This window comes from Nelusetta ayraudi, unplaced genomic scaffold (genome assembly GCF_046127955.1).
Source record: "Nelusetta ayraudi isolate G7.1 ecotype Tasmania unplaced genomic scaffold, CSIRO-AGI_Nayr_v1 ptg000026l, whole genome shotgun sequence".
In the NCBI taxonomy this organism is placed as follows: Eukaryota; Metazoa; Chordata; class Actinopteri; order Tetraodontiformes; family Monacanthidae; genus Nelusetta; species Nelusetta ayraudi.
Window position 1 is genome coordinate 8,209,534 of NW_027466076.1, and position 275,467 is coordinate 8,485,000.

Here is a 275,467-nt window from a genome sequence, read left to right on the forward strand (position 1 = left end):
CAACTTTAAACTTTAAACTAATCACGTCGTTCCGTGAGAAATTAGCGACGCGCCGGTGCGGGAGGTGGGGAAAGACGCGACCGTTTGCTGGTCCTCGGGTCAAAGTTTTGTCTGGTGTCTTTTGGAATAACAGGAGGGACGTGCTGAGGCGCCTTCCTTTACCACGGCAACCTTGAATCTTGAAATCACGAAAACACAGAAGCAAGGTTTAAAAAGGTGTAAAAGCAAATTTTGAAGAAAATGATGGGAAAATAATTGGAAAACATTTTAAGTTCATGTGTTTGTCATCTGCCCTGCATACTGTATTTACCACAGCATTTCACTGGACTGAAAATACTCAACTGTACGCGCAATCTGGTTGATTTTTTTTTTTTTAGAGATTTGCGTTTTTTCCACGCTAGCTTGGACTGTTTTTTTTTTTGGCAAATCGTAGCGGGGTAATAGCTGTCAGTGCACTGTTATTTGGCCTTGGTGAAATATAGATTTCCCCTTATTTTCCTGCATAGTATATTGTCACAGGCGCACATACGTATATCTGTGCTCAAACGGTTCTATGCGGAGTGATTTCAACAGTCTTGTGTTCACTGAGCGTCTCTGCAGCAGCTCTGAGACCCTTTGGCCTGACTTGAAAAATACTTTTGAAACATTCTTCGCCCCTTGAGGCTCCTTTACTTTGAGGAGCCTACTTTCTATAAGCACCAATGGCGTCTGTTCAATTATTGAAGGCTTTCTGTGGAAAAGAGAGCAGAGATTTGAGAGAATACGTGGTCAACGATTTAGAAGATGCCAAAAAAGCGCAGCGCTCGGAATCTGTGGAGTCTCCGCTTCCTTGAAATCTTCGGTCCGCCACGTTCTAGTAAAACACAGCTAGTGGAGTACGGGTGATGTTTGCCGTGCAGGTCTGCCGCCGTGACGAGCCGTGAGGTGCTGCAGCGGGTGACTTTGTCTGGGACATTTTTTTTTTTTTTTTTTAGGGAAGCGTCTTCAGTGTTGCTCGATGTGTTTTAAATTTGAAAAAAAAAAAAAAAGAGAGACACTTCTGACAGAACCTGTCTGTCTGGCATCAGTCTTGCATTCATTTTCCCCCCTTTTTTTTTCCACTCTGTGAGGCCAGCTCACAGCAGTCACCTGCTGCTTTCATCACCACTGAAAGAAAACCGGCTGCCTGCGGAACACAAAGAGGGAGCGAAAACGCTTCCGACCGGAGCTCGGCTGGATGGATGTGCGAGACCTCGGAAGCCATCCACGGGTGCCATTGTTGAGTTTAGAGGCCGGTTTTCTTTAACTCTAAAATTTTGAGGCACAAAAAGAAATAAAGAAAGGGGAAAAAAAAAAGTTTTTAGACGAGGACGGCCATGTAAACAAATTCCTACGGAAGAAAGAACTAAAACCTGAAAGGGCTGTTAATTCCACATCTCACCTATTTCAGCCATATCAGTCCAGGCAAATCCATGTCCTGAGCTACCGTAGATGTATATATGGATGGTAGGACAATACTGACTGCCTCCTTACAAGTCAACCTGACCTTTATGGAAATACTGTTTCAATTGTCAACGTTATTCAGACTTTTATTTTTAGTGTTTGTAGTATTTTTAGAGAAAAAAACAAACAAAAAAACAGCCAAACATCCACCAGGATTCTTATCATTTTTTGTTGGGCCTAACACAGCACTCCTCTCAGGCGGTTGCGAATGCAATGGACAACACCTTCAAGTGGGTTCGATATGCGCGCGTACCGGCTCTACCACTAAAGCAAGTGCGCCCTCACGCATTCGCAGCGGCAACGGACGCGTCTTCTGGCGCGGCCGCCCATTATTTCCCTCGCCGCCGACAAAAGGGCGCCATCGACTCAGCCCTCGTGACCTGGAGCCGAGGCTCCGAGTGCCTCAGCTCAAGGTAAACATCTCCAGCCGGGGGAGGAAAAAAAAAAAAAACCCTTCAGAGGTCCATCCGCCCGACTCATCGAACATCCCTCGTCCACCGTCCTAGCACCCTCGCCCATCCTCACCCCTTCCCTGCATCCCCCCCGACCCCCCACGCACCCCCGACCACCACCACCACCTCCAACCAGCCGAGGGCCTGTTGCCACGGCAACCGGCATCTCATTTCTAAAGTGTCAGTTTGCATTATTGTCTTCACGCTTTCCAGCGACAACCTCTCCCTCTCTCCTCTCGCTCTCTCCATCCGTCTCGTATTGTGCGCGCCGCGCCGCGCAGCCCGCTCGCCCCCCGCTCGCCCCCCGCTTCCTCTCACCACCACCTCTCTGCACTTTATCCTTTTTTTTTTTTTTCCCGCAGCGCCATCCACTTGAATTATTTTATTTTTTTCCTTTTACCCCTCTCGCGCAAACGCACAAACACAAACAATATTATGCATAGAGGACGGGAGTGTGTCCGCCGCCAGAGACGGAAAAAAGCGCAGAGCGCTCGGATGTTTTCTTTTTTTTTTGATTTTCCCAAAGAAGCGCCTTCCGTGCGCCATAATTCATACCTGACAACCAGACCCCCGCGACAACACGGCTAGCTGGCTGAAGTAGTTTGTTAGCTTTGCGTTGCGGTTGTCCGGTAAAATATGGGACGTACATTTTTGGAATTGTGTCGTTGTTGTTGTTGTTGTTGTTGTTGTTGTGAAGGTCCGAGAGGAGAAATAAAGAAAAAGAAAGTCAGACAAGAATCCAAGTCTTTTTTTCCCCCCCTGCATTAACTCAGTCATTGTATGTGTGTGTGTTAAAAAACTAAACAGAAACAATGAGGACTTGAATTAAAAATAATAAATTTAACAAATACAATAGCGACAATATGTTGACAATGACTGTCACCTTGAAATACAATGGGCTTTTTTTTTTCTTTTTTTTTTTTAAATCCGGCTCCCCGAGTTCACCTACATTTTTAATTTAAACCAACACACAAATGTGAAAGTTTTGTCACCATTAAGTGTGTGTTTTTTTTTTTTTTACCTTGGCGAGTTCCACATTAAAGTGGCTCGCTCGCCGGCAGGGTACAGTGAATTCTGGCTGTTCACTTTCATGCTGTTTTTGACTTCAGACTCTTGCATGACAGGCTGAAGAATTTCAGTATTTCTGATTCTGCTTTCTATCAGGCTTCACCTCTGCGAAACCAATGGATGGTTACGCGGATAAGGAAACATCACCAGAGACAGTGGGGGGGGGGGGGCTGGTAAACGGGGTGAAGTTTTGACTGAACTAGCCCTTTCACAATAAAACATTTATTGCTCGGGGGGGAAATTTCTCATCGCCTCCAGGTCAGCGTGCGTGTGTTGCTGCTGATTTCCCGCCGCCTTCATTAGCGCCGGCCCGGCGTCCAGCCGACTCCGGGGCCTCAGACGGGTGACGCGCACGGAAGCAACGTGGGTGAGCCAAAGTGCTCGGAATTACAAACGCCGAGCGCCCGTCGGAACGGGAATCGCTACAGTCAATTTGTTCAAGCAATAGGAAAATGTGAGTGAAGCAAGGCAAGCAAAGACAGTGGATCATGGGGAGAACAAAAAAAAAAAAAAAACGCCATGATGATTTTTCAGGAGGCCGAGCGACTGCGGGTTTGACTCCGAGAGCCCAAAAAAAACCAAATTGAGTTGAGTTGAGAATTCAGAATTCATACAACATTGAGAATCTCTCTCTCTCCACGTGCAATTTCTTTCGACACACATGGGCATTAGACAAACAAACTCGTGAGCACCTGTAACCATGTTCAGTCTGGGTCAGTCTTGTGTGCACAGTTGTATGTCCGTGGCTGGTGCGTGTGCGATATGGTAGCTATGTAATTATTATGTGCGAACGTTTACGGCCGGCGCGTGTGCAAGAATGTAGGTACAGCTATTATGTGTGAATGTTTATGGACTTGTGGATGTTTATGGACTTTTTATGTCAACTGTTTTATGTCAGTTGTTGTATTATACTGTTGTACTTTTATGTTAATTGTACTTTTTATGTCAGTTGTTGTATTGCTGGGGACTACGGATGAAATTTAGCAGCGGTGCTGAGTCCGGCGTGTTTACAGTGAGTACTCATGTACTCAGTGTTCATCAATATGCACTGTCCTGTCTAAATAAACTTATAAATATATAAAATAAATTAACCCACATTGTGCCTTCTACACAACCAGGTCAACAGCGGATGTTTCAGCAAAATGCCAAACATCCAGGGGAAGAACCAGAAGTGTTTGGTTTATTGTTTGTTTATTTTATTGTCTGCCTTGCTCTTATTGCCACTGTGCACTTTGAGATTTGACCACAAATGTAAAGTGTGTTACAAATAAGATCTATTATTATTATTATCATTTAGTTACTCATTGGTTATCATTTTCTCATTAAAGGTCCAGTGTGTAAAATTTGGCTTGATTTATGATTTTTATATTGGTAGACGCCTAACATATTGCTCATAAACACGTTACACGTCCCATAGAACGGTTCTCATATAAATTTGAATATACATGCAGCAATAAGGGTCTTGCTCCTAGTTAGCTGCCATCTTGCACCACCATTTTTGTTTGAGGAAACCCGCCTGACAACATGCTTCCTTAAATACACAGCTTCCTTAAAAAAAGTTGGTGTTCATTTTTTTTTTTTTTTTTTTTTTGTAATGGTGCCTGAAAATTGTCTTTCCACTGCTAAATTTGAAATTCCTCTATCTGACTAATTGGTGGAAAGACAGAGAGCACGCTATCGCGCTACGCTAACGTGTCGTCGAAGTTATGTGCCGGCAAAGTATTGTTGATTTTTTTTTTGTTGTTGTTGTTGTTTTGTTGATTTACAACACGCGGGCCGGACTGAGACACGCAGCGGGCCGGATGTGGATGTGGCCCACGGGCCGTGCTTTGCCCACGTCTGTTAAAGAGGTTCCACATAAGAAACGGCCAAAGTAAGCCCTACCTGGTGCTCCGATTCACGAGACAGTGGGGCAAAGTCAAGTGAACAATACTACGCGCCATTTCGTTCTCATTAGAAAAGCGCGAAGGCTGTGAAGTGTTGATAGTCCCCGCCGTCTGGAAGACGTGAGAAGCCGCCGCGAGACGACGCGGGCGTTCCGCCGCCGCCGCATGATGTCGCCTCAAACCGCCGGTGATTTTCCCGCGACGTGTGCGTAGCCACAACACTCCGACAATTACCCTGTTTATAGGAGCTTGGGGAAATTATTTTTACACCTTGGTGTCTGCCTGAGACGTGTTTATTTTGTTTGAGTGGTTATTGGATTTAACGCTTGAGTGGCACCAAAGTATATATCATTAAAGGACATTAGCTATTATAGGCTGCGCTGCTTTTGCACTGGTCTGCGTTTTATCTGCTTTTTTTTTTTGTTTTTTGTTTTTTTTCAAGGTGTAGTGACACAACCTTGCGGCTTAAGATTTTGAACAGCTCATCCAATGGCAATGTTCATCATCGGCTTGTGCAGACTTTTAATGTTTATCCAAACTTCATTAAATACACAGTGGTGGAATTTTTTTTTTTTTTTTGGACACCCTGAACATTATTACCATTAAATATTTGCCAGAGATTGTTTTTATTGCGTTTCAAAAGGTTTGGCCGCACCAGAAGCATCCAAACAAACGGAGACCGTACCGTTGTTTATTGTTAATATGACAAAATAAAATTCTTCAAATTCTTGTAGTTCTCGTACTCGCACACTCTGGGTGTGCTGCTGAAACATCCACTAGGACGGAACAGTGCGCGTACGGCATATGGTTAAACGTTGGTGACTGCACTAACATACACTGCACTTGGAGACTTCAGACTGATTCTTCGCTGCGATACAGTACATCACAAATGCATGAGGTGCGCAAAAAAACGTTTTCCACCACTGTACAATTTATTAGCTTGTTAAGGTAAGTGGATAGTTTTGTTTTGTTTGTTTTTTTTTAACACTGCTTGTTGCGACTTATCAAACGTGCAGTGAAGTGATTATGAAAAACACAGAAACGTTAAATGCTAACGATTAGCCGCTAACCACACTGGGCTCTCAGCCCCGTTGTCAACGAAATCCTAACATATCAAATCCACCAACATCCGACTGCCAATTCAAATTAAACTCCAATCTTGGGTACGGACCAAAAGATTTTGACTGTGTAATAACTGTGTAATAACCCAGTATTGATTAACCCCTTGGAAAGGCAGCCTGTGTGTTTGCTCCGGGTCCAGGCCCGTGTGCCCTCGGTGCGGGGCTGAGCCGTCTGAGGCCTCGCAGGACCGCCAAAGGTTAATATTTGAAGGGGGGATGGCCCATAAATATGAGCAAAGGGACTTTTAATTAAATAAGCACTTCTTAAATATTCTCCTGGGCCCGCTGCTTTTGTTTAAAGATGATTGATTGACTACTATCTCTCCAGGCAGGACCATTAGTTTCGCCACTCCCCACCATACTCCATCCTTTGCCGCCTCTCTCCTCCCCTTCTCTCTCAATTACCCTCCCTCTCCCTCCCTCCCTCCCTCCCTCGCATTTTGTGTTCTCTCCATGCGTCCGCCGTCAGCCCTCCTTCCATCAGTCGCCGTCCCTGAGCCTCTCTCTCAGGAGGCCCATATTTCTCCCAACTCATGACAAGGTAATGAGGCCATGCTAAATCCTAACACACCCCGGAGCAACATCAGAAGGTGGAGGGGGCCATTTTTTCGGCCCTTGCCCGGCCCACGGGTGCCTCGGCATCTGCCTCGGCGCACACGCACACACACACACACTCAGGCACGTGCACGCACACACACACTGCAAGGCATCTGTCAAGGCCGTGCGCTTTAACTAAAACTTTCCCATCTCGACCCCAACTTATGCGACGAAAAAAAAAAAAAAAGACAAAACACTTTCGACCTCTCCAACCGCCTCGGCTCCTGACTCCTTCCCTCAGCCCTTTCCTTCTCTCTCTCTCTCTCTCCTCTCATTCACTCTTACCCCCCCCCCCCCCTCTTCCGCCTGCAGAGCCGCGCTCCAGCGGCAGCCTGCCACGCTCGGCTGATTTCTAGCTGGAAGATGGGGATCAGCGGGAGAGCTCGGTCTTGCTGTGGGCAGCCGAGCCTGGGACGAGACACACGCACACGCGCACTCATGTACACGCACACGCACACACACACACACACACAGAGGCAGGGACAGGCAGAAAACTCCCGAGCGATGCCCAGTTTTTTGAGAGCGCAAGTCGGCACAGGCCCTTCATTCTTCTGTTTGTTGTGTGTGTGCGCACACACACACACACACACACACACACACACACACACACACACACACACACACACACACACACACACACACACACACACACACGTACTTCCAATCTACAGCTGCAAGCAACACATAGTGCGCCGGCTGTAATTATTTTCCAGCAATTATCTGTTTTGAACAATTTAATACGTTTTCCTTCCCACAATGAAGAGCCGACGCTGGGTCCGTACATTCATCACCTCAAGGCGAAAGAACAGCGCGCTTTGATTACCTTTGCATTATGTTATTTTTTTTGTTGTCGTTGCCGCCGTCGATGTTTGTTGTCGTCGTTGTACGGATTCCCGTTTATCGTTTATTTGCGTTCAGAGGGAGTGAGAGAGAGAATCAAAAGCTCGGCGTGCGAAGCGGCGATGTCGCACCGGGGTCGACTGGCACGGGAAAAGTTTACTTAATTTCCTCCTGGTTGCGCTCAGGAGGCGGGGAGAACATCGAAAAAAAGCTCCCTCCCTCCAAACAGGATGAACTTGGAAAAAAAAAAAAAACATGAAAAAAATAAATCATAATGATGATTGCAAAGGCAGAAATCGTCAACGTCTCTCTCCAAGAGCGCCTATCGATCGCGCCGCACCGACACCATGTTTACCAAACACTTTGATGACAACGGGGGGGGGGGGGGGTCCACATGTGGGATGGAGTGACACGACACGGAGAAGAGGAGGAAAAGAAGGAGGAGGAGGAGGAGAGGTGATGGGGCGATAATAGAGGCGGAGGAGAGAAAGCGCAGAGGGGGATGCGGGGGGAGGAGGGGGGGGGGGGAATAGAGACGGCCGTTTTGTTTCTCTCTTTTTTTTTCTCCGACGCTCCAAGTATCAGGCAAGCAGGTAAAGTGGGCTGCAGGTGAATGGGAGTGTGTGCGTGTGTGTCTGTGTGAGGGAGAGAGAGAGAGAGGGAGAGAGAGAGAGAGAGAGAGAGAGAGAGAGAGAGAGAGAGAGAGAGGAGGGGGAGGCGGGCAGCCATATTAAAAATGCAGCAGCGGGGAGCAGGCCGGGGATTCACAGTAATTAGATGACAAAACGGCAGCGGGCTGGAGATGAGAGAGAGGGGTCACACACAATGCCACCGCCGCCGGGTAATTTGTAAGTGTCAATCACCGGCCTGCCAGGGGAAAACGCCAGAGGCTGGGAGTGAGGGGGGGGTAGGGGGAGGACAAGAGGAGGAGGAGGAGGAGGAGGAGGAGGATGTGAGTGTTGGCGAGATGTAAGAGACAGGAGGGGAAGTGATGGAGGGCCGCGTGTGTGTGCGTGTGTGTGTGTGTGTGTGGGGGGGGGGGGACTGGAAGACGGACGGAAACACGAGACGTGACATTTTGCCTTTAAACGCGCCAGCCGGAAAGAATGGGAGCGCGCGCTTGGTTTTAATGCCGGCGCCGAGTTTTCCCGGCGCCTCGCGTTCGGTTCAAGACTTGTCCGAAAAAACGACGCCAGAAAAAGGTCCCAACGTCCCGTATTTTCACAAGCCGGCACGAATAAGAAGAAGAAGAAAAATGGAGGAAAGAAAAAGTCCCGGCAACAGGACATTTAGCCCTCTGTTTACAGCCTCCTGGGGAAATTCTTTGAACCGTCCACATGACAGAAAGGGGATCGAGAAGGAGGCGGCCTCAGAGGGAGGAACACACACCTGGCTGGGTGCCATATATATATATATTTTTTTTTACTAATTTGGAACAATCCCCCGTGACATCACAAAGGGCGGATTTTCGCAAAAACTGCGGTGAGAAGCGGAGGAAGCAAAGGAAGTAAAAGATGGATTTTTGCTCATTTCTCAGGTGAGGTCACTGACAGGATAGAGACACAATCGCTTCACTGTGGGCGAACATCAGTTAAAACAACCTTTGCACAAGACGGGGCCTTCACATGGGGAAAAAGAAATCGCCGTTTTTTTCCCCCCCCAGTTGCTTCATTACCATTGACATTTCTTTTATCCTCCCGTTCATCCAAAACTCTAAAGAAAACAGGGGGACAAAGAGAAACACGTTTTGTTTGCGCTACCGACATCAGGAAATGTTCAGCATAACTTTATTCTTATGGCCTTTGTCTTCCTCCCTTCAATTGTTTCGTGGATCTCGTTACCTTCATTTCACCAGTAAAAAAAAAAAAATCAAAAAAAAAATCATCCTTTTCACCTCTTTTGTGCTGCGCTGAAATGCACAAAAAAAACCAATAGGAACCTGATCTGACAGGTTCCTATTGTTCTGGAGGAGTTACGCAAACACGGCTGGAAACGTTTTTTCAATTCATTTTGGACGGATTCTGAATTAGGAGCCCGAAGTCACCTGCCGGTCGTTCTATATTACAAATGACAGAGGAGCAGCAACTTTGAAGACGTTAAAACCTTAAAAGAATTACATTAAAGAAAAATTAAAAAAAATAAATAAAAAAAAAGCTAAATTTCCTGTTTCTAAACACAGGAAATCCCGAAGGTTTGGATCGGACGAAGAGCGAAAAACACATTCTGATGGCTAAAACACAGGCGGATTCATTTCGTCCTCGATGGACTGATGATGACGAGGTGACGCGCTGGGGGACCGGCGGCGCGAGGGAAGGCGGGAGGCCGGCCGAGCGGCGTTCGGCCTTAAGCGGATCAGCCGCGTGTGTAAATATTGGTACGTTTTGTGAGTTAATTGTGCGGTGTTTGCCGCGCGGGCGTTGACAGGCGGGCGGGCCGCGCGGCCGAGGGCTAGCGCCTTTCGCCGCCCGCACAATTGTTCCAGCCTGGAGCGCCGTGTGAGGAGGGAAAACACAATGGGCCAGCAGCTCAGCGTGCGCGCACGTGAGATACCACATTGCCTTCCCCCTGCACAGCAAAGTGAGTGGCAAAAAGCACATTACACATGCAAAACTTGTTTTTCTGCAAGCGTGTCAGTGACATAACACGACACAACAAGGCTGACATATAGGCGGGTCCCTTGGGGACAGGAAGTCCCCCCCCCACCACCTCCCCAAACCCGCAGCATAAAGGTTGAACATGGCACACAACATGCACACACAAAAAAAAAAGGATGGGTGAATAAAGGCGCGAAAAGGCCGATCTGCGATTTTTTTAAGACAATAGCTGCGTTACAATTACCCCCAGAATTTCGCAATACCAAAATATCGCAATAAAAAACTGTTAATGGGAACACGTAAACTTCAGAAAACCTCTCAAATGTGGCTAAAAGGTTTTGACGCTCTCATGAGGTGGTTTTTCGATATAGAGGTGTATCGCAAAAGTGTCATGGAAACACAGCGGACGAATTCACGTAAAATCTCTCGGGACGTAATTTTACGAGAATTACGGCTTATGCGCTCCACACCATTCAATGGAAACGCTTGCAAATCGCAGTTGTGCTACGTCGAAATTTTAGAAATGTCGCTTTTATTTTGCGAAAAGCTGTAATGGAAACGCAGCTAACGAGATGAGAAGTGAAGCAAAACATCGACGCAAAAAACACACAAATCGAGATTTACGTAATTCTCGTAAATCTCGATTTGAAGGCCCTTTAATTGGTGTTTTGAACTTTTGGGGATATTTCCGAGGAACTCCTTGGAAAAAGGTGAAGCAAAAACGGGACAATCTTAACAGATTTAAAAAGTTGATGAAGCGTAAACCGAAGGTGTAGCAATTAAATAGGCATAATTAAAGACAATTAAAATGCTCGCGGGCGAAACGCGGCAAACTGGGAGACTCGGCGAGCACAAGCCGAGACAAAGACAGACAGCCACCTCTTGTTTTCCCCTTAATGAGAAAGAATTTGCGGTGCCGTTGACGCGTCGCGCACAAAACGCTTTCGGAGGCGCCTTAATTGTGGGAATGATTAAAGTCGCTCTTTCTCCTCCCCGGTTTGAGTTCATAGTCAACAATTAGCAGCGCGCGTTCGCAAGCGAGGAGACCGTTTGCCTCTTTCAACCACGGCGGCAGGATATTGTAAAGCGAAACTTCTGGGGATCGTGTCAGGGTGGCAGACAATATTGACACTGTGCTAAAAAAAAAAACGTGTAGAGGAGAAAAAAATAAAACTGATGTGAGAGAAAAAAAAAGAGTGGCGCGAGTTTGAAGAGCAGCAGCCAGCTTATTTCTCCACGGGCAACGGAAACTGTTTCAGAGAATTGAGCCAAATTAAAAACACATAAGTTCATAACGTAATCATAACGTTATGCTATTAGATTAGAAGCAGTAATTAAAGCGTAATTCACTGTCTGAGGAAGAGCTGATAGATGACGTGATGTGGAAAATCGTTGAGATGTTCCTGGTTAATTGGATTTAAAGAGACAAATCTTTTATTTCGGCGATCATTTTCAATTGCACTGTTTACGATTCCATGACTTCTTGTACTAGCGTTCACAATTATATTTGCTATTTATCTATGGCTGCACGCTTTCCGTTTAACTTACTTGTGTTTTAACATGCATTTCATGAGTATGAGCTAGTTGGTTTCAGTTTTTTGTGGTTATTTTGTGGTTATTTTTCCTATTTTTCCAGAATAGTTCCTGCACTGACTGACTTGAGGGTTTTGCGCATGTGCTCGTGCTGTTTTGTGTGCCCTATGGCAAAAAAGCTTATTGATTGAAAACATAAACAGTGTAAAATAATATTTTTGCATGTAGGAAAAAAAAAAAAAAAGGACAAAAAGAAATTATGGAGAAAATAATCTGTGTGCATCACACTGGGAGTGTTTCTACCTGGACGATTGTTGTAAAACAAGTTGCTAATAAATGGCAGGTGTTTTTTTTTTTTTTATTTGTGTGTAAACCTTAAGCGTCACAGTGCACAGCTCAGCTCCCCATAACTTATGCGACTACTACTATCAGACTTTCAACTTTCAAGACTTTCAAGCAGCAGTCACTGCGTTTCCATTTCCCCAAGAATTGCACAAAACCTAAATATCGCAATAAAAAACTAGTAACTTTTGTCGCGTTTACGCGTGACTGGACATGATGTACGGGGTCATGTGACCAGTTCCCTTTAAGAAAAAATGGTGCGTTATGTTTGGATGGAGGAAGAGACAGATTTTTTTTAATTTTTTTTTTTTTTTTTACAGGTAATCAAAGCATTCTTGACAGCAAACAAACGCAAAGAAACAAACGCAAACCTAATTCTCGTAAATCTCTCGGGACGAGATTTTCCGAGAATTACGGCTTATGCACACCGTTCAATTGAAACACCTGCCAACGTGAAATTTTCTTCGTCGAAATTTTAGGAATATCGCTTTCATTTTGCGAAAAATCTGCAATGGAAATGCAGCTGACTGATTACGTGGATTTTATTTCGGAGCACTGAGACCAAAACAGTTTGTAACTTGTTACGATGAAAGTAGAAGAGAAGAAGGAGGCCTGGAGACAGAATCACCCATTTTGCAGGGTGTCACAACAACAACAGCAACAACAACAACAAAGTGTCTGCAGATCAGCCAATCAGGGAAAGGGACGCTGCACCTCCATGACATCACAGGCACCACCTTCCCTCCTCTTGCCCCCCCCCACTCCCCCCCCCACTCCCCCGGCCACCAGCAGATATAAGCTGTGAGCTAACAGGAGCTCAGCGGCGCCTCCTCGCAACACAACCAGCTCCCGCAAAAAAAACAATTAATACGAGACGCGACTCACCTTCAGCTGCGCCGCTGTTTATACGCGTGTGTTTAACCTGCTGGGCTGGCACACAATAGGGGTCCAGCCGAGTGTGAACTCCGTTCGCTCCCGCAGCTGCTATTAACAGACGGAGCCGACAGCGCCGCGCTAATAAAGCCAGTAAATAAATAACGCTGAGGAGGCCGTGTTTACTCTGCCAGCCTCCGTCGATACGCACTGAAAGGGCTGCGGGCTGCACACGCACGCACACACGCAGATCTGCCTCCACAGCTCACGACGCATTAGCGATTACACACCAGCTCGTATTAATGACTTCATGCACTAGTCGCATGAAATAGGGGTGAATTCAATAATTAATAATTAAACCGGAATTTACACGTTTCTTTATAGAAGCGAAATCAAGATTTCAGATTTTCATATTAGTTTGAAAGTGCGCCCTGGTTGGGGAAAAAAAAAATTTTTTTAAAAGTTGGTCGACATTCGCACGAGTTCAGCGTTTGTTTCGTAACTCGCTTCAGCAGGTTGAAAGACGGAGGCTGTTTCTTGGCGCATGTAGCGTTTTCCATCTGACGGAAAAGAAAGGAGGAACACAGCTGCTCAGCTTTAGCGAACGCTTACGAAACAGCCGGAGACTCAGAAATATCTTCGACTTCAACAACAACAACAAAAAAAGCAGTGCATTGCATGAGCATTGCACGGTCTCCTGAAGTGAAATACAATCTGCACTCTTCTGGAGAGTGCATGAATAAAGGGTGTCTGAAAGAAATCAGCACATAAATAAATAAGTGGAGTGAGGCAGCAGTGCACTTAACAGCAGCGTTTAGCTTCCACCTTGAAAGAGACATGTTTGTCTGCCCATCCAGCACATTTTCACTCATTACACCTTCAGAATCTCATACATTGATACGCGGCTGATACGGCTGAGTCGGTAAATCAATGATATTGTTTGTACTACGGAGTGCACTTTGGTGAAAAGGTCTTGAGAATCATATTATTATTTTGAATTCCAGGTCATGTCTCAATTATGACACTAACTGTGTTTCCATTACAGTTTTTTTTTCGCAAAATAAAAGCGATATTTCTAAAATTTCGACAAAGTACATTTGCGATTTAACAGGTGTTCTCACCATTGAATGGTGTCAAGCGCATAAGTCGTAATTCTCGTAAAATCGCATCCCGCGAGATTAAACGAGAATTGCGTTTGCAATCGTTAGCTTATGTTTGTTTGCTGTCAAGAATAGTTGTTATTTTTCTCGAGATGTAAGCGTTTCCATTACGTTTTTTACTGCGATATTCAGGTTTTGCGCAATTCTAGGGCTAATGGAAACGCAGCTACTGTCATCCTCCATAAGGATTGACTTCACTTCTTTACGGTGCGACTAACATCACACCTTGATGTTGTTCGCCGCAGTATTTTCGGGGGGAGAACGTTGCAAAACGAAACTCCTTCTCATTTCAGTTCGTCATGAATTATTTCCTTAACCAGAAGGAAGCCGGCTAACTGAGCCGAGAGAGTGAAAAGGAGCCTCTGATTCTTCGGGGGGGTGGGGGGGGTGCCTTCAGAGGGACCTCAAGGACCAAAAACTGCCAGAAGTGATCACCTTGGGAGAGAGAGAGAGTTTAGCTCTGTTTTAAAAGACTGCCGGCGGAACACGTACGCCACCCAAGGCCTGTCACATTCTGAAGACTGGAGCCGCTTTTTAACGCTGCAACATGTTTTCATTCTCTCATTCTTCCCTCATTTAGTCCCTCGTTCGCAAGGCAGGTTCATGGTGTGCGCATTGTGAATGTCACCCGCCGTTGTGACAAATGTCGCCGTCTTGTTCAGGTCACTCTTTCACAGAAAGAGACTTCGGATTCCCGATGTTCTCACACGGCCCAATAACGGGATCAAGCTGCGCTAACGCGCCGCTTTATTTACGCTTGCATTGAGCTCACATGAATGAAGTGATTTCTAGAGGGATTTACCTTGAAGGCTTTAAGTCGTCGCCGCAGATTATTTCAAATTTAGTTTTTTTTTGTTTCTCACGCCGTTCCAGCGGCGGCGGCGTGAATTCTTGTACGAAAAGGCGCTTTCGATTAAAGGCGCGCCAATTTTGTTTCCCTCTTTTCTTGTCAAGTCAATTAATTAACTGGGCGACTAAGATTGGGGTTCTCTCGAACCCGCGACGAGCGTTTCACGACGCCGCTCCGGGGGGATGAGAAATGATGGAAGAGGAGCGTCGCCGCGAGAGCCTCGAGCGAGCGAGCGACTGTGGCACAAAAGCGAGAAAGAGAATATAGAGCGCGGGCAGAGATAGAGAGACAGAGGGGCGGGCGGTGGGAGAGCAAGATGGAGAGAGACTGCCTGCACGTACTGTCAAGGCAGTTAATATAAGGTGTGGAGATAAGGCCCCACAGACAAACATTGACCAAATCAGGCGTTTCAGCGGCGCAGGGGCCCCGACTGTCAGTCAGCCTGAGAGACAGACCAACAATCAGCACTCCACCCCTGATAAGGGCTTCTACTGGGCGCGTGCAGGAAATAGCCAATCTGCAGCCCCGGCCCGGCAAGGAGGGTGACGGCAGGGGTGGGGGAGAGCTGGGGGGCGGGGAAGAGAGTCGGCGGGGGTGTGATGATGGAAAGCCGAGGGGTTTTGAGGTGGGAGAGGGAAAGAGAAAGAGGGAGAGAGGGAGCAGAAGCGGAGGGACAACAAGTGAGGGGTGGAGAGGAGAGAGTGGCGTGCGAATTCAAAAAAAAAAAAAAAAAAAAAAGGAAGGGGGGGGGGAGAGAAACGAATGCGGCGCAAGAGTTCACAAAAGAGAGAGGGAGGAGAAAAGCCGGTTGGCGTTTTTTTTTTCCTCCTCCTCCTTCCTCCTTCCACACCTCAGCCCAGAGCCCTCGCAGATTGAGAGGAGCGGCGACGGGAAGCACAGGGAAGCACAGGGAAGCACAGGGAGGGTGGAAAATAAAAATAACGAGGAGGAAAGGTGTGAGATCGGCTCCTAAAATAGTGTCTCTTCCCGGTTTTTTTGTCACCTGGGAGCAGCTTGCCAGGAGGGAGTGTGAGAACCTTCTTTTTTTTTTTTTTTTTTTTACCCCGACCCGCACCTCACATTAATGATTTGCCAACAGCTCTGACTGGCTCATTATTCAACACGCCGCTCGCCCTGCCTCGCGCACAATAGCATCATTTTATCGTCTCTATTGATTAATGGCGCATGCGGTGCGTGCGTGCGTGCGCATGTGTGTGTGTGTGTGTGTGTGCACACCAGGCCTCTCCGAGCCGAAGAGCGTGCGTGTGTTTGTATGTTTGTTTGTTTGTGAGCATGTGGGTGTGTGTGTGAGAGAGAGAGAGTGAGAGAGGGAGAGTGAGGGATCACACTTTCCACCTAATGGAGGGGACTGCACTGCCTATGAAATTCCCTCATGACAAAATAAACACATCCCGGGTTAGCAAAAAAATAAAAAAAATAAAAAAAATAAAAATAAAAAAATAAGAAATGCTAAGAGTGGGTGTCGATGGAAATCCGAGGTCACGCCGGCCAGCTCGGCTACACACTGACCCCTGCGGGCGGCGGCGGGAAGTGCAACCCGGGCTCGGGAGCAAATAAATTCCCAGCCGTTTACCTTTGTCAAACACATTTAGGTTCCTCCAAGCGAAAGCGGCGGCGGGTGAGAGAGAGAGAGAGAGAGAGAGAGAGAGAGAGAGAGAGAGAGAGAGAGAGAGAGAGGCAGCGCCAACAGCTGGCGAGTGTTTATTTTTGGAAGTGGCAGTCAGAGGGGTGTCTGAGCTTCCTTGATCATGAACCAAAATGCCATTACCATGACCGCGGATAACAGTAGGAACCGTAAACAAGCTAATCACCCAGGGCCTGTTTGTATTCTCATTTGTATTTGCGTGCGGCCTCCGACGAGGAAGGGCAGATGGACTGGGGGGAAACAGGGGGAGGAGGAGGAGGAGGAGAAAGAGGAGGCTCCGACGGAGCGCTGGGAGGGGACGCGGCAGGAGGGAGGGTGGGGCCGGCTGGCCCCCCTCGAAAGGGTTAAGTTCCCTCCCCCTGGTTGCACGCTGCTTTCCCTTGCTCTGTCAAGGCCCATTAAACCTGCTACACCACAGCAATAAGGCGCCATCAATTACAGGCGCGCCGCCATCAATGCGGAGCACAGAGGAGAGGAGAGGAGAGGAGAGGAGAGGCAGGAGCACATAAACAGGACAAACGGCCACATAAAAGAGCCCGCGGCTACATAAAAGCCCCGCAGACTGCCTCGCAGAGTCGCACGCGCGCACACGCGCGCGTAAAGCACAGCACGCCTCGCCTCGCCTCGCCCCACTCTGGCGGGCAGTCTTTCCATCTCTCTGGCGCGCGCTGTCACCGCGTTGTTGTGAATCGCGAAGGGACGCTTTTGTTTCGTACGCAAACCCCACAAAAAAAAATAAAAATGCATTATTCTCGAGTCACTCTCATTCATGAAGGCGCTGCTGGGGGGAAAAAAAAGGAAAAAAAAAAATCTCCCGGGCCAACCGAGCGCACTCTGGTTGGGTGACGCCGCGTGCTTTTACTGCCCCCATGTGACAACAGCGAGACAGTTTCAGGCATGGGTGTCAAACTCTGGCCCGTGGGCCAAAGTGTCATTATATTTGGCCCGCGAGGCAATACAAAATCACTACTAGAGCTGGAGCATTGATATTTCAATAAATATGTTCAATTCAACGTTGGCCTGCGACTTTGTCCAAGTTTTACATTTTGGCCGACTGTGTATTTGAGTTTGACACCTTTGGTTTAAAGCAGCTCGAGGTAACTTTCGGTGCAAATGGCGAAGTGACGAAGTCAACACGCTGCAGCGCTAGTTTATTCATGTGGGAAAATACAAATAGTCGCCTAGCTGGAGCGCTCGTATGTGTTCAGGAAAAACACCAATATGAAATGCAAAACAGACATTGACAATAACGTGGTAGCAAACGTTCAAAACACTTTTATGACTTTGTCTGTCATCGAGGTTAATTATTGGGTTCCATTCCGTCATTTTATAATCTTGTAATGTAATAGTGGTATGTAAAACCGCCTCTAAATAAACGTGTGTGACGTTGCCGTAAATTGCTTCGTCCGGCGTGTCGGGTCGCGCTTGAAAGTTCCGCAGTGCAGTTACAGCTGGCACAACCCCCCCTCCCTCTCACTGCCGAGGCGGCACCATTGACCCTATTAATCGGTTATGTACCGCTTTACTGAGTTTGGAATCATCATTTTATGGTCGAAAGGTTACCTAGAGCTGCTTTAAGGTCTCATCCTGTGCAAAAAAATAAAATAAAAATCATTCTACCTACATTTGGTTTGTCACCAAACTCCCCAGAAAACGGAGAAGTCGACCCTTTACTTGTTTGGCCTGCTCCACTTTGCAAAAAGTGCATTTGTGGAAAGCAGCACTTTGTGATGTCACGAAGGGCACCACTCCCTCCTTCTGGTTTGTGACAACACCTGTAGCCACATGCTCCTTCATCGCCAAAATTCCTCATTTGTGTTCTCTTCCAGACAGGTGGACTGTCCAGTAAGACATAAGCCTGAGCAGGAAGCTAAATTTGAAGCAGGAGGCTGCAAACATAGGGCTAAATGTAAACGTCTCCTTAGATCTAACCGGTTAATTCAGGCAAAGCCGCCCTGTTGGGAGTGCAGGAGGAAAATAAAGATATTAACAGGCGACCTTTTAACTTCTTCACCTTTCAAGACAAAGATCAACCCTTCAAAAATTCATCCAGTGGGTGAGTGGAAACGGAAGAAGAGCGAGAGGAAGAAGAAGAAGAAGAAAAAAAAAGCCCCGGCAATTAGACCATTGCAGCGACACTCCCATCAAGTGAGCATTCTTGAAAGGGATGCCGGCTGCTATCGCCATCACAGAGTGGCCGACGTTCCTCAAGGTTCTGACAGTATTATCAGCCGTTCAGTGAGAGAAAAGGCGGGACAGCTGTTCTCCTTCAGCGTCAGACAAAGGGAAGACGGAGCAGAACGCCGCTGTACTTTTGATGAGCTAAAATAGAAAAGGAGCCGGCGTGTCCTTTTTTTCCCCCCTTCTGTTTGTCGCCTCTGTAGCCTCTCGCAACGATTACTGCGAGCCAAGCCGAGCGTCGCGGCTCGAGGTCCTCCTTTCAAGCCGCCACGCGCGCGCGCCGATCCAGCGAACGACTCCGCGCATTGTGCGACGAGATTCACTTCCGCCTCGCTCGGCCTCGAAACCTCATATTAGTTTAGTTTATCGTTTATTTCATAGACATGTTCCCGATACCGAGTGCTCGCAACATGTTAATGTACCGGAGTTAGTTTGACGCTAAATTCCATCCGCAGTCCCGTAATCTGGATTTATTTCACCTTTTCCAACGACGGAGACTTTTGTAGGTTTGGGGGTTATTTTACGAGACAAATTTGTGACAAAAGTATTTGGTTTATTGTTTTAATTTATTGAAGACTGTTTTTGTTATAAAAAAAAAGAAAAGAAAAGAAACAGACATTAAAACACACATGTTCACGATTTCTTTTTTGGCGGTGGTGGTGGTGGTGGGAGGGGGGGGGGGGGTGTATATTAAATATTTGTTGTTTCACTCACTCAGGCCATCATTTGCGGAATATAATTTTTGGTGAACTATCACGTCCAAAAATATTTATCTTCATACTTTACCTATGTGTTTGTGTTTGATGACTTGCTATTGATTCTGCTCATTAAGGCAACTTTTTTACCCCCAAATCTCAGTTTGGTTGCTTTTATCACCTGCCTCAAAAAAGCTTTGCAATGTGACGGCAGGTTTCGTAGCAGCGGAAGGCTGAGACAGACATCATGGGATGCAAAGGTACACACATTTAAAGAACATTATGAATGATCTTGTCTTACTCTTTTTTTTAAACCTAATTAGTTTCATATTTGAAAACATAAAAAAAATATTTTAGACTGCGTTGTTTCTATTGTGAAACGTTGCTGTATTTAACTAACGGCAACTGTCTTCTCAAACCTAAAATTTGAATTCTGATAAAAAAAACAAAAACAAAAATGTTTTTCGAACGACGCCGTTTATGTGAGCGAACGCAAAGATAAGTTAGCGACAAAGAAAAGAGTAATAAAATATTTACAAAGTGTCCAAGTGACCTGTGACCTTTTGTTTTAGGTGGAGTTGATCTGTGAGGATGAACTACTGCTGCCGGAACTCTTAGTCTTCTGCCCTCTGGTGGCGCTGGGCTGCCGCTGCACCCGATGGCCGGAGGCTTCTCTGCTCTTCTCGGGGTGGCCAGCAGCAGCTTTACTGCGCACTGCTGGAAAGGCGGCGAGCAGAGGAAACACGGCATTAATGAACACACACACAAAAAAAAGTTATTAATGTTGTTTTGTTTTTGTTAAAAAAAAATAAATAAATAAAAAAGATTACATGGGGTCAATGCAGAGGTAAAGATGCAGATGAAGGGTTTTATGTATCGAATGACGCATGGTATATTATCTTAAGAAAGAGCGGCATGCTAGCACTGTGCACTGCAATAATGCAAAAGTCTTACAGTGGTGAGGTTGTGGTGAAATCTGAACACCTGAATGTTCCATTTTCTGTTTGGGATTGTATTCAATGTTGAAGAACAGCGATGAGGTGTGACTTAAAGAGCGAGAACCAGTTCATGACGGAGCAGGAGGCAGACACAGGACCAAAAGTAGCATCCTGATGACTGCAGCAGGCCTATACAGATACTTTTCCTCTATAAGTATATATAAGTATAATATAAGTCCTAATTATCCATTTTATATCTGAAGACAACAGACTCCTGGAGGAGCCTTAAAAATGACAATATCAGCTGTACTGGCAACTCACGAAGCTGACATGCACAATTTTCTGAATTTACACACACATGCAAAAACACACACCATTACATTTTATGTGGATTTTGGAAGCATGCTGTTCTTCCTAAACAGGCTCAAACATTTCAACTATGAAGCCCTCAGTGCTTGGGTAGCTCCTCAATCCAGTCCCTTGCCGACACACACACACACACACACACACACACACACACACACACACACACACACACACACACACACACACACACACACACACACACACACACACACACACGCCATTTATTACAATAATGAAAGGGGAGCACGGTGTGAAGTGGCAGGCTGACAGATGGAGGTGTGGGACAAAGTGCACCAAAGGGAACCTTGAGAGTGAGGCGAGCTAGAGTCTTGGGGGCCGTAGACCACAATCTTAGTGTTGACCCTTGTGGCTCTGGGCCCAGATGCTGCGGGGGGAGTTGCGGGAAGCTTAGGGCTCTTTCCAGAGACCAAAGTGTCCTCTTCTTTGCCGAAAGACAGTGGAATTCAAGGGGGACAGAAAAGAAATTAGAGAGGGCAAGATCACAAGTGCCGCATGCAAAGAGCCAGCATCGTCTGTTCTACTGTGGATTCCCGACCGCCTCGGCAGTGTGAGCAGTGCAGGGAGTTCAGTTTGTTAGTGCGCACTGACATGCAAGGAAAAGTGAAAACTGTGAGAAAACTGTGTTAAAAAAGTTAAAACAATTAGTTAAAATAAGATTGGAGACTGTGACGGTTTGATTTTTGAACACATGCACACACGCACATAACAGACGTCCAATTACGCCTCGGCTCCGTTTCGTCTCACCCCTGTCTTCTGCATTCACACCAAGTATAGCAGGAAGCTTACAGTACTGCGTTTAGCAGCCGTGTGACTACGTGTCGACGGCGCAGGCACTCACCTCGGGGCTCGGCAGGCGCCGCGGGGATGTTGGTCGTCTGCGATGCGGTCGAGGCATCCCCGCCGCCGCCGTTCTCCGCGACCCTCTGACCTGCGCACATGGCCTTCAGTGTCTGGAAGACGGCTTGAGGGGCCACGTTCATCTTCAACAGATCCACGATGATTCTAGGGAGAAAGAAAAGGAGGGAAACGTAAAATTGTATCTGCAGCGTCCCATTGCTCCAATAGACAGTACAAAGTGTTCCTATGTAGTTGGATAATTAAGTCGTCACATGATAATTTCCTCATTGAAAAATTTGTATTATCACTTAAAGATTGTCTATTTTGGGGGCACTGGTAATTATTATTATTTTCCTTCAACATGAACATTAGTTTTTTCTTTTTGACAAATTAGTATTACAAAAGCAAGATAGCGTTTTGCTTCTGGTTAATGCAAATGACTCGTGTGGACACCACCAAATTTACTTTTAACATTAATCTAGTGTCAGTACTACAGAGCACTGGCGGCTGGGTTCCACTTACTTGAAGACCTCCTGGTCTACAGTGATGCCAGCGGCCTGCGTTAGTTCAAACAGCTCGGCGTCTTCAGCACTGAGGACTTTCTTCTTCTTTATGGCATATTTCTGCACGTTACTGGTGACCACCAGTGCGGGGGAATCCGGGGCGGAAGGAGCCGCTTGTTGGGGTGCTTGGGACATGGTGGGAGGCCTGAGAAGACGTACATACATCAGAATTAATGGGAACCTTTCCCCTGCGCCAGCTAGCTAGCGTTACCCGCCAAATGCCAAGTGACAAATTCTATTTTTCTATTATTCATTAACACGTCACAGATGTGGCTTTGACCGCTTGATATGTCTAACCATTGACAATAATGGGACAAAATCAGGTACATACCGTTAAGTAGCCTGCAATGACGGTTTTGCTTGTTTGCGCCAGATGAGTCGCATTTAGATTACGTCATAGTTACCGGACATTGTTGTCATTTTGAGGGACTTTTGGTTCGCGCTTACGCATTAAAATGTAAATTGTTTTTCGTTAACCCCCTTTTTGCAAAGGTTTTATTCACAATAAAAAATCACTATCTAGTTTTCACGTTTAAGATTGGCTTTATGTACAAACTGTAATTTTTTTTTTTTTAATGCAATTTTCTTGTGGCGTCTGAGGTACTGCTATCGTCACCAAAATAAAAGTATCACTTGAAGTCATTCTGCCAGAAACACTACATTAAAAACTAATATTATATGTTCTAAGTACATAAAATGAAAACGTCTTCGTTACAAATATTAAAAGAGCGAAACCGGAAATGCATGTGGGATTCGCCTCTCGGCTGCTGCTCAGCCCTGCGCTGCGCTGTCGTCCAAGAATGGCCGCTGCTGCTGCCGCAGGAATAAACAAGCAGGGCGCCGCAGTGACGATGGAGCCCTGTATCCGACACGGCAGAGGAGCTCATGGACACGCCGTTAAGGTTGACACATTGTCACTAACATCACACTTAATTTGTATTGCATTCATCGCGCGGTCGGGCTGTGCTCATCAAGTGCCGACAGCAGGCTAGCTTTCATATGGCTTCGTATTTTTGGGTGAATGCTGCTGCTGCTGCTGCGTTGGCGGAGGTGGCACGGGATGTCTGACTATCATCTAGATTTAGCATGAGCGGCTGTTATAAATTGCATTAGTGTAATAGTATGTCGCACTCCCTTCGTGATCTCTCTAGATAGAATCGAGTTTTAGTCGTGCCATTTGCGCCTTTGACGTGCTAACTGCAATGGATGTGTGTGTGTGTGTGTGTGTGTGTGTGTGTGTGTGTGTGTGTGTGTGTGTGTGTGTGTGTGTGTGTGTGTGTGTGTGTGTGTGCCATCGCTAGTTGGCGTCGGCGCAGGCTTTGGCTGCGTTTGGTCACTGCGGCTACCGTGCCTCCTTGCACACATCAGTGACAGTAGATTCTAAAGTGGCTGCCGAGATTCTTACGTTGAAAGTCTCCTGTCTCGAGATCCGACTTAGCAAATGTCAGCGCAGCTTTTGGATGAAGCTTCAGGAGGGACTGTTCCAAAGACTGCACCGTTCCAAGAGAGTCACTGACACTTGATCCCACTGCATTCTTTGTTTTTGTCCCCCCCCCCCCCCAGTTTCCTTAAATTGCTCACATCAGCATTAATTCATCTAGTTGTTAATCGATCTTTATTGTTGTCCATCTGATTTTTCACAAAGTCACCCATGTTGTATTTTTCCTTCGTAGGTGCTGGAGTGTGGTGTGTGTGAGGACGTGTTCTCGCTGCAAGGCGACAAGGTCCCCCGTCTCCTGCTATGTGGCCACACGGTGTGCCACGACTGTCTGACCCGGCTGCCCCTCCACGGGCGAGCGGTCCGCTGCCCCTTCGACAGGCAGGTCACAGAGCTGGGTGAGTAAGAGGATTAGCATTATTCAGCATGCGGCTGCTCTGCGTGCATCGTTTTATTTTCAGAATCGTGTTTTTCCCCTGCCAGATGTTCCGATGCCGAGGTTAATAGGGGCCGAGGGTATTTTATCCAGCAGGCCGCAGGAGGAAAAAAATAGTGCAGATGCATGCTAACGTTAACGTGAGACATAAGGGGGAGGGATGATGCTAGCCGGTTGGCTTTGCCCTTATTTGACATTCATGCTTTTGTTTTGTTTTGTTGTTTTTTTTGATGGCGTAAACCTGCCAAAGCTCTGCATAAAAATTATCATTCATTAATTTGTTTGAAGTTGATGTTCTTGTGACAAGGCATCAGTGCAAACGCAAACTCGTTTTAACAGTTGGTCTGTTTAACAAGCAGCACTTTACCTTATTAATTACTGAGTTGCTGATTTTGAATGTGTGACTTTTACGATGTCTGTTTATCGCACATCTGCTATAGACAGAAAAAAGATCATCCGAGGGTTTAGGTGTAAAGCAAAGAGTGTAATTTACCTCAGAATGCATTTTGCTTCAATTACAAGTTTGAATCAAAACAATTTTCTTCAAGAAAAAATACAGTCAGCCAAAGATTTTGCAACTAGATTGTAAGAAAACCATTTATTTGCTCTGCATCTTAGACTGTTACTTTTTGACTGATCTCATGTTAATATTTGACTTCTTTCTTTTTCTTTCAGGGGATTCTGGAGTTTGGGGTCTGAAGAAGAACTTTGCTCTGCTCGAGCTTCTGGAGCGCCTCCAGAACGGCGCCACCAACCAGTCAGGGGTAGCGGAGGAAGCCCTGAAAGGCATGGGAGAAGTAAGAACCCGCCCCCTTTGGAGGTATCACCCTCTTCTTAACCAATCCAGCCCGAGTTCTACAACCTCCTCCTTTGTTCTTTCCCTTTCCCGCCAGTGCATCATCCGCTGTGACGAGGACGAGAGCCACACGGCCTCCATGTACTGCACCGTGTGCGCCACCCACTTGTGCGGCGAGTGCTCGCAGCTCACGCACTCCACGCGCACGCTGGCCAAACACCGGCGGGTGCCGCTGGCGGACAAGCCCCACGAGAAGACCCTGTGCCCTCAGCACCAGGTCCACGCCATCGAGTTTGTCTGCCTGGAGGAGGCGTGTCAGCCGGGGCCCCTCATGTGCTGCGTGTGCAAGGAGTACGGCAAGCACCAGGGACACAAGGTACTCCAGGACAATGGTCGCAATACCCTCATCATGAAACAAAACTTATGCTAACGTGCTCTCGATCTCCTAGCACGCCGTCCTGGAGACGGAAGCCAATCAGATCCGTGCGTCCATCCTGGACATGGCCCACTGCATCCGCACCTTCACGGACGAAGTGTCCGAGTACTCCAGGAAGCTGGTGGGAATCGTGCAGCAGATAGAAGGCGGGGAGCAGATCGTGGAGGACGGAGTGGGCATGGCGCACACTGAACATGTGAGTCAGTCCCGGGGCCCGAACAACAACAACAACAACAACAGTAAAAGTTGCCTGGTTTCTGTTTTAAATGTCGAGGCGAATGTTTCATGAAAGTCTGAAAAAAAAAAAAAAGCATGAAGAGAAAGGAGTGCGTTTCCATCCTGGAATTTTATTGGATCGTTTCTTTGCATTAGCTTGTGTCGTTGTAGGTGGTGGGCAAACTTTTTGACTGGTGGGGCCACAAAGGGTTCTAAAATGTGACAGAGGGGGTCGGAGCAGCAGCAGATGGATGGAGTGTTTTGGTGACCCACCTCAAAGGAGGAAAAAATATATCATGAGTCATCATCATGTGTTACGACAAAATCAGTGTTTAGCTCTTTATTGAAATGACCCTTGAAACACTAAAAAATTGGATGAAATACAGCTATTTTATTACTTACTTACTATTAATACAAGTTCTTTAAGTTCAGCGGGCCTGATCACAAAGCCTAACGGGCCGCATATGGCCCCCGGGCCGTAGTTTGCCAACGTCTGTTGTAGGCAGGTAGTGAAATTAAAAGTTTTATGGATGATACCAAGCAATGACTGTAAATGAGTGTAAACCGTCACCTTTTTTTGCAACGTGAACGCACATGAACATGTGATCTTCTGTCACCAGTGCGCTGGCACGGCGGAGAGCGCGCGGTCCTGCGTGCGGGCCTACTTCGCCGACCTCCACGAGACCCTGTGTCGGCAGGAGGAGATGGCGCTGAGCGTGGTCGACGCCCACGTGCGCGAGCGGCTCATCTGGCTGCGGCAGCAGCAGGAGGACATGACCATCCTGCTGTCTCAGGTCTCCACGGCCTGCCTGCACTGCGAGAAGACGCTCCAGCAGGTAGGCAGGCAGCCGAGCTCGAAGAGAGAAGAAGGTTTAAAAAAAAAAAGCAGACTTAACGCGACCGGCTTGCGTGGTTTTCAGGACGACTGCAGAGTGGTGCTGGCCAAGCAGGAGATCAACTGCTTGCTGGAGACGCTCCAGAAGCAGCAGCACCAGTTCACAGAGCTGGCCGACCACATTCAGCTGGACGCCGGCATCCCCGTCACCTTCACCAAGGTACACGCGCGCACGCACGCCCGGATCCTGGGTGTATTGCTGCCGCCAGGTCAAGCTTTCTTATTTCATCAATGTTATTGTGGTTCAGGACAACCGGGTCCACATCGGTCCAAAGATGGAGATCCGGGTGGTAACACTGGGGCTGGACAGCGCAGGGAAGACCACCATCCTCTTCAAGCTCAAGCAGGACGAGTTCATGCAGCCCATCCCAACCATTGGTAAAAGAAAACGGGGGGGGGGGACAAAAAGAGCATTCCCGAAGTCGTCCTCTCTCTGATGTGTCCTCCTCTGTCTGTTCAGGCTTCAACGTGGAGACGGTGGAGTACAAGAACTTGAAGTTCACCATCTGGGATGTCGGAGGCAAACACAAGCTGCGACCTCTGTGGAAACACTATTACCTGAACACTCAAGGTAGCGCCGTCTCTGCACGATGTACACTGACTGCATCATGACGGGTGCTATTATTATGCTATAAACCATGGGTGGGCAAACTACGGCCCGAGGGCCATATGTGGCCCGTTTAGCTTTTTAATCCGGCCCGCCAACATTGAAGAAACGATATTAATAGTACGCAATTCATAAAAATGCTGCGTTTCAGTGAATTTTTTTTCAGTGTTTTCAGTCATTTTAGATCCCATTGTGGCCCCACCAGTCAAAACCCATGCCTGCTATAAACCATTTGCAAATGTGCTCTTTTCATTACTTTTTTGCCCAATATTTGGGCCACTCCCATAGAATACAGGATGTAGCCTCCCAGAGTAAATATCTGACTGTTGGCTGGTGAGCAACATGATGGCAAAATCAGAGTGCGGGCGATTAATATTACTTTTAAATTGGAAGATCGTCACTTTTTCAGATCCAAAGCAACTCTCTTCTTCTCTTGTTGCGTCTGCAAATGATGGACATTTCATTTTCAATTTACTATTCATTTTTTATCATACATTTTTGTTTTTTATCTGTAATTTCTGCTGCTGCAATGTGCAATCTCCCCTACTAAAACTAATAAATGTTCTTCTTCTTCTTCTGCCTCTGGTGCAGCGGTGGTGTTTGTGGTGGACAGCTGCCACAGGGACCGTCTGATGGAGGCTCACAGCGAACTGGCCAAACTACTGACGGAGAAGGAGCTGCGGGACGCCCTGCTGCTCATCTTCGCCAACAAACAGGTGGGGGAATGAGAGTCAAAGAGAGACTTTAAAAATAAAAAAACATAAAAAAAAAAAAGCCACGCACATCTTGCTCAGACAAGATTTTTGTTTTGTGTTGTTTTTTTTTTTTGCAGGACGTCCCTGGCGCCGTGTCCGTGGAAGAGATGACGGAGCTTCTGAGCCTGCACAAGCTGTGCTGCGGGAGGAGCTGGCACATACAGGGCTGCGACGCCCGCAGCGGCATGGGGCTGCACGAGGGCCTCGACTGGCTCTCCAGACAACTGGTGGCCGCCGGCGTCCTGGACGTGGCGTAAACTCGTCGCCGCCCACCTGAGGCCGCTTCTCCCTGAAAACCTGCTCACCGGCTCTCCAGACACTAAAGAAGCAATGCACTCTGCTCCTCCTCCTCCTCTTCCTCCTCATCATCATCACGTTGACTTCTTTTGCACATTTTCATCATCGTCGAGATGTAAATACTTTTCAGTCCAGCGGCCCACAACCAGGAAACCTAAAGTCAACCCAGTCCCCCCCCCTGCTAGATTTCTAAAAGGCAGCTTTCACACTTGGCTTTTTGTTTTTTGTTTTTTGTTTTTTTTGTTCAAGCCCGTCCGATCCCATCGCAGGAAGCTCCACACCTCCAGACGGTGTTCCAAGTTCTCACATCATCTATAATCAACCAAACCCCGCCGCCTTGTGACAGTGACCTTAACCCACCTTCGTAAAGCTCCTAGAATTCACGTGTGGATACACCCCCCCCCTCCCGATCACGCCGGGAAACTGCAACCTCATCAATAACCAAACACGCAACAGTTTGCGCTTCGCGTCTTCGCAGGTGAGCGAGACTGAAGAGACACGCAGGTCCTGGGTGACTCCCGCTGGCTTTGAATTGATGGTCAATTAACACATTTTGGCTGTTTTTTTTTTTTTATCTTTTGGCCTTGTACAGAAGAGGATTAGGGCCACTAGAAGAGAAAAAAATTTATGATTTTTCCAAGTTTCCAAAATGAGAATAAAGTTGAAATTTCGAGATTAAAGTTGAAATTTCGAGAATAACGTTGACATAAAAAAGACAACATTTTGTGGATAAAATCTAAATTTTGCAATTAATGTCAAAGTGAAGTAAGTCAAAATGTTGGGAATAAGGTGAAAAGGCTCTGCGGAAGTACTTTAGTTTTTGCCAGTTTCCTGGTTACTGTGGGTTTAAACTTTGTGGGATACACCTGTTAGTTGTTAGCAGTTGACTGTGGGTAACTGTGGGTAACGACCTTATTCATGAAATTTTGACTTTATTCACAAAATTTCATCTTTTTTTAACTTCAACTTTATTCGTGAAATTTTGACTTTAATCACGAAAATTCAACTTTATTTACAAAATTTCGTGTTTTTTGACATCAACTTTTTTTAACGAAATTTTGACTTTATTCACGAAATTTCAACTTAAAAACTCAAAACGAAAACTTAAATAAAAGTCTCCTTCCTGTGATATTTTTTTTTCTTCTTGTGGCTCTAATCCTCTTTCGTAGCCTTGACAAAGAATGCAAAAGGAAAAAAAAAAGCAGACATTTTGCGTGGTTTAAATTATGTGTGTTTTTTTTTTTGTATTTTAAGTGTACTGTATGAACCCGTTTACTGCACATGTCAGTAGTTCTGGTTTGAAAAATGTAAAAAGAAAAGAAAAAAAAGTGTTTTCCGTTACAGAACAAGCCGTTTACTGAAGTTATTTAAAGGCAGGAGCACAGGCATTACGCGTCGAGGTGTGACCTTGAGTGATGAATTAGGCGCCTGCAGTAGCGAAGAGCCTCGCACGCACGCACGCACAGACACACACACACACATAATCTGTGAAACGCAACTGGTTTGCTGCCTCGCTGTCAGTCGAATGAACCGTCTGCTGTTTCCATGTCAACTCTGAATATTAGTCTCACTGCAAAGCGAAAACGTCTTGTGAAGATACTCCTATTTAAAAAGCGTCGCTCGAGCTCGGAGCGACGGCGTGCATTTAACGCGACGGCCTTTTCGGCTGCAATGTGAAACGTTGTGAAGCATCAAACCCGACACCGACACTCGTCTTGTTATTGTCGTTTGATTTAATCTTCATTCATTGCTATGTAATGTTTATGTTTAATGACTTGTATTTAAAAAAGAAAAAGAAAAAAAAAGTGTGTGTGTGAAAAGCCTTTTCCACGGCAGTCATGAAAAAAAAAAAAAAAAAGAAAATTGCCAATTGTTTCTGGATTGTAGAAGCACAATGCGAGTCAGCATTTGTTACCGGTGGACTTCCGTACGGCTTTTTGTAAATGATCCATTTTGTGAGGCTGGAAAATAAACTAACTGACCCAATTCTTCTGACTTGCTGGTTCATTCAAACGGCTCCCAATTCTGTCGCCGTTGTCAGCAAACAGCTCTTACAACAGCCTTCCCCAAAGAGTTTTTTTTTAATAAGTCATTCCACGAGTACATATATGTAAAAAAAAAAAAAAAAACCTGACATGGCTGTACAGGACATGATGAACCTGTGACATCACTTGACAGTTATGTTGATGATGTTAATGTCTTCGTAAGGTTTCTCGGTCTTGGGGCTGACTTTGGCGTTGGAGATCCTCTGGACCACCTCCATGCCTTTGGTGCACCTTCCGAACACCGTGTGCTTGTTGTCGAGCCAGGGCTGCAGGACAAAGAGAGAGCAGAGAGGAGGACGTGTGTGAATCTTCTACTGGCTGCAATCCAAAGAAATCACGTCTCTGACTGAACGAGAAGCAGACTGCTGTATAGGATGACGACGATGATGAGGGACATAAAAAGATCAAACATTAATTTCACCGCTCACAAATAAGTTGGAGCTTCTGCAACGTCGAATTGTGAATATGAAACATTAGAGATTTACGACTCCAAGACAAGATTCTTCCAACAGCCGATGTGGACGAGCAAACCAGGAATCGTCAGCGACAGGATGCAACTTACTTAGTTACTAAGTAAATTGTAACTAAGTGACCAATATGCCAGCATAAACAGTTAACAATAAATAGTCAGAGCAGCTGTGGTTACACATGTAGCTTAGCACCACCAGTGCAAAGCGCTTTGGGTGCCTTGAAAAGCGATATATTAATCTAATCCATTATTATCATCATTATTATTATTATTCAATAATCCCTTGCTACCAAGGGTTCTTAGCCACAGTCATCTGAGCCAAGATCTTAACCACAATCCTTTGCTACTCCTTTGTTTTCGGTACAAATCCCAACATAGACCAGTAAAACCAAAGCCGATCGTCATACATACTTGGGATTTTTACCAATGAAAACCATTAGGATCAAACATCTTTTCTTTTTTTTTTTTCTTTTCTTGCAGTTTCACGTTCAAAGCAATTGCACGTGAATGAAGGGCATCTACGATAAGACCTCCATCAGAGTTTTCAAAGAGATGGATGACTCACAGTGGGCACGACGGTGATGAAGAACTGCGAGCCGTTGGTGCCGGGGCCCGCGTTGGCCATGCTGAGGGTGTACGGCCGGTCGTGTCTCAGCGTGGCCTGGAATTCGTCCTCGAACTCCCCTCCCCAGATGCTCTCGCCTCCCATGCCAGTGCCGGTTGGGTCTCCGGTCTGGATCATGAAGCCCTGCACCGCAGCATGGAGAAGGTGTTGGTGGCCACAATAACAGAGCTGAGAAATCTTGACTTCGGACGGGAGAGTTTACCTTGATGACTCTGTGGAATATGTGGCCGTTGTAGTAGCTGTTCCTGCTGTGGACGCAGAAGTTTTCCACGGTTTTGGGGCACCTGTGAAGCAGACGACGACATGAATTGGTCTTATTTGGTGAGCTTGAAGGCAGACGCTTGTGCCAACGCATTTCTTTGGACTTACTCGACAGGGAAAAGCTTGATGTGGATGTCTCCCATGGAGGTGTGGATGATGGCGCTGTCAGACACTCTCTTGGGCCCCTCGGCCTGCGTGGCTGCCATCACTTCCTCCTTTGAGGGCTTCTCGTTAAAGATGTCTCTGTCCGAGTCGGCACTCTTTGTGTCCTCCGATTCCCGCTTTGAAAACTTAAAGATAAGTCAAGGGTCATGATGTGACTTATCGGGTAAGAAGCAGCAGAATTTAAAAAAAAAAAAAAAAAAAAAAAAGGTCTTAAAGAGCGTCACATCATCTCACCAAATAGAAGCGGTTCTTTTTAAAAGCCGTGCAGAATAATGTCGGGTCGGGCTCCACGTTCTCCAGGGCGGGGTTGTCGGAGGCTTTCATCTCGACGGTGGGCGCCACCTTCATGGCCGTGGCGATGCCTTGGAAGAGGCTCAGCTGGACCACACGGATGTTCTCCAGCTTCCCCAGGATCCGGACGCATCTGGAAAACAGGAACACTTGGTAAATTGCGACCTCACACTGAGGTTCTCACTTCAGATAGAAGCAAGACGTTAGAATCACTTTATTAGCAATCTGGCAATATGGACATGTGTAACAATAAAATCAATTGACCCTTCAAGCACCTGGATGATGCTTCCAGTCTTGTGAAGAGGGTCAAGAACAACAGACAATGACCCTCATTAGATTTGGCAGGTGAAATTGGCTAAAATAAAAATTGCAATCAATACATAGCAAGACTTGCAATGATACAGTACATGCCACCAGAGCCCCCCCATCAAGTGAGTGGAAACTACCTGTTGGTTTCAACGTTGATGACCTTGATGCCCAGCATGGTGCCGTAAAGCACAAAGTGGCCCGTCTCGTCAAAGATGACGTTCGTCAGCCGGACTCCGTCGACCTTCTCCAGCTCTCTCTCCACAGCCATCCGCCTCCCGAACTCCATGTCGGGCAGCTGCTGCCTCATCTGTTGCAATTCTGTGTACATCTGATGCAGAAACAAACAAAGAAAAAACAAACGGGTGTGATGAGCACATGGGCTCGCCTCATCAGCGAACGAGCGAACTGCAGGACCAGTGGAGGGCTTACCGGTAGCGACTCATCGAACACTCTCATAAGTTTTCCCGTAAGGAAGCGGAAGATTCGCACTTTCCTGTCGGAGGCAATCGTGGCCATTTTCTTCCCATCAGGGGAAAATGCGAGGCAGGTGGGATAGGCTTTGTGTTTTGCAAATTCATACAAGTCTGTGTCCGTTTTATACTCCCAGTGCACGTTCTTGGGGAACTTGAATTCGGTTGGGAGGCTGGTCCAGTATTCCAACATTCCCGCTCTGTCGGCAGAGACAATGACTCTAAATTTGGGATTCAGGCGGATCTGGGTCAGAGGCGAGGAGTGCAGCTTGTCGAAGATGTGGAGGGGCTTGTTGTTTCCCCTTCCATCATAAACAAAGATCTTTCCCGTGGACTTTTCAGAGCAGGCAACGATGGAAATGGAATCTCTGGGATTGTAGATCCACTCGCACTGACCTGGATGGTAACTTCAGACGACAATAAGAGCGATCGTGAGTGTCACGTCACGGCAACGCAAAGTGAAGCAAGACGCGGAACTTTCACTGACCCCAGTCTCAACATGTTGATCATGTCAAAGTTGACAACGTCAAATACTTTCATGGCCTGATCGTCTCCAACAGAACAGAAAAGGGCCCCGTCAGCACTAACTGAAACACCTTCGATCACACCTGCAGCAAAAGTGACAAGAATGTCAGCGATCAATGCATCACTTAGTACAGCACATGGTAAATTCTGGTACAATCACTCTCTAATCACAGTTAATAGAATACAGGACATAACGCTACTTCACATAATAGACTCAGTAAATACCCAGATGACTCCGAAAGTGTTTGACAAATTCTATTCCCTCGTCTTCCCTCTTCTTCCAGAACTTCACATGTCCATCCTGGCTGGCTGTGACAACAAAGTCGGTCCTGCAAAAGTGAATTGCCTTTCAGTAAAACCAAAAACTTGTGAGATCGAACGGTATGACATCAATTTGGAGCTTGCAGTGTAAAATTACACTCGGTACTGTTGTCACTTTAGGCAGAAAAATGCTGTGTAATAGTGTTTATAACAGAGTCGTGAAACAGTATACCTCTGAAAACAAAACACAATGTGGGCAACTAAGACAACAACATGTTTGTAAGACAGATCAGCACAAAAGTTACTGCTTTAGTTGCTGCAACACGCCTGATTTTTTTAAAACACTTACTTTGTGCACACAATGTGGGTGATAACGTCTCTGTGCATGTAGCTCCGTTCATACATTGCAGCCGAAGGGAGGTTGTCCAGATACACACGCTCGAATTCGAGCACTAGTGAAAAACAAAACACACCGGAGTTAGCGGGAACTGTTAGCATAGCTAGCAAGAGATAGCAAGAGTCGCACATGAATGCGGAAAAAATAATCCGACTGCCAGATACATACCTTTTCTTTTCTTGGTCTGAACAGCTTCACTTGGCATGGGTCCGACCCATTCATCATCTTCTCCATCTCCATCTCCACCTCCATCCTCATTATCCTCCGCTTTTCGCTTAAGTTCCACATTGTTTTCAGCGTCCGCCATCGTTTCCAATCTTCCGTATTGTCCGTCGAGAAATTGCGGTACTTCCGTTCGGGCCAACGACTGACGAGACTTTTAAGCAATCTTGCCAACGTTTAAGTGTTGAAAAATTCACTTATTTCGTCAATATTGCGTGGTGTCATAAACTATATCCGCTAACCACTGATTAAGTTGTACAGCGAGGAGTTTCTCTGTGGAACAAGATCCCTGTGATGTTTGTGGGGTGCACATTATTGTGAAACACTTGGGACCGACCAAATTTCAAAATTAGGGGCGTTATGACCATTGTTTCGAAATGTATTTCACACGCACAACCGTTTTCGTGCTGAGGCATAGTGGTATTTTTTTTTTCCAGAATACGCATAATTAACATAAATACAAGAATCCCACTCAATCTTGCATGAAGAAATCAAAACATAGGAACGTTTCTGTCGCGACACCCCTGCGCACGAGGAAGTAAACATACATGGCCAAGATGGCTGTGGAATGAAAAGTATAGTATTTTCCTTGTAAAATTCAAGCTAATCAAACGGAAATAAATATACTGCTTCACATTTTTTTCACAATCGGTTAGCGGAAAAGAACACCAGCATAATTATCTTTGCTACCCAAACAAAATCCCAACGGCAGGATGAGCAATATTTACATTCAGGAGCCGCCAACTAATGGAAAGGTGAGCACGACTTTCCCCCAGCAATCACAGTTCCCACGTTTATCTTGAAAACAGGGTTTACGATATGTACTGCAATTTTGTAAAAACTCTGTATCTACACCGACGGCGTTTTCAATATTGCACAAACCATGCATTGCACTATCCGACATGCCGCGAACCAAATAGAGCAACACTTTCAACTTATCTTAAGTATTCATTTAAATGGTGGTGCATTTTGAACGCGAGATAGCGCAGATTGAATATCACAATATGCCGACACATAATAATAATAAAAAACAACTTTAACGTCAAACCAAAAACGACCAGCAGGTGGCGATACTAGAGAGCCGAATATCCCCTTAACCCCTGACTTAACCAAAACTGCTTGTAATGGACATACCTGTATGGATCAATCTAACTGTAACTGTGAGAAACTCTGGGCAAGCTCGTGTTAATAATATTGAGTAGCACGTAATTAGTTACGACGCTTTTCACGCAATTAAAAACAAACTAAAAAAAAACTGTTTCGACTGTGTTTTTAATGCACAAACATGACGCAACTTCAAACTAGACGCAAACATTTTTCATATAAAAATACATGATATTTCAAAATGACTGGATTTTTTTTTTTCTCGTTCTCACATTTCCATCCCGCCCTTTTTTCAGGTTCTGCTCAAGACCTCAGCAGGGGAGATTGACATCGAGCTGTGGTCTAAAGAGGCTCCTAAGGCATGCAGGAACTTTGTGCAACTCTGCATGGAAGGTAAGAACTCGCATGTCGTCGATAAAAGTACCGCAACATAGTTTTGGTAGCCATCAAACAGGTCCAAATGGCTTATGGGTTAACATAGACGTGCTTGTAATGTTGATTTGATGCAAGGGAAGCAAAAAGGACACATTTTCATTCAAAAATGGTCACTCTGGAAGTTTCACACTGATGCAAAAAGTAATTTCTGCCCACTGTTCTCAACTCCAGGTTACTACAATGGCACAATATTTCACAGAGTGGTGCCCGAATTCATCATTCAGGGTGGCGATCCCACGGGTACAGGAACAGGGGGAGAGTCCATCTATGGGAAGCCGTTCAAGGTCCAGCTTCTTTTAAATGAATTCAATAATGACATTTGTACGCTTGAAAAGAACTTTCTTGACTGATGTTTGCTCTCCCTGTGTCTGTGTTGACACTCGCAGGATGAGTTTCACTCCAGGTTGCGCTTCAACCGTAGAGGTTTGGTTGCCATGGCAAACGCCGGACCTCATGATAATGGCAGCCAGTTTTTCTTCAGCCTGGGACGCGCCGACGAGCTCAACAACAAACACACCATATTTGCAAAGGTCAAGATCACTTTTGTGCTACACACTTATGTTATACATAATACAAGGCCTTTCTTTCTCATTCAAATGCTCCCTGAATGAACTGACTTGTTCCACGTAGATGACTATTGAGGTGTGTGTTTTTGTGTGTCGTAATCCACAACGCAGGTGACAGGTGACACAGTTTACAACATGCTCAGGCTAGCAGAGGTTGAGTGCAACAGCGAGGAAAGACCCCTGAATCCCCACAAGATAAGAACTACTGAGGTATTTTCTATCCCTTCCTCCCTCAAAACAATTGGACCTCTACTTCCAGGGATCTAACAATCCCTTCCGCTCTCTCGCTCCCTCCCAGGTGCTCCATTCCCCCTTTGATGACATTATACCTCGTGAATCAAAGAAATCCAAAAAGGATAAAGACAAAGAGGAGACCAAGAAAGCGCAGTCGAAGGCAACAAAGTGAGTGATCAGACGGCTGTTAAAAAAAATAAATAAATAAAAATAAACAGTTTTTTTTTTAAATTTAAAATGATGCCTGGACTTGTGTAGGAATTTCAGCCTGTTGTCGTTCGGTGAGGAAGCCGAGGAGGATGAGGAGATGGTGAATCAAGTCAGCCAGGTACAGGAGTAGAAATGTTCTATTCTCATCATTTGCTCATTGCCACTGTACCTTCTGGGTTAAAATTACAACTGGCTTAAAGTTCTTTTTGAAATGCTATTTGAATATCATCCGGTTAGCGTGATATAATGCTTCTTCGATAACTTGTTCTATAATAATAATAATAATAATAATGCATGATAATGACGCCGTGATGAGAATGTTATGTTTTTCTCTGTTGCGCTTCTCCAGACTTTGAAGGGAAAAAGCAAAAGCAGCCATGACCTTCTAAAAGATGACCCCAGACTGAGCGCTGTCCCAGCTGTCAATAAGTATGTGATTGATGCCTCCACCTGCTGCAGTCCTCCCTTGTCACTGCAATCCTGTCTTATCCTGCATTCCTCTTTATTAAAAAAAGGAAAAAGAAGAAAAAGACAGCTGCTGGTGCCGACGAGGTACGTCAAAATCTTTGTTGGGGTGTTTAATTCCCGCCTTCTTTTCTCTGGCTCTGATTGCCTGTCTGGTCCTTCAGTCAGGCGAGGAGGTCGACGGCGACGTTGATGGGGACGACGACGACGACATGGAGTACGACTCTGACGAGAGAGAGAGGATGAGGGAGCTCATCAGCAAAAAACTGCAAAGGGAAAAAGGCGCAGAGAAGGCGGCGGAGCTGGGCGAGGACGAGCGAGGGAAGAAGCCCAGCCGCAGGTACGATGCCGCCGCTCTCGACTCTTGCTCTTCAGTTTTTCTTCTTTCATTTCTCAAACACTCCGAGCTTGACATTTTTCTCAGTTTGTAATGTGTCATAATGACCTGCTGGGGGAGCTGTTAACCCTTGTAATGCAGCGATAACGTCAGTCTCTGAGTGCGGCAGACCACCCAAACTTTAAGTTTTTCCAACATGCAGAGAGGATTTGCAAAATCCCAAGAGGAAAAGCTGTTGGGTTCGCTGATCTGAAGGTTGGAGAGTCGCATCTTATTTGCTTTGATGTTTAATCCAACCAAACAGCCAGCGGGGGGTTTCTCGGGGTCCACAGAAAACAGGATGGGAGAGTTTCAGGGCAATTCTGAGACTGCGTCAAAACCATCATTAACGAGGATTTTCAGTCGCAGTTTGTCAGCAGCTGCAAATCCCAGACGCTCCTTTCCTTCCGTCCTCTTTTGTCTCGGCCGCTTATGTTGTTCATGTTGCTGTTTGCCGACAAATTGATGCTCACCGCTGTTTTCACGTGACACATCATATTGGTTTATCATACACGATGAGCTCCAAAAGAAGGCCGGGGAGGTCCATTCTTAACTCCACTGCTCCAAAAACTGTGTTCCAGTGGGTGCGGCAGCCCTTTGTGACGTCACAAAGAAATACTCGGTGCTCCACCCTCCGAAGCTAAGACTAAGCATTTTTTGCTGGACGCTCTAAACAGAGAGATAAATGTGCTGCCGTCCGTAGCTCTGAAGAGATCTTTGGATTAGATCATCACGCCAGGTGGCTGCAGAAGATCTGTAGACGATATGGGGCAATGTTGGGACTTCTGATATGGGTTTTCAAAGAAGTCCTGAGGGGAGTTTAAAATAAGTCCCCGTATCCAAAACCCACAAATGAACTCTTTAGTAGCACCACTTGGGAAATCTTGACAGCACGATATCTCGAATGTGGCACTCTTGAACGCAGCTCACGGGTTCCCTCGTCACCCCCCGCATATCTTCCTGCTCTGTTTCTGTGCACGCACGCACACACACACACACACACACACACACACACACACACACACACACACACACACCTCAAAAACACACATATCTCCGTCATAACTCACTGGACCAACATCAGTGGACCTGCTTTTCCCGAAGCAGGAATGTTGGCACCCGCACCACGCAACTCGCGGCGCTGTTGTGGAAGCAAGCGGCCTATTTGTGTGTGTGTGTGCGCGTGTGCACGCGAATGCACGTTTGTGTGTGTGTGTGTGTGTGTGTCAGCGGAACAGAGGTGAGAGTGGAAGGTGAGACGGTGGCGGCGGTCTGAAAATGAGCTGAAGAAAAAAAAACGAGAAAAAAAAAACGGGGGCAGCTATTTCTCTCCCGGCCGCCTTTTGATGCCGGTCAGCAGTCGCTCCTCCATATCCTCAGGTAGCCTTCAGCACACATCATCAGCATACCCTTCTCTTATTAGCGCTAATGGGATAAGGAGCGGAGGCCCCCAGACAGTTGTGTGTGTGTGTGTGTGTGTGTGTGTGTGTGTGTGTGTGTGTGTGTGTGTGTGTGTGTGTGTGTGTGTGTGTGTGTGTGTGTGAGGGAGAGAGAGCGCGAGGGAGGAGAAGGAGCCCTGACTGACAGAAAGCCCAATTCAGGCAGACTCTACTATATTAAACACAAGCGCAGATTGTTTTGCTACAAGAACTGTAACCCAACACAGTGGTTTGTCTTGGCAGCCAATCAAAGAGCAGGCCCTGTAGGTACAGTGGTACAGTGCCCCTGGACAAAGGGAGCCATTGTTGCCGGATCAGCGCAACTCTCCCACCATGCTCTGCTTCCACTGCTCAGCTACGAGCACTATCCAGTGGGACAGCGAGAGGAGGGAATTTGCGGTGGGAGCCCCCCCCCCACTGTATGTGTGTATCGCAATACGTTGAAGTATAGCGATACTTAAGCGTATCGCGATATATATCAACACAAAAAAAGTTAGGTATTTGCCGGGCCTCGCTTGTAAATGAGATCAGGTCAAGAAGGTTGTTTGGGAAATGTTTTGACATCTCAAAGTGCTTTACTTAAAATAAATAAATCTGCAAAATCAAGACGTCAAAGACGACCTTGAATTAAAAAAAAAAAAAAAAAAAGCAGCCCTGAGGCCAAAATAGTTTTTGCATCAGGTCAAGACAATCTCGCACTGACGCTCCAGCAGAAGGATGATGTTCCACTGCAAACTGCTCGGACTCACGCGTCAACGAGCAAATTTCCCCGTGTTGGTAAACCTTCCCTGAACCGGGAGTCCCGATCGATAACCAAAGTAACCAGTGCAGGACCACTTTGTCTCATCCTGTTGTGATGCTTCGGTGCTGAAACTGCAAAGATCTGCTCTTGTCTTTCATCTCGTTCTTTCTGACGCACAGCGGTTGGGCTGAGAGCAGGAGGAATAGTAGGAGGAGGCGGCTTTCGTAAAAGACACCGAAATAAGTCCTAGAATGCGGCGCGTGCGGTTGTCGCCACTTTTGTCAAAGCCAATACAGGAGGCAAAACGCTTCCATATGGCCGCTGGACCCAGTGTGAGATGTGGCTGTCAGCGAGGTGGGGCTTCCCCTGGCTGCCTCTGCCAATCGCTGAAGATAATGATGCCACTTTTAAAACACTTGCACTTACCCAAACACTGAGTTTAAGGGGAGACTGTTGCAACAGAGGTGGAGTCTGACGTTAGCAAACCTCCTCAACCAGCCTTGAACGAATCAATAAAATTCAAACATGGTTTCTAATAAATAGGATAAAACCTCAAAAGAAGAAGAAATGATGAGATCAAAATGGAAGTAAATGCACTAGATTGGCCACAGACCTCTAACCTTTGCACAGGAACGGGTTAAAACCGAGCTTCCCGAGCCGAGGAACTCCAACTCCGCCGTTTCTGGATTTGGTCTTTGTCACACCGCTTCTTTTTAAGCAAAGCATTCCTCCGGCCTTGTGTCGAGTGTGACTAAACTGGGACATCGCACTCCAATTATCCCGGCCTAGTGGCCATTCCCGCGGACGCTGCGTCACCCTCTATTAATTGGCTGCACCTGTCTCTTGTCATCGGTCATAACCCAACGCGTTCGCGGGAAAAGGTTGCCGAGATCAAGGAAGTGTGCCGGCGCTGCCTTTGTGCAGAAAACTCCCTGAGATAATCCAGTTCTTGGCAGCGGGCTTGTGTATGTTTTGGAGCTGCCAGGTTTACACATCGCTGGCCCACTGTATGGGGCACTGGCTGACTGGAAACAGTTCCAGACGGCGATGCGTGTCTGGGGAGGAAAGGGGGTCGAGGCTTTTCAGAGATGATTTCTATTTTTTCTTTTTTTTTTCTCTCTGGAAAGCAGCAGAACAGAACACCAGCTGGACTGCGGTCAAGGTCCGCATCAGTGAAAATAACCTGTTTACTGAAAGAAACACCAAAGAAACAAAGATCTCGGCGGCCGCGAGGCAGATGAGCCGCTCCTCCAGGAGACGGAACTCACCTCGGTCCGCGTTCGCTCCGGGAATCGCTTTGCAAAGTCATGCAAATTCCTGCGTTAAGGACGGATTCCTCCACTCACACGGCTCGCAAGTTCTCCTTGGCTCCCGACCAAACCACGGAGCGCCCCCCGAGGGCAGTTCACCCAGACGTTTTGTTATTCTTGCACATTCATCCACATCACTTGCTCAGTCAATAGACTGGTAGCGGAGGGAAGCTGCCTCTGCCGTCCCTGAGGGACACTTAATAGTCCAAAAAAAGGGGAGGGGGGCGGGGGGGGGACTGCTGAATTTCAATTGAAATTTTATGCAAATTTATTGTAGTCGCGCCGTATATTTAAACTTGCTTGAAATAGTTTGACTGTCAGTCATGGGGTTTTTTTCTTGGAAGGTTAATGCGAATTGGTATAAAAAGGAAATTGATCTCCACCAGGCAAGTATATGTACATTTTGAAAAGTAATTAAATATCTGATGAACCATACAGTCGCCACTGGACTATTTTTAAGGTTGTCAAATTCCTGCGTGGCCTCAGACTCCGGCCAGACGCTGGGGTATTAAATGCAGGGCTCTGAATCATGAGCGAGTTCTTGGTGTCCTGCCAATCACTTCATATGCTTTCTTTATGAAAAGTTAATCATCCACAGCTCCCTGGGTTTCACTTTTTTTTTTTCTAATTTTTCTGACAGAGTGACAGTAGCTGGCGGCGGGCCCCCATCCCACCCAAAATAGACCCAGGCCATTTGGACTGGAAGGGATTCGCCAAAAAAAAAACCCCAAAAAAACCACTTCATGCGCAGAGTTTAGGGCGACTGAGCTGCGTTTCGGCCTTTTTGCCTCAGTAGACATCGCCGCTTTTTCATTTTCTTTGAGAAATGACAAAAAAAATATACACCAAAAGAACCACGCTGGTGTCCAGTTGTGCTCCCCAGCAGCTGTTAGCGCAGTTAGCGGAGATAATCCTCGCGCAGCAGCTGGTTCGCTTGGGTTCCAACAGCTCATCCTTCTCGCCAACCTCGGACAGGAAGCGCCTCAGCCGTTTCCCCGGATGGCACCGCATTCTATAAACAGTCGGCGCGGACCAAAATGAGCAACAGCCGAGCTGCCGTTGATGAGATTAGCATAAGTGCTGCATTTCATTTAGAAAGCACCGAAGGCTTTTTCTCGCTGGAAAACGTGTTCCTGCTTCGCCGTCCACCGTCTTTGGTGGGACTTCAGCTTCAGCCATATTTGGACTTGCGTGAAATACATCAGAATAATTTAGGGAGCAATTTAATTTAGGCAGCAGGGATGAGCTCAGCCGGAGCCTCCACGTTTAGGGCTGGACGCGCAACTGATGTCTAGTGTTTGTGTTACAGTGTCCACAACAAATGGCATATTAACGCAATGGATGAACATGGCAACTGAGCATGTTTGAGTTCCTCCAAAAGCATGACTGCATTCTGTTTTTGGTTCCTTGTGTTTCAAGAAACGTCTAAGTAACTTTTTACACTATTCAACGGCAAAAATAGTGACATTTCTAGTTGTAGAAGGAGTGAGGGGTAATTTGGAAGCGTCATAAAGGCTCTAATAAAGAGGCCAACAGCTAAAGGATGACTTTATTTTTACTCTTTTTGAATACAATACACCAATAATAATCAAATAAACCAATACCTAAACTTTCATTTTAAAATTAAAACCCGACCTGAGCACTCGACTTCAGAAAATGTGATGTTTTTTTTCCAAGCCCCTTCAAATCCTCTTCCCGCGCTCCTGTGAAGAAACACAATAATTTGTAGTGCCGCAATGTCTTGGGTCTTGGGAGGAATTTCTGAAAGCCCCAAGGTGTGTCTTAACAGGTGTTGTTGGGGCTTTTCCCCGTCGTCCCCGGGCCCCTTTTTTCTTTATTGGCATCAGCGCCGCGGAACCAATTGTTTGGCTGTTGCTCGGATACGGCTCCTTGTTTGCCAAATGGCGGCAAGTCAAGGCAGGCACCCAACGATCGCCCAGTGCAAAAAGCGCTCCTCGCTGGAGAATATATGCATAAACTCCCTGTGAGGTGTACGCGCTGGGTTGACAGCTGCTTTAACTCAAATGAAAGTTATTACACAAAGGGCACAGGAGGATCTGACCAAAAAAAAAAAAAATTCAAATAGTTTCATATTTTGAAGACGTGGAGGTACTGATTTATGCTATATTGACAGTACAGTCCAAAAATCCAAGTCTGCAACCACTTTTGACTTAAGACAGATACAGCATGTAAAATGTCCCTTTAGGACCTGATAAAAACCTTGCAAGTCAAACCTCTGCAGTGATGATGATATATATTTATCATAAATTATTTCGCAATAAAAGTCACCTTGTTTGTGGGCGACCAAAGAACAGGAGGGAAAGGAAGAGGAAATAACTTAATAGTTGGAATAAATAACTTAATGGCCTGGAATAAGCGGTGGTTTGGCCCCCCCAAAAAAAAATATCAGTGCCAAAATGACCACATTTTAAATAAAATCAGAAATATGATTGCACAGCTGTGCCTACTTTTGCTTTGAAACATCAGTAATGTCAGTCTGCACATGATAATAAATGAAGTGTTTTAAAGGAGACTTCCTCGCCCTGGCCAAGCATGACCCAGCCAACCAGTTTTGGTCATGGCAGCTTATTTTTGAATCACAAGCTGCGTACACACACACACATAGTTTTTTTTTTCCTCCTCTCCAAGAAAGAAAAGTCGACAAACAACTGTGTGTCTGACTGATTCCTCGTGTGTCCTCGGGAGCAGCGGGGAAATAATGAGGAAAGAGACATTACATCAGGACAGCCACGGCCGTTTTAGGGGAACCTATCATGTTTTTCCTCATTTTCCCTCTCACCCCCTCACCTCCCGCCCCGACACCACCATCATATTGGGTTTCGGCGCTGAATGCTTACGCTAAACGCGGCCAAGCTTTCGAATAATGAGGTTTGGGTAGGAAAAGTAATCCCTCTTAGCAGAAAGCTAAGCTAACTTTCCGACGCCGGTTGCCAGATGACAAAGATTGTGGTGGTTCTCTTTGTTGCCCGTGCGCAGTTTTTTGCCCCGAGGCTGCGTAGCTGCTTAACTGCTGTATGCAGCTGTGGCTGCAGTTCACCAGTCGTGAAGGTGATGACACTCTCAGCTCAGTTCCTGGCATGGAAACCTCACACAAGTTTGTTTGAGTCTTTGACTTTTGGTGTCTTCACACCAAATCATCCGCCTTTCTTACAAAGCAATCAGGGTGACGTATTTCAAACCCCAAATATTCAACAGTGCTGTGCTACACGCCAGATACAGGTCCCTCCGTTGGTTACTCATGCTGCGCTCACACCAAATGCGGTACTGCGGCCAAAACCAACAGGGTTGCCATGTTGTGTAGCGTGTGACGTGTAAAGATATCCGAAAGATGCGATTGGCAGCCGCGGTGGCCAAGAAGAGGTCGAGTGGAGCTAAATTTGGATGACGTCTTCAGCATTTTAGGACCGAAGCTTAAAAGTGGATGGAACACGGTGCGGTTGCTGCAATGCCAGATTTGGTATGAACCCCACGGTTTGAAGGGATGAGTGCTAAAAAAAAATCTTTGTCAGATGGTACAACCACAGTTGGACTTAACCATTATTTAGAATCCCAAGATCCAGGAATAGCAGCATAGACTTGCAATCCTGCAGATGAACGCAGGTGAAATGAATGAAGAAGTAACTGCGAAAGTGAAGAAAACTGGTTCAACTGAAATGGTTTTGAGGTTCTCTTTGGCTTTGGTCGCATTAAAACTCAGAAAAAGACGAATGTAAGGGGAGGAAAGGAAGTAATTCAAGTGTTTGGTCTGGAGATTCTTCTCATGGCTTCAGGTCAGAGATTGTGCAACCTACCTGAGCCTGTGGACAAAAGCAGAAAAAAAATAAATATTTGTGTTTTCACCACGACCATGAAAGAAGTGGACTTTTTTTTTTTTTTTCCTCCAGGAATTTGCTCCAGGTTGCTGCTCCAGGAGGAGCAGATTCTAGGAAGCTAAAAAATCTCAAACCATCCGAATTGTTGTTGACTTTTCATTTTGAAACGGTGTAATATCCTCGAGAGGTAATCAGTGGCAGAAGGATTTATCTCACCAACATCAGTGTTTACACTAGTCTGGAGATGTTGCCTGAAGATCCACGCAATAAAGTGTTTGTTTGTTTTTTTCGTGACTCGCTCTGCGTTTAGATCCGTTGCCGTGTTTTTTTGATCCTCCGTAACTCACGTACACATGTCGAATCCCACCCTGTCTCTCCCCCTCGCAGCGAGGAGCTTCGGAAGGAGGCGCGGCAGCTGAAGAAGGAGCTGCAGGCCATAAAGCAGAGGAAGGAGGAAGGTTCCAAGCCCGCCGTGGAAAACGACCAGGAAGGTAAACGGAAGCAGCTTTTATTCCGCCGCGTCGCCTGACGGCATCCATGACACTGCCGTCCTACGAGGTGCATTTTAAGTAAAGCTGCAGAACAGCTCTGGCACGATGCGGCTCTTCATAGACACCCGGGCGAGCAAACCCTCTGATTTCACCAATTAGTCCCAGACCCCTTTTTATTTATTTCCCCCCCGAGGGTCCGGGTTGTCACAGAAAATGTGATTGCGGGGCCACCGTCGCTGCTCGCAGTGTGTGAGTCAGACCCCCGGCAGCCTTCCCTCCCTCGCCGTGTCGTAACACCGTCAATCTCGTCGCGCCGATGGTGAAACACAGTTTTTCTGAATCAATCCCAAAACCGCTCAGGACCCCCCCGGCGCGGTCGTAGCTCCAGACTTGCGTGAATGTTGTTGTTGTGCAACAAAACAAAACAATTTGTGCGTATGTCTGTGTGTGTGTGTATGTGTGTGTGTGTGTGTGCGTGCGTGTGCGTGTGCGTGTGCGTGCGTGTCTGTGTGGGTGGGGGGTTCAGCGAGAGGCGGCTTAACCACAACAGTTTTCCTGGAACTTATTGAAACACGCGTCTCCCAACCAACACTCCCCGGGTTGTACCCCCCGCAAAGACTCTGCTCTACTGGTTCCCAATTTAAAGGTCCAGTGTGTAAAATGGTAACTGTGGTATTTGGTATATTGGTAAATATACTGTCCATAAATACATTAATAAAAGTGTATACACATAGTTCAATAAAAGTAACACACACACACAAACACATATAAATATATCTATCTATACATATATATATATATATATATATATATAAATATATACACATACATTTATATACATGCATATATACATAGATATTCATATATGAGAATAAACGTGGAGCAAGGCTCTTGCTCCCAGTTAGTTGCCATCTTGCACGCCCATATTTCTAAGGAAGCCTGGTGTGGACAATCCAGCCCGCCCGGGTGAACACTCGCATCCTCAAATAAACCAACAAGGTATCCAAGTTTGTGTGCGTAGGCCACCGTAGTTCACCGGCAAATTCAGGAGAGGGAGGATGAGCAGGTGAGAGCTTGATTAGGCAACTGGTTCCCCTCCGGTTGCCTTGAAAACACCCAAACATATTTATCAATGTCTCTTGTTCTTTTCTTTTTTTTTTCCCCCTCGAGGCTACAAAAATATTCAGCGGCACATTGCGTTCCGCACAGTGCAGCACGTCCAGTGCTGCTGTCCAGTAAGGAAAGCAGTTAATCTGGAAACTCGTAGAGGCGTAACACCGGCCGACTGGTTTTCCGAGACTCGAGTCGTTAACGGCGCGGAACTCAATCACCGCGCTGTGCCCTGGAGTTCCGATTAGCTCGGATTCCGTCGGTGGGTCGGTGATTTGAGTGGTTATTTTGCTCCTCCAGGTGTTATCTGCCAGTTGCACACACACAAGGCTTCTAAAACAGATCCCGTTATGAACTGGAGGTTGGGAACAGCCGCACATTGTTCCAGCGAGTGGCATCCAGCCGGAGCTCCTCCATTATCTCTCAAGGTATTTAAACGGTGCCAGGGACTTTTTTTTTTGTTTTTGTACCTCTTTGGCAGCTCCGCCACCGGCTGAAGTTTCTTTTCTTTTCTTTTCTTTTTTTTCTAAACGGTTCCTCATTACATTACCACGCTGGAAGCGAAAGCTAATTCCATTAGATGGAATTTTGTGGATGCGACGGTGGCCAGTGGCCGCTGCAGAGGAGACGGATGTCTGCTCGCAGCGCCGTAAATCTGGCGGCGGGGGGTGGGGGGGGAGAGGGGAGACTTGTCGAGGGCAGAGGAGGAGTAGGAGGAAGAGGAGGAAGAGGCAGCGCGGCGGTCAACCCCGCTACCGTCGGAACCGCACGGGCGGACGCGGCCTGGCGAGGCACCGCCGCCTCCGACGGCTAAGCGACACCGGCTGAAGTCGTTGGTCGGGATGCCGCGCTGACCTCACGCTGGCACCGAACCGCCGCCACCAGTTCACAGTCAGTTCAAGCCCGCCTGAGGCCGCTGGTTTGTCATCGTCGCGGCCATGCGCACGTGCGCACAGGCCCTCGACTTCCCACATTTTTGAATAACAGCAGCGCCATCTATCCAGAGTGGACGGCATGGCGGCCCTTCCTCTTTTGCCAGCCCTTAATTCCAAGCGTGATTGGTCCATCGCTTTAGTTGAGCTGCTAGTTGAGATTTATACGGATGGGGGTTTTCTATTGAAGTCCATCCATCCATCCATTTTCAACACCCGCTTCTTCACCTACAAACAATTCCAATTCACTTCACGTGCATGTTTATGGACGCCGGAAGGAAGGAGGAAGGAAGGAGGGAGCCGGAGAACTCAGGGAGAACATGCACACTCCACAAAGCAAGGTCCCACGATTCGAACCCATGACCTTCTTGCTGTGGGGCGGCAGCGCTTACTAACACTGCGACCTCTGTGGAAGTCATGCAGGTCATATATTATTTTTAGTAGTCTATCGAACAAACTACAGGTTTTTCTTGTACTTATTTTGGCTGGATCTTGTAGTTTTTGCGATGACTTGCTGCAGGGTTTCAGTTTAATTAGTTTAAACGCTCATTATTCTCCCATCAGAAGGGGCTTATAGCACTAGAGTAACTTTTTGCCGTCTGTAACAAGAAAGTTCAACTCCGTCCACCGGGGTCACCATTCTGTGAGGAGTTTGCACGTTTTCCCTGCGTCTGCGTGGACTCACCCGAGGTCCTCTGGCTCACCTCACGCGGTCCACCGAAACGTGCACCGCAGACAACCTGGCAATTCTGAATCACCTGCAGGCGTGGACGGTTGTTTGTCTCCCGGTGGCCCTGCCATGAACCCACGAATCATCCCAGGGCGTGACCCCACCTTGGCTCCAAGACTGCTGGGATAGGCTCCTGGCATGTCATTTTCACCTGGGCAGCATCGGTTCAAACGAGTTTATGGCTTTGCGAGAAGAGCCCGAGATGCAGATTCGATTGGTCGGCTCAACGGCGAACAGATCAGGCACAGTAGACTGTCAAAATCATCTCTCGTATCAGGACGACCTCTTGGTGGAGGTCTGGATGAATGGAAGACGCATGAATGCATCAATGTCTGACTTTCTCGCTTGGGATAAACCCACACGCTCAAGGCAGTGAAATGTCCAACTTCACATCCTCCTCGGCCTTTCGGGTGGCCGTTTAAAAAAAAAAAAAAATAGTCGATTGTTTTATGAACGAGAGGAACCTTTGGAAGAGCCACAACAGTTTGCGGCCGCTGCAGCATCGGCAGCCTGATTTGTAACTGGGCGAAGCCCCCCGGTTGACAGGGGAGGGGAGGAATGTAGTTAGAAAGGCCATCAAACTCAAAGATAGTAGTTAGTGACAACAGCTGGAGAAGGTGATGTGTGGTTCCTCGTGCGGCACCCGGGGGCGTCATCAGTCAGCATCCAGCGTGTCACAGGCTGCCGCGGGGAGGCCGAGCGGCAGAGGTGACCGGCAGGCTGGAGGGCGATCACTTGTTGGCGCCATAAATCACCAACAACAAGGTTTGGCCCAGGGCTGCAGCGTTGACCTCCATGTTAACACAGCAGGAAGTGGGGAGAAGGGGGGTGCTGGGATCTCCAATGGAGTTATTGTTGGGTTTTTTTTCTCAAACCGTCCAACTATGTCGTCGTAACAATCTCCAAATTTGACCACTTTATTATTGATACATGTTCATTCACGTCAGAGTTTACCGCAAGGCCACTTCTTTTTCCAAATTCTGCTTGAAAATCACCTGCCGCATAGAACTGCTTGGCAGTTTGTTTTGGGATCCATGATTGCGTGAATCCACGATGGGGCATGTTAAAAAGTTTGACACAGCCTGTGTTCACAATCGAGCCAGATTTTGGAATTGGAATCAATTTTGAACGTGAGACAGTTGGCACTTCTCTCCATTTTAACCGAGAAGAATTTTTTTTTAACACCAAGGTCACTATATTGTGACCCCAGACTCCAGTGGAGGAGCTTCACAGGATACATGATCCTTATAAAAACAAGTCTTCTCAAGAAGGAAAAAAAAGCACACTTAGCCTACTGTTTACAGCCTCCTGCTAAAACAGTTTTAACCTCCTGCTCATAAATGATTCTTTGTCAGGCCTTCAAACAAGACATCCACGACACATGTTTAACACCTGCCGGGGAGTGATGTCACTAACCTGGCTGGGTCTCTATCAGTAGCTGGGTTTGCATTGGAGTTTTTCGCAAAATAAAAGCGATATTTCTCAAATTTTGACAAAGTACAATAGCGATTTGCAGATGTTTCCATTGAATGGTGTGAAGCACATGAGCCATAAATTCTCATAAAATCTCTTCATGTGAGAATTACGAGAGTTCTCGCGGGACGTAATTCTCATAAAATCTCATCCCGCGAGGTTTACGAGAATTACGTTTTTGTTTGTTTATATTTGTTTGCGGTCAAGAGTAGTTGTATTTTTTTCTCTTTGATTACTCGTAAAAAATATTCCATCTCATCCTCTCCAAATGTTACGTGCCATTTTCACTTGACGTGAACTGGTCGTGTGACCACGTACGTCACGTCCGGTGACACGTAAATGCGAAAAAAGTGTTTCCAAGACACTTTTGCGCTATACTTCTATATCGATACATCCGAAAAACCACCTCATGAGAGCGTCAAAATCTTTTAGCCATATTTGAGAGGTTTTTCAAAATTTAGGTGATTCCATTACCAGTTTTCTATTGCGATATTTTGGTTTTGCGCAATTCTAGGGGTAATGGCAGCGCAGCTTGACAGGTATTGGTGCCCTTTGTGATGTCACAGGTAAGCTAGCTACACACGTCGTCGGTAAAGTAAACTTTGCACAATGTCGAAACCCCAACTGCCATTTAAATACAGGTATTGATGTAAAAGGAATAACTTAATCAACCCCTTTAGGCATTGTGGGGCATATCGTTGTGTACTCATGAAACATTTACAACGAGACATCCCAAAAGTGCTGGAACAGCATCTTGGTTTTTCAGTAATAACCTGCACGATGAATGCATTCTGCGCCTATGAAACATCAAGACACTTGAGTTCACTTGGTCTCCCAGAAGGCGCTGGCAAGCACAACCGACTTGTTCCCGCGCTGACTGTCGCCCGCCGCCGCACTGGACGCGAGTGAACGCCAAGTGACTGACACGCCGTCGGTGTCACGGTGCGTCTGCCTGGGCTGCTAATGGCTCGCCTGTAACGTAAACTGAAGCCTTCTCTCCTCTAAACACGCAACACGCAACTTCTTTTTTCCGCTGTCGCATGAATCACAAGAACACAGCCTGCACTTATTAACAATGACACTCTATTATAAATAAACATGAAGGCTGTCGGCTAAAGGGGAAAAAAAAGAAAAGAAAAAAAGCAGTTTGAAGCCGTTCCACCTGTTGCGGCTCTGAAAAAAAAAACAAAAAAAAAAACGAGTGCAATTTAATGGGAAGTCAAAACAGCGCAGCCCCGACTGACTGGCCTGCACTGTTTGATTTGTGACATCATGTGTTTGGCGCAGGTGAGCGCGCGACACAGCGTCCATTCAGAGGCAGCCGGGCCCGGCCGGCGTGACATCACACTTTGTTGTGGAAAATTGCAAAAAAAAGAAGGTGAGAGAGAGTGAGAGAGAGACGGAGGGCAAGTCGGGCCGGCTGGCCGGCAGACTGTACTCACTGTCTGAGCCGGGAGCTCGGAGAAGAAAAAAAAAAAAAAATCAAACCACCCGTCGGGGACGTCGCACTCACCGCAGTGGTGGAAAGTTCTTCTTCCAGGCGCCGGCGTCACTCGCTGCGACCCTTGCACAGTCCAGACCTTCAACAGCTCTGGCCGTCTAGTTTCTACATTCGGTCTCCCGCAAATGAATGAATCGAAAGTGTCCCGCTAAACCTCCCTGAAGATTTTATGGACGGTGCTAACTTTTATGAACTTCTCCTCCACCCCAACCCCCAAGATATTTGCCTTTATTTTGACGGGAAGCAGCTGGAGGAACTGGAAAAAAAAAAAAAAACGAGTTCCATCAGAAGTTGTTTGATAGGTGTAAAACTGATGATTTGATGCGGCTGAATGATGCAGACAGACTAAAAAATTATTTTTGAATACAAGGTACTGGCCATTGACGAATATTTAGAGAAAGACTGGGCCAAGAGAACAAAAAGTACATTTAGGTGAAACGTTAAGTCTGTTGTTATTTTATTCTATTTATGTGTTAGCCTGAGGTGAATGGTGGCGCCATCCACAGGAAGGGAATGTTATAATTTAAGATGTTTTTTGTCGTGTCTTATAATCCCGAAAGGGATGGGTCCAATTTGGACATGACACAATAATACATTTGATTGATTCATTCATCGACAACACCTGCCCTGATGTGTTGTGTCGTATTGGCCCCAGTGACATCACAAGCGGCTGGATCTCAGAACGGTGTGTTTTAGCCAACCGTGTCCCGATACCAGTGGGCCAAGCCAAGGATGTAACAACCCCACCCCCGCTTCTGCTGAGTTCACCGGCAGGACAGAGACTTAGCCGGCCATTATCGCTACAAAACATTGGTAAAAAAAAAATAATGAATTTTTGCACTACGTGGTGCCTCGAAAACATCCTTTGTACTCGACCAGCTGTCCATAAATCACGAGAATGACGAGAGAAAAGCCATCAGGTTGTTGACCGCGGCTGAAAAACAAAAAAAACCCTCATCTGGCTCCATTTTCTCACCGATGACGACTTTCTGAAAAGTCATTAAAGCTGCCAAATAGCCGTCCCCCCCCCAAACGACCCTCCCCCCAATAGCCTGCCATAATTTGACGGGACAGTTTAAAGGCATTTGCCGCTGCTTTTTTACCAAGCGGGTCCACTTTTAAGCCCTTTCACCTCTTCCCCCCGCGAGGGATTAAAGTAGGCCTCTTCCTCCCCGGGAGTCAGTTACATAAGGTTCGGGTGTAAGGTAGCGCTCCGAATGTAGGTCATCTCTGAAGAAGATTAAGCGAGGGGTGACTAGGTTGGGGCCGGGGTTCACTTTGTCTCCCTGAAGGTTGGCAGCAGCGCCGAGTCCCGCCGGGTTACGTCGCCTGGAGACCAGACCAGACGGCCTCCCCTGTCGCCGCCTCGGCCCTCACCCCTCGCTCTGATTATCTCGTCGTCGGATCGTGATCGACAGCGACTGTCACTTGTCTGACAAGCCTTTTATCTCCGCTCTCTGATCATGTTCGGCCCGCTTTTGGCTGCTCATCAGTCAGGCGCTCAGGCCGCGGGGTGTTTCTCCTCACCAGCACTTGTCAATTTGGATCATTAGCGCCTCAGTTTTTGTCATCTTTTTATTATTTTTTAATAGCGGTTGACCATGTGGGTTTTCCCGACGTCCAATTCCGCCCACCCACACTTTGTTGTTATTAATAATAGTGAGAACGATAATAAGTTGTACTTCTGAAGTAGTGTGGAAGGGCGGAGACTGCGTGCAGAAGATGTTTTCTTAACGCGACGCCGTGAAAATAAAGCGAGAAGACGAGCGTGGGAGGCGTTGTACTTAAACAATGACAAGAAAAACATGTCTTGAAAATATTGATTGCATGTCAAGTCTCACATTGTGTCAATTATTATTCCCTGGAAATAAGATTTTTTTTTTTTTCCACTGCTGCTGATGAGTAACAGATGAGGCATCCCAGACTCAGTTAGCAGCTGACTAAAAAGCTGCATACTGGAAAGAAAAATAAATATATATATTTATATATATATATATACATATACACACACACACACACACACACAGATATATATATATATCTTGCAAGCAGCGTAGCTTTGGATGAGAGATGGCTGAGATTGAAATGGCGGAATGCAAAATGGAGCAAACCGAGTATTTTGTGTCTCTGTGGTCTCCAGGGGAGAAGAAGCCGTCGAGCGAGGCCGTGGCCGAGTACCTGGAGGGGCGGAAGAAGTATGAAGATCTGCGCAAGCAGAAGCGCAAGAAGGCCTCCGGCAGGGAGGAACAGGTGACCAGCGCTTGATTTTTTTTATTTTTCCCAGGGGGGGGGGAATCAGATGCGGGAAACGTTTGCGCTTTATTGTTGTTCTCGTCGTCTCGGCAGACGCTGGCCCTCCTCAACCAGTTCAAGACCAAGCTGACCTCGGCCATCAGCGAAGCTCCGGAGCAGGAGCCGGAGAACCAGGAGGAGGAAGAGGAGGAGGACAACGACAGAGGATGGTGAGTGTCACCCTGGACGGAAGCACGTCGAAGCAGGGCTGTGCGATTAATCGATTTTAAAATCGAAATCAGATTTTTTTTTTTTTTTCGTCAAGACAAAGAAAATTCGGAAAATCGATTTTCCTCTCACATGCTTCGGAGCTGTGCGCCGCTATGCTACCGTAGTCCTCCCCCAACCCTTTGAGAAGTTGCTACACCACACCTCTATGTTAGCATGTCAGCATTGGCTAAATCAAGTGAGAAATTTGTTGCTAAAAAGGGCCCAAAAAAAGCAGGTGAGTCGTGTGGGAGCGAACCACTGCCCGCTGCAAAGTGGGCCTGAAGGCGACATCCACTAAAAGACTGCGACACGACTCACTTATTCCAACACCTCGCAAAAAAAAACAAACAGTGGGAGCCGCGTGTTGCGTTGCGGGCTGCTGTGCACGAGGAAGAAAGGCTGAAGGCTAAAACACCAGCAGCGGCTCTGAAGAACGTTAGCGGCTTCGTTTTCTCGTGGTGTCCCGTATAGCAAGACAGACGCCAAGTGGAAAAGGATTACGGATGCAGTGGCAATTTCACATTGCAAAAGACACAATCTCAAATGGTAGTTTTACCAACAAAAAAAAAATCTAAATCAAGATTTCAGAGGAAAAAAATCAGGCTTTTATTTTTTGTCCAAAATCGCCCAGCGCTACGTCAAAAGTGTTCTTCACGCTTCCACCAGGGAAAAGGAAGGGCTCCGCGAGGTGGAATGAATTAGCTGCTGGCGGCGAGACTCTAAATCACCGTCGCTATTCGGCGTAGTAAATATTTTCAGCAGCCCGGAGCAGCGTGCGGGCACAGCAGAGTCCCGGAGAGGCTCACAAATATGTTGGCCATCGCTCCGCTCTGTGGCCGGTGGTGTTCAGGCATGATATCCTGGCGCGAGAGGCCCCCCCCTTTTTTTTCACCCTCCCTCTTCTTCTTCTTCAGCCTCTGCCGGCTTCTCTCATTCGCACTGATACCCTCGGTATTGAACGCTGGGCTCGCGCTCCATTTATTGTGGAACGAGGGAGCCAAATGGAGGCTTTTAAAAATGCAAAACGGCCCCCCCAAAAAAAAGAAAGAAAAGAAAAGAAAAGAAATCCCTCAGTGCAGCCGCGAGTGATGAATCCGACCTCTGGTCAGATTGCAAAAGTTCTGATAGATGTGGGCCAAAGTTCAAGTCGTGTGCGTCGTCCGTCCGCCAGTGCGTGTGTGTGTGCGCGGCGATTTTCAAACCCGCAGCCACCAGACTGGCCACCAGGAAATGGGGCCTGACGCTGTGTTTTCCTCTCATATTCTGTTTTTTTCGCTCAGAAGAAAAGAAAAGAAAAGATCTCCCCGGCCTAACGACGCGGAGCGCGGCCCTGAAATGAATACCATGTGTTTGATTTTTCTTTTTTCTTTTTTTTTTTTTGTTGAAGCAAAGTGTCCGTGCGCGAGAGGAGATTTTTTAGAATAACAAAATCTGTAGTTGCTATTAGTCCAGAGGAGCCCTCTTGGTGCGGAGCCCGTCTGCGTCACTGCGCGCGCCTGTGTGAAGCCTTGGCCAGGCCTTTGGAGTCTCTCCCGGCTGTAAACACCTCGCCGTCCTCCGGCCTGCACCAGGTAGGGTGAGAGGAGCGGCGGCGGCGGTGGCGGGGGCGGCGGCGGTAGAAAGCGGCGGTGGGAAGCCGCCGGTGCCACTCTGGGAGCTCTGCTGAAACGCGGCGAGGGTTACAACAGGTCAGACGTTGGAAGTCAAGTCTGGGCCAGAGGAAAACTATTCCATCTGTGTCTGCGTCTGCAAACTCCAGCTCCCCCCTCCTCCTCCTCCTCCTCCTCCTCAGCTTCCTCGCACTTAATGCAAAGAGCCTGCCACCCGCTCTCGCACTTGACCGGTGCGGAGGAGTCGCCAACTAAACAAACAAGCGGAGGAGGGGAAAAGCGTTTTTTTTTTTTTTTTCTCCTTTCCGCGAGCCGCCCGTCATGCCACCAAGAAAAGGCGGGTTTTGATCGCCCACCGCCGCCGCCGCCGCCGCAAAGTCTCTTGAAATATGCGTTTCCACATCCCGGGGGGGCCGGGGGGTCGGCGCGCTCGGCGGGCTGTCATCGCCGAGGCTGCTAGACAAATTATCAGAGGAGGCCCAGCTCGCGCTGCAGGAGTCCCTCAGAGTCTGACCGTGACATTCTAGATGAGCTGTCATAACTCCTGCCGATTTCCAATGAACTCCAGAGAGAGGCGGCGTGCACGCACGCACGCACACGCGCACGCACACGCGCACGTACACGCAAAGAGCCAGGAGCGATACAGTAACACAGCCAAAGCCGGGCCAGGGGCGCATACCTCACGCTTTACACAGCAGACGAGGCATCGAGCGCGAAATATCTTTTTTGGAAGTACGCAGACGGGAGACGGCGAGGTTTATCTAGCGTTGCTGCCGCTGCTGCTGCTGCTGCTGCTGCCGCTACCGCCGCCGCACGGGAGCGGCAGCCGCGGCAAACCCAGACACGCACGGCGGCCCAGACTGTAGTAAATGTTTATTGCCGGCGCAGATAAGGAAAAGACCTGCTGACCGTCAACTTCAGAGGCGAAACGTTCAAGAGGTGAGCGGCTGAAGGATGCTAGGAGGTTCCGTGGCGGAGCAGACTCGGTCGGAGTGACTCGTAGCCCCAAACCCTCCGCTGAAGAGAAGATTTAGCCCTCTGTTTGCAGCCTCCTTCAAAAAAAAAAATACTCAGCCAATATTTTGTAAAGTTTGTAAAGTTAAAGTGATTTTTGCATAACGAAGATCTCTTAATTAATCACCAAATATACAAATCCACCCACCTCTCTCAACTCAATTGTTCCCATTCAATTTATCATATCTGTATTTTGAGGAGTCCAAAAAGCAAGACTACCCCTGGAATCATTTTTCTTTTATTTTCTGTTTTCTTTTTTTTTTTTTTTTCAAGATTATTGCCAGCGGCAGATGTTTTATTTTGAAAACCACACAGCAGATTCCACGGCAGCTACTGGCCAGATTCTTTTGTCCTCAATAATAGCAGATAATCTCTCTCTTTCAACAGTGTTAAGCTTTTTTACGTGACGTCAGAGGTCAAACAGTTGCAGGCCTTTTCTTTGGGAAAGGCGTTCGCCGGCGTCAGTGTTGATACTGCGATGAGGCTCTTTTGACGATATGTTGAAATAGGATATTCGTGGAATATTTGGACGCGGGCTGCCGGCGAACAAAGCCAGGTCAGGGGTAGAACAATAAAAATGTCTAGTGCTGCTACGCTAAGAGCAAAGTCTTTGACGTCACGTCATAAATCCGGTTTTCAAACTAATCAAATTGTTAAAATGTCGAACTTTCATGACATCCAAGTAGTTGTTGAGATTTTTTTATTTATTTATTTTTTGATTATTTTTCATTTTTTTCATCCATCCGGGCCAAAGCCGCGGACCGACAGGCCGCGGCCATGACTAAAAGGTTTCCCCTGCCTGAAGCAGAATCCAACAATTTTCCAGGTTATTTCTGGCAGCGGAGTCTCCGCTCAGACATCAAAATTGGATGATGCTGACGGTCGACAACACGGTAGACGGTTCTATCCTCCAGCGTCCCTTTTAAGGAGGAGATGAAGAGCAAGAAGAAGAAGAAGAAGGAGAAGAAGAAGAGTTCTTGCAACTGATTAGACCCTCCAGCTTTGTTGTTCAAGATTTACTGCCAGCCTTTGCACAGCAGCTTTCGAGATCCCGTCAGTTGGAGAAAATGTGTTTTATCTGTGACGTGCCTGACACTGATATCTCCTGTGAGGAATGTCCCGATTCTTTAATCTGTCTTTGGGGAGTCGGGGAGGGATCGAGAGAAACTGACTGGGGAAATGAAAGACACGTGAGTATCTGCTCTCCAGGGACCAACCAGCCGCCCTTCAGAGTTGCCGGGCGGCCGAGACGTCTTTAAAAAAAAAACAAACAGCAAAGTCGTCGCTCACTTTCGTTTTCTTTTTTTCTTTTCTTTTTTGCCCAAACCACTAAATATCTGCTGAATGATCCACTGGCAGACGAGAGGTTTTTTTCGCTAAATATTAAATGCCGCCGTTATTATGGTCGCGCGTTTACCGACCAAACTCGAAATGCTGTTTTTACAATCGAGTCAACTGCTGGAAGCCGGCGGCACGTGTCAGACTCCTGGGACGGCAAGGAGTGAAAGTCGGAGGGGGTTTGAGAAGCAGGAGCGCTCCAAAACACCTGACTAAAGGCTTCCACATGTGGAGTAAAGTGCTAACAGGTGATCGTCCGTCGGGCATCTTCAGAGGGTTCGGTTGGGCGCGAGGAGAACCTGGAGCAGGTTTGACATCTTGTTCCCCAAAGTGTTATCCCACAGCCTCGGGAGCGCTTGTTTTAATCTGCGCTCGGCAAAGTGCTTCTGAGTTTAACTCAAACCTTTTTTTTTTTCTTCTTTTTTTTTTTTATTGCTCTAATGGGTTTTATTTCGAGTCAACGAAATGACCGGTTCAATCATCATCCGTCCACGTCCACCATTCCAGGGTAGCCTGGAGTAAGCGCTGAGCGTTTTTTCAACTTTTTTTTCTTGAGATTTTGAAATTATACTCAACAATGTTGTGTCTGTTACCTCCCCAGAAATGAGAAGCGTCCATCACTGACGCCTTTCGGCTGCTGCATTTGGCACCAAGTCTGCCTTAAAATTGGGCAGGTTTGGAAATCATCCCTTAGTGATGTCAAATAGGGAACAAATACATGACGCCCACTTTGGTGGGGATCATGTATTGATCAGGTTGTCGCTCTTCCCACCCGGAGCACCTGGCAGTCGCCTCACTTCAAGGGCTGCGTTCAGACTGCAGGCGAATCTGATTCAAATCAGATTCCTTCTTAAGGCCGACTGTCCACACTAGCAAATATCCAAAACCAGGAATGGCACCCTCTGGTCTGCCACATTGGGTCTTGCGTCGCGCAGAGTGATGTCACGGACAGTCAAAACCGATCAGTGTGTTTGGAGCCGTTCACACTGAGACGCATCTGTCCAAATGCCATCTGAAACGACCTCCCGAAGGCGGTTTCAATCCGTTTTGCAGAGTTCGGCTTTCATGTGATTTGTGACTGGAGAGCCATCCAGTTTCAATCTGGATGGGCTAAGAATTGGATTTTGGCTGGCAGTCTGAACGTGGCCACGGAGTTGTCAGTTTTAACACTGGGCATTTTGGGAGGAGGTTCTAAACAGAGGGCTAAATATACTGTTTCCTGGAATCCAAGCGATTGTTATCTTATTTCTAATTAATTTCGAGAGGCGACTACACTGACGACCGCAAAGAAAAATCTCTTATCGTGGATCTCTTGTGGATTCCGTTGCCAGCGCTGGATTGTTATTTCGGGGAAGTTTTGCGTTTGTTTTGGCCGCGTTGCCGAAAAAAGTTTTTTCAGCAAAGTATGAAAGTCATTTTCTAAATGCTTGGAGTTGGACAGACGTCCATTAGATTAGTAACCGATCCAGATGACAAGCCATAAGAAAACTGTTTTTACAGAAATAGCTCCGAAATGAAAACATCGGCCTAAGTTGTAGCGGCACCCCCTCCGCTATCGTGAAGTTTATTACCGCTGTCGCGGGCACAACGCTAAAATTATTATTTTTTTCCCCTGAAGAAAAACTGAGTTTTTGAGAGATCTCTGGCGGGAGGGCAAGATTCTTGCAACGTTTTTCAAAAGTTCAAAAAAATACCAGCGATTATGTATTTGAAGTGTCAGGATTTATTGTTTTTAATTCATAATTTTACATCCTGTCACTACTGTTAAAAGTGAAAAGAGACAAACCCCCACCCGCCGTGCTTGAAAGCGGCCGTGGCGGGCGGTGATTTAGTGGACGCTCCGCCGCCTTTCTTTGATCTCTCCCTCCTGCATCTCCCGCCCCGTCTGATTTAGGATGGCTCACGTTCTGCAGTTTGACGAGCAAAGCAGAAAAGTCAAGGATGCCAACGTGCACGACGAGGACACCTTCGAGATCTACGACCCGCGCAACCCCGTCAACAAGCGCCGCAGAGAGGAGAGCAAGAAGATCATGAAGGAGAAGAAGGCCAAGAGGTGAGGTCGCGGGGGTCGAAGGTCGGCTCCCTGCCCCTGCGCTCCGATGCGTGTTGCGCCACTTCAAAAACCAACTTTGAAACCGTCTCCCGGCCCTGGCAACATCTGGACGGAGGACGCTGACCTTCGCTCGGTCCGTCCCTGTAATCTTGTGATGGGATGACCTCAGAGCACCACCCCACCCGCAACCCACCCCCGCCTGAGCTCAGTCCCTCCTCCCACACTCTGACTGTGGTTGTAGGAAGAGTTAACACCATGATTTCATTTAGTCCATCAGTTTGTTTGTTTTTTTTAAACTACTGTGTCCAGAGTTTAAGTGTTTGACAGGAAAATAAAGTGCATTCCTAAAAAAAGTGCATCGTGACTGTGATGATTTTTGTGACGCACAGCAGTCAGGAGTCGCCTCATAAAGAGAAGCGGGTTCGCCCAACGACGGCATTTGCACTGGTTTGGTGAAAATTAGAAAATGATTGTGTTGCTGAAGGGGACAGAGTCAGTTTGGCTGCTGAATCCATCTTGCCAAGCTCTCCTCTAAAGAGTTTCTCAGTGACAAAACCAGGCAATAAACTTCTGCAAGCTGTATGTGACCGCCTCACTGTTGCTAAAGAGATTAGCATGGACACTGAAGCAGCGGCTGTTTTGCTAGAAGAATGCACAACATTTCACTCTCGGCTAGCTTTGGCAAGATTTTAGTTGAATGCTTCTCGGGTTAGAGGTCACGGCAGCTTGTGTATCGTGTCTCCTTTTTGTTGCTCAAGCCAATACGAAGCCACATGCTGCGAGCTGGCCTAGCAAGCAGTCGAAACATCATGACTGGTCTGCTTTGCATGAGAGCAACATTGGGTTAATCAAATCCCCTTCCGAGTTGATGGTTTTTTTTTTGTTTGTTTGGTCGGGTTCTTTCTTTTTTAATGCCAGTGTTGCGTACATAAGTTGTCAAGGGGTTGAGCAGACATTAAATATCGTCCAATAAACTCAAAAGAACAGCTCAATCAAAGTCAATCCTCGCAGAACTGAGGATGGTTTTAAATCTAAAGAGAGAGAAAAAAAAAAAACGACGGCTAGCAAAAGTGTCCAACTTGGATTAAAACACTTTGCAACCGCAGTTTTTCCAGGGTTTTCCAAGCACGCAGTTCCCGCTCTGGCCAGCAGCAGAGTGCCGGGTGCCACCCCCTTATATGCTCTTCTGATGACAGAGTGGCTTCAGCTGTGGCAGGACAGCTTGGAGAACGATGCACACCGGGAGGGAATCCAAGTAAACAACGCAGAGCCCATATACACACACATACACAGAGAGACTCTGACATTAAAAAGAAATGTAAATGGTCTCCAGAAACTTGTAATTCCATGCATGCATGGAGGCGGAAGAGTTTCTCGTCCATGCTGAAATGTGCTCAGCAGACCTCTTGCCTTCGGTTCGGCGTTTAGTCATAATGGAAAACCAAGGCTGCCGTCTTCTTGGCCGGGGCTTCGTAATGGCTACAGAGGCATAAATAGATTTAAATCTACTTCCTGGCAAAGGGAGTGAATGGCTGTATTACCCAAAGTGATGAAGTCTTCAGAAATGAGACGTGGCTTATCCAGCCCGCACTTGATATCTGACACTGTGTCCCACTCAGGCCAGTCAGACCTTGTAAAAAGGAACCGTTTTAACCAAAGACTTTACCTCTCTTTGGTTGAGGTTCTTTTTTTTTTCAGAGGGGGTAAATGATCTGTGCTGCCGTGCGTGCGTGCGTGCGTGCGTGTGTGTGTGTGTGTGTGTGTGTGTGTGTGTGTGTGTGTGTGTGTGTGTGTGTGTGTGTGACCAGGAGCTCTTTTTGGCCCGAGCGCAGCTTTTACTGCACTTCTGGGATTTTGCTTAAATTTTCATATGGGAGAGGAAAAAGGAGTTAATGTTACACTATGAGGCCGGCTGGGTCTGAGCCGCCGCAAATGCAAAACAGGTGAAACTGTCATCTGTGTGCATGCGTGTGTGTGCGTGCATGTGTGCGTGCGCGTGCACGCGCACCTCTGGGTCAACTAGAAATGTGCCACTGATGCATTACTAAGGTAACGACTTTTGTACGAAAAAAGAAAGAAACTCCATATTTCTTTTGGAAATTGCTGAGCTGCTCAGGTTAAATTGTGGGCAGGGTCGACCATTGGGTGAAGTTTTCAAATGCAGCTAAATGCTCAATAGCAGGGTTTTCAAACTCAACCACACGGTGGGGCCAAAATTGAAAACTTGGGCAAAGTTGCGGACCAACATTGATATTTATTGAAAAAGAATCTTCGTCCAGATCCACCAGTGAACCTTTTTATATGGACACCTAACAAATTCTGCTTCAACCTAAGTATGAAACAAGCAAAGTATAATACTATGCAATAAATAACTTCCTATTTCACAACATGCAAAATTCAAATTCAAATTATAAAACTTGATAAGCTCTCTTATTAACCTTTTCCCACAGGCTAATAATAGATTTAAAAATTAAATAAGAAACCAAGTCATAAAAAATACCCTTCAATGAACATCCTGTCCTGACTGACGTGCCAAAATACCAGCAGAGCATTCTTTGTAGTATTAGCGGTACATGTACTGTATAATACCAGCAGGCCAGCTCTAGTGGTGATTTTGTATTGCAGCACGGGCCTAATATAATTACACTGTGGACTAAACGTGGCCCGCGGGCCAGAGTTTGACACCTAGGCTCTATGGCATTCACAGGTCAATTCAATATGACCATCTTTTCGAAAAACAGCGTCTCCACACTTGTCACTGTTCTCTAATGAACGTCAAAAAATCGCACACAACAACACAAATGTCTCACCCATGAATAATTAATCAGTCAGTGACAATTTGTCTTTAAGTGGTCGTCATCATCCACATTTCGACATTGTGAGACCACGTTGATGGCAAACTAAAGGGTCTCGTGACCGCTTCTTGAGTTGTCGCCACCGTGCTTTACCCTCCACTGTTGCTACATTGTATTTCAAAGGCCAACCAACTCGCTCAGAAGAGGCAAGGGGTCCATCCCAATAATGTGTGAAATGATGAGGCATTTCACCTCCCCACTGCTAAATGCTAACCCACGATTCATTTTGTCTGATGACAAATATCGGCCGGTGACTTCAACGGCCCAATGAAGGTAAATATTGAAAAAAACGATTCGGACTGACTCATCCGTTCCGTAACAGAGCAGATGTTACGAAAGAACACCCTTCACGTCAAAGGAAAACAGTTCCAGTTCCACGATCTTCTATCTGTTGAAAATTTTCAACGAAATAGCCGTGATATGACCTCAGAGGACCTTTACTGGAAGGATTCTTGGTGTGTTCTCTGAAGAGCAGCAGGGGGCCTGGTGTAATTTCTGGAATTCTCCGCTTCGACTTTGAGAAATGCACGTCGTCTTTGCAGTTGGCCAATCCTTCTTTTGTTTTGACGGACGCTCGCCGGGGGCCTCCCCTGACTCACTGGACACGCACCACCTGTGTGTTTGCAGTCTGTGTGAAATGGATGATCTCCAAGATGCCTTGATCTCTCCCTTACTCTCTCTCTCTCTCTCTCCTCTGCATGTTTTCTTTATGTCTGGCTCAAACTAAAAAAAGCTCCCGAACGTGCCGGCAGCATCACATCACCGCGACCTCGGCCGACTGTCCGGCCCAGAGCAGGAAATAGCACGCTTTGATGGTGATCACGTGACTGCCAAGGGTGAGGCGCGCTACAAAGAGCATTACCATCTGAGCAACCACTATCGCTCTCTCTCTCTCTCTCTCTCAGTTTGTGGCGAGGCGCTAAATATAACAGGGCTGCTTCCTTTTTTTTCTGTTTTTCTTTCCCATTTTATCTGAATTCTGGATCCTCGAAAATCATCTCACGTGCTGTTACTGCTGTGTTTGGTGAGTCTGCAGGGAACAACTAATGTGCCTGACCTCAGACCTGTGGCCTCAGTTCCTCCCTCTGCTCCGATGGTGGACATGTGCAAGAAGAAGCGGGGCGAGCCGGTGAAGCTAGCATGCCTCTGGCGGAAGGGATATTGATGAATCGGAGCGATCAAAGAGAAGATGGTTTGCACAGGCACGGCCCGTTTTTTCACGCTAGGTGCTTTTTCACTCGCAGACATCCAAGGACGGCGAAGCGGGGGTCATTTGTCTCGGTTGCGGGTGTCCTCAGATGCTACCAGGTCTTAGCCAATGCTCACATGCACATGTTGCGCACACAGACCTGTGATGTAATAACAAAGGAGACACAAATGGAAAAAAAAAAAAACTTCTGGGAAGAAAAAAAATCTTCTTATTCTTCTTATTCTTCTGTCTAATAACACACTGTGTTGGTGATGCACTGTGCAGTGTAAGATTTATGTGCTCTATAGGTCGTTATTTTGAATTTGCACCTGCTTCTGGAAACCTTAAGGATTATGAATGCATGCATTTGTTTTACAGTGTTTTGATTTTGATAGTGTGAGTTAGCAGTATGCTTGCTGTCTGTATTAGGAATCTTCAAATCGAAACAAATCAAATCAAACTTTATTTATGTAGCACTTTTCCTGCATGAAAAGAATGCAACCCAAAGTGCTTCGCCGATCAAAACAAACGTAAAATGTCAAAACATGCAGCAAAATGAACAAATAAAAGCTCATCCCTCCCACCCCCTCAAATGGACCCGCCCCTCCACACAAACACATACGTCCACACTCATACACACACGGATAAAATAGCATGGCACTAAGGATACGGGTGAAAAAGTTTCTCTCTCTGGCCTTCATGACCATAATCCTAGCTTAGCTGTAGGAAATTTTCCGCCATCCATGACTTTATATCTAAAATACAGTTAAAAAGGGCATCAATTGGCTCTGTGTCATCAGGAGACACAGCGATGTGCAGCTGAAGAAGAATCATGAAAAAGGCCTTTTCTTCTTCTAAACTGTTTTTTTTTTTTTTTTTAATTGCATGAGATGAATTTGGACTTGGACAAGTTATTCATCGCTATGGATGAGCGGTAACGAGTGAAATGATGTTCCCTCCAGTCTCTAACACAAGCCCTCAAGAAGCCCCTTCCCGTTTGCTGTGGATTTTAAAATAGAATTCTACAGCAAAACGTTTGTAACATCTAAAGCCTCTGGTAGTAATTCGTCATTCTTTTTTTGGGTTGTTTCCGTGCACAAGCACAAATAGATGACAACATCCCTGAAAGTCCTTGAACAGGTCCCGAAATAACATAAATGGGTAAATAAAGTGTCACATTTGGAGGTGTTGTAGGCATGTTTGTCCAGAAGACGTTGCCTTTGCAGCCAAGGAGTTGCTGCTTATTTGGAGATGGAAGATCGGATCGTAAATATATATATGACACATGTTTTATTTTTACGATCAATTCTTGTCACTCTCTGTCTCCGATGGATCACAGCCAAAGAGAACGGACTGGCTGGGAAGTGAGCGGAAACCACATCTTGCTCGACAAAAAAACACACAAATAAGTTCACTACATTTTTGAAAATGGGTTAAGATTTGAAAAATCCCCCAGTGTGTCCCCAGCTTTCCTTGCCCCATAGAAGGGGGGAAGAAAAAAAGAGAAGAAAAAAAAAACGTGGCAGTGATGCAAGATGCAGAGAATCGATTTGGAGACGGGCCGCTAACAAAAACATTTTGTTCTTCCACATCTTACCACACGTGAGGTCCAAGCGAGGCATGCCCTGTGACATGTCCAATACCGCAGCAATTGGGCAGGACTAATCGGGCATGGATTCTGGAGTAACGGAAACTCGTGTAAACAACGCGTTCCGCCAAGGACTACAGGGAAGACCAAGGTTAAACTCAGAGAAGAAACCTCAGCAATGCTTCACCTCAAACTAAACGAATATTTAGGATTGAGTTACGCAAAGGCAGTCGTTATCTAACCCCCGGGTTAAAAATATGTCCGTGCGAGATGTCTGAGTGAATTTATTCCATGTTGCCGAGATTATTGGGGGAAAAGTATTGAATTTTGGTGTGGGGATCGTCCGGGGCCATCGTGTGGCTTGGCTGGAGGGAGGCACAACGGGTGCCAACGAGGTTTAATATATGAGCAGCGACCAACAAAGTCGTATCTTAAATATTATTTCGATCAACCTTGTGGATACAATGTGGGGGCTGGAGAGGTGGCGAAATCGTTCCCTCGATATAAAGCTGTCTTGTATTTTGGTTGCCTTTTGTGTGTGTTTAAGAGGGATCATGTTCCGATGTCAATCTCAATGAGGTTTTTCCAGAGATACAGTACGTCTTGGTAACTTATGCATGACCCCCATAAATAAGAGTCCCCAAAGTTTCTATACGCTCTCCATTTAGCAAGACTCTCCCCCCCCCGCCTACAACAGACTGATTAACGAGGCTCGTGTCTCTGAACCAAACCAGCCAAAAAGACATTTATCTTTGGGAGGGCTGCAAGAAAGTCCCCCGTTTTAGTCGATTGCTGGGTCACCTTTGCAGGATGGTCCCCCGTTCCCGTTCGCCGCCCGCCCCCTCCGCGGGAAAAAACCAGCCGGTAAATGGATTAAGTGTATATAAAAAATCAATAGCCAATCACTTAGGCCAATGGAGTAAAGCCAAGGGGCTTCAGCTTAGCTGTGGATGAGCCTGAATAAGACAGTGGGTATTCCAGTGTCACCAGCTGCAGCTCCGGACCGGGCCCACCCTTTCGTCCGGCACGCTTAAAGACGTTCATTACGGGAAACCATCAGCGATGAATCACGTTGAAGTTCGGCCCTTCGCTGCTCCACCTGCCCACAACTAATAAATGACAGCCGGCTAATGAGGACAAATGATAATGGGCACGGCGGTCAGGGCGGAGAGCAGGGATGAGCCTCGCGGTAATTGCTCCGCCGCCGCGACATTGTCATGCCGCTTCCGTCGGCGCGCTTTCATGGCCCACATGTCCTTCACTCTTGCAGACGAAGGGGTGAGTTTTTGCATAATACGCAGACTTCACAGGGGACGTTCGGATGCGTTCTGACTGTAATTAGAACGGTCCGGTTGCTTTGGAGACTGCTGTGGTTCAACCCTCTCCTACGATTACCCTAAAATCGACACACAAGAAATCACGTTGCACTGTCCAGGTGTCATTTTACAGAATCATTAAGGCCTCATTAATTTGTCAGTAACTATTTTAGTGCAGACGCTGCAAGTCCAAGTGAGCAGAAACGTCACACAAACCTCCCACGTTGTCATTTTGTCGTGCACCTGGTGGCAAAACCACACGATGCACTAGGTTACTAAGCTACTTTGGTAAGCAAGGTAAACAAAAAAGAGTATTGTGGTCTTGTTTCGAGGAGATCAGTGAACTTTGGTTAGGGTTTAAGCGCACAACTGATTGTTAAGTTTAGGAAAAACGCTGGCCATGTTTGGTTTTCCCCTGGTTTGCGGACTCTGGTCTTCCTGGGTAATCAGCATGTGCATGTTCTGCACAGTCACTAAAACACCGGGTGGCTTAAACAAGTCCCAGTTGTAAAAGCCAAATGTCATAACACTACTTTAGGACAGCTGCAAGAAGGCATAATCTCTAAACAACAAAAGCCTGAGAAGAGGAAACAAATCAGTGCGGCCCGAGTTTGTTGTTTCCTGGCTATAAATTCCTTCACTTCGCCACCTGAGGCTTCAAGGCGACATACTTCAAACACTGTAGAAAAAATGGACAGCAGCAGAAATAGTGACTCCAGATATTTGACCTTTGCACTCCCCGAGGTCCAGAGTTCACTGAAAAATGAAACTGATTTGCATTTTTGGAGAACCTGCGTCGGGGTCAAAGGGTATTTATTATGCAACGCACGTGGCAAGCACGTGCTTTAGTGGGGGGAAATAATGTCTCCCAGTGTGTAAACGCATCATCCCGGGATGAAAAACGGGGAATGTGCACTTTTAAGGAACAGCTAATTAATTTTCACATCTGCAGACGGAATTAAAGGGTCAAAAACCTGCAGCAGGATCTTGTGCTTGTCGTTGTGGTGGGGTTTGCTTTCAAGAGCAAATCTCACATACACCGTGTTGGGGACTAACGAGTCACATGTGATATCGTTATGTGATGCAATTACAAAATAATGACAATTGTTATAGTTGCTGTTGGCTTTAAGTTAAATACTTTGCGCTGGTGTGGCACGAGCACCGTCCTTTTCCGTTTCCCCCCACAGATGAACGTTTGATGCTTCTGTGATTCTTCTGATTGGTTCTCCTGACAAGTTCGGAGTTGCCGCACCCAAATTTAGGTTGGGGTGAGACCTCCTGACCAAGACGTGGAGCGTCCTTCGTTTCAAGAACACAGCCTCTGCAACGCTCTTCAGTAGTTTGTCGGCAGTCGCGTTGCACCTTTTTATTGCACGGGAACACAAACTTCTCTTTTGAAGAGCGTGATATTTTGGTCGCGGGAGGGAGGCACCCAGCTGAAACATTTCTCCCTGCATCTTTTTGAAGGTGTGAAGGAAGAAACACATCCTCCGCGCTCTCTCTCCCAGGCCGCGGGGGGCTTTGATCCCTTGTCCAGCAGTTCAATCTGGAACCCAGTTGTGGGAAAAGAGCGGCGGGGCTTAACAGCACAGAGCCCACTAGATAGCAGGTGCCGGAGCCGTGACCCTCTCTATCCCGGGCCGGCATTCCTGCCTGTCAGACCCTCTCTGCCCAGGCCCATGCATGCACTGTCTCCAGCCACACCATCTGGAGCTGTTTGTCCCGCCGCGTTCAAACGGCCGAAAGCACCCGTTGACAACGCGGCAGCGCAGTGGCAAACTTTTGATTAAGAGGGATGGACCCTCAGAGAGCGCTAATCCTCAACACCTCCCAGATGGAGAATGAGAAAACCGCTCCGCGTGTGGCCACCGCTTTCTCAGAAGTCCGAGGCTGTGGTACGCCCCTCCGAGCCCACCCTCCAACCACCAAGGAAACCCGGCCAAGAATAACGCAACTCGTCTGCTCGGAACTCCGGGTTCAGCTTTGCGTTCGGTGTCTTGTCCAACGTGGGTTGCCCGAGCAGAAACGCTACGTCGGTCGAACACTTTTATTTATTCCAGATTTTGTTGTTTCTTTTGCGCATCGTGCTGCTCGCTTGGGGCGGATGAAGCCAAAATACAGATGGGGAACAATGACGGCATCCACTTAAAGTGCGGAATCCATCATCGGTTGTCTTCGCAATTTATGTCGATGTCTTCATCTTCTGCATTTTGACCAGTTTGGATGCTTTTAAAGTGTTAGTTTGGGGATTTATGGGGCTGAGTTGCACAATTCACTCGAGCCAATCCTCCACTGTCAAAGTCAAGCCCGCTCAAGGGTCAGTTCTTGCTGACAGCAAAGGCAAGAATGGCCGAAGCGCATATTTTATCATCTCCTTGCACATCTAAGGTTCTGTTGTGCGACAAACCAGAGGGTATGCTGCCAATCGGATGGCAGATATCAGCCGTAAACAACGTGTAGTTTATGCCGTCTGATTCTTTGCACCAGAAAAACTTCCACAGCTAATATTTTGCACGTGCAACTGTCGTTTAACTGTCACAGCAACATTCAAACGTTGAGTTAAATCCCAGTGGTATCACAAGGGGGATAAAACACGCTGGGTACCACTGTTCGTGTGCACGCCAACTGACACCAGCTGACGAACAACAGAGACAGAGGACAGCATAAGGAACGTAAAAATGAGCTTTAGTGTCCCCCGCTTGAAATATTTCCCGAACCCAAAATACAACTGACTCAATCCGGTACGAGACAGTCACGAATCCAAGAATTCCAAAGTTTCCGCAAGAAAAGAACAACCAGGTCAGTGTCATTTAGCCGATCAGCCTTTTTAAAGCCATATCTACGGTGGCCGACAAGGGCCAAACACCACACAACTGCCGAATGTGTGTCAGTTGGCGAAAACAGCGGCAGGTATGGAAAAGATGCAAATTCACAAACACCAACACAAGTCTAAACAAAGTACAAAAAGGGGATCGTGGTGCAAATGAAAAAAAAACTCGCTGCAAGACATAAAAGCATGTACTTAGTCATCAAATGCACTGCAAACAGAGAAGCGATGCGAAACACAACAGATTCAAACCAAGAGAACACGTGCAAAGGAAGAAAAGTGCTGCATAAACCAGCCACGTGTTTTTATGTCTTGCAGCGTTTTTTTTGTTTTTTTTCCATTTGCACCACGATCCTCTGTTTGTACCTGGTTTAGACTTGTGTTTGTGTCTGTGAATTTGCAACATTTCCATACGTACTTGGACCAACTATGGCGCATTAGGCAGTTGTGTTGTGTTTGGCCCTTGTCGGCCACCGTACATATCTGATAATCAAAAAAAAAAAAAAACACAATTCCAGTTTGGCTTTTTTTTAAAAGCAGGCGTTGACTTCATGACTAAAGTATTTTTTTACAGTCGGCTGAAAAATAATTACTAATGCGGCGGCTTGTTTGCTGAGATCTCAGGCCTGAATCTGACGTGATCCTTCATTGATAACCATCACGCCAGACCAATCAGCACCAGAGGCTGCAGTGTTTTTCTGCTTTAATTAATTGGCAACAACTTTATTTGCACTTGTAAACCCCGATTGGAATCTTATCTTCAAAAACGCCCACTTAACGGCGACGCGTGCCTCCGGCCTCACTCAGCCGCTGTTTCTCAGCAGCCCTGAAGTGACTGCGCAGCAAAAACAACCGCAGTCCTCCGAGCGATGAAATGAGTCCGAAATCAGCGTGCGTCTGCGCTAGCCGGGGTCACCGGCAGTTCCAGGATCTCTCTGCGTCAAACTTTTCTCGCCCTTTTTTTTTTTCTTCTTCTTTTTAATCCCTCCTCCTGTCGCCCCGAGCCCCGCAGGTTTGTGCTAATGTAATCACAGACCCTTGCAGACGGCCGCCGCGGCAGACAGAAGCCGTGGCCAGACGCGCAAGGTATTCCAAACTGGTTACATTAGACCAAACAGGCCATCAGTCTGCCTCTGTAATTGGACGCCGCGGATTAGACGGTGGCCTCTCCCCCGAGCCAAGTGGGCTAGTTGCTGTTTATTTGGAATTAATTACCAAGGAGAATGGAAAGCTCGCAAAGAGCCCCCCCATCCCCGAGATCCAGACACTTGAGGCCTCGGATGAGAGGAAGGAGAGAGGAGAGCGTCTTGAGCGGAGGAGCTGTGGCAGCAAGAGTCGGAGCTGCCCCGGGGCGGGGGCGGGGGGGGGGGGGGTTCGGAGTAGCCGACGTTTATTATGCTTGAGTCTCGGATGGTGACGATGCAGCTGCTGAGCGGATGAGGACAAAAGCCTTTCTCGCGAACCTACTCCAGCGAATCGGTCACCCCCTAAGCTGAGGCTGACCCTCGAATGGCCGCTCTTCTCCGGCGACGGATGGAGGGGCGACGGGGCTTCCTGGTGCGGTGCCATTGGCCCTTCTCATCACGGCGAGGCGGCCCTCCGAGAGTTGAGAGAAAGGACAAGAGCATACATCTCCTGGAGCCTGTGAGAACTGAGCGACACTTCCCACTCCAACCTCCGCCTGCGTGGAGCTATTTGACGGAGCGGGAGAGGGGCGAGGGGAAGGTGGTGGTGGTGGTGGTGGTGGTGGTGGGGGAGGGTCACTGTATAACAAATAAAATGGGCAGACATGCTTTATGTGTTTTGACAAGCCTCGGGTGGGGGGAGAAAAATGAACCCGCTAACACTTCTTCGTCTTTGAAAAGCTGCTCCTTTTTATTGTTTCTACTCTTAGAAAAAAACGGGAGGAGGGGGGAGGGGGAGGGGGGAGGGAGTTTGAAGAGCTGCATCGCTGCGTTTCGTTTTTTTTGTTGTAGTTTTTTTTTCCCCCCCGCAACGCTAAATTTCCGTTTTGCATGTGGCGAAATAAACGTACAAGTGAGACAATGCAATAAATTAGCATATAATTTACATTTGAGGAAAAGAAAAATTAGTAACAGTGTAACAACAGTAATACTGAATACAAAATATAAGCAAATAATCACATGACGCCTTTTTTCAATTCCTTTGCACTATAGGTACAGGTATAAGCATTGTGACATTCAGACATCCAAGTTCACAGCAATGAGTACCAGTTTTTTTAATTGATTTCACTTCTCTCTTATTTATTTATTTATTTATTTATTTGACTTTCCGGAGGCTCTGTTTTCCTCGGCGGCGGGTGAGTGAGTCCGAGCAGTTTGAACTCAGCCAGGTTCAAAACGATCCCTCGACATCCGCCGTCCGTATACAACATACTGAAGGTGGCTACGAAAAAAGTAGCAGCAGCAAAAATTGGAAGAAATCTTCAATGAGATTCTTGCACACACTCCGAACACCGTCCCCTCCCCCCCCCCCCCCACCCACACTCACTCACTCACGCACACACTGTACCCTCGTAACGCTGTGAGTGTGACGGAGACGTAGGTAGTCTCATCCACAGACAGTGACACCGGCTGTGACATCACCACGGTAACTGCAGTTGCGGCTGGATTGGCGCCCATTTTTTTCTTGTGTGTTTTTATGAGCAGACAATGGTAAACGGTTGACAAATGACAATGACATATTTCCCAGTGTGAGGTATTAACAGACACAGACAAAAAATATATATATATACAATAACATGACCAGCATTTACCAACAGAGATACTGAATTTCTGTACATACTGTTTGGTTCCAGCCTTTTTTTTTTTTTTTTTTAATGCAGTTAGTTGTTTTTTTTTGTTGTTATTTTTCTTAGCTCACTGAAGAGGGCTTGAATTGGAGCAACCACTTGATAGCACCGGGAAGTCCTGGGAAGTCTGTAACCCCCCCAGGGCCAAGCAGGAGGAGGAGAGACAGGAAACACAGTCCTCCAAAATGGAAATTTAAAAAAAAAAGAAGAAAAAAAAAAGGTAAAAGGGAGCCGAGGGAATGAGAGGAAAGCGGAGAGGGTGTCTCAAGCACTGGTACATGATCTGGCAAAGGAACAAAACAAACAAACGTTGATGGATGTGGGACTGCCCTCTTGCTTTAGTATCAGTTTAGTGTTACCGCCTAACACTTAAGCAGACGAAAAGAATGGTTTGACCCTCGAGTCTGTTGGTAACGATGGAAGCACAGCTAGCAAGGCAGTTAGCTTAGCCTAGCAAAGATGACTTTTCTTTTCTTTCTTTTTTTTAACCGTATTTCTTTGTTCACAAGTTAATGCAGCACCAATATTATTTGCGTTTGGGGTCGGACACAACTGGAAATGTGAAGAGTTAGGTTAGGTTAGGGCTAACAGGAAAATGCAAGTATTTGAATTAACCAATCTTTTAACTTTCTCCCAAATATTTGACGCTATCTGGACGGATCAAGAGAAAAAAAACGAGAAGTACGACACAGGAAGTTGCTGGAGGTGGATCTTGAGCGACCATTTAGGGGAGTTTCAGGCGAGCAGGTTCTTCCGATTTATCGAATTTGTGGCTAAGCTAAGCTAGCGCCTCATGGCTGTGACCAGTATCAGACACAAAACAAGGGCTGATAATGTTCCGAGAATGTCTTCACCTAGGCGGTTGCGAGGCGAGAACGGTCACAGCAGAAACCAAGAAAAAAAAAAAAAAACATGAAAAAAAACCAAACAAGAGCAGTACCACGAGAAGACACTTGCACTGAATAGCGAACACAGCTCCTAACGGGCATGTCTGGCGAAAGGCTGGTTGTTGGTCTTTCAAACACACACATTTCATCATGCCACCTTTGGAGGACATGCTAAGTTTTCTTTTTTTCTTTTTTTTTAAAAAAAAGAAAAAAAAAGAGGGTCAGGGGATTACAAGCACCCATGGAAAATGTGATTTACAGACGACCCCTCACCCCGCAATAATCACGTGGCAATTTCTGGTCCTTTTAACATCTTACATATGTACAATATATATATATATATATATATATATATATGTATATATATATATACATATATATACGTGTATGTATATATATATATATATACATATATATGTATATATATACACACACACACACACACATATATATATATATATATTATGTGTTTATATATACATATATATATACTGTGTTTATATATATATATATTCTGACAGTATTTAAAGGGTTTAACATATGTTACAGTATGTAATATTTTCACTCCAGCACAGAGATATTGAATTCACTCACATTGTTTTTTGTTTGTTTTTTGCTTTTTTTGTTGTTTTTACATTCCCTTCTGTGACGGTCACCATCAAGGGGACAATAGCTCTGCTCTGTTTGGATTTGTACAATAAATATACAGTACACCGATGGAGGAAGTTGGAGAGGATGTGGGGGTGTGTCTGTCCCGTTGGAGTGGTAAAGTGGCAAAGAGTATTTATGTTTTTCATTTTATTTTTCTTTACGCTAGAGAAAAGTGCACCGAAGCTATACGTCGGCCGGTCCAATAGCACCATCACAGTCCCGCCCTCTCCGCTCGACTCCGTCCTCTTCCCGCTGACCCGCTGAGGAGTCCTCCGCCTCCGTCTGTCCGCCACCGGGTGCGGGTGCGGGTCGGGGCAACGCCCTGTGTGAGCGGTGTGTCCAGCACGTTGGATTCATTCAGACGACGATCACAGCGGAAGACCGTTAATGATATTAATAATTATTATTATAATAACAAAATAACATCACGGACTAACAATCTTCCACGCTTCCACTTCACAGAAGTGTTTAAATTAAAGTTGAAAAGGGGGTCGGTGGGGGGGGCGAAACAAAAAAAAAACCCGAAAGGACGAGCTGAGCAGCGGTTCTGTGGGATCCGCCGCTGACAGAGGGCTGGAGGAGGCTGAACAAAGACGAGGATCCTCGCTTCTTCCGGCGGCCTGGTCTGTCCGTGTCAGAGCCGCGCGAGGAGCCTCCCTCCGTAAACTGTCGCTGCCTTTTCTTTCTTTTTTTCTCCCGGCCCGCTGGGGGCGTGGCGCGGTCAGTGGCCCTGGCAGGTCTTGCAGCACATCTGCCTGAAGTACGCGCGGCTGCAGAACTTGAACTTCAGCACCAGCGGGCAGTAGGCCACTTTGTTCACGTCTTTGCATTCTGGAGACAGAAAAAGAAGAAAGATACGATCTGTGACCTCGTATGGCCTTCTCTTTGAACCTGTGAACCTGGGACTTCCTCTTCTTCTTGAACTAGCTTGGTGGTCTCGTGGTAGAGTGTCCGCCCTGAGACTGGTAGGGTTGCGGGTTCGATCCCTGGCCGGGTCATACCAAAGACTGTAAAAGCGGTACCCGTCGCCTCCCTGCTTGGCACTTAGTATTCGGGCTTGGAATTGGGGGGTTAGATCACCCAATGATTCCTACGTGCGGCACCGCCCAAATGTGGAGAACAACTTTCACATCGCTGGGACTGCAAATACGACATCAAGTCAATGTATTGAATTGTGTCTGGATTAACAAAGATTAAGCAGCTGCATTTTATGTTGCCTGAAAATTCAAAAACTCAAACAGCAGAATATTTTTGCAAAAAAAAACAACAACAACAACAAAGTGATTTTATTTGAGTGTTTTGAAAATCTTGCAAACTATGCCTCAAAAAGTCATTTCTTTATTTTTTTATTTGTTTGATTAGGACAATGCACATTAATTGACATGTCAGCAAACGCGTCAATGTAAGTAAACTGGAGTTAGCGTAAATGCTCATTTTAATTCGTTGAAACTGACTCAGTCGAAAATGACTCGGCAAAGTGCAACGTTTTCAGCTGCCTTCTGTCTCCTTTGTCACCCTGGGCGAGAGAACCTTCTCTGCTGCCGCAGTTGTTTCATGTTGATCCAAACTTGGGGACAACCTGCCGAGGGTTAAAACGCTGCAACTAAACTTGGACACGCCGAGGCAGGCAGACCCTGGCCTCGTTCACTGGCTGGGCTTTCTGCCATCACCTACACTGTCCACAAACACACACGCACGCGAAGGCACACACAGCTCACTGGATGCCGGACAAGCAGTACTTTAAATGCCTTATCGCGATCAGAGTGTCTTCCCTTATTAGGCTTTGGGCCCTGCCTCCGCACAGCCAAATGAAACGAGACGTTGCCTCACTGCTGTCCGTAAAGGAACAATTAGCCCACGGCTAATCCCATTAGCGGCCCTGTAAACGCCGCTCACGTTTTCCATTCAGGCTAATCGAAAGAACCCCCCCATACACACACACACACACACACACACACACACACACACACACACACACACACACACATAGACACACCACCCCTTCCCGATGCATCTGAGTAGCCATCCATCATGCGTAAGTGTACAGTGGAGAGGCTGAGCTGTTTTTTGCTGTGACCAGCAGCCAACCTCCCAGGGAAAGATTAATGCCGCTGGCCGTGTGCGTGGAGGAGAGTATCATCCAAGTGTGTTTAGAAGTGGCAGATCGGCAGAGGTGGAGATGAAGACGGCTTATCGTTTCTGATGCGCAAGCTTTGCGCGTGAGGTTAAAGTTCACGCTTTACGCTCATTTATTCAGATCTTGAGCTCCAGTGCAGCAGCCTCATAAGACGATTAATATATGTGTTTGTGTGTGTGTGTGTGTGTGTGTGTATATACATACACACATACATATATATATATATACATTTTAAATCGCGATTAATCTTCATAGTTAACTGCGATTAATCGAGGTTTGAATTGCATGTGAAAAATTCTGTTATTTTGCATTTCAATGCAGTTTTTCTCTGTTTGTTTAGACACCCAACCCCCCGCCCGCACCCCTCACCCCGTCCCATAGCCAGCCCGCTATATACACACACATATAAATATACATATACACATACATTAGTGAAAGCACATTTTCTTAAGAAGTGCACAGTGTCCGATGCACCAGGACCTCGGAACACTGACATTGAAATGAGTTATTTTTTATGCACATCTTACCGTCACCATTAGAGATGGGCGTAGCGTCACACTTGCTCTCACACTGCTGCATGGTGGTGGGTCGGAGGGACTCTGCACACTCATGAGACGGCTGTCCGGTGTAGGACAGACACTGGACCGTCCTCATCTGCTGCCCCAGGCCGCACTGGGCCGAACACTGTGACAGAGAACAACACCTCAGTTAAACTGACAGTCGGATTTTGATTTTTTTGATTTTTTTTTTTACACTGTTGAATCAAAATGAAAGATTCAATTTGGAACGTTTTTGCTATAACCCTGATGGCTGGGCAGTTGGTCTGTGCTAACACACACACATGCACACGCATATACACACACACACACACACACACACACACAGCCCCTCTGAGTAATCCTCACACATACAACACACACCCTGATCCAATCAACCAGTCATCAGGACACAGCAGGAGACAAAGTCACCTTCGCTTTCAGCCGTTTCAGCCAGCTGCCTGTCAGTCACCCGTCCCAGCAAGAAGCAAAGTCAACTTTACCGAGCTCTAAAGCAGGAGGACGGAGTCCACCGGAGTTGCTTGACAAAGCCAAGGCCGAGCTGCTGCTTCTGAGTTTTGGATGAAAACTGTCAACACAGCCTCAGTCAGGATTTTCTCCGAAAGCATTAATATTTCTCTTAAGTACTATAGTGGTTGTTAGCTATTTCTTCTTAAGTCAATAAATACTTTCAACTGTCTCATACTATTGAAGAACTGGTAAAATGTCCTTGAGCAGTTTGGCTGATTCTCGATTACTTTTTAAAATCTGTCTATTATCCAATGAAAGGTGATGAAGTTGTGTTACGGCGATCATGTGACCCGCCTCTCCTCTTCCTTTATTTTTCATATCTTAACAGCAAACAAGTCACACTCAGACTTCCACCTCTGCTTTTTGAATGACTGATCATGGAGACGAACCTCCCAAAGTCAAGCCGAGATGTCAACACTCTCCGGGAAACTACTGCCACCAAGTAATCCGCTCTCATTTAGCATATATTGTAGTCGCAGGGAAAGCTCCAATACGTCGATGATATACAACTCTTTCTCTCAAAGCAGGACTTTGCGCCACGCGGCTTGAGTTAAAGGAGGAAACTTCTGCAAATAAATGCAACATGTTGGCGCACCGGGTCCAAAATGTGCACCTGTATCTCTTCTGCTATGGCTCTGTCATCTGCAATAAAACCAAGAAAGTGGATCTTTGGGTGACCGTTAACCTACTTTGCGGTGAGCGAAAAAAAAAAAAACAAAAAAACCAGACCACATAAACAGTCGCTGCGAGTGTCAGCGCACCTCCGTCAAGACACGAGCCTCAAATGAATTCTCATAATTACTCTCTTCCCTTGAATGCAAACACCTGTCCCCCGTGAGTGCGTGCCCGTGTGCGAGAGTGTGATATTCACACCCGCCCCTACACACACACACACACACACACACACAGGCCGCAGGGCTTTCTGTCACCTTCAATGATCCTCTCCGGCGGCCTCAGAGCGGTGAGCCTGCATGTCATCCCTTCCCAATTAGAGCGTCTTTATTAGGACTCGCTGCCGGCCATGACAGATGGCGTACGTCAATGGTGCGACTTAAGTTGGATTTGAACCGGCGACCTTTTGGCCCGGGAGACAAGGTCACCTCAGTCGCTGGCAACAATCTACCTGCCTGTGACGCTCCGAGGAGCGAGTGGGCGGGCGAAAGGCGGAGAGGGGCCAAGCTTGTAATAAGGGTGTACGTACGCACTGGCGCCCATCCATGCACGTGCGACGCACGAGAAGCGCTGCGTAACAGCAGAGGTCCAGCTGTTGCCCTACGAGGCATTCACTGCGGCTTTGATGTGGCGTCCCGAGGTTATCGGCCAGGCCTGCGCGCTTTACAACCGGTATCGCCGCCGATTGAGTCGCAAGGGAAGGAGTCGCTGCACTGTGTGTGTGTGTGTGTGTGTGTGTGTGTGTGTGTGTGTGTGTGCGCGTGCGTGTTTGTGCGTGTGAATGTGTCTCCCATGAGGCCGAGGACCAGGGAGAACTATGACCTAGACTGCCAGACTCTTGACATTTGACCTCTGACCTGAACATTACAGGGCTAAAGCCACGGCATTGCCTTCACCAGAGCATCCGCTCAGGAAAGGAGGCGGAGGAGGAGGTGGAGGCGGAGGAGGAGGAGGAGGAGGAGGAGAAAAAAAAAACTCTTCTAAACATTTCGGCCGGCTGTTTGATAGCCCACTTTCGCACTGAATTATTAACAAGTCCAGCGGGGCTTTTTTTCCCCCTCGCAGATACGACGCGCTCTGACGCACTTCTCTTGGCATCCGCTCGCCAACATGAGTCAGCTGTGTTGTAAAGTTTTTTTTCTTTCCTTCGGTGGGGCTTGCCGAGCGCACTAACTCACGTCGGGTTGAACCCGGCGACGGCCGAAAAAAAAAAATAAAAAAAGCCTTCCTGGAAGTGACAGGGAGGCCTGAGATAAGGCAGAGATAAAGTTCAAACAGCCGGGAGAGCCACTGATACCTCTCCCCCAGGCCTGCCTGCCTGCCTGCCTGAGACGCACACATGCAAACAAACACAAAACAACCCGCTGTTGTCATCCAGGCGTAAATCGTGTCAGCCGTCCAGCGAACACATGCTGTTTATCGGTGCACTGTGGGTCTTCCCCACGCCGGAGCTTTTACAGGAGTCGCAGGGATCTATCTCTACCACTTGGTCCACTTCCAGATCTGGCTAACATCTCATACCAAATGGAATTGGTTTGCTGCGCGCTACTGGTTTAGCCAAGTAGCAGCATGCACGCAGTCCCGCTTGATCTGCAGCACAGGAAAATCTCTTTGTTGTGAAGTTGTTGTCTTCTTAATGATTGAGGTCTTTTTTATTTTGGTTTCACCATTTACAGCTCACAACTTAACATAAGTCCAACAAAACAGAGACGGGGCAGTAAATGTCTTCCATCCCGCTCCCCCCACCCAAACCCCATACCAGACTTATGGGGACAAGAATACAGAAGTACAGAGTAAAGGGTTCTAAGGACAGGATTAACATAGCCAGATATAACAGAGAAATAGAGAGAAAAAAAACAGATGACATCAGGTAATGGCAGAGGGTTGCAATACTATGTTCTCTGTCTCCATACACTCAACAAATAATAAGAAAGGCTACCAAATATTGTAAAATTTTCTAGTAGATCCCCTCATTGTGTATCTGATATTCTCCAACTTGATATGGTACATTCATTTCAATAATATCAGTCTCCTCGGTAGTAGAGAACAATCAATGGAGATGGCATTATTTCCTTTCCGAAAATCTTCGAAAATCTACTAAAAATGGATTGCCAAAAGGTGCAAAGCTTTGGATCGTGTCCAAAACATGTCCAAGAGAGTGGCTGGGTCTCTTCTGTATCAATCACAAGTGGGATCTAAGTCAAAAGTTGTTATCTCCAATGTCTTCCTCTGGGGCTGACAATTTAAAGGAAGTTGCATTTTGTAAAACTGGATAGAAAAACAAAAAAACACCTAAGCTTTCCATCGGATGTTGACAAGATGGGTGGGCAAAATTAGTTAAGATCTTGTTTCGCAAAGATGTGATGAGAGCAGTCTTACCTGTCCCCATTCGCCGGGGATCCAGCGTGGAGGCGGGCAGCGGCCTAAGCTGCAGCGGATGCGGACCGGGGGTTTGGTGTGGCTCGGGCAGTGGGCGGGAGGGAAGGTCTTTGTCAGGTCGCTGCTCTTGCACAAGGCGATGCGGTGCTTGAAACCGGGGCCGCACTTGGGCGTGCACTGTGGAGTGAAGACGAGCACATGAGGGTGTCATCGGCCAACAGCTGAAGAACAAAAAAAGCTCAGTCCACGGCTCTTGCCTTACCTCAGACCAATCCAACGTGACCCACTTTGGCGGGCAGGACTGGTTGTTGCAGGACTCCTGTTCGATTGGTCGGTGAGTCAGGCAGTGAGCGTCCTCTAGCGTCTCCTCCTCGGCGGGACCCATCTTCCTGATGCACAGGACCGTCCTTTTCCTGATCCCGCCGTCGCACGTCTTCGCACACTCCGACCAGTCGCCGATAAACCACCTGGACGAGAATTTTGAAATGGTTCAACAGGCGTTTTCATCATGGGAAATTTGGGGACATCTGGCTTTGGTATAATATTTCAGAATGCACCTTTACAGGTTAACTTTGTATTTCCAACTGTTCCAAGTGCCTGAGTCCTGAATCGGCCACTGAGTGTTTTGGCTCATTGACAGTGTGTCATCCAATAGCAACTACATTTTGCTGTTTCCATTCAAATCCCTCTCACTGAAATCAGCCGATATTACCTGCAGCTGCCTCACGACAAACAATCCCTTTGTTTTTTTCATCCGGAGTGTAAAATCCCATCATGTTGTGCGCGCATTTGTTGTTGGATTTATAAAAAGGGCGATGTGGGGAAAATTCCATATAGGATCAAACCTCAAAACCCTTTATGGCAGCAGCACGATTTATTAAGCGTCGTAAAAAAGCTAAGGTTACCAAACGAGACGCAAATGTTAAACTGACACGGGACACCTTTTGGAGGCGGGACCCGTCGACCGTCACTCTGTTTTCAGCGCCGTGCCAGGTCACTGAGCCTCTGGTCCCTCGACTCAGGCCTTTGTCCGCAGAATTAATATCATAAACCTGCAGAGACAACAAGCCCTGCGAGCTCATCCAGCCGGTGAGATATTACATCATGTGAAGGAATGTACACAGAATTAACGATGTGTTCAAACATCTGCGTTAGCTTTCATGACTGGAGCCCGTAAAAGCCGGCCTATTGTAAAACTATCGTGTTTACACTGTCCCCTTCAGTCGGCCTCTGTTGAGGCTGCTACACACAAAGACACACACACACACACACACACACACACACACAGTTGTCATGAGTGCGCACTAACTCAATATAGACGCACATGCATCCCTACAGCCTTCAAGCACTAATCAAAATAAATGACTCCGCAAATCTGCATCTACTGGATACAGATGTGAGTATAAATAACAGCCGACTGCAGCCCCCAACGTTGGGAAACAAATAGCCACTTATACACTAGATTTAAGACTAGATCAGATTCTCTGGCCCGGGAGTCGGCGGAGAGACAGCGACGCTCGCGCTGACATGCCGTCGAGCTGTCTGAAACAAATTAAGTCCGCGCATTTAATCCCCAGCTCTTTCCAGACATGATGGAAGTGAGTCTCACCGCACCTCCAGCAACAGTGTGGGGGCTCCCAGACATTTGGCCACCGAGTGCGAGTTCATATTCCACCTGTAGAACGCGTGCGTGTGTCTGGGTGCGTGCGCAGGCGCGCGCACGGAAGATCAGTAAAGAAGCCAAGACAATCAAACACAGGTGGTCACTCTCAGGGCTCTAATTTTTGGCACGAGGCAGAGGCTGAAAATAGTTAACATGTGAAGTTATAAATCACATCCATTAGCCATTTATTATTTTCTCCCAAACACATTTCTTACACACCAGGGCCTTTTTGGAGGCGAGTCGGCGCGATGACTCAGTGCGATGTTTGCGAGGGTGTTTTTCTTCTCTGAGACATTAACGCCGTCTGCTGTCGCTGGAAGTGCAGTCAGAAGCCTCGGAGGGAATAAACATGTATGTATTGTTTACCTTCGCGGAGGTTGAGCCAGTGGCCAGCTGTCGAGTGTCCTTCCAAGAGTTCACTTGGGTTCTGAGGAGCTGATGCGGCGCAAATATGTACCAGTGGCTGACGAAGAAACAAACAAGACGTTTCGCACGGCCGGATTCAACCTTGGTCACTCTCGTCTGCGCCTTCCAGATGTGCACACACTCACCAGCCACTTTATTAGGTAGAAGACCAAGAGCTGATCGGCAAATTGCAAACAAACTCAGCACAGCATGACGTTGGGACGTGGTGAAGATAACTTGCTGAAGTTCAAACCGAGCATCAGAATGGGGAAGAAAGGAGACTGAAGGGACTGAACATGCCCTACCCTAACCCTAAACCCTTTCTATAGCCCTAACCATAAACCTAAACCCTCTGAATATAGTGAACATAGTTGGTGATGCTGATCTACTGGGATTTATACCACATCACAACCATCTCTACACGGTCGGGTCCCAAAAAAACAAACTGTGATCCAGTAAGCAGCAGTTGTGTGGAGTAAAACACCTTGTTGACTTCAGGGGTCTCAGGTCAGAACGGACAGACTGGATGGAGACCGTCAAATAACCAATGGTTACAGCCAGGGTACATCCATCCATCTATCTTCGACCGCTTCATCCATAGTCGGGTCGCGGGCGCAACAATCTCAGCAGAGATGACCAGACTTCCTCGGCCCCCGTTCCCAGGCCAGACAAGAGACGTGGACCCTTCCTGGGTCTTCCTCGGGGTCTCCTCCCGGTGGGACATGCCCGGAACACCTCTCCAGGGAGGCGTCCAGGAGGTACCCCAAACAGATGCCCGAGCCACCTTAGCTGGCTCCTCTCCATGTGGAGGAGCAGAGGTTCTACTCCAAGCTCCTCCCGGGTGACCGAGCTCCGCACCCTGTCCCAAAGGGTGACCTAACTCAGCCACCCTACGGAGGAAACTCATTTAGCCGCTTGGGTCCGCGATCTCGTTCTTTCAGTCATTACCCAAAGCTCATGACCATAGGTGAGGGTAGGAACAGAGATCGACCGGTAAATCAAGAGCTTCGCCTTTCATTCTTCACCACGACAGACCGGTACAGCGACCGCACCACTGCAGATGCCGCACCAACCCGCCCTATTGATCTCGCGCTTGATCTTTTCCCTTACTCAGGAAAAAGACCCCAAGATACTTGAACTCCTCCACCTGAGGCAGGGTCTCTCCACCGACTCGGAGCGGGCAAGCCAGAGCCAGGGTCTCAGAACAAACAACATCCCCAGACTCGAGAACGACCCACATTGATAGCAGTTAAAATAAAAACCCAATGAATGAGTAAGAAGAAGAATATGTAGAAAAACGAGAGCAGACGTGGTGTGACGTACTCTGGGGGACACGGCTCCGTGTTGCAGTCTCTCTGGTTCTCCGGGGGCTTGCCGTCGGGGTCGCAGTAGTTGTTCTGGACCACCGAGTTGTCGTCCAGCCTTTTACACACCACTTCCTGCTTCTGCGAACCTGCAGCGAGACAGAGCCAATCAACACGGCGGCCAATGCGGAGAGCTCAGCTGATCTTGCACATTCAAACCCAAGGAAGGCTGGGTGGAAGCGGGCCACCGCGTCGAGCGCCGACGGTATCGCTTTCAGCCTGTAGCCGATCCAGACATGTAAAATTCCTGATTCTTTGCAGGATATCTTGGCAAATCACTTTCACAGAGCTGAGGGACTCTTTACTTTGGCCTGCGATGGAAAGAGTGAGGGCTACCGTATCCGTCTCGCGCCTCCCACTGCGCGTGTTTTTTCGCCGGCGCATGCACGTATATGTGCCGTACCAACTAGGAAAAGGTCGGCGGAGGGGGGGCCATGGTTTGGGGCCCCTTTTGGGACGTATCCCGCAGCAGAGCAGTCTGGCAGCTGTAATGAGATACGGACGTGTGAGCGTGCATGAAGTAAAGCAAATCTTCCCATCTGCGGCAGGAGCAAGAGACAGTTTTGAGGGATGGCGCAAGGCATGGGGTAAAATAGTTTCAGTCGGCGGGCTGTCAGTAGGTGTTTTTCATGGCGTTTTATTACGGTAGTGATGTATTACACAACTTTTCATGATTAGCCGAGCCCGCCGCACCGAGCTGGTGTTTTTTTTCTGATTGATTTAAAGCCCCTATGCGCACAGAGGACACAAATTCGATCGCTTGGATCAACAATGCAAAAGGTATGTTTACGGCAGCAGTGTGGGGGAGGGGTTGTCGGCGTGCGCTTCCCCATCTAAGGGATCTACACAGAACTCCGCCGTGGACTTGGAAAGCCCTCCTTCGGGAAGAGCCCGCATGCTTATTCAGTCATGCTTTTACAATACATTACAATCTGGTCCAGGCCACACTCGACCACTGGGAAGCAACACTATTTATTGTTACATGAGACCCATTGCTTTTGGGCCTAAAAGGTTTGGTTTTTTGGGTTTTGTCATTCTTGAGGCCAACGGTCGACATTTCATTGCGGTCGCAGATTCCGAGTGTTCTGGCTTCGCGTGGCCAGCGGCCGCGTCTGTGCACACATAGCCGCCCGCGAGCGCCCCGGCAGCTATGCAAAGCAGCCCATTCACAGAAACGACACCCTATTCATTACTACGGTCTGGAGCTGGATTTATTAGACGGCGCTGAATCTCCGGTGATGAAGTCGCTGATTCTTTTATCATTCATTTTTTTTCAACCTCCGTCGCTAATACTGATTGTCCGGATCCGCACCGCGTTCGCGTAATTACTAGCTAGTGAATGATTTACGCAGACGCGAGGCACACTGAGTACTTGAGAAAGTAATGGAATCTGAACCGCCCCAGCGTGGCACGACGTTCAAGAGCAAAATAGCGAAGGCGCTTACTTCCAAAAGACTGGACACTGGAGCAGGAGTTCAACAAGCAGAAAAATCACAGAAAAATAAACCGCAATCAATGTGTACGTACAGCTGTATGATGGCGTAACTGCAGAAAATGATGGAGGACCGCAGCTGAACCGCACACTGATTTCAGTAATTGTTGCACGAGGAGAAAACAATGCTCAGCATTCAGCAACAGTTTCACTCATCTCGAGACACCTTTTTTTTTTTTTTTTTTTTCACTAAAACACACAGTTGAAACCCTCCATTTCAGGAGGTCGCAGATAAGTCATCACCCTTGTGCTGTATTGGGGGCGAAAAATGAAACGGCTCCGCGTGATACAAGCAAAGCAAAAACCCAACAGGCCATGCGGGTGGAGACTCGGTGTGGAGTCGATTCTGCGTATGGTGATCCTCAGAGAGCCATGGAAGGAGCGCTGCACAGCATTTACTTTGGACAAATATTTACAAAAATATGTAAGCATGCTGAAAAAAAAGACACTCAATAGCTGGTGACCTTCTAATCATGAGCTTAGCGGGTATTTGTGCTCTGGCAGGACTTGTGACAGCTTTCTGAAGAAGGGATACGATGAAAAAAATACCACCAAACACTGGTGGCGGAGGAGGGGGAAGTTCACAGTGGACGGTAGAAGCTGCAAGCTCTGGAGAGCGAAGCGCTGTCTTGTTTATTCATCGTGCTGTGAATGTGCATTTGTTTTTCCTTCCAAATATGACAATGAATCATGATGCTACGGCATCGGAGAAGCGAGTGTTAAAAAAAAAAAAAAAAAAAACGCAAAGGGGACACACGGTCGAATAGAACGGACAAGCGGTGTGGTCGTACCTCCGGAGCAAGTGGCTGAGCACTCCGACCAGGGCAGGTGGTTCCAGGAGAAGCCCACCTCGTTGTCGCCGCTGCCAGTGCGCTGGATGGGCACGTTGAACTTGTAGCGTATTCCCAGGTTCTGTTCCTGGAGGAGAACCTACAGGGCAGACAAAGACGGAGGGACAGGATACGTTTAAAATTAATAATATTGTTGACCAATATTACACGACTTTCTCCGGGAAATGAGGAAAGTACAGATTTTGCATCCTTTCACGGCTCCACTGTTCGAAAGATTGTGTCCTAATATATGTCGACCTGAAGATCAGCTCCTTGTGATCTCACAAAGGGCACTCGGACCTCACGTCTACCTATTTCAGCCAGCCAGCCAGGTGATTATTTTTTCCATGTTGTTACAAATGTAAACGTTTGGCAGGACGCTGCAAACAAAGAGCTAAACGAGCTGCTTTATGGATGTGCACAGTGTTTTGGAAACTTAATGAAAAGAGGTTCCTTCGAGGAATCAGAGATTAAAATGAAAATATGAAAATTAGCTTAAAATTGGACATTTACTGTAACTGTTTTCTCCCTTTGAATCGTCCAAACAGGATGTTTTTTTTGTAGCTAATTTCCTGCTAATGTTTCAGACTTTCGTCCACAAAAGGCCTCGCTGTAGCAAAGTGTCCAAAGCTGCAAAAAAAAAAAAGTATCTCCATACAGGTCCGGGGGAATCAGGGTGTTAGTGCAGTGCGGCTTTGTCACCATTATGTTCCCCTTCTACACTAACCACACACGGCCCTTTCATCCATTGTACATATCTAAATATTGATTGTAGCAACTTCAAATGCTGTTTGAACAGTCGGGATCAGTGTGGCTCTGGTGGGTTTGCACAAGTCGGCTGGAATCAGAGGGAGGCCGAGGCGGTCGGGCTTTTCGTAAGAAACACAGCGCGCTGTTTCGCCCGCGGTTGATTGGTCAGTGCTCGGCCATTTCCACGGCGCTGTGTGGTCTGGTGCGTTCCGAAAAATTCATGTGTGGGGGTGGGGGGGGGGGGGGGCGCACGCTCGCTGAGCAACGCAGCAAAAAAAAAAATGCAAAGCTGACCGACGCATTTTTAGGGCGCGCAGGCAAAACGGCAGAGCGGCGGCCGCGATGCTCGGATTTCAGCAGTCTGGCCCGTCCGCCTTGCCGACCTCCAGCAGACGCTAGATCTTACAGCGTCAGTGGATTCCATACTTTATCGGCTTCCTCTGTGTGTGGAGAGTCTCCAAGTGCGAAAACCAGGAAGCGGAAGAGGCTACTACGCTATACACCCAGTGCTTAAAAGGGTTAGCTTGTTGTACCAGAACGGGTTTTCCCATTAAAAGAACAACAGCGACAGAAAAAACTGTCTGTGAGTTGGCCAAGAGGCCAGCACGCTGCAGCCAACGCCGGCTCCTCCGGCGGGAAAGCCTCAAATTTGGTTGAAACCAGCGTTGACAAATCCGACCGGTCCGCTTCCAGCGACGGCTTCAATGTTCCCCCCCCGAAACACTTTCCATCACTTTAGCAGGGGGATACGCGGGAGAAATCCAAAGGAATTAGGAAACGTTCCATCCGCGTTGGCAGATTAAGCGCTGATGTAATGTTTTTTTTGTTTTTTTTTTGGTTTCGAGTTAAACACGACAGATAGGGCATGGCGAAGCTGTCAGGGCTGTTAACGCAGGGCTTTTACATAATCTGGAAAACACTATGGAATATAGTGTATTCTCCTGTAACAACTCCAAGTGCTACGTCGCTGTGACTGCGTGTTTCACCTTTCAGCTTAGAGCTTTCAGACTAGAATCGATCCGATGTTATAAGATAAAATAGATCCCAGGAGGTAGAAAATTTTAATAATTAAAAAAAACACTAAACTCACACAGGGTACAACATCAGACTACGGTGCACTTTTTGCATTGTACAGCCCTCAAGAATAACTGGAATACTTGGCGTGGCTACAGTGACCAAGAGAGCTCAGCTCTTGTCAATAAAAGAAGAAAGGAAAAAAAAAAAAAAACTTGTCAGTAGCAACACGCCGCTGGAAATTCGACTTTCCGCGCCAGGTGCTCGGCCAACTCCGCAGCCCTGTGGCAAATTCTTTTGACACATTCGGTGTTCTGGAGAAAGCGGAGAGTCCAACCAAATGCTTTTGATTACCATGACCACCAGGTTTTCAGTGGTCGCTCCCAGCGCCTCCAGGGACTCGGGTTCGTCCGACGGTCTCCTGTAGTGGAAGGCCGTGCCGGCGATGTCGAACTTCCTGGGCCAGTCGATGGTCCACGCTCCGTTGATGTAGTAATCTTCCCCCTCGGATTTCAGAGCTGCGTTTTTTTTTTTTTTTTTTTTGTTTTGTTTTGTTTTTTTTTTCGAAGAAAAGAAAAGAAAAACAGGCGAATGTCAGAACGGCCGTCCATCGGGGCTAAACCGAGGAGACGACGCTTGGTGCGATGCCACCGCTCGCCGCTAGCGTTCAAGCGTCACTGTCATCGCGTTCTTGCTCGTTTTCAGGCTGCTGACGGCGTCTGACACCGAGAGCCGACGCGTACGTTCTGCGCTCGAGCATTGTTCTCTCCCGTCCTGGGAGAGAAAGAAAACACACCTGAGGTGGACCAGTCTAGACTCCTCTCATCAACTCCTTTGTCCGGCTGTCAAACAGGAGACGGTCTCGGCCGGCCCGGCACAGAGAGTCGGTGCATCTGCTCGCCATTGTGCCTCTTTGGCTTCAGCCGATTACATGAGTAATAGTTTACGTCTCCTTTAACATCACAACCCCCCCCCTCATTTCCCCTCCAGCTTAATGAATTAAATTACAGCTACATCTGGCACTGATTTTCGGTATTGTGATTTTGTTATTTTGAGCGGTGCCGTTTACGCAAAAAAAACAAAAAAAAAAAACGCCCCCGGTGTCTATTTTTACATTGTCTCGTTTTTTTGTTTTTTTTTGTTTTCACAAAATGTTAAAGAGGGGGCAGGAGGGGCGAAATAAAACAAACTCCGCTGACCTAAATAGCGAGGGCTCAGACAATGCTGCAAAAGGAAAATATTGTCTTTATCACCCGGGGACACAGATGAAATTCATAACAACGTCGCGAGAAAAAAAAAAAAATTGCCGCGAACGTCGGGGAAATTCTGTTTCTGCGCAGAGCCAAAGCTGCTCCTCAAACGGTAACATATAGACCCTGGATCCACCCAGAAAAATGAAATCAAGACCCTCCCTCCCCTCTGCCGCCCTCTCGATAGCCGCAACGCGCCAAATTGAGTCTGGTCCCATTTGTTTTGGGGGTTCCGACGCTGCCGGTGTCGCAAACTGTTTTTGTTTAGTCTGCAGAAGAGCGGACGGGTCCGCTGCCAAGTCGGCGATCACATGCACGGGGATTAGGGAAGATTTCTGCGAGTGCTCCGTCCGCCGGGCCCCCACGTCGAGCAGCGGGCCGCTAAAAATGGCATCTCTTTGGCTTCGCCTGGGGCGAAGATAAAAGGGAAAATCCCAGGAAACTGTCGACGCACGGCTAATACGGAGCAGCTCGAGGTCGGGAGACTCGGGCTTCATTAACGGCCCCGCGAGGTCGATGGAACAACAATGAATCAGAACTTTATGGCCTTTTATCTCTTCAGCGCCTCTGGGGCGTTCAAACAAAGGCGGCGCTTGTGTGTTCAGTACGCCGTCACTGACGACAACGAGGCGACGTTCACCTTGTTGCCGGGAGCGTCGGCGCGCCAGCAGTTTATGATTGCACATCGAAGTCCGTCCCTTCAGAGCAGCTGGAAAACCAAATGTTTAATTTGCAGGAAAGCAATCAAAAGGATCTTTGAAAGGCCTGGTGGGGAATTTTCAACAATATCACAGTTGACCCTCCGTGACATCACAAAGGGCCCTGGCACATCAAACAGGTGAACGACAAGACCCGTCGACCGCTTCCAATGTCGCAATATCTGACCCAGCGGCACCACAGAGGAAGAGGGAGAAGAAGCTGGAGACGCGAGACGGGGCCACGCTAGCGCTAGCGCACCTCGCAGACGCAACAGGAAACAGGAACTGGGAGAAAAAATGCACTTGGTTCTGACTTTGCAGACACTTACCGATGTAATTCTTGGACATGGCGAGCTCCCTGATCTCGATGTGCACCGACCCCTTGGGGATGTGAACCACCTCCATGTAACCTGCGAGAGACGAGGACGAGGGCTGATTGAAACGTCATGGCCTTTTCTTTTTTCTTTATTCGCAAACGCGGAGGAGACGGCGGGGTTGTATATCACGAAAGGTGGGAGTATGTATAGCATGAGTTCCATATCGCCCAAAAAGGACAAAGCGGGAGGACAAAACAACCCCCTCCTTTTTTACTGTCACATGCACGCACGCACGCGCACACACACACAGAGACACACACTCACTTTTAGAGGGTTTACTAGCCATACCATAGAAGGAGAAATATGTTTTCTGTCTCCCCTGCACTCTATAGACGACCTCGGGCTAACGTCAACATCATGTCTATACCTCTCCTCCACATTTATTCCCCCGTGATGAGCACGGCAAGAGAAATATGACATTTTCGTCAATATTCCGGAAACTCCTATGCGCAGTGTCAGAGTGCGGGAGCAGAGGCTCTCTCGGCAAAGGGAGGAGGGTTTTCCTGGATTCCTGGATTACTGGGTTTTCCGAGTTGGTCGCAAACCAAGACGCACCCGCTCCTTCGAAAGCCGCTGCGTCGTAAAAAAAAAAACCCGAGTCAAAGCGGCGTCTCTCATCCTGAAAAATGCCTTTCTTTTTCGTTTCTTTTTTTTTTTTTTTTTTTTTACCTCCTCTGGGTAGAGAGTTGTTGAAGAGTCCCTCCATGGCGTCGCAGGTGCTGCCGTCGCCCCCGCACACGCGACAGCGGTCCTCCTTGGCGTCGGAGTTCAGGATGTTGTCGCAGCCGACGTGCTTTGACATCAACAAAACAATGTCTGAGGTTAGCAGGCTGAAATTAGAGGCTGTTTGTAGCTTTGTTTCGGCTGTTTTTTTTTTTCCAGAGGGGAGTGTTTTGACTTTGGCGGCGTCTGGCACGTGGGACACAGTCCATTGTGTCTGTGGCAATGGGGGAATAAGACACAGTCGGTTTTTTTTCATGGTTTTTCTGTTTAAACTTCAACCGGAAAATAAGAAGGTGCGTGATTCATCTCCCTCATCCATCGAGCACAGAGCCCATAGAAAGTGTTTGGAAAGGAGGAAGGACAACTTCAATGGTGGAAGGTGATTGGACAAACCCTCCAAACTGACCAATTATCTTTGTTACTCTCAGTTCCGGCTTCCTATCGGTGCAAAAGGCAGCAAAACAGCTGCTACTGCTGCAGAATCAATGCTAATCTTTTAGCCGTTGCGAGGCTCTCACTTCCTCTTTGCCTTCTTCTGTTCTTTTCGCGATGCTTTTTTCATTCGCATCCAAAATTCATCAAAATCTGAATAAAATTACAACCCAGCACTTCCATAAGACCCCTTCGATTACTGGCTTAAAGGTCTTGAGAATTGAATTCCTAGATCATTAAGTTGCCTCGTTTTGGACAGTGGCTGAATCTGCTCAAGCAGTTGTGCGGTTGTGAATGTATGGGGGGGCAGCAAAACTGTTATCGCCGGCACTTCGTGGATCCCCTCCCGCCCCCCCGACTCTCCCTCACTCTGACTTTGGCCCGACACCTGCAGACAGCGCAGCACTTTTGAGTGCGGCTGACATCCTTCCAAGCAGACGGTGTTTTGAGAAATGTATGGCCTGGCGGCGGGCCTGCATCACGGAGCGAAACACACTGGATGCAGACTGGAAATAAACCTGCAGTGCTCCTTTGGTGGAGGAATATTCCGCCACTCCAGATTCAATTCCCATTAAAACACGCGGAGTGTTTCTCTAAGAATCAGAGTAATGTTGTTGGCAGGGACGCCGGGCGAGCGTGCCAAACAGGAATTGAATAGTACGGTCAGGTGGAAGTCAAAGCAAACACTCAAAAGTGAGCAACTTTTTTTTTTTGGGGGGGGGGGGGGTTATTTCAGCTGCGCCTATCGAAAAAAAAAAAAAAAAAACTCACGCACAATCTGCACGAAAAAATTATTTATGCTGATGAAAACAAACAGAGCGCTCTGACCGACCAGCACTGACTGACACAATGTTGTTTTCTTTTACTTGAATCAACCTTTTTTTAATTTAAAGTAAAATCACTATGGAGTCGATAACAATGAGTATTTTTCACGTTTTGTTTATCCGAAAAAAACAATCGCGGTCGAGGCTGCAGAATCACGATAAGGGGTCAAAAGGAGCCGTGCCAGTCGTCCGATCACAATCGGCGACAATCTAACAACGATCTTGTTTTCGTGGAGAAAAGCTTTGTGCTCCGCCAGCAGCGACTCGCGTAATCAGCCTCGCAAAAACCGCCGTTAAAAATAGAGGCAGAGGGCAAAAAACTGTTGCATACAAAAACTGTTGCAAGCGGCTTAATTTCAAGCTCCAGTGCTGCTAATCGCTGTTTACGACGCGCGGCCGCAAGTTAGGGGCGGCGCTTGTGGTGTCCGCGTGTGATTTCGCAACGTCAGGAACACGCAGGAGCGTTTGATCACATCTGACATGAGTCTCGCTCGAAAAATCAATTGCAATGAAGTCTGGAGGAGCGCGCTGGGGATGCTGCCGCTTTGCTTAAGACGTCTGAATCTCCACGGAAGGAAAAAATATGTTTTCAGCAGGTAAAACCTTTGTTTTGTCGTGATACCTGGCCATCACGACAAAGCTCAGGATCTTTAAAAATGTGAAGTCAGTCCAACTCTGTGGTGCCGAGACATGGACACCTGTTTGGCGACGACTCCTCCACATCCGCTTGCCTTGACACCATCGGCAACAAAGAACTGTGGCAACGCTCCACACGCCAAACGGCGTTGGAGATGGATGGGCCATACTCTCCGTAAAAAAACGGGCCTCAAACGCCACAGGGCGGTCACTCAAGTGGAACCCCCGAGGGAAAAGAAAGAGAGGTCGAGCGCGAAACACCTGGCGGCGAGACTTGGAGGCAGACGCCAAAGACGATGGGCCACACTTGGGGACAGCTGGAGGCGTTGGCTCTGGACCGAGATGCTTGGAGAACTCTTGTCGACGGCCTAAGCCCCGACAGGGTAATAGGTAGTCAGTAAGTAAGGCCAAATGCTCTGCAGTTGCGCTCTAAATTTGACTAAATTGACAACGAGTGCAGTAATAGCTGCGTAGTTACAGTCAGTCAGCGATGCTGCTGATTCGACTTTCACAAGATTTTAATATAGTTTTACAAACAGTAATTGTAGTTGTACTTGAAAGTCTACGCCTCCCCCGCTGGTCTCCTTCTGGTTGGGCTGAAATTAGCATTAAGGCAGAAACCTACAGTGACAAATTTCCACTTTTATTTTTGCTAGCTTGAGAGGTGGATTGCAATTTTGTACAAAAAAAAAAACGATGCTGGGCTTCGGAAAGAGTCTCATCGGCCCAACGGGGGGAAAAAGTGCTGCGGGGTACGCCCTAAGTCCGCCCACTCCACCTTCTCCAAGTGTCTCCGAATGGGCTCCGCCTTCCCCGAGCTTTCCGTCCGCAAGCTCTTTCCCAGACGGATGGTTCCGAACAAGCTCAACAGATTTGGGCTGCACTCCGTCTAGCGTGTCAGCGGATTAATCATCCGCGCGCGAACAACAAGGACAGAATCACTGATCGGATGAGGCGTAACCGGATTAAAGAAAGTTTGCACCCATAAACACAGCTGCCGAATGACGCTCCGCTGATCATCACTCTAATGCGGGTGTGCACGGGCTGCCTGAGCGGGACGCTCGTTGCAGGTCAACCGCCGTCCAGCCAATTTTCAATACTTCTATTTTATGAAAAACCTCAATTGAACGGTACTTTTGCTTCAGCCCCCTTATCGTGAGGTCACAGTGATGTCACGGCCTGCTCACCTTACACTCCCCATTGATGCAAATGTCCAGGGAGTCGGCCTGACACCGGGTGCCGTCTATGACCGCCGGAGAGCGCTCTGTGTAGAAGTTGTAGCCCTCCGCCAGGCAGTTGAGCGCGCAGGGCTTGACACCACCTGCTTTTACACAGAACAGAGAGAGAGAGAGAGAGAGAGAGAGAGGGACAAGCACGTTGTTATCTAAAGTTCAGCTTGCCCAGAGAACACAGACGACATGACACGAACACTGATACAGGCTGATAAACAACACATGGGGAACAGAAAGCAGCAGCGCGGGCCAGCGTCGTGCGGCCAGCTCCGGGATCTCCTCCCCGGGGGCCCGTTGACGGCGGTAATCATGTGGAGAAAAGTCAGATCTCAAAAAAAAAAAAACCCAGAGAAAAACAGAGGATGACGTCACCGTAACGCTGACACAAACAGAGCTCGCTCCCCGCCGCCAGCAATCGCGCTGACGCAAGCTAGCAAGCCATCCTCTGGCTTTTTTTTTTCTTTTTTTTTTTCCAGAGTCAGGACCTGAACCAAACAGACCCCGACGATAAAAGGAAATCTCCCCTCCAGCCCGTCCACCTCTCGAGGAAAAGCAAAAAAAAAAAAAAAAAAACTGTGTTTACATGCTTTGGAGGGTTTATCGCTCGCGCTTGCGTCTCAAGCGAGGCGGACGGTTTCCACCACTTGCCGACATCAAGGGGCGAGCGGCCGGAGGTTGGGGAGGAGGGCGGAGGGCGACACGAGGTCAGGCGAGCGATGCGGCTTCAGCTCTCAGACTCCCAGCAAGATATCTCCACGTCTGCGGGTGCGAAAATATCTCTGCAGTGGCAGCGGCTGTGTCTAGAGTCTTGAAGACATTTGACAGAGACCAGTAAGAACTCTCCGAACCAGGAAGGATTTATTTCCACTTATGGAGGCTGTAAGGGGAGGTGGATGGCAGGTCACTGAGTCAATGGCAACATCTACAAGGATCTGAGGAAAGAGCTTCAAAGCCACGAATTAGGCTGCGTTCAGACTGCTGGCGAATCTGATTCAAATCAGATTCCTCCTCAAATCCGAATTTTTTTAGGGCTGACTGTCCACACTGGTTTTAGCGAGTGTCCAAATTGGATCTGGCTCTGTTCAGACTGGGCCACATTATGGACCCATCTGACAGGTTGCTGTGGCTACAACGTCGGAGCAGAGGCATCGTCCAGCGTAGCGTGTTGTGTGTGACGTCATATCATTGCGACAGCGGCACTTGTTGCGATACATGGCCTGGAGCTTGGCTTGAATGGAGCTACAGTATCTCCAAATGCGATTTGAAACGACCTCCCGAAAGTGGTTCCAATCCGTTTTGCAAAAATCGGATTTCATGTGATTTGTGACCGTTCAGACTACAAAAGAGCCATCCGGTTTCAATCTGGATGGGCTGAAAATCGGATTTGGGCTGGCCGTCTGAACGCGGCCTTAGCAATTTTACAAAGGAGCTCAGCTTCAGCCGTGTTTTCAGGTGAAGGTTTTCACGTCAAGAAAAAGAACAAATCGCAGACCGGAAGAGAGGTAGCAGTTCTCTATGTGACATCACGAAGGGCTGATATTACGCGCCCGTACACCCACTATGAAAAAGGGCACGTGGACCCTTGAAAGGCTTCATGATTGGGAATTCAATCTCAGCAAAAACTAAAGAAAGTCCAAATGACTGCAGACCGACCCAAACTGTGACCCTGCACAGGCTAAGTTCTCTCACATAAAATATCTCTAAACACCTGTTTTTGCTTTCGCTTTCGGCGCTTCTCCACAGAACGCGGGCCTCGGCTGCAAAACAGCGACTTCGCGTAATCGATGCTGAGCAAATATTAACGTAAAAACCTAATGGGCCGCGCGCAGCCGCTCGCCAGCTCGGGTGCAAGAATGAAACCTGAAAGGCCGCGACAAATTCCGATGTTATGCACAATTAGAGCTGCTTCGTCTACTAGCGAATATTAACGACGCCGGCCCTTGTTTGTTTTTTCAAGGCCCATTTTCCTTTTTACTTCGGGTTTGGCGACGCAGGCGCTGAACTCACCGCCAGTGTACGGCTTCCAGTTGTAGTACTTTCCACGGAAGGGCATGTTGTCGAAATCAGCGCACTGCTTCTCTCTGAAATCTCGGGATCCTGCAGGACAGGCCTGTGAAAACAGAAGAACATTTCAACATCTTAGTGTGATGACGGCAGCTTAGTGACGTGACGACAGCTTATAAAGAAATCATCATGGGTGTATTTGGCAAATATTTTCTTGAGTGAGAAACTTTTCTTAAGCCTTTCGTGGTAACCTTCTCCCGCTGTAAAAGAATCAAAGTCTGTCACACTGAGTGTTTCTAAAGTCTCCGAATCAGCAGTTACTTGCATTCGAACTCTTTTCCAGTAACACTTGAGAACATTGCAAAAAAAAAACTTCATTAATTTGAGCGTTCCACCCCAGTAAATATCAGGGCTGCATTATTTTTCTGGTAATTTTAAGCAGAGAACTGAAGCCAAACAGGCTTTTCTAATCAATTTGCTCATGAGCTAAAGTACCAAGCAGTGATTCCCCCCTCCCCCCCCCTTTCTTTTAACAAATTTCAACAATGATGGATTATACGAAAACAAGTCTAACGTTTGCCAGCAGATTTTAATGCCACGCAGGGTTGAATAGGGACCAACACGTAAATGGAATGACAGAGGGGGAAAAAAAGAAAAATCCATAAATCTTAAAATTGTGGCACAAGTTCAAAAAACCAGGCTGAAAAATTCAAATGATTTAATGCAGTCAAACGTTTCAAGCAGACAAAAAAAAAAGCATGTGGTTGTGATCCAGGCGGACTCTATACATGAGGCTTTTGTTTGTTTGTTCGGAAAAACGTTGCGCAGATCACCTCATTATTACCAAGTGGGCAGAGTCTCATTTTACATGCAACCACCAAAACAAACCTTAATTCTCAGATTGAAAAGGTTTAAAATCTCTAGATTGGCTCTAAGACGCGGGGCTTTGTTTTCATGAGTGGATCGCTGCTCCGGCCAAGAGGAGGCTAAAGAAGAGAACAGAAACACTTTACTGGTGTGAAAAGGTCCTTAGAAACCTCCTCAAAACAGCCTCTCCGGGGACAAATAAAAGCTCTCAGGTCAAGGCTGTATTTGACATGCTGAAAGTGTTTCGCGTCGGAGCGGGCCACTGGGAAAGCTAACTCCACTCCAGTGTTTTGCCAATATGGCAGCTTGAAACTTGCACATCAAACATGCAGAATGAGTCAGGGGAGACGGAATAATATTATTACAAGTGTGCGCGCCGAAATGACAACGCAAGGCCAAATGAGACTAGCATGTGCCAGGAGTTCGAGGGAGTAAAAAAAATAAAAAATAAATTCAAAGAACTACTAACCCGTGGCTGGATTGTTTTGCATAATCAATTTCTCACATTTCAGCTACGCGTATAAAAATCCCGAACAACTCTTGAAAAAAAAAAGAAAAAGAAGAGAAAAACCCCATGATTTTTGCTAATAAATAATAACTGTCGTCATGAAGGACTGTCAGACCTCACAACGAAGAAGTTAACGGGAAACCCAGACGACTTTAAATGTCAGAATCGATTGGCGGCTAACGATGAGCGGCGACTCCACAACCTGTGAAAACACTGCCGCGCGTCTCCTAGGGGCCTCCGGAGGAGCTTCGTCAAGTCTGAGGAGTTGTCATGACATCACTTTCAGTCCTTTGGTTTCGGGCACAAAGACAACTGAAACTCAGGTTCGGCCCCGGGCCCAAAATTGACATAATGTGTTTGAACGGGTCTCGAATGCGCTGAGATTGGATCTGGTTGAGATGCATATTTTAGTGATGAATCCCCGAAGACGTGGGTGACTCCTTGCTGTTTTTCTGGCATCGCCGCTCTTATTTATTCTCCTCGCCGTCAGTGCCGATCAAAAAATATCTGGTCTTGATGTAACATGACCTCATACCTGCCAAGTCGAAAGAAAACACACTCGGACTTTTATTTGGGTAGAGACGAGGCGGAGCAGACGCTGGCCTGGTTCAAAGCTGATTGAACAGCAGTGGATTACACTGGGAATTTTAACTTCATGCATCGATGAAGACACCTCACAGGTGATCCACGAACACCAAACCCAGCGTTGGTGGAACCCAATTGTGCAGCCAAGGTGTAATCAACCAAGCCAGGGTCATCACGTGACTGCATTGTTTAATTCTGTGCATCTGCGTTGGCGTCTGATATCCGCAAGACAGAAAAAGTCCTAGGTCACCAGGTCAACTCAAAATTAATGTGCGTGTGCCTGCTCGGATGAAGCCTCGACTACACGGAACCTGACCGGTGGCGCTTCCCTTCCACATTCCGTCACTCGCAGCCTCACTTCCATTTCCACATCGGCCTTTTCTTTCTTCCTGCAATGGATTTCTTCCGATTGGAAGTTTGTTGTTGTGTCTGCGGGGAACCATTTACGGGTCCTTATTTATCACCCCCGACCGCTGCGGAGCAGATGCTGAGGATTGACTGTCCCCGAAAAACTAGAGGTCCACAAAACAGGGTGTTTAGCCCTCTGTTTACAGCCTCCCACAAAGCAGTCAGTCTTGTCTGACGAGAGAAGAGAGCAAAAATAAGTCAGCTTCACGGGAGTCGACTAACACTGGGGTGCTGTCAATTACATAATATTGGAGGGGTATTGGTGCCTTTTGTGACATCACAAAGGGATGATGACAGGGTAGACTGTGAGTCACTTTGTAAACAAAAAAACGGACGGTCGCTAGTAAGCCTGATGTGCATGTCTATGGACCGTGGCAGGAGGCCAAGAGAATCCATGCAAAAACAAGCTGCGTTTCCATTAAATATCGCAATAGAAAACTGGTAATGGAAGCACCTACCTTTGGAAAACCTCTCAAATATCGCGAAAAGGTTTTTACGCTCTCATGAGGTGGTTTTTCAGACGTATCGATATAGAGGTATATCGCAAAAGCGTAATGGAAACGTTTTTGGTTTTTTTTTCGCATTTATGCGTCACTGGACATGACGTACGGGGGTCATGTGACCAGTTCTCCTCAAGTGAAAATGGCGCGTTATGTTTGGACAGTGGAGGAGACACAATATTTTTTACAAGTGATCAAAGAGAAAACCATTGTTGACAGCAAACGAACGAAAACAAAGAAAAGCCAACGTCACTTTCATAAATCTCACGGGACGAGATTTTACGAGAATTACGGCTTATGTGCTTCACACCATTCAATGGAGACAGCTGCAAATCACTATTGTACTTTGTCGAAATTTTAGAAGTATTGCTTTTATTTTGCGAAAAACTGTGATGGAAACGTAGCTAGAGTGAGAAAATGACCCTGGAATCAAACCCACAACCTTCTTGCTGTAAGGCAATAGTGTTGACCAAAACAGTATCGAACACTGTTAAACATTTTTTTTTTTTTTTTTTTTTAGTGTTCTAAAAAGGATGAAATGATGAATAAACTGCTTTTTAACACTGTACCCTGAATTTATTTCTTCACTCTCTTCTATTTAAAGAGTTTTCAGGACAGCAATAGCAACAAGAGGCAGCATAAACAAACAGAAAGTCATCTGGGTCATAACCATGAAATTCTGCGTGCGCATTTTGTCATTGTATCATCATTGTGTCAACACAGACACACACACAAACACACGTCCTGGACAAGGTGCGGTCAGTGTGATGAAAAGAGAGGGGTTTTTTTGTTTTATGTTTTTTTGGCTTGTTGTTTGTTGTCCAAGGAAAACACGTCGGTTCAAAAGCGTACCAGGCCCCCAGCTGTTATTTTTAAGGCGTGCGTTGAGATGTCCGGCGGGGCTGTCACTATTTAAATTTTCACCTTGTGAAAAGAAAAAAAAAAAGAAAACGAAAAAACGTGCGCTCCACGAAATAGTTGAGCAGAGCTCCCAGCTTGCAGCCACACTAAATATTTGCTTAAAGCGCTCGCTCCAGCAGGCCTGCGCCTCCTCCCCCGCCAAAAAGATCCCTTCTGCCCATTTGTTGTTTTCCTTTTTTTCAGTAATTTTTTTTTGTTTTTTTCTAGGAGTCAATCCCCTCCACTGTGATCATGCTGCCAGTGACTGGGAGGGGACGTCACAGGACGTACAATCTACAGTGGGAGAAAATGCTCAGTAATAAAGAAAGGGATTTTTTTTATATACATAAAAGTGTACTTTTTTTGTCGCTTCGTTGCCCACAAACACGCAGTAGACGGGTGGGGGAGGGGGCGGCACAAACAAGACGGGACACTTACGTCGGTGTTGCACGATCTGTAGCGCTTCCTCTCGCCCAGACAGTACTTGCCTCCTCCAGACGGCCTGAGTGACACAGAGAGAGAGAGAGAGAGAGAGAGAGAGAGAGATGAATGAGTTGGCGGACGGGAGGGTCGGCGGTTTTTTAAAAGACGTAAGGGGATATTTTATTTATTTAACGCCACGCAATTTAGCTGCAGCGGTGCCCTTAAGAGCCCATCTCCGGTGCCGCGGCGAAGTGGAGGAGCTTTCCGTCGAGAGCGGGTCACCAGGTTTGGCCCCCGACTCGGCGTCTGCTGTGTGCGTCTGCAGGTCTGCTTTTTTTTTTTTTTTTTTTTGCGCCGCCACGTGTGCCGATAACTCACTCATGAAATCCAAGCTGCCCGACGGAGCTCTTACGTGCGGCACAAATCACCTCTGCTTGCCCAACTAACTGTGAGCAAAAATTGGAGCTTTTACTGGATACGGGACGGCCCTTTGTGATGTCACAAAGGGCACGCACGCGTTCCCCGCAAGTCAGCCAGGCCGCTCTGCCAGCCAGATGTTCAATCCAACTGTGAGTAAATTGGAGGAGGTCGCTGGGGGGGGGGGATTCAATACCTTTCCAGACACTTGCAAGATGCAGCAAAGCAAAGCAAAGTCTTAGCAGGAACCTCGAACTGAGGGATTTGGTGGGAGGCTGCAAACAGTGGGCTAATCGCGCTGTTTCGTGAAGCTAATGCTAATCTTCACGTTTCCCTCGCTTTCATTCTTTTCAGTTGAACCCTTTATTATATCCTACACCCAGGCGTCACCAACACAGTGCCCGCGGGCACCAGGTTGCCCCAAAATACAACATGAGTCGCCCGCAGGCCCGTTCTAAAAAGAGCACAGCTTGTTGAGCTGCATCTAAAAATTGATTTTTGGAAGATATTGCGAGGACTCATTAACGTGATCACTGTCTTCACATTGATGATTAATTAGTAACAACAAATAACTGAGAAAATGGGTTATTTCAGAAGAGTTTAGCAAACTGGATGCCCTTAGTATGACTCAGTCCCCATCAAGTAGCTCTCAGGTTCAAAGGCGACCCCTGTCCTTCACCATCCTATCCCATATATGCGCAATGTCTAGTCATCGTAACCTTAAAAATGAAGAGAAGGAAGAGAAGCCTAAACAGTCACACCTGCATGTTGAGGATTTAACTCTGAGATTATTCACCGTAATCTCCGTAACAGACAGACTTGCGCCCACTTCCTGGTCTGAGGTTGTGGGTCTGCGCGCGCGCCCTCACCTGACACATCCCCACATATTCACTATATAAAGTCTGGAAACGCAGGCTGAGTTGACAGCTCTCGCCCAGTCATCAAATTCCGCATGGCCGGCTCGAGCGCGGCAGCCACCAACGCCGCCGCCACCGAGCTAGCTCCGCGCGGATCGCGCAGATTGTTTACAAAGCGGGACGCGGCGCTGTAAACAATCTGAATTCTTCTGCAACGCTCGCGCGCTACGCGGCCGCGGGCCGTCCGTCGCTCGGCCGCTTACGCAAGGGGAAAGAATGGACGCTATGTCTAACAATGAGCTCAGCGGCAGGCAGCGCCAGGGGCTCTTCGCGATGAATCAGCAGGCGCACTTTCAGGCGTAAACACCACGAGGGCCTCGCTGTTGGCCATTTAGGGTCGCACGCGCCATTCGCCGAGGGGGTCTGGGCGACGTGCCGCGTCTTCAGACGCGCGCACCAAAAAATAGGAGGACATTTCCACGCTAAGTTTTAGCATTTGCGGCCGAGTCTGGGTTCTCGGCGAGAGGAATGGAAGAGATTGTGGCGGAAATGATCATCAAACACTTCACTTGAATGGGTGTGTATAAGACTGACAAAGCGCTTTTGAGACGCCTTCAGATGTGATTTAGCGGTGTACAAATCGTAGTTGGCATGCCAATTTCATACTCATGACATAACACCTGTCGTGACCTGTAATGTCACTTTATGAATGCTAATGGCGGTTGTCTTTAAGAGTCACTTGGTCAATTGGAACTTCATGACACTTAAGAGCAACCGTCATAGCCATTCATAATGTGTCATAACAGGCGTCTTGTGCACACATTCAAGAAAAGTGCTGTCACGCTTTTGACCTATTTCATAAACAGCCCCCAAGCGGATCCAAATTCTTGCATGTCCAATCTCAGCACTGGGACCACTCACAGCATTTTGGACTTTTTAATTATACCTGCCCTCGAGTAGCACAATCAAGTAAACAGAGTGAATCCTCTGCGGAGGGGGAGTTTATTGGTCATTTCCTCCCAGAAGCATCTTATAATCCCATGTTATCATCCGATCCTTCTCCTAAACTACCAAGCAGGATGAAGTTGATTGAAATTACAGACGGCAGAATTTGACAAACTGCAAAATAAATGTTTAAAAACGGGTGCGCAAAACCTGAATATCACAATAAAAACTGGTAACGGAAACACCCAAACGTATCGCTAAAAGGTTTCTATGCTCTCATGAGGTGATTTTTCAGATGTATCAATGGAGAGGTTTATCGCAAAAGTGCCATAAACTTTTTTTTTTTTTTTTTCGCATTTACACGTCACCAGACGTGACCTACAGGGTCACGTGACAAGTTTACTTCAAGTGAAAATGGCGCGTTACGATTGGACGGAGAAGGAGACGGAATATTTTTTACAAGTAATCAAAGTGAAAAAATATCGCAAACCATTCTTCACAGCAAACTAACGTAAATCTCGCGCCGGACGAGACTTTACAAGAATTACGGCTTCTGCACTTCACACCATTCAGTGGAAACACCTGCAAATCGCACATTTTTCGAAATATCGCTTTTATTTTGCGAAAAAACTGTCACGGAAACGCAGCTGCTGCCGTGGGAGTAGTTCCTCGACGACACCCTGCCGCGCCGCGGTACGCCAACACTCACACAAAGACACACACCTGGAGGCGGGACCTGGATGCGTGTGTTCAGCTTGCTGTGGCTTACTTTGCCTACTTACGCTGGGCTGTCACAGTGCCTCATGGAGGAGGACACACCGCCCCCGCAGGTCCGGCTGCACTCGCCCCATATGGACCAGGGTCCCCAGCCTCCGTCCACGCTCTGGGGCCAGGTGCCGAACGCCACGCACTCTCCCTGGTAGCACCACTGTGGCGGCCGGAGGTGGAGAGACAGAGAGAGACAGAGAGAGACAGAGGCCAGCTGGTTGGTCACTGTGTAAAAGGAGTCGACGTGCAAGACGTTCAAGTAGTGGCACGACGGCGCGACGTTTGTGACGACGCGGCGGCCCTGTGTTATCAACTCAAAATAAATGTGCGTGTGTCTGCTCGGATGAAGCCTCGACTACACGGAACCTGACCGGTGGCGCTTCCCTTCCACATTCCGTCACTCGCAGCCTCACTTCCATTTCCACATCGGCCTTTTCTTTCTTCCTGCGATGGATTTCTTCCGATTGGAAGTTTGTTGTTGTGTCTGCGGGGAACCATTTACGGGTCCTTATTTATCACCCCCGACCGCTGCGGAGCAGATGCTGAGGATTGACTGTCCCCGAAAAACTAGAGGTCCACAAAACAGGGCGTTTAGCCCTCTGTTTACAGCCTCCCACAAAGCAGTCAGTCTTGTCTGACGAGAGAAGAGAGCAAAAATAAGTCAGCTTCACGGGAGTCGACTAACACTGGGGTGCTGTCAATTACATAATATTGGAGGGGTATTGGTGCCTTTTGTGACATCACAAAGGGATGATGACAGGATAGACTGTGAGTCACTTTGTAAACAAAAAAAGTGCAGCTTGCCATGAGACAAGGTTCAAGAGAATTTCACATCATGTGAAAGTCTGACTTTTTCAAAGTCCCAGTGATTGTCACATCCCGAAGGATGCAAAATTAGTCCTCCGCATTTGACCCATCATTCCCTGAGGGAGAGCGGTGGGCAGCAGCAGTGCCGCGCCTAACCCCCCAATTCCAACCCTGAATACTGAGTGCCAAGCAGGGAGGCAATGGGTACCATTTTTACAGTCTTTGGTATGACTCGGCCGGGGATCGAACCCACAACCTACCAGTCTCAGGGCGGACACTCTACCACTAGACCACTTCAAACTAAACAATCTGCCCTTTTAATCTTATTCTGTCTGTTATTACACCTTTATTCTTTAACAAAATCCTGGACTCTTGTCGTGACAAGTTTGGCCACGAGTTGAAATGGTGACATTCGATGATATCGATCCATTCGTTACCAAATGCTTTACTTTATTCAAAGCCTGCAACTCGCTCACTTTGTCTCTCTGTCGTATTGTGTGTCCGAGCGTCAGCGCGCGATAGAGGCGCGCCGGCGCGGTGCCCTGGGAGCGTTTTAAGCTTCATGCTAAGCTCATTAGAGCTCCAGAGGTAAGAGGGGATCAGAAGCAACCATTTGTCTCTCCAAATGTGTCAGTAGGCCAACAACTTGGGGGGGGGCTCCTACTGTCCTCTGTCTTTCTTTCTGTCTTTCTTTCTTTCGTTGACTTCCTCATTTACTGCACTGGCCAGAGCAGTTGGGGGGAAGGGGAGGGGGACAATCGGAATTGGTACGAGCAGCCCAGTGTAACCAAGTCAAACTCCTCTCCTCTCTGCTGGACTCAGCCCCCCTCTCCCTCCTGGTTTCACCCTGTGCCTGCCCCAGTTGGAAGGGCCTCCCAACATTACACGCTGGGTGAGAAACGGCTGACATTCATATTCCTTTGAAGCCGGCCGCGGCGGGGGCAGACAGGGTATGCCACTGGGCTCTCCTAAAGCTGTTCCAAAGCCCCCCTGGCTCAACCTGGGGCCCCCTGTGTTGTCCAGGGCCCGGACCGTGGGCCCCGGCCCTCAAAGGCTCCACTGAGCTAATGGTAATGACGGGTGACAGCTCGTAACACTCCCCTATTCTTCCCTTTTAGAACTCGGGCCATCCAGTGACAATGGCGGCCGTAATCCGTGTTAAAACTGTCTCCCCTAACCTGGCTGGCATCAACAGCGGGGCCGATGACCTAAGGCCTGGCCTGCTTACGTGTGAGTGTGTGTGTGTGTGTGTGTGTGTGTGTGTGTGTGTGTGTGCGCGCGCGGCAGCACCTATTGCATGAGTGCACACTCTGAGAATGGTCACTCTTCCCAGAGTGGAAGAGTGACGCAAGCGGAGGCGCTGAGGTGCCACCGGCTCTCGCAAAATTCCTGCACACGCATTTCATAACTGCCTGTTGCTGAACGGTTGAAACGCCGCTTGACGGCACAGATTTTGTTTTTTTTAGACTGTGGGTTTTACTTGTGGACAGACGCTGAGGTTATTGTTTCCAAATGGCTTCAGGACTTTGTAAAACGTAAAAAAATTCCCATCCAGTCGAGGACGCTGGAAGTCAATAGCATGGCCAGAGATACGCCAGTGACGTCATATCGCGCAGTATTTAGATAAATAGCCGTAGATATAGAGCATATAGAGCTTAAAGCTCCCGGATAGAATGTCTAAGCCTAATAAGTCCTTTCAGCAACTTAATTGGACACTTACATGTCATCGGATGGATACAGCATATGTAATTACACATTCAGTCACGCACAAAGTGCGTGTGGACTCCTTGGGTTTTTCATTTTCTTTGAAGCCGTGCTGGTCAAGATAATAAGCCATTGAAATGGAATAAAAGAATGGAAAAAACAGGTAATGGTTGGTCATGTACGCCGCAAAGAAGTAAATGCTAGTGCAGCGATTGAATAGTGGAAAATAAAAGTGCAAGACATCAATATTTATGTATATATAGCACCTCTGCTTTTAGCACTCTGGCTTCAACGAAACAAGCAGCTTTGATTCTCACAGCAACTTTGCCTTTTGAAGCTTTAAAGTTTTTTTCCAAGGAAAAACAAAATTCAAAACCAAACGCCGAAGCTTTTGTTTGTGTGCTTTTGTGTGTGACGAACTGAGTGGCTGCAGGTACGGTTTTATAATTACGCTGTTGGTGTTACATAACCATCAGCAAAATATCCCGTAAGAAAAGCCTGACTTTTCCGCATTGAAACTATTCAGCTCCCCCCCCCCCAAAAAAAAACAAGAATGTGAATGAAGGCCTGATGCCAACAACTCTGACAGGAAGAAGGTCAAAGACGAAGACTGAGAGAATGTCTTGGTCGAATTCATCCAAAGGTCTGGTGAGCAGCTCAAGGAAAAAAGGAAAGAAGAGACGGACAATTATTGTGGCGATGGTGAACTGGTGGAACTTTCACGTGCGTCTGAAGGCTTGGATGACTCACCCCTTTCTCGATGCTGCCAGTCTGGCACAGAGTTCCCTCTGCAGCGGGGATACTGTTCGTTACACAGCGGTTGCTTTTGCTAAGGCACCAGAGCTCTCTACACACTTCCTAGGAAAGAAGTCAAAGCAAGTTGGTCAGAATAAATCAATTCAGCAGACTGCGTGTGTGTGTCTGTGTGTGTCTGTGTGTCTGGAGGGGGGAGGAGGAGGAGGCGGAGTGGCGGATTGCTAAATAAGGCTAAGAATGATTTATCAGTAGTGGTTTTCCTCTCGCTCCAAATCCCCAGCCCTCCGCCTCCGCCCCACTCCTCCGCTCAGCTCAGCTCAGACAGCTGCGCGAGTAACACAAACAGCGCGGAGAGTCATCTGTAAATCTCGGCGGTGCCAGATCGAATCAGAGGACGCGAGGCGCTGATGAGACCACTTCAAGGTCTGCCGGGAGGCACGGCGCTGCGGCGGGAGGTTGGGAATTGGGGGGCAGGGGGAGGGCGGGTGAGTCTCCTCCGGCTTGAGCAATCGCGGCAAAAGGGGTCATCGGGTGCCGCTGATGTGCTCTTGCGGGGGGAGCGGGGAGTCAGCTGGATCAACAGCGTGACTAACGCCCGCTACGCGTCCGACTCGGGACCGCGGGGGGACCGTGACATCACTTCGAGAAATCCAATTTATGCTTCTTAGGGGAAATCAGGGGTGAGCAACAGGCCTCCCAGGTCCCAGATAAAGACAACTTTAGGCCCCAGGAAATATCTTTGGTATTAGCGAGCGCAGCGGCCGCATCTGCCTCCTTCGTCCTCCTCCCCTCGTCGTAAACGTCGGGAGGATCCACTTAGATGACCCGGCAGATTTCGGCGGGGTCGGCACCGAGAACAACCCCCCCCCGCCCCCCCACCCCTGCCGAACGGCCACCGCCAGATAAAAAGCCGCAAGAGCGGGCGCACGTTACGAGGACGAGTTCCGCGCAACCTTGCATTAGGTTTCCCCGTTAAACCCGAGTAGGTCGCCTCACATCTCCACTTCAAAAGGCTTTAACGGGACAATTGTGTACAGCGGAGGAAGGGGAGGAGGAGGAGGAGGAGGAGGCCCCATGAAAGAGAGTTACGATGCCGTGCATAGATTCTGACCCCGCGGGTCAGTAAATATGCCACTGCCCCGCAGCTCCCCGAGTCCATCCGGATTAAATAAAGCAGCAAAGTGTTGCTCTCCGCTCAGTCGGTGGGGTTGGGGGCGCTGGGAGGGTCTGGGGGGGGGGGGTTGCCCTCTGCCAGCTGGTTTCAATATTGCCCCCGCCCCCGACCCTGCGCACCAACGTCTCGGCCCCGCCGAAAAAGGTCAGCGGCCGGGGCGGCGGACGTCGGCGCAGGGCTGATTTACACGAGGTGAGAACAAGGTGGCGATAAAGAGGGCAAGGGAGGGGGCGCCGAGGGAGGGCATCACTAATATAGCCATCAAAAGAAAGGCTAGCTTGTTTTTCATTTCTGGGGGGCAGACAGAGCGAAAGACGTAACGGCAGGTTTTCGGAGGCGGGACGCAGCCGGCAAATCGGCAAATCGGGACGACTTTGTCTATGTCTCTGTTTGTCTATGTGTGTGTGTGTGTGTGTGTGTGTGTGTGTGTGTGTGTGTGTGTCGTGTGTCATTAGCAACCAGTCAGTGAAATACGGCTGCACTGATGCTTCGCGTCCACGCCGGGAGTCCGAGCGTTCAGCCGATGATAGTTTTTCTATCGTCGGTGAGGCTAACTGTGCTACGCGGAGCCATAAAGCCAGCCGAGCGTCGCGAGCATCTAAACTGTCAGTCACAATATTAAATCTGGTCTTTTGCGTGCAATTTTTTTGGCGGATCGCTCGCTAGCCTCTCTTTGCTTGTGTGAAAATTCCCTCTTTTATTGGATAACCTGGGCACAAGGACTGTTTTTTTGTTTGTTTTCCTCACATTTTTACCTATATTTTTTCTTTAATTTGTTTTCCCTACTCAGGTTTTCCAGTAAAAGCACAAGCACATAATCGGAGGTAGGCAATGACTAAAAGCACTTCTGACTAATTTCTCCCTCGTTTCCCATCACCGCTCTTCTGGTGCCCCCTCTGCAGTGGAAGGAGGCGCAAATATTTATCCAATTGTGGCCAAAGTTGAAAAAAAAAAAAAGGAAAAAAAACACGGTTCCCGCTGCGAACCCGGTCCTTTTTTTTCCCCGCCGGAGGAAACAGACTCTTCCATTCATTACGGCTTTTATCTACCTCTGTGGTCACGTCTGTCCCGTGAGCGGCCTGGTGGCGGTGGCGGAGGGCATCCCCTCGACAGATGGCCCGCATGAAACGGCGCAGATTGCCAGATGAAAGGCTAGCGATCGAGGGCCCTCGCTGAATCAGCACTGCGGCAATGTGATCCACTCAGGAATATGTGTCTTTGATGCTGATCTGAAAAGCCCAATTACTGGCTTAGGGAGGCCGACGACGACGACTGCGCTTGATGTGGAGCCCGCCGTCGTCTGCTGTCACGTACTTCTTTCACTGACGTGAAATGAGTCTGTAATCTCTCCTAATCTTCCCGGCAGCCATTGCGCCATTTATTTATTTTTTTCCATTGCGCGGCCAAATTGTCCGGCGTTGCGAAAGCGCAACCGAAATCGCGCTATTGTTCCTTAAAAAAAAAAAAAAACCTTCGAGGAATCTCGCAGCTGCTCGTTTCATCGCCCGCCTTTCGCTGTGTCCGCATCAGTTCAGGCACCAAGGTTTTCTCATTAAGAGGTCGGGTGGTGGGGGGATAGTGGGGGGGTGAGGGGGGGGCGTTAGGGGGGCTCCTGTGGAAATCATTACAGACTTAAAAAAAACAAAGTCGCGGAGGGGAAGTTTGCGATTCAGGCCTTTGTCTGGAAGTTTCAGAGGTTAGAATGAAAAAGTGAGGTGGGGGGCAAGGAAATGACAGTAACCCCCCCCCCACACACACACACCGTTAAGTGCCCGACGATAATAAGACAATTATCCTCCTCATGCGTTCGGCTTCCTTCAGTCTCGGCAAGGACATATAAAACTGAGGAAACCCGCTATTATCCTAATATGAACAAGCCTCATTAAAAAACACCCAAAATGATCATGTAACGACTCGTGTTTTTTTATGTACTTTGCCCGGTTGCGGCCACTTCCTGATTGACTCGTCAGCAAATCGGTACAATTGCTTTTTCCGACCATCTCTTCTCCAAAATAGACATAGAGAATACGAGGACTTGAGCGTAGACTTTACGTTGCGGAAAAAACTTTTTCGTCTGTTGTTTGTTGTTTTCAAAAAAACAACAACTGCTTTGCAAACATTAACCAAGTTTAATAGCATAAATACAGTAAAAATACAAATTTCGATGTCTAAATTGGTTTTGGGGTATTTATTCTTGACTGAGGCTGTGGGGCCTGCCAGCAGCTAAATCAGGCGACATCTCCGGCTGAAATTATTCCCAAGTTAGAGTCATTTATGTGTCTCCTCAGAGCTCAGTTTATTCTTAAACACTTTATTTATCGGAGACTTGGGACTCCTCCAGCGTCCACTTTTCTTGCAAAAATGTATTGAGCGTCTCGAGATGTTGTTTAACGGACGATGACTGTTTGACGACCCTTGTCCCAGCTCCTAGTTTAGAGATCTGCGATTCTCCCGTTCCAAATACAGCCCGTCCGCACTTCGGATGAGCCAGAGGGGGTGAAAAAAAACAACAAAAAAAAAAGATGCTGGTTTCTTACCCCATACTTGCACTGGCGTGAGGAGGCTCCGTACTGGAAGCGGCACTGCTCGTCTGCATCGTACACCTGCCCCGGGGCCACTGTTGGGTACAGGAAGTCTCGTTTCAGAGGTTCATTGTCCAGACACGTCCCCCGACCTGAGCTGTCAAAAAAACAAACCTACAATAGTATTGTTTCTTGCAACAAAGGAGCCTTTCTCCACTTTGCATGATCAGCAGGGTTAGATTGGAAAAGCAAACGCCCGCCGCCTCCCCCCGGCCGCTCTCCTCACGTCATTTCGACACCAAAAGCATACATTCGACATCGACGCCTTCCCATCAAAAAGGAAAACTCCAATCCACACATCTTAAAAGAAACAATCCTCTCTGGTTATGTCACTGCGTCTTATTAGCCTGCATGTCACTCGTGAAACCACAAGGGAAGCTAGCGGGGAAACGCGCAGCAAGCCGCGGGTCATGTGTCAGGGCCCGAGATTATGTTTAGTCTATTTTGTCAGAGTGAACCGCGTGTGCGCTCACAATGAACTTACAGGAAACACACGCACTCTTGCGCACGCACACACACACACACACACAGACACACACACACGCACACGCTGTATTGCAGCTATTTTGGAAGCCATGGCTAAAATTAGACTGGATTAATCTAATAATGGAGTTTCTGCAGCTGCGTCTTTCTTCTGGATGGAGATGTTGTGGAGTCTGACTTGGAACTCTGAAGCCAGGTTTAGCCAGCGGTTTCTTTTAGGATGCAACTTTGCACCGGCTGCGATGATGATCCAATTTTAAAGGTCCAAATTTAAGCAAGGTTGCCTTCTCTCATCTTCTCCAACTGTTGGAGAACCTCGTGATGAACTCCCCAACTCCCCGACTCATAGACAAAGTCGTCCCCATTCGCAACTCTTCAAAAGTCCGTGTGCGTTCTCCTCCTCTCCTCCTGCTCTCCCCACTTCTTGGCCAAAACACACAGTTCACACAGGGAATTAGTGTTTTTCATGTCACAAAGGGCACTGACAATTCATTGGAGTGTCTTCCAGGATAGAGAAAACAGGAAGTTAGCCAGCGTGTCCAAAGAGAAGAAACATCTCGTTCGATCGCACCCAGGCGAGAACTAGAAAAATACACATCCCCATTAGCTTTATTTTTATATCCTGAAAAGAAAGCTTGGTCTGAATGATCTGATCCAATAATTCATACTAAAACTGTAAGATGGAAAGGTAAGGTAGAGACAGTCTGCAGCCAACAGTGCAAATCATGTTCTTTTGCAGGGAGAAGCATCATTTATGGATGCTGGAGAAGAGCACAGTCCAATAATAATGAAAAACTAAAGGGTCTAAATATTCCCTGGAGGTAAATAATAAATTAAGGCTATTTCAAGTGGAACTAACAATTTCCAGACAAGGATGAAAAAAAAACCCTTCCTGCATTTATCCCTCTCTTCTGCACTCCCTGCTCCCTTCTCTACCCCCCGTTCTCAGTTGCTGAATACTATGATCCCGTTTCTTTGGCTTGCAGAGAGTGAACCCACTCGGCGGAGCCCCCAGACTCTATTTATTGACGCAAAGAAGCTTCGTACATAAACGCTCCCATTTCACATTGTCGCAACAGCTTCCTGTCTGGTGGATTTGGCCAAATTTATGACGCTGGACGGGAATGTCCTCCATTAAGTGGGAGCGTCAGCAATCTCCCGAAAAAAAAGAAAAAAAAATTCACATTGCGCCGAGGTGAGACGTCAGAGCGGACAGTACGAGTCCGACCGAACTTGCCTGCCGTATAACGTTTATAGCAAGCGGCAAGCAGACCTTGGGAGTGTAAACTTCGACTGAACGGCGAGCGCACTCGTAGAGCAACGCTAAGAAGAAAACCCCAAACAGAGTGCCACCTATTGCTTCAGCGAGACGGAGAGCCGAGGCCAACGCCGCAGCCAAAGTTGTTTACTTGGCTTGGAGAAGTGCGTGGGGTATCCACAAAGTCTGATTCATGGGGAGAAAAGGGAGGATAATTGGGGGTGGAGGGGGGAGGTTTGTAAGAAAACATAAAGGCTTGAGGCAATAAAACCATAATGAAAAGGGAAAATAAACTCGAGCTGCAGACTGATACAAATGGATGTTTAGCAGGCCGAGCAGCAGTCGGTTGGGCTTGGAAAACAAGCGGAGCAATGTTGTGTCTTTGGCTAGCCCCCGGACACCCCAGGCAAGACACGAACAGGAACCCAGCAGAGCAGCAGAAAAAAAAGCTGCTCTTTGTATGCCGGTTGGAAACTGGCAGGGAACGCTGTCTTCCCCCGTCGCAAGTGGCGTTCACTGACCCTCCTTGAAGAGCGTTCCGCCGGAAACATCTTCTGACAGCCACAGGGGCTATTATCAGGCCCCCTTGGAAGAGGCCTCGCGAACCAAACAGGAATAAACAAATAGGAAGCAGACAACGACCCAAAGCACATTCAGGCTGAGAGTCCAGCTTGTCGTAAAAGATAACTAAGATTCCAAAGGGGTCGGTGGGAAATCAATCCAACATAATATCTGAACTTTTTGGGGGGGGGGGGGGTGCAGTATTGGTTTTTGAAGATTTTTAGATTGTGGTTGTTGACCTATTAAAGGGCGTGAAGTGTTTAACTTTTTGCATGTAAATGAGTAATAAATGGTTTATACAAGAATGACAGAACCGGCTGACTTTGCAGGCTACTAGACGGCGCTAAGCGCTCACTGACCGTAAAGACGAGTCAACAGGAAGGTCTTGACTGTTACTGCAACACTGGGTATGACACAGTTTAGCATCATGCTGGGACCTTAAACTTATTGCCTCGGAATCATTTGTATGATTCGTTGACGGCCATTTACACAGCTCCCCCAGCCTGCCGGCTATACGACCATCACACGTTGGTTGCCTGCCCAGCACCTTTCTGTGAGCATGCTCGTCCCAGGTCATCTGGTCAGCTACGCTATTCTTCTGCTTCTTTGACAATATTTTACAACATAAGGAGACAAGGGAGCTCCTGGCTGGCTTCTTACAGCCACACAAGATTTATGACACTGGCGTATGAAAGGGGTGTCGGGCAGGCAACCAAAGTTATATATTCCCAGAGCTAAGGCAGCCGGGCGCGCTGTGTCAACGGCGGGGCTGCCATTCGCCCAAGTTACCGGAAAATGAATTGCAAAAAAATAAAAATAAAAATACTTTGGACAACTATCACTTTAAGGTAAGGAAAGTACATGTGCAGCGTTGCTTTAAATAACTTGATTATATTGCATTATGCAGTCTAAAACACAGTGCTACTGCTCATTGCTAAACCGTCACTAGCGCCACACATGCACTTGCAATGTTTTTTGGTTGTTTTTTTTTTTTTGCTAGGCATCATGGCCCTGTCATATAAATACATACGGTCTATATTCTTTAAAAACGGGATTCTATTAGACATAAATGTGCGTATATAGTATGTCATATACTATATGAAGGGGGGGTGTGTACAAGATAGAAGGATGCTCCCTATTTGCTGTGTACCCACAAGCTTCCTCATAATTTGATGTGCCTGTGATGTCCCAAGACGAGGGTGGCAGCTTTTCCATAATGATTACAGGACCTCGGACAAATCACAGTCCACAAAATATTTTTTTATATATTTATATATATTTATATATATTTTGATTTTGTTTTGTTTTTTTTGGGAGGGGGAGTGGCCTTCCCGAATTCCACGAAACCTGCGCAAGCAACCGTTTTCCAACCTCGTCTAGCTGGGCTTTGGCGTCCTCTGACTTTGCATTGCTCCTCTGTTTATTTGTGCTTCAGGGTTTCGTCTTCTGAGATTCTTTTCCATCCGAAAGAAAAAAAGAAACGAAAAAAACGCTGGAGCGGCGGTGGAAGCCAGCTCGCCTGAACGTCAGTGCCAAGCATGATGATGTAAGCAGGAGCATCAGCCGCCTTTACGGGGATTAAAGGGTGGAAGGAAACTAGTTATCATACAGCCGCGGGGAGGTCGGGCAGGAGTCTTGGAGGACTCGCGGATCAGAACATTGCCGCAAAGGCCAGGGCGCGCACACGCACACACACACACACACACACACACACACACACACACACACACACACAGAGGAGCAACCATCATCCACTTACTCGAGGAAGCTGGTGATGTAGTCTTTGCTGCAGGCAGACCAGGAGAACGGGTTGGTGTTGGCTGTTATGTGGGCGGCCATCAGCTTGGCGGTCTCGTGGCCTTTGGTACCGCAGGAGTTCCCGATCCCGTCGTGGTTCATCCCGAAACTGGAGCACACAACACGATGGACGTTTTTTTTTTTTCTACTTTTACACACTGCAATGTTCAAGAGTCACTTTTTTTTCTCTTTGTTTCGTGATCTGGTCTTTGCATTGTTGCACCTCCATCCCATTTACCCACCGCTGACAGCAAATCCTAAACCTCAACATCTTCCATGAGCTCTGTAGCACTTTATTACACTGTACGTCTTTGGTTTCGTTGTGTTTCTTAGTCCACCTTAGCACAACTCCAACAAGAGACCCTGACTCTGGTCCTTGCATTGCTGCACCTCGATCTCACTTATCCATCTCTGACAGTTCCATCTTGCCAATTGTAAATGTATTAACTGCACCGCATTTAATGGTTTTTTGTTGTCATGTACGTATCTCTATTGACTCCTATATAGTGTCATTGTCTATTTCTATATAATATGACCCTTGTGTCCTTTTTATGTGTTTTTTTTTAATGGTTCTTAAAATCAGTGCGAAAATATCACGATAAATATAGTGTCACGGGGTTGCAAGCGAGGCATCGTCACATCCCAGTCAGTTGACCTGTTCACGATACGTAATAGGTGAGACTCGCAGGTTTGAGGGGATTAACTCCCTCAGCGGCCCCGACCTGTAAAGGCGGAGCGCCGAGGCTCTGAGAAACAGCTGTGTGAGGGAGAGCCAGGGGTCAGGGGTCAAACCCTGTCTGGAGCTCCGCTGGAATGAAAAAGTTCTAATCACCACTCTGATGCCTGCCTGTCAATCACCTGCAGGTCTAAGCAGGCGGGGGTCCAGGGGGGCGGAGTCAGCGCCTGCCGGACAATCCTAAGGATCAGTCGCAGTAACTAGCGCAGAGACGCTGAGGACTCCCGGCCCGGTGCGCTACAGTGAAAACTTTAGTTTTTTTTCACACTGAGACCGCAGACGGATTTGATGAAAAAAATGAGAAGGTGAAGAAAAAAAAAAGCTCTTATCTGTCTGGGTATCGTTTAAAGGAGGATCTCGGGTTACAGCAGGATGTCAAAGCTGACTTTTCCGCACAGTCTGGGAGCACAAATCAGCCCTAATGTATATAACAAACCCCCGCCACATTGCACAACCTGAACCTGTTTTCCTAAGGCTGGCGTTTTTGACATTTTACCCTCCTCTGAAAATAAATCAGGCCGGTTGAAAGGCGGCTGCGCTGGCTTTTTTTTTTTATACATCCTCCAGAAGCAGAGACTATTTTTACAATGGCCCTGCAACAGCAGCAGACGCGAGACATAATAAAGGAAATCGCCATCTTGCTGAATTCCCCCAAGAGGGACCCGTAGACCAATACATCATCATTATTTGCCTTCATATTCGGGAGGGAAAAGCGAGCCGGAGGTATGTGGACATTGACATTTGCAGGGGGGAAATATGCGGAGATGGAGTTCAAGATGTGTGCGGGGGGGGGGGGCGAGGAGGGGAGTCCACGAGTATCCGAAAAACTCAATTGGTGAGAAATCGTCAGTGAGGGGAAGGTTATGAAAGCAAGCAGCCGCTGAGGTAATAACGGCCTTTCTGCAAGATCCAGGCCTGAGCAGGTCATTCAAATTGGAGTTTGGAGCGCTCAAAAACTGAATTGAAACCCACGTTGACTTTGTTGAACGGCGGCGGTATTGCCCATGATTCAATGATTTGGGAAGCATTGAGGGTGATAGGAGAGGATTCGCTGGAGTCAAAGCTCACAGAGTCATCCAGAGAAAATACAGGGAGATGAACGGCAACAAGGCCAACAGTGCATTTACATGCTTTTGGACTAATTGCCCCTAAAGGTTGTGGCAGTCTTTGACGTGGAAGATTTGCCTCAGTCACCTTTACTTCATTGATTTATAACATTATTTAATGCCGGATGTTTTTTGTAAGTCTGAAACAATGCGAAAATATGATCAACTTAGCACTGCTACCCTGAGGTGTTGAAGCTAAGCCATATGGCGATTCAGAGCGGGGTTCTTTTGTTTAAAAAAAAAAAAGCGACAAAGTTGCGTAATAAAAGAAACAGTCGCTTCACGACTTTCGCGATTATTTCGCAACTTAAAAACTCACACAAGTGCACTCCGAACAGCAGCGCCGCACAGAAAAAGGGCTCCGGGGGCCAAGAGTCTGACATGAAGTATGAAGCGAGCTGCCAGAAAATGTCCATGTGGTCCGCGGCCGCGGGAGAGCGGAGAGTAATATACAGTCTGCGATGCTAAGGCGGGCGGAAGGAGAGGGATTTGAGCGTCGTTTTTCAACGTCAACGACCAGGTGCAACGCTCCGAAGATCTCTCAGGGAAGGTCTGAAAACGGACGGTTATCCCTCGTGTTCAAACCAAAATCTGCCTCTCAGTCCACAGCGGCGGGTTTAAACGTCTGAGCGAGTCGCGCAATCAAACACGTTGCTGTATGCACGGAACTGTCAGACATCGTAACGGAGGAAGTTTCGCAGGAGAATCGCATCATTTGGCCCGAAAACGTAAAAAGCACCAGAGACACGTCAATGAAGTCACGGAGCTCTTCATCGAAGACGAGGAGACCTGGCAACCCGGACGATGGCAATAAAATTAAGAGAATTTCGATACTCGCCGTTTCATGCGCGGATTTGTTTGCGCTGACTAACGCGTAGCTAAGCAGGTTTAATCCCCCGTGATGAGAGGCAGACGGCGAGCGGCTCGTCTGACAGAGAGTCTGACAGTCTTACATTTATGGGGGAAAAAAACTGTTGGATTGGGAAAAATTTTCCTGGAATCCTTTGAGCGTGCAAGGCTTCGATGGTCTCCGCTTTCTGCACGGCTGCACAGGAAAGGTTTTCTTTTTGAACCCAGTTTGATCAGAAGTAGTTGGAGGTGAGTCTTCATCATACACATGTCCTCAAGAAGTTTTAAAATAATACATATATATATGTATACATATACATATATATATACATACATATACATATATCGTTAGCCTACTAGCATAGTTGCCTAAATCATATCTGAACTTTTTGGAAAACAAGAACAAACACATTTTTTTAGCTAGCACATTGGTATTTTTTTTTTTCAGATATCACAATTGATAAAAAAAAATATATATTTGGCAATTGTGCTATTAGGCTAACGATATATATATATATATATATATATATATATATATATATATATATATATATATTATATATATATATATATATATATATATATATATATATAATATATATATATATATATACATATATACATATATATATATAAATATATATATATATACATATATATATGTATATATATATTTTTTTTATATATGTATATATATATATATATATATATATATATACATATATATATATATACATATATATATGTATATATATATTTTTTTATATATGTATATATATATATATATATATACATATATATATATATACATATATATATGTATATATATTTTTTTTATATATGTATATATATATATATATATACATATATATATATATATATATATATATATATATATATATATATGTATAGGGAAAATTTTAGCATTTGTTGGGTCCTTAAACAAGTCCGAAGGGGATCCTTAAGAATAAATCTGCGTCCCTTTTTTGCGAACAAGTGACTTTTCCATTCGAATGGGAAGCCACTGGACATATTACACTGGCCGTGGGGATCTCGAGAAGTCTTAAGACTCACTTGTGGCCGATCTCGTGCGCAATGGTGAAAGCAGAGCCGAGGCCGATGTCTTCATTGATGCTGCAGCTCCTCTCTGGCTCGCACATTCCAGCCACCGAGGCCAAGCCTGGACACACACACATGCGCGCACACAACAGGAAAACACAGCAAACACAGCGTCAAGACATGGAATAGGAGTCCCGGTCATAGGTTTACAGTCACATATTCTTTTCTTTTTTTTTCTTTAACTTTGCGTGAGAGAAAGAGAACTGCAGTGGCCGCTGGGAAATGTCTATAGCAGACCCGTTGGATTTTACACGTTACAATTCATGTAACAAGGTATCCCTTTAGAACAAGCAGCCAAGCCAAGGCAACGTAAGAACAACAGCGGCGGCCAACCACAAGCCTGTCGGACGCCGGTGGATGTTTTCCTCATTTCGGATCGGAGGCAGAAAGTCAAAGGACAAGCGAGAGCGAAAATGGAGACGCGGGGAGAAGGGCGTTCAGAGTTTAAAACCTCCCCACAATCCAGGTGTCGCGGCTGCTTTTTTTTTTTTTCTTTTTCTTCCCCTTCTTCTTCTTCCCTAAAGCCTGACAGGTCATATCGGCAGACAGGAGGCAATCCTTCACAGATTACATCTACAGGTGACCACAGAGCAGATCGGATGACAGCGCAAAGCAGGTGTGTGCGCACCAGGAGGGGGAAGTGCACGAATGAGCGCTAGCGCTTTGGCTGCTGCACTGCGGTCAAGTGCGATCGCTCCGAAAACGTTCAGGCATTGGAAAGCTTTTCTCTCTCTCTCTCTCTCTCTCTCTCTCTCTCTCTCTCGTTTTTTTTTTTTTTTTTTTGCCTTAGTACCGCAATGTTCAGCGGAATTCAGTTTCGCATTTTAATAAAAGGAATATAAAACAAATCCGCCGCTCGTCATCCCCCGGAAAGTCCCATGAGCTCAAATCCCGCGTCGGCGTCCAGGATCTAGCCGACTTCCAGAAAGTCGGCGGAGCGGGATGCAAATTTATGCGATCCTCTGGCGCTGCTCGAGCGCGCCGTCGAGCGCCATTAACAGAGCTGCGGGGAGAACGGCGGCCCGGTTCGAGCAGCTGCGGTCGAAAGCAAAAACATGCCGATTTTGCGCGAAAGCGAACGGCCTGGAGGCCCTCGGCCGCCAGCCAGAAAGTGTTTACACGACCGGTGGGGGTTTGTGTATCATCCGCTCGGAGGAAAACAGAGCTGCCTACGAGTGATTTACGGCGATACTTAAGAGGGTCGTCTGTGTTTATTAAATTTGAGGAGAACCGTTTATAATTTCTTTGTAATTTGGCAACGCTGTTGAGCGGTGACGTCGTCCGGACCGCTCTGAACCTAAGCGGGTCGAGCGCCGAGAAGTGGGAAGTCCAAACATTCATCACCGGACTTGCGGCAAACTCAACCTTTAGCCGTAGACTGTGTGCGGCGGCAAACCAGTTCTGACATGGTAGAAACCTGTAGATCCCTCATCCATGACCTCGTCCTACCAGACTATTCAAATTGTTGGCTTCAACATTACTGTTTCCTTCCTTCCTTTATATCTGTTGCACATCGATGATGAGGAGTCCTTATTTTCTAGCGTGACGCGAGGAGACTTTAGCTTAGCATTAGCAGCAGCAGGGACGTCTGCAATTGCTAACTTTTGACTCTTGCGCATGTTTCAGGGCCAATAAACAGCTGTAACTGCGCGAAATGTTCGGCGAGCTCTTGAAATACTGCAGTCAGTCAGCTGGTGAGTGTGACTTGACGGTGTTTACCTTCTATTTGTAGATTTACTACCGTGTTTAGTTCATTCATTTCTCCGCACATTTTTTGCAACCTCCCAAACTCCCCCGACCCCTGACGCATCTGCAGAACAAAAAATTCTCTGTCCTCCAAAATCCTCCGGTACCTCCACCTAGTGCCACACCTGATCCCCACCCCACCTACCCAACCAACCCACCCACCGGTCCAAGTAACGCGGCCGCTTGAGACGTCAACGGCCGGCCGCCCGTTAGCGTGAATCCAACCGCCTGCCAGCTAAAAGCGGCGCGGGCTTCTGTATCCTCTTTGCTAAGAGGCTAAACAAGAATAGACTCGCAGATCAGGAGGCCGGTGGAGCCGCTGCTGCGGCTGCGGGGCGAGTGGAGAGAGAGAGAGAGAGAGAGAGAGAGAGAGCCTGAAGGTGAGAAGAAGAAGGAAGGGGGGAGGGAGCAGGGGAAAGGAAGGCGGCTGGCTACTCTACGATTAGTTTAAGAATGTGTGTGTATGTGTGTGTGTTCTTCACTCACTCACTCACTCTCACACACACACACACCCACGCCGCATTGCGAGCTGTTTCCTCGGCGTCGCCGTGGACCTTGCATTATCTCCAGCTCTGCAATTACCCAGCGACCCCAAAGGGCAGCGGTCTGACCCGGGGAGAGCATGATCCCACTGTCTCTCTGTCCACCTCACCCCACCCCAAAGAGTTTGGAGGCCATGGGAGAGAGGGAGGCACTCGGGGGGGGGGGGTGATGAGACAAACGAGGAAGCCGAGCAGATGCCGGGGCAATTAAAGCGACCGGGGGAATGTGACGAATGTAACGAATGCGGTCAATCTGTCAAACCACCCCTGAAGTCACAATATTACCTCCAAGATATACTGTGGTGCCCGCAGGGAGCCTGGGCCAAGATAAAGACGGGGGTGGGGAAGGGGGCTGGGAGGCCGAGAGGGAGAGAGTCACGGCGGCAGGTTTTTTTTTTTTCCCGGACTGAGAACTGCCACCGGCACATCACACGCTCCATCTTCCCCCTCATGAGCTGCTTCAATTGCCCTTTTCCCCTCCCACTTCCCCCTGACCTCCCTCCTCCTCCTGTTGTCCCCCCTGTTTATAACCTCGCCCTCCAGCCGCCTCGGGAGTCCATCAACAGGTTTCTCTTTTCTCTCTCTGTCTCTCAAGCGGAAGCGTGAACGCCTACGACACCCTGGTGCCTCTTTCCCACCGAGATTAGCAGGAAAGAATCTCATAGGAAACTCGTAGGCTGCGTTCAGACTGCAGGCGAGTCTGATTCAAATCAGATTCCTTCTCAAATCCGATTTTTAGGGCTGACTGTCCACACTGGTTTTCAGCGAGTGTCCAAATGGGATCTGGCTCTGTTCGGACTGGGCCACATTATGGACCCATCTGACAGGTTGCTGCAGCAACGACGTCGGAGCGGAGGCGTCGTCCAGCGTAGCGTGCAGTGTGTGACGTCATATCACTGCGACAGCGGCACTTGTTGCGATACATGGCCTGGAGCTTGGCTTGAATGGAGCTACAGTATCTCCCCACACACTGATGAGCCAATGAGCTTCCTCCTCTGTCCGGGGACTGCCGTTTCCTACTTCTTCTGTCTGCTCCAATACGTTCTAGCTCCGAACCTGGAATCGCGCCCTCTGGTGGCGCATTGGGTCTTGCGTCACGTAGAGTGACGTCACGGACAGTCAAAACCCATCGGTGTGTTTGGAGCTGTTCACACTGAGACGCATCTGTCCAAATGCCATTTGAAGCTACCTGGTTTCAATCCGTTTTCCAAAAATCGGATTTCAAGTGATTCGTGACTGTTCAGACGACATCTGGACCCGGTTTAAGCCTGGATGGGCTAAAAATCGGATCTTTGCTGGCAGTCTGAACGCGGCCAAAGAAACAATATAGAGCAACGTGGAAGCAAAGCGAGGTGCTTTTCAGAGAATTTGCGACCAAGGTGAAAAAGGTGGAAAAGGCCAGCAAGAAGTTAGAGGGAGAATGACCGCAGCTCTCCAGATTCAATCAGCAGAAGACGCTTGAAAAAACATTAATTAAGGCACGAGTCTCTTAGTGTTGGTGTCTCCAAAGCAAAGCCTCGCGGCCGCATAAGGTTGCTGCGAGGAAGTGTCAGAAGTAATAAATGAAAAGACTCAAAAGAGAGGTTGGCTGACAGAGCATAAATGATCTTTCAAAGTCGGCATCAGATAAAGACTACTAGTCTGGCACGATATCACACGTGAGCGTCCGTCAGCGTGGATCCATTGGAGCGCGACTCACCCAAGGTACCGCAGGGTTTGTTCTTGTAGGTGCAGATGTCATACCTGAGAGCACAGAGGGAGGGAGGGAGGGAGGGAGGAAAAAAGGGGAGGCGGTCGGAGGGGCGAGGGGGAGAGGGCGAGAAGAACACAAACACATTATCTCAGCATTTTTCCCGAACATCTTAATTTTTTTTTTTTCCACTGGCTCCTTTCCATCCCATTCTTTCCGCGTTTAATCACAAACCTGCCGCGCTGCGTAATCTCGAACCTTTGGCCCAACAATGGCGCCACACGGAGCCGCGGCAGGGTGTTTGTTTTTTTTTTTCCTTAAGTCCAGGAACACACCTGGTTCAACCCCCCCCCCCTATTCACCCCCTCTGAAATGTCACAAACATGAAGGTCCCAGCGTCGTCCCCCCCCACCCTCCCTACGTCTCTCCCCCTCATGCAGGTAATCCAATAGAAGCGGAACACGGAGCTCTACAAACGAGTACATTTAAAATAAACCATCCAATCATTCTTAAAGCTTTTAATCTATTAAAACCAAGGGCACCGAAAATTTAATTTTATCCTTCTTTCCCTCTCTCCTTCCAACCCATAATCTCCTCTTCCTCCTGCTGCCCCCCCGCCCGCCGCCATACCCCCAACACACACACTCCCCTCCCCGTGGCGCAGCTCCAAACCAATAAAGTGCCTCGTTTAGCATGTCCGTTTGTTTGGATTTATTTCCCTAATTTCCCCCCGTGCCTCGTCGAGTGCGACAGGCCCGTTGCGAGCGGGGCAGCGCCGCAGCCTCAGAACTCGGAATAATTCAACGCGTCCGTCAGGCCCGTAAACGCCGAGACGGAGGAACTGGCTGCGGTTGAAAAGTGAGAATTAGCGTGTCGCCTTTTGCGTGGGTGTTTCGTCTGAGCGCCAACAGGTGCAGCCGAATCAGCCTCTGTACGCTTGCCGGATGGACGCACAACCAATCAGAGGCAAGCTGGCACTCTGGGTGGTTGAACGTGCGGACGGTTGTGTAATAAACCCAGTGTGTGACGGTTCAGATTTCAGATCTGAAATACGTGACTGGCCGCCACAGCCGACTCAATTGGCAGAGAAGTTTGTAGAGATTGTGGTTGCCAGTTGTGGACGAAAACCAGCACAGCAGCCACATGCAAGGGTAGGGGGGCTTTCGCCTCAGTGCAAAGTTGGTGTGAACCTAGAGATAACTGCGAGCATGCTAGCTGCAACTACAAATATCCGTTGCTAACTTTGCTAGCTTGCAATGTAGTAATGCGCAAAAAGTTCAGTTTTACGCACAGATCTGTCAGAACTGCGCAACACAGGGAGAAACACTGCCTCCAAGAGCAGCGTCGTACTTTGATATGATTATAAAATGTACAACATTCACCGTGCAGCTCCCCCTTGTGGACTATCAGTGCCCTCCCCCCCCGGCGTCAGTGACTGTGAGTTACAAGTTCCACGAGCCGCTACGATCCTGAGTTCCATACATGACAGCCAGAGATAAAACCCATTAGCATTGCACGTAAGCTCTTACCCAGCAGCCTTTGGTGCATCGCAGAGCTAAAATGAGCAAATAAAAAACGGGAGCCAAAGTGGCTGGACAACGTCAGCTGACAGACAACCAGCGAGAAAGCGCACAAAGTTTTGAACAGAGCCCAGAGGCTTTTTCTTCTCTTTTTTTTGAAAAACTTTGGCTTGAACCCATGTCAATCATAGAACACTATTCACTCTCTTGACAAAACCATTAGGGGTTTACTTTAGTTGCTAGGCTATGTGGCCAAAACAGTTCCAGGTAATGACAGGGGTTTGCTGTTTTATGGTAACTCCGTGACATAAATTGCAGCGTGACAGGTAGAGTGAGTCTGCAACGGCACAGTACATTGCAGGAGCGGAGCAATTTTTTATTTATATTTATATATATATATATATATTAATTATTTATTTTATTTTTATTTTTTTGGGGGGGCGGGGGGGGTGCTGGGGGGTTGTACTTCCATCGACTCCAACAGTCACAGGTGAAGTTTCAGGTGCAGATGGGTTGGAGACGTAGAGGTTTGTGCAAACATGCACAGGCGAAAACGCCCCGAACTGAGCTGAACCAGAGACGTCCCTGCAGCTCGAGTGCATAAAACTACCCGCAGCGTATTTCCACAAGAGCAAAAATGAAGAAACTAAAAAGAAACAAAGCAAAGTCTCAGGAGCGAAACTTGATGAGCACTTGGCACCGACACTCACCGCGTGATCAGGACAGCGTTGTCATGATGAGCCATCCCGTTTTCAGGGATACTGTTGCCACCGCTGTGATGCGACAAGATGGACTTCTGCCACTTGCAGAAACTATCCAGAGACTTGTCAGCATGATGGTTTATCTCCAGGTTGGGCTGCAAAGTGGAAACAATCCAGTTAGCCATTTTAGAAAATGTGGGTAAGGATGGTTGGATGGATTTGCAAATACGATAAAATGTGGTGCCTTATCAAAGAAATTACAATACAGCCGAATAATCCCAGGTAAATGCTGGCATTGACATTGACCTGGCTGCTGTACAGGTTAGAACGGTCGTAAAGGTCGAAACCCCACAGACAGTGAGCAGACTATAAGGCATCCAAGTAATTTTTACTCACCTGATCCTCCGTCAGAACAATCAAGCGGGTGACAATGATGTTCACAACATTTCCTAGACTGGCATCACGGTAAAGTTTGGCAACCTGACCTCCAGAAAAGAAGAAAAGACACAAAGTCAGACAAATGGTGTCCACGTGTCGCAACCATGACACACATCTGATCGATAAGCAGGCTGCAGCCACGTCCCGCCCGAATCGCACTCGTCCGCAGTGAATATTTAATATTCTGAGTGCAATGTCCTGAAGTGATGTGGCGGGAGACGCGCGATAGCGCTATCGTGCTAGCTAACATCAGTATCCACGAGACAGCTGGGTTATCCCTAGCATAGCATCAAGACTATGCCGTGCATTTGGTATACATCTTTTTTACATAATAAAACTACCAGGATGCGGTCATCTGGGTCATGCCCTGTGTTTCCCGGCACAGTAGACAAGAGAAGCCAAAAGGAAGGTTCAAACTTACAATATTCATCACAGACAAGATGTAGTGCTCGATGTCTTTGCGCCCGTGGTATCCCACCATCATTTTATCGGCGACCACGAGTGTCTCCACAAAGCGCTCGCTGCTCACGGAGCGCCTCTTCCTGCGGGTGCTGCTCGAGGGCTCGCTGTCATTTTGGGCCGCAGAAGACGACTGGACAGGAGAAGACGCGCTGACCGGGCAGGGCGCCTTGCTTTTATTGAGGTCTGTTCACAAGGAGAGGCCACACTGAGTTGTCCGCGTCCATATTTTCATTGCATTGTCAGTTCAAATGTGCCACTTCCTGTGCGGAGGATGCACATGCACTCAATCTGCCCCTCTGAACCTAGCAGCTAAAGTCTTTTGCTTTATGGCCCAGATGCTCTGGGAAAAAGCTATAAGATGGTACAAGTTAAGGCACGCTAGCTTCCTGGCGATGACAGACTCTGCTGTTCCTTGGCCCAAATACCTAAATATCCACCTGGTTCCTTTTTCCAATTCGTCATATCTGAGCAGACGCAATATCTGGTGGAGTCGCTTGAATTTTCTTCAAAGCTGAACATTTCCACAAATAGGATTTGCACCTCTGTTAACGTCTGAGCTGTGTACTTTCACTCTGAAGCGCCTTTATGAGCGTCGTATTTTTCTAGCTTTTTTCCAGGCCATTAGCAACTATAGCATACAAGAAGCCCACTCTTGTCTTCAAGTGCCTGGGCCTAGAACCAAACCAGCACTTCCTCAAACCTGCTATGTATAGTTCTGCCTTCACGTCAGTTCCACCCACACAGAGTCCGAGCCCAGATGGAGGTTCACCAACCTGAAATGCCACAGCTGAGCTCCTGGCTATGCTCCTGTGGCGAGGGCATGGCAGACACTTTATAAATAACATGTTGCTGTGCTTCTTCCAGGTCCCATTCACCGGAGGCGGCGGCGGCGGCGGATGTGTTCTTTAATGGCTCTATCAAATACTGTTCGTCCTCTGTTGTAATGACACCGTGCTTGTTGGGGGGAGACAATCAAAACAGGGAGAAACAGGTCACAAACACAAATGCACATTGGGCTAAATGGCAAGAGTAACTTAAATGGGGGAAAAAACAACTTCCAGGTTGTCTGTGTTGAAGTACTGAGTACTTTCATTTGCACATGGACAAATTTCTGCTATTTTAAATACAGCGTATATACATTGTATTTTATCATCTGTGGTTAGACCATGCAAGTGTTACACAAAATTGGACACAGCTGAATTTCTACTCCGATTTGACTTTTGACCAGTGGTCACTGTTGGTAATGCAGCTACAAATACCAAAAATAAAACTTGCAGATTTTGCAGTTAAACAAATTACATAGAAGAAACAGTTGCATAACTAACTAAAACAACCAAATTTTTATATTTTATATGATATTGGACATCATCCAAATGTAGTTGTGTTCGAGTTTTAAAGATCTGGACAAAGAATCAGTGAAAGAAAGCTGCTACAAGGTTGCATTATTTAGAATTGAGATGTACTCCAGGTAAATAATGGATTCATGATACCTTTTTTCTTCAATAGCCTCTCCAAAATCTCCACCGCCATGCACTCACTATCGGGTGAAGTAGCCTTTACGAAACCATGTTGCATTCTGGCGCAAGCATTAATGGGGTTGTGATTTTGCACACAAACTACAACGCATTAGCTGCGCCTACAAATTGCTCACATCAAGACCTGCATTATGAGCACTGCCCTAAATCCTTCACCCCCCTCTGAGAAGCATAAACAGTCCTTCAAAACGAGTTTGTAGAAAATACCACCTTGGCTCTGTAAAACCTCCACTGAAAGCAATTATCCGCACCTCACACCGAAGCACACACACGCACTCACGCACTCACTCACTCGCTCACACGCACACACACACATGCTCGACTCTGGGCTTTAATAGTGTGTGATGTCAACATCTCAAACTGTCCAGACAGCTGATTACATTAAAGTCCAGACACAGTTTTGTCCATTTTTGGTGTTGTTACAAAAAAAGAGCGAGCACTAATTCAATTTATGATACCGCTAGCAGGTCTTGCCAACACATTTTGCTGCATATTTTTCTCCAGATGATTGCAATTGCCAATAAGAATCAGGGCTTGTCCCCCACCCCCACCCCCGCCCAACCTTCTTCGGAGTTCCTCCAAAGCAGGGAGAGCTCATTAAAACGTCCCCCTATTCCTTGGTTATCACAGGGAGACTGGACACACATGCAGTCTGCAATTAGGAGCCTCGGGGCCGCTGGCTTAGACAGGATAATTAGATACCTTGTTGGTGTTGTTCGGGTTTTTGTTTTCAAAATGACCACTTTGGGTAATGTTTACAATTTAGACCCGTCATTTCACATATCCACTTAGAGGAATCCCAACTACTAATCTGGGGGATGAGGCGGGCTATTTATCTCGAACAGATCACTGGGAGATTCACCCCGCTGCGAACTGCCTACAGACCCCATGTGCCAAGTGACAGGGATGCCAAAATTCTGCTAAACTAACTACAATTTGGTCTAATCCTCTGAGGGATTGGCTGACACAGTAGCAACACAAGTGTGATGTGTGTGGGAGACACGGGGGCCTGGAACTACCCGTCCCCAGCCCGCCCAGCACTTTTTTTCGTGGAAAAAACGTTTCACTTTTTTGCTTTTTACACACTTTTTCTGTCATTTTAGCTACTTTGGCCGCAGCCATTAGCATAGTTAGCCGACAGCAGCTGACAAGGACACACAACGAGATGTCAGTGTGAAGATAACAGGTCGAACGCTGCACAGCGCCATCAATACAACTTTTAAACATCAGGAAAACAGAAGATTTGTCCGAAAAACAGGGAAATAGACAACTTTCATTCAATGCTAACAATGGCGGTTGCCATATTGGATTGGGAAGGTTTTCGCGGCTTTCTGAGGTGAAATTACGACTTCAAAGGGGGCGTTTCTGACGTCACTCGATTCGACAGAGTGTGGACCTGATACGGACCAAGAAAACCTGCCCTACTCACCAGGCCTTTGCAGTTGCTGAGTGCCACTCTGGTGGTGCTGTGCTGATTTTGCAAAATCCCCACATAGTGACAGTTGTCGACCACGTTGTGACGCCACTCCAGCCCGCCTTTGCCCCAGTATTCCACCGTGAAATGTTTGGACACCAGGTGCGGGCTGAGCGTCAGGTTCAAGTGAAAGTGCTTCCCGTAGGCGGACAGTGAGTAGAACAGCTGCGACTCTGGCGGGTCCAGTGCAGGCACGGCTCCCATGTTGGCTTCCGCCAACCCGCGTCTCCGTCGGCCAGGCCGGTGGTGCTTCACAGTGTAGCTCAGGAACTTTCCGTTCTCGTCGACCCGCGCCGGGACAGTCACCTGGTAGTGCTGCAGGACAGACAGGAACTCCTCTTTTACGCAAAGAGGAGATTTAAAATCAAAACAAAACAAAGGAGGAGATCGTTAATACCTTTGGTCAAGACACAAGCAGCGAAACCTGATCCTGATCCCCTGACATACCTTGAGAGTTGTGTGAAAGTCTGTTAACGTTTGGAAATACGGAAGCAGCCATCGCCACCAGGCTAAGTATCCAAGTCAGCGTCTTCCACAAAATTTCCATAATTCAGGGGAAGCTGTGACATGGGGTTTGGGGGTAGAGGGTGCTACAAATGGGCTAAAAGCGCACGGTCGCTCCAGTGCGACACCACAACAAGTCCATGGTTCCTCTCCTTCGCTCGAATCTTCTCGTCGCGCTCGAGGGCTCATCCAGGTCTCAGATCGCTCCTAAAGGCGAGCGCACTCGCATCTCGGTGGCCTCCGGGTTCATGTCAGCGGCTCGAGGAAGAAGAAGCACAGCGTAATCCATCAGGCACAGTCACTCTTCAGGTGTAGCTCCACACAGGAAGTCCTATATTGGAGACTTGTCTTGACCAATCCATCTGCATTCCTGGGGAAAGGACATCAGTGACAGGGTGAAATTATGTCTTCCTTCTTGCGGACCTGTCGTCAAGTCTGATGGCATGACGCTCGATGATCGTTGGTTTATTCATCACCTTTTGTCAAAGCTGTTAATTTTGCCTAGGACCAATCATATATAATCTTGTGATTTATTGACTAACTGTTTGTTTTTTTTGGGGGGGGGATTAAATGAATAATCATGTGAACCAATAATAAACATCTAATGGGAACGTGGGTGCAACCAGATCTGACTTTTGCTCAAGAAAGAGCTCAACATCAAATCAGTTAAACCAGGAAAATGAATCTTTATTTTTCTATTGGTCCACAAAGCAAACAGCTGGGCCAACTGTTGCATCTGCAGTCGACAGCATCGGATCCTATTGGAGGTGACTGAATGAAAGCCTCCTACAGAGCTCAGCGTCAACTCATCAACTGGAGCTCGCCATCTCTCTCTCTCTCTCTCTCTCTCTCTCTCTCTCTCTCTCTCTCTCACTCACTTTCTCTCTCTCTGTCTCTCTCTCTCTCTCTGACTACTTGCTGATCCGTGATTCGTTTGCGAGCCTCAAACGAAGCAAGCTGACGCTGACAAATCTCGCCTCTTGCTCGACGCGATCCCCGCGCACTCCTCTGCGGTTTCGCTCGGCGTCACGAGCCGCGCGGCACCATGTGCACACCGCGGGCATAAACAAACGTCAGCGCGCGCCGCTTATGACGGTCCAGTGGAAGTGGTCGGCAACCGAAACCACACAGATGGCAGACCCGGCCACGAGTAAACATTAACGGAAAAAAAAAAAAAAAAAAAAAAACATTTTTATTTATTTTCTATTTTTTTGGCGCTAATGTTTCTTTAGCTGCGCGCTCCAGACAGACTGCGCTACTTACTTGGCCGCACTGGCCCAGACACTTGGCAGGCGGCCGTGTGTGCAATGCGCCCAAGAAGAAAAAGAAAAGGGAAAGAGAGAGAGAGAAAAAAAAACCCTCCAAATAAACCACCTGACATCACTTTGACGCGGTTTCGGAGACTGAAATCTCTCGAGTCAGCGCGCAGACGCACGGATCTGCCATGGAACGCGCTGCAGGAGGCAGCGCCAAATGAATAAAGATTTCTCCCTGAATTAAGCTACTACTTTTCGCAACAAAAAAAAAAAAAAACAGAAAAACAGTTCGGCAACTCTGGGCTGAATGCATGCTATCTCCCGGGGTGGCTCTAAAAAAAAAAAAAAAAGAAAAGAAAAGAAAAGAAAAGAAAAAAAAAGCTCGGCGACTCAGACACAAAAACTACCTGACAGGAGCTCGCCTGTGTGTGTGTGTGTGTGTGTGTGCGTGTGTGTGTGCTCTCTCAACAGTGTGTTCACACATAGTTACCATACTCATCTTCATGGCCGGCTCCGATTCCAACTGTGCACAGGGAGAGCACCGGGACAAAAGACTTGTGCAGCTCTGAAGTTTCCGCCACACTGTTCTCTCCTCTTCTCATCCCCCTTTGGACTCTGCCATCCTGCAAAAAGTCGCGGCGCGAGTGTCTCTTCAGAGACAGACGCCGGTGGCAGCAGCAGCAGCAGCAACAGCAGCAGCAGCAGCAGCAACAGCAGCAACAGTGTGCCTCGCAACTCAGACACTGTCACCTCCAACAACAACAACAAAAAAAAAAAGAGTCTTTAAAAGTCTTGGTTTTCCTCCAGCAAAAAAAAAAAAAAAAAAAAAAACTTCTACTCGCGGCTTGATCTGTCACTGATGCATTCTGGACTTTGTAGGTTCCTGCTAGTGTGGCTCAGAGTAGCTTCTTTTTTTTTCCCCAAAAGAAAAAAGTGAGTTAAGGTTACAGAGGTTGTTCTGCCATCTCAGGGAGCGCCGCAGCAGAATGCCTCTCAGGAGGGGGGAAAAAGTGCATGCAAACACCAGCAAGGGAAAGGAGGGGGGGGAAAGTTGACTTGGAGCTGCTCCCCTCTCACTACTATGCAGAAACCGGTCTGTCTCAGTCCCGGACAGCTTCAAATTGGACCCTTTTTTTTTTTTTTTTTTTTTTTTTTTTCCTTTTTTTTTTTTTTTAGACGAGGGAGATGACGTCAGTGCAGATGTGCCGCTGCTCGCTCCTCCATCAGCTGTGCGCATGCCTATCGCCGCTGCCCTGGAATAACACCGCAAACTTCAGCTTCTTTAAGCTGAACGCAGAGGTGGCGCTGGTTTTGCTGTACGTTGAAGGGAGCGGGGCGCTTCACGTGGTTAAACATGCACCTATTGCCGGATGAAGGGAAATCAAATCGCGCCTTTTTAAAGGGACTGTTAAAGGCCGTTTTTTTAAAAAATATATATATGCATTGATTTTGACCCGCACTTAAAGTAGAATTTGCAAGAATTTATGAATGCATCAAGCCAAGTTGCAGCAGATATTGTATGTCCGTTGAATGACATGGGATGGTTTCATCTGTCTGAAGTCAATAAAGAGCGTCAACAGATGGCGGGTTTAGTGGTGGGAAAGACAGGAAAGGGAAGGAAAAAAAAGTTTGATTTGTTTTATTTTATTTTTTAATTTTAAGTAAGTCAAAGCACTAAAGTGGTGTGATCAGCAAAAGGAATTCACTCCTTTAAACTTTCACGTGCTTATCTTTTTTCTGCATTTCAGTTTCTGTTGATAACAGTTTGGGTTGCAAACAGGGGAAACGTTCCAATTTACCACCAACCTGAAGCAAAAAGCGCCGGATAAACAGAGGTTTTGTTCATGTTTATGTTTTTCCGTCTTCTTTTTCCATTTTATCTCTGTTTATTTCCCTGATAGCTGTCCGGATCTGTCTCGGCGGCCGCTGTGGGAAACCTCAGGAAAGAAAAAAAAAAAAAAAAACACTGACAGACAAAACCTATTTCAATCCAACCAAAAAGCATCTGCATAAACGAAGTCATGAAATGTTCCTTGAACTCTGACACTTCATTAATTGTCGTTTAATCGGGTTTTGCATTCTCTCATTTGCAGTTTACTTTTTAAGGTGATATATCAGTGTTGGTTTAATTTCATCTTCTTAGGCTGATAAATACCGCTGCTTCTAGTCAGTGGCTGCATCACTAATTTGACGGGGACTGTGCTAAAGGACTGAGAACCCAGAAACTCCAACTGAGAACTGGACGTGCATCGCGCCCTCCCCCTAACGGTCAGCGACAGTATAGGCCACAATCCCCTCCAATACGGAATCAGATCAACTTCTAACAGATCCGTTTTGTGGTTGTAGCAGGTAGCAATTACCCTCATACTAATGATTGTTGATGTTACAGTTCTTGATGTCAGTGTAATTCCGAGGCAACAAGATACACAGGATGTAGGGGTGGAGAGGGATCCACCAGTAGCATGGATGATTGATGTTTCATTTCATTTTCCCATAGGAATTAACAGACAAAAAAAAAATGTAAACAAGTGCAGAAGGTGCACGGGTTCATTTCAAGTCATTGGTGGATTTTCCCCCAATGCAGGAAAATGTCACTATGTTTGTCACTGTCACCTTCAGGAAAATGAAATGAAGTGAAGTGAAACTCAGCTATATTGATATAGCACTGGGGGAAAAAAGCACGTGTGCCTTTTCCTCAGTAATCCAAAGAATCACGAAGGAAAACTGTCAAGGTGCAGCTTCACTCCCTTGTTATGTTTAGTTGTGAGTCAGTTGTTCTTTTCTCAAAGGAGACGTGTCTTCGGCGGTGACGGGCCGCAGAGCCTCTGGCTCCAAGTGACATCACTGTATTGCATGGCTTGACTGAACATTTTTCACTGGAGTGAATGGGAAGATAATATCTTCAAACAACATACTCAGCTCAAAGCGCTAACAGCACCGTCATGGCCCTCACCAACCAGAGTAAGAAAACAGGAGATACAGTCGTCTGTTTGCATGTTAACAACGCTGTTATTGTGTGGCTCACCCAGGAGCTACAACCTCACATATTCCCAGTGTAAAATCTGAATTTGCACAGTAACTACATCTGTCAGATACACGACGTGAAGTTAAAAAAAAAAAGGGGGGGGGGGCCAGTTGTTTTTTTCTTGTAACTTTGAGTAGAAGCATGCGTTGGCTTAAAATGGGAGCACTCAAGCGAGGCCCGTCTAAACTGTGCTTGACTTTTGCCGTAATGAAATAATTCTGTGCTGAAGGAATGGCCTCACTGCAGACGCACCATCACCAAGCAACGTCGGAATCAACAAAGAACATAAACTGGATTCTGACACTTGTCTGGCACCTTGAATCAAGCTAATGAAAACTGCCGACAAGGCAGGGGGAAAAAGAGAAACATGCACACATCACTGTCTTTGTCTCAAAGCCTGGACTAAGAGGCCATTGTATATTGTGTCGGAGGATTTTCAGAATTTAGGCCTCTTGTCATGTGCGCTCAGCCTGGTGAAAGTATTTTCGGTGTGTCGTGCTGTAGAGGAGGATAAATGGCAACCTTGCGTAGTTTGCTGTAATTTAGCTCATGTCTATCTTTAGCTAGTCGGAAATTGAAAATCAGACTTACAGCTGCCCATTATGCAGCGGCCTGTATCATTACAGTCAGGCTGTCATTACGCGATGCCCCCCTCCACGCGACTGGGTGTCGACTAATTTATGGGAAACAGCGACATTGAGTGTCCAAAAGGGGAATAGCGCTGGGCTATACATCCAAGGCGTTGCGTTGCAGTGAACGTCAATCTTTTCAAAGGATTTTGGGAAGAAAAAAAAAAAACATTTATAAATTTGCTTCGCAAAATATATTTGCGGTTAATTGGGACAAAACACTTAACAAATTCAAGATCATTTCACTTATATAATTTTTTTATTGCATCTCTGAGTTGGTCTTACAACTCATAGCAATCTCTGATCTCTGACACTCATTTCTGGATATCAAGACCAATAGTAAATGATTGGCTAATATATTAGCCTCATATTTGCAAGGCTAAGGAAACATTGGAGGAACAGGGCTGCACGGTCGAGGTCTCCGACCTGTACGCCCTGAAGTTCAAATATGAATGTGCAAATAGAGCAAATATGAATGAGGTCTGTGCGTGTTACTTATTCAGTATTACGCAGTTTCAGAAAAAAGCCAAAAAGCTTATTCCAAATGATGTTAATTAACTAAACGCAGAGATCCTTCCATGTGTGCAGCAAAATGCTGGAGATCTTTTACCAGTCTGTTGTGGCCAGCAGTCTCTTCTCCTCTGTGGTCTGCTGGGGTGGCAGCATCTCAGCCAGTGATACAGGTGACAGGTGTCGTGCTGAGCAAACTGATCAAGGAAGCCGGCTCTGTCATTGGCTGCAGTCAGGAGACTTTTGAGGCGGTGGTGGAGAGGAGGACGCTGAACAAGCTTCTGTCCATCATGGACAATCAGGACCACACTCTTGACAGACAGCAGAGCGTCTTCTCCAAAGGACTGAGGCAGCTGCGTTGTCTGAAGGATAGCTTCAGAAGATCCTTCCTTCCGAGAGCCATCACTCTGTACAACTCTTCCCCCCTCTGTGACAGATAGCATTCTGGACTTTTTAACTGGACTCAACGGCAAATAATGCAAAAATGGTTTATAAAGCCTTGCTTATCCCTGCCTTTGCACATCTTTGACTGTCTATGCACATCTGCCCCTGGTTTGTTGTAAATAGATGGATTTGATTTCTTATTGTAAATGTAGCTGTTTAATGCACTTATTTTGAAATGCGGACCTTTTAGTTTGATACTCTAAAACGGAAGTAGCATTTGTTAACTTCGCCAACTTCAAGACGCAAGTACTGAGACGCACCGGTAAAAGCATGCGCGCTCACTAAGGTGGAGAAGACAGCTTTCAAGATAACTCTGCCGTTGGTTGAGAAGCAGGCTAAAGTGTTCAACGGTGTTCATTAAACATCTGTAAAGGAACTGGAGTCTCGTTTCCGATCAACTGGACGGCATACTTATATTTTATTGTTTTTCTTGTTCATACTGTATAGTTTAACCACTTTCTAACTGTAAACTGAAATTACTGTATAGTTTATTTTTATCCTTCTTCTTTCACTTTTTGTATTGTTTTTTTGACTGCTGCAACAGTGCTGTTTCCCAATTTGGGATCAATAAAGTTAGTTGCGAATGAACGATTGAAGGGTTGGCGGTTCAAATCCCCGGCTCCAACTGTCAACATGTGGCAGTGTCCTTGGGCAAGACACAAAACGCTATATCAGTGCAGTACATTTACCATAAACAAGTTTGTTAATCATTCCTTGATATTAATAGTAACGTTGATATCAACGTTATAAATCAATCAAACATTAACTCCAACGCAGCCTGCCCTGACATCGCTTGGACTACGCAGTTCCCCATTGCTGTTGACAAACCATCAGTGTGGACAATTAAAACAATCCATGCCAGCGGAAAAATGCTGTAATACTGGACCTTGGACCACCAACACAGCAATGACTCACTGATAGGGTTTTTCTTCTACGCCGGCTTTCTATTGAGGTGGGAGGGGTTATTTTGGGGTGTTCCAGTATCTGTATATATTCCAGTATTTGTTTGCCATATGAAATTGCTGGGTGTGCGCATGTCTGATAATGTGCGCTGTGCCCACACCCATGCGCAAATCACGTGCAAAGACGGAACACATTTTTACAGTGGCCTTGTGTAAGATGTAGTGGGTGTGTCTATTTATGGGTGAATTACCTGGAAATTGCCATCACAAGAGCAATACGGGTTAGAAAAAAAAAAGGAAAAAAAAGTCTATAAATTGGCCCACGCCAGTGTGTTCAGCCCCAGTTCACAGAAGTCGGCCGTAACTGTAGTCTCCAACTGCCAGGTGAGTGTTACTTACTGTCTCGACTCAGCCACTTCCCTGTTTTGGATACTCAGAAGAGGTGAAACACCTTTTTTTTTATATATATTCCTCCACTTTTGGGATGGGAGGGTTAAAATCAGGTGTCGTTCATTATCATTAAATCTCTGCTTCATTGTCACTGCCTATCGAAACGCAACAGGCAACTTTCTCGCCACCGCTCACCATGGCCGTCACCAACCAACCCGGAAGGTTCCAGCCGTCCGAATTCCAGAGCGGCCTGTGTTCCTGCTGCGACGACTGCTCAGTTTGTAAGCCTCTTTTGGGGGAAACACCTCCAGGCGCCGCCTCGAGAGTTTGCGGAGCCCACTCCGTTTCGCTAACGTCGCCTCTCCTCCCTCCGAATCAGGCCTCTGCGGGACCTTCTGCCTGCCGTGCCTCGGCTGCTCCATTGCCAGCGACATGGACGAGTGCTGCCTGTGCGGAACGCAGTTGGCAATACGCAGCGTCTACAGGACCAGATACAACATCGAGGTGAGTTTGCACCGTGTGCATTTGTGATGGTGTGAATTGATGTGCAAACATTGGAGCAGGCTGCTTTCCAAAGCCAACTTTAACCGACAACAGTGCTGCAACACTTCAGTTTAAAGGTATCAGTAATGAAAATATTTGCTGTAGCCTCAGTTTAGAATCTACGTCTATTCAAAATCCTAGACGGTATTCTATGTGGCTGGTTAATGAACAATTTGAACTGAATTCTACTTCAAACAAAGGACAATGTTATATTTTTCGTTGTACATGTTCATCATGTATAGTTAAGCTTAAAATATATCCCTTTAAAAAATAGTTACAATGTCTTTTAAGAAGAAAACAAAAAACACTGTTGGTTAACTGTAAGATAAATAAAGGTTAAAGGTTAAAATCCCAGTGATTTTCACATCCCAACGGATGTGAAATTTTACCTCTGTGCCTTTAAATGCAACCATGCAGGTCAGATTTGGCCAGGAATATCTTAAATGTGTAAAGTAAAAATAAAAATGCAATAAAATTCCGTTTTTGGGGGGTTTTGGAGAGAGAAAGAAGCACTTTGTGACAAATCGAAAAAGGAAAGAGTCAACTTTGAAGTGCAAATATGCATAGACAGTGGTTGAGTGAAAAATGGTTGACCTGGGAAAACAAGGCGCTGAGCCCTTTTGGTTTGAGCTGTAAAATTCAGGGTCTGGGAGACAAAACCTTGACCATTCGTTGTTGCGCAGCAACGTGATATGATAAAATTGTGGGGCTGTAAATCCTGCAACGCTGTCATGAGTTAGTCACAATGAGTAGTTATATATTACTGAGGTATTTGTGCCCATATGACACCGTAAATAATGACGCTTTAAATCCAAAGGACAATTGTCGGCTAATATTTACCAATTGACTGTTCATCCTCGTGTAATAAAAAAAATAATCCTCACAATCTGGTGGAAGAATAGCGATGGAAATCCTTTTGGAAGTGGAGAAAAATGCAATAATTAAAAATATATATTTGTTTTGCTTTTAAGGCTGTTGTTTGTTAGTTAGTTTGTTTGTTTTATCTTATTTAGTTTACTTTTTTTTGCTGCTTCCCTGTTTAAATGTATAATTCCTGGCTTTCTCCTCTTTTCTGTTCCCAGGGGTCGCTATGCAATGACTTCATGGCCTATTGGTGCTGCTTCTGCTGCACCACCTGTCAACTGAAGAGAGACATTAAACTCCGGAAGGCACAGGGCATTTTCTAATCTCAACAAGCATGTACAATAAAAAACAATAAAAATTCCAGGGTGATTACACACATGTCTCTTGTCCACATTGTGCTTTTAATGGCTATCATGACATTATGAAAACGCTTTTATTGGTGCTGTTGACCTTGATCAGTCAGGAGTGTTAGTCAAATGCGACACACCAGCACTAACAAAGACACAACGATTCTACGGAACAAGGAACTTTAGACTTCCCGTTGTGTTTGAACTTTTAGATCAGGAGTAAACCCGGTCAGCTGTTCATTCAAATGTCAACCTGGTAATGAGGTGGGAAGGCAAACAGAGGAACAAGATTTCTATTCAAAAATTTTGTGATCATCAAAAGGCCTGTTCACGGTCGCTGATGCCCAGTCAAAATTCTATTCGAATCGAATCAATTAAAAACTCTGGACACTCCAATTAGCTTTTTACCACCGTTAACCATCTTCTCAGACCACAAGCAGTGGTTTATAAGTGCTTTATAAATAACATTTATCATTATTATTATTATTATTATTATTATTATTATTATTATTATTATTATTTTCCAAAGAAAACTGACATTTTTTTAGTAACGCAAATATTCAATTAGACTTAAACTGAATTTGCTTTAAAATAACCAGACATAACTTGTATACTGAGAGGGCTTAGGGGAGCTTAGTTTACGCAATATGCATCACCTTAGACTTCAGGAAAAACTAATTGCAATTACATGCATAACACTGGTCAACAACAAATTTATTGTTTCTGTTTTTTTTTTTTAGCTGATTTGGGCTAATTTTAATGCGCTACGTATTTGTTTTTTGATGTTATTGTATACATGTACGGGTATTTTCACGTCAAATGATGCAAAATTCTTTGATATTTCTTGCAATCAACGAAATCTGAAGATTTTGCAATCTAATATAAAAAAAAACAATGAGTCAATTATGACTCATTGTTTTGTTTTTTTTTACTATTACAAGTAAATGAAATGGCTTCGATCTTGCAAAAATAAGCCTGACATATTCTGCTACATCTGCAATGAATACACCATTGTTCCTGACAGGAATCTAGTCACAAGTTTCTAGAAAGCATGCTTACTGTGCTTATTTTAGTATTAAACTTGGTGACCAGGATACAGGTTGGGCGCCACACACAGTATGCAAGTCATGAAGTTTGGAATTACCATGGTTTGGAGAGAGCCGACAAACCACGTCACTGACTGCTACTTCTGCGCTATTGATGTGACTGGGATCACCAGAAAGAACCGAAGCAGCCTCGAGTATCCTGATCTTGAGTCGTCCTGTAGCTCACTGTGATGAAATCAGTGACAAAAATTCCTCCACTGTTCCAGAAGAAACTTAGATAGGGCTTTTTCCAGCACCTTCACGGTACCCCAAAGCGCTTTACACTGGCATTTACAGCACCCATTCACACATGGCTGGTGCCATGCAAGGCACTGTCTCACCCCATTGGGAGAAATTTGGGTTCAGCCCTGCCCAAGGACACTTCAGCATGTGGACAGTTGGAGCCGGGAGTTGAACCACAAACCCATTGATCATCAATTCGCAGCCTGCTCTATCAACTGAGCCACAGCCGCCCATAATAATGAATTTGCACAATGAAGATGTAACATTCATGTATCTACCTTTATCAATGTCTATTATTCAATTTACAGACATTGAATGTTGTAAAATATAATACATTCTGTTGGAAAACGATTTTTTTTTCTCCCAAAACCTTTTTTGGATGAGAAATATTGAAATATTGATGAAAATCAACTAATAATGTCACAGAAATGTAACCAATTTAGCCAGAAGATCTGATTTTTCAAAATCAAATTAGCATAAAAACCTGACCTGATTGAGAAAAATTGATATCATTTTTGGATTCAGCAGTGCAAAATGGTCCTAATTCATCTGAAAAAACATAGACAATTTACAAAAAAAAAAAAAAAAATTGTAACCCAGTTTAATTAGCATAATGCCAAAGTCGGGCTACTTTATACCCAGACATATGGCAATGGTTAGCATGTTGCTACTTGACATAGCTGTCAATTCATTCAGCTTCATTGTCATTTGTTGACCCTTACAGAAGTTTGGTGGAAGTTCTGAATATGAGTTTAGTTCATATTGATGTTGTTGGTGGTGTTTTATTTTCATACAACAAGTGTTCAATGTATTTTGGACAATGTAAACCATAACAAAATGAAAGTGAGTGACGGCCACCCACTGTCGAGAGCCTGCTATGCGTTTTCCCCTGCGTGTGTGAGTCTGTGTGTCCCAGCAGGTATGGCAGTGGGCGGAGTTACTGTGATTGGGGAGCACCCGGCCAGTCTCCACAGGGCCTATAATGCCGGCAGTCGTCACCCAGCCGCTCTCTCGCCAGCATCTGACAGACTTGCTCCTCCATATGCTTCTGTTAATCTTTTGTCTGGAGGCTGAGGCCTATTCAATTTCATTTTGCACTCTTCCAACACTTGCATGCATCACACTAACATTTGCAACCAACAGCAGACACACTGACAAAACTATGACACACATTCCATTGAGTTACGTTTTTTTGTGATTTATTTTAATAAATCAAGATTATTTGCACCGTCTATCCGTGTCTTCCCTCTGGTCATGGCTTTTTGAGAGCCGAGTCGTGACAAGTGTGAGAAATAAATATTTCATAGCAACATACAGAAGGAATGAAGAGGACTTTGTTCGGAAACAACGTGACAGCGGGCCCATCGATAGTCACAGAAAAAGATGCCACGACACAGTAAGCTAATGCAGAATGATGTCAAGAGTTTATTTTTTATTATCTTTGCTTTGATAAGTGCCAACTACAGGAGTAATCTGAGTGAATTCAAGACGTTACTGCCTTAGCTGTGTGTAAAAGTTAAAATCAGAGGAATGAGCTGGGACACCAGATGTTGTTACTTCTCTCTGACAAGCCGTTGATCTGAATATTCAAGTTGATTGAACTAAAAAAAGAAGAAGAAGAAGAAGAAGAAGTCACAGCTGTGATGTAACACTTGTGACGCACATTCTTTGAAACATATTTCATAGGGCCAAAACAAATAGAGGCGTGATGTTCAGAGTTCATAACTTCTTCTTCATATTGGAGCCAAATGGGGGAGAGGACAACACTGATGAGCACCCTGGGAGGTTTGCAGTGGAGTGAGGATGTTCACTGGGTCATCTGGGTTTCCATGGCCTGCGCGGCCCACTCCGGAGCAGCCTGCCGGATCTTCTCCAAAAGATTGTTGACTTGGAAGCAGAGTGATTGGATCTGTTTGTCCCACGTCGGAAGAGGCTCACGGGCTGAGAGGGAAGTGACATTAGAATAAATGTCTGATTCAAGTGGGTTTAAAACTCGAGTTGTGACTTGGCTGCTGTGAGAGATCTGTCGCAGTTTTATCCAGCAGAAAATGACCGCTGCGGGTTATGATTCTAGTTTGGAATTGTTGACCCCTGCTGGCCAGAAAGTTGAACTACTTCAAAATGAAAAAAAAAAAGAAAAAAAAAAGCACGGAATAAAATTACTTAAAATATTAAAACTGACAATTTGCTAATGTTAATGGAGTAGAGCTGTTAATAATTAATCGATTATTGATTAATTGGCAGTTTAATTCAATTTTTCGATTAAATGAAATTGATTTGATTTGATTTATTTATTTCGAACATGAAAAGTAAAAATAAAAGGGATACAAAACCCAAAACATATGAAAGAAAACTTGAAAATAAAAAAATAGGATGAGTAATCAAACAACAGTGAAATATACATCAAAATTAGTCGTGCTCGAAAAGGGGTAGGAAGAAGTAAAACTTACATAACCTAACTTAAATTAGTCACAATTAATTGAGCATTTTTTACACAGGTAGTTAATATCATTATGACAGTGTAGTGGCAGGAAAGAGCAAGTCACCTGTAGATACTGTGATGGTCATAATATACCGAGAACAAGTTAGACCCATTAGAAGTCAACTTAAAGTCAGAGGATAAATGTTGAGGGTGTTTTTACTGTTCTCTAATGTAAAAATGGGTCACAATGGACCCTCAACATTATTTAAGGGTTAAATAATGTTTTCCTTACACATTTATCATTGTAAAATTTAGGTTCTCAGGAAAAATCACCGCTTATCAATTAATCGTTAATCAATCAATAAGGTCAATCAACTAACGATTAATGAATTAATCGATAATTTGCATCCCTATAATGGAGTAAAACAGGCTAATTTGAAAAGACAAATCAGTACTCACTTTCAAAGTGTACGATGCCATCGATCTGGTCAATGAAGCCATTCATGCGTCCTTCAGTGATCATCTGCGATGCAATTTTCTCCGCCTGGTGGGAAACAATTAGCACTCTTACAAAATACCAAACTATAAAAACAAACGTGTGCTAGCTTTGATTTGACACCATTTTTTGTTACTTAAAATGAAAGATTTTTTGATTATTACCTAATATCATTTAATTCATTTTTTGTTTGCAATATTTCATTCATTTACTAATTTAATGTTAGTGTTCTTTGTTTGTTTTTGGTTTTTTTTTTACAATGTGAAGTTGCAACTGACTGTACAAAACAGCCCAAGCTTCCAATTTTACATCGGGAAACCCCGACGGCACAAAACCACAGCTAAGACCGAAGAGTCACCTTGGCGGGGGGGATTTCCAACAGAGCTCCGAGTTCTTCGAAGGTGATGTTGTTGTAAAGTTTGCTGGCAGACAAGAGGTTGTGCTCGATCACAGCTCTGTCCAGGATGCTGGAACCTGGGCGGTGGAGAAAATGTCGAAGGCGCCTGTTATTTCCCGAAGACGTCGAGCCAATCGCAGAGCAGCCCGGCTGCTGGAAAGGTCGTTCAACCCACCGTCAGCTGTGGTCGCTTTCTGGTGCGGCATCAACATGGCAGCGAACTCCTGCAGCTGGTTGCCTCTGATGATGCGGTCTAAATACATCTTCTCCAGGATGCCGTAGGTGGCCAGCTGCTGACAGCGCTCGTCCTTAAAAAGCGTGGCCAACATACGGGACCGCTGCTGGCCTGACAAGGAGACGGAAGGATAGAAAGAATTTTCATATATTGATCACACAGATTGATGCCACGGAGGTGATAGTCAATTATCTGGACAAGGTCTGACTTTGAGTCATCGCTATGTATATTTACTCATCACGATGAATCTCTCTAAAGTGAGCGGAGGGGTGAGGGAAAGTGGAGCGCAGGCAATCCCAACACAAACAATGCCTGGTCGTACCTGCAGAGGCCAGTATGGTGCAGTTCAGGGCGTGCTTCAGCGCCTCCAGTCGTTCGCTCTCGTGGACGATGGACTTGTAGGACAGCTCGTTGTACCTCTGTGCAGCTTCAATGAACTTCCTCCTGAAGTCTAGGACTCTGGCGTAGCACACCTAGGGAAGAGGACGTGCCCGGATGACGAGACTCTTAGCTCCACGTAATGGGGACAGCTTTTCATTTGCGTAAAAACACAGCGCGTCCGCTTTACCTTATAGTGAATCTGCAACTGTTCATTCGACGATTCATTCTGAAGCAACGAGGCTCTGTTTATGTAGGCCTCGGCCTGCACCGGATCGTCATCTTCCAGGTAGAGACGCGCTATTTTCAGGTACGTGTCTAATTTGTAATCAACATTATACTGCCTGGGGGGGGGGGGGATACAGTGTGATTTAAGATGGGGAGAGAACACCTACAAGTGTGCAACAGTTAGTATTTAAATCTTCAAGTCGCTTGACTTACTTCTGTCCCGTCTCCAGGGGAATTCCAACTAAAACCTGGGCAGCATTTCTCCAGTCGCCTTCTTTCTCGTAAATGGTTGCTAGGTGCTGCCTGATGGAGGCAACCTACGGATTTAAGAACACAAGATGTAAATGCCCATTTCGGTGTCAGTGTTGAGACTTTGATGCTGTCGTGAATTAAGAGGAGCAGGTGCTGCATTTACTTGCTCCTCGAAGGAGATGACTCGTGGCTGAATTTTTTCCAGGGTGAAGTGGTAAACCGCTTTCGCTGTGGCATCGGGCAGGTTGGGCAGATGTGTGCAGAAGTCTGTGAGCAGCTGTCTCGAGATGACAAGACTGACATTTTCATTGACCACTGTCAGGAAAAAAAAAGATATGAAAACAATAATACGGTGAGACAATCTTGTGGCCCCTGAAAAGGCTCATAATTCCATTTCTAGGGATACGAGCCCAACATACTTGCTTCAACAAACGCCTTCAGGGACTCTAGTTGGTCTGCATCTGTCAACTGAATTGCCTTGTCAAGTATTTGTCGATACCTGCAGCAGAGTTAGCAAAGAAGAATGAACATATTTGCAGCCTGTGGGAATGTTTGCAAACACAGAGCAATGTTTAACTTCTTCCAGGGCTGTCCAAACCCAAAGAAAGACATTTTTAAGAAAAAAAATAGATAATGATCTAAATCAAAACAGAGGATTGGGTAAACGTTTGAAAATTGCAGCTTCTCCATCAATACTGTTACTAGCACTAAAGGTGTTGCTCCAAATGTTTAGTATCAGCTGTACAGTTAGCAGTAAGCAACAACAAAAAAACAACACTATAGCAAATGCAAACATTCCGTTTCATCGCTGCCCAAACATTAAACAGTGTATAGTTAACGAAATGCTTGAACAGATAGTTAATGTGCTTAAAACCCGGCCAACTTAGCTTACTGGCGGCTAACTACTTTAGCTTATTCAAGGCTATCGCAGCTAAATAGCTATCCAGCCACAGGCGAACTGGGAATGTCGCCTTAATTCATACTCGTACATGCCATTGTGACGGCTATGGGCAAGTCAACTGAGGCAGACAACTTACTTTGCAGCGAGATCTTTATGAGATCCACTCGAATTCATCAGCTGGGCAAGCTCCTGCCTCACTTCGGTCGCCATTGTTATCTGTCATCAACAACCTCACTAACTTCCGGTGCCAAGGGAGCTTGACTTCCGTTTTGTGGCAAGCGCGTGCGAAAAGCACGGAACTCTCCTCCAAATGTGACGTTTAAGTATTTCCCTGTATGTTAAACATGTAAAAAAATAAAAATAAAAAAAAGATATATTCTAAAATTTTGTGCATAGAAGTGAGAGTGAAGAATGATTTGTCAAATTTAAGGGTTATCTAAAAATGTCACATTTTGTATAATATGTAATATAAAATAATTAGAAATAATTATATATTACTTTTATTTATTGATAAACAAGTGTAAAGGTTTCTTCATCATTACGACATTGAACGACGATCTGTAGCTACATTAATATATGGAAAATAGTCTGATGTGAATAATTAAATGTGACTGAGATGCCTGTATATCCTACCTTTTATCCACAACTTCAAAATTTTAATTTTAATTATAATTGGTTTATTTAAATTGATTTATTTATTTATTTTATTTTACTATTGTGAACCATTCATGATTTGAACACTCAAAATACTCATCATCAAAGCAGCAAAAAAATCATCCTCTTTCCTCCCACCCTCCTCTTTTACCTTTTTGCCAAGTACACTTTTATATGATTCCAAACCATACGATTTATGGGATATCTGAAATGTTCAAAATATTTTGTCATGGTTTCTCACGGCAAGTTACGCGGCGCCCTTAAGGGTGACGTCACAGTGACGTAGGGCGCGGAGGGCGTGGTCCACTTGTGAAATGTCAGGGTGGAATGGCGCTCGGCGCGGTATTTTGAACAATCGCCTTTTGCTTTCCTCGTATTATCTGGAAACGCTGCTCCCAGTTATTGTTTCGGGTAAGCATCGCTCTGTATCGGTCTTGTCTGAGATCCGTCACACTTGAACCAACAAAAAGCTGAGCCCTAAAGAAAGTGTCTAATATTGACAATGTTATGCTAGCTAGCTTGGGTTAGCAACCTCAGCAAGTTTGCTAGTACAGTTGTCCTGCCCGCTGGGCTGCCTTCATGAGCTTGATGATGATTATGATGATAAAGATAATGATGGGTAAAGGGTCGACATCATTGATTTGTGGACGGCACCGCGTAACACTGTCTCCTTGGAGTATCGGGCCAATGAGAGTGTTATGTGCCCTGAGAGAAAGTTTGATTTTACTTTAAAGTAATTTGGCAACACATATTTCTGATATCATGCCAGCTGTCTATGACCTGAAGGTGCACACTTTGCATAGGAAAAGTAAAAGCTAACACTGCTAGACCCTGAATAACCTTGCTGAGTTGTTTTTTTGGGTGAAAAGACACCTAGGCTCGTGCACTAACTGTTCCACATTCCCCAGTTGTGCCATCAGTAATTGCTTGATCACAATTAGTGCATCAGTTGCCTTTTTTGCCAACTGCTTCACATTGACGTCTTGAAAATGTATCTGGTGTGAAGATGTGTTTTGTCTCATGTAGCCCGAGTCGTTTTAACTGTCTAATGTCACTGTTGCTGTCAAGGCCAAGCTTGAAGCCCTACAGCAGAGGGCAGAGATGCCAACAAAGACGTCACCTTCATTAAATAAAACTACCAAGAGGGGTTTTTTTTTTCTCCTGCCCGTCCTGCATGACGGTTCTAACGTCGGCGCGTCAAGATGTAAGAGATGTCTGGAGAAATTAATTGAGAGCTAGCAGTGTTTACACACTATACACCGTCTGCTTTAGGAGTTTTAGGACTCGCCCCCCCCCACCCCCCCGTTACACACTTCCCCTGCGGCTGTTATCTTTAGCTTTGCCATGCAGCTGCTCCGCTTTGTTGGAAATAGTTGCAGGCGAGTGTCGCGAGTTCGGTAGAAATGTCCGTTCACAAACTACTCCATACAGTGTAGCTCGTTGTTAGCCGGGTAAGCTAACAGAGTTGATGACGAAGTAAAAATGGCGGATCTTTCGAAATCCAACCCAGACCTGAAATAGTAACGCAGCCAGCAGGCAGCTTGCCGCTTTCCCCCAGTCCTTGCCTTAACCGGTCACCTTTTTGTAAGCGGGTTTTTTTTTCCCCACACAGCTGAAGTTGCCGGGCGGGTGTTTTTGTGCGCAGATAGGAAACTACGGTGGCGGCAAACCACAGCGTTGTGTGTGCTCTCGTACTTTGGGGTGGGTATAGTTTCTCTCCTCTCTCCCCCCCCTATGCGTTTCAGTGGATTAATGTTGAGTGGAGAGCAGCAGGACAAAGATACGCCTGAGATGATCGCTGCGGCCTAGCTAAGGCAGCATCAGCTGTCAGCCCGTGTCAAACCCGGGGAGGGCCAGTAACATGCCCGTGCGACCCCGACCTAAAGTGCGTAATTGTTTCCAGACGGTCGCGAACCGCTGTGCAGGGTTCAAGACATTAAAATTGTACGGTTTGAAAAATTCAAACTCTTTAGCTTCAAGTGGCCTCTCGTGAGTTTGTTTTCGCTGAAAGAGACCCCGTCGAGATAACCGCAGTACTTAATTTACTGCATGTTTGTTTGTTTGTTTTTTTTTAATCATTATTATTTTGTTGACCTTGCCTATTACGTGCAGCAGCAATAGATGGTTTCCATCTATGATGGTCCTGCCCTATGTTTTTGCTGGAGTCACGGTGCATAACGATTAAAATAGACTCTAGAAGTGCCAGAAGTTTTATTTTCTGTTGTGTCAGAATTTATATTTTTATTTAAACGTCTACATATTTCCAGCTCTCACGATAGTCATTTGATAGTCAGGCCATAAACATCTCTCTTTATTTTATTTTACTCGCCACACCAACCAATCAACCAACCGATCAATCAATCAGATTTTATTCACATAGCACCTTATAACAGCCAGACTGTGCACAAGTTGCTTTCCTGAGTAGAACATCATAAAAGCAATACTAATAAAACATAGTTAAAACAACAAAAAATGACCGCGAATGTGCAATTATAAAAAGGTGTAAAACCAATAAGCGTTCAGTGACAGCTTGCGACTGAGCCCGAAGAGAGTTCCACAGCTTAGGGGCCCAGTACGGCACGGTCTGCAAACCTTTTGTACTTGGACCTGGGGATGACCAAGGAGGTGTGATCAACATTAAGGTCCATAATAGTATGATTTTAAGTTGACTACGTTGACAGTGTGGATTTGGCTAATAAAAAGTGTACGTACAAGTTTTTCTTTGTTAGTTTGTAATTAAACTTGAGCCGTTTCTTCTTTGATATTGTGGAAAAATAAGTAAATAAAAGAGAAGACCGCGCTAATTGAAAGCTTTCTAAAAGTCGCCTCTTTCTTTACGGCTGGTTGACAGAGAGCTGATATTTTGATGCGCCGCAAACATGGACGTGTCGCCGGAGCTCAACAGCCTCCTTCCAGATGAGATCATGGACACCGAGGCCGGCGAGGACGTCCCTCAGCCTCAGTGTGACGGCGCGGCCATCCAGTCCGAGCCCAGCAATGACACGTTAGTCCCCATGGAAACGGACGCGCCCGCCGCCTCGGACAACTCGAGCCAAGATGCGGGCTCGTCGGCGGAACAGAACCCGGCCCCCTCCGCGCCCGCCGACCCCAAACTCGGCAGCGGCTGCGGAGTTCAGCTCCCCGTCGCGATTTCCGTCGCGCCGTCGCCCAGCCTCGCCCTCAAATCGCCCATGGCTACCTCCACAGCCGCCACCAGGACTACGGACAGCGTGACCGGAACTAGCGTCACTACGAGCGGCTTGCAGAAGCTCACCGCTCCCTTCACCATCTCTCCGGCCAACCACCAGATCATCCTCAACAAGGTGGCCTCGGCTCAGGCCACGGAAGCGGCGAAGGCCGTCGTGAACCAGCCGCAGATCCTCAAGCCAGAAGGACAGAAGCTTTTGGTCACGACGATCGGCAAGCCGGGTCAACCCATCGTGCTGCAGCTGCCCCACGCGGGCACCAAGCCTGGCGTCGTGCCGATCTCGGGGGACGGCAAACTCCAGGCTCAGCAGTTTAAAGTGGTGACAATTGGCGGGAGGACGGAGCTGAAGCCGGTCGTGGGGAGTGCCAGCAACCAGGTCACAACGCTGCAGGCCCAGCAGCTGAAGACTCTTCAGGTAATCATTGATACCGAGTTTGTCACTGCAGACTTTTTGTTTTGTATGTTGAAAAAAAAATGTTTCTGGAATTACACATATGGAATTTTCTTTTCTTTTCTTTCTCTTACTTGCATGTTGAATGCTTTAACACAGGCAATTATTTTAATCTTCCCCATTTTTGCCTTGATACTCATCTGCGTCTTTGACTAGTGCATTTTAATAAGGGCTTAAACGTTAAAGTCTACATGCAATCTTAGGAGTGTTTGGAAAAGTTCAAATGTTTGAAAAGTGAAGGAAGTGGTTTTCTAATGTTTCTATTGTGGTACAGAAGATAATGAAGTTTGGTCCGATTGAAACTGTAGTAGAGGTTGTGGATGCGCGAACGGTAAACTTCCCTGAACAAATCTCCGCAGATCAAGAAAACGCCCACGTCCTCGGCCGCACCAATCAAGTTCATCATAACGAAAACCGTTACCAGCAAGTGTCTCAGCCCTCAGACGTCAGTGCCTCCAGTTCTAGCAGGTGGGTTCACTCACTGTCAGCGGCGTGGCCTGAGGGACACGCAGGCGCACGCCGTGCAACCACCAGAAAAAGTTCAGAATTACCGTACAACCACTAACAAAGGCGCAAAGATACGTATCAGTTAGTTTTTTGACACAGCGTCACTTTCCCGTTTAGGATGTTCTGTGTTCTGATCTGTTTGAGAGTCAGCCATTGCTTTAGTGGTTGCCTTAGAGAACTTGTTTGTTTGCTTTTGATACTTGACTGCTGAAACTTCTTTTTTTTTTTTCTTCTTCAATATGTTTGTTAATTATTTATTTTTCTTTTCTTCGTTTTCACATATTTGTCTCGTGACTGCTGTCTGTGAGGTGATTAAAGTCCAGCTGTAAATAACGGTTACATAGCTTGTGTTGCTGACAACACGTTTACATTTGGACGATGACGATGATGATCATTTCACCGTCTTTCATGACCTCATTTTTTGTGTGGATGCATACTTAAAGCATCACCGCAGTTCTTATTTGGTGTTGTTTTGAAGCAGCTGCAGCCGAACAGATGTGTGCGAGGCTTGGGGGCGGGGGGGACCAGAGTACACCCACTAGAATAAACTAGACTGCGCCACTGCTCACTGTGGTCCGCTGACTTCTCCTTTTTTTTTGTTTTTTTTTTAAACTCCTTTCCTTCAACTTTTTAATGCAATGTCTTTAGGAAGGGTCCTTACCCAGAATTCCCCAGTGATTCCCCCGAGGACCATCACACTGACGGAGCCCCACACCACAAGTTTACAAAGTATGCCGGGCAAAAAGATCGCCATTTCCCCCATGAAGACGCCCAGCAAGGTAGACGCCTCGCCACTCACTACTCATCATGCGACTGCATCGCGGGGTTCTGTAATCGGGCTGAAACCTCTCACCTGTGGTCTCACCCCAGGCTTGCATACAGAGTATAACAGAGCAGTCAGTGGCGTCATTTTCTGAAGCTGTTTATTGGTCTGTCAGCTGCACATCTGTCTTAATTAGCAAACATGCACGACTTTGACACCCACAGGGATGAACATGACGCCTGCATGACGTCCTTTGTCACTCTTGTCAGGTCACCGTGGTGTCTGTGGCTTCCCCGACGTCCAACGCCACCCAGAAGTCTGTGACGCTTCCTGTCAATGTAGCACTGGGCCAGCAGATCCTCACGGTCCAGCAGCCTGCCTCCTTGTCCCCGGTCAAAGTGGCCACTGGCCAGACCAGCGCACAGGTTAGATGGGAGTCTGTCTGTCTGTCTGTCTGTCTGTCTGTCTGTCTGTCATCATGCTCTGATCACAGGGATTTTGCAAGCTGAAAGACTTTCAATTTGAATTTGTGCTCCTTCTTTTTGTTTTTTCAACCATTCATTACTTGAACAAAAAAACGCTAACTCCCCCTTTTTTGGTTTACCGCGCTCAGAGTATTAAATCGGTGCCGGCCTTGTCTGTGGGAGGAGTCGCTGGCTCCCAGTTCAAGACCATCATCCCGCTGCCGAGCCAACCGAACGTGCAGCAGATCCAGGTGCCGGGCAGTCGCTTCCATTACGTCCGCCTCGTCACGGCCACCACAGCGAGCTGCGCGGGACAGACCAGCGGCCCGAGCACGAGCTCCATACAGACAGGTGCCTGCTCAGCATCGTCGTCGCTGTGGCGTCCTGTCATTAGTAGAGATAGTACACAAAATCTGATGTCGCTTCTCCTCCTAAAGCTAAACCCATGGTGGTCGGCGCGGGAACGGTCAGGATGTCTGTGCCCATCGTCCAGGCACAGAGCATCAAACAGGTAACATCTGCACTGAGAGCAAAATACACATATAACGCATTAATCGCGATTAATTCAATGTTTACTTATTTTTTTAATTGCATTTCAAACGTGAGGCCGGGTTCACATCGGAAGCAGAAGTGCCGCGATTGACAAATGCGATCATATTTGATCATATTTGTGTACGTTATATTAGTCAGTATCGAAAAAGAGTGAGAGAGAGGGATGAAAACAGACAAACACGCTTCCGCATCCGGTGGCGTAAACCTTTTTGTCCCTTTTACTCACCCGTAGTCGTCCCATCTGGCCGATTGCTGGTAAGAAATATTTCACTTTATGGGGTTAAAACTGCCTTGAAATGCAAAATAATAGAATTTTACACATGCAATTCAAACTGCGAGTTAACTACGATGATTAATCGCGATTAAAACGTTTTTTGCACCTTATTTTTTTTTTGCTTTCTTTTAATCTTAGTTCTGACAGTTGGAACTCTGTATGAATGTTCCTCGCGTTGCGTTTGTGTGCCCCCCCGCAGGTGGCGCCGAAGCCCTTGACGTCGACCACGGTGGTCGGCACCACCCAGACGCAGCAGCGCCTCATCATGCCAGCGACTCCTCTCCCCCAGATCCAGCACAACTTCACCAACCTCTCCTCCGCCGTCCTGGCGCCAGCCCCCGGCGGCGGGAACGTGGGCTACACGGTCCTGCCAGCACAATACGTCACGCAGGTTCGAGCTCCTTCTTCATCACTCCCCCCCCCCACTTTAACGTCTCACCTGCCCTCAATGACTCGTAACGAATGTGTTTCCTCGTCAATCGAACGTGATGGCCCGCAGCTGCCACAGCCGCAGTTTGTGACGCCTGCCACCAGCTCCAGTTTCCCAGCAGCTCCTGCTGTCCAGACACCGGCCAGGTTGCCGCTCAACGGGTAAAGAGACGTTCATCTTGTTTGCTGCGCTGCTTGTTTGGATTTGGCAGAACGATGCAAATTGTCTGTGTTTTGTTCAGGCCACGGTCAAGATATTAATGATGACTGAATGCAAAACGGTGCCTCGTGTTTAAAGGGTTGTTGACCTGTAATTTCAATCTTTCACCCTTTGTACTACACACAACGTCAAAGGGCGTTCAGGGGATATTTTGAGCTGCGTCCGAATCAGTTCAGGTCAAGTACTTTGTAAACTAGCTTGCCAAGCTTGCAGCATGGAGGCATTTTATAGTCTTATCCTTTTCTTCTCCCCTTCTTGTCTGCTGCAAACACAATCTAAGGATTGGACCATTCAGCAGAAATGTCAGCAGTCAGTTGTTGAGTGAATGACCTTATTTAAGTTTTCTTTACTCGATTTTTTTAACCTTAGTATCACATTCCCTTTGTTCGAAGCATGTCTACGGCAGAGACGACCCCCAGGCCCAGGAAGCCGTGCAACTGCACCAAGTCGCAGTGTCTCAAGCTGTGAGTACGACACTGCGTGACTGCGTTGATCCCAAAGCTGACCTAAAAACGCACCGCACGCCACTCGGACGCACGACACGCGGCAAAACCGAGGTTCCGTTTCTGCCCCTCAGGTACTGCGACTGCTTCGCAAACGGCGAGTTCTGCAACAGCTGCAACTGCAACAACTGCTTCAACAACCTGGAGCACGAGACGGAGCGTCTCAAAGCCATCAAGACGTGCCTGGACCGCAACCCCGAGGCTTTCAAGCCCAAAATCGGCAAAGGCAAGGAGGGCGAGTCGGACCGGCGGCACAGCAAGGGCTGCAACTGCAAGCGGTCGGGTTGCCTGAAGAACTACTGCGAGTGCTACGAGGTGGGTGCGCAAGAGCTGCGGCTGCTCGTGTGGCGTCCTGCCCTCCCCGTAGAACTCTGGTTGTTGACTTTCCCCTCCCCCTCCGGTTCTTCGTCCTCAAGGCGAAGATCATGTGCTCGTCCATCTGCAAGTGCATCGGCTGCAAGAACTTCGAGGAGAGCCCGGAGAGGAAGACCCTCATGCACTTGGCCGACGCGGCGGAAGTGAGGGTGCAGCAGCAGACGGCGGCCAAGACCAAGCTCTCCTCGCAGATCTCGGACCTGCTCACGCGGACGACGCCCGTCATATCCAGCGGAGGCGGGAGGTAACGGAGCGCTCGTCCTGTCAGACAGCCAGGGCAGAGAATATTTGGAATAATAACATGTTAACTGTACAAGGGTTTCATCTTGTCTGCCTTTCAAACCTCCTGCAAGGACTTCAATGTTTTTCACCGCCTGCTATTCGCCTTTTGCAAGCAGTCATACAGCAGGCAAATCATACATTGAAATAAATGGTCCCATATTGTGAGAAATTCACTTTAACAATGTTTTCTAGCAGTTACACATCTGTCCATGCTTTCAGTAGTGTCTTGCATATTTGGGATGAAATACAAAGAGCTGGAAAACCTACATAGTGGGACATTGTAAATAATATTTTAGAAGCAAACATGCAGATAATCATAAGATTTATCATAAAAAAAAGCTGATTTTCTTCATGGTTTTAATGAATTTTTATGGAATAATAGCCAACTAGTCGAACAGTAAGAATCAGGAAGGAGTGATTGACAGCAAAGTCTGTCTCTGGTGTCAGTGATTAGAGTTTGAACTAACTCCTGTCTGTGACATCATTCCCTCCTGCAGGTTGCCGTACACGTTCGTGACCAAGGAGGTGCTGGAGGCGACGTGCGAGTGCCTGCTGGAACAGGCCAAGAGGGCCGAACAGACTCACCAGCCTCAGGCGGAGGCGGAGCGCCTCATTCTGGAGGAGTTCGGACACTGCCTCATGCGGATAATCAGCTCGGCGGGCAAAGCCAAGGCGGACTGTGCACCCATCAACTGCTAGGCCCCGAACTCCCCTCCGCCCCCGCTGCCGGTTCTCTGCTCCGCCTTTTTTTTTTTCTTTAAATAACCCCGCCTACCAGAGAGAGAGACTCTGCAGAGTCCTGGGAGTCCTGCTGCGACCTCCCTCGACCAACGGCCCCCGGAGCTAGATTTGCCTCTGGCGGGGGGCAACCTGGGGCCAGCTGGAACAATGAAGGAGCAGCCGATGGCGGCGGCCCAAACAAACGGACATAGATGAGGCCGGCGGACCTCCAAGGTCGCTCCTCCCGCACCTCTTGGTGTGGCTGCGACAGACTCTGAGAAGTCACCTGTTCTCCCTACGGTGCCCTGTCCTTTCCGTTTCCTCCACTCCGCTCTTCCTCTTGCTTTGATCCCTCCCCTTTTTTCTGAGATGTTCCGAGAAAGGAAAAAGTCATGTCATTTTCTTTTCTTTTTTTTCTAATGTGTGCTCACAGTAGACACGGACCATGTATCGTTTTGTATTTATTTTGACAATGCATTTGTGATCGTTCATTGATGATCCCTAACGTCGCGGTTTGCAAGGCCCCGCGGACATTAATTATAATTATTAACCGAGTTAGGCTACATTGATTCCTTGACAGTGAGTAGAGGAAAAGGAATATTTTGTCTTTTTTTTTTTTCTCCATCCCTCCCTTGATAAATGCACAATCGAAATGCATTATTCACACACGGAACACGGCTGAGTGCAGTTGCGATTCAGAGCCTCACGTCCTCCACTGGTGCTCTTCACACGCACGCACACCTGCCATGCATCAATATGTCACGAACAGGGTGGGGGGGGGGGGGAGTGGCTGAAACGTCGGCCCTTGTCAAACGGTCATCATCCCAGACTTCATCTCGGAGGTGAGCAGCACACGATGTCGAGTCACTCAGCCAGAAATGAGGTTTGAAATGAAATGAAGCAGCTGGCAGGTGACGTGTTTTGTTTTGTTTTGTTGTTTGGTTTTTTTGAAGAAAAAAAACAATCATTTCAATGATTTTATTTTATTAATCCAAAAAAATGGATCAAGCCAACTAACTATTAGATTTACCATTGGAAGGGGAAGACTCGCATTGCTGATGAAATAAATGATTTTTTTCTAAAGCTTTATTTTAACTCTGAAAGCGGCGACGTTTTTCATGACACCAATCTAACCGCACACACACACACGCACAGCCCACTGAATCAAAGGCAATCGAAGCACAGCAGTAGCAGCGTTTGTACAAAATCCCTTGTAATATGACGTGCTTTGTATTTTAATCTGATGCGGCAAAGATGAAAAATACGGATGATTAAATACTCGGCAGAGAGTGAGCGGAGTCAGACTGCGAGGGCAAGTCACTTTATTATTGTTTCTACACTTGAGGGGTTCGGATCTGTACCAAAGCGTGATTCATTTGAGTGTTTTAAAGTGACTCAACACGGTGGATTCAATCTTTGACCACAAAACACCTAAAACAATATAAAAACCATTGACAAAAATAGCTGAGGAGAAGGGAATGATTAAGAAGGTGTGTTGCTCCACTGGTCTCTGATATCTGATCAAAATAGCCCAGGACAGATGTTTCTATACTTTTAATAAGAGTCCCAGTCCCAGAAAGAAAGGCAGGAGTAGAAATTAATCTTATCAAATCTAGAAAGTGTCAGATTGGGACCTTTAATCAGCGTGCAGCAGCAAGTAGCATCGACAGTAAAGAACTAGGATGATTACAAAATATGCCAGAAGCTACTCCAGTGCCGTTTCATTTTGTAAATTTCGCGGAAGGACTTTATATTTTTACATCACTTTATTATAAACCATAGTTTTAAGCTCCCAGAGCTGCAGATTAAAATCAAAAAAATGATGAATAGCTCTTTAGTCGTCCTTCTTTCCCCCCTCTTTCAGCTGGACTTCAAGATTCTCCCGGTCCAGCGTCGCTCCGCTTGAACTGGAAATGAAGAGGCAGATATTCAGACGCTGGTTGGCACCAGGAATGCAAATGCAGTCGCAGTGGGTTTTCGGCTCTTACCGCGTTCTTCAGCAAGTTCCCCGACTTGGTGAAGATGTTGGACCTCCTGGAGGTCGACTTGGCCTCCGACGTGCCGCTCTGGGGGGTTTTCTGCTGGAGGGACGGCGAGTGCGGCTGGGAGGCGCCGGCCGTGGACGCCGAGGGCGGGAAGGACTGAGGCTTCAGGTTGCTCTGGGTGGGGAGCGAGGTGTAGGGCTGGGATGGGATGTAGGCCTGGGGCGGAGTGTAGGCCTGGGAGCCGGGAGCGTACGGCTGCGAGTAGCTGCTGGCCGGCGCGTACGACTGCGGCGCGGCGAAGGGCTGCGGCGAGAAGGGGTTGGTCTGCGAGAAGCTCTGCGTGTTGAGGTAAGGCTGCGCGCTGGGAAAGGCCTGAGAGCCCCCGGACGAGTCCAGCAGGGTGGGCGGAGGCGGAGGTGGGAAGCTGTCGTCCGCAAAGTCCGCGCCGTCCGGCGCCCCCTCGGGGCCGCCCAGCTCGTAGTGCTGCTTCCTCAGCTCCCCCAGACGCACCCGCTCCTGCTCCAGCTGGTTCTCCAGCTGCAGCACCCTCACCTGACAGAGCCGGAGAGAAGAGGCACATGTATAAAAAAAAAAAACAGACGACGGGCAATGTGATGAAGTCAAACCTCGGGAATATTTTCCCTGACATGAAATGTCCATGAGAACGGACCTGAGCCTCCATTTCCTCTGTTTTCAGCTTAATCCGAGACATTCCAGAGAAGTCCATTGAACCTGCAAACATCCCATAGTAAGACAGATGTGTTATTATTATTATTCTTGACAACAGTAGAGTTTTTTTTTTTTTCTTGGTTCATAAAGTCACGTCACAAAAAATATTACACACAGAAAGTACAGAGGCTCAACGCAAGATAGACGCAAAAGAAAATAAATCCGGACTCAAACAAAGGCCAATTATCAATTCCAGTAGAACAGAGATGACACATTAAGAAAGAGATAGAGGCGTGAAGACTTGAAGAGGAATAGAGATAAAGTTAAGTCAATAGTTCACAATGCCGAGGAAATAACGCTTTCTCATTTCAAATCAAGTACCTAAAACACCTGCTGTTTTTTGTGTGTGCAGTTGTTTAAACCAACTTGTAACTGAAACGTGAACCGAAACTAATTTCACTACTACTTTCATTGCTTGGTAATAAGTAGAAGAACATCTATTGGTGCCAAAAACAAACAAATGTGGCAGTCCTGGCTGGAAATCGTAATAATATAAAATGATTTGACTGATTCATCCATCCATCCATTTTCAGTACCAGCTTCTTCCTGAACTCATCACACAGGCTCCGTTCAGACTGCAGGCGAATCTGATTCAAATCAGATTCCTTCTCAAATCCGATTTTCAGGGCGGACTGTCCACACTGGACACTGCGTGACTGCTCTCAATCGGACTGCTGTTTTCTACTTCTTCTGTCTGCTCCAATACGTTAGAGCTCTGCACCTGGAATGGCGCCCTCTGCTGTGGCGCATTGGGGCGCATTGGGCGCATCTGTCCAAATGCCATTTAAAACAACCTCCCGAAGGTGGTTTCAATCCGTTTAGCAAAAATCGGATTCCATGTGATTTGTGGCTGTTCAGACGACACACGAGCCATCCGGTTTCAATCTGGATGGGCTGAAAATCAGTTTTTGGCTGGTAGTCTGAACGCGGCTATGGAGACAAACAAAGACAAACAACCATTCACACTCCCATACACACCTAGGGTCAATATAGAGTTCCCAATCCACCTCACATGCATGTTTTTGGACAGTAGGAGACGGTGGGAGAACATGCAACCTCCACACAGAAAGACCCCCAGGTCCAGCTCCCCTTCTTACCCGAGTCTGAGATCTGCTTCTGCCCGTGTTTGGTGGAGGTGACGACCACGGCGGCCATGTCGTTGACGTGCCGCGAGGCCTGCTGCAGCGTGGACAGCTTCTTGTTGTTGCGGTCGGCCTTCACCTGCAATGACACGTGCGATGACCCCCTTCAGTGCAGAGACTCAAATTTGACCTACGCCGACGTGATTTCGAGCGGCTACGGCGGCCCGCACGGGGCCGCCAGGAAGCCTCTCCGCACCTTGGAGGCGGCGACCAGCTGCGCCGTGCTGCCGGCGATCTCGTGCGAGCAGGCGATGAGCTCCTCGTACCTGCCGTTCTCGCCGACCACCCGGTCGGCCGAGTCTCTGACGAGGAGGGTAAGACGTACGGACGGGTTTGTGAAAGCGGCTTTGACAAGTGGGGTTTCTGGTGAATTCGGGGTGAGACTCACAGCAGCTGCGTGGCGCCCCAGCCCACAGCTTTGGAGGCGGAGATGAGTCCCTCTGTCCAGCGAGAGTTCTTGGCGTAGAACTCGGTCACAGACGCTGCCCCCTGTGAGGAAGAGCAGCGTAAAGGTTTAGCAGGCTGCTCCTTCTGCTGCTCATCAACTGAGGAAAAATCGAATGTGAAATCTGATTATTGTGAAGGCTCTCTGCTTTGCACCAGGATTAGTCAGCTCATTAGGAAAGACCAATTCGAATTCCTTTGAGGACAAAACAGCGGCAATGTTGCACATTAGAATACAAGAATACTTGTTGGCCAGCCTCAGTCGTTAAAGCACACAGTCAAATCCGAAGAAGACTCACAAGTTTGGCATCACCATTGTCTAATCACTTAACAATATTGAGAAAGTAGATAGAATCCCCTTTACCCGGCCTCCTTCTACGATGTCTTTTTGCAGGTCAGTGGCTGCCGTCACCAACATATGAACAGCCTGCGGGGGGGAAAACGGCAGGAAAACAGATTGGCTGAAACTTGCTCAGAGTCACACAGCGACCTAAAATTTGTCCTTTGAGACTTTACCTTCATCAGGTCTGAGCAAGATCCCAGAATACTGAAATACAAAAGTAAAGCAGCAAGTCAAAATTCATCAACACCACCTGCAGGACACAAGCCCACAAACATGTGTACATATATATGTATATATTAGGGATGCAAATTATCGATGAGTTCATTAATCGTTAGTTGATTGACCTCATCAATCGATTAAACGATTAATTGATAAGCTGCAATTTTTCCTGAGAACCTAAATTTCACAATGAAAAACGTGTCAGGAAGACACTACTTAACCTTTAAATAATGTTGAGGGTCCAATGTGACCCATTTTTACTTTAGAGAACAGTAAAAACACCCTTATTTCACTACCCCTGTAAAAAATGTTCAATCAATTGCGACTAATTTAATTTAATCAATTAAATACTTCATCGACAATCAATAATCGATTAATTGTTCACATCCCTAGTAGTGTGTGTGTATATATATATATATATATATATATATATATATATATATATATATATATATATATATATATATATATATATATATATACAGTATATACACAAATATATACGTATATGTTTTTATATATGATTACCTCTGGTTGACCTCCAGCTTGATGCTGCTGGTCTCGTTCCTAGCCTGGTTCATGATCTCCTGCGGAGTGAAATTAAAAAAACAAACACGTTGAATTTTATCCAGCTGGCGGCATGCAGCTGGAGGATGGGTGGGGGTGCTGGTGCAGCTGCGCGTCCTTACGTCCATCCGCAGCACCGCCTCCTCGATGGCTGTGGACGTAGCGATCATCTCTTTGTCCACCACGTACCCCAGCTCCTCCTTCCGCACGTCCTGCCCCTTGGGCCGCAGATCCTGGACGCCAATCGCACAGTCAGGAATGGGATACGGCAGGGGGGAGCGACCTTCACAGTCTTGGGTTTGATTAACCAATTTAAGGTTGTTTTTCTCTTGTCTCAAAAAAAGTAGAAAATAACAAAAATGCTAGGAAAGTAAGTCTGGACATTGCTCGCTACTTGTTGTTCTAATTTAAAAATACCACTTGATCTGTGTTCATTATCCTCTTTGAGAGTCTGTATTTTCAAATTTTCAATAAAGTTCTGTTAAAAAAAAATAACAGTCTTGTGTTTGAGCACTCCTAGAGGACAAATGTATGTATTTCCCACCTGTCCCAAGGCGTGGAGGCGCTGGACAGTGTAGCGCACTGGAGTGGGGTCAGCCCGGGGTAGGGAGTCCTGCAGCTTCAGGTAATTCAGGAACTGCAGGAGGCTGTTTGCGCAGTCACGGCAGCAGTCGGTTAGACCTGCGTGTGGGGGGGGGCGAGGTGAGGTGTCGTCGGCTGTTTGTCTAGATTAGAATGTGAGACAAGCGCCAGGCAGGCTGCGTCGCCCGGGTCTTACGGTCGGCCTGGTCGGTGGGGGCGGAGTGAGACGTCGCCGCCCCGTTGACGATGGAGTCGGCGGCGAGGTGGGAGAACTGCGTGACCGCTCTCAACAAACCGCTGGCGTCTTTTTTTGGGGGGCAAAGCAAAGACCTATTTAATAAATACGTGAAACCTATTGAAACCAATCAAAACACACGCCGTCGCTCACCGTTCCTGTTTCCCAGGTAAAGCATGTGGCTCTGCTGCAGCTTGTCCAAAGAGCCCAGAGTGACTTCAGCACGATTCACCAAATAATCTGCAAAACAGGCAGAGCGACCAAGGTGAGCACACGCGCACATCTTCTGCAAAGCAGAAGGATCTTTACTGATCTTTCCAGGAAGTGAACTTGGGGAAAAAAAAATGGTTAGGAAAAGTAGAATAAACTGAAGTGACTGGACTTGTACAGGGTGTCACCCAGCTTTACGACCGAAGGAGATGCTTGCGAAAGTTTTCAGGTGAGAAATTGTTCACTGATTGAGGCAAAAGAAAAAATCCTTAATCTTCCTAACCAATCTAAAATAATCAAGAAACGTGTCATTTGAAATATGTTAGTTGAGTTTAGTGGCGGTGGTGTCATTGAGATTTGCATTGTATAGTCAAACATGGTGTATTATAAGCACAGCAATGGTGACATGTTAGTTTAAAAAAATGAATGATGAATTAGCTAAGATAAAGTAGTTTAGTTTTGCCCTCAACCCTGAGTGCAGGAGTAAGCAGATGTAGAAGCTGGATGGATAGTTTAGTTTTACCAGGAGAGCTGGTGCAGCTCAGGTGAATGGGATCGTCCAGCTTGGCCGCGGCGTCCAGTATGATGCCCTCGGCCTCCACCACGGCACACTGCAGCAGACAGAACTGCTCCGCCTGCAGCTTCTGGGCCAGCTCGGCCTCTCGAAGGGACTGGTGGGACACACACACACACACACACACACACACACACACACACACACACACACACACACACACAGAAGATACCCCTCAGAATCCGATGGAGAGATCGGGCGGTGCAGTGAGAGGCGCGGCAGGCCGCGTGCTGCTACCTGCTGATGCAGCTGCGCCTGCAGGCTGCCCAGCTCCATGCTGCTCCTCTGCCTCTCCTGCTCCACGGAGCTGTGGTGGAGCTGAGCCTGCTGCCTGAGCGAGGCCAGCGAGGCCTCCTGCTCCCTGGCCGAGCGCAGCAGCATCTCCTTCTCCGCCTGCAGCCCCGCTAGCGTGCTGCTCAGCTGGGTGCCGCTCTGCAGATTCAGAGACGAAAGCGCACAAGGAAAGCTCATGAATAACAATAATAATAATAATGATAATAATAATAATAATAATAATAATAATAATAATAATAATAATAATAATAATAATAATAATAATAATAATGATGGACTGGATTTATATAGCGCTTTAGAAGGCACCCAAAGCGCTTTACATTGAACCCACTATTCATTCACACCACATTCACACTGGGGATGGTAATATATAAGCTACATGTCAAGGTCAAGATCAAGATAAACTTTACTGTCGCACATGGTCAGAAATTAGAAACCCATGCTACCTCCTGAGCTACAGTCGCCCTAATGGCCGCCACAATGGTAGACGATCAGCGGCAGTCGGCAGAAATATCCCTACCATCTCTTTGCTCTGCAGGGCGCCGTTAGCGCGTGCTAACTCAGCCCGGGTGGAATCCAGCTCTCGCCTCAGCCGGTCGATCTCCAGCTTCAGCTCTGCGTTGATGGTGAGCTGCGGGAGGGCAATGGGAGGTTAGCGCCACACCGCAGCACAGGCAAGTGCTGCGTTCAAAAGCTAGCGGTGAAGCGTTATAGGCCGTAGATATCACAAGGTTGTTAAGAATTTATCTAGCTGTAGATGGACAAAAATGTGGCCTTGACAACCTTCATTCCTTTCAAAATGAACTCACGTTGGAAGCACAAATTTAAACTCAAAGTTTAAATTCAGGAGAGGAAAAAGAAAGGGGTGAGAGTTTTTCGAATTAAAGATTGACGTAACTCAGCTATCGGTTTGCACAAAGTAAAAAATTGCATGACAGAAATAAAAACTGTATTTAAATCTAAATTCGGGGGTAAAACTGAATTACGAGTTTCACAAGTTCTATTTACAAGTAAGTATAAATTGCAAGTTCTGAGGACTTTCTGAGCAGAAATGTAGCTTGGCTAAAATCTTGTCTGCCGCACTAAAAACCACAGAGGAAGCACAAATACAGGATTGGGTGACATTCATAGATTCACAGATGAGGTTCATTAAAAAAAATTTCAGGTCCAATTAGAAGAAGGTTCTTCCAATCACCTGCTGGAGGGTCACTACGGGTTCTTCGCCAACTGGATACGTGGCTTGAATCTGAACATCCGCCGCATTATTCGCGGTCATCAGTGATCTGAAGCCTGTCTGACTGCTGGCCGTGTACCTGCTGCTGCAGCTGAGCTCTCAGGGCCTCCAGCTCCCGGTTGAGTCGCTCCCTCTCCAGGTCCAGAGAGCCCTGCTGCAGGTGGGCCTGGCTCCTCAGCGCCGACAGCTCACCGTCCTTTTCCCGGACGGCGCGCTGGAGCACGTCGCGCTCGGCCTGCAGCGCCGCCAGGCTGCCGCTCACCTGGGAACCCTCCTGGAGGAAAAAAAAAAAAAATCAAAATCTGAGTAGCCATTTCAAAGCTGCAACAGCGGAGTTTGAACAGCGTCGGCTTCACCATCTCTTTGCTCTCCAGGCTACTGCGCAGCGCGGCCGTCTCCGCCCGCTGCTCCAGGAGGTCTTGGTTGAGCTGCTGAACCTCCTGCTGCTTCTGACTCATCTGCCAAAGGGGAGAGGAGACGACAATGTTTCAGGACGGTCCGACGACGGGCCGACAGCACGAGGTGACCTGCCGACGTCGCACCAAGTTCCTCTTCTCCTGCCGCAGGGCTTCCAGCTCGGCCTCCAGCTGCTGCTTGGCCCGCAGCAGGTCGTCCTGGCCCCGCTGCGTCGTCGACAGCATCTTCACCGTGTCTGCCTTCTGCACCAAGAGACCGAAACACAGCGTGTCAGAAAAGCCGGACCGTCCCCTGTTAGATGAATGAACCGCAGGTGGGAAGTAACGAAGTAGAAATACTTCATTGGATCTTTTTAGATATCTGTACTTTACTTGGTTATTTCTTTTTTCGGATGACTTTTTTACTTTTACTCCCAACATTTGTATACACAATAATCTGTACTTTCTACTCATTGTATTGTAAAAATAACCAAACAAATATGCTCATTATTTTTAGGTTATATTTTAGATATTCAGAAAACATACAGATATATATTAGATATATTTTAGAGTGAAACAATTTCAGAGTACCGCAGCTTCAGGGTCACTGTTCAGTACGTTTTCAGTACAGAGAAAAATAAAAATGTGAAAAATAATGTAATTAACAGTTTACATCCAAATAATAATAATAATAATGATAATAATAATGAAACATCCAATAATGGTTGACTGGAAAACTAAATGATAGTATTAAGAGTCGCAAAACTGTTATTATATAAATTATAAATTATCCAGATGCTCATCAAGACTGTGACAACTTTTTCACTTTAGCAAAGTATCAACAAACGTGTCGTTTAATTACTGGCATTTTTTCTTTTTACTTTTTTACTGAAGAAACTGTGAATTCTTACTTTTACTTGAGTAAAGAAGTTGAATCAATACTTTCACTTTTACCAGAGTATTTTCTTACACAAGTATCCACAGTTTTACTCAAGCACAGAATGGGAAGACTCTGGAACGGGACGGCTGCTGACCCACCTTCTTCATGAGGTCGGCGTGGCTGGTGATCAGCTCGGCGTGTCTCTCCTTGAGCTGCGAGAAGCGCAGCTCAGCCGCCTGGGCCCTCGCTGTGCGCGGGTGACAGAGCAGAAGTCAAGGGAGGGAAGAGGGGAATTTCTTTTTTTTTTTTTTCTTCTTTTTTTTTCAGACACCCTGGGACCCGAGTCTTTGCACTCACTGTCCGCCTCCTTCATTCCGATCTGAGCGCCGACGCCGACCGCCGTGGCGCCCCGCAGCGTCTCCACCTCCATCCGCAGCTGCTCGTTCTCCACCATGGCTATCTGCTTGTGAGTGCGCTGCTCGTCCACCTCCGCCTCCAGCCGGTTCACCTGGCTCTTCAGCTCGGTCACGCACCGCTGGGCCTGAGGAGCAGGGACACGGAACACTTAGCTCCTATAGCATGGAAGTTAAGTTTACCTTTTTTGGTTTCCTCTATTTTCTTATATAGACTACTGTTCAAAAGTTTGTGGTGACTGACTCATTTCTGCATTGAACTCCATTGATCTCGAATGCTCTGCAATCATTACGAGTGCACAAAAATCAGTCAACGTGTGCTTAAGAGGTAGGGGAACATTTCAGTGTTTCATGAAAACTATTTCCAATGTCTAATTAAAAGTGACTGAGAGAATTCCAAGTGGGCAGCATTCTGTGTGAGAAGTCGGCTGTTTCAAAGAGGCTAAAATATAAACCATCATGCCTTGTTGGGGTCCTGGGGTGGGAAAACTACAGCCCGGGGGGGCATATTCGGCCCATTGAGCTTTATAATTCTGTCCGCTGAACTTGAAGAAATGATATTAATAGTCAGTAAGTCAAAAAATAGCTGTATTTCATCCATTTTTTCAGCGTTTTCAGAATCATATCAATAAAGAGCTAAACACCGTGGGGCTTCAACGACACTGATTTTGTTGTAACTGCCTTAGTTCATTTTCAATAGACATTAAACCACATTTTCTACCTATCCCATGATATTTTTTGTCCTCCTAAGAGGTGGGTCACCGAAACACTCCATCCATCTGCTGCTGCCCGGCCCCCTCTGTCAAAACTTAGAACCCATTGTGGCCCCACCAGTCAAAAAGTTTGCCCACCCCTGATGTAGTCTCTTTATTTATTAATACTCAGTCAGTGCGGAACCTGGGCCTGAACTGAAGGAGGGAAATAGGCTCACATTCAGTCTCTCCATAATGGAATTTTATTTTTTATTTTTTTAAAACCAATGAAGTGAAATTGGTTAATTTGTCACGGCACACCTGACGTTATCTCTCGGTACGCCAGTGTGCCGCGGAACAGTGGTTGAAATGTATTGCGGAAGAAGGACCCACCTCGCTCTTGATGAGCTGCAGCTCCGGCTTCAGCACCTCCAGCTCCCTCTTCAGCTGGTCGTTCTCCGTTCCCCTCGGCTCGGATGGGATGTCCGGCGCCCCCATCTGGCTGAGCAGGTAATACTGGCGCGGAGAGAAGCGAAATGTTAAAGATGCGGATGGGGAGGAGGGTGGCAGAGGGGGACACGTGATCTATCTCCTGATTTGAGCGCTGACGTACTTGTGGAATTTGCAGCGACTCCCTGGGCTCTCTCTCTGGCGGCGGCTCCACTTCCTCTTCCTCGTTCACCTCCTCGCTCCCCGGCATCACCACCACAGGCTTTTTGTACTCCCCCAAGGCAGCGGCGCGCAGGAAGTTCGGAGGACCCTGCGGATTGGTCGCGCGAATTTTACAAAACGGGTTGGTCATGGGTGACGTCGCAAAAAAGGCAAATGTCTTTGTGATCTCAGTCTCGGTAATGGCAGTGGAGGACAATGAAGGAAGTTAGTTGCAGGACAAACTCTTCTGTTTTTAGAATTGCAAGATATGTATCTCAGGTTAAAGCTAATCCAAAGACTGGTGGTTTCTTATTTTACTGTTTAATTGTCGCTGCAAGTATTATCAGCTGCACTGGGTTCCATCTTAAAACTTATTTCCAAAGTTTGGATTTTCATTCCAAACTCTGGTGCAGAGCAAAAGAACTCAAGAACTTTACTCTTCTTACTTATGGCAAGTTATAAGACAAACAGTGCAATTGTTAAAAATCATCAGTGCGGCAAAACCCTCATCCAAGAATAGTTTGTGACAGAGCCGGTTACTGACATCTGGGAGCTCTGGGATCAGGATGATACTTTTGAAGAACTCCATCTCTCTGGCTCTCTCGAAGAACTGCTTGAGGCTACAGGAGAAAAAAAGCAGCTGAAAAGGGCAGAACCAATGAAATGAAGCAAAGCGTTCTGGCCGCGCGACACGGGCGACCTACCTCATGAAGAGGTCACGGAAGCGCTCCCTGTGTCCCAGAAGAACATCTGGAGCAATGCCTACGAGTCGGAGGGAGTGACGGCTTCAAGGGGACCATTCGACACGGTAACGTTTGAAGGAATTAAAAGGAAAAAAAAAAAATCGGATTTTCTCCCTCACGTGAGTGTAGCTTGAACATCAGGCGGACGGAGAAGTGGTAGAGGAAGCTGCTGTCCAGTATGAGGGGGATGAGCGGAGTCAGTCTGCACTGACCGGCTGGAGTCGTGGATTTGGCTCCGTTGGCATCCATTTGGCGCAAAGCTAACACAACATGCAGAATTCCTTATTAATGTCATGTATTCTTTGAAGTGTCCAACACTTCTAGCCGGTCATTGACCTCCCCAGAAATGAGAAAAGTCAATCCAACTTTTTTGCTGGGGGCTGTAAGCAAAGAGCTAAATGTGCTGTTCGCTGATGTGTTTCTTATGCAATAGGTGAAAAAAAGGATCGGACGTTTTTAACATCACGCTACAATTATTATTATCCCTCCTGGCATCCTGTGAAGACCACAAACTAATAATTCTAATACACAGGGAAACAGGAAATGACAATGAGACTTTGATTCTAATGAGGTATTAATCACTTCTGAGGTATATTTCTCGTGCCCTCCCATTGACTCACTGGTCTCGGCCATCTTCATCCCAGCGTCGAGGCAGTCCAACAGTTCCTGCGTCATGTCTAACCTAAAGCATCGGAAGTTCACATTGCGTGAAACGCTGCTTTCACGCACAGCTCGTCAAAGCCGCAACAGCGGGCGGGCGGGGCCAACTCACACTTTGGTCATGTCATTTCCCGCCTCCCTCTCCAGCGTCTCGTCCGTGGCCTCCAGGTTGCCTGGGATGACCTTGTGCTGGGAAGAAGAGCCAATATCTGTTTGTTTACGTTCCCTTAATCGTACGGAATGCACCGCAGAGATGTTTTGCGTTACCTTCGCGTGGAATTCTATCTTGAGGCTGATGTACTTGGCATACAAGGCAACGATGTGGCCATATCGATCATGCAGGTTCCCCTGGGAGAATTGAGAAGAGGGACAAATCATCAGCTTTCTTTCTTAGAGGTTCTATTGACCTGGAGCCCCAGAGTAGAGGCTGCATATTATGGTTGGCAAACCACTGGAACTTGGCTTCCTCAATCAACAGTAAAACTGGGTGATCCCTATCAGTAACAGAATGGTTTGAGTTGTGTCCGACTTACCCACAGGGTGCCCATATCTTTGATGCTGCGGCAGTGGCTGCTGGAATCTCGAACAGCCTGCAGGTCAGACGGACACAGGGAACGTTAGGAGTGCTGGCAGGTCAGCGGGCTAGCGAGCGGGCTGGCTGAGCTGGGTTCCCACGGGCGTCCTTACGTTTCTGTGGCCACCCCGCAGCACTTTGTGCAGCAGGTAGCAGAACTTCCAGCTGACCATGGAGTTGCTGGACAGCGGGAGGTTGACGGTGTAGGACCAGAAGGTGGTGGCTCCACCCTCTTTATACGTCCCCAGGATAACGTCTGCACAGCTGTAAAGGAAACCCTGAGAGATGTGGCTAGAGAGGACTCAATAAAAATATCTCACCATCGGAAAGACCATTGCGAAACACGTTGACAGGATGTTGACAGATCTCGCCTTGCATCTGCGGGACTTTTGCGGCTGCTCCCCCTCTATTGTGTGTTTCTTTCATTTCTGCTAGTCCCGCGAAAGGTGCGTGAAAACCTTCCAGGTTCTGTGTTCACCAGTGTGCAAAACTGCTGTTCGGGGCTGACACCCTCCCAGATCCCATAATGTCAAATCGGCATGACCCTATTTGAGTGCATGGATAGTGGAAAATGTCCAATTCAGACATGAGCACTGAATGAGCACTTTCTAGCTAGCAAAAACCTGGTTGGAAGTTCTCACAAAGGATACTGCGCACATATTTCTCTTTGGGTGGTGTTTCGCCGGGGGAGACCGTTTTGCTGATGCTTTGGAGCTGTAAGACAGAAGAAGGAAAGTTTGAGGGATGGATTACAATGACCTACAAGTTGCCATTTAGGATAAACCCAGCCAAGCCATTGGTACAGGAAAATACAAGCGTTTTGTGCCAAGTTAAAAACAACAACAACAACAACAACAACAACAACAACAACGTTTTACACATTCAATGAGTTTGTCCTATATATATATATACATATTAAGGTATATTAAGGTATATATGTATATACGTATATATACATATATATGTATATTTGTTTTTAAATGAATAAATAAAGACTATCTCAGTCACTGACAACTCTGAGCTACATATTGAAATAGATCCAATTAACTACCGCGGAAGAAGTTCGCTCAGTTCGACGTCCCCTCTCAGCAACAACTTGTGATTTACCTGCTGTTTGTTGAACTGCTCTTTCTCCGCAGCCAAGGCCTTCTCCGTCTTGTTGTCGCTCTTGCTCTTCGCCTTGCTCATCTTTGTCAGTGCGCTGCGCGAAATAAATAAAAGGACGAGTTGAGTTCCGCAGCCGTCCGGGGAAACTTCAGGGTTCCAGTGGCGCGTTCCTCATCGGGACAATTGAAGGTGAGTCACACGGGCTCGCGAGGAAGGAGCGAGCGCAGAGAGCGCAACTCTCGTGCGTAAAAAGCGGAGCGACAAAGAAATATTTAGCTAACGGAGGCCTCGCACAAATTAATAATACAATTTAGTTTAGAAAAGCAGTACAGCTAGTTAGCAGGTTTTTTTTTTTTTTTTTTTTTTTGTCAATTCTTGATATTAGCAGCTTTCTGGTCCTCTGAGTCACGGGGAAGACGTTGGTATAGTCTGTGAAACTGGAAAGACAATGCGAGGACACACCACTCAACAGCCCTGTAGGACAGGTTTCACATCTCGCCCGTTCACACAATGCAGCCACTGGAAAAATCCTTAGCAGGGACTTAGGAAATGTATGGAGTCAGTGCTAATAAGTGGTACCATTCACATGTTTTGTTTTGTTTATTTGTTTTAAAAAAAAAAAAAACACACACATAGAGTATTTATTTCTTTTTTTTTTATTAGCAAAGCATCATATCAAGAGTACAACAAACGTTTCACATAATCTTAAAAAAAAACTTGTATGGCTTCATTGTTATTTTAAAAGATGGCTGAGGTGCAGCTTTGAGCCTCCACATGTAAAACACATTAAGGCTGGCGAGGCTGGAGGAGTGAACTTCTGGAATAAAAGAATGTGCGCTGAGGCTGGCGTCACGCTGTCCACGAGTCTGACTGGTGTCGAGGGCAGGCTTTGGGTGGAGTCTGACTCACCTGGCAGGGGAAAAAAAAAAAAGCTATTATGTCTCAACACACCCAAAACAATGCTAGTAAGAATAAGTTTGACTTCACATTGTGATATCATTCAGTCCAAAAACTACAAACAGGGAGTAAAAATAAATAGAGGGTTAATTAAAAGTCCCGTCTTCAGATCATTAGTTTAGTTTATTCGTTTGTTAGACTCCAACACAGCAGCCTCATACAATTCTCAACTTTTTGAAATGTAATTTTAGATACATGTGTGCAAGGCAGCATGGTGGGCACCTGTTTGGGGAGGATCTGAGCCCTTTGTGACATCAAATATATATATAAATTATTTTTTTCCTTTTTTCACCTTTTGTGTTGGAGTGGCTGGGTGGATGTGAGACTGCTGGCACTTGTGAGGGAATAAGTTGTCACTGGTCACCCGTCCACAGCTGTCCTGCTCTGATCTGTCCATGATGACCTGCCTGGACTCTTCCAGTAGCCGCTGCAGGGAGCTGCTCGACAGAGGAGCATCATCCTGTCCAGGGAGAAAAACACAATGAACAGATCAGGTAAGTAGAAGTTGAACAGGTTGGGATCAGTCAGTCTTTCTGATTTCTGAAATTTAATGAGGTTTAGAAAACGTCTGTCTTGGCCTGGGTAGGTGCTCACTAAGTGAGTGATGGGTCATGATCTAAGTGGGACAATAACAATGGTTCTTTGAGAGAGTCTAACCACGTGGCAGCTTGATACCACTTTCTTTGCCTTACATGCCCAAGTTGTGCAGAGAAGAGTTCTGCGTTCGCAGCGCCGTGCATTGTTGCGTCACCATGTAAAAGTCTGGAGTTCTTCATCCTGAGCGACGAAGGCGATCGTTGGTCCGGGCAGCCGCACGTCAGTTCGTCCTGACTGAGATGCAGAGAGAAAAGCCCACGGCAGAGTCATTGCAAACGCTCTTGATTCTAAGAAATTAAATGGAACCTCAGGCACCCTGCATCAGCTGCCTTTTACCTGCTACCCGCACACTGACTGGCTCTCTCCCTCAGGGTCTCATGAGCGCTCTCTAGGTTTAGCTGTAAGAGCTGCAGATCATTCCGCTGAGTCTCACAAACCTGTAAACACACAAAGAAACATACAGGCAGCACTGATTTATTCAAATAATTGCAATCTCAGCAAGAATATTTTGCTGTCTTTTTTTTAAATCCACGAGTAACAAATTAGAAGTTGAAAAACAAACACTTTTTTTCTCTTTTTTGTTTTGTTTTTTAGGTTTCAACAGTTCATATCAATGACTTTGACCCACAGTTCAAGTCGTCGTACTCTGAGCTATGCTGCCAAACAAGAAGGACCACTCCAAGGTCAACCACAGCGTGAGGCAGAGGAATGAGGAAAGAATGTTCTCTCACTGAGGTCCACTATTTTCTTTTGCCGTACATTTAAATCATTTCCAACAATTTCTGCACGTTTGTCTCCAGCACGTTTTGTGAGTTCAGAAGGATGTTTTTGGTAACTGGCACTGAATTTATCTGTGTACCTGACGCAGGCAACGGAGCTCTGACGAGGTGCGCTCCTGTTTGGAGCGAGCCAGCTCCAGCAGCTCATCTTTCCAACTATCGCCCTCTCCTGGTAAAAGAAAAAATATGTTTATTGAGACTAACAGTACATCGCTATATCAACACTTACTTAACTGAACACTTAAAAAAATCAGGTTGAACATTCCTGCGATTAATTGATCATATGTTGTTTTTTTTTACAAAAACAAAAAATGCACTGTAAAGGCAACAAGAGATAACGAGGTGAAACTTGCATTTCCATAAACATGACTCACTAACTGGCAGTGCCAAATGTGGATTTCTGATGTCAAAGTGCACTGGACCTGACAGGAGAAGATCTCTGTGAAGCAGCTGGCGCTCCTGTTTGAGGCGGATGATCTCCTCCCTCTGCATACTGCTCTGCGTCAGCTGTTGCTTCAGCTGGTCTACAATCACAAGGACAGAAGCTTGATGAAGTGATTCATCCCAGAATACATTGCACTCTATCCCAATCTGCATGTTAAAATGAACCGATTTGCGCTCCATTATCTTACCATTAAGCTGCAAGTTCTCTCGTTTGCCCTCTCGGTATCGTTTCTTATTTTCCTCCAAGTCTTTCAGAAGCTTCTTCTCCTGTGACTGACGCTCAGATAGCGACGTCTCCAGATCTCGCAGGCGCCCTGTTAGATGGACTATATGACTGGAAGCCTCAGTTACGTCTTGCTCCTGGAGGGGAAATGAATATAAAATCAGCAGTCTGACTTGGAAAAGCATGCACACAGCACTAGCATCAATGACAATTCTCAGGTAGGGGTGAACGGAGGTTTCGACATAATAACTGTCCAGTCTCTCACCTTGAGCTTGAGCATGGAACTGAGTTCTTCCTCCCTGACCTGCAGGGAGCCAACTTGAGAGGACAGAGCCATGACTGTGGAGTTGAGGCTCTGGTTCTGATCCTAAGAGGCAACAATTCTGTCATTTCATTTTCTCCATCAGTTCTTCGGACATGCAAAAATCTTGTAAGAAAGAAGATGTGCAAATAGAAAAAACACTGTCATGATATATGCAATAAAGGCAAGTCAGATTTAACACAACTGGCATGACACGATGTTCTTATTATCTGCTTTTACTATAACAAAATGCAACACATGCATAAACATTTGCAGCACTTCCTCATGGTCACCTCAAATCCTTCACATTTTCGGCTGATGCACTGCTGCTTGTGCTCCAGCTCTGATAGCTGCCGTCGGGCTGCGCCGAGTTCCCCCTTGACCTCCTCCTCCCTGGTTTCGACCACCAGCACGCGCTGCGTTAAGACTCTGATCACCTCGTTGCGCTTCTGCTGCTCCTCTGCACAAAAACAACAGGAGATCGACTGTCTCACGCTAAAAAAAAACCCACAAATCAGCACTCCAAAACGATGTTGCACATTACAGGAATGGCGCATCCTTTGAAGTTGTCGGCGTCCTCACCATTCAAACGTGCACACCTCTGCTCCAGCGCCAGCATCCTGTGGCGGTCTTGCTCCCAGGCGAGCAGCTGCTTGTGCTGGGAGGCTGACATGGTGTTCAGCTCTTTCTCCCGGTCTTTTAGCTCAGCCATCAGCAACTGGAGCTCCCTCCTCTGCCGCTGGACTGTCGAGCCGTTCAGGTCATTCACAGGACACTTTGATGAAACACAAAGAAGTGACAACAGCCAGAAGAAAGACACAAATTCAACATGATTATTAAAGGCGTAAAAGGGAAATTACTCATCTTAATTAATTTGTTGGAAAAGTAAGACGCAATACAATACAATGACTTTTATTTTTGTTGACTGTTGATGCAAGCTGAAAACTCACCCCAGTGTCAGACATGTGGAGGGAATACTGAGGCGATGCTGAAGTGGGAGGTGAATGCATCTTAATGCTTGGGACTGACTGGATGGCGTCCCGTGAAGCAAAGCCATCGTTCTAAGACCAGTTGAACACATGCCGTTAAAGAGTTGATGCACTTTTCCTTTAGCAAGTATCACAGTTTTGGACGCAGAATTAAACTACTGACTCTTTTAAGCGGAGTACTGTGCCGCAGTTCCGGTGTGGTATCTGGAACAAAAGCAAAGCGGATGCAAGATGGTTAGAATTTGATGCAAATGTCTCAATAGCGTGTTATTAGAAGTGTGTTTTAAGTGAAAAATAATGACGTTTACCATTCGCCCAGGGAAAGTGAACTGAGGCTCTTCCATCTGATGGGGGAAGTCTATTACCATCGGCCATAGCATTGTAACAACGACTTATAACATCGTGATAACAACTTATAACTTCAAACTCAACCTTAATTCATTGTAGAAGTTGAGGGTTTCTTGTCTCCATGTCGTGCGTCACTCTGTGTCGATGCACACTGTGCAGATTCTACTTGGCTAACCCAATTTAGGAAGCTAAAACTGACAACTCCAAAAGTGACCGAAAACTGTCCAAAACGTTTAAAGACTTAATGGCTTGGGTGGAACCATAATCGCTCCCCGACGACGGACGACGGAAAAAAATAAATAAAAAGAAAAAATCGTAAATAGCACGTATCGCGAAAAGTTTAGTTTACGTTAGCCTCGACTCAAAACACGCCGCGGCTGGATGGAATTTGCCAATGACGTCACGCCGTCTGTATTTCCGCAGTTGATTCAAAAATATATATTTTAATTGAAAAGAGAATACCTGGTCTAAAACAAACACCGAACACAAAAGACTGCCCTGAATGCTCCTAAAAACATGTTTACACTCCTCTCACATATTATTGTCAATAATCGTTATTAATGTTTTTAAAGCAACCGCAACTACGTGACAGCAATTGAAACTACATTTAAATTGGCCTAACACCAAATATTAAAAAAAACAAAAACAAAAAAAACTGTTTTCATTAAAAGGCACCAAATGTATCAACAAAAGTTATTATTATTATTATGTCCGATCTTTCGGTAGTCCTCCCAGAATGATGGGGGCGCAGTTTCAGTTGGGTCGAGGTGTTGACCGCATCTACAACGAGAACAAGAAAAGATACAAGGCGTGCTCAAAGTACGCCAACTGTACCTCATTCAATAAGAATGATTTCCTTAAAGTCAAACTGACACTAGTAATGCAAGTGGCTTTACAGCAGAGGAAACAGATACAAGATTGTGTTTTTCAGGGTACGTACCACGGAGTTTGTTCTGTGTTATTTTTAGATATTTATTTGGATATTACGTTCAGTTAGCAGCGCCTCAGCTATGCTAATTAGCATAAGCTAAGGCTCACTCAACTCGCGAGGGGATGGTGAGAGCTAGGCGAGTCCAAGTTACCAGATGATTTAAGCAGCACGTTTATCATTCGCTGATATTTTTGTACGAGCTATATGTGGTGATATGTCTACGGTGACCCTGTCAAAGGCAATACAACATGCATTGACGCTAAAAGACGTTCATAGTGTTAAACATCCGCATGTGTTAAGTTAGCTTGCTAAAGCTAATTTCGTTTGCTACTGTGAAACTATTTACGACAGTTAATTTCCTGCATTTGTGCTTTGGTACAGTTTCACCGGGGTCAATTTGTGACCTTCTTTATTAACTATGATCCGTCGATGTGGTGTCACTGACTGATGCGATGTTAATGTCAGACATGCTAACATGATGTAATATTGGCAGTGCTGTTGATCAATGGCCATTTCAGATTATACATACAGATTACATAAAATGAAGACGTTCTGTCATTTCCTCTTTTGCTTTGGGAGATAAAAATAAAACAAGGAAATTGTTTTGTTTTTTGATTGTTTGAATTTGTATTTTAAGTATTTATCGGTGTTGACAATAATTCCTATGCATCTCCCTTCAGAAACGTGTGATGGCTACTACTGAGATGGATTCATCAGAGAGATCAGAGCAGGTGTCAATGGACTCAGATTCAAAATATCCACTGAAAGTTCTATACTGTGGAGGTACGGTCCAATTTCTTTGTTCCATATAGTATTGTGAGAGCTATGTTTTTGTTTGTATTCACGATGAAAATGTCCCTCTCTCCACAGTGTGCTCACTGCCTACAGAGGTAGGTACAAATCGTCAAAACAAATATCCATAATAAACATGTTATTTCAAAGGTACGAGGTCTGCTGTGGAAAGCCTCCACTCATTTTATATTGCTCTGTGCGCAGTATTGCGAGTACATGCCGGAGCCGGCCAAATGTAGGCAGTGGCTTGAGAAGAACTTCCCTGATGTTTTTGCCAGGATGACAGTTGGTGAGTCTCATATAGGATGGAAGCCATGCACAGTCCACGCACATCTTTTATTGATGCTACATATTTCAGCTAAATATAGAGCTCAGTGGTATGTTGTAATTATTTTGATTCATTTTAATCCTTGGTAATGAATATTCACCATGTCTAGTTTGTTGTGCAAAACTACGGCAAACTATAACAGAGCAATGAAATGACTTAATCCCTATAATTAATTGTTTCTCTTCAAGTTAATGGTCATTTTCTTAAAAGTGTCACTTCATATGTGCAATCATTCTTTGACATCAACATTTCAAATGGAATTAAGTAGATATGTATATGAGATAGTTTAACCAAATAGAACTGTCTTGCTGTCATCAATGGGCCTCTTTCAATAAAGATCCATGTTAGGGCTGTAACTCAAATGCAAAGATAAGCATTGCTCACTTCCACGTGGTTGTTAAAAATTCTCTTCATTTCTTTCTGCCCTATGGGCCCGAAAGCAAATGCACCCAAGCAGGAAACTGGCACTGGAGACGCTCCCCCCACTTCTGGGAAACAGAAGAGAGGTATGCTATGAATTAATAGTGATTTTATCTTGTATGTCAAGACAATTGTCTGATTTTGCTGTTTTAGTCATACATTGAAATAGTTTAGCAGGTTCTCCAGAAGTATGGGGTTGCTTTCATTGCACAGTTAGCAACTTCACATGCTGTATATCGAGAGTAAACATTCAGTGACTGGCTGCTTTGTTAAAATTCTAACATTATGAATAATATATTTATTAGATGGTGTAAACACTAAATGTTGTTATTTCAAAGCAGCAGTAGTGGCCAATGTGTTGCAGTCAAACAACCTCACAAGAAAAGCTTACCTGTGCATAATTTGAATGTTTTAGGTGAAGCAGCATTAAAACAGTTTGCTGCGTCTGTGTGAATTGTATTTTGGTAAAGAGAGGTTGTCACAAGAGGTGTTAACGATGTATTCTGTGTGTTTCTTTGTCTGTTTTCAAGGTGGAAAAGGGCAGATCAAACAGAAAAAGAAGACTGTCCCTCAGAAAATCACTATAGCAAAAATCCCACGAGCTAAGAAGAAATACGTCACTCGGGTGTGTGGCCTAGCAACGTTTGGTCAGTATTCATTTCATCCTCTCTTTTAACCACGGCCTGGTTTAAAATGTTCTTTTGATGCACTGTTCCTAACGTGACCACTGCTTTTCAATTGGGCAGACATCGAACTAAAAGAGGCTCAGCGATTCTTTGCCCAGAAATTTTCTTGCGGTGCCTCCGTCACAGCAGAGGATGAAATAATCATTCAGGGAGATTTTACAGACGACATCATTGACGTTATACAGGAGAAGTGGCCTGAGGTGAGATGTCTGAATTTCTATTGTCCTAGCACTGAACTTTGTCTTGCGACTCTTCGTCGTATCATTAGCATTGGGTCCAAATGAAAGTTTTTAACAATTATTTTACACACATTTTCAATATTGGCAAAGACTTCTTGGTTGGCATGCTTTCACCTTTACCTCATTTGTTATTAAAATTGCTTTTCATTCCTCTCGTAGGTGGATGATGACAGCATAGAAGATCTCGGTGAAGTCAAAAAGTGAATACCAAATATGCACTTTTACTGAAATGGATGCGACCTGTAACAGAGGCGACCTGGCCAAATGTACACATCAAGTCATTTTATACCTATTTTATTTACTGGTCATCAGGAGCCATGGACTTGGCCACTCACTTGGCAGTTTTTAGTTTATAGCTGCTTTCTCTTGTTTGCCAAAGGTGTGGTATGACAACGACCCCGCTCAGAATGTTCTCCACTCACGCAAACTGTAGGCTAATAAATTTCACTCTCCCCACTTCACCTGTAAACCTAATCTCTTCTTTTGTCTTACTCTTTTTTGCTTCTTTTGAATATATTAAAGTGACCTCTGCTTCAGGGTTCATTTTTTTGTTGTAATCACCTGTTTTCGCAGAGTCTCCAAACGGGCTGCGGGTTACTTGTTTTTCAGCTCCATCCCCATGAGTTCCCCCGTTCCCCACCATAATAGTTTTTTAATGAGCAAACACTCCCTCGTCGGCTAACATTTACTGTTGCTTCTAAGCCCCCTTGGGTCAACACCACTTCCCCAAAGATAACACAAAGTGCACAGTGACACTACTCTCATGGTTTCACGTGTTTGTCCGAGATACATTTGCATGAGTACATATAATTTTGCTTCAGATGAAGTCACCCGGTGTGGTGTGTATATATATCTATCTCTGTTGACATTACATCGAGCGGCACATTGAGGTCGGGCACACTCGCCTGCTCCAAGGATGAATCGCTCTCACCTCGGCGAATGCTGCGCCTTTGAGTCTCCCTTGCTGGACCGGCTCCTTCCTCCCATCCTGATCCTGGAGTTCATGTTTGGCCTGATGGGAAACGTTGTGGCTCTGTGGATGTTCATCTTTCACATGGACACATGGAAGCCCAACTCTGTGTACCTGACCCACCTGGCCGTGGCGGACTCCATCGTGCTGTTCTGCCTCCCTTTCCGGGCCGACTACTACAGACGCGGGAAGGACTGGCTCCACGGCGACGTCCTCTGCCGCGTGCTGCTCTTTCTGCTGGCGGCCAACCGCGCGGCCGGCATCTTCTTCCTCACGGCCGTGGCCGTCGACCGTTACATGAAGATCGTCTACCCGAGGAACTGCGTCAACCAGATGGGCCTGGGCTACGCTCTCTGGGTCTCCTTCGGCCTCTGGCTTCTGATTTTTCTCGCCACTGGGTATCTGTTGTTTGAAGAGCACTTTTTTGAGAACAACAACCGCACCCAGTGCGAGAGTTTCAACATCTGCATGGGCTTCAGTCCCCTCAGCACCTGGCACAACGCCTTCTACATCATCCAGTTCTTCCTCCCCTCTTCGATCGTTGCTTTCTGCACAGTCAGAATAACGTGGCAGTTGAGAAACAGGACTTTGGACAAGCAGGGCAAAATCAAACGGGCTGTTCAATTTGTGCTGGCTGTTGCTTTAATCTTTATCACCTGCTTCTTCCCGAGCACCATATCTCGCATTGCTGTCTGGATCCTGAAAATATGGTATGACGAATGCAAATACTTTGAGGAAGCCAACCTGGCGTTTTACACATCTGTGTGCTTCACCTACTTCAACAGCGTCCTCAACCCTGTTGTGTACTATTTCTCGAGCCCCGTTTTCAGCGGAGCCTTTAAGAAGCTCTGGAATAGACTGCTGCAAAGGAGTGACAGTCTGAGTGATTCTTCGGAGAATGAAATTTCCACAATTGACGGGAAAAGGTTGTGAATAGTTGCAGTATTGTGTATTAACTTTGTGAGAATAGCCCAATAGTTTTCAGCTGTAAAACACTTTAATTCCAGCTAATCGTGTCCAATGCTTGCAAAATCAACATCTGCCATATAATATATTCGCCTGTTTCTGATAAGGTTGTTTAAATAACAGTTTGAGGTGTTTGCTAAGACCACCTTAAAAAGAATAAAAACTGCAAATACAAGCATATTTACTAACTTGTACACCAAGAGGATTTTGCAGGCCATACATACAAAGAGGTAGCGTTGTATAAGATGTGTCTGTGTAGTGATTTGCACTATTTCCATTCTGTCAAGCCTTATAAGTGCACACAGTTTTCTCTGACATTTTATTTGCATTAAATATAAGCATAGCTACTGCAATTGATCAACATCCACGTCCTCGTTTTTTGTGTCCAAAGCGGCCAATCGCGTGTCAGTGTGGTGACGTTCCGATTAACGAGCATACGCTCGGCGCCGTGAATGCAGCGTTGTTTCCAAAGAGTGACGTCGTTGTGGGAGGCTGAGACTGGGCTGGAAAATAACATGACATGTAACGGTACAAGGTACGCGGCACCTTTCCAGGGCATCATTTTCTGAGGGGCATTTCACCTGAGCAGACAAAGTAAGGTTCCACGACAACACTCCCGCCAAACCGTGTGCCTTTTAGCGGCACTGCGGTGTCACCTCAGCAAGGTGTTAGTTGTCCAGGGCTCGAGCTTTGCTAATGGGAATGCTAGCTAGCTTTGGCTGTAGGAGCGCATTCCAGAAGGGAACAAGACTCCGGCTACTGGGACGTGTAAAAATGACATGAAAAACATTGACTTGGGCATGAAAAGCAATGTTTGACGGCCCGTACTCAGGAAAATATCACGTTGAGTAAAAAAAAAAAAAAAATGAAAGTGGGCTCTGGTGAATCAATTGTATTAGGGGTAAAGAAAGTGGCGGTTACACCCAAGTTCGAGGTGCAGCAAGTAGATATCATCCTGCCCACGCACTAAAAACACAGAGCTTGTGTCGCAAAGGAAAAAAAATAATCTTTATTTCTACGTAGAGGTTGACATTTTCAGGACTCTGACTGTGTGTCTAAAGGGCTGGATAGTTAAACTAGGGTTATATACCCAGAGTCTTTTCGAGACTACGGAGTCACCGAAGGGATTTGACAGCTCCAGGTGTGTTTGTTGTTTTGGTCTGGCCGCACCGGCGGGGCGGGAGGACTGGCGAGGGTGCGTTTTTTTTTTGTTTTCTTTGGGTGTAGCACGACGTTCGTCTAGACACATTTTCCTCTGCGGGACTAATGATTTATTTCCATGAGAATGTCAAAAGACAGTGTTGACATGAAAATGAACCGCATCTAGGAGAAACCCCTCATTTTATGGTAAATGTATGTTTTGTAAGTATAACGACCTTTTGTGGTGCTAGAAAGTAATTATTGGTACTATTAATACGCTGTGATTTTTAGACTATTTATGTGTGTATAGTAGTCCGGCAGGTTTCGTGTTTTAAAGAACAATGGGCCTTTTCTTCTTTAATTATTTAGGTCTGGATGCTGGTTGTTCACTCAGAAGGAATCATCTGCCATGTGAATACATTTTGTGCATGGTCAGACAGCTGCACGTCACCCTCAGAAAAATAAATGGCTGATCATCAGGAGAGGGGAGAGTGGGTTATTTTAGTGACAAGGGTGATAATCAGCGGCACAGATACAGTATTTGTGACTATAGCGGCAGGGTTAAGCGGCCGCACAGGAGAGTGCTCGGCATCATCATTATCCCCGGAGTTGCATTAAATGTCTTGATAGGAAACAACAGGTTGTCATCTAAAAGGATGTCCTAAGAGTGCTCATGCATGGCGCTTCGTTATCCAAAACCATCTCTTTGCTTCTCTCAGCTTCCCACCCCTCACAGTGGCACTGTGAGTTTTACCGGGGAAGGCCTCGTCCCCGTTCCACAGCTAGACAGGCCTCGACCCCGCCTTACACATGGACAATCAAGAAGCCATGAGCACACCGGGCAAGGCCAGCGGGCTCAAACCTCCCAGTAAAATAGCCCGTCCGTCTGGAGTTCCAACAAAGACGTCCCCACCCTCAGGTGAGAAACAATACAAATGGTGTTTCCTCCATTGATGGAAATTGTGCCAGTCGAGAATTTGTCAGGAAGGCTGTATAGAAGTTAATGGTTGAACTGTCGTTCCTCCTCAGTCCCCTTAGTCTCAGTTTTAGTTGCTTAAAAAAAATGATATATGTGATGGCATTTTATTGTATAATTTTTTGAATTGTGTTTTAGTCCTTGGAAATAACTATACGAAACAATTTATATAAAGTTTTTTTTTTTTTAATTTAACTTTCGGCCTGCAACCTACTAGCCACTAAAAGTTCATTTTAACTTCCTGCAAGAACAGATGTTTTTCTGAATTTTGAACGTGACAAAACTAATTCGGTCTCAGGGAGTGCAACAAAGTTCCAACTGCGTCTTTTAAAATTAGATATTGCTGAAGTGATTTTCTTTTTTTGTGTATTTTATTTATATTTTGTATAATATGGGACAAGGGATGTTAACAATTAATAGATTATTGATTAATTGCCAATTAAGAATTGAATCCATTAAATTAAATTGGTCGCAATTAATTGGAATTTATTTTTTACACGGGTAGTTAATATCATTATAACAGTGTAGTGGCAGGAAAGAGCAATTCACCTATAGATACTGTGATGGTCATAATATATTCTCAAACAACTTTTAAAAAACAACAACAATTGAAATGTGACCCATGAGAAGTCAACTTAAAGTCAAGAGGATAAATGTTGAAGGTGTTTTTACTGTTCTCAAATGTAAAAATGGGTCACAGTGGACACTCAACATTATTAAAGTGTTACATAATGTGTTTTGGACACGTTTTTCATTGTGAAATTTAGGTTCTTAGGAAAAATTGACGCTTATCAATTAATCGTTAATCGATCGATGAGGTCGATCAACTAACGATTAATGATTTAATCGATCATTTGCATCCCTGTATGGGACCTTTTAAATGAGTAACATCTTGAGGAGAGATGCAGTTTTGTTTCTTGTGATAATACAGAAGTTGTGATTTATGAACTCATACCTCTGATCCCAGGTACTCCAAAGCCAGTTCCTCCTGATAAGTCCCCTGGAAACGTGACCTCCCCTACCCAGGAGGTCACTCTGGACTATCAGATCGGGGAGAGAGTCTGGGTCAACGGCAACAAACCCGGACATGTACAATTTATGGGCGGCACGCAGTTCGCCCCAGGGCAGTGGGCAGGTATTGTGTTGGACGAGCCCATTGGGAAGAATGATGGCTCTGTGACGGGGGTCCGCTACTTCCAGTGCGAGGATGGGAGGGGCATCTTCACAAGGCCTTCAAAGTTGTCTAAGACTCCGCTGCCGGAGAAGGAGACAAACGGGAGGCAGGCCAGTCCGGCACCGGACGTTGGAGCGACGAGCCAGCCGGCGCCGGCTGGCACCACCTCGACCGGTGAGCTCGAAAAGACGGCGAGGAAACTTCTCCGTGTAAACCCAGCCCTTGATCAGAATTCTGAGAAACGTGCTCGTCTTTGTTCAGTTCACGGCAGCGGCATTAAGACGAGCGCCGCGCTTCGCCGCATGTCCAGTGAGTCGGTGTCCAACCTGTCAGACGCAGACGCAAGCAAGAAGATCAAGAGGGAGCTGAGGCTCAGGGACCGAGTGCTGGTGAGAAGTTTTACTCTTTCAAAACTTGCTGTATTTTAACTTGATGGATACCCGTTGGTCGTTTTAACTGGATGTTGTAGTCGCTCAAGGAAACTCGTGTGGTCTTGAAAGCTCTGTTCTTCCAGATTTAAATCTGAACCGTCACCAGAACCTGGTTCCAACTTGTGCTTCCTTTTCTCGTGAAGGTGGGTGGTACAAAGGCAGGAGTGGTTCGGTTTCTGGGGGAGACGGACTTCGCCAAGGGAGAGTGGTGCGGAGTGGAGCTGGATGAACCCCTCGGGAAGAACGACGGTGCGGTGGCGGGCACCAGGTAAATTAGCACCGCAACAGTCTGCAAAGATCAGCCTTTCGTCGAGGTTTTCTTGAAGAAAATGGCTGAAGGTTGACTTGCCGTTGCCTGCTTTCGTTCCGCGCAGATACTTCCAGTGCATGCCCAGATACGGGCTCTTCGCCCCCGTCCACAAGGTGACGCGTATCGGCTTCCCCTGCACCACGCCGACCAAGACCAAGAGCTCGCGGAGGAGGTCCGGCCTGGAGAGGAGTCCCAGCGCGTCCTCCGTCAGCTCGCTCAGCTCCACCACCTCCTCTATAAGCTGTCGGCCCAGCAGAGCGGGGCTGGTAAGACGTTGCGCGGCTAGCGCAGCTACGCAGGGCAACACGTGCACAAAACACGGTCTGAGTCATGGTTAAATTCAGTGCGAGTGTGTGTAGGTTGGAAAAAAAGATCATGTCAACCTCCAACCGCAAAAGACACACAGTAAATATTCTCTCTCTCTCTCAAAGAACATTAACAATAAGTTTCTAACATGAAGCAGCTCTAAAGCAAAGTAATTCATTTACATTTTAAAATTTTACAGTTTCAGATTGTTCATCTGTTTTTTGTTTTTTTGGGGCATCTCTCCAGCTGACGGAGACATCTGCGCGATACGCCCGGAAGATCTCCGGCACCACGGCGCTGCAGGAGGCTCTGAAGGAGAAGCAGCAGCACATCGAGCAGCTGCTGGCCGAGAGAGACCTGGAAAGATGCGAGGTGGCGAAGGTCACCAGCCACGCGGGGGAGGTGCAGCAGGAGCTGACGCAGCTGAGGAAAGGGCGCGATCAGGTGGGGCAGCCGTGACCAGGAGCTTCACGCCAATGCTAGAGACAGTTTAGCAGGACTGGTGTGTCTTTAGGGTTATCCAGCTGGACAATGAATAGACTTTGCTCAATTGTATTTTACTTCATTACATATTTGTTAGCTTGCATTTAGTTTTATTTGTAACTGCATCAATGTGAACACTGAGAACCACAAACCCTGTTTCCTGTATATTCATATATTCATAGTAGGGCCGTCAGCGTTAACGCATTAATCGCGATTAATTAAATGCGATTCATAACACGTTACTTTTTTTAAAAATTGCATTTCATACGTGAGGCTGGGGGTTCACACCGGAAGCGGAAGCGCCGCGGAACAGAGCCCGCCTCCTTTCGGCGCCCATGTTAACCGATGGTGCTGCGGAGCGGCGCCTACTTCCGCGGCCAGCTTGCGCCATGCAGTGATCGTTTCGGCGTCTGGTTTATTCTGTGCGCGAGCCGCGAGCCATCCGCGTCAAGCTGGGCAGGAAGTTGCTCAAAGAAACACGAGAAAATCCGGTCAACTTTGAAAATAAAAGCAATTTTCAAAATAAAATAAGCGCGATTGACAATGCAACATGCAATCATATTTGTGTATGTTACATTTGTCAGAGTATCTAAGCAGAAGCACTCGTCGACTGTCGAGAAATGTGCTTCTGGTGTGAACAGGAGGGCTGTGGCTTACGTGTGCACGCCGGTTTACACTGCTTCCATGTCCCTTTTTGTCCCTTTTACTAACCAGTAGTCGGCCCCTCTGGCCCATTTCTGTTAAGAAATACTTTACATTATGGGGTTGAAACTGCCTTGCAATGCTAAGTAGCAGAATTTTACACATGCAATTCAAACTGCGATTAATAGCAGTTAACCATGGAGATTCTGCGATTAATCACAATTAAAAAAAAATTAATCGTTTGACAGCCCTAATTCATACATATCAAATACGTTGCCAGCTGAAGCTAAAGTTAGATCATCAGCGCAGTCATCATTGCTGAAACCTGATTTTAATTGTTGAAACCTGAACTCACACTCCATGTTCATCATTGGTCGTGCCAACAGTACGCGCTGGAGATGGAAGCCAAGTTGGACCAGCTGCGTTCGCTGGTGGAGGCAGCAGACCGGGACAAGGTGGAGCTGCTCAACCAGCTGGAGGAGGAGAAGAGGTGGATCTTCGTCTCTCGGAATCCGTCAGGTTCATTCATTCTTTAATCAGCCACGGAGTCGCACTTAAAGAAAACCGTCTCTCTCGTCCCTGCTTTTGACAGAAAAGTGGAAGATCTGCAGTTTCGTGTCGAGGAGGCCTGCATCACCAAAGGGGACCTGGAGGTAACGTGCGGTTGCATAAGCTTCTCAATTAAACATATTCTCTCACTCACTCAGATGTTAACTTTTTGACTCGCCAGACTCAAGATTTCTTGATAAAGTTCATGCCTCAATTATTTAAAAAAAAAAAAAAAAAAAGCTCTCCCTTTTTTCACTATTCAACGTGAATTTTCCAAATTACCTGCTTTTGCGGCAACTCCTCACACACTGACCAAATGATTGAAATGTTGCAGTTTTATTCATAATAAGAATGGTGAGACTCAAAATGTAAACGTGCACACACTGTTAACGTGTTTTAAAACTGAACAGATGAGATCTTTGCACATTCGAGAAATGAAACGGCGGAATGTAAATTCATTCCAGGGAAGCACCGCTGACAACTGGACAACTGGTGGCAATTTTTTTTTACGAAATGAAAATGTAACATTTGTGTAACGGCTGCTGCAGTGATGCCTTTGCGTCATTTGCCAGTTGGAATGTTTTTGATGCAAATTATGTGCAGGTAGGTCATTTGCACATTATTGACTCATCGCATCCACACACATGCTCCAGCTACTTCACACGTGAGCCGCTTCCATTATCGTTTAAGTTTTTCCTCGGGGGGGGGGCGGGGCGGGGGATGTGATAAATCAGTCATTCTGTCTTTTGCTGCACTCCTTCAATCATTTACCTGCTTCCTCGTTCAGACCCGCCTTTCAGCTTCTTTCATGTTACGCGTTCATGCTTAATTCAACCTCCCGCTCTCAGATACCTCCAGATTTCTCAACCCTCTCTAAATTACCATCCTGTCTAAGTCGTCTCATCTGCCCGCTTGTTCCTAAAAGCTGTTTTTTTTCTCTCTGCCCCATCACGCATTTCCTCCTCCTGTGCGCTTTCAACTATCTTTCTCCGGTGTCGGGCATCATCTTCACTCTACAGTATAACCTGCTGCCTTCATTAGCTCTCAACAAATTCGGTCACACCCTAAAATAAAGCAAGCAATAGATGAGAAGTACATGTCAAAATGTACTTTTTTTGTAAGTCTTATTTTTCCAGTTCTTAACAACAAACTCTTCAGACTTACTGAGCACCTAAAAGTGATTAACTGCCTTTTCTCCTGATTGTAACTACCTGATGTGTCGCTGGCCGTCTCCTAGTCAAAGTCTCCTCTCTCCTGTGTGCGCTGCTCAGAGTTGGCATGTCATGCATTGGTGTGTGTGTGTGTGTGTGTGCGTGTGTGTGTGTGTGTGTTCTCCCTCTCTCGCTGCTCTCTCCGACTAACAGACGCAGACCAGGCTGGAGCATGCCCACATAAAGGAGCTCGAGCAGAGCCTGCTCTTTGAAAAGACCAAAGCTGAAAAACTCCAGAGGGATTTAGAGGATGCTAGGGTAATGCTGCCAGTCCCCCAGGCCCCCTAAAGCAAGGCTGAGTGATGTTCTTCTCCCCCCCCCCCCCCATTGGGTCCATGATGAGACACTGAGTGTACTGAAGGAACTCGCGGTGACGTTCCAGGTTTTCTCTGTCATCTTGGGAAAAAACAATCTTGCTAGTATTCTCTAGTAACTCAGGTCATTTTCATTATTCATTCGGTCTCAGTTAGTGAACTATTCAGCACATTTGAGCACAAATGAAAATAGTAAACTCACTAATATTGTTATTTTAATTATTGGGGTTTTTTTTGTACTTCACAGACTTAAGCCAAGAGGTTTTTATCTTTTGACAAGAATTTCATACACAGAACACACACTGAAATATTGATCAATAAAAAAAAAAAAAGAATTCTAAATATTGAAAATTTACTTAAACAGCTGCTTGCTATTGTACGTTTGTGTGCAAGTGGTTACTCAGTGATGTGTATTCATTCTGGACTATCTACTTTGGTTAATGTGCCAACACTTGATTTTATTTGAGCAGGAGCTAATGGACCATAATAGCACAATGTATTGAACTTACCCACGGTGCAGGTTTATAATCCCTTCAAAGTAAACACACTGTGGGTGTGAGCGCTTATAATTATGTTTATGCTATGGCTTAATTCGACTTTTTTTGGTCACATGCATAAATTAAGCCAGTCAGAGTGTCGTCTCTCAATCCCAGAGAGGTTTCACAACCAGATTGTTTCCCCGTTTTTGGTCTTTATCTGGTCTAACTTCTGTCAACCACACCTGCACCATCCGCTAATCCGCCTATTTGCATACGCACAAATGCAAATTACAAACTGGCTGGTAGAAATGGCTACTATTGGCTCTTGCATCCTTAAGTAGTTTGCACTTCACATACTATGTCGGAAATGACATAGCGGCATGAAGTCCCTCATCATTTAGGTGCAACATAACCTGCATCATGCCCATCGAGTAGAATCCACCAATGAGCATTTTGCTGTTATGAAGTAATTCCAAACCAGTGGACCCCCCCACCACCAGAGATCAGGTTCAGCCTGGTGTAGTTCAACCTCTCCCTTGGCCTCGTCGCCTCTCTCACGACCATCTATTTTACACGTCCCGCCACAGGTTGCCACAGTGTCCGAGCGCTCCAGGATCATGGAGCTGGAGAGGGAGGCGGCCGACCTCCAGCTCCGTCTTCGGGCCTTCCAGCAGAAGGAGGACGCCGTGTCTCTGTCCCAGCAGCAGATCAGCAGCCTCAAGGCCCAGGCGCAGTCTCAGGAGAAAAAGGTTCGGTGGACAACATGGCTAATCTGCACTGCTCTGAGATTCACATAGCATATTGCCACAGCATGATGTTGGAGTCATCGGAGTCATTTCTGCCCTGCACCTCCCCATTTAAACTCTAAAGTAAAGTCAGCGAGGCACGCCGGTGTGTCTTTCTTTATCTAGCGTGCTTTTTCGGCGCCATCGGGGCCGCTGCATAATTTATGGCTCTGGACGGGAGGCGCAAGCGTAAAGTGAACATCCTATACGGTGTGTTTCGACAGATCAGCGGGCTGAGTGTTGATGTGGAGAGCAAACAGAAGGAGCTGCAGCGGCTGCAGCAAGATAAGAGCGGCGTGGAAGAGCAGCTGAGCAGCCTGGTGAGACGCGGTCAAAGTCTGTTTGAACAACACAAAAAAGATGACAAGGCGCCTTTCCAACTCACGTCTCATATGTCATGTATCTGTTAAACTGTTGGATTAATAGCGTTTTAAACAAAGCTTTTGACTAACCATGACCCCTGTTTTAAGGCCCTGTTTTAATTGGATGAATGGGAATAAAGATGTACCTGTCAGTCTGAAAAATAATCCTGAATAACTTAAATTTTAAACTAACTGCAGGGCTCTTTCAGCGCAATTCCATCATTTGCCATCATTTAGAGATATAAATGAATTGATTTGTCTTTTTACTTGAAGATTTGAACCCTGATACTAATAGAGAAACTAATTCATGACATGAAAACAGTCACAAAAAATAATGCTCATCAAGATGAAGCGAGAACCTGATTTCTCCGCAAACACAGCTATGCTCCTTGAGTCTCCAATTAATTTAAATTGACAGCACCTGTGCTGTTACCTTCTGACAGCAGCCACCGAGGATTACTGTGGGAGAGCAAAAGAAGCAAAAGAAGGGGAGATGTTGACGCAGGCAGCACTAATGTCTCTGTGGACTGGAGTTGTTTTCCGTCATTTTAGCCTAAGTCCCATTTTGGTAATTTCATTGTTTAGCAAAATAGAGCCTGCGGTCTGAAAAATGTTATGACTTACCGGAAAAGTAATATCTTCTCAGATTAACTTTTAATATGTGACTGCATATTGAACTGTGTTGGATTTTATAAACTGATAAACGGTCATAATAAAGAGTTTATTTGGTATCGTGTGAGAGTTTTGTAGGTCCGCGAGGGCCTAATCTGCGACTGTGTATCTGTTTATATTGTAGCATGACGCGTTTATCTTGGGGGGGGGGGGCGTCATGAAACTGGCCTCGCGAAAAAACACGTCTCGTTTTTTTCCTGGGCCAGATATTATCTCAAGGTCTAAGCATTTGACCGTGCGGGTGAATGGCGTGTTGACAAGGCGATCCTTCCACGTTTCAGAAAGAAAAGCTGGAGGCGGCTGAGCAGGAGAACAGGAGGCAGGCGAAGACGATGCAAGGTAAACATCTCCCTCATAGGTTTGAGGGTTGCTTCTTTTTTTTTCTTTTCTTTTTTTTCTTCTTCCTTCACATCCACTACGGTGCGGTTGTCACACCGGATGTTGTCTTTGTCCCTGCCAGAGTTGGAGCAGAGTGCGGAGCAGTCCAGGAAAGATTGCAAGGCTCTGCAGGAGGAGAGGGAGCGCAGGGAGAAGGAGCTGACACAGGTACGCTTCACGCATAGACGGAACGCAGTCGTCTGCAAAGAGCGAGAGGAGAAGAGCACAGAGTAGACACAGTTACCATTAGAGTGCCCCACCTCAGACTCATCAGTCTGGGGTCAACTGTGCCGCTCATTTATTATGGATGCATTCAGGCCGTGCACAAGTCCACTGTTGCTGCCCCCACATGGACTAAGTGGAGGTTTACAAGGGGACTCACTATGTATGAAGCAGCTATACAGCAGCCAATCAGAAAGACCGCTGTCTTGAATTGCAGGCCTGCTTTTGTTGCATGCTGGCAGCTTGATGGCGATATTACAAAGAGCGATCAGGAAAATGAGATTATTACATCATAGGGGGCAAATGAATGCAATCAAGCTGTGCGAAAAGAAATTGCACAAATTAACTTAAAGGTTGTCGAGCAGTTTTTCAACCGGCAGGAAAACTAAGTGTGTTTGCCTCCTGTTGTTGTAGTGGCGTTGTGGTCAGACATAGTGCCATAAAGACAGCATAATCTTTTTAAGAATCTTCATTGACATCACTGTTTCTGACGACAGCAATTCCAAATTTGTTTGCATTTGCTCCAAGTCTTTTTTTTTTATTTTTTTTTTTTATTGATTGTTCTACACAGAGAGAGATGGTGTACAAAGTGCATTAACTCAGAAGCAAAATTGAACAAAATTTACAAACAACAAAACTCCCACATGCTCCAACAGAGCCCCATCCCTGCAACATTAAATAACCTAGATCACAATTACAAATATGAATATATATGTGTACATACAAATATATAAATATGTAATAGTGATAACATTTGTAAAAAAAAAAAAAAAATGTTGAAAAAGTATATAAGTAAATAAATACAATAATAATAGTTAAAACAAAACAGTGTTTCACTTGAATGAATAGAACAAAGATTTTTAAAAAAGAAAAAAGAAAAAAGGATGGTAAATACAATCAATGAGTTTCAAAATATACACAATACAGGATCAGTCACATAAACCATCAATATTAGTGATATCTAATTTCTCTATATAGTTTAAGAAAGGTTTCCATGTTGTATAAAATCTTTGAACGCATCCTCTGCTAGAATAGCGAATCCTCCCTAATACCAAATGGTGCAGAAGGTCATTGACCCACGTCTTAAAGCCAGGGGGAATTTTCTCCTTCCACTTATATATATAGTTATTATATATATTACTTATTATATATAGTATTAATTGGCCAGCTATGAGAGATGCAGATGCTGTCATGTTCTTTGCCTGGTGGAGTTGTTCCAAATATGGCAGTGCTGCTTGCGTTAGTGTGCCGTTATTCTGAATTCCCATTCCAAACAGTCAAGTATCACATACTGTGCAACAAGCACAGAGATTTGTGAGTGAGTGCGTGTGATATTGTGGAAACGGTCCTGCCAGCCGGAGCATATTTATGATTTGGTTGCTCGCTGTGGGCAAACTGCGTGCTTGAACAATGCAGTAGCACTTTGGCCGCGCCAAAGCACAAACAGATTTTCGCTTTGAAACCGCCGCATGCCAGGGCGGGACGACGCAAAGTCTGGACTCGTCACGTAGCCACAGTCACTTGGCCCAGGGGACGGTGAGTTAGGTGGCTTGTGGAGCAGGCTGCGTTAGCAATAGGTTCGGCGGCGGCGTTGAATGTAGGTCAGAGGCCGAAGCGGTGACCTTCGGTTTCACACGTTTGCTCAGCCTCAAGTGGAATTCGTTTAGTTTACTTTTTTAGCTGTGTGTGTCTGTGTTTTGCACAAGGTGCTGCATTCGCTGAATTTTGCATCGCTTCTTAAAAGCAACTGGGAGGTGATGATTGTTTGGGTCTGCGGCTGCTAAATTCACTTTGCTTTTTATAAGCCGGGCTCCGGTTGTGTCTTTCTGCCGGCTGCTGCTGAGTGGATCGTGTACGGTGGAGAGGGTTTTTTTTTTCCCCTCCACTGAAAGAAGCTTCTCGTTGCTGCAAGAAAGAACACAAGAGTTGCATTTTAATCTCTGCTTTGTGTTCGAGAAACGTGCCAGAGAGCCTCAGCACACGACCGCGAATGGCCCAACATCTGCCCTGAAAGAAATAAAATCCGTAAATGTCACATTTTAATAGTTTTGGGACTTCCAGCCATCATTCTCATTAATCCGCCCCGGGTGATCTTTCCTCTCCAGTAGCCTTTCATCCGGACTTAGTGCAGCTCTCTCACTCCGGGGCCGCCGGCTAATGTGTTGTTGAGACATTACTTACATGCACACGCACACGCTACTTTCATTCTCATTTGGGTTTGATGAGGTGATGCAACAGTGCACTTCTTTTTTTTTTTCCCTTCTTCCGCGGTTCGCGGAACGAAATGCGGCGCCTTGTCAAGGCGAATCGTTCAAGGGGGAAGATGCAGCAGCTATGGCTGCTGTCAGCTGCCAAGATGCTGCCTGATAAGTGAGCAGCGCTGTGGCTTCACGTGGACGGATTAGAGCGTTTATAGCTTACAAGTTCAAAAATGAAAAAAACAAACAAAAAAAAATCAATGGTTAACATCAATGTACCCATGTACTTGCATGTTAAACACAACCAGCCTCTCAAAAGAGCTTTCGTGAATTATTATTAAAAGTACACTAGTTTTGTTCTGTTTGTTCTGTTTGAGGGGAATACCACAGACAGTTTTACTGTAGTTGCCGCTAAATGTTTTCCAAAATATGCAAATAGTATCACCCACAATTTTGCATTGTAAATAGGGATGTTAACAATTAATCGATTATCGATTAATTGTCGATTAAAAATTTAATCGATTAAGTGAAATTAGTCACAATTAATTGAAATTTTTTTACACGGGTAGTCAATATCATTACAACAGTGTAGTGGCAGGAAAGAGCAATTCACCTGTAGATACTGTGATGGTCATAATATACCATAATATAGAAGCCAACTTCAAGTCAGAGGATGAATGTTTAGGGTGTTTTTACTGTTCTCTAATGTAAAAATGTGTCACGTTGGACCCTCAACATTATTTAAGGGTTAAATCATGAGTTCCTTACACATTTTTCATTGTGAAATTTAGGTTCTCAGGAAAAATGGCCGCTTATCTATTAATTGTTAATCGATCAATAAGGTCAATCAACTAACGATTAATGAATTAATCGATCATTTGCATCCCTAATCGTAAACCTTGCGTGAATACCTTTAAACATATATGTGCAATGACAGGTTTCAAGCTACGGACTGACGTTGGCGGTGAACAACAGGAAGAGTGGCATCGCTGCTTTCAGTTGTTTCTTTCCCTGAAGTCGGCGCTTTCTGTTTCTTGCTCTTGCCTGGTGGAATTTGCAGCAAATGGATGTGAAAGCAAAGCAGCCGAAAAAGCTGCAGGCTGAATTAGTGGAGAGCTTCAGCATGCTTTGTTTTTGTTTTTGTTTTTTTTAAGCCAAGGCCTGAAGGCCCAACATATTTTCAAAGAAGTCTGTCGGCATGAAATGGAGTTTAAAAAAAAAAAGACTCTTTTTTTTTTTCATAACAAAGCCACTAAAAAGTTCCATTTACACAAAACGCATGTTGGTTCTCTTGTAAGGAGGAGGCCATATTGTTCCTCCGTGTTTCTGCAGTAGCCCAGAACTCGGGTCTGCTCTGGGTTTATAGTGCTTTTATTTCGACATCACTGCTGCTATAAGAAAGATATGAGATTAAGTGGGACAGCGGACGATCGACAAGAAGGTTGTTTGCAATATGCTTTCTTACCATTAGATGTCACTAAATCACAGATACTCCTCAAGAACTTCCCACTGTGTTCTCACTGGATAAAGCCTGAGAAAAGAGCTAACAGAGGATCTCTGTTTTATTCATATGTTAAGGTGTAACCTCAAGCACGTGCATGTGAAGGACTTCTCTTGATTGAAGGCCGTTCGCCTCTCTGGAGATATTATACCAAGAAAAATTTCGTGATATTTTCATCGTTATATTTTCCAGGCAGTCGAAAAGTCGGAGAGGACGAAGCTTTCCGTGGAGGAGCTCACAAGTGAGAAGAAGACGCTGGAGACACAGGTGAGCCTGAGCCTGAAAATGTTTACCGGAGCTGGCGAGAAGAACACGTCGGCTTCAGCTGAAAGTTTCTCATGTAATGCGAAAATTATTCTCACAATTTAAGCCTGAAGTGAGAAAAGTCCACCCTTTACTTCCTTCGCATGCTCTGCTTTTCAGAACGTGTGTGCTGAAGATGCCCCTTTGTGACGTCACAAAAGGCGCTGACACCACTCCAACTTTATTGACAACCGCCCCAGCCTCATGCACACGTTCATCAACATCTAAAACACTGCTGGGCATCCACACTGAAATTTACATCATTTGTTCCCTTTCCTCGTCTCACAAACATTAACATAACAATTCAGAATATTTCTGCAATTCTGATCCTGGTCTGCGGTCCAGCGGCTTCGTGAGAGTGACGAGAATAAACGTCGTCGTGCAAAATGACCGCAGTATATTTTAATGCCGCCACCACAACAGCTCGGTGTTATCGCTTCGTCGTCGAGTCTGACTCTGAGACGCACACGTACAGGCACAACTTGAATCATAAACCCAAAACTGAAAAGAGGATCATTTCAATGCGAGCGTCATCAAAAATGAAACGAGTCAAAAGGCTGCGACAACAGTCTCAGTCTCGGAGGACCCAAACAGACGCAAACAACACGGAGCGCCGCCATTCATTATTTATATATTACATCTGCCTGTGCGCTCAGCCTGGCGAGGCTGGAGGGAGGGTTGTGATGTAATGCTGCACATGTCATACTGTGTGTGTGTGCGTGTGCGTGTGTGTGTGTGTGTATGTGTATGTGTATGTGTGTGTGTATGTGTATGTGTATGTGTATGTGTGTGTGTGTGTGTGTGTGTGTGTGTGTGTGTGTGATCTCGCCTGGCTGGACCGAACATTCAGATTACTGTACGAGTGGCTAAGCGGAGTCGCGGTCCGACACCTGGTGGATGTGCAGCTAAAAGCCGGAGCTTGTCACTGCTCCTGTCGTACAGTGAAAGATAAAGGAGCCTTGCAAAATGGATGTTGGTCGAATGCACGGCCCGAGGACGTTGGGCATGAGTGAGGCCTCGCGATGTTTGAGTGATGCAGTGATTGCGAGGAGGTGTGCACGACTGAACTCTTTGATCATTTCTCAAAATGAGGAGTGATCTTGGTTTGATCTTGTTTATATATATGTATAATGCACAGAAAGGTGGCATCCATCTGTGCAATTTATACATATATGTAGCCTATTTTTTGTGTGTGACTTAGTCAGATACAATGACTAATTGATTAGGATTGATGAAAGTCACATTGATTGTGCTTTCCTTTGTTTTATTTTTTTTTATCTGCTTATGTTTTTCATACTTTTTTTTGTTTGCTTTTTAGATACTATTGAATGCAACTTTGAGTCATGTTTATTGCTTATGCAAAGATTTCGGTGGACCCCGGTCCCAATAAACAAACAACATTGTATATGATAATAACTGAGCTCTTAAGTTTGTGTCTCTGAGGAGATTTTCTGATTGAACGAGAACTAAATCAAACAGTTGATCGACCTTTTGGGTGAAAGTCACCACGGTGAAGCTCTTCAGAGTCGAGCCGCTGGTCCGTATTGTTATCACGCTGAAGTGATATTTCGAGAGCGAATGTTTAATTGCCGCAGCATCTGTCAGCTGCGCGCTAAGTCGCGGCCGCCACTGAGACCCCGCCAGTCCAGATGTTGTGCGCTGATCCCGCGCCGTGTGCGTCCCGTGCAGACACTTGAACGCGGGAGATGAAACGAATCCTCCCGATCAGGTCTCTTGTTGTGATCTGTTTAACCGAACTGCTGCCGTCATCCAGAGGGAGAATCTCCTCGTGCTAGTTTGGCGTCTCGCGAGTGAGAGGAAAACAAGACTGTGAGCAGCAGGATGGTGTTGGGGGGGGTTGTTATTCAAGCTTACATAATGGGAGCGCTCAGACACAGAGAGAGAGAGAGAGAGAGAGAGAGAGAGAGAGAGAGAGAGAGGCAGCGCTGCTCGCTCGCTCTCTGCTCCCCTCTCGCACTGGTGCGCGGCGGGGCGACGAGCTCGGATGCTTTATTGATGCCCGGCTCATGTTGGTCTGCATGTAGCCATCTGTAGCGAGGGGGCGGGGGCCAACGGAGAGCTGCGGCGACAGCCTCGCTCAGTGACAGCGGCGCTTTGTGCTTGGCGTGGAGGTATGGACGTAGCTGCCCTGCGCCAGGGTTACTCCAGCAGCGTCTACTCGCCTCACTACCAGGTGGGATGGTGCGCCTGCCCCCCCCCTTTGAATGGTCAGGTTTGCTGGCGATTCATTGTCTCCGCGTGCAATTGAAATGTCTGGGCTCTCACTTGCTTTTTCTCAATGTAGCTTGTGTGTGTGTGTGAGTTGCACGTGAGCACGCTCAGCATCCGTTGTCGGGGCTGAAGGTAAACGCTGATGACTTTTTTTTTTTTTTTAAAGGTCAGAAACAGAAGCACCAGTGCAGATGATCTCGCGCGTGCAGAAACTCGACTGTATCGTGTGATGCTTCTTTTTTCTTTTTTCTTCTGCAACTGCAGCATTGATTTGTTAGGTCATACACGCTCGATTAATTATTGACTGTGGCTTTAAAAAGCCACTTCTATCCAAAATGCACTTTGGGTCAACGTTTGTGTTCTGCCGCTGCTGCTGCTGCTCAAATTAATCTGCAAACAAAAAAAGTTTGTTGTGGTCACGGGAGGCCAGAGCGGCCCGACGTCTCTGAGGAGTGTATTTTTAGTTTCACGTGGACCCGAACGCATTGTGCTGACTCATTTGGAAAAATGAAAGTGGTCCGTTTTCGAAAACTATGAACCGCAGTTGGACTCGGAGTGACACAGAAGTGACTCTGTCTTCCTGCAGCGTTTACTTTGAACGCGGTGAGGCTTCTTTATTTTTAGCAAAGTGATGCAGGATGAAAAGAAGGGGAAGGATTTGGAGAAAAAAAGCTCTGTCTTTTTGCCACCGTAGCCTTCAAGAGACGTTTAGTTTGTCACAGTTCAGGTCATACAGTAGGAAAATGTGTGAATTGTTTTGAATAGGGTGAGAAGCGTTGCCTTTTTATGTAGAGTCTACATAGTGAATTTTGGGTTTTCGATACTGGACGTTTTAAATTTTGGAGAAGTCACTTGGCTCTCTCCCAAAATGGGGTTTGGTTTAATGTTTTGCCGGCACCTGGTTTTGCTTACTTTAATTGATTTGTTGTGGATTTGTTGTGAGAAAGGGCTTCTGCCTCAATGTGTTTTTAATCCGTCTAAATAAAGGTTAAATAATAGTGTCCTTACTGTCTGAGTTTCCAAAGGGACTCAGTACAACAGTCCTGTTGAATAACAGAGGATGTGAGTCCTGAGTTGACTGAATTAAAGTCCAATTAGGCGCCACTAGGAAGGACGCGACTCCACCCCTTGCAGGAACTGCTCTCCAGAACCCCAGTCAGTGATGTAAAGTGCAGCAGATCTCCACCGTGTGAAGGAAACCAGCTGCGGGACCTCCAGTCCCACTTAGTTTCACTTTTGAATGCACTGTAGTTAGGGATGTTAACAATTAATCGTTGTCGATTAATTGTCGATTAATAATTTAATTGTTTAAATTAAATTAGTCACTGAAAATTTTACTTTTTTTTTTTACACCGTTTTTTGTTTTTTTGTTAAATGGTTACTTTTAAGTAACTTTAAAAAAAAGAAAAGAAAAAGTTGAAATGTGATGCAACATTATTGAAGGGTTAAATAATGTGTTCCTTACACATTTTTCATTGTGAAATTTAGGTTCTCAGGAAAAATGAAGGCCGCTTATCAATTAATCGATTAACTATCGATTAATGAATTAATCGATTAACCAACGATTAATGAATTAATCGATAGTCTGCATCCCTAATTGTAATGCTGGTTGTATTAACTCTGAGTCTCTTACCCTCCTTTCACCTCACTTCCCTTGCCTCTCCACCCATCACCGTCTCTGTCTCCAGCTCGAGGCGCTGCAACAGCAGAACTCCAAGTACCAGGAGGAGCTGAGTCTGTCGAAGGAGCGCAGCAGCTCGGAGAACCAGCGCATCGGACTCCTCTGCAAGGAAATGTGAGTGCAGCTGCTAACTGATGTGTTTTTTCCTCCTGCTGCGCCCCCCCAGCCCGCCCACCTCTCAAGGTCACCCAGAATAATCACAACCACGTACCGACGGGGTGGATTTTATCTGTTCCTGCAGGTTCCGTGCCAAGACTTTTAAAACCAGTCTGCATTTTCATGTTCGTGGAAACGCGTCGTCGTCGTAGCTCCGCTGGTCTCCGTCGAGACGCCCCCCCCCCCCCCCCCCCCCCCCCCCCCCTGTGAACACGCTGTAAAATGCCGCGCTAAGCCCGTGATTAGCCAGCGGGTGCTGTTGCGCGATTATGGACGCGATGGCGGAGCGGAGTGGAGTCGAACGCAAAAATGCACGCACTCGCAGACAAAAGCCTCCCAGGCTTTAAGGCCACATTAACATTTTTTTTAAAGCGCTGGAGACGCTTGTTCGGAATGTTGTAAGTCTTTTCACACTCAACCCGTGACGTTTCTTTCCTGCGAAACACTTCCTCTGAGTGGTGAGTTCTCGCGAGCTGCAGGAGTTCTGGCATTGGTTTCATCAGACCTGCGGCTCGTGCACAGCTTTATTTTAACAACGTCTTCACACACTGCTGCGGCACAACGGGATTTAAAGCTTCCGGCTCGTCTCCCTGCGTAAAGCAGATTAAACAATAATAAACACAAACACGTCGGGATGTTTGTTTGTCTTCAATGGGTCACTGTTTAGTGTTGCCATTGACTTCGGTGTGTTTGGATCGGGTTTGAGCACTTGAGCCTGAACGCAGAGGTGAAAGTCGCTGACGCGTTTCTTCCGTTTGCATCTTGTAAATCCTCCCGGGCTGCAATTCCGTCGTTTTGGATTTTGCGCAGATTGTGAGCGCAGGTGTTTCGCAGGGAAGCGCGCACCTGCCGTGGAGAAGGAGAGAAAGAAGCGGACGAAGCAAGTGTAAAACAAGAGGAGGCGACTGCAGGGTTGCGGAAGGGAAATACATAAACGTGTTCGCGGTTGCTGCCAGCGCGACGACGTTTGATTGTAGAGACCGAAAAAAAAAAAAAAAAAAAAGTGTTAAAAATCCAACTGCGAAATCCATTCAGACGGTTTTACTCGGCTTAGGCTGTCTGGGTGCCAATTAAAAAAAAGATAAACACCTTCTTTTTTCTTCCCCTCCGCTTCGCCACCGAGGTCTATTTATAGACTCACTCCCTGTGCGCTCGCATACGTAAAATGCATGTGAGGCGCCCGCACATGTGTTGGCTTCGGATTCTTGACGTCACCGTGCCACACCCCCAGCCCTCTCTCCCCTCCCCCCCACTGAGTCATCATCAGAGAGCCCTGCAAGTGACATCACAGCCTCTAATATGTCTGACTGGCTGCAGCGGATCCGTCAAAAGACGGAGCAACTTAAAGGAGCAGCGGCGGCGGAGGAGACTCGTTCCGCCCACCACCACCACCACCACCCCCGACGCGTCGGTTCGCTCTCCCGCCGAAGCGTCCCTCCATCCTCACTGTGGTGCAGCTGTTACATAATTGCTTTGACTCTCCTCCCAGGATCGCCTGGCTCCGACATGACCAACCCCCCCCCCCCCCCCACCCCCACCCCCGCTCTCACTGTGTGTGTGTGTGTGTGTGTGTTCGTGGAATCAATATGGCCATTGTGGCATCTGTGTGCACCCTTGTGAACAACACCACCGCTCGGATGTGTTGTTTGCTGTATTGTCATTTGCTGCTGCTGCTGCTGCTGCAGGTCGAGTTCTCATCCTCTTTCCTTTCTTTCACTCTGTGAGAAAAAAAGCAACACTTGACACAAACAGAGGAGGAACAGAGGCTCGGCCTGTTTCCTCCGCAAGCTTGGCTGTAAATTGGGAATCTGTCAAACTGAGACTCTTCTTGTTCCCGCTCGTATCCCGAGGAGCACAAGCTAGGCCCTTTGCGATGCTCTATTTTCTAAATCTGCATGTAGCTGTCAAAAGACAGTTCCCCTTGCATCTTTAATATAGCTGATATTTCCGATCGCGGGCAGAGCCCCTCTGAATGAGGTCAAGTGAGTTTTGGGCCGCCGCGTTTTCAGCAATTGGAGCAAATTGCAGCGAATGGTTTTGTTGCGTGACCCGTTTTCTCGCCACAGTTGCAGTTTGTTGCTGGTAAATGCAGAAGAAAATGTAGCATGGCCGGTTACACATATCGTTAGCCTAATAGCATAGTTGCCAAAGTCAAATTTGAACATTTTCGGAAATGCATTCGGAAATGATTTTTTTTTTTTTTTTTTTCTTAGTGAGCACGTTGGTAAAGTTAGGCAGATATCACAATTTGGCCCAAAAAAAAAATGACTTATGCTATTATGCTAACGATATTTGAATGTGAAACATTTCCTTCACGGACGGTGCTCAGAGTTCCCGCTCCGACACGCATCCCGACGCTGACCTACATGGAGCTAATTTCGTTTCCCGTGGCGAATCATTTAGCGCCGCTACCCCAAAAATACCCCCACTCATAGGTTCCCTCCGTTTCTGCCGACGTCTGCCAAGCCGAATGCGATTAGACGCACTGGAGGCTGCAGCTCCCGTTCTCCTCCCGCTCCGACGCCGCTTTCCGCCCGCGGAGGCGCGGCAAACCCTTCCCAGTCTGCGGAAACACACAGACGGTTTTTCCGCGGCGGCCAAAAAAAAAAAAAAAAAATCCTCTCGAAATGTTTGAAGTGGGATGACGCCGCCGTCTGCGTGAGCAGCGGAAAGCGGGCAGATGGCTTCAGAGTGGAGAAAACGAGACTGGAGATCACACGGGGCCACGAGGACCGCGGAGACGAATTCATCCGAGCGGCCAGGAAACAAATTTGCCCCGGAAATTCGAAACGGATGTCGACGCTGAATCAGAACAGTGGATCCATACAGCGTGTACAATCACTCACTCAGCGATAAAGACTCATATCACAGTCACATATCGACCTATTGTCAGATGGTTTATCATCCTGGACTTCAGTGAAGGGACTTTTTGAGATTATATTTCCGAGAAACTCTATCTCAGAAAAACCTCTGTTCTGTATACAGCCTCCAGCAGAAAACACTGATTTTAGCTTCCAACTAACACTGTCATTCAACCCTGCAATATCAGTGTGCCCTCTGCAACCTGGTTGAAAGAACTATTGGGTGGAGAAAGTGGCCTAACAATAATAATAATAATAATAATAATAATAATAATATTACTAATAATAATGATGATGATGACGATAATAATAAATAAACATCAGAGATCCTTTGCAATGAAGCTCAAACGTGGCAAAGCATCTCTGATGTTTATTATTATTTTTCTGATTATTAGGGATGCACACATACTGATACCGGTATTGATACCGATACCAGGGTTGAGCATTCTACTCTACTCGTACTTGTAAAATACGTTTTCTATTTGTGTTTGTACTCCAGTGAAACTTGTGACAGTCACTGTCTAGAAAAACATGTTAAGGAATGTTGTTTGAATTAACATGACATCAGTAGGGGGGAAAAAAAATCCAAGTAATTCCATAATGTGCAACGGCCTTAAGTACTCATTATGAGTATCAGTGAGTACAGAAATGCAAGTACTCATGCGTGCATCCCAAATTACTATTTTTATTATTATCGCTGCTGTTGTAGTTAATAACAAACACAGTGAAGTGAGTTTTGTTAGACTGAACTGTGAACTCAGAACCCTCATAATGTGCTGTGATTTGTGCCTCCTGCTGTAAATGCATGTAATACGAGTGTCTGACCTCGTTTTTTTTTTTTTTTGGTTGCCTGGTGGATGTCGAGGTTTGTGTGACAGATGCGAGGCTGAACTTAGCAGAGCGCACAGCTGTGACAGTGACACAGATGTGTTTCACCAAATCTCTCTCTCTCTCTCTCTCTCTCTCTCTCTCTCTCTCTCTCTCTCTCTTGATCTTCTCCCCCCACAGCGAGGAGCTGAAACTGGCCTCCCAGCAGCAGTCCCAGCGTCTTGACGAGGTAACCAACCACGACTAGCTAGCGGCGAGGGGCGGGGGGGGGGTTTGGTGCGGCTAGAAAGCATGATCTGATTTCTGAAAGCTCAGACAGGTCTTAGCTTCTATTTTTGATTCTTCTATGTTTGTGTGCGTTTGCCTCCCAGTGCAATGAAGACCACAGCCGTCAACAACAGGACATGAAGACCAGGTAACACACAAAGACACTTTTTATGATTTTATGTGTGCCTTTTTCTCTATATGTGTTGCCCTAACAGCACTATTATTGTTGTTCTAGCTGTGTGAATTGAAATAATGGGGTTCTATCATTCTGATGAATGATGTTCCGAAGCATCGGTTTGTCTTTTCAAATTATAAATATGAGTCATAAAATACCCCTGAGTGTCGTTCTGCAGCGATTTTCAGGGTGTGTATTCTTTATGGAGGGATATTGACTTACACCTTATCATTTGCACTGCACTGTTACACTTTCTCTTCACAGTTAGACTTGACTTGCACTTTAATAATTGGCAGTCTTGCCTCAGTAGTTCTGCAGATATTTCAGCACCTCCTCCAACTTTGCAAAAAACAATGTTTATTAAGGCTGCCTCTTTATATCTGAACTCGTGTGAAACAGTTCAGAAGCAGCTTAAACTTTTAAACTACTACTGCCACCTCAAGTACTTTTATTTTCGCGTCACTGGTATCTTTCTTTGTTGTCGCACTTTGAGGCTGCCTCTCAAAACCCAAACTGAGCCCCACTGTGCCGCTGCGCGCGCCTCCGTGTGGGAATGGGAGGATGAAAACGCCTCCTCGCCTCTTATTAGTGAGCTTGAGGAACATCTCAGGCAGAATGGGGATTAAAGTTACGGCTTTGTTACGCAAGATCTGAGCGAAAAGTGATGGAAACGTGACGCCAACGACAAGCCGACTGCTCGGTGGGCGGTGGTTTGGACGGAAGCGAAGGTGGTGTAAGATTGGAAAGAGGCAGCGCCCCCCGGTGGGCGCGATGCTTCACGCTCTGCTTTATTAGCGACCACAAGTCCCATCAATACCACAAATGATCTGAGACACAACCGAGATGATTCTGATGCTGAAGTGTGACAGAGAATCCAGTGCTGGTCAGATTCTTGAAATGCCATTTGAATGAGAGACTAATTTTGATGCGTTAATCAAGTACTCGCACTTGTCTGACCTCTAGTGGAGTCGTGGAGCCACGTTGAATAAAAGCCACCACCTCTCTTTGTTTGTTTGAATTTGCACGTGGAAATATGGCCGCTTAAAAAGAAGAAAAACCCTTTAATTTGACCCAGTTTAATAAACCGCATTGGCTACAAGATCCTCCTCCGTACATTCAGAGCCATCCATGACCTCGCTCCTCCATACATGTCCCATCTTCAAAAACCACCTCAGAACTCACCTTGTCACCCACCTCTTCTTCTTCTTCTTCTTCTTCTTCTTCTTCTTCTTCTTCTTCGTCATCGTCATCGTCGTCTTGGTCTTCTTCTTTGTCTTCTTCTACTTCTACTTCTTCCACGTCACAGCCAGAAAGTTGCAGGCTCGATTCAGAACCAGGCCTTCCCCTGGAGTTTGCATGTTCTTCCTGTGTCTGCTATAACGTTCTCCAGACTCGGCCAAGATTTAAAAGCAGCTCCGAGTCTAGTTTGGCTCTGTTGCAGTGGACACGAGATTTGACACTCCCTGACCTTTTTTTGGTCCCCCAGAGAAAGCATCACAAACCAAGAGATGGATGAAGAAACAAAGTTCCAAAAGTCCACCGGAGCCTTGATCTCGGACAAGGACCAGGAGCTGGAGTCGTTGCGGAGCGAGGTCGGTCTCAACCCGTCGTCGGTCTGCGTCCGTCCGTCCGTCCGTCTGCACCGTGTGAGACGACGCCGTCTGATTTTATTTTATTTTGCCCTCGCCGCCGCAGATCGCCGTGCTGCGGGGGGAGAACGCCGTGGCCAAGACCCTGCAGTCGGCCGTGCAGACGCTGGAGAGGGACAAGGCTCAGCTGCAGGGCCGCGTGCACAGCCTGGAGCAAAGGCTGATGGGAACTCGGGCCTCGGAGGGAGACGACGAAGGAGCCCTGCCGTCAGGTGGGTGGAGAACAGTCGGAGGAGATCGGCGGTCTAGCTGTCATTTCTATTTATTCTTCTGGCCGGGTTTGTGGCGCTCCCCCTGCAGGAGACGCAGCTCTGGAGCAGCTGAGGGAAGAGAAGGAGTTCGCTGAAGGCCAAGTAAGGACGTCCAACTGACCGTGAATCAGTCGCCCGGTGTTGGTTGTCTGTCTGTTCTCACTCGCGTCTTCTCCTCCCCCGTCAGATCAACTTCCTGAACAGCGTGATCGTGGACCTGCAGCGGAAGAACGAGGACCTGAAGGTCAAGCTGAAGAAGCTCGCGCTGGCCGAGTTCAACGGCAACGACGAGAACGACGGGTAAGTGGCGGGGGCGGAGTCGTCGGTTCTATTTTGCCTTCGCGAGAGCGAGTCGAACTAAGAGCTGATGGAGAAAACACAGAGTAGAAAAGAAGTCTAGACTATATTTCGGCTGGGAGTGGCTTATCCATCTTGGAAAAGCTCCAACTGAAAGTCTTTTCAGTCAGTCTAAAAAAAAATGCCACGAGGGAAAGCTGGATTTTTTGGGGGGGGATTTTACCACCAATACTTAGCATCAACCTCAAGTCCATTCAGTCTCGCTAAAGTCTCGCCCCCTCCTCCTCCTCTCCCCCCCGCCACACCGCCCCACTCATCAGTTTCTACGAAGGCGTGTCCAAGCGGGAGAAGAAGGCCACGCCGCGCCTCTTCTGCGACATCTGCGACTGCTTCGACCTGCACGACACCGAGGACTGCCCCACTCAGGCCCAGAGCCCCGACTCGGTGCCGCACACCGCCTACCACGGCAACCCGGCGGACGAGAGGCCCTACTGCGACATCTGCGAGGCCTTCGGACACGCCACCGAGTCCTGCAACGACGACCAGACCTTCTAGGGGGCGCTGCCGTCGCCGCCTCTCCGATCCCAGCATTTCGAAGCCCTTCCCCCAAACACTTGACACCCTCCCGCTCTCACCGCCCAGCCTGACTGAAATTCCATATTGTATTTTTATACTGTATTTATGCATTATAACCCGGTAGCCACCATCCTGGTCTTGTACCTTCTTCTTTTTTTCTTTTTTTTCTTTGTCTGAGATCAACTGTTTTTCGACTGTGATGCAAAACGCTCGTCCAAATATGCTGCTTTAGTGCAATACTGGTGTTTCGAACAAAAGGAAGGGTCTCTGGCACTGTGTGTGTGTGTGTGTGTGTGTGTGTGTGTGTGTGTGTGTGTGTGTGTGTGTGTGTGTGTGTGTGTGTGTGTGTGTGTGTTTGTTTGTTTTTTTATTATCGTCTCGCTTTGTCTTCACATTTGTTTCTGTATGAAGCAGAATTGACGTTTCACGTTGTTTCTTTTTTCTTTTCTTTTTTATTCAACTGGGGCTTTATTGGTCATTTATATAGCCAAAAATGGTGCAACAGTATTAAGCACACGCTTAGGTGAAGGGAAACACAAGCACCTTTGAGACACTTACATTCCTCTCCGCACCACAACCGACCAATCAGGCGCTTTACACTGATTGTGCTCGTTTCATTATGATTTATTTAAAAATCAGTTACATATCAAATACACTAAAATATAGAGTTGTATTACAAACAAAAAAAAAAGGAAAATCTTCAGTTGAAAACAATGTAGTGCAACATCAACTGATTGGAAGCTTCAGGAAGCTCCTGGTAACTCGGTCCTCTTTCTCAGCGCTTGCTCCTAATGTCCACTAAAGTTTTACCTCCTATTATCACGATTTTGTGTTAAAATTTGTAAAGTGTCTGTATTCTCCAGCTAATTAACTTTATTAACATTCTTATTTTTGTACTTTTAGGAGATTAGTTTCAAGAGATTTGCGTGCGTAAAATAACTTTTAATTTATTACCTCAAATATAGCGGACGTAGACGACTTTGTCGCAGTCAAGCTAACGGGGAACCTGTGGAAACAAACCAAACTCTTGTTTCGGCATCACATGGATACATGTATTAGCTCACGGCCCCTTTAACCTCTTTGATAACCCAAACGTTGAAGTGTTGTTCAAGTTCAAGTTTTGCTACGTCACTAAAAGAAAGTAGATAGAGGCCACTCCATAGACTTGGCGTATTAATGACGCTTGTTTACTTGCATGTTAATGTTTTCATACATTGGCTGTTTTTTTGTTTTGTTTTTTTTTAAACCAAAATCATGTTGTTCTCTGCATTCCTATGTTAGCTGTTGTCATGATTTATCAGCACACAGGTCAGAACCATCAAACGAGGCTCCCAGGAAAGTTATTAATTGTTGTTAAAAAAAAGATTTCTGGCATTTTGTTATTTACCGTCTGTCCTATTGTGTGAGGTTCCACTGGAAGCGAGGTAGCACTGGTGAACGGTATGGTCCGCACTGGGACTACTGGAAGTGTGGAAGACTAGAAAAAAAAAAAGACAGAAAAGCCTCCACTGAATTTTTTTTTTTGCACTGTCCACTTTAGATTCAGCAGAAATAACAGGCGCTTTAACTTTGTGGGAAAGAAAAAAAAAAAGGAAAATATATTAATTTTTGTCTGAGGAGGCAGTACACATATTTCTGTGTGCTGCCACTTTTCATATATATGTCCCTTCAAAGCAAGTGTTTGATATTGTGGGAAGTGTGCCAAACGGTTCCGCCGCTCTCACATGCAAGTGAGTTTGTTGTTTGTGCTGTTGACTGTAGCGCTTAACAGTAAAGCTAAAGAGGCGCCGTAAAAACGCTGCAACATCTAGTTTTATTCTGATGACCATTTAGCAGATGCAGCGAGAGGGAAAAAAAAGCACAAGTTAGATTCAAAGACATGCAGAGCGAGTCTTGCTGTTCTCTGTTTCCTGCTCTGTATTTAAAGCTAAACACTCCTGGTTTTTACAAATCAAGGTTTTGGGAGTAAAAATGCAAACATTTTTCTACATTTCAAGCTTTAAAAGACAAAACAAACAGACTTCTCAGAATATCCCACACTTGCTTTAAGTGACTCTTTTCTAGCGAGGTGTCTCGACTCGTCCCTGAGCACAATTTTTCTGATCGTATTGGATCATTTCCCAGGGGCGACTGTGCAAGTCGGGCGTAGGTTGTGGTGACTGACTGTTGGACACTAACCTTTGTAAATAGTGAGCAGAGGCTTCCTTCCTCCTGGCCAGCTTGTTCTTGGTGCCATGAACTACGGTGTATAGAGCTTCTGTGTGTAACACATTTTATTTTTCTGCCCTGTTAATAAGATTGACGTTCTATATGGAGGTTTTTACCCCAGGAGGGAAAGCACTTAGCCCGTTTGTAAAGACTTTGTGTACTTTATAAAGTGACTTGTCTAACAGTGTAATGTTTTCTAAATACTGATACAGCACCGTGAAACAAATGGTTGAAGCCATTTTGCAGATGTTGGTGTAGTTGTACAATGTCACTGTTTTCTATGTACTGTATACTCCTCAACAGTCAAATAGAAATACTAAAAACCCTCCCGTCCTGGTTTTTTATTTTTTCTTTCTTTCTCTTTTCTCAATATTTTTGTCTCGATGTGTGAAATGCAGAAGCGTCAGGGAGCATTTTAAGGTATTTTCAAGCCGAGTGAACGAAATAACATGATGGTAACAACATGGTGAGTTTCCAGAACTTCTCTTGGGAAGGAAATAGGGTTGTCAAAAATAGCGATATATCGATATTTTTTTCAATACTAAAAATGAAGAACGATACGATAGGACTCCTCCGTAGGATCGATGTATCGCTACTACATCGAGGCGACGTGCGGCGCTGCCAACACACACAAACACAAACACTCCCTTGCGCTTCCTCCGCTATCTCCCTGCGAGGCAGGAAGGGAGGGAGATCGCGTCGCGAAGAGACTTCTGCGGGACTTCAGCGCTACACCCTCCCCCTCTCCTCCGTCGACGAAACGAAACTTCCGTGGGACTTCAGATCGATTTCCGACGTGCTCGCCCCTCGAAACTTCCGTGGCTAGTAACGAAAATCAATACTTCCCCCAAATATCGCATCGTCTGAAATCCAATATTGTGACAACACTTGAAGCAAAATTTTAGAAATTTCTGTATAACTTTTTTTTTTTCTGCTATTAAAAAAAAATTATATAATTGACTTGGTTACATTTTGTTCTTTTTTTATTTGTGCAGAAAAAGTCTGCGCATCATTGATTTGATATGAATATGATTCTGGTAATATATATGATGGACAGGCTGCTACTGACATTCCACCTGGATGAAAGCATAACACTGGACTCTGAATGCTGAAAACTTTTGTGACTTTTATTAAGAAAACAAAACCATTGGACATGATAAAAACCAAGCACTACTGATGGAATAAATAAGTCAAACCAAACCATAAATCTGTACAAGGTCTTCAGTGAAAACAAAAAAAAGAAAATGGTCCCAAGAGAGAAAAACAACATACGTGATTATTTTTTTTATAATATCTCACAGCTCTTTTTCTTTTTAAAAACACACAATTTATGAGCAAACTATAAGCAATCGGCTCAATCAGGTGAAAGCTACAAAATAAGTGACATTTCATTTTTGTTAAACTGAGTATACATAATGCTGTTTATAACTGTTTATGTCAATAACAATAGCATTTTAAATGCCAGCGCTGCTGGACTGGGAATGAGGTATATGCTAATCCATCCTCGAAACCGAGACTTGTTTTTGTTTTTTTTCTCACTTCTCTCCATCCACGTGAACGCTGATTAGCTGAAATCTGATCAAGTAGTTGTGTCGTCTTTTTTTTTTTTTTTTTTTTACAGTCCCTGTCGGAGATCTCTGGCGTCGCGATTGTATTGATCCCAATCCGTGTTTGTTAATGGAACGAAATTAAAAAATCTGGCGTGTGCGAATGTGAGACGTTTGTACGGTGGAGGTCCTGGACTCTGACGCCGGCGCGTCAGAGTCCGGGGAAATTGCACAAAATTCTAGAGGGGTTGGGACCGGGGGAGAAAACTGAACGCATGTGGCCACACATCTGGATTCAGTCTACAGACAGTACCTGGAGGGAGGGTGGGAGGAAGTAATGTTGGAGCTCATAGACCGGAACCTTGTGTCTGTGTGTGTGTGTGTGTGTGTGTGTGTGTGTGTGTGTGTAGCTACAGGATGTTGTGTTGTAGATTTAAAAAAAAATAATAATAATAAAAAAAAATCGCTGCCTCAAACCCAACAGAAAAAATGCGATACGACGCCTGACCAAACGCGAGAAGCAGCCGCACCAGGAGGTCTGTGTTCACTTTAGAGGGCCCGGGACCTCAAGCACGTGGACCAATGGAGGGCGATTGGGGGTGGGGGGTGGGGGGGGTTTCAGGTGGGGGTTGGTTGTGGCGTTAAAAAAACGTGAGGCCGAGGAGAGGCGCGTACTCGCCGTGGTGTAGTGTTGAAACTTGCGCGTGGCTTCTCGGCGAGAGCGAGGATGAGAAGATTTGAGAGGATTTGCGAGGCCACTTCCGTGTGTGAACAGTGAACTTCGCCAGCACCAGAGCGAGCAGGTCGGCTGAATCTGAGCAAAAAAAGGCCGAGCTGCCTCACTCTTCTTTCGGGAATAGTTACGATTTTGTGGAGGGAAATGGCGACTCGGGGGGAGGGTTGGAGGGGTGGGTTTCCTCTGGACAGGTTCAGGCTAAGCCATCTCTTCCTGGTTCCGGTCCGATCTCGGCCTCGTCGGGCCGTTTCGCTTGTACGCAAAAAGGGCGCACGTGTTGCCGCTCTCGCTGCATCTCTCTGACTGAAGTAAAGCTAAATATGAGCCCCAAAAATGGCAAACTACTCCTCCAACTAAAGACGTATAAACTGTTGTATCTGACAAGTAACATTGGATACTACTAATTAGTGATGATTATAAGCTGACACTCCCGCCCCTCGCGAAAACAAAACAAAACAAAACAAAAAAAAAACAAAAAAAAAAACGACGTATAACAAAACATGGCACCCAAGTTGAAATATCAAATCCTGCTTGACCTAAAAACACGCAGCAACTCAAGGCACACCTTCAGGACCTATGCTACCTTTGCCTGTCCCCCGCTACTCATCCAAGAGCTTCGTCGCAATTTGTACCATCGTCTCCTACAGAGCGCAAGCTAACTCTCTTGTTAATGACATAAAAAAAAAAAAAAAAAAAAAGCACGTAAAAAAGGAGAACTTTGTCATGGATAGAGAGAGAGAGAGGAAAAAAAAAGACTTCCACTACAGCAGCAAATCTATCTATCTGTGATCGATTGTGACATACCATAACAGTGCATTGACCCTCCTGAGGAAAAAAAAAAAAAAAATATACGTTTGACTAAACAATATGGAGAACATTAGTCTAAACAGGAGGCGAATCGGGAGGATTGACGTCATGCGGTCGCCGATCTGAGACCAGGTTAGCCTCCGGAGCATCCTAGGCTAAACCGCTATCATTGTTAAAGGAAGAAGAAGAAGAAGAAAGGAAAAAAAAAGAAGAAGGAACATAAAGGGTCTCGGTGCAACCTCGTCCTAAATCTCAGATCGCCAGTGTTTACTCTTAGTCACAGATGCAGGTCAGTCGGGCCTGTCGAAGGCTGGGCTGGGCCTCGGGGGGACTGCAGCCCCCTGGGTTCAGAGCTTCTCTTGGCATTGGTGGAATAGAAAGGTCGTGGTGGTGGTGGTGGTGGTGGACTGGAAGGAAGCACGGAAGGTTGGGGGTGGGGGGAGGGTTGGGGTTGAGGGGGGCGGTGGGATGAGTAGAGGTAATATCCGTTCTCGCCCCGTGGCCTCGTGGTAAAAGTCGGGGCAGACTGGGGAGGGAGAGAAGAGATGGAGGCTCTCCCTGCGGTGCGGTTTGGGTGGAGGAGAGCTGGTGTGTCCATTAGCCCTAAGTCATCTAGAGATAATGGAGGGAAACGGGGAGGGAGTGGGGTGGGGGGGAGGGAGGGTGGGAGGGATAAGTGGTTGGGGAGGGAGGGTGAATCAGCCCCAAAAATATTTAACTCTCCTCAAAGTCCTGAGACGAGGACTCCAGTTTGCTCTTCTTGCTGGCTGGGGCCTCTTCTTCTAGATCCTGCGGGGACAGTGAACACAAACACGGTGTTACCGGGCAAGAAACGCCATCATTTGTTCCAGGGATGCAATTTATCGATTAATTCATTGTTAGTTGATTAACCTTATCGATCGATTAACCAGTTTTTACATTAGAGAACAGTGAAAACACCCTAAACATTTATCCTGACTTCTAATGGGTCACATTTCAACTTTTTTTTTTTTTTGTTAATGTTGTTTAAAAGTAACTGGTTCAAGGTATATGGGTATACACCACACCATTTAACAATGTGTGAAAAATGTTCAATCAATTGCGACTAATTTAATTGAATCAATTCAATTCTTAATCGACAATTAATCGATGATCGATTCAATGCTAACATCCCTAAGTCGATCATTCGCCTTTGCAGAGGACAGCGACAACACCGGGACGCGTCCTCGCTGGAGCGGGCGAGTCGTGTCGGTACCTGAGTGGCTTTGCTGTCTGAAGAGCTCTTGTCCCCCGAGGACAGGCTGTCTCTCTTGGCACTTGGCGCTCTCTCTGAGGTCTCTGATGAAGGGGTGCTCTTGCCTGGAGATGGAAAACACAACAGGACATCAACATAAGGCGACAATAAGCGAGATGAGACGTGGGTTTGCCAGTGCCGCCCCCCCCACTCCCCCCCTCTGAAACATGAGGCATGTGTCGGCTCTTTACTGACACTGTGTGGCCAAGCAACGCAACTGCATCAAAAGCGATTTTGACTTAAGCGGAGAAGTAGATGTTTCATTCAAAGCATACACAAAAAAAAGTTTTTTGCCCTGGTAGCATACAACTGGAAACTAATATCTCAGTTAGGATTACCGATATTTTTTTTGTCTAAATATTTTTTGTAGATGCGGTCCAGCAATATTTTTGCTCTCTTCAGTGGTCAACGTGTCACTTGGGGGTTTTTGCAACCAGCCTTGTTCGCTGACGACACACACATTAGGGGTGGGAATCGCTAGGTACCTGACGATTCGATTAATCGAAAATCGCGAATTTTCTTTTCTCTCTCTCCCCCCCCCCCCCCCCTCCTCAGTGTGACTAATAAACAAGGTGCTTTCTAATTATCCATAATGAACAGACCAATTTACTTTCCATTATCTTTTTTTGATAATAAAAATGTAACTGTCAACTGGAAGGCACCTCCACATCAACAACATCTCAACAACCATAGCACTGAAAACACTGAACATGAAGCGTACTCTTGTTTGGACGACGTGAGACATCGGCTGCCACTCACAGTTGATGGGAGTGAGCAGTTACGGTGACATAGTAATCTGTGGAAACATTACCAACCCTACCCTACCCGCTTTTTTCAGCGACTCCACAACTTCGGCTTTGGCCTCGTTGTAAAGTGCCGGGATGACTTTATCTCGGAAAGCATCTCGAGTTGGGACGACGCACCTTGGCCCCAAAAGCATGCAACAATAATGCGGAGTTACGGCCTTATTAAAATAAATCTGTTTTTTAAATTTGCAAATCAATTCATAATGGCAATTGGCAATGTCATAATCGTTATTAATCTAAGAATCAATTTTTTCCCAACCCTAATACACATCCCGACTTATTCCTGCAAAAACATCTTCCCGTTTCTCGTCCCTCAACTCAAAGCCATTTTTTTTTTAAATGGCAACTGCGTTAAATTTACGCAGTCCGCGAAAACAGAGGGATGACGGTTAGAGTGAGAGTCCGCAGCAGAAGCGCGAGAGCGCAGCTGCGCTGCGTCTGCGTCCCTTTATCTGAATTTGATTCAGTCATTTCGATTCCCCTCTGTGCAATGCTGTTTACAGGACGGAGACCAGATTAGATAGTTTAAAAAAAACAAAAACAAAAAAACAGGAAGTGGCTCATCACGCAGCTGATCAGCCATGCTGCTGCCACTGCCACCTGTCAGCTGTCAGTGGAGAGTGTAGGAAAAAAAGTGGACGGAGCTTCCGGTTGCAAGAAAGGAGTCCGACGCCAGTCCCAATAACACAAACTCCATTGTTTGGCCAGCAGGAACCGCCAAAGTCGGTTGCAAAAAGACTACTAGCTGTGAATGCGTGCGTAGATTTATATGTAACTGTTTAAAAGAAAATTTGTTGAGGTCGAAAGAACGAAATAAAAAATTGGCAAATTCGGTAAAGTAGACTTATTTGGAGTAAAAGGGTCATACAGATGTGGTTGACATCAAAACCACTGGGTGACATCACGATGACCCCGTCCATCTTTACATACAGTCGGTGGGTGAAGTTTGCGTCTCACCCCTCTTGCTGTCCGGACTCTGGTCAGTTTTGACCTCGCTGTTCTCACGGTGGGGCACGGTGGTAGGCTCTGGGGTGGGGCTGGTGCTACAACTGTTTTCCTGTTTCACTGGGGATGAGTCAGCGATGGAGCTCTGGTTGCTGTTGTCATCTGAAAGAGAAAAGAAAGGCACAAAGTTAAATTCTTGAGGTTGTTTTCTTTGCTTGGCGGATGCATTGTGTATTCCATTTCCTGGCACGGGCGAGCGTAACAAAGAGTTAGGGTTGCTGAAGGTTCTGAAAAACTTTTGTTGCGAAAATGCTGCAAATCAGCTTACTTGACGTGTAGTGTGTAAAAGTTTAACTGTCAAAAAAAAAGGGGTGGAATTTTAAGAGCGTTTGATAAAAGCTTGTTGGCTCTTTGCTCAATTTTCACCAGTAGGCGAACGGGAAATAAATTAAGTGTCGAATTCGTCATGTAAAGATTCCTTGACCAACCGTGCATGTCCATCATGCCGGGAGAGGAGCTGTTCTCTGGAGTCGTCAACTCGGAGCCGTACTTCTCATCTTTGCCCTTCTTCTTGTTCTTGTTCTTCTGCGAAGGCAGGGAAAAACGGTGTTAAGATAAGACACGGGAGCATTTTCGGACGCGACCGTGAGTGAGATCCGAGACGCAAACATTAGCTCCCAGACAATGGAAAGCGTGTGATTTTGGATGTGGTGACTTGTCCCGTTGAATGTCTTTAGCACGGAAAAGCGGCCTTCCGGTTCACTCTGGGGAATGACAGTGATACGGAAATAAACGAGACGGCAAAGGAAGGACTCACATCATCGGATTTGGGCTCCGTCACCGGCACCCACTTGTAGATACGCAGGGACGTGTCTCCAACAGTCACCCATTTCTTCTCCCTGCATGTGGGCAAAGGCCAAGCTGACTCACAAAGCTCCACATTTAAATACACCAAATGCCATACACTGTTTCAGCTACATGTTCAGTTTAAGAGATGACACAAATCCAAACAAGCTTTGATAAGTTTAATGGATAAATCTTAAAAAAAAACAAAACACTTGAAATATGTATTAATTAAAAATGACTAATTTTAAACTAAACAAAATTGAAATGAATGAAAGTAATTTGCGTAAATCAGTGTTTTTGTGTGCTTTATAACTTGAGGGACAATTTAACAGACACTAAGAGATTCCGTTTATGCCCCAAGGATCAAGATAACAATCCACACCAAAACAAAAAAATAAAATAAAAATAAATAAATAAATTGCATACATTTTCATATGATAACACATGACGGGTATAAATAGTAAACTAATTGTATGAGGGGTTTTTTGGGGGGGTTCTGAACACGAAACTTCCACCGACTTTGGCAAATGGGCACGACCGATTTAACCACAAGATAAAAACACACAATCGACCAAATGCGCGGCCAGGCGAGGGTTTAAACATCTCGAATGGCGAAGCCACGACGGTCTCGCGCAGTCCGGGGCACAAACGTGCCCCTTTGGATGTGGCCAAAAGACCGTTTATTCGGTATTAAAAACGCCACGACTGACTCGCTACGTGTTCGGCCATGCACTAGTGCAGCCTACTTCCCCTCTCCCAACCCCCACCGCGCCTCCTTCTCTAGCCAGACCTAAAGGGCGACTCAAAGCGCTTAATTTAAAACTCCGCACGGACTAAAGTGCTCCGACTCGACAGCGCCGTCGTCAAATTGTTCCCCGAGTCGACGCAAAAAAAAACCCCCAAACGTTTCGCTCCCGGATAAAAAAAAGAAAATAAGAGAACCGCCGCCGCCTGGGCTTTGCGGGCTCCACACAGGCAGCAATGGCTTCATGTGACTGCAATGGAAATGGCTCCTGGGTTCAACCCATGTCGCTGAGAAAAAATAAAAAAATAAAAAAATACCGGCTTTTTTTAACGTGTTGTGTGCGACGACGAATGCGCTCCGGTGCACCTGAGCCCCGCGACTACAAGCGGCGCGAGAATCCCCCGTTCCGCGGCTCAAACACGTCCCTATTCCTCCAGTTTCATCGGCTCGTTCCCTCTCCTCCCCCAACAAGCGAGCCTTTCTCGTGTTAGATAACGAAGCCCCAGTCTTTTTTTTCTCCCCTCCTCTCTCCCTCCTTTCTTTTACTTACCATTTTCGTACTTTCTCGATAGCGGCCATGACCCGCTTGATGTCATCTTTAGCCCTGCTCCGGGTCTCGGCTCGGACCGACCTGCCCGACATTGCCGCGGTGGGGGATAATATTTTTTAAAGCTCGCCGGCAGTTGAGACACAATGCAAACAGTAGAGCGCACAGAGGAGGCTAGTGCGCCTGCGCGGCCCGATGGAGCAGCAGCAGCAGAGCGAGGAGCCTGGCTGCAGCTGCACCGTGAAGGGGGGGATCTGTCTCCCTGCTCTGTGTGCGTGTGTGTGTGTGTGTGTGTGTGTGTGTGTGTGTGTGTGTGTGTGTGTGTGTGTGTGTGTGTGTGTGTGTGTGTGGGAGAACAAAGGCGGCTAGCAGCAGCAGCAGCAGCAGCAGACTGGATGTTCTCCGAGCCACAGCAACAAACAGCGGCGACTACAGACAGAACGTGCGACTGGAGGAAGGCTAAAACTCCCTAAGAACACAGAGAACGGGGCATTTAAAGTAACGGCCGAGAACAAAGACACAGAATGTTCTTTCCTGAATGTGTTAGTTGTGTTCTTGGACGGTTGTTGTAACGTCTTTTTGCGAATAGAACAAATCCAAGCACAATCAATAAACTTCGACTAAGGAAGTGGCTTTTCCAATGCGTTTTATCATTTATAGACATAATTATAATGTATTGATGGCTCAGCTAACGCTGCTTGATTATTCGCCCCCACATACACATACGATTCTATTTATCCTTGGTTCATTAATTCAATTAGTAATGTAATCTTCCTTGAAACCTTAGGTTTGAATTACACAAAATCAACAAGTTAAACTTTTTTTTTAAAGCACTTTTTACAATTTACATTTTTTTTTACAACTAGGAAGAAAATAAATTTGAAATTCAATACATTGTTTAATGTGATTTAAACAATTTGAATAAGAAAAAGTTGTTAGTGGGGGGAATGCTTTAAAGACAGGAAAGTCTCCGACTGAGGGGCCTCGAGTGTAATAAAAAGGCCTGCTTTGGATCAAATACATGTGTTTTAGTCAGGGTGGGGCCATGGTCAGACCTTTGCTGGTACATGGAGCCAGTTTCTTCCACATAAGCAATAAGGGAGTTCATACTCCATGTGGGCCGGAGGCATGACTTAAAATGGGGAGTGCCTGGACTGTGTCGCGGTTAACAGTTTTCTCTTGGAATATTATGGACAATCAATGTCGATGCAGTGTGTCGCAAATTGTCTCAAGAAAAAAAACAAAACAACAAATATTATAAAGCTTTTGAATAAGCAACATAATAAGTGTGGGTTGGCAGTGGAGGCAGATCGATATTGCTTCATGTCTATTACCAAACCATTAGAGACAACGGAAGCAATACTTAAACTTATCAACTTAATTATCCAAAAAAGAATTGCAAACCCCGCTTACCTTCGATGTCTTTTTCGGCAACGCCACAAGAGGGAGCGCTCAGGGGAAGTTGGGAGTTGCGAGCTACGTCATCATTCCGCGACAAATCGGCACGCAGCTCTGACAGGATGCGCTAACAGTTGCACAGTGTAACTCCGCAGAGATAGTAGCAAAACTTTCGAATGGATGTGTTTGTGTATCTATGACAAGAACAAAATACGAAGAATTCCCTTTTATCCAGCGCTGTCATCTTGATTTACTGCATAGTTAAGTCACGAGCACGCTGAGAGCCTCTATAGCGCGCGTGTCCAAAATAGTAAACTAGCTTCATATAGGCTTCTGCTGCTGTCACGTTTCGGTTTTTTTTTTTTTGTTTGTTTTTTAAACCATTAAGAATTTAGCTCTGCGACTCTATCGTTGCCTTCAGGATGAATGACGAAGGTAAGTCTGCTCATGCTTTCTCAGTTATTCCCCATGTGCTGCGGCAGTATTGTTGCTCTAAACCACATGTACCTGCTTCAGAGCTGGTGGAGTACTTCAGGGCGCGGATGAGAGAAGATCCCGACATGGCCTCTGCCGTAGCTGCGATACGCACTCTGCTCGAATTTCTCAAGAGGAATAAAGGTTTGTCGAGGCTGGCGGCGGCGGTTCGAACCTGATGTCACAACGTTCAAAAATAGCCCACGGCTTACTTTGACAAGCTGCGCCTGCCCCCTCCAGGAGAAACTATCCAGGGCCTGAGGGAGAACCTGATGTCGGCCACAGAGTGCCTGACAGGAGTGGACTCCTCCGTGGCCGTGTCGTCAGGAGGAGAGCTCTTCCTGCGCTTCATCAGCCTCACGTCTCTGGAGCATCAGGTGAGAGGCTCTGCTCTGTCAACGACGTCCTGCTTGAGTTCGTATCTGTTTGTGATGCGTTCAAGTCAAGCACATCCTTGATTTGAGCGATTGCAGATACCTATTTGCACAATCTGGCTGCCTCCTTTATGTAAATATAATAGCTGTTTAGTTCATGAAAACATAGCAATTTGAATTGATAAAAACAACCACACCAACCCTTTTAAATGTACACATTTTTATTCCCATAAACAAAACAAACGAATAACTGTGTTGCTTTCTTGCTGCACACGTCTTGATTGACTGAATTCTCTCTCGGCCAGTTCTTACATATCCAGGCTAAAAAAAAAGAAAGGAAATAAAAGGGCACATTTTCTCGTAATTCCGAGATTGGGATCTCAGAATTACTAGAAAAGATTTCATAATTACGAGACGAGGATCCTTGAGGATCTCAGATTAGTAACAGGTGCCGTACAGTTTTTAGAGTCCCTACCAAACCAGATTGGATGCATTTCAAATGCATGAATTTGCATCCGTGAACCATCCCGTGTTGATTCAACTGCTCCTGCAGTAAGAAGGCATCATCCGGCACGTCAGGCTGGGATTTCCGCCTGGACAATGCTAATGATTTGAGATGCCTGCGCAGTTTTTAAATACTAATACTATGCTGAGTTTTAAGCAATGCAAGTATTTCCAAGTGTCTCAAACCGAGAAGGTAGTAATAGCAGATTAACTGCAATAGCGCCACCATTGCCCACCGATTAGAAAGGCTTTACAGACGTTTCCTTTTTCTTTATTTAATCTCAGAATTGCAAGATGTTGAAATCATGACATCTTTTCTCGTAAATTCAGAGATCCTGATCCCTACATTTTTTTTAATCCAGTGAATGCAATGCGCTTCCAAACATAAGAAATGGTGTGAGGGGAAAATATTTTTAAACTGCTACTTTTTCAGTCTGCAATATACCTGGAAACCTGTTGGTGGCCCATGACTCAAGTTTTTTGCTCACAGCGCAATCAGTAAAATGTCATTTACTTTAGCTGAAACATTTTTAAAGATTGTTGTGTGGAGATCGATTTTTTTGCTCTGGCTTCACATCAAGTGTTTCCAAAGTCTCAGTCTACTGTGTCTCTTGTCTCTGTTAGGACCTGTCCCGCTGCAAGAAAGTGATGGAAGAGAGAGGGGAACTTTTCCTGGAGAAGATTTCCATGTCCAGGAACAAAGTGGCGAAGCTGTGCCACACGTTCATCAAAGACGGTGCTGTAAGTACCAGTACTCTCTTCTGTGAGTTTGAAGTTCACCTTGGATTTGATACGTGATCTTGATCATGTGACATTTGAGCATACCTCAGTACCAAAGCAGGTTATGACGCTGAGGTCAGTCTCATCTGTTAGTTCTGATGTCGTCTTGTGCATTTAAAGGGGGAAAACAGTTGTAAGAGTCCTATTTGAACACACACGTGGCTCATTGCCGTTTTAAAGACTTTAAAGACGCACAACAACAACTTGGCCCGTCTTTTGCTTCACTTCACCTGTGCTCCCCTCAGAAAATCCTGACTCACTCGTACTCCAGAGTCGTCCTCAGGGTGCTGGAAAAGGCGGCGGCAGAGAAGAAACGCTTCTCCGTTTATGTGACTGAGTCGCAGCCTGACTCAGCCGGGTGAGCCACCGCTGCCGGTAAACGGTGTCCTCGCAGCCTCCCGGAACGCAGCTCGCTCGCTGAATCAGACCTTCTTTTTTTTTTTCCCCCCCTCCGCCCCGCATGTCTTCAGGCGACAGATGGCAGAAGCCTTGAAAAAACTAAACGTTCCGGTAACCGTAGTCCTGGATGCAGCTGTAGGGTAAGCGCACTTATTAAAGCATATTTCAATAAAACAACAAAAAGGGCCACACTTTACAACCTGAACTTCTTTATTCAGATTTCTTTTTTTCCACGTCATTTTTTTTTTCTTTTTCACAGATACGTGTTAGAAAAAGTGGACCTGGTCATTGTGGGTGCAGAGGGAGTTGTCGAGAGCGGAGGGATCATCAACAAGGTAGGTTCAGGAAGGCATTATTGTTTTCCATTGTAGTAAGTTGTAAAAAATATAAAATACATATTTAAAAGTAATTCACTGAATGTAAGAACCTATTTACATGTGTCTGCTGTGTTTGTAGCACATTTTCCATCCCCGATTCGACAGCAATAAAAACACCATTTGTCAGCGAGCTCCACCCACAATCTGCCGCAACGTGACCGTCTTGACAAACTGCTCTTCGTCACTCTTCTTCATGATACGACTGGACCCACTCTGACTGTTTGCCCCCCCCTCCCACCTGCAGATTGGCACTTACCAAATGGCCTTGTGCTCCAAAGCCCACAACAAGCCGTTCTACGTGGTGGCCGAGAGTTTCAAATTTGTGCGCCTGTATCCCCTCAACCAACAGGACGTACCGGACAAGTTCAAGGTCAGTTGAGGCCACGTTTTGAAAAAGCCCTTTGGCCCCACGCGCTCCCTCACGCCTTCTCCTCCCTCCTCTCCCTCAGTACAAGGCCGACACTCTGAAGACGGTGCAGAACCTCTCCGAGGAGCACCCCATGATCGACTACACGCCTCCCTCGCTCATCACCCTCCTCTTCACCGACCTGGGCGTCCTCACGCCGTCGGCTGTCAGCGATGAACTCATCAAGCTCTATTTATGATGGCGCCCCGCAAACTCCCAATAAAGTCCACCCTCGAAGGGTTGAAAACAAACAAACAAACAAACAAAAACAAAAACAGTGAAAGTCTTGTTTTTAGCCGCCAGCGCGTCACACATCCTCGTCCGCCGAGTTGTCGGCCGGCTCCGCTGCTCCTTGCTTCCCTTTCAGTTTGCCTGTGACCTCCCTCTCAAAGTCCTCCTCGTTGATTTTCCCCTTTTTGAGCCTTTTGAGGAGGCGGGCGTCATTCAAAAGCTCTTTCATGTCCTCGTCGTCCCGGTCCGAGTCCTTTGGCCAAACCAGAGACAGCAAAAAAAGGGAGAAACGATAGTCAGCCCACTCGGCTCGCCGACGCAGCCCGGCATTTATCGCGACGCGTTCATCGACGTACCTCATTGTGTTTCCTCTTGGCCACCCTCTTCTTCCGTCGCTCCTTCTTGTTCTTTTGTTTGGACCAGGCGGCGATCCTGGTGACGTGCTTCTTCGGAGTGGGGGCCTTGTCCTTCTGCTCGGCGAGCATCTTCCGCCTCTGTTTCTCCCGGTTTTTGTCCTTGTAGCGGATGGAGTTGGTGTCCACCGTCGTCTCGACGAAGTCCGGAAAGGTTTTGCCCCTCAGTTCGGGCATCTTGGGCAAGCGGAGGAGGGCAAATCCCCGAGCTAGCGACACAAAGTCCAGATCTGTACGAAAAATAAAAAAAATTAAAATATGAATAAATCCCAGGGTCAAGCACAGCCCGTGCTTCAAGAGACTTGAACCTAAAGGTTCCGTTTTCCTACGTGTACCTTTGACTCTGAAGATGAGGCTACACTCGTGCTTGGCGTAGGCCTGGACCAACGACACAAAGGCTCTCATGGCCCTGTCAAACATGGCGCGGTCGGCCAGACACATGGCCTTCACTTTGGGCAGCACGTCCACGACGTCCTTGACAGCGGGCATCTGCTGGAGCGGACACTGACCAAAGAGAGTGACGGTGTTCATCAGGAGAACGGCAAATGGAAACGTCTAGAATAGTTGCTTCCGTTTGGTTGATTGCGATTTGACTGCAAAGGTTTCACAATTTTCCAGGTTAATTTTGCGAAGATTGAACAAGGGAGAGGAACAAACTCACTTTCTGGTTGATGGACAGGAAGTTGACGTAAGACTCCTCCATTGGCATCAGGAAGACGAGGGCGTTGCCCTGATTGCCGATGCGGGCCGTGCGTCCACATCGGTGCACGAATGCGCTGTCGCGGAAAGCACGCAAAAAAGAAAATGTCTGCACTGCGAAACAAACAAACTAATCTACTCAATGTAACGTCACCATCAAAGCCTTCCTTTGCCCCCTAGTAGGGATTTTACCAAACATATCGATTAATTGTTGATTAAGAATTTAATCGATTAAATTAGTTGCAATGAATTGAAACATTTTTACACTGGATGTTAATTGTTAAATTGCTTATATACCTGTATACCTAGAACAGGTTACTTTTAAACAACTTTAAAAACAAACAAAAACAAGTTGGAATGTGACCCATTAGAAGTCAACTTAAAGTCAGTGGATAAATGTTGAAGCTGTTTTTCTCTGTTTTCTAAGGTAAAATTTTAACCCTCAACATCATTTAATTGTTAAATAATGTCTTCCTCACACATTTTTCATTGTGAGATTTAGGTTCTCAGGAAAAATTGCCAATGATTACTCGATAATTTGCATCCCTACCTTCTAGTTCCACTGATAAACTGACATCAGGTTAGTGCTGGGAACACTGATCGGTAAATGCTATGAAGGGGCATAAAAGACCCTTTTAAAACCACACAGGGACGGACGGACAGACCTCATCTCTCCGGCTCACCTGGCACTGCTGGGGGGATCGTACTGCAGCACCCAGTTGACGTCGGGGATATCGATGCCTCTGGCCATCACGTCCGTGCACACCAAGATCCCACTGGGACACAGATTGGAGAGTGGTTAAAGTGACATCGGCACCGAGGTTGGACAAGAGCGGTTGGTGCAGACGCTGACCTCTTCACAGCCCGGAAGTCTGCGAAGATCTTGTTGCGTTTGTGCTTCATCTTGCCGTGGATGAGGTGGACGGTGACCTTCTTGATGAGGCTCTCCAGAGCTCGGCCGAAGTACTCCACGCATGCACACGTACTGAGGAGAAGGAGGGGTACGTCAACTCAGCAGCTACAAGACTCTCTGTTCAATCCATTCTCTGTGGACTTCAAGTAGATAGTTGTAATACACTTTGAGCATCTCTTTATTGTGCTTGGTTTAAAATTTGTGTTTTATCAAATAGCTGAGCGGTCTCCTGTTTTGCAAAAATTCCCTTCGCCTTCTAGAGAGAAAAAAAAGTCTCTCTAGCACATAGAAGTGAAGAAAGTCCTTAATCTAAGGCAGAGAATTAGGGCCACAAAGAGAGAAAAAAAAACTGATTTTTTTTCAGGTTTCCATTTCAAGAATAAAGTTGAAATTTCGAGATAAAAGTTGAAATAAAAGTTGAAATTTTGAGATAAAAGTTGAAATTTCGTTATTGAAGTGTAAATGTTGAGAATAAAGTGTAAATGTTGAGAATAAAGTTGAAATGTCGGGAATAAAATCGAAATTTCGGGAATAATGTTCAAGAATAAAGTCAAAACTTTGTGATTAAAGTTGAAATTCCTAGAATAAATTGGAAATTTCGAGAATAAAGTCAAAGTTTCGAGATTAACGTCAACGTAAATGAAGTTGAAATTCCAAGATTAAAGTCGAAATGTTGAGAATAAAGTTGAAGGGCTCTGTGCACAAGCTGTGCAGTGGAGTACCCATTTCCTGTTTACTTGGACTTATTCACAAGATTTCAACTTAAAACTCAAAATGGAAACATAAAAAAAAAAAATCTCCTTCCTATAATATCTTTTTTCTTCTTCTGGCCCTAATCCTCTTTCTTATAAATCATACTGACTTCTGGGGTTTAGATTTAGCTCATTGTCTTATCTATAGCTTAGGATCTTGTCAACATGGAATGCAACAAGTGTGGTAAAAATGCGTGCGCTGTTGTAATAAACCTGAAGAAGACCAGCTGCTTCTCGTGCTTGTGTTGCCTCAGAAACGTCACCAGGCTGTTGAACTTGTCCTCAGCCCGACAGATCTGAAACGACAACGCTGTGAAGTGTTAGCGCTGCGTCGCGGGCCACGCTACACCTCGAGAAGGTGCGCCAGGCGAGGCGCAGTGGGCTCACCGTGTAGTAGTTGGAGAGTCGTGACGGCGTCTTCTGGGTGGCGGTGGCGGCCACGCCCTTCTCTTTGACGGCGATGCGCACCGGGTTCCTGAGGCCGGCCCTCACCAGCTTCTCCAGCTCCTGTGTCTGCGTGGCCGAAAACAAGCCCGTGCGCCTCTGCTTCGGCAGGTAGCCCAGGATGGTGTTCAGGCTAAGGGGAGACGAGCGGCATTAAAAAACGGGGGGGGGGTATAAATCTAATCCGCGCCTCCGATTCTCTCTCTCTCCTCACCTGGCCTCGAAACCCATCTCCAGGAGTCTGTCGGCCTCATCGAGCACCAGCACGTCGAGACTCCGGACCGCGCAGGCCAGGTCCAGACCGTCGGGCTTCCTCCTGAACATGTCCTCCAAGCGGCCTGGGGTCGCAATCAAAATGTTTGCCCTGGGGGAAAAAAAACAACCCAAACAAACAGAAAAAGGCTCACAGATGTGAGCTGTGCCGTCGAGCATAACGGCCCCTAGGGACAGTGAAAGGAATTTGGTGTGCAACAACCAGGAAATACCTCAGAGATATCCTATAAAATACAGGAAGTTGGGGGCGTTATTTAATTCTAGTTCACTCTGCTTTGACACAACAATATCGAGCGTAAAATACCCAAATAATCATCTTTTGCGTCGTACAGAAACCTGGATGAAGACCCCACCTGGCTAGTTTAGCTTAGCATGAAGACCTACCCATGGTCCTTTAACTTCTGCACGTCCTCTATCGGGTTACTGCCACCAATCAGCAAAGCCTGCCTGCAAACCAAAGTAGACAGAGATCACCCTGATGATGATGGAATGGCCGACAATCTGTTGCCACTTGGGATGTTAACAATGAATCATTGTCGATTAAGAATTCAATCGATTAAATTAAATTAGTTGCAACTAATTGAAAAAAAAGACTTTTTTTTTTGTTAAATGGCATGGCGTTTACCTGTATACCTAGAACAAGTTAATGTGACCCATTAGAAGATCAATCAACTAACAATTGATGAATTAATCGATAATTTGCATCCCTAGTTGCGACTAAAACTCCATTGACGCCGCAGAGGTCACGTGTCCCGCAGCTCAATCAGAGTTTCAGCTACCCAGAGTGTTTCGCTCATCCAAACGATGCTTACGTGAACTGCGGGAACTTCTCAATGAAGCACTGCATCACCTCGCTGATCTGCAGGGCCAGTTCTCGAGTGGGCGTGATCACCAAGGCACCAACCTGCGCAGAGTTGCACAGATGATACCCTCAGAGTGAACCGGAACCCTGTTTCCTCACCGGCGTCTCCAGCAAAGGTTGCTCACGCTGTTAAATCCTGATTCCCACCTGCATCTTCTTCAGCTTCTCCTCTCTCTTCAGAAGCAGTTCAATGACGGGAATGACAAAAGCCAGCGTCTTTCCACTGCCGGTCACCTGCAAACATCACAGTGATTACAAGGTAGTGGAAATAATGATTACGTCATAACGGACTGGGGAGATGATGAATTGAGTGATGGCTATGAAGATTTCTTGCAACTTGGCATGTCCTAGCATCAATGTGCTATGAATGGTTTTATTATTGCTAATGCTTGTTATTCAGCAATAACAAACCGTGGGCTGTCAGTCCATCACAGTTAGATATTAGTTATTTTTGCTTTGCTTTGAGATATAGGTTGACAGCAATACATTATACACCTAAATTAATTTGCGGATAATAATACACAAACGTGTAAATAAATGCAGTGGCTTCAAATGATGTCAATCAAACAGTGATGAAGTGGAGATGGTAGATCAACTAGACTTAATGTTTACCTTGAACTGCTCTACTGATACGTTTGGAAACAACAGTTGAACTGCACACTTACCGCCTCGGCGGCCACGTCTTTATTACTCATGAAGAGCGGGATGCAAGCGGACTGAGGAAGGAGAGGGAATAGAAGTAGTGAGTCGGATGTTGAGCGTTCGCGGAGGAGAGTAGAGTCTCGTTCCAGGTCGCACTAAAGTTTACCTGCACCGGAGTCATGTGTGTGAATTTCAGCGCGTCGAGCGTTTGTAAAATGCTGTGGTTGAGTTTGACGGGTAAACTGTCCCACGTGCCCTCTGTCGTGTTGTCCATGCTGGAAACGAACCACAGTGTCGAGCTTTCCAGCAAATTTGTCACCCGGGTTCACGCTCCGCACTCCACGCACGCCGTGGGATGGTGCGCCGGCCTTAAATCTCCGGGTAGGAACTCAAACTCCTTCGCGTCGAACGTTCCGAGTGCAGCGAAATTGCGACGCCGAAGTTATAATTTTATGTTCTGTTAATGAACACTATATTCGATCAGATAAATTGTATTTGGGGAATAGAACGACAACGAACAAGTCATATCAATGCAATTTAGTCATTTAATGACTAGATTGGCACATATCTGACTACTCCCTTGTGGTTTGATAATATTCCATATATTGTACCTGAACGTGTAAGTACAAAATATCATACTTTCTTTATTTAAATAATTATGCTTACTTGCTGAGTTCCCATTCATATCCATGTTTCTTAGATGTCTGTTTTGTCTACCATTCTTTTTTTTTTTTTTTTTTTTTTTCTTAATGATCATATCATTAAAAAAAAAGCACCATCATTTAGTTTGTGATAATTTTACTCAAAACCAATAGCAACTTTTCAATAATACACATAAAACGTCTGGCTTTTATTGTAATTATAAAGTTAAATTAACAAGTGGATAAAATTAAATGCTTCCCATCAACACACTTTTGCTTATTTACTCTCCTGCGCTGAAGTCAACATTCATAATCCCAGTTTATAAAGACACCCAGGTAATTGTACAGAATATTGGCTTTATTATGAAACCTGGGGCATTTTTTTTCCACAGACAACCATCCTACATTTTTCCCACATCCATTGATCAGAATTTGTTGTAATCACAAAAAGGAGACAGTTCACATAGCAGTTTTGTTTTGTCTGAGTTTGTCTGTCTGAATAACAAAGGTTTTCTCTTTATTGTAATACAAAACTGGAGCATACGCTTCGATAGGGTTGTTCCAACGCCACTATCAGAAATAGCCCCCACCATGTCGCTTAACATGCTGGCTGAGGTATTGGTGAGTACATCTGCACTGATCAGATACCACGTGAGGTCCTTGTCACTTTCAGAAGCAGCCTGTACATCTGTAGAAGCTTCTTTGTATGAGCAGGGAATAACCATACACACCAAAAGCCTTGTTGTAACTTCAAGCACATTTCAGTAAATGTACAGTTGTTACTTGAGGTCTCTTTAATTCACGATGGTTGAACTTATTGTTAGGAGAAACACATTCATTTTCCATGTGTACTTGCTTTACAGCGGATTTAACATGCATTGTGGGACAGCAATTATATCACATCCATACAGTAGTAGCAGAACAGCGCTGTTAAAAAATATAAGATTATTTCTGGAACGCATCGGTATCAGATCTGTGCACTTATTGACCAATACTCAGCTTCAGGTGTTTGAAAGAATGATAGGGAACAGAACAAAACAGTATTGGAACAACAACTTTGTGAACAAGGCAACAGTAATGCTGCAAGACGTGAAGCAACTGCCTTTGATACCTTAAAATAACGTTCGCAGATAGAACAAAAACCCAATGTATTTAACAGAAAGGAGCCCAAACAGTCCAAACTGTTGAATGTTGCAGGACATGCTCCAGGGAAAAACAATACAAACAGTTCAAACTTGTATACAATCATAATTTAAAATCCCTAAACCAAAAAAAAAAAAAAAGGAAAATAAAGAAAAATAACTATAGCAGAAGCAACTAAGCACACAGCAGTCATTAAGTGTCACATCCCCCGCACCTTCCCACCCACACCCGATCAACATGTAACCTGCATTTCAGTATTCTACTCTTCATTTTTAGAGCTGCGGCACAGGTGGCCGACAAACGATTTCCTTGCTGCCTTTTCAATGAACCTCTGATGAAGGTTGACATTACCCCTGCAAAAGATGTCACCTGAACCCCCCCACCCCCTCCCATTGAGTGGCCCACCATGAATCAAAAGACAAAGTGGAGGACTGATCACTTTCTGTCAGGGGCGAGCGGCAGGGCAAATCCTTCACGTTATTCATTAACTTTGCTTGGGAGTGCAATTTGCTGTTGGACGCAGGGCGCTGATCTCAAGCGCCTGCAGATAACATTAGACTTGGCTGACGCGCACAGTGTCCTGCGGGCCATTATCAAATGTATTTCCATGTTCTTCACCTATACCACCAGCGCAAGTGGCTTACTTAAATCCGAATAAGGGCTATGTTCCGCAATGAGTGGCATCACACCGGCATTTCTTTTTTTTTTTTTTATGTGCATATCCAAGTCTGGCTTTTGCTTTAAATGAGCCTCACAGTCATTCACACAGGAAAAAGTGTACTGGCTAGTAATGTACTGGGACAGGCAAATAAAACGGTGAAAACAAACAGACAAAACAATTAAAACTGACATCTACCCCAAAAAATGTTTTGGCCAGTCATTCCAAACATACACTAATTACATTTATCAGAAGGTACCAAACAGGTAACAGGAAAGCGAAATATCTGAAATCCCAATTGTGTGGGCTTTACCCAAAACTGCCAGTCTTGTGTCCAGAGTGTTAATAACTGTCTTGGTGTTGGAGAAAACAGTGGAGGACAAAGAAGGGCCATTCAGTGGCACTACACAACTCGCCGTACTTCGAAAAATCTCTTCAGGTAGTAAATCTGTCCGAGAGTCATTGCAACCAGAACCAGGGCTTCGAAGAACGACCAGAGCACCACTCTGCTGTTCGTGTTGTCGTTGACTGAGGGAAGACAGAGAGACGATGATTGAAATTACAGGGACAAAAAACCCCAACACATTTTAAATTTTGGTTGACGCATTTGGCACTCACTTGCTCTGTGTATCCTCTCGCGTACCTCCATGTACTCCTGCTCGTGCTTGACAGCCGTCATGGCAACAGCGAGCTCGTTGATCATCTCCTCCAGCTTGTTTTGGTGGGCTGAAACATTAGGGGTGAAACATAATGAATAACTTCGACAGCTTAGCAGGCGTATCCCCCACTTCCCCCACAAAACGCATGCGTGAGATATGCAACACATGCACCGTGGCAATTTCATCACATGTCACAGGTGATGGCTTCTCATCGCCTGTGACATTTTAGCAGCTCCTAAGTTCCATCTGTGCAAGGAGTCAAACCATTCGCAAAAAATCAAGACTTCAAAGCTATGCATAATATTAGTTTTTTTTTTCACTACAGTGACAACAATGGTTAGCATGAGCTCGGCAGTGCATCGCAAACTCAAAAGTCTAATTCACAGCAGCAGTTTTTCTTTTCTCCATTAGCCTGTCCCTAAGCCCTACCATCCCAGCTGTCGCCACCTACAGAGGGGAAAGAGTTTCCAAGTTAAGAGGGGAAAGCTAACACAAGGTTCAACAAATTGTCAATTACAGAAGGAAAATTCAAATTGGGTAGCGCCTGGAGTAGCGCGTAAGAATTTAAACACATTAACCTAAGCAGACACTCATTGTTTACCTTCGGTCTCCATGTCCTGGCCTTTAGGGGCCTCCCCGATGTCAATCGTGAACATGACAATCTTAGGTGTCATCGTTGACATCTTGTTGCTGAAGCAAAACTTGTAGGTTCCGTCCATGTGTGCCGCAACAGAGTACTTCCCACTGGACTCTCTGTCACCTTTGTAAATCTGCTTGCCATCAGGCCCAGTTATCTGTGCAAGACAGGAATAAATATCCCAGTTCAGACACAGCTGTGTGCTACGACCAGTGACAGTTGAAACATATGGCATTGACTTCTGGGACACAGTAAATTGTTCGTGATTTGAAGCAGAGAAAGCCACATGCACCAAATCACAGTAGGGAATAAATGTTGAGAGTCCAGCTATAACATTATTGCATTTGATATAAATGGGCTCGACTCGGTTTCCTGTTGTTGCTAGCATCATGTACATAACCTGGACGCTAACAGCGCACTTCCTGTACGGTACTGAAACATGTAAACACTTGGCATACTTTCTACCACTTAAAAATAGACCAAAACAGAATTGTGCCGCTTTTAATAAAAGCAGATGAATTGTTTGCATCTGTTTACTGACGTCTACGAACTGCGACAGCAACTATTTTTTACTTGACGTTCAGTGGTGCGCAGACGGCGCCAGCTAGCATTAGCACAGGCCTGTGCTATGACACCGGCATATTGGGTTAAAAATACTCTTTTTCCACAGTGTTCATTTCAGTTAATTACTATACCTCCACGTCGATGTCCAGAAAGCCACCTTCCGCGACCTCAAACATGAGGCCCATCTTTGTGCCCGAGTTGGCCCGCTCGTAGAAGCACTCCTCGGCATGGGCGTCTATGCTAACGAAGTAGCCGGACGCCGTAGCAGACAGGACGGCCAACAAGACAAACAGCTCCGACACGGTAAACATGTTCCAAATGGTTTATAGCCGACGTGAGAACGACTTTTGTCGGTGTTATGAAAGTCTTTGGCTAAGTATGTCCTGTGAGATCGCAGGATATCCGTTTGAATGAGTGGATTGTTGGGGGAAGGCGCTTCATCAGCCTCGGCTGCTGTGTTCCACTGCTCCTGGACTGCCACGTACGGGTTTAAACGGCAAACTGCGAGGGCCAAATTAGGTGTGCGAAAAACCCAACGGTGTTGGCAATTCTTCCCTCCACTGTTCCACGTGTGTGATGGACAGGGTTACTGAGTGAACCTGTAAAGAGTATAGAGATGGTGCTTTGGTGCTTTGCCTTCTTACATGGCCCGTCAAGAGCAAAAAGTTAAAAATAATCATTAAAAAAGAAGTGGAACATCATGAAATTGTAAATGGATCAGCAATGAATATTACAAAATAACCTACTGGACTGATGATGAATGATTTACTTATTGCACTGTGTGTGTGTTTTTCTTTTTTTTTCTTTTTTTTGTGTGTGTATGTTCCCTACTATATTTTAAGTCAGTTTGTACTGCATAATTGGCACAATATCACCCCGTGCTTGTGTCAAAAAATGCAAATACAATAACAGAATTTATTCGCAAAATTTGCAATTTCTTTGTGAATAAACCGACTAAATGATCAAGTCAGTTTAATTAATATTCTTATTACATTTTTAAGCAATACATTTTAGTTCGACTTTATATATTTTGTGATGATGTTGACGATGGCTGTCTTCGACTTGTTTTTCAGGTTTATGAGCCGAGCATCCTCAAACTCACCCTGGGGCTCTTCACGCCACTTTTTTTTTTTTTTTTTTGCCGGCGTAATCATAAAATTTTCGAGCAACGAGCATGCGCGAAGGAAAAGTGACAGGATTCTTCAATTTATGTCACATTGTTGGCCGGAGTGACCAAGCGCCGTGGCTCGTTCCGAGGGGAGGCGAAGCAGCTGCGAAAAACGGCTGCACGGGGTAGAGAAATCTCCACACCCTCTGTTTTGTCGCATGTTTGGTGACGTCCAATAATCGACTCGCTTTGAAGTCTCCGGGCCGAGGCCTAGAGAGAGACTTTTTTTTTTCCTGAGTAACACCCTCTCAAATTTTTCGTTTCGATGCCCAACTTTCGGTGGCCGTTGTGAGCGGGTGTGAGCCGATGCAGCACCTTGGGCTGTGATCGACGCAGAAACGGTCGGAAACGTTAGCCAGCTAATTTTAGCTACTGCTAACTGCCAGCGAGGAAGTGAGGAACGAAAAAAAATGACATCTCGGAGGTAAGGGGGGGATGTCTGGAAAACAATGTCTGCTGAATGTGCTAGCTGAGGTGGCTAACTTCTTACTAAAGTCATTTGTGTTTGTGTCGATGTGTCTGGAGACAAGACCAAAGAGTGGCCGAGGTTTCTGGTGGGGGCGAGAAAAAAAAAGTGGTGGTTGTTGAATGGCTAGCTTGAAACGGCTTCATGTAGCATTGACTGGCAACTTCATGTTAGTACTCAGACAGTAGATGTGTAGTTTAGTATTCACGCCCTAACACTGCCACACAACTTGGCAAAGTTACAGAACAGAGCTTTTGTTATGCATATGTGGAGTTAGAAGTAGCGGCCGTGTGGAAAGCGGAGAGCAACATCATGCTAATTAGGCTCACATTTGTTGTCAGCCTCCATATGTTTTTCCTTCAACTAAACACACACACACACACACACACACACACACACACACACACACACACACAAAACAAATAACAAACCATGAGTCAAAGGGAGCGAAACCTCTTCGGTGTCACGAAGATACATTGCTTTGGGATACTCGTTGCCCATTCACACACTGCAAGATGTGTTTGGTGGAGATGTCATTGTAAACACTGATTGACTGTATTAGCTGAATGGGGACACAAGCATGAAGCCAAACAGTGGGGAAGACAGAAAAGTCTCAAGATAGATGATGATGCTGCCCCGCTTTTGAAAAGAGCCTCAGTTGTTGTGGACAAATAAGTGTCCTTGTGTTTGTGTAAGATTTAGTATGTGCTGCATGATGTGTTCAGGCGCTCTTGGGGAATCAGATCATGTTCTGTTCTGTTCTGTTTTTCTCCCGCAGCAAGAGTTTTAATTGTGCATGTGTGTCAGTGTATTGCGGAATTCGAATTTGGTGCCATGTATGTGTAATCGTACAAGTCTTGACAAATCAGATCTAGAGATAATCTTGTTTTTCTTTTCTTTTCTTTTCTTTGTTTTCCTTTTAACTCCCCCTACAGGTGGTTTCACCCAAACATCACAGGTGTGGAGGCCGAAAACCTCCTGCTGACTCGAGGAGTTGATGGGAGCTTTCTGGCCCGGCCCAGTAAGAGTAACCCGGGTGACTTCACCCTCTCAGTACGGTGAGTGCTGCTCAGCCCGAGCTTCTCTCTGCAACAACTTCCCTGAAGTAAACACTCCACTTCTCTATGAAGTGATGAAGTGATTTTACATCTATGTATATATATATATATATATATATATATATATATATATATATATATATATATATATATATATAAATAAATGAATAAAAGGGAACTGCTGCTGCCATAACGACTTATCAGTTTTGAGGCTACGCGGACATGTTGTATTTATAGCGCGATCCTGTTGGTTTCACTGTAGACGACTGATGTGTGAAAGAGTATCGATACGAGGCGTTATGTTGTCAAAGTTCTTCTTTCTCCCCCTGATGTGACCAACCTCACATCTGCTCTGTTTTTGCCCCTTTCAAAATGTGGACGGTTCAGCGAATAATAGATTTTTAGCTGGAGGCTGTAAACAGAGGGCTGTGTAGCAGCTTGATAGCTTTGCATTGTACTATGTGACCTTAGTGACAAAACCATTGCTGGTATGAGGTTAGTATGTTTGCAGACGATGCAAAATGACCAAAATGCGTATTTAATATTCATATTCAAATGGGTATTAATATTTTTCTGCGTGGCTGTTGGATGTCCCAACAAGCAAGAAACGAGTACATTACTTACTAACTCTTACCAACACCTTTTTTAAATGGACATTTTCAATGAACCAAGCGGTGGATTTCCACCAGAGCTCGTTGAGTTGCACCTTTTCAAGATGAAGAGCCGTTCAGTCAGTTCAGCCGACGAAGCTAGTGTCATTTTTGAGACTCGCGTCACACTGTAGGCGCTCGGCCTCTCAACCTAAAGATGCTTTCCCGGCCCTTTCAAACTGGAATATCTGAACCTTTTTTTTTTCACGCGTGTCTTTGCGAAAAACGTAGCTGTACGTCATCCAGAGGCAGACGCCGCCGAGCGTCAGAACCCGCTGCAAGTTCTCCTTTTCTGTTATTCAGTCACACGCAACGGCCGCGCAGCCCTCACGCCGTCGCGCAAAATATTTTCTTTTGAGGAAAAAATGAGATCTTTGCCTTTAAAGCCGCCTTCAGAGTTTTTTTTTTTATCATTTTATTTTGGTCTCTTGCAAACAGCAGAGATGAACAACATGGGACTTTCTGAGGAACTATTTATATCGGTGCTTATTTTAGCTGGGCCGCATGAATTTGGCCTTATCCAAAAACCGAAGGGTAGCGGCTTTGAAGAAAATTGTTCTTTTTTTCCCCCCTCCATGGCGCAGGCGAAACGGCGCCGTCACCCACATTAAAATCCAGAACACGGGAGATTACTATGACCTTTACGGCGGAGAGAAGTTTGCCACCCTGGCAGAGCTGGTGCAGTATTACATGGAGCATCACGGGCAGCTGAAGGAGAAAAACGGGGACGTCATTGAGCTCAAGTACCCGCTCAACTGCGCCGACCCGACCTCGGAGAGGTGAGTTCACAGCACGTCTGCTGCTGTTTGCCACCGCCTCGCAGGGTTGAGGGTCCAATGTGACCCACTTTTACGTTAGAGGACAGTAAAAACACCCTCAACATTTATCCTCTGACTTTAAGTTGACTTCCAATGGGTCACATTTCAACTCTATAAAAAAAAAAAAAAAAAGTTGTTTAAAAGTAACTTGTTCTATTCTAGGTATATTATGAGCATCACAGTATCCACAAGTGAATTGCTCTTCCTGCCACTACACTGTTATAATGATAAAAATTGCCCATGTAAAAATGTTCAATTAATTGCGACTAATTTGATTTAATTGATTAAATTCTTAATCGGCAATTAATCAGTAATCGATTAATTGTTAACATCCCTAATCCAGTTATGTTTTACACTAAGGAAACAGTTTGCAGGCATTACTCCAAATTAGATCAGAGTGACAAATTGTCTTCGCTGTCAATTCTACACGTCTTCCTGTGTCTCTCCTGCCAACGATGGAATAAAAAAAACAGTTCTCATTGCAGAAGCCCTTCTTCTTTTCTTTTTTCTTTTTTTATTTTCAAACGGGCGTGTTTTTCTCCAGATGGTTCCACGGACACTTGTCGGGCAGGGAGGCCGAGAAGCTGCTCACGGAGAAGGGCAAGAACGGCAGCTTCCTGGTGAGGGAGAGCCAGAGCCACCCCGGCGACTTCGTCCTGTCGGTCCGCACCGGAGACGACAAGACGGACAGCAGCGACAGCAAGCCCAAAGTCACCCACGTCATGATCCGCTGTCAGGTGAGCGCCCGCACCTGTCCCCCCCCGCCCAGGCCTCGAGGTGTGAGGGTGTAACAGCGGGATTAAAACCGAGGACTCTCTGCGATGACGTAATGATTGCTATTAGTCAGTGACGCCTCTCCCGTGTAGCTCGCTGCAGGCCTGTTTGCGCGGGGGAAAATTACAAAAGCGTGTAAAAATGGAATTTACCCACCGCGTGGATAAAGTTGTGCTTTCCTTCCTCTTCTTCTCACTTTGCGGCATGGCGCACTTCACTTCGCGGACTGCAGTCGACTCGTTGTGCTGTTTTTTCTTTGTATTGGGAAGTTGCTGTTAAGCGCTGTTTGCTCGGGTTGGTCATCACACGGCGTCAGCGCAGTTTCTGGTTACCTGTGAAAAGCACAGCTGCAGCAGCATTATTCACCTGAGTGAAGTCACGCACGGTTTCGCTGCGTTAACGCAAACTCTTAACTCTTCATTCCCACAATTATAGTTACTAAGTTATGACGCCGTTTTATAAAAGAAAAATCTGTTCAACTCGGTTGGATTTAGCTTCCTGTTCTTCTCTTCACATGTTTTTTTTTTCTATTATTCCACCATCATAGTAGCACTGACCAGTGCTTTTTCTAATGAAAAAAAAAAAAATGGTCCAAACCAAGGCGGCTGGTTAGCCGGCGTCGCGGAGATGATCGTTTTGACCGTCCAATGACTGGTTCTCGTTGCTCCTCCTGCAGCAAGACCTGAAGTACGACGTCGGGGGAGGCGAGAAGTTCGACTCCCTGACCGACTTGGTAGAGCACTACAAGAAGAACCCCATGGTGGAGACCCTGGGGACGGTTCTCCAGCTCAAACAGGTACCTCCGCTCGTGTGCTTCCTGTGAAGATTCAGTGAAGCTTCAAGCTAGAAACGCACTTGAAATGACCGCTTTGCTTTGTTTCCTCCAACCAGCCGCTGAACACGACGCGCATCAACGCCGCCGAAATCGAGAGTCGAGTGCGGGAGCTGAGCAAACTGGCCGAGGCCACCGACAAAGTCAAGCAAGGCTTCTGGGAGGAGTTTGAGGTGCGTCTGCGGTCGAGCTGTCGTCAACTCCCCCCCCCCCTCCGAACGCAATCCGACTGTCTTCTCTCCCTCGTGCAGACGTTGCAGCAGCAAGAGTGCAAGCTCCTCTACAGCCGCAAAGAGGGCCAGAGAGCCGAGAACAAAAACAAAAACAGATACAAAAACATTCTACCTTGTGAGTGGCCTTCTCGTTTCCTTCTATCTTCCATTTAAAAACAATGCGAACTGAGCCGAGCGTCCGCCGCCTCTCGTTTCCAGTCGACCACACCCGAGTGGTGCTGAACGACAGGGACCCCAACGAGCCAGGCTCTGACTACATCAACGCCAATATCATCATGGTGAATTCTGCTGCCACGGTAAGAGAAAAACGTACCCGACGCGCACATTTTCCATTCATACGCTGCACGATAACGCCTAACGTGTGCTTGTGTCGCCGCGCTTTGTGTGATCCGTCACGACGCCAACCGACCGTTTTCTGTTTTTCTCGCATGCGCCGCGCCGCAGCCGGAGCAGGACTCGAAGTGCAACAGCACCAAGGCGAAGAAGAGCTACATCGCCACGCAGGGCTGCCTGCAGAACACCATCAGCGACTTCTGGCGGATGGTGTTCCAGGAGAACTCCCGGGTCATCGTGATGACCACCAAGGAGGTGGAGAGAGGGAAGGTGGGTAATTATCACGTGATTTGCTCACGCTCGTTTTTATTGCAGCATCGGCTGACTGGTTGTTGCTCTTATTGGCGTCAAACGGTGACGTCTGTTTCAGTAGCTGTTGAAATGCCTCCTCTGGCCATCAGATTTCCACTTCTTCACTTTTGATTTGACAGCTAGATTAGATTTGATAAAACTTTATTGATGTCCTCACGTCCTCAGGTAAGTTAAAAATGACAAATTCAAGAAGCCACAAAAAATAACAAAAGAGAAGCAGAGGCGAAATACATCAAAAGATCGCCAGTTTCTTTTGTCTTTTTGTGATTTTTCTCATCGGTCTCCTTTATTTTTTACAGAGCAAGTGTGTAAAGTACTGGCCCGACATGTCTGCACTGAAGGAGTACGGCGCCATGCGGGTTCGCAACGTGAGAGAGACGGCCGCCCACGACTACATCTTAAGAGAGCTCAAGCTCTCCAAAGTCGGCCAGGTACGTTTGCAGCCGCGCACAGAGACGAATCAGGTGCCCAAGCAACTCCAATATAGGACTGAACTTCAATATGATGCAACTAGGGATGCAAATTATCGATTAGTTCATTAATCGTTGGTTGATTGACTTCATCGATCGATTAACGATTAATTGAGAGGCGGCAATTTTTCCCGATTACCTAAATTTCACAATGAAAAATGTGTAAGGAAGACGTTATGTAACCCTTCAATAATGTTGAGGGTCCAATGTGACCCATTATTACATTAGAGAACAGTAAAAACAGCCTAAACATTTATCCTCTGAATTCTTATGGGTCACATTTAAACTTTTTTTAATTTTATTTTATTTTTTAAACTTTTGTATTTCGTATATTATGACCATCACAGTATCTACAGGTGATTTGCTCTTTCCTGCCACTTCACTGTTATAATGATATTAACTACCTGTGTAAAAAATGTTCAATTAATTGCGACTAATTTAATTTAATCGATTAAATACTTAATCGACAATTAATCAATAGTCGATTCATTGTTAACATCCTTTGATGAAACATAAGGTTAGGTACAGTAAAAGATTTTTTGACCTCTGATTTGAGGTCATCAGGGAAGCGTCGTCGGTCACCACTCGGGAAGTGAACGTTCTCGTGCCAGAGTCCTTATTGACAGTTTGTCCTGCGTGGTTCCAGGGCAACACGGAGCGCACTGTCTGGCAGTACCACTTCAGGGCCTGGCCCGACCACGGCGTCCCCACCGACCCCGGCGGCGTGCTGGACTTCTTGGAGGAGGTCAACCTGAAGCAGGAGAGCATCCTGGACGCCGGGCCTATCGCCGTGCACTGCAGGTAGCGCCTTGAAAAGTTGGAGCTCTGATTGCTCTGATGCACTCGCAAGTACTCGCTAACCAAGCAGCCCGTGATGTGTTCAGTGCTGGGATCGGGCGGACGGGAACGTTCATCGTCATCGACATCTTGATCGACGTCATCAGAGAAAAAGGTCAGTTCTTTTTTCCCCCCGAGGCTCTGTTTAAAGCGAACCGATTCTGATGTCTGAGATTTAAAGGCCCCACGTGAATAAACATATCGTGCTACGTTTAGATAGATGATAAAAATCCATCTGTGGTCAGTGCACGTGCAACACAAAAACACAGATTTGTCCATTCGTTCACCTTGCACTTCACATTTTGCAATTCTGCATTTTACTGTTAAAAACCTCTGTACCACTGGCATCGCCACTTTTTTTTAAAAACTCAAATCTTGATCTTAATCATTCTTTTACACTATGCACTTTTGATGAGCTGATTGCTGAAGCCTGATTCGGCAGCAAGAAACTGAATGTCCTTCGGTATTCGGGATGTTAACAATCGATTATCGATTAATTGTCGATTAAGAATTTAATCGATTAAATTAAATTAGTCGTATTTAATAGATTTTTTTTGTTTTCCACAGGTAATTAATATCGTTATAACATTGTAGTGGCAGGAAAGAGCAATTCAAGTGGTACTTTTAAAGATAGAACAAGTTACTTTGAAACAACTTTTATAAATAAATAAATAAATAAATAAAAAATTAAATGTGACCCATTAGAAGTCATCTTAAACTTAATGAATTATTATTAATGAATTAATCGATAATTTGCATCCATATTCAGGATAGATAAAGTACTTATCTATCTATCTATCTATCTATCTATCTATCTATCTATCTATCTATCTATCTATCATTATGGCCAGACAGTATAGATAGATATATCTATTGATCTATCTATCATTATGGCCAGACAGTATAGATGGATATATCTATTGATCTATCCATCCGGGCCACAATGATAAACAGAAATGGCTCTAAATGTCTTTGGCTTTTGACTCTAGAATGAGAATCACACAGGTCGGTTCAGGAACTACCTGTGGAGTGGCTTTATGATATGAATGTTATCCTGGCCACAACCAGACGCTACATATAGATAGATATGAGAAAAGTCCATCCGTGTGTCACTCAGAAACGCACCCACGCCACTGTGGTCGGTGCATGTGCAAAACAAGAGACTTGAAAAGCAAAGATCGGGTTTGTGCGTGTTTCTCCGCAGGGGTGGACTGCGACATCGACGTGCCCAAGACCATCCAGATGGTGCGCTCGCAGCGCTCCGGGATGGTGCAGACCGAGGCCCAGTACAGGTTCATCTACATGGCCGTGCAGCACTACATCGAGACGCTGCAGAGGCGCATCGAGGAGGAGCAGGTGCGCAGCGGCCCCGTCGCCCGAGCAGCTCCAGCTTCTGCTTCTGTTTCTGTTTCTCTTTGCTGACCCTTGACCTCTTCCCCCGCACCGCAGAAGAGTAAGATCAAAGGGCGCGAGTACACCAACATCAAGTACTCCTTGTCCGACCTGACCGGCGGAGAACAGAGCCCTCTGCCTCCGTGCACGCCTATCCCCACCCCCACATGCACAGAGTGAGTCGACGAGCTGCTGGGAAAAAACGGCTGCTGCAACCCAATCACATTAACTTTTTACACCCTCATTAGGAGCGTTGGCAGGTTTTCATGTGTGTGTGTGTGTGTGTGTGTGTGTGTGTGTGTGTGTGTGTGTGTGTGTGTGTGTGTGTGTGTGTGTGTGTGTGTGTGTGTGTGTGTGTGTGTGTGTGTGTGTGTGTGTGTGTGTGTGTGTGCAGGATGAGGGAAGACAGCTCCAGGGTGTATGAGAACGTGGGCCTGATGCAGCAGCAGAAGAGCTACAGATGAGATTTGCCCCGGCGCTCTGCCACTTCCAGGTAAGATGAGAAAAAGCAACAACGTTCTCGAGGGGCGTGACATCATCGGGGGCGTGTTCACGGCTCCGCTGTCCCGTCTCTGAAGCCCAGCTGAGCAATAAGTTGGACTTGCATAATGGGACAAAGGACTGATACAGTGTCACTAGTCATGCACTGACACTGACCTGACTGACTGTCTGTGGAAAGGAGAACCAGCAAGTGGGCCCTGCGTGTTGTTGTGACTCTGGGTTTGAGTTGACCTCGCCCAGTTGGAGGAAGCCAAATCAGTATTATGGTGTTATTACATCTTAATTAGCTTTAACTTTTTAAAATATGTTGTTAGATTTTTCTTTAGCTTCCAAGGCTTTAGGTCCAAGATTATACTGACAACAACCAGCAAAAGATTATTCTGACTTTTTATTGTGAACTATTTTATTGTGAACTCCTGAGGAGCAATCAGTTGAAGCTTCCTCATAAATGTTTTCATGCAACTGCATCTTTCCACCAGAGAGGGCGCCAGTTGCCCAACTTTCAGAGGGCAGCTCTGAATTAAATGAAGCAGAGCACGAGTAGGTTCTTTCATAAACTAAAAAAAAACTCTCCTCAAAACTGTATAGTTAGCCCTTTGTTTACAGTCTCCTGTCAGAATTCTTCTTGCTAAAAAGTAAAATTGGGGTCAAAGTCAAAATGGCACGCCTTCATTGCCTTTTGTGATGTCAGAAAGGGCTGATTGTCAGGAATTTAAAAAAAGAAACTCCTCAAAATTGTATAGTTAGCCCTCTGTTTACAGTCTCCTGTCAGAATTCTTCCAACTAAAAAGTCAAATTGGGTTCAACGTCAAAATGGCACACCTTCATTGAAAGGATGAAAGACTGTTTATACAACTCATTGGTAAACGCATGAGACCTTTGTCATTCACTTTTATCCTTTTACTCCCTCCTTCTCTCTCTCTCTCCCCCTCTACCCTTCTCAGGATCTCGACACCTGACATTTTTTTTCGCCAGCCACACCTTGACGCCTGAGACTTGACCGCAACAACATGAAAACGTCAGAAACACACACGCACACACACACACACACACACACACACACACACACACACAAACGCACACACAGACGAGTAAGAAAGGAAACACAGGAGCGAGGCAGCGGGGGAGAGACGACAGTGGGGCTCCTCCCGCTGGCTCGTCTCGCACCGAGCAACGCGCTCGGCCTCGAGTCGAATTCTAAACCACTGTGATCATCGGAGGAGCCTTTCTGAGAAGCCCAGCGAGGCCGACGCCCACCTGAGCCGATCTGGCCGGCGGCCCTCGCACCTTTTTTTTTATTTTATTTTTTTTATTGCCTAACGAGAGAGGCAGACTCTCGTAAGAGGAGGAAGAAGAAAAACAAAACAAAAAATCGAGCTAGCCTTTTGCTCATCTGTGGGTTTTTTTTCTCTCTCTCTATGTATTTTTTACTATTAACGCCAGGAAGACGATGCAGGTTTGTTTGACGGAAGCAGGAAGCTTCTCTGATAAAAGGGCCCGTGCCAAAAAAAAAAATCCCCCCCAAAGCTCAGCAGATTTACTTTTAGTCGCCTTTGTCGGCAGTCGCAGGTGAGGCTGTGCTCTCGTTTTCACCGCGTAGAAGAACATTGCCATGAAATCCTTCTCCTCCTTCTCTTGCACCACATCTTAAAGATGAATTGATTTTTTTTTTTTCTTGCATTTAGGATTTTTCTCTCTCTGTTTTTTTTTTGTTTTTTTTCTGGTGAAAACACACCGCGCCTGTCCGTGAACCATTCCTCCGCTCCAGCGTTTAGCGGCCTTCTGGCTGTGCCTGTTGCGTCGGATGCCTCCGAAACTCACTCGGGGTGCGGTGGGGGCGGGGGAGGGGCTTCCTGCTGCGCGTCGGCACTTTACGAACTCTCGCCCGTTTTGTGTGTCTTCTTGGCTGCCACAGCTCCTGTCGGCTCCCACTAATTTCTCATTCGGATGCCTTTGTTTTTGTTTTGCGCACCATTGCCTACCTTTGACCACCACATGTACTTAATTTCAAGAGACACTATTCGGGAAGCAATCAAACGTCTCTCTCTCTCTCTCTCTCTCTCTCTCTCTTTCTCTCTGCGCCAACACTATGGATAGTCGTCCTTTTTTTTTTTTTTTTTTTTTTTTAAAGTCGGCTGGGTTCAGTACTTTATACACACTTCACACGTACAGAGAGACGGTGACTAGAGAATATTTGTGTCTTGTTTAGCGGATTTATTTGAAAGAGCAGTTTTTGGTGGAAGATTTCCACCCGTGTCTGTAAAGTGAAGATGAAGCGACGAGCGGCAGCAGCAGCTAAGCGCGAAGGGCCGGAAGTGGGAGGAGCTCTCGGTCGCAGCCAGCGACAACAATCACAATTTGGTACTTTTCCAGACGCTAGCTATTCTTCGGGAAAATGTTTTAGTTGCGTCCCTGTCGTCGCTCGCTGGCGGCTTTTCCTCGAAAAACGGCCGGCCGTGGCCTCGTGCGAAGCCAACCATCCACCAGCAGTCTGAAACCACCGTCTCTCTCTCTCACACACACACACACACACACACACACACTCGCGCACGCATCGTCCATTTCATCTATAACGTAAATCAGAAAAGACAACGACAAAAATCACAATCAACGCTCTCAGGCTTTTCTATTTTTCGAATCAAAAGACCTCCGGGAGGCCGTGAAGCTTCACATCCAGCCTGCAGACTTTCGACGGGAGTCGGTCTGGGAAAGGCAAAAAAAACAACAAAAAAAAACCAACAGTTTTCCCACGCTGTCCAACGGTTCATCTAACCGCTAGCAGCTACGTCCAGCGTTTGCTTCGCCGTGCAAGTGAACACCCGCAACACTTATTTTACATGAGGCCTGAAGTATTTGTTGTTGTTTTGTTTTTTTTAATTATTATTTGTCATTTCTTTTGCCTTTTTGTCACTCGGCCTTGAGACATTGCAGCGGCGGCTGACTCAGAATGAGGAGGGAAGCGAGGGGGCGACTTCTCTTCTTTGCCTTGAAGGACACTTCTCAGCGACCACTGATCCATGATTGAACTGTCTCCTTCTGAACCAATAAGAATCATGAAATCAGTGGGGGATGTTTGTTTGTTTTGTTTTTTTTCTTTTTCTTTTCCTCTCCTGCTCCTCGGCGAGCCTTCTCCATCTTTTGCCTGCCTGCCCTCCTGGAAGAGGAGCTCCATCCTCCCACTGACTCCGCCTCCTCCTTTGCAGTCTAATTGTCCATGGAGCGCTTGGCTCGCGCCGTCCGCGTCAGCCGTGGACGCGCGGCGCCTGTTAGCCCTCGAACACTTTTTCTTTTTTCTTCTTAAGATGATTTAAAAAAAAAACAAAAAAAAAACAGCTTTCCACTGATCATGTAAAGCAATTTAGATGCATAGACGTGCCTTCTATGCATATGCCTCCGTGTATGTGATTAGCTATTAAAAAAAAAATAAAACAGTGCTCTTTATTTCACTCACCTGTAACGCATTAATGTGAACTGTTTCATCCTCGACGCGAAAAAAAAAAGAAAAGACGAGGAAAAAAAAACGGTGATCGCAACGCAAACGACCTATATTTTTTAACGTGTATATTGTACATGATGAGTACCTGGTAGAGGAGAATGTACTTACTAAAAACATATCTACTTGCCAATAAGATATACTGTGTGTATATTCCTACAGCTTTCTCCCTGTGACGCAGGGAGGGGGACCTCTCGCGTAGCTCGGGAGGTTTCCATCGTATGACTTTCAATGCAGTTAACCGTGTTAACTTCCTCAGTAACAATAAATGGCAGCCTCGTGCCACACTAAGTCTCCTTTCTTTGCATGTTTGTGGTTTTTGTTGAGCGTTTTTTTCCGAGTCTTTGCTAGAAGTTTTTTTTTTTTGTCAAATGTGACGGTGACGGAAGAAAAAAGGCAAAAGCGCAGCAGAGGGGCCTGCAGGAGCTGTTGAAGAAAACAAAACGGAATTTAACTAAAAGTCAACTAACGCCTTTGCGCATTAAAATCAGCGGAGCGCTGCGGTGCCAGACAGTCAGCAAAATAAGCTAAAACTGGGGCAAATAAAGGTCCTTCCTTCCCTGACTAATTGTATTTTCTCAGGGCTTGTTTGTCTCAATATAATCGCTTTAAATCTTATCTTTGGACCTCCTAAGCAGTTTATCTCAACCCTGTTTGTATCAAGGAACACCGACCACTGACGCAGGGATGGGAACAACCAAACGTTCACTTAGATTAGATGCTTTGAAATTGTCCAGTGAAATACCCATTTTTGCATCTGCATGTAAGAAAGATAATCGGATTTTATTATTGCTAAAGTCTTTAATAATATGAATTGAGGGAAAAAAACAAACCTGTTGCTATCATCTTCTGACAGAACCCTCTGTTTGCAGCCTGGTCTATAAAAGCAGAAGATTTCACCCCCTGCGTTTCGGTACCTTGTTTACCTGTGTTGTGCTGTGAGTGTTGCTTGTTATCCCGCGTGCAGCAGGTACCCCAGGGGGGCGGAGCGTCGGCTGATTGTTCGCACCTGGACCTCGTCTTCCAATTAGTCTCAATCAGCTGCACCTGCCTGGCCCCGCTGCCGACTCACTCTTTGTTTTGCTCGCGCCGGCCGCGCTAATGATGCTCGGCGCCTCGTGCCTGCATCCGCCGGAGCGTCGCTCTTAACACGTTTGCTTTGAATTGGAGTCTCTGCTCTTTCCTTCCAAGGCCAGAAGACGCGAGGCCCTCGGTCTCTTGACCTCCCCGCGTGACCTTTACCTACGCCGTCACTTCATTTGCCAGCCCTGCCGCTCATCTCACCGCAATAATTACAACCTTCTGCTCGAAAGGAAGGAGATGAAATTCCCGCTAACGAGCTGCAGCTCAAACGGTGCCCTTGTATTCCCCCCCACCCCCCAAAACCCTGAAGCATGTGCGCTTCGTTTGCAAATCAGCTTTCATCACGTCGTGCAGCTGTCGCGCGCACTCTGAAAAGGCTCGTGGCGTCCAGGTTAATACAAAGAGACAGACGGCGCCGCTTCCCTGCTGATACAGATTTTCCAGTGTCTTACATAATCGGTGATGCGTTTGCATAAACTGCATTTATGGAGAAAAGAAAAGGAGAAAGTCGTCCTTTCAACGCCTCATAGTACCTCGTTGTGCCTTCCGCCGAGATGGTGTGAAAGATACGGAAGAGTCCACAAGAAGTGAAAAAAAAAAATTCAAGAATAAAGTTGAAATTTCGGGATTAAAAGAAAAGTTTTGAGAATAAAGTTGACGTAAAAAATATGAAATTTCGTGACTAAAGTTGAAATTTTGCAATTGATGTCAATGTGAAGTCAAAATGTCGAAAGGCTCTGCGCACAAGTCTAGTGGAGTGCTTCAGTTTTCGTCAGTTATTTCAACTTAAAACTCGAAATGAAAATTTAAATAAAAATCTCCTTCCTGTAATTTCTCCCGTCTTTTGGCCCAAATCCTCTGACAGTGAAACCTTATTATTTAGCAGTTTTTATATCTTGGCAATTACACTCCCAGATTTGCTTATGTCACCCTTATCGGGCAGATACCATGGGTTAAGTATCCAAAGAATTGCAAGATACAAGATTACAACATCAGACCAGCCCAGACCAGGGTCCGTGTATGGCAGCCCGTTCATTTCAATGGAGTTGTTCACCTGGCGCATATGCCGCATTATGCGGCTCATAGAGCATGCAGTAGCAGTGTCACTTCCAATCATGCCTGTGTAACTCATGTGATGCACCAGGACCACGGATGTATTTTTTCCCCTGTGGCCACTCGAGGTACTGCAGCAAAAAAAAAATCACTGGCCCAAAAGTATTTTCCCCATTGACCGCAATATAAACACACCTTTAAAACAGCTGACAGGATGACTGTGACCTGAAATGTGATTCATAGAAAATCTTTCTATTGTAGATTTTTTCAGTTATGGTCTTTTAGTCATTTAAATATATAGAAATATATAAAGGCCAGAAAAGAGTTTATTCCCAGTGTGACGTCACGTCGTTCGTGCTGTCACAGCTCGTTCTCATTGGCTGCAACCTGGCGTGTCTGTAAGTAAGGGTGCAGTGGCTGACCTCGAATGGCCACTGGTAAAAATTGCCCTGCAACCATATTGCGAGTCTGGTATACAGTTCTTATTATATGTCCACGCATCAGACTCACGGCCAGGGCCGCTCACTTTACATCCTGCACGCCGAGCAGCGCTCGTCTGCGTGGCTGCAGCAAGAGCCCCCCCTGTCAAATGGCTTCAAGTTAACTCAACTGTGTTTGCCGAATAATAGAATTACATAATCGCTATAGTCTCTTAATTGCACAGCTCCGAGGACCCTATTGGATTTGTATTGTATGGCACATAATAAGTGCAGCTGTTGAGCCCGAGGGAAGTCAGAGGACCAAAAATAGATGCAAGCATCTCCCCATATGGTGCATGAAAACCAAGACGGAGGACATGCGGCACTGTGGGCCAAGGCACAGCACCTGCACAGCAGTCGAGGGGGAAAATTCACTTATTGTGTCGCGCTGGAGCGAAAGGTCAGGCCTCTAAAACACGTGTGGCTTTCCACTGGAGGTATTGAGTTCAGTCTGGGCCCAACAAGAAAACAACATGTAATTTTTTTAAACGTATATTTAGTCAACGATGTGGTCAGGAAGCAAAGTACGTTCTCAATAGCTACATAACCGTTACGGTTGTTCACGAAATTAAAGCGATATTTCTAAAATTACAAAAGTACAAAGCACAATTGCGATTTGCAGGTGTTTCCATGAAATGGTGTGAAACGCGTAAACCGTAATCATCCCGCGAGATTTACGGGAATTATGTTTGCTTTTGTTTGTTAACGTTTGTTTGCTGTCAAGAATGGTTATTATATTTTTTTCTTTGATTCCATCTCCTCCTCCGTCCAAACATAACGCGTCATTTTCACTAGGAGTGAACGGTCACGTGACCACGTACGTCACCTCCGCTGACGTGTAAATGCCAAAAAGTGTTTCTATTACACTTTTGCGATATACCTCGATATTGATGCATTTGAAAAGCACCTCATGAGTGCGTCAAAACCTTTCAGCGACATTTGAGAGGTTTTTTTTTCGAAGTTCAGGCGTTTCCATTGCCAGTTTTTCATTGCGATATTTAGATTTTGTGCAATTCTGAAGGCTAACGAAAACACAGCTATTGAAACAGAAAGATTGATCCCCGTTCATTGATCAGACTTGATAATCACAGTCTTGGCGATCCATATTTATGTTGTTCTCATTGACTCCTAATGATTCTGTTCAAGCAGAGGCATCTCCTGAATCTTCTCCACGTTCCAGTCCCAGCGAGAGCTGAGTTGGGTGCTGTCTGCTGGTTTAATGTCACAAAATAGACTCTTGTGTGGGGATTTTTTTGTTTTGAAAAGTGCTGCTGCTGCTGCTGCTTCTTCTTAAAGCAAACACATTTTCACATCTTCATTTGTCATCCTGGAGTCCAGTGGATTTTTGATTTAACAGAAATACAGAATATTTGACCTCCTGTTTGCAGCCTCCAGCTGAAACTGATGCCCTGCCAGACCATCCACGTGTCTGGAAGCCGGCGGCCACGGCTGACACCCAGCTGGGTGTGATTACACCAACGTTGGGGGAGGTATGACCGCTCTTTGTGACATCACAAAGGGCCGCCGTCAAGAACTGGAGCGTTTTGGCGAAGTCATTTTGGGGAGTGCAGCAAGAGGGAGCAGATGAATGAATAAAAGATGAATGTTTTTAATTTCGAGGGGATTTCACCGAGGGGACACAGGCAGAGTTGGTGGAGAGCAACTGGCGAAAGTGAGTGTTGTGTAATATTGAACCTTGAATGATTAAAGGCCGGCAGTTCAAACGCGTCTCGCAGGCGCATCAGCATTCAGTGACACGTCTGGGGCCAAAAGGTAATATTTTGATGCGCTTAAATAAAAGATGAAGTTGGTGGTATGAAACGGCACGATATGAGAGCCTGGGCTCTCTCTGCTGACATGATGAGAGCGGACGGCTTGAGTTAAACTGAGAGGGAAAGAGAGGGAGAGAGAGAGAGAGCGAGGGAGGGAGGGAGGAGGAGGAGCGAGGTTTTCCCAGCGTGTGTGTGTGTGTGTGTGTGTGTGTGTGTGTGTGTGTGTGTGTGTGTGTAGGGGAGGCTGGCAGTGAGGAGGAGAGCGGCGAGGAGGATGCAGGGGAGCTGCTGAGGAGGAGTCGCTGCCGTGGGACTTTGTGTCACACAGTGAAGCTGCGCTTCCCGACGCCGTGAGAAGAAGAAGAAAAACAACAAGGAAGAAAAAGAAGAAGAAGAACAGCAGCAGACCGTTGGAAAGCTGCAGGTGAGAAACGTATTTGGCTTTTACCAAAGAAAAAAATGTGGTTTTACAACCAACGTTGCCCTCTACCTATTGCACTTTCTATATTTTTTTTTTCCATTTTTTCATTTTCATTTTTTCATTACTATTATGTCAAACTGACTCTTAACGTAACAACATAAGGTTAAAGTGCTATTGGGCTACAGCAAATGCAACGATAATAATCTAATTATGATCATCATGACAATAATGTGACATAGCGCACAAAATAAATCACCATTTCAAAAAAAAGAAAATGCTGACAAAATTGAAGTTATTCTGCCAGAAACTTGCGTTCCATTTAGACTTTCACACGACCATCAAAGGTGAAACTCACTTATACCTCAACAAAGGCCACCCGGTGCTTCACGCTGGCTGATACCACTTGATCTCCATTGAACTTGCCAACCGAGGCTTGTTGTTCTGGTGGAGGAGCTCCGTTTTTGCGTGTCGAGGTCGAGGGAGCTTTTGTGGAGGATCAGTCTCGATATGCAGCTGCTCCAGTGGCAGCTGATCCACAGCACTGCAGCCGAGCTCACGCCGGACTAACGGCTCTTTGCTGCCGAGCTGCGGAGGTCTGAACGAGCTAAATTGTCTCAGTGGTTTTTCCTCGGCTGCTTAAGAGCGCGTTAGAGTGCACTGTAATCCAGTCAGCTGGAAATAAAGCATGAATCATCTTTGATTGATTTTCTTCTTTCGTTTGTAAGTCGTGCTGTAGAAACATTCCATCAGGAATGAGTGTGAATAATTGAATCGGATTTCATTTGGAATTGTATTATTTCAGCTTTTTGCTCAATCAGATTCATGCATACAAACCATCTTGTGCGGAACGATTGTTTTGCCGCTGTTTCTCACTTCCCCGACACGGTAAACAAACACGCTGCCAAGTTTGTCCCTTAAGCTGGGTCAAAAAAGACGTTTTCCATTCACGCTAAGCGTCGAGCTTTTCTGCAGACTGTAAGACCCTCAACCAAAAAACTTTTTCAGCTCAGCGTTTGTATGAATTAAACATAAGCGTTTGCAAGCATAATAGATGACTTTGTGACTCCAGAGCCAGGTCTCAGTATATTTTCTATTTTAATTTAACTGCGTCCCTGCTTTTCATTTGTGACTGAAAACTACAAATCTATGCCTGCTCTCAATTTATCAGCATCTCGTCTCCTCTTGTCAGGAATATGGCAGCATGACCCCCCCCCCCCCAAAAAAAAAAGACCTCGCAGGTAAATAAATGGTACAGAAGTGCAGTTTAAGCACGATTATTGACGAGCGCGTTGACAGACATTGGCCGGTGGTCAGCGCGCGGAGGGGAGTGGGGGGGTGGAGGGGGGGTGTCCAGGAGGGAGACAGTCAGCGAAAGAGGGCGAAGGAGCAAGAAGCTGACAGGCCAGCATGTGGCGTCAGCAGTGAAGTCAGCTGAGTAGGAGGGGATTAGGATGGAAGGGTGGGGGGGGGAGGGGGGGAGGGGATGAGGTGGTGGACAGGAAGAAATATCTTTGCCCAGTGCAGTGTGTGTGTGTGTGTGTGTGTGTGATGGTGTGTTGCACCGGTTTTTATTTGGTCATCAACCTCAACTCCCTTTTGCATTCAGCAGAGCGCCCCCTTTGTTCCCATGCTCCCTGCAATCCCGGCTGAAGGCCCCTTTCGACCCCCAATCAGCTGTATTGACGGCAGCCTGTGGGAGGCGGCGGCTGCAGCTGCTGCTGCTGCTGCTGGAGGAGTTGTTCAGGCTGCTCAGGTGCTGCTGCGGGCTTGAACCAAAAATAATTCAGCTCCAACACCCAATTTTCACCTGTATTTTTAACTAAATCTGACTTGCTTGTTTTATATATTCAAAAAACAAACCAAACACGCTTCATTCTCACACTACGAAACACCGACGTTAAAATCACTGAAACTTTAATCAGTTCCTATTTCAGCTCCAAAATCGGGTAAATTTTGGAGCTGAAAGGCTGTAAAAAATTTTTTGTTTGTTTTTTTTCTTCTGAAAGCTTAACATCTATTTCCTGCGTGGCAGCACTGAAAAGGCAAGCTGGCCCATGCATGAAGGGTGGGGGCGGGACGTGGCCCTACATATTAATTTGACATTGACGGATGCGAGGGTTAATATGCGAGAACAACACTTAGCATCAGGCGGCGGCGGCGGCGGCGACAGCCACCACGTCGCCAGGCTTCTTCGGCGTTCCGCTGTGTTCCAGCCATGACCGGGGAGGGGAAAAAAAAAAACCCGACGCTGCGCCATCTGTCTAACGGCACACGGAGGCTTTAGAGGAGCAGGGCCGTAAAAAAGGACTCGGCCGGGATGAGGGAATAACGACCTGCGATAAAGGTTGAGTGAACCCACTTTACGGGAGACACAGTCCCTGTAGACGACGACTACGACAACAACAAATAATAATTGACGCAAATTCAATAAAGTTCAACTCGGCTTTAGTGCAGAAGAAAATGCACGTCATATTGAGTCCCTAGCTGCGTCACCCCTAGAATTGCGCAAAAGTAAACATTGCATTAAAAAAGTGGGAATGGAAACGCCTGAACTTGGAAAAAATTTTTTAGAAAACAAGCAGTCACGAGTGAAATCATGGCAAAACTATGGAAAAACCTTTCTTGAATTATCGGAATGGCAAGAGGCACATAATTGTGAGCTAATTAAAAAAAACAACTTTTTCACTCACATTTGAATTAAATCTTCTACAGGATGTGTTTGAATTATTCATATCTTATTTCATATGAGAATAGGATCGGATATTGAAAAGAAGAAACGCTCAATACAATTTCTCTTGCACATCTCAAATGTATACGTAATGCTGTTGACGTCGCTTCCTCTGGTTAAATATTCTTCCATCAGTTTGGCATTTTTAATGACAGCCGCTCATATTCTCAGCCCCCCCCCCCCCCCCCCCCATTCAATAGGTGCTTTTGAATTTCCTCCTCGCTCTCAGGGTTGGCGGTCGAGTCTGTAAGGCGCGGCGCGCACATGAAAATAACACAAATTGAAATTCATGAGTTCTCCGGCTCGGCTTCGCCGGCGGAGGGCAGGATTCCGGAGCTGCTCATTCATCGGAGCCGTTTCTGCAGACTGGACGGCGGGAGTGAGCAGTAATTGACTCTCCTCCTCATCCTCCTCATCCTCCTCATCCTCCTCAACCTCCTCATCCTCGCTAGCTCTGCAGCTGAGACGCTTCCATTCTCAGGCACTGCAGAGACAGCAGATTCGCTGCATTCGTGTGTTCAATTAGCTTCATGTCACCGGCCCTCCACTCGTTTGCAGTGCCGCTGCTGGATTTCTCCTGAGTGACCCACATATCACCGTGACGTGCCTCCCGGTGGGAAAATGTCCAAAACGGAGGCTGCCGGCGGCGAAACGCAGCCCCACGCAACTCTGTATTTCGGGGACAGACGTCCTCGCGCGCCCTCAGACGGGAGGCCGGCCGCTTTGAACTCAGAGCGACTGCTGCTTTGTGTAAGGCAGAAAGAATTTTATGGCACTCCGATGACATTGTGAGACGCTATCAGAGCTGATGCAGTGTGAACTGTGTGATTCTTTCCTAACAATAATTTCTCGGTCTGTCGGTGGCGTTTATCCTTTAGTTCTTTTGTTTTTTTGCACAACTTTTCATGGCGTGTGGGGCTAAAAAATAAAATAGACACACTTTTGGTGATGAGCTGCAGCTCTTCATGATGTCACAAAGGGCACCGACACTTCTCCCAGGTCACCAGCCGGGTGTCTTCCTTTGTGCTGTCTCGTCGCGAGACCTTGACTCAGTCGGTTGTGGAGGTCAGTGGGAACGATGGTCGCTCCCCCTGGTGGCCGTACTGTTGGCGCCGCAATGCGCTAGCATCTTGTTAAACTCCGGCCCGTAGCGCCTTCAGTCAGTCTTTGTATTGAGGAATCAGTCGGAGTCTTTTCACGTGAGACAAAAGCAGTAGGCAGAAATTGAGTTTTTTTTTTCTTCCACAGGCCGGCACAAAACTGGATGGTAAAACTTTTCTCAGAAAAGAAGGAGTTAAAAAAGTAAAGTAGGGTAAAGTCAAGGAGAGTCTCGGACAGTAAAGGGTCTTGGTTGTCTTCTTTAGCAACTCTCGGCCTTCTGAAACGCTGTTGTTTTAGCAGGAACAGCACGTCGAGTGGAAAGTCTTGTCAGATCTGGAACAGCCAACACACCAAGCTCTGACACACTCAGATCTATTGGACAGTGATTGTTTGGGGGCGGGGCCCAAGGAAAGGTTGTTTTTTCTTCCTTCAGACTTCCTCTCACTTGTGCAGTTCCCTTTTAATCATAAGACAAATTGAAAAACTAATTACAAGACAGCCATTAATCCATGTTATATTTGAATAATTCCCTCCAACGAAGTGAGCACACATATATGTATTCTGCTCAGACATGAATGGGCAGGACGGGCGATCAGGACTCGCACCTGCTGCAAACTGTCCTTCAGCTCATCAACAGTGTGAGCTCGTCCGTTACCTTGGGGATTCGCTGCGGCGCTTTTATCGCAACCAGAGATCAGCGAGTGAGTTCCTAGCGCTGCTGCACGCCTCCCTCGGGAGGCGTGACGCGACTTTTTACTTGACTTGCGTGGCATTTTAATGCTGGAGAAAAACAATCGCGGAACCGAGGGGCTTTTCCCTCGGCGGAAAACAAACGACTCCCCTTCACCCTCGGCTGCACCGTGACTCACAAGCGAGGATGCTCACGTCACCGCTTGCGACCAACGGGGAGCCGTCGTCTGATTGGCCGCCTTCCAACGGACGATTCATCCTGTTGCCAATCAATGGATTCCCACGCATTCTCGATGACCTCTTTCCCAGACGGACGTGTGAAATTAACGTCACGTCTGACGTTTCCCCGTCTTGTGCTGAGAGAGCTGTGACGCTGAAATCAGGGGCGGGCAAACTATTTAACTGGTGGGGCCACAGTGGGTTCTAAAATGTGACAAGAGGGCTTGGAACAGGAGCAGATGGATGGAGAGTTTTGGTGACCCAGCTCATCGGGAAAAAAATATGTGGAGATATGTGGAGAAAATGAAAAATGAAATGAACAAAACATTAGATCAAACTGTCTTTGAATCTCCACCAAAGTTTTTAATTTCCCTGAGGGAGTCATCCCAAGACGATCAATAAAGTCTGTCTATGTCTATGTCTGTGTCAGTATGTAGCTCTTTATTGAAATGACTCTTAAAACACTGAAAAATTGATAAAATACAGCTTTTTTTTTTTTTACTTGCTTACTATTAATGTAATTTCTTCAAGTTCAGCGAGTCGGATTAAAAAGCTTAACGTGCCGCATATGGCCCCCGGGCCATAGTTTGCCCATGCCTGTGCTGGGTGACCTGCTGTGAAAGCGAGAAAAATTCCACATTATCTCCACATTATCGAACGTCGAACAGCGCAACCGGTCCTCTGCCTGCCCTCTCCTGCCCACAGACAGACGAGGTGCTGCAGACGGAAGCAGAGAAAGACAGAGTCGGCCTTTCGTTTCGGTCGCTTTGTTTTTCCATCCGCCGACGTATTCACACACGAACGGTATGGCCTTTCGTTGCATCTTCTTCCGATCGTCTGCCGTTTGGAGTGGAATAAATCTACAGCAGATGATTGTTGGAATCGCAGAGGATTACGTTTCTGTTGGGGGGGGAGGGCGGGGGGGCAGAGATGCAGATTGCACAATGGCTGATGGGACAGCGGGGCCCATCAGAAAGCAAATTTCAGCAATCTAAAAGTGTGACGACTAAATATGACTGAATGTTTAATTTTATCGTTATCTATTGGGGACTATATGGATGGAATTTAGCAGCAAGCTAACTCCGGTATATTTGTACAGCATGTTCAGAGTACTCTGTATTGTGAACACGTCCATGAATGTACACTGTCCCATCGAAAGAAACAATAAACTCAAACTGAGGTCAGGAGGTCTCAGATTCTGAGACCATTGTCATCTTGAAGGTTTCTGTGCATGTTTGTGCGCGATTATGCAACTGCGGCTTGACGTATGGAAGGTCGTCACGGGGCAGGAGGGCCGTGCTTCATCTTTCTGTATTCTAAGCTGCATAAGCCGCTTCCTCCGCGGCCAGCGTCGAGCAGCCTCAGCGGTGCTTGTTGCGTGCGTGCGGATGGCGTGAACGGAGCAGCAGCAGCAGCAGCAGCAGCAGCAGCAGCTGTGGGACGGCGGATCCGATCTGCGTCGACGTCGTCTGCTCACTTTTGCTGCCGCAGTTCAGCAGTTACCGAGCGAGCGAGCGAGCGAGCGAACGAGCGTCTGGGCTCCGCGGGGACGCCGCCGATCAACACGATGTCGAGAGTGAGATTCCCCGCGGGGGAGGGGCAGGTTAGCCCAGGCATTTTTCCCCCTGGGCGGGTTTGTTACGTGGCTCTGCTGTCCGTGTGCTGCGACCCACTATCAAGTTCAGTATTGCTTTAAATGCTCAAAAAAAATTAAAATATTAATACTACGGTGGGGTTATGTAATCCATTATTACTATTTTATGGAACACAAGTACCTTTTCAGGGGCTTTGCCAGCATAGGGAAAATGTGTTTTGTTTTTGCTTTTTGTATTTTATTGCGTCACGGGTAAATGAACCAAAAGGCTTTATTGAGTGACAAACTCGCCCAGCAGGAAGTTGCTTTTTTTCATTTGTGATCCTCGTGGTGCGATGCAAAGTTGGAAAAGTTTCATTTGTTTTCTCGTCCGTCCACTGTGGTAAACTTGCACTGTGTAAAGTTCAGTTTGCGTGTGTGTGTGTGTGTGTGTGTGTGTGTGTGTGTGTGTGTGTGTGGAGTGAACCCAGGATGAATCTCTCCTGACCGAATCCAATGGAACAGCGCAGACGAGTCAAACCGCAGGAGAATAAAGGTTATTAACACCTGATACCCAAACTGCCTCGGGACTGCGCACTCATCATTTTCCACCCCCCCCAAAGCTATCCGCTTTCTCCCTTGCACGCAAAAACACAAGTTATTGCGGTTTATTTAATATAGAGCACATAAAGCGAAGCATAGCAAAGCAAAGTGCGCACTTGGCTTTCATTGGCCGCCCTGAGCGTGTGACTGAAATCAGCTGTAGAAGTAGCGGGACGATGCTGCATCACGGGGTGAGGAGTTTTCCTCCACTATCTCTCTCTCTCTCTCTCTCACACACACACACACACACACACACACACACACACACACGCAAAACGCTTGCCGTGTGTGTGCGGTTGTGGTCTATGGTCGGTGGACTGCAGCTTTTAGTCAGCCCACCCATTGTCTCAAGTCATTTTGTTTTTTAAAAGCTCTGTGTCAATTTGCGTGGCTTTTCTTCCCCTTCTCTCTTCTGGCCGGCTCTTCCCTTCCCTCTGCGCGTGTGCATGTGTCCAGCATTGAATGCCAGTTCCAGGTTGCTGGTGTGAATTAAGAAAGAGCTCATTCACAGCGTCCACTATGACCGTTTTGCAGAGCAATCTGAGAATCCCGTCCTGTATCCAAGGTATGAAATGAGACATTAGTATAAATCTCGTCGAGGCGTAGGAAAGATGTGATGGGTGAAAACGACGAATGAAAGTCTGCGAGCTCCACCAGGGTCCAGATCTCTGGGATGGAGCTCATCCGTCTGTCTAAACTCCAACAGACACCCGTTGTCATCGGTTAAAAGAATTTCACTTCACTAGATTCCCTTATGGATAAAAGGTACGCGGATGTGAAACGATTCTTAAGAAGGAAATAAATAAATAATAGTGTATTAACACTGTATATAGATGCATATAGCAGGGAGTAGAGACTGGTTTCATGGTTGTGTGGGCGGGACCGGAGGTGAGCACTGATTCGCTGACTACAGTCGGCCACTAAACTTGAGTCACGACTCAATGGCCATTTTTTTTACTCCAAAAATCGTCAAAATCAAACAACATTTTTGCAAATTGTTTTTACTCGCAATTTGGTTCAACACTTTTTTTTTTTTTTAACCAGGTTGCAAAGATATGAATTTTGGCAACTGTAGCTGCGTTACGGATTTTCACAAAATAAAAGCGATATTTCTAGAAAAAAAAATTCTACAACGTACAATTGCGATTTGCAGGCGTTTCCATTGAACGATGTGAAGCACATAGGGCCGTAATTCTTGTAAAATCTCGTCTCGCGGGACGTCATTTTTGTAACATTTCGTCGTGAGGTTTACGAGAATTACATTTGCTTCCGGTTGGTCGTCGATGTTTTTTTTTTCAAACATAACATAGATTGTTAATTCTTTTTCTCATTGATTACTTGAAACAAATATTCGGTTTCCACCTCTGTCCAAACCCAACGCGGCACTTTCATTTGACGTGAACCGGTCACGTGATCACCGACGTCGCGTCTGGAAAAACCATCTCGTGAGAGCGTAAAAACCTTTTAGCAATATTTGAGAGGTTTTCCCAAGTGTCGGTGTTTCCATTCCCAGTTTTTTTTTTTTTTTTTTTTTTGCGATATTTATGTCTTGCGCAATTCTAGGGGTAATGGAAACGCAGCTGGTGACAAAGGCAGTAAATTAGCTCCATCACCACTGAGTTTTGCCCCCTTTCCAGTCGCTTTGGTTGCTGTCAACTCTCGTATGACTCCAATTCCGTGCATTTGAACTAATTACCAATTACCCCGCTGGGCCCCGGGTGCAGTGGGGGGTGCGAGGGCTGACACTGTACGCCGCCAGTGGCGCGTTACGCGAATACGAATCCCTCTTTAACGCGCACAATTGTGTCGGGGGGGCGGCAATAAATCGGCCTGTCGCTCCTCTCATCATCTCCGAGTGGTTAACACCCAGTTCACCTCACCAGCCAGGACCTGACTGACATGGACGCACTCATGCATGCACGTGCGCGCGCGCACACACACACACACACACACACACACACACACACACACACACACACACACACACACACACACATGCGTGTGCTCGCTACCCAGAGGTCGTTCCGCTCCTCTTGTCAACCAGAGCCATAAACCAGGTGTAAATCAAGTCGGGTTTCAATGCGAACGGCACTGACGACTGCGCTCCTTGACGTGTCCTCCAGGAGCGGTGCGGGAAACCACGGCGCAGTCGCGTGCTGGCTTTTGCAGCGGCGAGAGCCGGCGTGTAATGTAAACCGATACAGGATGGAGGATATTCAGTGTACAGTGAATTATAGTAACTGACAACAGGCCCAGGAAGTGATGCTGCGAACTGTCTTTCAGGCTAACAGCACAGTGTTCACCCACCATGGTGACACCTGGTAGGCCTCTTGATAGCACCCGGAATGCGCTGCCAATTTCACTTATGTATTGCAGATAAGGCAGTATTGTCCCACCAGTGATTTCACGTATGTTTTGCAGACTGTGGCAAAGGCGAAAGGTCTCCTGGTTTCTAAAATTGGCCTTTGTAGTTCTTCCAAACAGTAATGTGTGGCTCCTGCTTGTCAGTGATCTCGCTCGAAAATAGAAACGTGCATCGCTTAATTTTATTGGTTGCTCTGATGATTTTTTTTCAAATTTTAAATCAGTAAATTACTGCAAAAAAAAAAACAAAACTGGAAGTGATGCCACAAACGGCACTTATAGCTCACCGGGACCCCGTGACAACACCGCCAGCCAGGTCTCAGCTGCCTTGTTGCTCACGTCCACACATGTGGAAGGTCATCAGCATTAACATGGGGCTGAAACTCAACTGAATCTTTGAGTTATTTCTATTTCTTTTTTTTTTTTTTTAAATAGAGGGTTAAATACTAAATGCTGCTTCTTGGAGATCGCTGTTATTTGTGTGTAATGGTGGCTGCGCTGCTGGGATGGATAAATGAATTGATAAAGATGTAAAGAGGGTGCTTGTCGAGCCACCACTACTGCGCCGCACACTGTTTTCTGTTTTGTGAATGCAATGGAGCGTGAGAGCGGCGTGAAATTTCAATGTCACTCTGTCAGACACGAGTCCCTGCGCTTTGTTTCTGTTGCCTGCGTTTCCGCCCTCTGGATCTGTCCGTCTGTCCGTCTGTCTGCCTGTCCGTCCGTCCGTCTGTCTGTCTGCCTCTTTGTCACATCTCAACTTGTCAGCCCGCTCCCAGGGTCTCCTGTTTTTTGCCAGTTTGAAACCCTTTTTCGGTCAGATCGCTGTTCAAGATCACGTGGCTCTGTCACTATGTGACTACATTGTCAATGATTTATAATTAATCTTGCAAACTCCTGATCTTTCAGTCTCTTTGTTAAGACGAAGCTCTTCATTTTCTGTCTCCGTGTGCTAAAAGTGGTGCTCTGTCGTCCCTTCCACATGTTTTGGAAGAAGACAACAAACACGAGGTGTCTTCAGAAGGCGGAGTGAATGGATGTCGGTGCCCTCTGTGATGAAAGAAAGAAAAGAAGTGCAGGAAAAAAAAAAAGACATTGAAATAAATCCTATTGCAGCGGGAATTGATTCAGCGCAAGTTATCATTAACAAACTATCGGTAAATTTTGCACAATTTTAAATTGCCAAGTTGCTGAAGTGCTCCCGCCTGCCCCGTCATGGTGCGTTCGGGGGCTGACACCGCAGTCACCGCGGTCCAGCTTTTCACCAGCGAAATGCAAACTTCATAGTACTCCCGACGCCCACGTGCGGCGACACGGCGACGTAACCGCGGGGGTCACGCGGAGGTAAAGGAGCCGTGAAATCGACGTGCTGTCACGCGCGAGCACTTTGTGGCCCACTTGTGCAGATGACTTTGAGAATCAGATAGTCGCAGTCAGTGTCATGTCCCGCTGCGGAGCTCCGCCGCTCATTGATCTACCGCCAGCCAGAGGCTGCTCTGTTCAATAGCCCTTCATGCCACGTGCGTGCGTGCGTGCGTGCGTGTGTGTGTGTGTGTGTGTGTGTGTGTGTGCGGCGACATGAGAGCTACTCGCGCGACTAATTTAGACTGATACTCTCTCACATGACAACGCTTCAGTGTTCTGTTTGTGTGATTTTTTTCTTTTTTTCTTTTTAACTAAACATCATCACATTTCACGTATTCATAGTTCACTGTTTTTAACTGTTACTGTTAACTATATTTTTGCTCCGGGCTCGATTTGCGCAGCAGCTGGACGGAACTTTTCGGAAATTTTGCCAAATTGTGGTGCAGCAACCTGTCGGTTATTTTGGTCCAAGAAACAATCGCTCTTCCGCTTCCTCCACCACCTCCCTGTAGACTTTCTGTGAACCGGCTGTCAGACCCAGTGTACAATATATTGGCTTCGGCCCAATGCTTGGCAGGTATTATTGGACCAGTGGGGGTTGCTGTAGAGAGGGACTTTATAGGGAAAGGTCATCTGGATGTCTTTTTTTCACTTAAAAAAAAAAAAAAAAAAAAGAAGAACAGCTCCGAAGCCTTTTTCTCAGTGACGAAGATGTTGCCTCTCGTCTCTCTTGTGAGAATTCTCTGGGAAAACACTGCGGCATCTTTGAAGCTAATGTCGCCCTCGAGCTGACGGTGGAAACCGTCGGGTTCCCACTAAACATGTGGCCAACTGGTGAACGGGACAGTATGAAGATTCCGTCCAGTCACCTTGCACGTCTGACCGCGACGCGACGCTCTGCAGGCGGCCGAACGATGAAGGGGGAAGCCGCCGTTAACATTTTCATTTGGAATTTAGGCCATGGCTTCGCATTAGCAGCGGATGTAGCGGCGTGTGTATGTGCGTGCGTGTGTGTGTGTGCGTGTGTGTGTGTGCGTGTGTGTGTGTGTGTGTGTGTGCTCACACTGAGTCACATGCCCAGAGTGTTTGTCATTCCTGTTTCCTTTCTTACCGACCTCAAAATGCTGCGTCCGCGTGCGTCTCTCACTCTGAAGCCTTGAAGGCGCACGCACGCACGCACGCACGCACACACGCACACTGACACACATCAATCTGTCAGACCGTCACGCTGTTCCACAGCGATCACCCCTGACATTTACACGCATCGGGGAGCGGGGACATTTCGCAGGAAAAGGGGGATCACGACGGTACGAGACGAAGGGCGCCGAGCCGTTCAGCGAGCGAGGCTTTGAAATATTGTTACTCAGCAGCCATCGGCTCGTCGCCGGCGATGTTCGAGGCTGAAGCGATGACATTGCAGATCCCATTAGGACTTTTCCCACGGAGCATTCCGAGGTGAGCCTCCAAAACTCCCCCGAAAAAATTGATTATCCGAGGTCGTCTCCTCGCAAGGAGAATGAAATACGCTTACAAAGGACGAAAGGAAAAGTATGGATTATATAATATTGCGCAGTGTTTCCTTTCATTGTCAGCCAGCGGCGCGGCACATCAGTCAGTCAGTCAGTCAGCGACGTGCCTGCTGGAAGCAAAGGTGGGGAAGTTTGTGATGGGGGAGGGGGGGGGGGGGCACTCTTCTTCTTTTAACAGGCGCTGCTGGTGGTGGAAGGAAGATAATGAGTGCACTCCTATAAAGTAAGAAAGAAAGGGGTGGGGGGGGTCGGGGGGGAGTCCTCGGGCAAGCACAATGCAGACCAGAGACAGTAAGACAGTAAGTATAGTCAGCAGTTGCCCCCGCCTCCCATTAACGCCTTCCAACGCCTCGCAAGCAGCTGCGCAATTACACGCTGTCTGTGCACTCGCTCGCCACCGGATCGCGTTCCGGGCAGTTTAACGGGCCGGAAGCTGAAGTGAGTCGCGGCTAAACTGATTTGCTCCCCTCGCACCTGTCCAAGTGGACGGCTATACAGCTGTGCACGTGCGCACCTTTGCGTGCGCAACCCGTTTATTCCGCATAAATAAGTCTGCGAAACAGAGAGAGTCTCCTGCTCTCTGCTTTCAATCCTCCATCTGGGAAAAAACCCACTTCGGAACTGGAACAATTTTTTTTTTTTTCTGTCTCGTGGCCGCGTGAGTCTTGTTAGCGTGCTCGCGATATTGCTAACTAGCACCGTGTGCGGGCAATAAATCGGAACATAATCCGGAGAACGACGTGTGAATACGTGAATCAAATTTAAAAACGATGCTGCCGCGGTTCGGGCTCGTGTCGCTCAATCAATCAATCAATCAATCAATCAATCAATAATAATAATCTGGCAAAGGAATGGAAGTGGTCAGGATCAAGCGTTTCCTAACTTGTATTGAAAAACAGGACTTGTTTCGAAAGAAAACCCCCAATTTCATTTTAAGTTTTAGACACAAGTTTTCCTATGTGTGATTTAAAAGACAAGTTCTCATCAGTAACAAACCCCAAGTACTTGTATGTCGCAACCATTTCAAGCTCAACCCCATGAGCAGTAGATATTTTTGGAATGCTCAATGGCAGGCGTTTGGGAAGAACATCAGCTTAGATTTATTTGCATTTAGCGCTAGCCTAAGCTGAGTCTCGAATCTCAGCCACATGAGCATCGCCCCTCGTACACAGCAACCCCCCACTCCCACCACCACGGAGGGCTCCAGGGCTCATAATTATACAGTACATGAAACAAACAGCCACCTTGATCAAATCTCGCACAGCCTAGTTTCCCTAATGAGCCCGAGCTTCTCCGCAGTGCGAGAAGAAACGGTTATAAATACTCGCGGTATGGAAATGACGGCGCGGCGCCGAACGCTCGCAGAATTGTTTGAGCTTTTTCAAAGCTCCCGACTTCGCCTCCCCGCTGGGAGAAGCACCTCGGGGAACCCTGGAGACGCCGCGTCCTTCCTTGCTCCCGAAGACTGTATGGATGGGCGAGGGCGGCCAAGTTCGGCCAAGGTCGGCCAAGGTCGGGGCCTCGCTCAGGAACCCTGGCATGATACAAAGAAACTGTCGGGGCGAAGGCACTTTATGGGCGGGTTGGCAGGACGTCCAACCCCCACAGCCAATCAGAGGTGGGAAGTAACAGAGTACAAGTACTAGATTAGAGTAGATTTTTCAGGTATCTGGACTTCACTTGAGAATTTTTTTCTTCTTCTGGTGACTTTTTAGTTTTACTCCCTACATTCGTACACAAACGTCTGTCCTTTCTACTTCTTACATAGGAGAAACATGCTTGTTACTGTTGTGATACAAATTCTGTTCAAAGTAATTCCCTTGTTATTCTAGTTATTGTCGCTTGAAGTGGAGCTACTTGAACGTTGTGGTGCCGTTGTAGTTAGACATAAAAGTGGATCAATATTTTAAGGGGAGATTATTTTCGAGTACCCCGGTTTTGTGGTCACTGTTCAGTGCCCTTTTTTTTTATTTGTTTAAGTTTTGAATAAGGGGGCAGGTAAAATACGTTTTTGTTCTTCATGCTCCCTTCCAACCATGGACATGAAACTTGTGAATTGTAATGTTAACGGTGTTATGATACATTGCGATCGTAACCAATGAATGAATGAAGCGGTTTCGCCGGAGCCGGCTGGTTTGATTTGAGACGCGTGAAAGCAAGGTATCCCCCATGACACCCACGCTGTTGGTCGGGAGAGCAAAAGTCGGCGTGCCAAGAAAACATCTCTTTTTTTCTGCGGTCGCTCCGCGTCCCCGCGAGCGCCAAACATTTCCAGGGGTGCTCCTGTCGGCGCAGTTTAGCGTCTTCATCTCCTCGGCCGTGCACTTTCTGGAGCTGCATCCTTCCTCTTCTTCGTCGTCTTCTTCAGATGCAACGATGGTGTGGCGCCGCAACCTTCGTTGCAGAATCCGCCTGGAATTTTCTTTCTTTTTTAAACGATGAACGACCTCGAGAGTCTTCTCAGCAATGTGGCGCCTTAAAAATAATTTGTGTGCTATCTGAAATTATGAATTAAATATAGTTTTTTTTTTGTTTTCTTTTTTGACTTTTTGGCTTGTGTTTGATTTTTTTATGTTTGTTGTTCATTTACTTATTTATTTGTTTTTTGTCAGTAAAGTTTGGTTGTAAAAATAAAAAAAATCTTATTATTATTATTATTATTTATTTTATTATCTATTCATTTATTTTTCCATAAATATATGTACGTGAAAAATGTGCATAACTTCCAGTTTGGGTTTTTTTGTAAATAAAATGCTGTAAAAATCAAAATCAATTCGATTTTATTCGTTTTTCAGAAGAAAAACGAATAAAATCGTGGTGGCGTTCTTCTCGTTCTTTGTCTTCTTTCTCTTCTTCTTCTTTCTGGTCTGAGCTGTCTTTTGCGTCCTTTGCATGCCACTTATAATCTCTGTGTGTCTGGCTTTTGCAGAGTAGGTGGAGGATGAACAGCGTGTCTTACGGCCCTCCGGGGGCGGAGCTCACGGATGAGGAGAAGGAGATCATCAACGGCGTGCTGGCTCGCGCCGCCATGATGGAGAGCACGGAGCAGGAGCGCATTGGGTGAGGCGGAAAAACTCGTCGTCTCCGTTGCCGCCGAGGCAACGGAGACCACCAAGTCAAGTCAAGTTTTTTTTTTCCAGGGAGGAGGGGGCGTTGTTGTTGGGGGAAGGTGGCGGGGAGGGGTCTGCCGGCGTTAAACTTGTGCCAACTTTGTGTCCGTCCGTCTGTCCGTCCGCCCTCAGGCGCCTCTCCGTCCGCCTGGATAACATCAAGAAGACGGCGTGCGGGGACGGACGCTCCCTCTGCCTCCTGTGCGGGGCCTCCTTCGGACCGCAGGGGGTCACGGCCCTCCTCTGCGTCCAGTGCAATAAAGTAGGTGGAAGTGAAATCAGACGGCGGCCCAGTGGCGGCGAGCGGCCGGTGGGCCGTGCGCTAACGCGCCCTGACACACACAGAGCATCTCCCGCTTCTTCCCCACGTTGCCATTTAGCTCTCGTTGCTCTCTGTAACCAAGTGTCGAGGTCAATGCTTTGTGACCTGTGAAATAAATAAATAAATAAATAAATAAATACTTGTCCATAAATGGCCACTTGTCCAGGGTGTCACCCTGCCTTCACCCTATGACAGCTGGGATAGGCTCCAGCAGACCCCCGCAAAGGGATGCGTGGAATAACTGTATTGAATTGAATTGAATTGAATTGAATTGAATTGAATTCAACTGAATTCAAAAAACTTTATTTGTCCCTAGGGGGCAGTTAAAAGGCACATAGAGCAGCAGTGTCACACAGGGCAGGATTAGTGCAAAAATGGAAATAAATACACAGTAGTAACACAGGTATATACAGTGTGAGACTAATATATATGTATCTTAGTCTCATACATATATATGTGTATATATATGACTATATATACACATATATATGTGTATATATATATATATATATATGTGTGTATATGTATGTGTGTGTGTGTATATATACAGTATATATGTGTGTGTGTGTATATGTGCGTATGTATGTGTATATATATATACACATTAAAAAACACAAACAAAAATACACAAAAATGCACCATAACACATTTTGTGTAATTTTTTTTATTTCATTTTATTTATTTATTTATTTTTTCTCCTTCCTGCTTCACAGCACATTTGTAGCAAATGCGGGATCCGGAGCGACGGCAGGACGTGCCCCTCCACGTGGCTGTGCAGGATCTGCAATGAAAAGCAAGAGGTGAGGATGAGGATGAGGAGGAGAAGAGCGGGAGAGTTAACTCACCAACCGCGGGCCACTGTACGGCGCCTACGTCACGCCTACGTCGCGCAGAGTTGCATTTCACCGTCCACTGAAGGGGAAAATTACATTCCATTGATACTGACCCGCTGTGTATAAGATATGGCCAACAGGTAATGATTTATTCCACTTTTTTTTTTTTCTCTCTCTCTCTGTCTCGATTTTTAAACATTGTTTTGGTTTGATCCAGCGGGATGAATTATGCAGGAACACAATTCTGTTTTGATGTGGCCGTGTGTTTGCCGGGATGTGCGCCTCCAGGATTCCAGGCTCTTTAAATAAATTCCCCATCCTGTCAGTCACGCACGGAAAGGCTACCCTACGACGCTGCAACTGTGTCTCGTTTAAAATAAAAAGGAGAGGCGGGACGTACAGACCAAAAAAAAAAAAAAAAAAAAAATCAATGCGCAGTCCCAGGATTGTCCTCAAGGGGCTCGCAACTACGAAAATCAACCTTTAAGAGATGCTCAAACTGTCCATCAGTGTACTAATACCTTTTCTGAATCAGCTCTTATTTGTGAGTCAGTAATAACTTTAGCCGCATAAATTTTGCCCCAAAAAATTTAAAACTAATCTTAAATACAGTAAAAAAAAAAAAAAAAAAAAAAAAAATTCTAATTCATGCTGTTGCTGCTCCATATTTAAAAGTTAATTTAAATTCGTCATAACAACGTTCACTTTCTGTATTGCTTGCTTATATGCAACAGCTCTCACTCTGCTTATAAACTGTTACTAATAATGTTTGATTTGCTTGCAGATACAAAAGCGATCCGGCGCCTGGTTCTTCAAGGGGAGAGAGCAGCAGACTCTGCCGTCCCCGTTGCCCTTGTCTGCATCGCGACAGTCCAGCGTGGAGGACAGGTCAGCTCTGGGAGGCCACGAGAGAACACAGGCGACTCCAACTCACCATCAGCAACAAGGTACTTCGCTCCGATGCCGACGAGTTTGCTTATGTACAACACTCCAATTCAAAACGGGTGAGTGCTGACAGACATGCTGGGTAAAATGTCGGCAGAATTGTGTCGCTTGCATCAGATGATGAGGGTCAGGCCTTCCATCGTCACGTCAATCCATTTGCTGATACAAAAAAATGAGGCTTTATAAAAAATTCTTCTATTTAGCTCTTGAAACAAATCGTGAGAGAGTGGCAGTCATGGTTTTTCTTTCATTGTGAAAAAAGGTCATCCTTGCCAAAACACCTTCATTTTGCACCTTAATTAGGCTCTTTGCAGGATTTTAAGGGAAGCTATCAGTTGCTGCTTACCAGTTTTGTCACTAAAAAAAAAAGGGGAACTGAGTGGCAAATTCAATGCGAGGAATAATTCAAAACTGTTTTTTAGTGGAGCTTGACTGAAATCATAAAAAAAAAATAAAAATCGTGTGGGGAAAACAAGAACTTTCATAAATTATTAATAGAAACGCGCAAGCGGGACGAATCTATTTATAAGTTCCCTGTTCGGAGTGACTCACGCAAATGTTAAACGACATCAATGTGCATTGCGGGCTATTAAAATCAAGCCAGCGGCCGCACCGACAGCAGCTGCTACGGTGTCGCTGATGTTTCCTTCTTTTTCTGCCTTGTGTCGTCAGAGGCCAGCGCGGAGCAGCAGCAGCAGCAGCAGCAGCAGTCCAGCGCGTCAGCCCAACGCGAACCGACAGCGAGAACAACAACTGACAGCCACAATGAGAGTCAGTCCTCGCCAGCAGCTGTAACGAGGGCCGAGAGACAAGTGTTGGCCTCCAAACCGCTGCGGGCAAATGCGCAGCAGGCCGCCCCGACCCCAGGTGACGCACAAGCGGCTCTTTCTAAGAATAAAACACGGCCGACAACCAAAGGGCGGCTTCCCAACGACTTAGACAAGCGGACGCGTTAGCGAGGCGCCTTCCTCACTTTTCATTTTAACAGATTTTTCTGCCATCCTCTTGCTAGCTCCCGCCAGGGACTCGGAAAGCAAAGTCGCCGAGCGGGAACAGACGACGGCGCCCCCTGCACCTGTGGAGGAGAAAAGACCACCTGTCGTCTCCGCCCCACACGTTCCTGCGGGCGGCGGCATCTCCTCCGCCTCTCGGCCCGCTTCTGTGAGGCCTCCACCGGAGCGGACGGAGCCGGAGGACATCGACTACGACTCTGATGACGCCAGTAGGGAGTTTCTCTTCTTGTCTTTGAGAGGCAGATCTGAGCGACTTAAAGTCCCTCCTGAGCTCAACGTCCTCGAAGGGACGTAAGAACATCAACGTAGACCTGCATTAGAAAAAAACTGGAGAGTGGGAAGTAACAAAGTACAGATACTTTCTTACGGTACTTCAGAAGATTTTTCAGCTATTTGTAATTTACTTGGGTATTTGTTATTCTGACAGCTTTACTCCCCACCTTTGTACAGAAATATCTGGACTTTCTGTTTCTTTACATTGGATAAACACACTGGTTACTTTTGTGCTAAGAAATGTTAAAAAAAAAAATAGGGCTGTCAAATGTAACGCTTTAAATAACACGTTAAGTCAAACTCCTTTTAATAATTTTTTTACGTGCGATTAACACCTGGTTCACAGTGGAGTGAACCAGGAGGAATGGCTCCCTCACCATTTCCAACTGCACGGGCCTGTCAGCAAGTGCCTTCAACATCCTCTGGCTGCACAGTCGGTCTTTGCAAAGCATCAATCTGCAATATTCAGAGTGTATACGGAGAAAAACACGCGCGAGCCGCAGCCCTCCCGTTCAGACCAGACGTGCATCTCTCCAAGCATCTGCAAGTGCTTCTGCTCAGCTGTTGTTCACACCGGCTGCGGAAGCACCGCGGAACGGAGCCCCCTTTCCTTTCGGCACCCTTGTTACGACGATTAATCAATTGCGAGTTAACTCCGGACACTAACGCGATTAATCGCGATTAAAAAAATTTTATCGACTGACAGCCCTAAAAAATACATTCTATGTTCAAAAAAGTTACAATAATATGAAATATAAAATCAATATAAAAGTGGATCACATTTTAGAGGGAGATTATTTTAGAGTACCTCGACTTTGGCTTTACTGTCCAGTATGTTTTCAGTACAGAGAAAAATAAAAATGTAGGAAACAACATTGGTTACTATTTTTTAAAGTGTAAACATGTATTTTACAACAAATGCATTGTTTTATTAATTGCAGAAAAAAAAATAATTTTCATTTTTTATTCAAGTAGATTTCAGAACTTGTGATTTCATACTTTTACTTGGGCTGAATCAGTCCTTCTACGTTTACCAGAGTGCCTTTTACACAAGTATCCAAACCTTTAGTTATGTACAGAAGGTGAATACTTTTGCCACCTGTGGAAAACCGTTGAATCCAGTGAGGTTCAAGTCAATGCAGCTCTGTTTTCCTTCGTGCAGCCACCCTGGGATGCCTGGAGTTCAGCCTCCTGTACGAGCAGGAGACCCACGCCCTGAACTGCTGCATCGTCAAAGCAAAGGTACGCATACGCACCGTGTGACGAGTCTCGGGGATGACAAGGCGTAGCGACTGTCACACCAAAGGGAACAGATGGCGCATAATCAGACGGGAGAGGAGCACAGTCGGCGTGAGATGAGACGGCACACTGGAAAAGGTGACGCAGGTTGATTAAAAACAGAAAAAGTGGGACAGACAAAGAAAAGGGCGAGACGAGACGAGACGAGACGAGACGAAACAGGCCTTGAGAGGAGACGTCTGGGCAGATAAAGGAGGACAGGACGACAGCGGGGACGTGGGGATGCGGCAAACTCAATCACCAAGTGCAAAATTAGATTGGCGGCGAAACCAAAACTTTGGGGGGGGGAACCGCAAATCGCTAGCGGCGCTAATCCTGACCTCTGTCTGCGCCGCCAGGGCCTGAAGCCAATGGACTCCAACGGACTGGCGGACCCCTACGTCAAGCTGCACCTGTTGCCCGGAGCCAGTAAGGTACAACCACACAACGCCACATGATGGTTATTGGCACAGCGCCACCGCCAACTCATTCCACTCCGGCCTCATTGGCGAGGAAAGACGAGAGAATTCAATTTGCCCCCCCCGCCCCCATTCGTACGAATGGCTCCACTAAAAGGGCAGGACTGATGTTTCGTTTCTGTCTGGATGTCAACAAAATATGTCTGTTTTCCTCGACGAAGGCATTTCAACCTTTTGTCTGAAAGGTTTCTTCAGTTCTGTTTAGTTCTTCAGGAGCCTTTTAGGCTGAGAGGTTGAAATGTCTTCAGGTAACCGAGACAGAAGTCAGAACTCTGAGAGAAACTGAGAAACTGAGGCCCATGTTCTTTGTTCCGCGATGCTGTTCTGCACACCTTGGTTGTAACCGGTGTTGCTTCTCCAACTTTTCCACCAACCGGTCTGACCCATCCTGACCTTTGACCCCCCCCGACATCAACGAGGCATTTTCGACCAGTAGAACTGCAACAACGCCGCTTTCCTCGTCATTTGTTTGAAAACCTTTTCCGTTTCCCCTCCAGTCCAACAAGCTCCGCACCAAGACCCTGAAGAACACTCTGAACCCCGTGTGGAACGAGACGCTGGTCTACCACGGCATCAGCGACGAGGAGATGTCGCGCAAAACCCTGCGGTGAGAACCTGCGCCCGTCACTCCCCCTGGGTGTGCGTGTACGTGCACGCGCGTGTGTCGACGGAAGTGAATCGAGCCACGCCGCTGTCTGTCCCCAGGCTCTCCGTGAGTGACGAGGACAAGTTTGGACACAACGAATTCATCGGAGAGACTCGGGTGGCCCTGAAGAAGCTCAAGTTTGACCAGAAAAAGGACTTCAGTGTTTGCTTGGAGCGAGTGATCCCGGTGAGACCAGCCGTCTTTCGCGGCTACTTCCTGGTTATTTGCTCCACCGACCTCAAGATATTGCAAAATATGTTGTGTTTTCACCGCATTGCTCCATTGTGCTAATCTGTTTCAATTAGTGATGTCCGATATTGACTTTTTTTACCGATATCCCGATATTGCCAAATTCCTAATTTCCGATACGAATATCAACCAATATCAACCGATACCAAATTAACACATTATGGCCAATTTGTATTGTGATGTCCCGCTGCAGATATAATAATAAATGTAACAACTTCAAGGTTTTCCAAATAAAAATAAACATTCTGGTCAGAATAACAATTGTCAGTTACGGTCAAACTATTTTGTTAGCAGCCAGCCACCACTGAAACCACTCGGCTGCAACACGCGCGTCGCTTGCTGTTATGCTTCAATGCGGTTTGATGACATCATCAAGCGTAGCAGAGACCAGTAAAGTAAAGTATTGTTGTTTACTACTCAGTAATACCAGGAAATTTGAGGAATTCATTCTTTGTCATGGTAAATTTGGGAGAAATTTCTAAATACCTAAACCGATATATTTTCCGATATTAATTTTTAATGCCTTTATAGGCCGATAATATCGGACTTCCCTAGTTTCAGTTAAATTAGTTAGAGATAACTAACAAGTGGTAAAAACATTCAGAGTCACTTCCTCCTTTCTTCTCCTCACAGGTAAAGAAAGCTGTTGGAGGTCAGTCCCGCGGCATGGCGCTCTATGAGGACGACGTAAGGACTGCCCCCCCCCCTTTTTTTTTTTAAATTACCTTTTTTCCCCCCCATCATCGTTGTCAGTGACCTTTCGACTAGATATTAAATGGTTCGGGCCCAAAATAGCCACGCTGGTTCGAGTTAAGAAAAGAAAAAGGCTGAATCAGCTGGGTGTCAGCCGGAAACGATTGATCTGCATCATGTTTCCTCATTAATACTGTTGATATGCAGTTTATGCTCCTCACATTTATTGATCTCGCCAGGGGCAGGAGCTGCCGCGTTACGGCCGTCCTTCGTCTCGCGTTTCCAACTCCGGAGATCATTGATTTCCAGGCAACCCGTGTTTTCGTTCAAGTATGAGGAGAGGAAGACAAAAGTAGGGCTCCAAATCTAGCGTATAATGCCGCATCTATAATCCTGCCATCTGGTGCCGCTGATGCCACAGGGAGTCAGTTTCCTTTGCATCCAACAACCTGAGCCAGCGCTGTTGTGACAGAGAGAAAAAAAAGAATGCAAACCAATTTCAGCAGCTTTTTGAGTGTGTTAGTTTTGTTCAGAGCCCCCGAAATCCTGTTGAGCACAGTCTAATTTTCCAGTGGGTAAGATTTACATGGTGAGCAGTTAGTTTGCGGTCATATTTAAACAAGCATGTCAACAAATGTATTTTTAGTAAAAGACGGGGATTAATATTATACTTTAATGCCCAAGTCTTAGTAAATACAATTTTATAAACAGTACAGTCGACTAACTGCATCTACCAAGAAGACATTACACAGGATTGTGTAATTTACCACATATTACATCACTCTGATTATTTGCCCCATATCTGAGTGAACCTGAGGTGTTGGTTTAACATAACTGGACATAACCCTGTTGCGTAATGACAGACAGGAAGATGTTTTACTTTAGTACATACATTATCCTTCATTAGATGATATTAAGATAATCACTCTATAATCTCTGCAGTTCTGCGAGTGGCGGAAGCCGTCATAAGATAAAGATGAGTGAAGTGCCCCCGTGTGTGCGTGTGTGTGTATGTGCAGCTCAACGAGGGGGATGACTCGGAGGACCGGGGTCGTATCCTGGTGTCGCTGACGTACAACAGCCAGCAGAGCCGGCTGATAGTGGGCGTGGTCCGCTGTGCTCACCTGGCCGCCATGGACTCCAACGGCTACTCGGACCCGTTTGTCAAAGTGTACGTGCTCTGCTCAGCCGCTTCATGCTGAGTCCCAGTTGCCAAAGTGTTGGCATCTGGGCAAGTGATGCTAACTTTCATTCAGAAAAATAAAGAAATTTGCATGACCACCATAGACCAGTGGTTCGCCAGTAGTGGTAAATAACTTAAAATAGGGTTTCAAAAAAGTCTATGGTTCACATAGTTAAATGCAAATTTCTCTTGGAGATTAATAAAGTATTCATCTATCTATCTATCTATCTATCTATCTATCTATCTATCTATCTATCATCTAGTTGAACTTCTTTGTTACCAATAGACATTAGAAATAAGCTGAATGTTTAAATGGGATTGAAATCTTTCTACTGAACATATTTTACACAACAATATAATGGATGGCTTTTACAAGGGAATTAAATAAAGAAAGCTAAAAAGAACAAGCGATCCTGATTCATAGCCTACTCTAAGCAAGCTAGCAGCCCGCACGCAGTTACTCTGAAGGGGTTGCGCAGTGGTGTTGCCTGCAGCTACGTAGATGACGGTTTTGAACGCAAACTCTTTGGAAGTGAAATTTGACATTTCATTGTCAAATACGGGACAATGCCGCATTTTAAGGGACGGTTGGCCATGCTAACTATGCTAACTCTATGCCAACAACACCCTGACGTTGACTTCATGCTTAAAGATTGAAGTAGCGACAAAGTCTCCGAGAGCAGCGTCACCTTCTTTCTGTTATTCAGACTAACAGAGACAAATTCTCTTTTGTGCTGCAGATACCTGAAGCCCGACATGGGGAAAAAAGCTAAAAACAAAACACAGATCAAGAAGAAGACCCTGAACCCAGAGTATAATGAGGTTGGCTTGTTGAAAACAATCTTTTTTTTTCATTATTTGAAAGTCCTGAGCTGTTTCACATTATGATATTATGTTGTGCGACAATAAACTTTTACCTGTCTTTCAGGAATTCAGTTATGAAATAAAGTACGGCGAGCTTGCCAAGAAATCACTCGAAATCTCAGTCTGGGACTATGACATGGGAAAATCCAACGATTTCATTGGTAGGTGTGAATATTCTGTGCTCTTTATTATTAGTCTTGGGATTTGGAGAGGTGTTTCGTGCACATTTGCACAAAGTAGAAATGATCCCCTTCTGCCCCTGTTTGCCCACTGGAGGTTAAGTATTAGCTCTACAGGAAGCAGAGGAGGGGAGAGGACTGTTGCCGACATACGGAGCACAACTACGACATCTAGTGGCGAAATGGCTTCAAACATGGACCCTTTAACACAGTGGTGGAGTCTCAGGACCCCCATTTTTTTTTTTACGTTACTTTAAATTGTGATCAAAATGTATTCCACAGCGCTCAACTTTATTCTACAAAAAATAAAAACACTAGCCCACTTCCTATCATGTCTAGCAAATAAATTATTGAAATTATTGAATTGAATTGCGTGTCCTGCAAACATTTTTTCTGTAAATATACATATATTAAAATTAACTGCCCACAAAGCCACCACCCAATCAAAACAGCTCTGGGACCCACTTTTGGGTCGCGACCCACCAGTTGAGAAATGCTGCTTTAAAGGGAACTTTAGCAGCAGCTACCTGCTTTGGTGGCATTAATAAATGAATAAATACGTAAAGAAATATAAAGCTAGCAGATTGGTTTTCAGACTTTATATGGCTGAAACGTTTCCAATTAGGAGGTAACAACTACATTGAATTGACGTATGTGTTTTCACATCTCTCGTTGCCTTCAGGAGGATGTCAGCTGGGGATCCAGGCCAAAGGAGAGTGTCTGAAGCACTGGTACGATTGCCTCAAGAACAAAGACAAGAAGATAGAGCGCTGGCATGTTCTGCTCAACGACAGCACGGTCCAGTTTGAGGAGTAGCTAGCGTACCTGCACCTCCAACCCCTTACCCCCCGCACCCTTTCCTCTGTATTGTTCTTCCCGTGGAATATTGTCTTCCAGTGAGGCAGCGCCCTCTTGGTTTCATGTACTCTGATTGTCCAAAAAGTGCAAAAGTGCACGTTACTACTCCTACTCATCCAAAAAAAAAAAAAAAAAAACAACCCAACAACGTTTCTTCAGGTGACCAAGTGGGATGTTGATGACATGACCTTGTGGCTTTAAGTCCTCACAGCAACAACTCTGTGATGCTCTCATGTGGTGATGCCAGTAGCAAACCTTATCTTCGACAGCCTCTGATCATCACGTCCTCCGGAGCAGATGAGCTGCCGTCCGTCGCCGGGGTCGTGCCTCCTTGCTCAGGTCTGAAGAGAACTCCCTCCTCTGACTTCCGCCTGTTTTTCTTTTCTTCCTCTCCTCCACGTGAATCGGTGCTCCCGTCGAATGAGATCTTCCGCTGTGCCGTCTGCTGATCTGTGTGGCCGTGACCAACAGTTGCATCATTGGATGTTTATTTACTTCACTGGTGTCATTGTCTTTGTTGAGGCGTTTGGCTGTGAAGAAATCACCCCAAGGCTCTTGTGAAATGCATTTGCCGCATCAAACAGAATTTCCGAATGCCTGAGAATGCTTTTTGCATGATGTTTCATTATAGTCGATGGGGGGAACAAATCTATATATCGACGCTCACACAAACTCTCGCCACTTTTAAAATTGATGCAGTGCTTCTCCAAAAGGTGGAGTTTATGAGATCCTCCAGCCACGCGGCCGATGTTTTTTGCTGTGTACTCGCACTGATGCATGTCTGTTGTAGCGCTCGCACGCGGCTTTTCAATAAAGGCATCACGACACCTCCTGCGCTCGTCTTCCTATTTGATACGCGCACGCTGTGAGGTGGCGGAAAGCCTCGACTGACTCGGCCGAGGTTTCAGCCAATCCCAGCAGACGGACACGCGGTCGGGAACTAAGTGAACTTTGACTCCTCTTGATCTTATATACATCTGTTCCAAGTAGGTAAACGTTTATGGAAACAGTTTAAATTGCTGCATTGAACAACTGATACATGAGAACTGACTCAACACCAAACTCTTCAGTTAGCATCCCACAATTACTTGTAGAGAAGAAAAGAAGGTAAACTTCTGGCAAAATTCCCTTTAATTAAGGTTCGATAGCAGTATTGTCTCTGTGTAATATGTGTCTCGAGCCTGTCAATGAACTCGCACAAAACGAGCAAAAACCACTCTTTCCTTCATTTTATTGCTCCACTTTTCAGAAAATGTGTGGCAACACATTTTGGAAATCACCCATTTGGCGCGTCTCAGCAGGCTCGCATCCAAAACAGATTGTCTGTGTCTCTGTCCCGGCACAGAAAAAGTTCATTTTGTGTTTTTTTGGCTTGATTTACTTTTTAGAAAGTGTCCAAGCGAAAGCTAAGGACATGAAAATTGATTTTGCGTGGGACCTTTTAAAAGAGAGTTGAAAGGAAAAAAAAAAAAATCCTCCTTTCCTCTGTTCATACACAGTTCTATGGTTTTTACCAAGCTTGTAATACAAGCCTTGGTTAGTGTTTGCTTTCCAAATGTACAGGCAACAACTGCGTCCAAGTGGTTAATGAACCAGTCGGTAAGTGGAACGAGACAAAAACAAAGCAGCAGTGAAGTGCTCATCAAAACAGGTAAAGATGAAGTGATCAGCACTCAAACCGTTATGGAGGAAATCAGAAGTAGGTGGTGGACAGCTGGAGCTCTGCCACTGGACAAACATTTTCTTTGGCGCTTGACAAAAGGTCTGTCAGCAAAAGAATGCTCTTAGTCACTCAGACATGACATCGAACTCTAGACTCCTCAATGGAGCATCGAAATGCGAACAGCATGATAAAGAGCCTGAAAGTACACATTAAACATCAAATGCTCACATTGTTTGTTTGTAAAAACATTTGTCATGGTGACTGGAAAAAAAAAAAACGCGCTGCAATCTGCAGTCGCAACAAAGTGACAGACCTGTTTGTCGCATGAATGGAATTGCAGCGTCCAGGGACCGGCGGTCAAGGGAAGCATCACTTATGAACCTAATGAAGAGGAAATTCTAATGAATAAACAAAATTCTTCTACTTTCACACGTTCTTCAACATGCTGCCTGCGCCACACGGAAACGGAGTCACGCACATCACACGCAGGGCTGCCAAGATCATTGGACTCCCCACCCCCGACCTACTGTCACAGATCTGAACAGTTCACCTCACATGACTGTGGCAGACACAGGGAGAACATGCAAAGTCCACACAGAAAGGTCCCAGGGGCCCGGAATCGAACCCGCAACCTTTTGGCTCTGAGGCAGCAGCGCTAACCACTGTGCATTGTAAAATGTTTGAGCATGTCACCCCTCTCTGTAAACCCTTGGAAATGCAACACTTTATTATTTCTTATCAGTTTTGTATACATCCCCCCCTGGTGAGTTGGATGATTGTTGTCATTCCTACACAGATCACTCATTGTTACTTTAATCGTGGCAAGATCCATTTTATTTTTTTTGTACAGGAATGAATTGCAATCACATTCTAAAGTCACTTGCGGTAAGACGTGGAGTGGTTATTAGCAAGAGACACCTATTTAGATATCGAATTAACCATACAGTGGCCACGAGATAATAACGCGTGGGCACGACATAGTAATGCGTGGGGGCTACGTAGTTTTGTATGCCATGCTGCTCACTAAATGACAAACACACGCGGCTCTGTTTGGCTGATAAATTTGTATAAAGAAAAAAGAAAAAAAATCTGCCTGTCGTGAAAGTGACCGCGCGTCAGAGGCTGCAGCGCGCAAATCAATGCGACAGGCCGCGTGTGATGCGCGCTGGAGAGTGCGGCAGGGAGGGGGGGGTCGAGAGCCGAGCTCGCTGACGGTAAGCGGCTCGGACAGGTCACGTGACCGCCGGCGGATTCCGCGTGTTTATTTGGGAGCCGCCGTGGTTGGAGGGACGGGCACGGGCACGGGCGCCTCCCTGCCCGCACATTTAAAGCCGCGATGAGTCTCGCTGATTCATGATCGGACCGCAGCCATGACGCGCGCCACAGCCCTGTTCGCCGTCGCCCTCGCCCTCGCGTCCTCGCTCGTGCTCCAAACGGCAGCGCGGCAAGTCTCGGTCTCGTGCGTGTGGACCCACTCGCCGGCCGGCGGCGACGAGGTGCAGCGCAGCTTCCTGCTGAGCGACCCCGGGCTGCCCTCCGCGTCCCCGCGGCTCTACCACGCCTCCTGGCGCCGCTCTCTGCTGCGCCGCTGCGCCTGGAGCGACGACGCGGCGGTGCTCCGGAGCTACGCCGCGCTGTGCCGGCAGCGCACGCGCGGCTTCTCCGGGGGTCCGGACGACGGCGTGAACGTCACCTCGGTCGTCGAGTCGGAGGGAATGTGCGAGCCCGTGACTTCTCCCGGGGAGCCGATGAGCCTCCGGGGTCACTCCGACGGCCGTTCCCAGGGTGCGGGTGAGAGGTCAGAGGTCAGGAGCCCGCAGCGGGTCAAGCGCGGGTTCATCGTTCCAGGGACACTGTGGTGCGGCTCAGGCAATAAAGCGCCCTCGCACGAGAACCTGGGTGAGTTGGTTCCAACTTCATAGACAAGTTGTGTTCTGCTTGTTAATTTTCCTCAAATGTGACATAGAATCAAATTGCAAGGCTCGGACATTTTGTCTCATGATCAAAAGTTAGATAGAGCCAGAGCCAGACCAACTAAAGCTGGTGGGATTGCTTAGGTGATTTTTTTTTCTTTTTAATTATTTAGGTTCAATCCAGTGGTTTGAAGAGAGGAGATTGTATGTCAACTGTACTCGTCAATGCGTCACAGTTTTTGCATTCATTTGCTCTGCACTAATCCAGCTCATTAGGACAATGTCTTTCAGTCTTTAAAGGTCCAGTTATGCAAAATCCACTATCCAGTATTTCTCTATGCTGTCAGGGAACTCCCCAGAGTCAGTCTCTGACTTCTTTTCATCGCTCCACTTTTTCCAGAAAGCATGTGCTGAAACTCACATTTCTTCAAATGAACTCTTTGTGTGCACTGACACAGGTGACAGGTGACACAGACAATGCTCTCTGCCAGGTGTTGGGAGAGTACGCCCTTGTATTTACCTGCTTCCACACGTGTGAACGGCACAGCATTTATCTTATCTTTAACTACTGCAGGGGGCTGTAAACTGAAGGCTAAATTTGCTGTTTGCCCTGAGATCCGTGGACATTTTTGGGTCAATAATCATTCAAAGGTGGATCTGATAATGAATTAAATGTGTGACTTTATATGCCCAAAACTCC

General features: G+C 46.3%; 20 protein-coding genes across 31 annotated transcripts in view; 11 read left to right on the forward strand and 9 right to left on the reverse strand.

Moving 5' to 3' along the window:
- Positions 1 to 19,321: 19,321 nt before the first annotated feature.
- mzt2b (mitotic spindle organizing protein 2B) lies at positions 19,322 to 22,607 on the reverse strand. Of its 6 annotated transcripts, none has more exons than XM_076029555.1 (5): positions 22,397 to 22,607; positions 22,025 to 22,210; positions 21,504 to 21,667; positions 20,949 to 21,086; positions 19,322 to 20,054 (listed from the first exon to the last, which is right to left on the reverse strand). In XM_076029555.1, the coding sequence occupies exons 2-5, from the start codon at positions 22,198 to 22,200 to the stop codon at positions 19,909 to 19,911; spliced, it is 624 nt and encodes a 207-aa protein (XP_075885670.1). In that variant the 5' UTR covers positions 22,201 to 22,210; positions 22,397 to 22,607; the 3' UTR covers positions 19,322 to 19,908. The 6 variants fall into 6 exon arrangements, with proteins under 6 accessions (XP_075885670.1, XP_075885671.1, XP_075885668.1 ...); XM_076029556.1 differs by having other exon boundaries at positions 20,949 to 21,083; positions 22,397 to 22,605; XM_076029553.1 differs by having other exon boundaries at positions 19,322 to 20,057; positions 22,397 to 22,605.
- Positions 22,608 to 22,807: 200 nt separating this feature from the next.
- trim23 (tripartite motif containing 23) lies at positions 22,808 to 29,929 on the forward strand. Its single transcript, XM_076029551.1, has 11 exons — positions 22,808 to 22,967; positions 23,739 to 23,901; positions 24,615 to 24,736; positions 24,833 to 25,111; positions 25,185 to 25,367; positions 26,008 to 26,223; positions 26,308 to 26,442; positions 26,531 to 26,660; positions 26,743 to 26,853; positions 27,481 to 27,605; positions 27,722 to 29,929. The coding sequence occupies exons 1-11, from the start codon at positions 22,866 to 22,868 to the stop codon at positions 27,899 to 27,901; spliced, it is 1,746 nt and encodes a 581-aa protein (XP_075885666.1). The 5' UTR covers positions 22,808 to 22,865; the 3' UTR covers positions 27,902 to 29,929.
- A 74-nt stretch (positions 29,930 to 30,003) lies between these two features.
- Positions 30,004 to 34,251, reverse strand: ppwd1 (peptidylprolyl isomerase domain and WD repeat containing 1). The gene is made up of 11 exons (XM_076029550.1): positions 33,928 to 34,251; positions 33,712 to 33,814; positions 33,327 to 33,430; positions 33,064 to 33,184; positions 32,536 to 32,983; positions 32,244 to 32,434; positions 31,741 to 31,930; positions 31,450 to 31,631; positions 31,283 to 31,364; positions 31,021 to 31,203; positions 30,004 to 30,252 (listed from the first exon to the last, which is right to left on the reverse strand). The coding sequence occupies exons 1-11, from the start codon at positions 34,064 to 34,066 to the stop codon at positions 30,109 to 30,111; spliced, it is 1,887 nt and encodes a 628-aa protein (XP_075885665.1). The 5' UTR covers positions 34,067 to 34,251; the 3' UTR covers positions 30,004 to 30,108.
- Positions 34,252 to 34,402: 151 nt separating this feature from the next.
- cwc27 (CWC27 spliceosome associated cyclophilin) lies at positions 34,403 to 59,739 on the forward strand. The gene is made up of 14 exons (XM_076029552.1): positions 34,403 to 34,736; positions 35,382 to 35,478; positions 35,692 to 35,804; positions 35,907 to 36,050; positions 36,198 to 36,296; positions 36,385 to 36,488; positions 36,579 to 36,648; positions 36,880 to 36,959; positions 37,046 to 37,082; positions 37,160 to 37,335; positions 45,083 to 45,186; positions 53,073 to 53,182; positions 53,279 to 53,394; positions 59,291 to 59,739. The coding sequence occupies exons 1-14, from the start codon at positions 34,695 to 34,697 to the stop codon at positions 59,451 to 59,453; spliced, it is 1,455 nt and encodes a 484-aa protein (XP_075885667.1). The 5' UTR covers positions 34,403 to 34,694; the 3' UTR covers positions 59,454 to 59,739.
- Positions 59,740 to 74,110: 14,371 nt separating this feature from the next.
- adamts6 (ADAM metallopeptidase with thrombospondin type 1 motif, 6) lies at positions 74,111 to 130,196 on the reverse strand. 3 transcript variants are annotated; one of them, XM_076029564.1, is made up of 25 exons: positions 129,992 to 130,196; positions 128,189 to 128,615; positions 127,697 to 128,079; positions 125,506 to 125,686; positions 124,692 to 124,915; positions 124,229 to 124,312; positions 123,842 to 123,987; positions 121,621 to 121,664; positions 117,589 to 117,694; positions 113,786 to 113,932; positions 109,680 to 109,759; positions 105,963 to 106,066; positions 102,716 to 102,861; positions 99,730 to 99,793; positions 95,527 to 95,629; positions 93,475 to 93,611; positions 90,342 to 90,465; positions 89,625 to 89,705; positions 87,702 to 87,865; positions 85,545 to 85,683; positions 83,221 to 83,350; positions 80,092 to 80,296; positions 79,830 to 80,006; positions 76,239 to 76,395; positions 74,111 to 74,405 (listed from the first exon to the last, which is right to left on the reverse strand). In XM_076029564.1, the coding sequence occupies exons 2-25, from the start codon at positions 128,286 to 128,288 to the stop codon at positions 74,296 to 74,298; spliced, it is 3,336 nt and encodes a 1,111-aa protein (XP_075885679.1). In that variant the 5' UTR covers positions 128,289 to 128,615; positions 129,992 to 130,196; the 3' UTR covers positions 74,111 to 74,295. The 3 variants fall into 3 exon arrangements, with proteins under 3 accessions (XP_075885679.1, XP_075885678.1, XP_075885677.1); XM_076029563.1 differs by having other exon boundaries at positions 93,475 to 93,608; positions 105,963 to 106,070; positions 109,680 to 109,821; XM_076029562.1 differs by having other exon boundaries at positions 105,963 to 106,070; positions 109,680 to 109,821.
- On the forward strand, positions 92,325 to 137,166 carry LOC142890491 (placenta-specific gene 8 protein-like). Of its 2 annotated transcripts, none has more exons than XM_076029572.1 (4): positions 92,325 to 92,331; positions 135,574 to 135,682; positions 135,781 to 135,905; positions 137,027 to 137,166. In XM_076029572.1, the coding sequence occupies exons 2-4, from the start codon at positions 135,598 to 135,600 to the stop codon at positions 137,129 to 137,131; spliced, it is 315 nt and encodes a 104-aa protein (XP_075885687.1). In that variant the 5' UTR covers positions 92,325 to 92,331; positions 135,574 to 135,597; the 3' UTR covers positions 137,132 to 137,166. The 2 variants fall into 2 exon arrangements, with proteins under 2 accessions (XP_075885687.1, XP_075885688.1); XM_076029573.1 differs by lacking the exon at positions 92,325 to 92,331 and adding an exon at positions 135,371 to 135,395.
- Positions 137,167 to 139,885: 2,719 nt separating this feature from the next.
- cops4 (COP9 constitutive photomorphogenic homolog subunit 4 (Arabidopsis)) lies at positions 139,886 to 144,084 on the reverse strand. Its single transcript, XM_076029560.1, has 10 exons — positions 143,929 to 144,084; positions 143,311 to 143,390; positions 143,055 to 143,206; positions 142,853 to 142,956; positions 142,602 to 142,755; positions 142,356 to 142,506; positions 141,974 to 142,144; positions 141,760 to 141,875; positions 141,365 to 141,449; positions 139,886 to 140,424 (listed from the first exon to the last, which is right to left on the reverse strand). Exons 1-10 carry the CDS (start codon positions 144,000 to 144,002, stop codon positions 140,291 to 140,293), a joined length of 1,221 nt encoding a protein of 406 aa, XP_075885675.1. The 5' UTR covers positions 144,003 to 144,084; the 3' UTR covers positions 139,886 to 140,290.
- Positions 144,085 to 144,707: 623 nt separating this feature from the next.
- Positions 144,708 to 154,289, forward strand: lin54 (lin-54 DREAM MuvB core complex component). The gene is made up of 13 exons (XM_076029565.1): positions 144,708 to 144,857; positions 147,298 to 148,069; positions 148,465 to 148,573; positions 149,261 to 149,391; positions 149,645 to 149,800; positions 149,989 to 150,190; positions 150,277 to 150,350; positions 150,865 to 151,056; positions 151,165 to 151,256; positions 151,707 to 151,778; positions 151,892 to 152,132; positions 152,234 to 152,436; positions 152,972 to 154,289. The coding sequence occupies exons 2-13, from the start codon at positions 147,326 to 147,328 to the stop codon at positions 153,171 to 153,173; spliced, it is 2,418 nt and encodes an 805-aa protein (XP_075885680.1). The 5' UTR covers positions 144,708 to 144,857; positions 147,298 to 147,325; the 3' UTR covers positions 153,174 to 154,289.
- Positions 154,290 to 154,499: 210 nt separating this feature from the next.
- hip1r (huntingtin interacting protein 1 related) lies at positions 154,500 to 168,186 on the reverse strand. The gene is made up of 33 exons (XM_076029561.1): positions 167,868 to 168,186; positions 167,411 to 167,474; positions 166,874 to 167,016; positions 166,720 to 166,776; positions 166,454 to 166,534; positions 166,299 to 166,375; positions 166,147 to 166,208; positions 165,646 to 165,786; positions 165,488 to 165,545; positions 165,328 to 165,403; positions 164,746 to 164,892; positions 164,526 to 164,648; positions 163,385 to 163,568; positions 163,186 to 163,274; positions 162,295 to 162,411; positions 162,109 to 162,210; positions 161,832 to 162,026; positions 161,039 to 161,149; positions 160,462 to 160,656; positions 160,174 to 160,321; positions 159,594 to 159,680; positions 159,402 to 159,509; positions 159,168 to 159,304; positions 158,746 to 158,856; positions 158,585 to 158,643; positions 158,011 to 158,041; positions 157,859 to 157,921; positions 157,439 to 157,539; positions 157,247 to 157,352; positions 157,006 to 157,129; positions 155,850 to 155,911; positions 155,183 to 155,731; positions 154,500 to 155,101 (listed from the first exon to the last, which is right to left on the reverse strand). Exons 1-33 carry the CDS (start codon positions 167,946 to 167,948, stop codon positions 155,066 to 155,068), a joined length of 3,825 nt encoding a protein of 1,274 aa, XP_075885676.1. The 5' UTR covers positions 167,949 to 168,186; the 3' UTR covers positions 154,500 to 155,065.
- Positions 168,187 to 168,502: 316 nt separating this feature from the next.
- On the reverse strand, positions 168,503 to 172,910 carry ccdc62 (coiled-coil domain containing 62). 2 transcript variants are annotated; one of them, XM_076029568.1, is made up of 14 exons: positions 172,590 to 172,908; positions 172,466 to 172,501; positions 172,321 to 172,361; positions 172,119 to 172,229; positions 171,751 to 171,943; positions 171,462 to 171,628; positions 171,133 to 171,234; positions 170,833 to 171,004; positions 170,623 to 170,724; positions 170,281 to 170,369; positions 169,758 to 169,858; positions 169,517 to 169,655; positions 169,117 to 169,284; positions 168,503 to 168,776 (listed from the first exon to the last, which is right to left on the reverse strand). In XM_076029568.1, exons 4-14 carry the CDS (start codon positions 172,176 to 172,178, stop codon positions 168,717 to 168,719), a joined length of 1,353 nt encoding a protein of 450 aa, XP_075885683.1. In that variant the 5' UTR covers positions 172,179 to 172,229; positions 172,321 to 172,361; positions 172,466 to 172,501; positions 172,590 to 172,908; the 3' UTR covers positions 168,503 to 168,716. The 2 variants fall into 2 exon arrangements, with proteins under 2 accessions (XP_075885683.1, XP_075885682.1); XM_076029567.1 differs by having other exon boundaries at positions 172,466 to 172,910.
- Positions 172,911 to 173,278: 368 nt separating this feature from the next.
- On the forward strand, positions 173,279 to 176,370 carry denr (density-regulated protein). Of its 2 annotated transcripts, none has more exons than XM_076029571.1 (8): positions 173,279 to 173,437; positions 174,117 to 174,219; positions 174,307 to 174,326; positions 174,433 to 174,517; positions 174,997 to 175,062; positions 175,507 to 175,623; positions 175,723 to 175,862; positions 176,061 to 176,370. In XM_076029571.1, the coding sequence occupies exons 2-8, from the start codon at positions 174,126 to 174,128 to the stop codon at positions 176,103 to 176,105; spliced, it is 567 nt and encodes a 188-aa protein (XP_075885686.1). In that variant the 5' UTR covers positions 173,279 to 173,437; positions 174,117 to 174,125; the 3' UTR covers positions 176,106 to 176,370. The 2 variants fall into 2 exon arrangements, with proteins under 2 accessions (XP_075885686.1, XP_075885685.1); XM_076029570.1 differs by having other exon boundaries at positions 174,433 to 174,516; positions 174,987 to 175,062.
- Positions 176,371 to 176,771: 401 nt separating this feature from the next.
- Positions 176,772 to 178,186, forward strand: hcar1-2 (hydroxycarboxylic acid receptor 1-2). Its single transcript, XM_076029569.1, has one exon. It carries the CDS (start codon positions 176,818 to 176,820, stop codon positions 177,802 to 177,804), a length of 987 nt encoding a protein of 328 aa, XP_075885684.1. The 5' UTR covers positions 176,772 to 176,817; the 3' UTR covers positions 177,805 to 178,186.
- Positions 178,187 to 178,315: 129 nt separating this feature from the next.
- On the forward strand, positions 178,316 to 205,777 carry clip1b (CAP-GLY domain containing linker protein 1b). 2 transcript variants are annotated; one of them, XM_076029574.1, is made up of 23 exons: positions 178,316 to 178,431; positions 179,697 to 179,896; positions 180,921 to 181,301; positions 181,389 to 181,516; positions 181,702 to 181,826; positions 181,933 to 182,134; positions 182,421 to 182,618; positions 183,686 to 183,789; positions 183,892 to 183,952; positions 185,213 to 185,317; positions 186,440 to 186,601; positions 186,862 to 186,957; positions 187,953 to 188,010; positions 188,132 to 188,217; positions 192,163 to 192,237; positions 196,194 to 196,300; positions 200,212 to 200,260; positions 200,403 to 200,446; positions 201,960 to 202,065; positions 202,169 to 202,334; positions 202,423 to 202,475; positions 202,561 to 202,673; positions 202,991 to 205,777. In XM_076029574.1, the coding sequence occupies exons 2-23, from the start codon at positions 179,788 to 179,790 to the stop codon at positions 203,223 to 203,225; spliced, it is 2,763 nt and encodes a 920-aa protein (XP_075885689.1). In that variant the 5' UTR covers positions 178,316 to 178,431; positions 179,697 to 179,787; the 3' UTR covers positions 203,226 to 205,777. The 2 variants fall into 2 exon arrangements, with proteins under 2 accessions (XP_075885689.1, XP_075885691.1); XM_076029576.1 differs by lacking the exon at positions 185,213 to 185,317.
- A 3,198-nt stretch (positions 205,778 to 208,975) lies between these two features.
- Positions 208,976 to 213,916, reverse strand: bcl7a (BAF chromatin remodeling complex subunit BCL7A). The gene is made up of 6 exons (XM_076029577.1): positions 213,710 to 213,916; positions 212,386 to 212,467; positions 212,057 to 212,153; positions 211,581 to 211,730; positions 209,779 to 209,882; positions 208,976 to 209,333 (listed from the first exon to the last, which is right to left on the reverse strand). Exons 1-6 carry the CDS (start codon positions 213,799 to 213,801, stop codon positions 209,259 to 209,261), a joined length of 600 nt encoding a protein of 199 aa, XP_075885692.1. The 5' UTR covers positions 213,802 to 213,916; the 3' UTR covers positions 208,976 to 209,258.
- Positions 213,917 to 215,188: 1,272 nt separating this feature from the next.
- eif2b1 (eukaryotic translation initiation factor 2B, subunit 1 alpha) lies at positions 215,189 to 218,693 on the forward strand. The gene is made up of 9 exons (XM_076029579.1): positions 215,189 to 215,539; positions 215,621 to 215,722; positions 215,819 to 215,955; positions 217,081 to 217,197; positions 217,482 to 217,594; positions 217,707 to 217,775; positions 217,895 to 217,970; positions 218,257 to 218,382; positions 218,462 to 218,693. Exons 1-9 carry the CDS (start codon positions 215,527 to 215,529, stop codon positions 218,615 to 218,617), a joined length of 909 nt encoding a protein of 302 aa, XP_075885694.1. The 5' UTR covers positions 215,189 to 215,526; the 3' UTR covers positions 218,618 to 218,693.
- Positions 218,694 to 218,725: 32 nt separating this feature from the next.
- Positions 218,726 to 223,993, reverse strand: ddx55 (DEAD (Asp-Glu-Ala-Asp) box polypeptide 55). Its single transcript, XM_076029578.1, has 14 exons — positions 223,814 to 223,993; positions 223,671 to 223,721; positions 223,153 to 223,239; positions 222,956 to 223,047; positions 222,528 to 222,590; positions 222,085 to 222,234; positions 221,814 to 222,003; positions 221,640 to 221,722; positions 220,615 to 220,746; positions 220,445 to 220,537; positions 219,724 to 219,838; positions 219,398 to 219,566; positions 219,006 to 219,292; positions 218,726 to 218,902 (listed from the first exon to the last, which is right to left on the reverse strand). Exons 1-14 carry the CDS (start codon positions 223,919 to 223,921, stop codon positions 218,726 to 218,728), a joined length of 1,797 nt encoding a protein of 598 aa, XP_075885693.1. The 5' UTR covers positions 223,922 to 223,993.
- A 632-nt stretch (positions 223,994 to 224,625) lies between these two features.
- tmed2 (transmembrane p24 trafficking protein 2) lies at positions 224,626 to 228,441 on the reverse strand. Its single transcript, XM_076029580.1, has 4 exons — positions 228,081 to 228,441; positions 227,350 to 227,542; positions 226,708 to 226,815; positions 224,626 to 226,617 (listed from the first exon to the last, which is right to left on the reverse strand). Exons 1-4 carry the CDS (start codon positions 228,258 to 228,260, stop codon positions 226,493 to 226,495), a joined length of 606 nt encoding a protein of 201 aa, XP_075885695.1. The 5' UTR covers positions 228,261 to 228,441; the 3' UTR covers positions 224,626 to 226,492.
- A 767-nt stretch (positions 228,442 to 229,208) lies between these two features.
- ptpn11a (protein tyrosine phosphatase non-receptor type 11a) lies at positions 229,209 to 241,582 on the forward strand. The gene is made up of 16 exons (XM_076029581.1): positions 229,209 to 229,541; positions 230,519 to 230,641; positions 231,876 to 232,070; positions 232,654 to 232,846; positions 233,560 to 233,679; positions 233,775 to 233,888; positions 233,967 to 234,063; positions 234,147 to 234,244; positions 234,393 to 234,551; positions 234,893 to 235,024; positions 235,710 to 235,864; positions 235,948 to 236,015; positions 237,105 to 237,256; positions 237,350 to 237,468; positions 237,687 to 237,785; positions 238,738 to 241,582. The coding sequence occupies exons 1-15, from the start codon at positions 229,528 to 229,530 to the stop codon at positions 237,754 to 237,756; spliced, it is 1,809 nt and encodes a 602-aa protein (XP_075885696.1). The 5' UTR covers positions 229,209 to 229,527; the 3' UTR covers positions 237,757 to 237,785; positions 238,738 to 241,582.
- A 3,840-nt stretch (positions 241,583 to 245,422) lies between these two features.
- rph3aa (rabphilin 3A homolog (mouse), a) lies at positions 245,423 to 271,468 on the forward strand. Its single transcript, XM_076029582.1, has 17 exons — positions 245,423 to 245,573; positions 245,912 to 246,097; positions 261,196 to 261,326; positions 261,509 to 261,638; positions 262,412 to 262,498; positions 263,316 to 263,433; positions 264,149 to 264,343; positions 264,489 to 264,698; positions 265,925 to 266,004; positions 266,400 to 266,474; positions 267,017 to 267,126; positions 267,225 to 267,351; positions 268,048 to 268,101; positions 269,127 to 269,278; positions 270,031 to 270,112; positions 270,219 to 270,315; positions 271,016 to 271,468. Exons 3-17 carry the CDS (start codon positions 261,208 to 261,210, stop codon positions 271,147 to 271,149), a joined length of 1,770 nt encoding a protein of 589 aa, XP_075885697.1. The 5' UTR covers positions 245,423 to 245,573; positions 245,912 to 246,097; positions 261,196 to 261,207; the 3' UTR covers positions 271,150 to 271,468.
- Positions 271,469 to 273,721: 2,253 nt separating this feature from the next.
- Positions 273,722 to 275,467, forward strand: part of pla2g3 (phospholipase A2 group III) — a 6,285-nt gene continuing 4,539 nt past the window's right edge. The window contains exon 1 of the mRNA XM_076029584.1: positions 273,722 to 274,753. Coding sequence (XP_075885699.1) covers positions 274,225 to 274,753 — 529 coding nt within the window. The 5' untranslated portion in view covers positions 273,722 to 274,224. The remainder of the gene's footprint in view (positions 274,754 to 275,467) is intronic.

Coding starts and splice junctions, on each gene's coding strand:
- LOC142890491 (XM_076029572.1), top strand. CDS start 135,598: ATGGCCGTCACCAACCAACCCGGAAGGTTCCAGCCGTCCGAATTCCAG. Junction 135,683..135,780: donor CTGCGACGACTGCTCAGTTT/GTAAGCCTCTTT, acceptor CCTCCGAATCAG/GCCTCTGCGGGACCTTCTGC. Junction 135,906..137,026: donor GGACCAGATACAACATCGAG/GTGAGTTTGCAC, acceptor TTCTGTTCCCAG/GGGTCGCTATGCAATGACTT.
- tmed2 (XM_076029580.1), bottom strand. CDS start 228,260: ATGTTTACCGTGTCGGAGCTGTTTGTCTTGTTGGCCGTCCTGTCTGCT. Junction 226,816..227,349: donor CCAGGACATGGAGACCGAAG/GTAAACAATGAG, acceptor CTAATGTTTCAG/CCCACCAAAACAAGCTGGAG. Junction 226,618..226,707: donor CGAGAGGATACACAGAGCAA/GTGAGTGCCAAA, acceptor GTCTTCCCTCAG/TCAACGACAACACGAACAGC.
- ptpn11a (XM_076029581.1), top strand. Junction 234,064..234,146: donor ATACAAAAACATTCTACCTT/GTGAGTGGCCTT, acceptor TCTCGTTTCCAG/TCGACCACACCCGAGTGGTG. Junction 236,016..237,104: donor CGACGTCATCAGAGAAAAAG/GTCAGTTCTTTT, acceptor GTTTCTCCGCAG/GGGTGGACTGCGACATCGAC.
- denr (XM_076029570.1), top strand. CDS start 174,126: ATGGCTACTACTGAGATGGATTCATCAGAGAGATCAGAGCAGGTGTCA. Junction 174,327..174,432: donor TGTGCTCACTGCCTACAGAG/GTAGGTACAAAT, acceptor CTCTGTGCGCAG/TATTGCGAGTACATGCCGGA. Junction 175,863..176,060: donor TACAGGAGAAGTGGCCTGAG/GTGAGATGTCTG, acceptor TTCCTCTCGTAG/GTGGATGATGACAGCATAGA.
- mzt2b (XM_076029553.1), bottom strand. CDS start 22,200: ATGTCCCAAGCACCCCAACAAGCGGCTCCTTCCGCCCCGGATTCCCCC. Junction 21,668..22,024: donor GTAGACCAGGAGGTCTTCAA/GTAAGTGGAACC, acceptor CTTTCTCCCTAG/AATCATCGTGGATCTGTTGA. Junction 21,087..21,503: donor GGCGCCTGCCGAGCCCCGAG/GTGAGTGCCTGC, acceptor CTTTCGGCAAAG/AAGAGGACACTTTGGTCTCT.
- ddx55 (XM_076029578.1), bottom strand. CDS start 223,921: ATGGACAACACGACAGAGGGCACGTGGGACAGTTTACCCGTCAAACTC. Junction 223,722..223,813: donor CACACATGACTCCGGTGCAG/GTAAACTTTAGT, acceptor CTCCTTCCTCAG/TCCGCTTGCATCCCGCTCTT. Junction 222,591..222,955: donor GAGAAGTTCCCGCAGTTCAC/GTAAGCATCGTT, acceptor TTTGGTTTGCAG/GCAGGCTTTGCTGATTGGTG.
- trim23 (XM_076029551.1), top strand. CDS start 22,866: ATGGCCGCTGCTGCTGCCGCAGGAATAAACAAGCAGGGCGCCGCAGTG. Junction 25,368..26,007: donor GCATGGCGCACACTGAACAT/GTGAGTCAGTCC, acceptor TTCTGTCACCAG/TGCGCTGGCACGGCGGAGAG. Junction 27,606..27,721: donor TCATCTTCGCCAACAAACAG/GTGGGGGAATGA, acceptor TTTTTTTTGCAG/GACGTCCCTGGCGCCGTGTC.
- eif2b1 (XM_076029579.1), top strand. Junction 217,198..217,481: donor CGTTCATCAAAGACGGTGCT/GTAAGTACCAGT, acceptor TGCTCCCCTCAG/AAAATCCTGACTCACTCGTA. Junction 218,383..218,461: donor ACGTACCGGACAAGTTCAAG/GTCAGTTGAGGC, acceptor CCTCTCCCTCAG/TACAAGGCCGACACTCTGAA.
- hip1r (XM_076029561.1), bottom strand. CDS start 167,948: ATGAGCAAGGCGAAGAGCAAGAGCGACAACAAGACGGAGAAGGCCTTG. Junction 163,569..164,525: donor TGCAGCTCATCAAGAGCGAG/GTGGGTCCTTCT, acceptor CCTGCTCCTCAG/GCCCAGCGGTGCGTGACCGA. Junction 163,275..163,384: donor CGGAATGAAGGAGGCGGACA/GTGAGTGCAAAG, acceptor ACCCGCGCACAG/CGAGGGCCCAGGCGGCTGAG.
- cwc27 (XM_076029552.1), top strand. CDS start 34,695: ATGAGCAATATTTACATTCAGGAGCCGCCAACTAATGGAAAG. Junction 34,737..35,381: donor AGCCGCCAACTAATGGAAAG/GTGAGCACGACT, acceptor CCCTTTTTTCAG/GTTCTGCTCAAGACCTCAGC. Junction 53,395..59,290: donor GAGGACAACGACAGAGGATG/GTGAGTGTCACC, acceptor CGTCTGATTTAG/GATGGCTCACGTTCTGCAGT.
- rph3aa (XM_076029582.1), top strand. CDS start 261,208: ATGAACAGCGTGTCTTACGGCCCTCCGGGGGCGGAGCTCACGGATGAG. Junction 261,327..261,508: donor ACGGAGCAGGAGCGCATTGG/GTGAGGCGGAAA, acceptor GTCCGCCCTCAG/GCGCCTCTCCGTCCGCCTGG. Junction 269,279..270,030: donor TCGGACCCGTTTGTCAAAGT/GTACGTGCTCTG, acceptor TTTGTGCTGCAG/ATACCTGAAGCCCGACATGG.
- adamts6 (XM_076029562.1), bottom strand. CDS start 128,288: ATGGAAATTTTGTGGAAGACGCTGACTTGGATACTTAGCCTGGTGGCG. Junction 128,080..128,188: donor ACTTTCACACAACTCTCAAG/GTATGTCAGGGG, acceptor TTTGCGTAAAAG/AGGAGTTCCTGTCTGTCCTG. Junction 99,794..102,715: donor AGGCACTGTGACAGCCCAGC/GTAAGTAGGCAA, acceptor TGTGTCACTCAG/GCCGTCTGGAGGAGGCAAGT.
- ppwd1 (XM_076029550.1), bottom strand. CDS start 34,066: ATGGCGGACGCTGAAAACAATGTGGAACTTAAGCGAAAAGCGGAGGAT. Junction 31,931..32,243: donor ATCAACGTTGAAACCAACAG/GTAGTTTCCACT, acceptor CCTGTTTTCCAG/ATGCGTCCGGATCCTGGGGA. Junction 31,632..31,740: donor AAAAGAACCGCTTCTATTTG/GTGAGATGATGT, acceptor CTTATCTTTAAG/TTTTCAAAGCGGGAATCGGA.
- clip1b (XM_076029574.1), top strand. CDS start 179,788: ATGGACAATCAAGAAGCCATGAGCACACCGGGCAAGGCCAGCGGGCTC. Junction 186,602..186,861: donor CGCAGTCTCAGGAGAAAAAG/GTTCGGTGGACA, acceptor GTGTTTCGACAG/ATCAGCGGGCTGAGTGTTGA. Junction 192,238..196,193: donor AGAAGACGCTGGAGACACAG/GTGAGCCTGAGC, acceptor CTCTGTCTCCAG/CTCGAGGCGCTGCAACAGCA.
- ccdc62 (XM_076029567.1), bottom strand. CDS start 172,532: ATGGCCGATGGTAATAGACTTCCCCCATCAGATGGAAGAGCCTCAGTT. Junction 169,656..169,757: donor AGTCAGTGTGCGGGTAGCAG/GTAAAAGGCAGC, acceptor TCTGCATCTCAG/TCAGGACGAACTGACGTGCG. Junction 169,285..169,516: donor TCTCTGCACAACTTGGGCAT/GTAAGGCAAAGA, acceptor CTCCCTGGACAG/GATGATGCTCCTCTGTCGAG.
- lin54 (XM_076029565.1), top strand. CDS start 147,326: ATGGACGTGTCGCCGGAGCTCAACAGCCTCCTTCCAGATGAGATCATG. Junction 149,392..149,644: donor CCATGAAGACGCCCAGCAAG/GTAGACGCCTCG, acceptor CACTCTTGTCAG/GTCACCGTGGTGTCTGTGGC. Junction 152,437..152,971: donor ATATCCAGCGGAGGCGGGAG/GTAACGGAGCGC, acceptor TCCCTCCTGCAG/GTTGCCGTACACGTTCGTGA.
- hcar1-2 (XM_076029569.1), top strand. CDS start 176,818: ATGAATCGCTCTCACCTCGGCGAATGCTGCGCCTTTGAGTCTCCCTTG.
- bcl7a (XM_076029577.1), bottom strand. CDS start 213,801: ATGTCGGGCAGGTCGGTCCGAGCCGAGACCCGGAGCAGGGCTAAAGAT. Junction 212,154..212,385: donor CGGAGCCCAAATCCGATGAT/GTGAGTCCTTCC, acceptor CTGCCTTCGCAG/AAGAACAAGAACAAGAAGAA. Junction 209,883..211,580: donor GAGTCCGGACAGCAAGAGGG/GTGAGACGCAAA, acceptor TTCCATCTCCAG/GCAAGAGCACCCCTTCATCA.
- cops4 (XM_076029560.1), bottom strand. CDS start 144,002: ATGGCGACCGAAGTGAGGCAGGAGCTTGCCCAGCTGATGAATTCGAGT. Junction 143,207..143,310: donor GAAGGCGTTTGTTGAAGCAA/GTATGTTGGGCT, acceptor TTTTCCTGACAG/TGGTCAATGAAAATGTCAGT. Junction 142,957..143,054: donor TCATCTCCTTCGAGGAGCAA/GTAAATGCAGCA, acceptor TTAAATCCGTAG/GTTGCCTCCATCAGGCAGCA.